Source organism: Poecile atricapillus, chromosome 14, assembly GCF_030490865.1.
Source record: "Poecile atricapillus isolate bPoeAtr1 chromosome 14, bPoeAtr1.hap1, whole genome shotgun sequence".
Lineage (NCBI taxonomy): Eukaryota > Metazoa > Chordata > Aves > Passeriformes > Paridae > Poecile > Poecile atricapillus.
In genome coordinates, this window is record NC_081262.1 from 16,042,684 (window position 1) to 16,298,648 (window position 255,965).

Consider the following 255,965-nt stretch of genomic DNA (forward strand, 5'->3'; position numbering starts at 1 on the left):
TTTGAACTAACGCATGAGGGTGAGTTAAAGTCGGTCAATTCTTTCCTCCAGCCCATTCTGCAGCTGCTTCTTTGTGCTTCCAAGTTGTAGAGGATTTCCCTATGGGGTTCAGCCCCACTTACCGCAAACCCCGGAACAGGGGACACCGTGTTTTAGCGGCCCAGAACGCCGGGCCCCGCCGCGGATCGGCCACGGAGGCTCCGGGACGCCGCCACCGCCGAGTCCCGCGCCGCCGGTTCCCGCCGAGCCCTGAGGGGAGAAGGCAGCGCGTGAGGGGGAGGCTCCGGCCGCCCGCCCAGCCGGGCCGCGGCACCGCGGACCTCAGCCGTGGCTGCTCAGCAGGGGCTGCGGCCGCCCGCCGCCCTCAGACGAGGTGTCAGAAAGGTAAATGTGGATCATCACCGGCCCGCCCTCGGTAATACCCCCGTTACCGGCACCGCTCCCAGCCCCGCTCCCAGCCCCGCTCCCGTCCGCCCCATCCCGCACCTCTGGCTAAAAAGAACGCACGTGTTCCACGCTACGTCTTTTATGGCGTCTGCCACGCCGCTATTGGTCAGGCTGCTGTGGGCACAGCCAATCGCCAGCGGTTGGCGTGACCACCGCCCCGCCTCTCCCAGCGCTGATTGGCGGCCGCTTTCCTCCGCGCCAATGGCGATGGACAGCGCAGCGTGGCCCGAGGCGTCTGTTGCCGCCTCCTGATTGGTCACTGCAGGAGGCCGGGCCGAACCAGTAGCAGCAGTGGTTGTAGCAGGGAGTGCCGTTCTGCTGGGGATGCTGGGAGTTGTAGTCCGAGCGGTTCGGCGGGGCGGGCAGGAAGCGGCGCACGGGACTACAAGTCCCGAGGAGCGCTGGGCGCGGCTCTTCCGGGCCGGGCGGCAGCGGAGAGCAGGCCCGGGCGCGATGTGCCGGGACCGGGCACCGGCGCTGCGGCCGCCGCCGCCGCTGGGAGGTACGGGCGGGCCGGGGGAAGCCGGGCGGGCCGCGCCGGGCGGCTCCGTGAGGGGAGGGCCCGGGCTGGGCCGGGGAGCTGGGCCGCGGGCCGGGGAAGTGGCGGCGGAGGCTCCCGGGGCTGCCCCGTGCCCACCGGCCGCTGTGTCTGGGGGTGCGAGCGGCTCTGCTGGGGCGCTCAGAGGAGCTCCAGCATCATCTGCGCTGTTCCGTTCCCGGTCAATCCCGCCCAGGTCTCGCTCATCGCCCCCGCTGCCCTCCCGGTGTGTTCGCTGCCTCTCATCGCAGACTCTGCTCAGCTTTGGCTTTTCCTGCTCAGTTTTGTCATTTTCTGCTCGATTCCTTGTCCGAGCGCAGCACGTGTTGCTGCCGGTTCTTTCCTGCCCTCCAGGAACCTCATTTCCCTGGGCTTTGGGTGCACAGGGTGTAAAATGTGGGATATCTGGGGTCGGTCCCGTAGTACCCCAGGACGTTCACAGGTATGGGTCAGGCTGTGGATTGTGGATTATGGATCGTGGATTATGGTTTGTGGATTATGGATTATGGTTTGTGGATTGTGCCTTGTGCCGTCCTCTTCTCGTTTCAAGGGAGCTCCTGGGCTCCGTCCCCTGCCGCTGCAGGCGCTGTCCCGGTGACAGACACTGTCAAACGCTTTGCTCCTGTGGGATCCCTGTATCCCTGTTCTGGGAAGGGCAGAGGGGAGGATTTCCCTTGGCTTCAGCCTCCCTGTGAGCTCTGCTGGGGTCACAGACAGCGGGGGCTGCTGAGAGTTACAAGAGCTGGGTTTGGTGTACCCATAACGCGCCAGGTCCAGGCTGTTGTCCCTGCCAGGGCGTAGCTGTGTTAAGAACTGTGACCTAGCAGTTGTTTTTTCCACTTTGGCAACGTTGCTCTGCCTTTGTTTCAGGGCCAGCAGTCTAATTCTGCCTCCCTGTGCGTTTTCCCCCCCAGTGATGTGTTTTCAGCCTGCGCTGAGCAGTTGGGTTCCTCTTAAACAGCTGCTGCATTTTGGCCTCGAGTGTTTGTCTGCCAGTGCTTTCAGCTTCCAGCATCCAGTGAGGATGGTGGGGCTTGCAGGAGAGGGTTTGGGGGGTCAAGGATGCTTCCAGAAAGCCCTTGATGAGTGAAAGTAGTGTGAGATCACAGAATCCCAGGATTGTTTAGGTTGGAAAATAGCTCCAAGACCACTGGGTCCAGCCTGTACCTGATCCCAGCCCAGAGCACTGAGTGCCACGTCCTTGGACATCTCCAGGGATGGGGACTCCAAACCTCCCTGGGCAGCTCCTTCCAATTCCTGACAGCCCTTTCCAGAAGTTCCTCCTGATGTGCAACCTGCTCCTCCCTTGGGAAGGGAAATTCCTAAAATCATGCAGGAAGCTGCAGGAGCAGGCACTGTCTGCAGCCTGCTGGATTCCCTCCAGGTGCTGGGGTCCCCTGTCTGGAGCAGGGAAGGGACAGGCTGAATCCTTCAGAAGGTTCTGGTGCTGGGATTTGGTTTGTGTGCAGGTGACACAGCCAGAGGGAGGGAATGTTTCACCCTGTGGAAGTGGCAAACCTGAGCCACAGTGGTTCTTCCAGTCAAGGGATGCTGGTACCTTCACTGCTAACACTCACACGGGGTTTTCATATTGACTGGACCCAAGGAAAGAAAAAACCAAACCCATCCATAGTTTTTTGGGTGGTTTGGATCCCAGGGTGAGCTCTCCTGTGGCAGCACAGCCTCTGATGGCCTAGACCCACGTGTGAACATCACCTGGAAGTTTTTTGTTCCATGCCTGAAGTCAGCCCTTCCCTTCCCAGGGCTCCACAATCCCGAGGTGCTGCCGGAGCCTCAGGGAGCCCTGCAGGCTCTGGATGGTTGTAGGGCACCGTGTGCTGGTGCCAGCTCTGCCCTGCACCTGGGGGTGCTCCTGACCACTCCTGAGCACTCTGCAGCCTCACTGGGGTTCAGCCATCGGTCACTGGAGCGTTCCCCTGTTCCCAGGGACCTTCCAAGCCCTGCTGGCCCTGAGTGTGGGATTTCCTGGAGTGTGACTGTACCTTTCTCACGGCGTATCTCAGCCCAGGTGTGCCAGGAGGAGAGCACTGGAGAGAAAATCCCTCCTGGGTTCCAGTACTCAGATTACACAGCCATGTTCAGTCTGCTGGAACTCTTCCCTCCTGGTTTTTATTCTCTGTGCTGTCCCTTCCCAGCCTGTGCCATGGTCATGGTGAGGCACACACCAGCACATCCCTGTGCCCATGGGTCGGATCAGGGGCTGCAGGGACAGCTGGCACAAGGACAGAGGCAGCTGGTTGCTCACAGGGGTATGTGCCACCCTTCTCTGAGCTCAGCAAGTCCCCCAGGAGCCTGAAGCAGCAGAACCCCAAATTACCCATTCAGGCTGCTCCTGCTCTGCCTCAAGCTGAGCTTGGAGCTTCAGAGTCACCTTCGTGCTTTTAACGAGGTGTCCTGGGGCTGGAGCAGGGCAGTGCCTGTGCCCAGGAAAGCCTCAGCTGTGGGAGAGGTGTCCTGGCACCACCATCAGTGTGTGTGTTTTGGGGCAGTCCTGCTCCCCACCTCTGCCTTTTTGTGGCTGTTCTTATTTAACTGCATTTCCCTGGATTGTCTCTCCAGGCAAAGAGCGTGTTGTTGTTTGTTATTCAAAATTCTGAATAGTTCAGGAACTATAAAAGAACGTGAGAAAATCAAAGTCCCCTTAAAGCAAGCAAAGGACTTTTCTGTCCCCGGAGCTTTCTCCCATCAGGGGAACAAATCCATGTGTGCTGAGAGCGAGGTTGTTTTTCCTGCACTAAACTGAACCCGGAGCAGCCGGGGCAAAGCTGGGAGGCAGCCTGGAGATTGGCTGAGCTGTGGGATTTTCCAGCTGGATTTACATCTCGCCCACTGCTCCGCATGCCTTTGTGTTTACATCAGTGGGGAGCGATCCTCCTCGCACACACGTAGCGGAAGAGGCTCTTTGGCCGAGGAAAATCCTGTCCACAGCTCAGGAACCGGGCATGGTGGTGGCATCTTGCCGGCTTCCAGGATGGCCAAGGGTGAGTTTCCTCCAAGGAGAAGTGTTTGCTCCGCGTGTCAGGCTGTCAGCAGCGTTCCTGGGGAAGCTGCTCCTCTTCAGCAGAGAGAGAGGAACTGATTTCATCCCTCAGTGGAGAGCAGGAGGTACCTGAGTCTCCCCAGGAAGGGGGGACCTGTGACCTGTCCAGCAGCTGTTACACTGATTTTATGGTCCTTTGGAGTGACCTTTGCAAGGGCATGGAATGCTTGATTGCAGCAACCCCAGCAAGTGTGTCCTGAGGTTGTTCCTGGTGTTTGTGAAGTGGGAAATCCTCGATGTTCCTTAGGCAGAGTTTGTGAGAAGTGGTGTCCCACTGCCTCCCCTGGAATTCTGAGTCACTGGGGGAGAGTTTAATCCGTGGTGTTTGGGGGTTGTGGGACACTCAGTGGTGCTTCTGTCTCAAAGCTATCAGTAGATTTGCCATCGTGGAAGTGTCCACATGCCCTGATTTCTTTTGGAATCAAGGATTTGGTGCTGTTTCTCCAAGGATCACTAATTTGATGGATGAGTGTTGGTATCTACGGGCGCCTCCTGCATGTTCTCAGTGACAAAGTCCAAGGAAACTTTACAAAAAAGAGCAGGTGACTGGAATTTTCTGGATGTTTTTTTTTTCCTGAAGGAGATGATGCATTTCAGCTGGATCTTTGAAGCGTTGTGTTTGCATCCAGAGGGCAGAGAAGAGTGTGTGTCACGAGGTGTCAAAGCTTTGGAGGATGTTGGGGGGAGCAGGGGGTGGAAGTGATACTTTGTGCTTTTTGAGTCATGGCTATGGGCTCAGGTTTCCCATGACTTTAATCTGGAAGAATCCTGCAGTGTGATGGGGTGGGTACAGCTTTCCCAGGGATGCACTGAAGCCAACTGTGTGGCAAAGCAGCTGGAAAAGGCCTCAGCCATGGCACAGGAATGGGGAATGAAGGAGAGAGGAGCTTTGATTGCTTTGGCTCTAGCAGGACTCCAGGAGAGCAGAATCCAGGTGAGACAAACATTCCTCTGGCTTCCTTGGAAGAGCAGAGGCCAAATCTCTCCATCCCCCCAGTCTTTGCTGCTGCCCTGTCATGTCTTCAGGGCTTTTCAGTTGAGTTTCGAGTCCCTCTCCCTGTCAGATTTGCAGCAGAGAGACCAACAGCAGAGCTGAGCCAGCCCACAGGACCCTGTGGGGTCTTGGCAGCCAATTGTTCTCTCTGTCAGACAAGTCTGAGGAGCACCAGTGAGCAGCAGTTGTGGTGTGAGCGGTGAGAGTGACTGTTCTCAGCTTCTGAAGTGTGAGATGTTTCATCAGGATCTGCCTTGCATGGAGTTGGCCATTCCCTCCCGAGGAACTGCAGCAGAACTGAGATGTTTTTGCCTTGGAGGGGGAGGACGTTGTTGGATTCAGGGCTTGGCTGGGGTTTTATTCTTTTTCCTTCACCAAATCCACAGTTTAACAATGTGATGGGCTCGGGGGTCTGTTCTTTGTGGAGGATGTGGAAGAGCACAAGCTTTGAGAGGCACAGCACGCAGCTCTGCAATGGCAGGGCCAAATTTTAAAGCACTTTTTGATTAAGGTCCCTGTGTGGCAGAGCTGTGAATGTTCCTGCCCAGCAGTGACTGAGGAGGTGCTGAGCCCACACAGGACAATTTCGATTGCAGGGTCAGAACTGTTGAGACCTGGGCTGCATAACAAAATTGGTGTTGTAGGTGGATCCTCCCAGGTTACCTGAAATGAAAATAAAGTTTCAAATGTAGCTTCTGTGACGTGGAACAGGATTGAATACTGGCCTCTGTTTTAACTTCTAATTTGATTTTATTTTTTTCTGGGAAAATTGAAGTGCTTCATTTCACCAGAGCAATCACTTTTGATCCAGATATGGGAACATTTGAAAGTTACAGCTTCAGGTTTTAACATAAAGTATTCTTCTGTCCCGAGGCTTCATTATCCTTTAGGAAAAGCACCATATGAAATGCTTTTCCTTTCTGAACTCCATTTGTTCAAAGGCATGGCAGTGTTCAAACAGCTGTTGAATGTTCTCTCTCAGTCCTGCAGTCAGTGGTAAAAGTAGCAGCAATTAAAAATATCCCTTTTATTTTTATTGATGACGGCTCAGTACAATTATGGTCTCACTGTAAGACACTCAGAAAAGCTGGTGTGACATAAGAAAAATGTATAAACAGTAAAAAGACAGTTTCAGAGATTCATCAGGTGGAGGTGCCACATCCTGTCAGTAAGGCTGAACTTCTGCTCGTGTTTAATGTCCTTCCTGCACTGACTGACATCTGAAGAGTGTAAGAAATGTCCTGCTGGCTCAGGTCTTTTAGATTTTAGCCTCTTTGTCTCCTTAGTTTTGTGGGGTTTTTCACAAGTTCTTCACCACCAGCTGGTTTTGACTGCTCAGAAGAGCTGAGTGTCACCTGCAGATGTGGTGATTTCACTGCTGCCTTTTATTCACCATCCTCAGCCAGGAGCTGAGCTCTGCAGCAGTGCCTGGGAGCTGTGTCCTGCTGTTCCTTGAGCTGAGGAGTGACCAGCAGGCTCCAGGGATCTGCTGTGGCTCTGCAATTCTTACAGCCTGTGCTGTACAGGTCAGACCAGATGCTGACAGTCCTCGTCACCCTGAGGTGCTGATGGGCACAGAATAGTTAATTAGCCCATAAACACCCTTGGCACCTGCATGCCTTGCCCTTGTCCCACGGAGCTGCCGGTGCTGTTGTTGGAGTATTTCCCTGGGGATGTGCCAATACTCTCCAGGATGTGTAACCCTTCTTGTTGTGAGTGCTGTAGGAGGAACAGAAGCTCGTGTCTTACGCCATAAATACCCAAGCTGTGAGATAAGGCAGTTCACGTCAGCCAGGGCAGGATAACCTGTGCCTGCCTTTCCCACTGGACAATTTGCCAGTCCAGCAGTTTTCTTGGGGGGTGAATAACCCTGGAGAGAGCTTCAGTGGGCAGAGAGGGAGAATTATCCAGGCCCTTGTGCTGATTCTCCTCGCAGCTCTGAGCATGGGCTGATCCATGGCTGATGCTGTTGGATCTCCCCTCAGCAGAGGGGAGAAGGAGCCCTGCTTCCCCCTGCAGCTACTGCTGGTTGGGATTTTTCTTGCCTGGATTACTCCAGCAGGATTTTAAGGCTTTTCTTCTAACTCAAAAGCCTGGAGTTGATCCCTGTGATGTGCAAATGCTGAAACCTATCCCTGTCCTCCCCCAGATCTGGTTATGATCACCTGTGGGATTTACTGAATGTTGGGTCCCCACAGCTTCCCTTTTCCTGGGAAGATTTTCCCTCCTCTTTGTTTACTGTGAAAACCACTGATGTTGCATGTTAAAAAAAATTAAAATAATAAATCCAGGCAAGTAGAATCTGGATCACAGGCTGGGTTCCCAGCACCAAGAGGGACACTCATCTCCAGGCCTGGGAGCACAGGACAGTGCAGCTGGCAGGGTTCAGATGCCAAAGTGCAGAGATTTTTACAAGTGCTGTGGGAAGCTGGCATTAACATTGACACCATCAGCTCTTTTGTACCTCCTTTTAATTTCTTTGATATCAGTTGGAAAATGCTCTGAGATGGAGAGGAAGGTGTGAGGAGCTTGTCAGACGATGCTCTGGGTGTCTGCTCTGCTGAGATGCTCCTGTGTGTGGTGGGTGCAGAGGTTTGGGCTGGCATCAGAGACGCTGTGGCTGCTGGTGTTGTGCAGCCTGGCTGATATTCCACTCAACATTTTTTCCATTTCTCGCATTCCTCTGCTCTGGAGCAGACACGAGCAGGCTCCCTGCTGCTGCTGCAGGTACCTTGCTCAGCCAAGCTGCAGGCACAGGTCAAGCTTATAAACAGCCAGTGGAAAATCCCTGTATTCCACATTCCCTCCCCACTTTGGATTTTTTTGGATTGAAGGGTCATTGCAGTGGCTCAGGTGGCTGCAGTCACTGCTTGTGGCACATCTGAGCCAACCTTTAATGATATCACACAACTCCTCACACTGTGACTTTATCCCCATTTTTGTTTTCCCTGTCTCTGAGTGTTTCCCATTGCTTCAGTCTCCATCTGTTCCATCTGAAGGTGATACATACCCTGAAAATGAGAGGGAACAAAGCTCTGCCTGAGTCTCCAGACAGCCCACGATCCTCCATCAGGGTGGGTTTCCTCTCTTTCCATCTGGGAATGACTGTTTGCCCTAAACCCCCAGAGGAATATTTGATATACAAGGTTCCCTTCACCTTAACTGACTTGGCTGATGAAGTGGGAGCAAATCCCACTCTGCTGTTTTTGAGTAGGATAAAGGGTGTGTGGGTAGGTGTTGCATGGATTCGTATCCCTGGAAATCTGAATATTTCTCTATTTCCACCCAATAATGGGAGGAGCAGAGTGCAGAATCCCTTTTCCTGAGGAGAGTGGTGAGCCCAGCTGTACTGCTAGATGTAGGGAACCTGTGGAGAGGGGAATTTTAGTGATACACATGTTACTGGACATGAGATAATGCTGCCTTGAGATGGGAAATCCCAGGAAACGCAGCAGTTTGTGCCATCACTCGTGGAAATACTTGCTCTGCTTAATTTATGAGCACTGCATCATCTGGAGACCCCAGCTGGAGACCTCTCATCTTCAGGCTTTGAAGTGGAAAAGGGGAATCTTCAGGCTTGTGCAGAGGGGGAGAATTTTTGCCTGGAGGAAGCCAAGAGGTCCAGTGGCTCATCCAAAGCTGCCAGAGGGAGAGAGGCTGAGTGAGTGGGGTTCCCATCTCCTGGGGCCAGTGGCCCAAACCCTTTGTCTGCCCTCTCCCACCCTCCCTCTGCTCTCTGTGGCCTCAGGAACATGGACAGGAATAAAAGGATCCCATGGCCAAAGCCAAACTTCTGGTGTGCTGGAGCCCAGCTTTAAACTCTGCAGGTCTCCCCAATGCTGCAGCACAACTCTGCTTCATTCCTGCTGCTTCTGAGACAGCTCCAGACTCTGTGCTCAGCATCTCCTCAGGGATCTGGCATTTGCAAGCAGCCAGGACACTGCTGTCACGTGTCTGGAAAACATTATCCAGATCCCTGCTTTTCAGATGGTTTTGGGTTTGGTTTCAGGGTTTCTGATTGGTTTTTCTTTGTAATTTTGGGGTGGTTTTTTGTGATTTTTTGACTATTCTAGTTGTTTCTGAGAGTCTAGACCTGAGCAGCAATTCCCTGCTCAGGATTCTGCTGTTGCTGTTGGGTGCAGAGCTGCAGGGAGCCCCATGAAGTGCTGTGTCAGGCCCTGGGCAGAGCCTGGCCCGAGGACAGCTCAGCTGTCACCTCTGCAGTGTTTAAAATGCTTGTGCAGGATGTGCCCAGCCCCTGCCAGGGCTCTCCAGGGGGGTGGGAATCCCTGCACAAATCCCAGCTCCCAGCTCTCTCACTCAGCCTCAGTTTCCCTTGTTGTAAAGTGGAGAAATCACAGGGGTGTTTTTATAAAGAGCTTGGAGATTTAGGACTTGTCACTCCCAGGTAAGAGAAAACCAGTTGCTGGAAACACCTGAGACACTTCACCTCCCCAAAGCCAGGCTGAGCTTTGTCCTCTCTGAGAGAAACTCTGAGCCAGGAGCACCTCTGTGATGGCAGAGGAGCTGCAGCTCCTTCCTGAGGCTGTCCTGGCTCTGAAGGAGACTGAGAGCATCTTGTCAGATTTGCTGGGACAGCAGCATAATTGTGCCCTGAAGCACTATCAGGTTTCAGCAGAGGTTAAAGAATGCAAATTCCTTGTGTTTCTGCAATTATTGTTGTGGAATTCTTGACTTTGCAAACTTGAGCCTAATGAAACTGTGGAGGAAGAGAAATGAGGCTCATATTAAAAAATAATCATATTTTAAAAACGTTGAACGCTTACTCAGGAATAATTTGAAGGAATCTGTCTTTGTCTTCACCTCTTGCTTCTGAAAATCCAGGTTTATGTGAGTTTAGGTAAACACTTGGGCTTTGTGCTGCAGGAGAGTGTCCTCTGAGCCCAGGAAAATACCCACAACCAGCCTAACTCCCTTTGTGTCCTTCTTCTTCCACAGAGCAAGCTTCCCATGACTAACAGATGCTGGCCTAGATTATGAGCTCAAACAAGAACACTCGCTACAATCGTTTCTCCAGTGGCACAACAAGCATCACTACTTCTGAAAACACTAACGGGGTAAGGCCACTGCTGCTGGCACAGCCAGGGGACAGGGCTGCTTCCTGTCTTCTCATCCTTTCTTTTGAAACAGGGTATTTTCTTGCCACTTAAAATCTCATTTTTCACAGATAAAAGCTGTGTATGCAGTATTTCACCAGCTCAGGCAGAGTCTGAAGGCTTTAAATGTCCTGACATTCATTTTTTCAATATTGCAGACAAGAATGGAAACAACTTTTGGACCAGCCTTCTCTGCTGTGACCACCATCACAAAGGGTGAGTATTTCATGTGTGCTGTGTGTGATCCCAGGGTGGTTGTTGTTGTTTTACAGCTCATAAAGCTGTTGGGAGAATCTCTCTGGTCATTAACCAGGTGTTGAGGGCTGGGTTTGGTGTTATGCAGCCCAAGTGTCCTGACATGATGGAAATGAGCAGGCACAGGAATTTCCTCTCCTCAGGCAGACTGAGCAGTAGCACTGGGATGGCAGTGCTGAAAGCAGAGTAGTACAACAGGGTTTGATACTGAGCTCAGCACCAAATCTTATTGATCCCTGTGAGAATCGTCACCAATGCTGAAAATTTCCATCTTCCTTCTGTGCCTGACTCTGAGTCACTCTGGAGCTTTGGTAAAACCCCGTGGCCATTTTTAGCTCAGACAGGAGGGGATGCAAATGTCCCTGCTCATTTACAATTCCTGTGCCTTGTTCCTCTAAGCTCAGCAGGTGAGGGAAGCCTGAGCCCTGACACGTGGGGTGAATGTAGGAAGAGGCCTGGTTTCATTTTGGAATACAAATATCCTTCCTTTAATAGAGACAAAAACCACTTGACACTGATTTTGATAAGGAAATGAACATCTGCCCAGGAAAAATGTTTGAATTACATTTGTCCTGGACTCTGGATGGTTTTGGACTCCTGAATATTTACATTCAGACTTTGATACGTATAAGAGTCAGATACATGATCTCTATACAAATATTTCATATTTAATTTAGCATGGCTCCCCTGTGCCTCAGGGATATCCAGACCTCCCTGGATCCAGGCAATTTTTATTGGTGACTGAGATACATGGGAGTATAAAGTTTCTTTTTAATAGTGTTTTTAACCTGTGGACCTGACAGAATATTATCTGTGCTCTTTTCTGGGCAAGCTCTCAGAGATCAGCGTTCTACCTGTGCTGATACATCCAGTCATGAACCAGCATTGGAGAATCCCTAGTCTTTTCCTTGTCTAAGGAACACTCACAGCTACAGAGGCTGTCCCATAGCTTGGAAATGTTTCTGAGGAGCCTAAATACTCGTTTTTCTTTTCTAATTCCCTTTGAAGCTGACGGGACCAATACTTTCAAGCAGCACCGTCGGACCCCGTCCTCCTCCAGCACCCTCACATACTCTCCTCGGGATGAGGATGATGGCATGGTAGGTGTTGTCAGGACTCTTCTGACTGGCTTAGCTGATCAGGAGTGAAATAAGAGGTGTCTGGAGCTCCTCTGGACTCCTCTGCCTGCCTCATCATTCTCTGTGTTACGTGTGCCCCCGGGGCAGGAGCAGCCTCAGCACTCCTGGCTGCTCCCGAGGCTGGTGCTGTGGGGAAGCAGCTCATTCTGACCTGGGGCTTTAGGCTGGAGCTGCTCCTGCTGCTTTCAACACTGTTTGAACTCTGTGGATCCAAAGCCTGGGAACTACAAATCCCAGAGCCTCCTTGGGAGGGTGTACCTGGCTCCTGGGACAGCAGGAAACAGCTCCTGCCAGGGATGTCTGGGCTGTGACTGGGACCAGTTACTCTCCCTGTTGGATGGATCCCAGCTGGCTCTGCAGTTGTGGAGTTACAGAATCCATTCCTATTCCCACCTCCAGATGGGGCCTCTGACCACAGGGAGAGGGTTTGGAACCTGCAGAGTGGGATGTTGGGCACTATGGACTGTGCTGGGCTTCCCACACAGACCATTCCTGTGTCTCCCAGTAACTTGGTGGTAAAGCAGTTCCCAATTTTGTATCCAGTTTTCTCACTCACTTCTGAGCAAGTTCTTCTTGGGGAATTTAGTGATTTAACAGGCTCCAGTGTTAGCTGCTTGGAGAGAAATTAAGTTAGCTAAATCAATTAAATCAAGAATAGCAAAGCAAACCTTGATGAAAGGATGGGCAGCTCCAAGGCTGGACCTCCTCTTGTCCCTGGTGCTCCAGCCACATCTCACAACCACAGGCTTTGTTCAGATCTAAACATATTAGTAGCAAACTTCAACTTAAGTACTTGTAGACTGAGGTTACAAAACCCAATTTCCAAGCCAGGCATAAATGGATCATTGCTGCTGGAGTTAGAGACTGGGGTCAGCAACAGTGAGGAGCTGCAGCACTTCTTAAAATAAATTTGACACCAGATTGCAAAGAATTTTATTGTCAGCATCCTATAAAGTTCCTTCTGTTGCTCAGAGATCTTGCTGTGTTTTATGTGAGCCCGTGGGGGTTTTGTTTGTTGTTGGTCTTTTTTCTAACAAGTCCTTTGAAAATTTGCCTGGTGTCCTTGGCAAGTGCAGCTCTCCAGCCCACCACTGACCCCATGAGCTGGGCCAGTGTTCAGGCCACCCCTGGCTGTCAGCACGGACCCTGTGGGCTCAGTGCTGGGCTCACAATGCCCTTTTCACAAGCTGGGCAGTTCTCACAGGGCAGAGGAGAGGATTTTTCCAGAGGAGGGGATGCTGTAAATATTTCATTTAGCCAGATCTGATAAAGAAACTCCCTGACTCCTCTGAAAACCCCACTGGCACAAACTGGGGTGTGCAGCCAAGAGTGGGGGAGATCTCAGCTGGGAGCCAGCTTCAATCCTCTTGGACAGTCTCAGCCCACTTTCCCTGGAGTGTTAAATATTCTTTAGCAAAAATAGTGAGAGGATTAATGAGTGGTTCAGGAAGCAGCGTGAGGTGCTGACAAACCAGAACCACCTCGGTCCTGCTCTGCCTGCTGCTCCAGGCAGACTCACTAACCCTCTTAGGAAGCTTCATTTGCTTTGTCAAGAAATAATCTGGGATTTCCCTTCCTCATCACTGAGTTTTCCCTCCTCCAGAAGCTGCCAAGAGCTTCCCAGCCATCAGAGAGACAGTTGGAGACGAGTCTGAGCCCTCCTGTGACCTCCACCACCCCTTTTCCTTTCCTTGTAAAGCTGCTGTTAATGAAACAAAGCGGAGCAGTGTGTTCTGTGTGCAGGGCAGGGGTTACTGAGTGGCTGCTGTCATCCTTCCTGGACACAGTGCCACAGGTTCCCACCTTGCTGTGCCTGCATGGAGCTGGAACCAGCTGGAGCCTCCACCTGGAGGTGCTGGGAATGCAGCTAAAGATTGCAGCTGAATTTTGGAACAATTGGATACGATGGATGGAGGCTGCCTGGCTGTCCAAAGCCTGTTGTTTTCAGGGAGCTTCACCTCTGAGCCAGAGGCTGGATTGAATTGCCAGCAAAAATCTCTCCATCTTCCATCAGATGTTTGAGTGCTCCATCCTTGGGCTGTTTGAAGGTGTGCCTGATGTTTAGTGCAGAAATGAGGTCTCTTGAGTTTTATCCCTGTTTGCTTGGCAGAAGCAAGGCTGCAGATACCCAGAGGGTGTGGAACTGCCAGCATGCCCTCTGCCACTCTGTGTTGTCCCCACGGGGACAGTGAGGGATGCTTCTCAGCACATCCCCTTCTCTGCTGTGCAGTTAACACCAGCATTATCCAAACCAGCACACAGGGAGCTGAGCCACAAACCTTCTGTGTCTCCCACCCCTGCCTTCCAGGCATGCTGCAGTTCCCCTTCTCTGCTGGTGATGCTCACTGGGTGTTGCTGGTGACACTCCTGCCTCCCTGCAGAGCCTGCCTTTGCTGCCCTCACCCCTGTCACCTCCAGACTGCAAACTGTGCACAGTCATTCTGGTTATTTTAATAATTTCTGCTACTAGTAGAGGAAAATAATAAAATAAATGGATGCACATAAAATGGATTTACCTCATTATAACCATTCCTCCTTAAGGTTTATGTACTTGGTCAATAAATATGCTGTCTTTCAGAGAAAGACATTTGTGCTTTGGCTTGTAAGCAGATGCAGCATTTCTGAGTTCCTCAGAGCCCAGGATCATAAAAACGAAGCAGCAGAGCAGTGTGAGGAGCCAGCAGGATCCTGGTCTGCTGCTGTCCTGCAGCCCAGCCAGGCTGCACTGGGACTGCAGCATGCTTTGTCTCTGGGGAGGGCAGCAGCCTCTGAACCTCATCTCACAGCTTTCATTGCTGAATTTCCTGCCCCACTGCCCTCCTGCATTGCCTTTGTCTGTCCTTGGGCCTGATGTCACCCGTTTGCACCCAGGGCAGGCACACAGAATGCAGCTCCCCAGGCTCAGAGGGAACACGAGGAAAAGCGTTTTTCTCACAAGGTGCAGGACAGGAACTCAGCAGAGTCTGGTCTGTGCAGCTTTCCCTGTTCCCTGGGCAGTGCCAGGCCTGGGCCAGGGCCAGTCCCTTTTCCAGTGGGCAGCCAGGGATGTCCAGAGCTCCTTCCAGCCAAAACTCCTCAGGACCAGAGGCTGCAGCCAAGCCTTGGGGAGTGTGACACGTGCAGATGCTCATCCATCGTGCCTTGTCTGGAGTGTCTGAAGCTCCTGGCTTCATTCTTCCATTTCTTTGTCAAAGCATCCATTCTACTCACTGAAAACCTTTATTCCTCCTCCCTACACCTTTTCCAGTCCACCAGCAGCATCTCTTCCAGACTAACCCCGCAGTGGCTGCGCTCCCAGCTGCACTGGATGCTCAAATCCAGTCTCCCCATGGTCTGCAGTCCCCAGGGGCGCTTTGACACCGAGTGGCACTTTGGCTACGTGCTGATGGTTGATATTCCACCCTCAGAGACGTGCTGCTGGTGAATATTCCAGCAGCAGCATTCCCCCAAAGCCAATCCCGAGGCTGCCATAGGCAGAGGATCTCTCTGGATTGGTGCACGCGGTGTCCGCTCCGCTCTCCCCTCCCGAGCAGGAAGCGGCAGAGCCGGGCTCACAGAGAATTCAATAGAAGGAAGTCTCCACACTTACGCAAAGAAATTTGGCAGAAGTTAGATAGTGAGTGCAACAACAAGTGCTGCTGCAGAGATTAGAGACATTGCAGGAGCTGGAGCAGTCTCTGGGGGAGATTTACGGAGCTTTCCATGAAGGATTAATTCTTCCAGACCGTTTCTTTGCAGGTGTGCACGGTAAGTGTGCAGGGAATGCACCTTGGAGAAAGGGATGTGCTTGGAATTTCCATGTCAGCCTGGCTTAGGGAGTTAAACCCAAGTGATTCCCGTCTCTGGGCAGGGTGCAGGCGAGGGCACACAGCAGCAGGGCCACTCAGTGCAGCTGGGAGTGGAGCAGCTGAGTGTCGTGGAGGGGGAAAACTGCACTTGAAGGCTTTGCCTGGAGTTTGGGAGTTGTTTGCACTGACCAGAGCTGCTCTGTGTCCGCAGCCTCCGATCAGCACCCCGCGCCGCTCCGACTCCGCTATCTCCGTCCGCTCCTTGCACTCCGAGTCCAACATGTCCTTGCGCTCCACGTTCTCACTCCATGAGGAAGAGGAGGAGCCAGTAGGTATTTGGGATTGTCTGAAGGAGCAGGATTAGGAAGCTCAATGTCAAAAGAGTAACTTAGTGGACTGTCGTGAGTACACAGAGCTCTCACGGGCAGATTTCGTGCGATGCCTGGCTCAGACTCCTGCTTTTAACTTTGCTTCCACCACTGACTTTGTTTCCTCATGTACCATTTCCCTGCCTGGAAAGGACAATGGTGAGGCTTTTCTGCTTCCCAGGAAAACTGTAAGTCTTTGCAAAGTCCTGTGTGATTCCCTGGCCGTGCAGCAGAGCAGGTCGGGTTGCAAGGCTCAGGCTGGTGGTCTGGCCCCAGGCAGCAAGAGAAATACAATTCCCCATGGATTTGGAGCCCCATCCCCATTCAGGGCTGAGTGGCACCCCACAGACTTCATTGTAAGCCCCTGGAGGGTGCAAGGAATTGTCTACATGCTGGGGGAGGATAGTTTTAAACTGAGCTTAGCTTGTGGCCCAGTAACCAGCCGCAAACTGGATGAATAAAAGGTCAGGCAGCATTCTGCCACTGATCTGGGATAGGAGTGGGATAAGATTCATAGTTAGGAATCAAGGGGGCTGCATTTGCATTTCTGAGAGCAGCATAAAGACAGAGTGAACTGCAGAGATTGATTGGAAATGCTCTGAAATGTGAGCATGGAAAACCATGGTGCTCCAGGAGGATGTGCTTGGAGCCCTGGAGAGCCGTGGTGCTCTGGGGGGATGTGCTTGGAGCCCTGTGCTGGCTGTCCTAGTTGGTAAACAGAACTGGAGAGATCAGCCCATTGCAGCAGAGGCAATGTTGTTTCTGCTTCCTAAGGAGTGAAGGAGCCCTTCCTTCAGAATGCCTCAAAAACACAAGAGTGCAGGCAGCTTTAAAATGGCTCTTAAGCTCAGGCTTAGTACAATTTTGACAGCTCTATGCTCAGGCCAGCCAAAGACCAAGTCCCAGCCAGTGCAGCTCACACAGTTCTGGTGACTCAAACCATTGGCAAAGAAGTTGGTGTGTGCAGTTTGCTGTCAGGTGCAGATCCTGCCAGATGCTGGTGGCCCCTGGTTTGTGATGAGCTGAGGGACTCCAGCCATTCCCAAGCTCGTTCTTCCCCTACTGGAAATCAGCAGATCCAGACAGAATTTTGTGTTGAGATGATGAAACCCTCGGTGTGCCCCTGAGGCTCACCACTGAGGGATTGTGTTATTCCTTCTGCAGAGCTGAATTTGGACTAATCCACGCTGTGTGTGTGTCCCTCTGTGTGCCCTGCAGGAGCCCCTGGTGTTTGCAGAGCAGCCGTCCGTGAAGCTGTGCTGCCAGCTGTGCTGCAGTGTGTTTAAGGATCCCGTCATCACAACCTGTGGGGTAAGGCAGGGCTCTCCCAAATGTCCTGTGTGAGCCAGAGCCAAGCCTGGACTGTCCCCTCTGTCTCTCCCTGGGGACTGCCAAGCAAAATTAAAATGGCTTAATTAAAATGGGTGGCTATTCCCAGGAGAGCTGTACTGTCAGCCACCCTGTCCTGGCCATCTTCAGTCTCCTTGTGGCTTCCATGAGGTTGAAAATCCTCCTGAAGGGCTCTGCAGGAGCTCCTGGGCACCCCAGGAATGGCTGTGTTTCAGTTGTGAAGCAAGTGTTGCTTATAAAACAAGAATGGCTTGAAGCTTCATTTAGTTAATGCTTGCAAAGGGATTTGAGATCCTCAAATGAAAGGCACGGGGTATTATGAATGTTCTTCTGGATTCCATTTTACTGGGATGTAATAGAAGCTGTATATTATTCCTGCTTCTGTGCTACTTGTGAAGAAAGATGGCTTTGAGATGGCTCTAATGCTTCTGATGTGCTTCTGATCACCAGGATGGGGCTGTAGCAACAGCAGCAGAGCTCAGGATTGTTTATTGCACTGAGGGTGCTATTCCCCAGAAGTGCTGGAAGCTGGTGCAGTTTGGCTGCTCCATTCCAGCTCTGCACAGAGACACTGATTTACTGGTTAATGTGGAAAAACCCCCACTGCAGGAAGCAGCCTGGCTTCATCTGCAGTCCTGCTCTGGCAGCTCTGGAGGGAGCTCGGTGCAGCTGTGGCGGGCAGGAAAAGGCCACGGGAGCAGGGCAGCAGATAACAGCTCCAGAGGGGGACTCCCAGCCCTGCCAAGAGCTGGCTCCTTGGCCAGGGAATGTGGCTGAGGAGGCTCCAGGGAATGCACGGGGCAGGATCAGGAGCAGTGAAATGCTGCAGCCTTTATGTTCATTAGTGTGTTAGATGGTGTTTGCTACTTTGTCAAGTTAAACTGTCAGAACGGAGAGGGGAGCTATTTAAAGTGCTCTCAAATTTACAGAGCATTTAATGGGCTTACAAAGCAGCTGTTCCATCTGCCTGACAGCAGGACAGGGCACCTTCTGCTGCTCCAGAGGGATGGATGTGATGGGCTGACTGGGCAAGGACACGAGAGGCCAGGCTTCCCCTTCCCTCCAGGGCTTCTCAGGGGAGTGAGAGGGGTGACATGGGCTACAGAGGAGGGTGCAGTAGAGAAGCCCTGTGCAGATGTGGAGGGTAGGAAAGGCTTGGGTGTGTTGAAGAGCAGCTGGATGGAGCTCGGAGCCCTGGTCTGGGGGAAGGTGTCCCTGCCCATGGCAGGCAATTGGAACTTGATGATCTCTAAGATCCCTTCCAACCCAAACCATTCCAGGATTCTGTGATCCCATGAATATCAGAGTGTGGTAGAACATGCCCCTGGCTTTGGCTGGCACCACGATCATGGCCTGATCCTGAACGGGGAGAACATCAAAGCTCCAGCCTGTGTGTTCAGTGCTCTCAGGAGCAGGACCTGTGCTTCACCCTGAGCTGCCTGAGCAAGCAGCTGGGGTTTGCCCTGTGGTGCTGAGCTAAAACAGGCAGAACAGCTGCTGAGGCTCCTGAGCCACAGGCTTTGGTATCTCCCACCTTTCCCATAGATAGCCACAGGGAATAATTCACCCGCTCTCGTTTTACGCTGACGCTGCTGTTCCTCTCTGTCTCCACAGCACACGTTTTGCAGGAGATGTGCCTTAACATCTGGTGAGTACAGAACTGTTCTTGTGTGATGCAGCCAAAACACTGTTATTTTCTGGTTTATTTGCTTTCACCTAAAGAGAAACCTGCTGAAAAATGTCCAAAGGGCTTGAAACACGCTGGCACTCAGACATGCTGCTGCAGCAGTGAGGGGCTGGGGGCTGCTGGTGCACTCTGGAGCATGGGCACTGCAGAGAGGGCTGGGCCCTGCCCCTGGGCACAGGATGTTCTCAGATCCTGGAAAATGCAGTGGATAATCCCAGGATAATACATGTCTCGCCCAGGGTTGACCCACTGATTTCAAACTGAAAGCTTTCTGTGGCTGCCTGGATAAAGAGCCAGGGGCCACATTTGGCATCAACCCCTTCACCCCCATCCCCTCAGTGCCAGGGCTCTGGCCCCTGACTGAGCCCCATTGAGCTGCTTTAGCTCAGCCAGCTCTTGCAGAGCCCTGGGAGAGCCCAAGCCCCTGGCTGCTGGCCTGGGCTAACCAGCTCCTGCTTGGTTGGACTCTGGCTGCAAAAAAAGACTTTTTTTTTGGCACGAGCCTGTGCCCCTCTTGGCAAGCTGTTGTTCAGCACAGAGCCAAGCCATTGGCATTACCAGAGCAGCGAGCCCCGAGGAGGCTCCCTGGGGAGCCCTGCAAAGCAGCAGCTCTTTCTTCCTCGGGATTTTTGTGTTCCATATGCAGGAGGTCCCTCTGCTTTGCATGTTAATCCCCTCACGGTGCTCTGCTGTATCAACCCCAGCCCACAGATCTGTAGCAAAAGGCTTTGCAATTGCAATCCCCATGCCTGGAGTGTTCCGTAAACAACTGGATGTGGCAGAGCTCAGTTGATAAGATGGTGATCAGACCAAGGCTTAGACTCAATGATCTTGGAGGTCTTTTCCAGCCTAAAGGATTCTGGGTTTCAGTGGTTGCTGGCAGCAGGAGCTGAGTGAGGCCTGGGTGAGGAGCAGGTTATGGATGGTGATTTGTGCTCACTGCCTGTGAACACTCACCCTTCAGCCAGCACAAGGCAGTCTGAGTCAGTGTGGGCTTCTTTCACTGCCAGCTCCCTCAAATCTTTATGGATTAACATCAACTGTGACTTTTCTAAGCCCCAAGACAAACCAAAGATAATGGCTTGCAGACCCTGGGGGAATATTCCTGGCTTTTTCCATGGCCACTCACCTGAGAGTTGGCTGACTCGACCAGGGAAGGCAGAAAAACACAATTTCCACGCAGGAGCTCTTGGAAATGCTCATGCCCCATCTCAGCCCTCACTGACCGTGCCACCCTTCCCTCCCTGGCAGAGAAGTGCCCCGTGGACAACGCCAAGCTGACGGTGGTGGTGAACAACATCGCGGTGGCCGAGCAGATCGGGGAGCTGTTCATCCACTGCAAGTACGGCTGCCGGCCCGCCGCCAGCAGCAAGCCCACCGCCTTCGAGGTGGACCCCCGTGGCTGCCCCTTCACCATCAAGCTGAGTGCCAGGAAGTGAGTGCTCCTTCCAGCCTGCAGCCTCTCCAGGGCAAGGGCTGTGCCAGCCTGGCCTGCCCGAGGCGCCCTGCCTGTTCTGCTGCTCTGTTCGGCTGTGCCAGGGGTGAGGGCAGCCTGGCTTCAGGGGACAGCTCTGATGGAGGCACTGGGCTGGTGTCAGGGGAAGGACGCTGTTCTCTGCTCCCTGAGTGCCAGCACTGGCACAGGGGGTGCATTGTGAGAGCATCCACCTCACATCTGGGATGAAACTCCGTGGCTGTGATCAAGTAGAGAACTTGGGATTCTTTTTGTAAGAGGAATTATCTTGGTTTTGTCCTGTGAATTTGAAATCTATCTCCCTCCCCATGCTAAATGCATTCCCTATTTTCCCTGTCCATTGCCTGTTGTTGATGGCAGCCCATCAGCTGCAGAAGTAGATGTGCCCTGTGAAAATGTGGCCTATTATTACTCTCAATTTTCTGGCCAAATGAGAATTTAAACCTGGAACTGCAGTCTCAGAGCAGGAGGCTTTGGATCATCTGACAGCCTCACAGGGCTGGTTTGCTCCTCTCCTGAGGATCTGTGTTGTTCCCATTAATTTTTGCTTGTTGCTGATTTTCCCTGCCTTTGCTTCTCTCCGTGGACAGGGATCATGAGAGCAGCTGTGATTACAGGCCCGTGCGCTGCCCCAACAACCCCAGCTGCCCTCCCCTCCTCAAAATGAACCTGGAGGCTCACCTGAAGGAGTGTGAGCACATCAAGTGTCCCCACTCCAAATACGGGTAAGGAGCTGACACTTTTGGGTGGGGAGGCTGCACTGAGCTCATTACTGAGCTGCCTTTTGGCAGCCCCGAGGCCTCTGAGCAGCTCTCCCCAGGGCTGTGCACTGGCCTGAGGCTGAGCTGGGGCTTACAGGGATGGCAGGAGGCAGCCCCAGAGCCTCCAGGTGGGAACAGACAGGTCACAGTGCCTGGTGAGGAGGAGGGTCAGTGCACAGGCAGAAGAGCTGGAGGAGAGTCAGAGCATGAGGAGAGGGGGATGAGGATAAGGGTAATTTGAGCAGCATGGCAGTGTCTTGCCAACCAGGCCTTGTCCCAGGGCAGGGAAGTGCTGATCCACCTCAGAGGATTCCCTGGCAGCCCCAGGGCAGCCCCTGCTTGGGTTTAGTGTTGCAGGAAGAGGGTTCACAGAAAGTTCTTCCAGCACTGGCACAGGGCACTGGTGGTGGCCCCATCCCCCAGGGGTTTAGGTGCCATGTAGATGTGGCCTTGGGGGAATGAGTGGACTCCATGGCCTTAAAGGCCTTTTCCAGCCTCAACAATTCTGTGATTCTGTGATCCTAAGCCATGTCTTGGCAGAGGCAGAGCAAGGCAAGTCCTGGCAGAGCAGCCATGCTGCAGGCCCCAGTCAGCAGCTGCTGAGGGCAGCTGCAGTTTTTTCCCTTGGCTTTGATGGCTTCTGGTGAACACAACAAACTGATGCCAGACTCTCTCCTGCCCAGTATCTGCTTTTCCTTGCAACTTCCCAGACAGACAGTCCAGTTTGGGGCCAATGCCCCAGCTGGAAGAGTGGGAGCTGCTTGTCCTCTCTTGTCCTGCAGCTGCCTCTAGCACCAGGATCATAGAATCGTTAAAATTGGAAAGCACCTCCAAGGTGATCACGTCCATCCTCTGAAGGATCACGAACCACAGCATCCCTGCAGCTGGGGACCCACAGGGGCCTTGGAGCTCCCCTGAGGAGACAGCTGAGCAAGGAATCTCCACGTGCTGCTCCAGCCAGCATCTGCCTTCCCCTCAGGTGCACGTTCATAGGAAACCAGGACACCTACGAGACCCACCTGGAGACGTGCAAGTTCGAGGGTCTGAAGGAGTTCCTGCAGCAGACAGACGATCGCTTCCATGAGATGCAGGTGGCAATGGCCCAGAAGGACCAGGAGATTGCCTTCCTGCGCTCCATGCTGGGGAAACTCTCCGAGAAAATCGACCAGCTGGAGAAGAACCTGGAGCTGAAGTTTGGTGAGTGTGCAGCAGACGAGCTCAGTGGTCAGAGCTGCAGGGACAGGCTCTCTGGGTGGTGATGCTTTCCCTGCTGATGACAGCGGTGTGTTGCGAGGTTGGGTGTTCCCTGGGATGCCATCAGTGGCTCTGCAGTGACTGTGGGGCTGTCCCTCTCTCGTAGATGTGCTGGATGAGAACCAGAGCAAGCTGAGCGAGGACCTGATGGAATTCCGCAGGGACGCCTCCATGCTGAACGTGAGGATGGGCCCTGGGTGGAGTTACCAGCTCTGCTCCTACCTGGGCTTCTCCTGCAGTGGGGAGAGGCTTTGGGGAGAGCCTTCTGCTCCAAAGCCTGGGCCTTTTACAGGGGCATTGTCCCCTCCTCCCTGCCTGCAGAAAGTGGGGAGATAAGCAGATCCAAGCAGTCTGGTGAATTGCAGAGTGAGGACAGTATATTCTGAGAGGTATTTCTGGGCCTCTCTGAATACTGAAGAGTTTAGTGCAGGTCTGAGGTGCTGTCAGAGCCCTGTGGTCTCTGCAGGGAGGTGACAGAGGGATGTGGCAGTCACAGAGTAGAGCAGAGGCCTCTGGTCAGAGGATGAGTCCGCCGCTGAGGAAGAGCCCTGTGGGAGTCAAGAAGACAAGAGGGGTTGTGGCAGTGGAGAGGACAGTCCTAAACCATGTCCAGGGCAGGCTGGCCTGGCAGGATGGCTCCACAGCTCACACAGCTTGTTGTGTTTTTCAGGATGAGCTCTCCCACATCAATGCTCGGCTCAACATGGGCATCCTGGGATGTGAGTATCCCCCAGGTCCCCACTGCCCTGGGGGGTGCCCAGGGAGCCCTCCTGGGTGCTCTCACACCTCCCTCACCTGCCTCTCCTTTCTGCAGCCTATGATCCTCAGCAGATCTTCAAGTGCAAGGGGACCTTTGTGGGCCACCAGGGCCCCGTGTGGTGTTTGTGTGTGTACTCCATAGGAGACTTGCTCTTCAGTGGCTCCTCAGACAAAACCATTAAGGTAAGAGCTTCCCTCTCCCCTGCACCCTCTGCACTTGCACGTGGTACAGAAGCTGAGTTCATTTGTGGGGTGGAGGGGGGGATGTTGCTTCCTAAAGTTTCCTCCAAAGAATCAAATGAGTCTTTGTGATTATAGTTGGACAAAATTCTCTGCAAGGAAACATTATGTGCTAGTGAAATTGAGAGAACTTTGCAGAGCCCTGATTAGAATCTCATTCCTGCAGCTGCTGGTTTTGCTTTATGTGGCATTTAGGGTATTCAGGACTATTTCAGCTTCTGATTTTCTGTTCTTTTGTTATAAAAAGTCATCTTTGAACAAAACATTTGTCCCTGATCCGGTGTGTCCTTTCCCTGTTTTATGGGGTGTTTGTTTTCCTTTGTCCTGTTTTCAGTGACTCAAACTGACAGCACTGCAGCCTCACCAGCCCTTGCCAGTGTCACTGGTGGCTGCTGGCCAGGCTGGGGACCCCCATGGGCTGCCACAGCTAACCCTGCCAGGAGCAGAGCTTTGGTTTTAGATCCACAGGGAAGGAAATGGATATTGCTGCGTGTTTGGGAAGGGAAGCAGATTTCTCCCCTGTCCTGGCTGCTCTGGGCACCACATTCCCACGTTCCTCTTGAGAGAGCAGTGTGTGCTCAGGGGAAGAGCCTTTGCAGTGGCAGAGGAAGCTGTGCTGTGCCACTGGAGCCCTGGGGTGGGAAGGGCTGGAGCAGGAGGCTGAGCTGCTCCTTTGTCTCAGTGTGTTGTGTTGGCCTGGGCTGAGGGAGGCAGAGCTGGAGCAGCTGATTCCTGCTGCTGGCCTGTGTCTCGTTAGCCTCAGCCTGACCCTCTGCAGTCCATTCCCTTTGCTAGCCAAGCCTCCAGGGCTGGCAGGCAGTGCCCAGGTGACAGCCAGTGCCCAGGTGACAGCCAGTGCCCAGGTGACAGCCAGGTGACAGTTTTCTCCTCTGGGTGCTGACATCCTGCCCCGGCTCCAGCCTCTGCCGTGTGTTTTCTGTTAGGTGTGGGACACCTGTACCACATACAAGTGCCAAAAGACCCTGGAGGGTCATGATGGAATTGTGCTGGCTCTCTGCATCCAGGGGTGAGTGAGGAGGGGCAGCTGTCCCAGGGGAGAGTGGGGACAGCCCTGGGGCTCCTGACCGTGCCCTCACAATTCCCATCCTCTGTCCTGTGCCAGATTACGCATGAGAGGCGCATCTTGCCTCTTTGCTGTGAAAAAATGAACAAAGAATGTGTCTCTCTCTGGTCTCCCCTGTGTCCTGGTTTCCTCCTCTGGTCACCAGTGGGGTGCCTGGCTCCCTGCTCCAGTGTCCAGTCCAGCCTGGCCTCCCACAGGAGCTGGGCTTGCTCTGGGGTGGGTGTGCACAGCCTTGGCCCAGTGAGACCCCTCCAGTGCCTGGGGACAGGGTGGGACCCTGCACGTGGCGCTGTCCCCCGGTGACCCCGCTTTGTGTCCCGCTGTCATTGCAGGAACAAGCTGTACAGTGGCTCTGCTGACTGCACCATCATCGTGAGTACAGGGCACCCTCAGCCTGCTCTGCAGCAGGGACTGTCCCTCCTCTGCCAGGGCTGTGGGACTGAAACCAACCCCCCGTGGGCTGCATCCACTCCTGGGCTGGGCTTGGGGCTGTCCTTGGGCAGGATTTCCCACTCCCAGCTCCTGCCTGGGAGCAGGAGGCTGGTGGCCTGCCCAGCCCCTCGTGGGTGTTCTGCTTTGGTGGGTTTGACAGTGCTGGACTTGATCTTAGAGGGCTTTTCCCACCTAAAGCATTCCATAATTCTTGTTTGCAGGTCTGGGATATTCAAAACCTGCAGAAGGTGAACACGATCCGAGCGCACGACAATCCTGTTTGCACTTTGGTCTCCTCACACAACATGCTCTTCAGTGGCTCCCTCAAAGCCATCAAGGTGCAGCTCCAGGGCTCCTCTGGGGCTGCTTGGGGGACCAGGAGTGCCAACTCTCCTGCAGAAGTGTCCAAAGAGGAAGGAAGTGGCGTTTTGACCTGTAGGTGACCTTGTTGCTAAGGTCTCCTGAGCCACAGAGCAGCCAGCACTGCAGAGGTTTAGCCCATGCTCAGGGCTCAAGGGAAAGCTGTTCTCTGGCTGCAAAAACACTGTATTTCTTCCAACTCTGTAAACCTGAGGCTGCAGCTGGAGTATCCTGGCAGTTCCTGAGCGTGTGTGTCCTCAGGCCCCCAACAGACCTGCCCAGGTCATTGGGCATTGTGTCTGGGCTCCAGAACTGGCTGTCTGTTTTGAAACCGCCTCCAAAGGATCTTGAGTCTGCATTCCCCGCCTAAAACATGCAGAAATCAGGAACAGCTTTTCAGGCTGCCCTTTAAAGCCTTGGCTAGATTCCCGTGGTTCTGCTTCCAGCTCCTGGTGAGACAGCTTATGGGCCTGTCCATCTGTAAGAGGACTGTGCTCTTTTCTTTATCTGGGGCCTGGAGTGGTTCTGCTCTGGACAGGGCTCGAGGCTGGAGCAGCCACATAGCACAAGGAGAGTTTGGGGCCTTTTGGGTTTGTCATCCCTGGCCATTTCCTGCCAACGAGCCAAGCAGGCTGAGAGTGGGGAGAGTGAGATCTGCCAGTCCCTGTGTTCGGGGCTGGGAGTGGAAGTGCAGGGCAGTTCTTGCTGCAGCTGTGGTTTAGGTTTTGCAGCCTGTGGCTCTGCTAGGGAAGGGTCTCTGCCAGCAATAATGCAGGCTCCAGGCTGGCTCCCTCAGAGAATGTGCTTCCTCAGCAATTACTGGGTTTTATCTGCAAGTCAGTGAGATCAAGCAATTCCCATCAGGCAGGAGAGCTGGCACAAGGATCCCCAGAGGGGCTGTGAGGGCCTCGAGCAGGGTGGGCAGGGAGGGTGGGCACTGCTGTCCGTGTCCTGCCCTGCCCTGCTGAGGTTCCTCCCCGTGTGTGTCCCTGCTTTCCACAGGTGTGGGATATTGTGGGTACTGAGCTCAAGCTGAAGAAGGAGCTGACAGGTCTCAACCACTGGGTTCGAGCGCTGGTGGCTTCCCAGAACTATCTCTACAGTGGATCTTACCAGACCATCAAGGTGGGACCCTGGCACTGGTGACACCCTGGGTGACACCCACCTCGCTCTGTTCCTCTCTGTGCTCTGCCCTGGGGCAGCAGCACCAGGGGCAGCTGCTGGGATGTGAGAGCACTGCTGACACGTGGGGTTTTCCTGTACTGATTCCATCTCTGCAGGCTGGGCCTCGGGAGCTGCTGGGGAGGCTCACTGGGATGAACTGGGCCTCAGGCGTGGCGCCTTGTGGCTGCCACAGCCTTATCTGCACTGACACTCTGCTGATAACAGGGGAAGGTCACTGTCTGGCTGCAGAGTTACCATAAATCCCTGTGAGGGTTCCCAGTGCCCTCCCTCCTCTGTGCAGGCTCAGGTTTTGATGAATCGTTCACCTCTCAGCATCTGGAGGACACAGGAAAATTGGAAGTTGCCCTTCTCAGTGTTAATGAATCTCTATTAATTTGTGTTGGGTTTTTGTGCTATCAAGGATGGGGCTGTGTGTGCACATGTGTGCAGTCACACACAAAGGGTGTGAAGTCTCCACACATTTCCAGCCTGGGTATTTAAATATCCAGCTAAATAAGATAACAGGGATTTGCTCTTCAGTGCTGAACATTCCCAGCTGGATAGGTTTGTCCCTAAAGGTGTGATGTGGGCACACAGGGCTGTGCAGAATGGCTGAAGTGGGTCTCTCCCCTGGAGAAGGGTCTCATCCTGCCTGTGCTCACTCTGTCTCAGATCTGGGACATCCGGAACCTGGAGTGTGTGCACGTGCTGCAGACGTCGGGAGGCAGCGTGTACTCCATCGCCGTCACCAACCACCACATCGTGTGTGGCACCTACGAGAACCTCATCCACGTATGGATCAGCTGGGATGGGCTGCTTGGCTTGGGAATGGGGACAGGGGCGTGAGGATGGGCACCAGGCTCTGCCTGTCCCCTTGGGCACAGCACCTGGCTCTGCCTGTCCCCTCAGGCACAGCACCTGGCTCTGCCTGTCCCCTTGGGCACAGCACCTGGCTCTGCCATCCCTTGGGCACAGCACCTGGCTCTGCCTGTCCCTCGGGCACAGCACCTGGCTCTGCCTGTCCCCTCAGGCACAGCACCTGGCTCTGCCATCCCTTGGGCACAGCACCTTTCTCTGCCCATCCCTTGGGCACAGCACCTTTCTCTGCCCATCCCTTGGGCACAGCACCTTTCTCTGCCCATCCCTTGGGCACAGCACCTGGCTCTGCCATCCCTTGGGCACAGCACCTGGCTCTGCCTGTCCCTCGGGCACAGCACCTGGCTCTGCCATCCCTTGGGCACAGCACCTGGCTCTGCCTGTCCATAGAACACAGCACCTGGCTCTGCCCATCCCTCGGGCACAGCACCTGGCTCTGCCATTCCTCGGGCACAGCACCTGGCTCTGCCCATCCCTCGGGCACAGCACCTGGCTCTGCCTGTCCCCTCGGGCACAGCACCTGGCTCTGCCATTCCTCGGGCACAGCACCTGGCTCTGCCTGTCCATAGAACACAGCACCTGGCTCTGCCATCCCTCAGGCACAGCACCTGGCTCTGCCATCCCTTGGGCACAGCACCTGGCTCTGCCTGTCCCTTGGGCACAGCACCTTTCTCTGCCATCCCTTGGGCACAGCACCTGCCTCTGCCATTCCTTGGGCACAGCACCTGGCTCTGCCTGTCCCCTCGGGCACAGCACCTGGCTCTGCCTGTCCCTTGGGCACAGCACCTGGCTCTGCCATCCCTTGGGCACAGCACCTGGCTCTGCCTGTCCCTCGGGCACAGCACCTGGCTCTGCCTGTCCCTTGGGCACAGCACCTGGCTCTGCCATCCCTCGGGCACAGCACCTGGCTCTGCCATCCCTCGGGCACAGCACCCCCCTGGCAGTGGAAACCCCTCTGAGAGGGGAGCTTGGTGGCCTCAGCGCAGTGCTGTCCCCAAGTGTGGCTCTCCCCTGCAGGTGTGGGACATCGAGACCAAGGAGCAGGTCCGCACACTGACCGGCCATGTGGGGACAGTCTACGCCCTCGCCGTCATCTCCACGCCCGATCAAACCAAAGTCTTCAGCGCGTCCTACGACCGCTCGCTCAGGGTACGTGGGCTGGTCCTGTGGGCTGGCACTGCCCAGGAGCCTGCAGGGCAGGGCAGGGGATCCCCTGCATGTCACAGGGTGTCCATGGGTCACCCGTGACCTCCCGCTCCCCGTGTCCCCACAGGTGTGGAGCATGGACAACATGATCTGCACCCAGACCCTGCTGCGCCACCAGGGCAGCGTCACCGCCCTCGCCGTGTCCCGCGGCCGCCTCTTCTCCGGCGCCGTGGACAGCACTGTCAAGGTGGGTTTGCTCTCCCATCACTCTCAAGGTGAGGTTTGGGCTCATCCAGTGCTGGAATTGGGGCTTTGGATGAGTTGGGAGCCATCGTCACAGGGACAGCAGGGTGGAACCAGGTGAGGGTTGAGCTCTGCTCTCAGGGAACAAGTGACCAGACAAGAGGACAAAACCTCTGGCTGGGCCAGGGGAGGTTCAGGTTGGGCACCAGGAAGAATTTCTTCATGGAAAGGGTTGCTAAGGAAGGGGCTGTCCAGGGAGGTGGTGGAGTCCTCATCCCTGGAGGTGTCCAGGAAATGGCTGGATGGGGCACTCAGTGCTCTGGGCTGGGTGACAAGGTAGGGATCAGTCACAGGTTGGATTTGATAATTTTGGAGGTCATTTCCAACCTTAATGATTCTGGGATTCTTTGGAAGAAGGGGATGGCTCTCCACAGGTGGGAGATTTCCCTCCTGACAGTGTTGTGGATGCTGGCAGCCCAGAGGGAAGCTCTGGGGCTGAGGAGAAGCCCATAAAGCTGCTCAGGAGTCACTGCCTGCTCTGCCATTGTCTGTCCACAGGTCTGGACGTGCTAACGAGAGCGTCACACGAGTCCTGCACACTGAAAGACCAAAAACTCTCCCCTCCATCGGCCTGTGGGTGACCACACCACTGAAACGACTGCTGCAGCTCCTCCTGCACCGACCACTGCCTGCTGCTGCTGCCCCTCGGCCGGCGGCTCTGAGAACCCACGGACACTCCAGGTGTCCCCTCAGATCTGCCCCAGATGATTGGAAAAGAGGAAGCTGTTCCAGTGCCCTCCTCTGCCTGTGTCCCCTCAGCTGGGGACACCCCAGGGTGACACTGGGGCTCGGGGCCAGCGCCAGGACAGGACAGATCCGCCTGTCTGAGCCCCTGTGCGTGGCAGGACTGAGCTTTTGGCCGTACCCTGGGTGGGCACCCGACCCCTTTCTGTCTCTAGTATTTAATTTTACTGCCAAGGTGCCGGGCCGATCCATCTGGGAAGAGGTGTTTCCTTGAGTAGCCAGGTACGATTTTTACGCCACAGCTAGTTCTCAAATCAAGTTCCACAAGCCCATTGTTCACCACCCTGTAATAATGGTCTCCACATTAAAGACAAAAAGCCTCCGTTGCATTTTTACTCACATTTTCTACTGTTTTTAAGATTGTAATATAGATTTGATTATTTCTTCATTGACAATAAAAGCAGAAAGAGTTGTTCCTGCCCAGTGTGAGTTATTGCAGGGAGCCAGGAGCCAGCACTGGCCCCGTGGGGTGAAAATTGGGGTGTAGAGCCCGGGCACCTCATTGGGGACGGGTCCCAGCCAGGCCCCAGCACCCAACAGAGGCAACCAGGGGTGCCCTGGGACCGTGCAGCACAAACACCTGGCACGACACCAAACACCCAGCACAGGCCTTGGGAGGGCTTGGGGACACAAACAGTGGTGGCAGCCCGGCAGGGGTTTTATTTTTTTTATTTTTGTTTAAATATTTGTTGCCAGACTTGGTATAGGAGCAAACGTCTTCACAGCACCACGAGCCATCTACAATTCAGAATAGGAAGAATAAAGACGAGTAGAGGTGAAATCTAAGCACAGAAGAGCAGGGAGCAGCACCAAGATGCAGAGCTGGACAGATGGGATACGATACAGAGTTCATAACTTAATCATAAAAAATATATATATGTATATATCCATCATGTAGAACTTTATGGATTTTTTTTTTTAGATACATATTTTTTTTTTCTTTTCAACAGATATTTTCAGGCGGGTGATTTATTTATTTTTTTAAATTATTTTTAAAGTCTTTTTTTTTTGTGTGTTTTGTTGGTTTTTTTTTTTTTCTTCAAAAGAAATTTCAAAGTTGTGCCAAACACATCTGGATCAGCGACCACAATGGGAGAGAGGGGGGGAGACAGGGCAGGGAGGGAGAGGGGAGAAGGGAGAGAGACCACTCCACATCTCGAGAAAAGAAAAGAACAGCAACACTTCTGTTTGGAAACCACGAGCAAAAAATGCATTCATCAGGACTCAAGCGACTGAACCAGACTCCAACTCCAGTTTGTACAGGAATATACAGCGGTGCTTCCCGCAGGACACACCGAGCACACGCGTGCACACCCACGCACACCCACACACACCCAGACACAGACCGACAGCAAAAGCAATAAAAAAGAAACTAAACCAAACCCTGAAGACACTCCAAAAGAAATGAAACACCTCCAGTGTAAGAATTAACAAAAACCTCCATAAAACAAGGCACATCCTTTGAGTTCGTAACGGTGGAAAAAGAAAGACGCGACACTGAATCCCAACGGAAAACCCGACCAGAACCGCTCGCACGTACCTTCCACCCAGAGAAAAGGTAAATATTGTGCTACTCTTAAAATGAGTTTGCCACAAGACACACAGCTTAGTATAATCTAATAGTTTTTCTCAAGCTAAAATCCAGTTTTCTCTTGATTTCTTTTAAACTGCTTTATATATAATTGCTAATATTTTTAAATCTTTTAAATATATATTTGTTAAAGTTTATTTCTTTTTATTATTTTGGGGTTGGGGGAAATCTGCTTTATATCTTTATTTATTTTTTTTTTCCCCTCCAATAAATTAATACTTTTTTTTTTTCTTTTTTTATAGCTTATCACCGTCCTGTCCCCGGGCGGGGAAGGGCCGGGCAGGGGCACGTCCCGCTGCCCCCAGGGCCACCGCCAGCCTTGCCCGCCCCCGCCAACGCCGACCGAGAAAGAAAACAAAAGTTTAAAAATCAAAATTAAAAACGGAGCAAAGAAACCCAAGTGCATTTTCCCGCCCGGCCCCGCCACCAGCAAACGCCGTCGGTGACACCGGGCAGGGCTTGTGCTACATTCGGGTGGCGGTGACCCGCGGCGCCGGGACTGGCGGGGCACGGGCGGCCACCGGACGGGTCACTCGGGAGCCCCCCGGAGCCCCGGTTCGGTCCGGAACGTGTTGCTTTATTTCTTCTGTTGGGTTTTATTTCTGTGGTTTTTGTTTTGTTTTGTATTTTTTTGCTTCTGCAAAAGGGAGTCCTGCCGGAGCCGGCGCCGAGTCCGTGAGCACAATCCTGAGGTATCTTCTTCTTTGTGCAAACCCCGAGGGACGGGATGTCCGGGAGGGGACGGCTGTACAAAGGGGACCGGGGGAGGGCGGCGGGGCCGGGGGGTCGTGGATCGTTGTGCCCTTGTGCCCACGTAAGCCCTGAGGTTCTCGGGGCCCTGGCGCCCCTCACTCCAGCATGGCATCCAGCTGGTCCGCCAGGTCGTCGAACATGCTGCCGATGTCGTCCAGGATGCTCACGGTGCTCTTCGACTCCACGGCCGAGCTGGGGAGTGACAGAGACGGGTCAGGGCAGCGCACGGGACGGGGACACGGCACAGCCCCCTCCGCCCCCCGGCACGGCCCTCCTGCCCCTCTGCGCTGCGGTGCCCAGCACCGTGTCCGCAGTGCCTCTGGCTCCGTGTCCCCGGTGTCCCCAGTGTCCCCGGTGTCCCCCCTCCAAGACAGGCCCCCTCATGCCTAGGTCCCCCTGCCCGTGTCCAGCAAGATGTCCTTCAATGTCACCTCCCCAGCGCTGCTCCAGCCAGGGTCCCCTGATGCTCCACCAGCGTCCCCCAGCACCATCCCGGTCCCACCGCGGTGTCACAGCCCGGTCCTTACGGCCTCCCGTGCTCGGTGACACCGAGCGGCCTCACAGCCTCCCCAGGGCCCACCAGCCACCCCTGCAGCCCCTTACTCTGCCGCCTGACTGTCCTCCTGCTTGATCTTCTCCTCCACAGCCTGCAGCGCTGCGGCCAGGGACGCGCTCGTCTCCTCCAGCTTCTGCTGCGCCAGCTCGGGGCCGGCGCTGTCGACGGACGGGCTGGCGATGGTGGAGCGCGGCGGCTTCACCGGCACCTGCTGGGGCTGCGCGCCGGGGGACAGGGGCTTGGCGGGGCTGGAGCAGAGCGAGGGCGGCGTGCTGGAGGGCTTGGCCGCGGGGCTCAGCTGCCGGGCTGGCGACGGGGCCGGCGTGGAGCTGGCGCTCACCGACTGGATGGCGGCGTGGGGCTTGGGGGGCTTGGGCGCCGTGGGGGGAGGTGTGGGCTTGGGGGACACCGGGGGCGGCGTGCCATGGATCCGCTTCACCTCTGCGGAGAGAAGGGAGAGGGGCAGGAGGGCGGCGGGGCCGCCTGGGACCCCCGGCGTCCGCCCCGCGGAGCGCCCGTCCCAGGGGACCGGCGGGGCACCTACCTGGGCTACCGGGGCTTGGGATGGGCACCTTTTTGGGGACGGGCACCGGCGGTCCGGGCATCTTCTGAGGCGGCTGCGTCAGCACAGGCTTGGGGGACACCGGCGGCTTGTAGGGCTTCTTGGGCTCGGCGGGCGGCGGGAGGAACTCGGGGCCGTCGGGGCGGGCGGCGGGCGGCGGGGTGGGCGGCGGCTCAGCCCCGCTCAGCTCCGAGGCCGGCCGCCGCTTCACGGTGCCCGTGCCGTTCTGATACACGGCGAGCGTGGCCGGCTCCAGCGCCGGCTCCTTGTCCTTGGCTTTGGGCCGGCGCTTGACGGTGTCGGACTCGGTGAGGACGAAGCGGACGCCGTCCTGCTGGCTCTGCCTGGCCCGGATCCGCCGCTTGAGCGTGGCGCTGGCCTCCACCTTGGCCAGGTCGCCGTGGCGGTGGGCCGGGGACAGCCCCTCGCCCGTCTCCCCGCGGGCCGGGCCGAGGGGCCGCGGTCGCTGTTTGATGGTGAGGGTGCCGTCCTCGGCGAAGGGGATGCCATCGGGGGAGCCGCCGCGCTCCACCCGCAGCCGCTCGCCGGGGCCGTCGGCGGCCGCCTCGGACCGAACGCTGTCGGCGCGCTCGCGGCGGGCGGCTGCCACCAGCCCGGTGACCGGGCCGCTGATGGTCCGGCGCCGGTTCACCACCTCCCCGTCCAGCCCGATGGCCTCCTTATGCTTGACGGTGGCCAGGACGGTGGCCACGCGGGCCCGGTCGGGGCTGCCCGGCGGCGGCCCGGGCTGTAGGTAGTAGCCCTCGGGCGCCTTGGCCGGCGCCGGTCCCGGCCCGGTCGCCACGTGTGGCTTCTGCAGCGCCAGCGCCCGGGCCCCGCCGCCGATGGAGGACATCTCCAGCATGGCCGCGATGCTGCGCACGCTGCCGGCGCTGCCCGTGTCCACGCTGCCGCCCAGGTCGCTCGCCCGCCGCTGCTCCCGGCGGGCCTCGCCCTCGGCGCTCGGGGCTCCGGCGGCCGCCTCGCCCTCACCCTCCTTGGGGAAGTCCTCGGCCATGCCGGCGCTGGAGATGGCGGAGCTGGAGCGCTTGGGAGGGGGCGGCGGGGGTCCCTTCTTCTTGGGGCGGACGGCGAAGGACTGGCTGCGGTTGACGTTCTTGTCGCCGCCGGCGGGAGCCCGCACCGAGTGGCTGCGGCCCACGCGGCGCTGCACGGTGGCGTAGGGCCCCGCGTCCGGCACCAGCAGCTCGTCCCGCTCCTGCTCGCTGTCGGAGGCTGCGTAGCGGTTCAGGCTGTGCGCCCGCTTCTTCGGCCTGCCCGGCTCCTCCTCGCCCTCGCCCGCCGGCGGCAGGCACAGCACGGGCACCGACACGGGCAGGACGGGCACTCCCGGCGGCGCCGCCTCGCCCTCGGCGGGCTGGGGCAGGACGTAGGCGAAGCCCCGGTGCGTGGGCGACTGGGGCAGGGAGCGGGGCGATGCCGGGCGCTCGCCGGGCGGCAGCAGCTGCGGGGTGGGCTTCACCTTGGCGGTGGCGTGAGGAGCCCCCGGGCCTTGCGGGGACGAGGGTCGTGCCTTGCCGGGGGTCTGCGGCGGTGTCAGCTGCCCGGCGGAGGCTGGGAAGGGCTGCCGGGGCTTGCCGGGCACCGGGGGCACGCTGGCGCGCTTCACGGGGTGGCCGTGCCGAGGCGGGCGGCTCTCCTTGGGCGGCGCAGGGGGGCTCTCCCCGGCCCCCTCCGCCAGGTACTCCTGGCTCTTGGAGATGGCGGCGGCGGGGGCGCCCCGCGGGCCGTCCCCCAGTAATTCCTGCGAGCTGCTCATCAGCCGGGCGCGGCCGCCCAGCGCCGGCGGCGAGCGGTAACCGGGGGCCGCGGGGTTCGCCGCCTTCTCGGGGGGCTCCTCGGGGGTTTCGCCCGTCATGGCCACCTGCAGCTCGCTGCTGAGCTCGCTGTCCTGGAAGGTGGTCATCTTGGGCGACTGGCACTCGGGTGGCTCCGGCGGGGGGGACTCGATGGTCAGCACCTCTGGGCACGGCCCCGACGCCTTCCTCTTCAGCGTGCCTGGCTCGTACTTGCCCAGCTCGGCGCGCTGCAGCTCCGCCAGCTTCTTCACCGCCAGCATCAGCTTCTTCTGGTGGCCTGGGGGCGGCACAGGCCGTCAGTGTCACCGCCAAGGCCACCGCAGCCAGCGCCGCGTGCTAAGCCTTACCCAGCTTGGTGATGCCGATCTCCTGCAGGTCCTCCCAGGTGATGTCGGTGATGAAGTCGATGTTCTCGTAGCCATTCTCCACCAGCACCTTGTAGTACTGGGACAGGCCGATCATGGAGAGCCACAGTGCCAGGTTGGCCTGGGGTGGGGTGTGGGGCATGGCTCAGCACCAGCTGGCAGCGGGGTCTGGCCCTGCCACCCCAGACACCCCAGCACCCATGGCAGGAGATCCCATCTTGCTGGGGAATCACAGCCCCAGAGAACTCTCCTTGTCCCTGTGCTGTCCCTGTGCCCCACAAGCATCCCGGGCTATTCCCAGCCCTATTCCCATGGGAAGCCTCTCACTGTGCCCAGACATGGGGGCAGGAGGGGTGACAGGGGACACAGTGCCACATCCACGTGGATGGCAGCTGGCACCAGCCTGATGGTCCTTGGGGAGCTGTCAGGAGGGGACGTGGGCAGCTCTGGGACCATGGAGCCAGCTCCCACCCTTGTCAGGTGCCACCCCTTCCTCGAGGGGGGACTCGTTGCCACCATGGATGTGGCTTCTGTCCCCCTGGCGCTGCACAGCCCTCACCGGTTTGTACTCGGGCAGCCACTCGGGGATGTTGAGGTTGTTGATCTCGGAGGCGATCTTCTTCCTGTGCCCCGGCTTGGTGACCCCGATGGCCGTGAGGTCCTGGGGCAGAGAGGGGGGTCAGTTCCGCCCTGCTCCGGCCGTGCCTCCCTCCCCTCCGCCCCCGGCCCCACCTCCGGCGTCATGCGGCTGATGGTGGTGATGTCGTAGCCGGCGTTGATGAAGTTGGGCGCGTAGAGCTGCAGCTGGAACTTGCAGAGCCACTGGTACACGGCCTCCGAGCTCTGGGGTGCGAGGGACAGATGCACCGGGGCAGCTCTAGGGATGGGGACCCGCCAGCCCTGCCCGTGTCCCCCAGGCTGTGCCCACCACATGCTCCCCACGGCACCCAGCGCTCCCCGCTCACCTTCCCCTCTGACGGCAGCTCCATTTTCTTCAGCTGGGGCTCGGCGGGGGGCTGGGGGGCGTAGGGGGAGCTGGCCACGCTCTGCGACCGCGACGAACCTGCCGGAGGGGTGGCGGTCAGCGGGGCCGGGGCTGCCCAGCCCGGGCTCTGGCCAAGTGGAGGGGAGAGCCGAGCCCTGCCCTGGGCGGGATGCCACAGCCGCACCCCCAGCTTGGCAGGGCCGAGACGGGAGAGCGACAGCAGCCCCGAGCACCCCGCGCTGCCCTGCACAGGGTGCTGCTCCTCGGGGAGGGGCAGGCGAGCTGCGGCCCCGAGCAGTGGGACTCAGCCAGACCTCTCCTCCAGAGCGAGTGTCCCTGGTGCCCAGGCAGCAGCCAGAGAGGTCCCGCTGCCAAAAACCCTCTGGGCCCCCTCCGCGGGCATCCCTTGGTACCCTCCAGGGTAAGGAGCGCTGCCCTGAAATTTTTGCCTCATATTTCTGATCAGGATGAACAAGAAAAGCCTCTTCCCCCCCAGCAGCAACTGCATCTTCCGTGTGCGTGTGTGTGTGTGTGTGTGTGCGTGCGTGCATCCTCCCTGTGTGTGCATCCTTCGGGCATCTGCATCCCACTCGCGTGGGCATCCTCCTCACATGTGCATCCCTCTGCCGTGTTCATCTCCCTCACGTCTGCATCCCACTTGCGTCTGCATCGCTCCGGCATGTTTCCCCCTCTCCGTGGCAACGTCTGCACCCCCCTCCCCTGAGCGCGCCCCCTCCCCCGAGCGCATCCCCCTCCCCAGGTCTCTCTGCCCGCAGCCTCCTCCCTCCCCGCAGCCCGGGCAGCTCCGGGCATCCCCCCACGCCCACCCGCACGTGTGCGTGTCCCGCCTGTCCCCCCGATTCCCAGGCACGTGCCACTCCCGTGGCGTGGGCACCCCGTGGCGTGGCCATGCTCCCCGCAGCCCCCCAGACGGCGGTGGCGGGGGGGGACCCCCGCTCGGGCTCCAGCAGGGCTGGCGGGGGGGCCAGGGAAGGGAAGGGGCCGGGGAGCAGCGGTGCCCCCCCTGCCCGCCCCACGCCGCCCCCCGCCCCCCACGGGCCCCCACTAACCGAGGCAGGAGAAGGCCTGGCAGCAGCCGAAAGGCGAGAGAGTCATTTTTTACCCACACGTTTTTCTTCTGGCGACGGGTGCCGTGGCAATAAAAAAAAAGACAAATCCCTGGATCCACGGCACGGCCAGGGCTCCTCCTGCTCCGGCAGCCGGGCGGCCGCAGCACGCACCTGCGGGGATGTCCTGCGCCTTGGCCGGCCCATCGCCCACGGCAGACTCTTGCGCAGAAGCCTTCTGGGAAAGGACCGTTGCCAGCAGCTGAAAAACACCCCGGGAAGGGGGGAGAGCAGGCAGGAGTGAGGCGGGCGGAGGGGGCCGGTGGGCCGGGGGGTGCGTGTGGCGGTGTCGCGGGTGTCGCGGGTGTCGCGGGTACCGTGGATGCTGCGGGTGCTGCGGGTGCTGCGGGTGCTGCCAGCTCGGGCGAGGGTGGGCAGGGAGAGTTGCAGCAGATTTCGGCGGCAGCGGGGAGAGCGGGAGCAGCAGATGGTGCTTTGCCGGCAGCAGGAGCCCACGGCACCGCCGCACCCCGAATCCTGCCTGGCACACACCCAGCCCAGGCCGCCGGCACGGGCTGTGGGGTCCCCTGTGCCCACGAGACGGAGCCCCCCTGGCTGGCAGCGTGGCGGGGCTCGGGGGCATGGCAGGCAGGGTGCCAGGGGACGCGGGCTCGGTGGGCTGGCACGGCTGGGAATGGCACAGCCCAGGGGCAGTGCAGGGCTGTTGTGCCAGTGGTGCCAGGGCAGCGTGCAGGGCACTGTGCGGTGCTGCTGGCACTGCTGGCAGTGTGCAGTGCTGACGGAGCAGCGTGTGCAGTGCCGTGTGCCGGTGGCAGCAGTGCATTGGTGGCAGTGTACCAGGCTGGTGGCAGCGTGCAGTGAGTGCATTGGTGGCAGTGTGCCATGCCAGAGGCAGCAGTGCATGGTGATGATGATGGCGCCATGATCAGTGTGCCGGGCTGGTGGCAGCAGTGCATTGGTGGCAGTGTGCCAGGCCAGAGGCAGCAGTGCATTGGTGGCACTGTGCTGTGCCGGTGGCACTGTGCTGTGCCGGTGGCAGTGTGCTGTGCCGGTGGCACTGTGCCGTGCAGGTGGCAGTGTGCCGTGCAGGTGGCACTGTGCCGTGCAGGTGGCACTGTGCTGTGCCGGTGGCACTGTGCTGTGCCGGTGGCAGTGTGCTGTGCCGGTGACACTGTGCTGTGCCGGTGGCAGTGTGCTGTGCCGGTGGCAGTGTGCCGTGCCGGTGGCAGTGTGCTGTGCCGGTGGCAGTGTGCTGTGCCGGTGGCACTGTGTTGTGCCGGTGGCAGTGTGCCGTGCAGGTGGCACTGTGCCGTGCCGGTGGCACTGTGCCGGGCCGGTGGCAGTGTGCTGTGCAGGTGGCAGTGTGCCGGGCCGGTGGCACTGTGCCGTGCAGGTGGCAGTGTGCCGTGCCGGTGGCAGTGTGCTGTGCCGGTGGCAGTGTGCTGTGCCGGTGGCAGTGTGCCGGGCCGGTGGCACTGTGCTGTGCCGGTGGCAGTGTGCCGTGCAGGTGGCAGTGTGCTGTGCCGGTGACACTGTGCTGTGCCGGTGGCACTGTGCCGTGCAGGTGGCACTGTGCTGTGCCGGTGGCAGTGTGCTGTGCCGGTGGCACTGTGCCGTGCAGGTGGCACTGTGCCGTGCAGGTGGCAGTGTGCTGTGCAGGGCAGCGCACAGTGCAGAGGCCCCTGCGAGCGGCAGCAGACACACGGCACAGCAGCCCCGGACGGACCTGTGCAATGCTTTGCCGGGGGCTGAGCCCCGGCCCGGGCAGCACTCAGGGGCCAGGTGGAGGGGACACGCTGGTGTCCACTGTCAGTGACAGCGTAGCTGGTGGCACACAGGGTATCGACGAGAGTGTGCAGCACCCGGCCAAGCGGCGATCCCAGCTGAGGTCAGGGCAGGCAGCAAACGCTGCAGGACCGCAGCCAAGAGCAGCTGGCACGGCCAACTCAGGACTCGCCTTACCTTGACGCCTTCGGAGCCGGCGTGCAGGGCGTGCGCCCCGCTGCCCGCGCTCTGCCCGCTCCCCGAGCTGCGCGCAGAGGCCACGCTGCCCGTGCTGCCCAGGCTGCTGCGGTCACCACCTGCACACAGAGGAGAGGCTGTCAGGGCTCTGTCGCTGCTGGGGGACACCACGGTGTGGCCGAGCCCCGTCCTGGCTCCGCGCCCCGGCCGCTCCCAGCTCGCCGTACCTGCGAAGGGTTTCCGCAGCACCCAGATCTCCTCGGCGGGGGCTGGCGTGGCCGATCCGCCCTGCGACGGGGACAGGTGGGACGGGCTCATGTCGGCCCCGCGGGACCCTTGGTGGCAGAGCAGAGAGAGCGGGTGTCAGGCGCGTGGCTCTGCGCTCGGGCTCGCACGGCTGTGGCACGGAGCCGGTGACCACGGCCCGGGACTGGCGCGGCTGCACGTGGGAATAACCCCACGAGGAAGGTGTGGGGACCCCGGCTGTGTCCGTGCCCAGGGATGCCAGAGCCGTCCTAGGGCCCCGTCCCACCCCAAGCTGGCAGAGGTGACAGTGACCAGCCCTGGGCCCCGTTGTGCAGAACATTCCCTCCCTACCCCCAGGGACAGACCCTGGAGGGGTGTTCCAGTGCCCTCAGCCTGGACAAGGGACAGGGACCGTGTCATCCCTTCATAGGACAAGATGGGGACATGACCCAGTCCAGGGAGCAAAGGGAGCTGGGCAAACTCAAGCAGTGGGGACTGGGGTCTCCACCCCACTGTCCCCTGTCCCAGGCAGTGCTGCATGTTCCTGCAGCTGCCTGCACCCATCTGGGGGGACACAGGGGCCATGCAGGGCCAGGCACTGGTGCTGTAACCCTGGTGACACAGAGGGGACACAGCAGAGGATGAGAGGACCTGGCCCTCCTCTGGGCCACAACTTGAGGGTGACCCCTGGGCACAGCTCCTCACCAGCTCACTGTGCTGGCCACCTCTGCCAGGTCCTGCTTGAACCAGGAACATCCAGCTCTGAGCCCAGGGGGGAAAACAGCATCAGATGAGGTGGACAACAGCCCTACAAGGCCAGTGCTGCCACAGCCCCACCATGGCTCTGCCACTGTCCTGCCAGCCACAGGGCACTGCCACCCTGCCACCAGCCATGGGGTGTTACCACCTCACTGCCAGCCACAGGGCACTGCCACCCCGCCACCAGCCATGGGGTGTTACCACCTCACTGCCAGCCACAGGGCACTGCCACCCCACCACCAGCCATGGGGTGTTACCACCTCACTGCCAGCCACAGGGCACTGCCACCCTGCCACCAGCTGTGGGACATTGTCACCCCACTGCCAACCAGGCCAGTTCTGTTCATGGAGCTGATCACTCCAACAGCACCAATGCAGCAGGGGACAGGTGGTACAAGGTGATAAAGTCACTGAAGGAGCACAGCAGGGGACCAACAAAAGCCCCACCAAATCAGGCTGGGACATCCCTGAGCTGCACATGCCACGGTCACACCAAGAGGAGACTCTGTGCAACCCCACCAGGAGAGAAAGCCCTGGAGAAAAGAAGTGCTCCCGTGTCCCCAGTGCCAGCACGGCCACCCAGTGCTCCCCAACACAACCTCCTCAGCCACTGCCACCAGGGCATGTGCAAAGACCCTGGCCCAGCCTTCGAGGACTGCCCCCTGCAACCCCCCTGCTCCTGGGTGCTCTCGACGCACACACCTGCAGCATCCGTCACCTGCCTGTGTCCCGGGGATGGTCCCCAGGGTTCGGCTGGGCTCTGCCTGCCCCAAGAGCATCCCCTGGGAAAGCCCCCGGTGCCGCAGCCCCTCCAGCTCCGTGTGCGCAGCCACGGCCCGCTCAGAGCCGGGCCCTGCAGGGAGGCTCCCTGTGCCCGTGGCACGGAGCTGTGGCACCGTGCTGCCAGCCCTGCCCCTGGCACAGGGCTGTGAGCGCTTTGGGGGTGCCCACGCGGCCGGACAGGAGCGCAGGGCGGGGGGCGAGGGCTGTGCCGTGGGCACAGGGCGCGGGTGTGCGGGGGGAGCGATGGCACGCCTGTGCCACCCCTGTGCCCCCACTGCAGGCATGCAGGCGCATGCACACGCTGCATGCACACACACACACACACACACACACCCTGCAGCCCCCCGCTGGCGGGGAGAGGCCGAGCAGAGAGAAAAGACTCGACACACGCTTTAAAGGAAAAGAAAGGAAAATCCATGGAGAGCACGAAGCGAGCGGTGAACTACCTTGTCCGTAACGCGGCTCGTCGGCACTGCTAGGGGAGAGCCTGTGATAGCCAAAGGAACTGAAAAGAGTCTGATGGGAATGTGGTGGTGGAGGTGGAGGTGGAGGCAGGGAATGGAACGGATGGGACGAGGCGTCACCGTTTAGCACAGCAGCCCCGTAAGCCGGGAGCGGGATCTTTTGGAAGTGTTGGGGGATTGTTACAGTCTCCCATGAACCTGATAATAAAACATAACAAGAGACAAAATGAAAAGAATCAAAAAAATAGAGACACGCTCAGCGCCGCCAAAAAAAATAAAAAAAGAAGAAGAAGAAGAAAAAAAGAAAAAAAGGAAAGAAAAGAAAGTGGGGGAAAGGCAGCAAATCAAAAAAGCAACCAGAGGGACGTGGAGAAGCCAGAACCGAGACCCAACCGATGCGGAGCCGAGCCGAGGAGCAGCAGCGGGAGCTCAGCACACGCACAGCCCGGCGCAGGGTACGGACACATCCCGCGGATCCCACATGGACACCGGGACAGCCCCACGGCTCAGCTCACGGGGGGCTCACAGCCGGGCTGCCGGGGTCCTGCTCCCCGCAGCCATCCCAGGGGAGCGGGGCTGCAGCACCCCCGTGCCCGGCCGGCTCTGAGCCATGACACAGCGCCTGCTGTCCCACCGCAGCCAGCGGACTGGCCACAGAGCCCCACAGCCTGGCTAACACGGCTGTGGGCCAGCTGCAGCCCAGGAGCCGCGGAGCACAGCCCAGGAGACGTGGATGGCATCTCTGGTATTGGCACACAACCCCTACCTGGAGGGTGGCTCTGCCCCTGCCTGGCCAGCGCCTGGCACCCCCAGGGTCACTTGGATTGCCCGGCAGCCACTTGTGCTGCTACTCCCTTCAGATATTATGCAAGTGCCACCATTCCCTGCCCACGTCCCCATGGTGCGGCTGCCCCCAGGATCCGCTCCCAGGGATGGGGTGAGATGGTTGATGTGGGGCCTTTCAGCGCTGCCTGCAGAAGCACCAGCCCCATTGGGACACTCCTGGCAGAGGACACAGCCCGGGGACATCCCGAGGGGCTGCACACCCCACCAGGAGCCTAAAAGGATGACGATGGGAATGGGGATGGGGACAGGGTGGGGGAGCAGGGGCCAATCCCTGAGATGGCCCCTGGCTGGAAGGTCTCTGTGTGGCAGCATCAGCTCCCTGGCACTGGTGCCCAGTCCCTGCACAGATCCTGAGCACCAGCTCCTGCGACCCCACTGCTGTGCCCATCACCCCAAACCGCAGTGACACCTCTGGGTCTCCTCATGCACCAACCTCCCAGCGCCTCAAACGCCTCCCCCAGCCCAGGGGCAGCCAGGGCTGACCCTCAAACACCCCAGGGCTGCCAGCACCAACCCCAAGGCACCCCATGGGCACCGAGACACAACAGGAACATCCCTGCACATCCCTCGATGGGAACGCCGGCCCCACAGGTGCAGTGAGGATGCTGACCCCACACACTTGAAGGCACCGTTCCCATGCACACGGCGGGGACACCGACCCCACATGCACGAGGGGCATCACCTCACCCCGCTTCGTCTTCACCGCCGCACCCCCCGACACCCCGGTCCCCACCAAACCCCGACGGGGCTCCCCGGGGCTGGGGGTGTAGGGGGGGATTATTTGCCTGTTCGTTTGCTTATGGCCTCGACGAGGCTGGAGGGGAAGTATCCCACGCGGTCGTTGCCGGTGCGATTGTCGTGGATGCATCCCTTCCATCTCCCGTCCGCGTGCTGCTCCAGCACCTGCGGGAGGGGCCGGGTCAGGGGCCGGGCCGGGGGCCAGCACTGACACCGGGGTGTCCCCGGCCCCCCCGGCCGCACTCACCGTGATGACATCCCCGGCTTTCACGTTGAGGCTGGTCAGGTCGTAGTTGTTGCAATAGTCCTTGACGGCCCGGACCTGCAGAGCCGCGGAGGCATCTGCGGGACACAACGGGAGCGTCACCGGCCGCTCGCCCCACGGCGGGTGGCACCCCCAGCCCGGCGTCCCTCGTGCCAGCACTGTGCCCTCCAACCCCCTACCCCGCAGCATCTGCTTGATCTCCTTGCTGGCCTGGCTGGTGGTGAACTGGTTGACGATGTCCAGAGCCGTCTGGTTGTAGGTGTTCCTGACGTGGGCGTTGATCCCGCTCTGCAATGGCACCGAGAGGGATTGGGAGGAGGCTGGTCCCCATCCTGCCACCCCTGGGACTCCCTGGGCCACCAGGAGACCAGCAGCTGGAGGGCACAGCTCTCAGACCTTCGCGTGTACCCCCCTTGTGACCCTCACCCCCTGGTGTGCACCCCCCAGGCCCTCGGTGTATCCCCTCCAGGACCCTCAGCTCTGCTCCCTGCGAGAGCTGCGAGAGCTGCGAGAGCTGCGAGAGCTGCTCGGAGCCCCCAGCTGCGGGGTCACCCCCTTCCCACAGCCCCAGGCTGGGTTGGGGGCGCCTGGGGGGCGCCTGGGGGTGCCGAGGGGGCCCCTTACATCCAGCAGCAGCCGCACCACATCCGTTTTGCCGCAGAGAGCGGCCTCGTGCAGCGCCGTGCCCGCCTTGGTCTGCCGGTTGATGTCGATGCCAGCCTGCAGCAGGAGCCTGCGGGGGGACAGCGGGGTCAGCGGGGCACGGGGGGCACCGCTGCCGCCACCCCTGCCCACGGCACCCACCGGATGATGTCGATGTGGCCGTTCTTGGCGGCGAGGTGCAGGGGGCTGGTGCCGTTGGGGTCGGTGGTGTCCCCCGGTTTGGGCTCCAGCAGAGCCGCGCACATGTTGCTGTTCAGGAGCAGTTGGACCACCTGGCTCAGCAAACACAGACGGAGCAGGGCTGCAAGGGCGGCCCCCGGGCCCCAGCTCCCCTCCTGCCAGCAGCCGGAGCTCCCCTGCGGTGCTGGCACCGCATGTCCCCAGCGCCGGCCACCCTGTGCCCCTCCAGCTGCTCCAGCACCCCCGGGGACCTCGCAGCGCCCCTCTCCCCTCCCCGCCCTCCTCTGGGGACACCCAGCCCTGCAAGAACTTACCCCGACCCGGCCAAACTCGCATGCCAGGTCCAGGGGCGTCTTCCCCGAGTTGTCCATGATGCAGGGGTTGGACTGGTGCTGCAGGAGCATCTCCGACTGGGGACAAGCAGAGCACCGCCCCGGTGAGGGCAGGGGCACGGGGGTGGCACCAGCCCCCCACCAGCCCCGTCCCTCTCTGTACCACGTCGTAGTGCCCGTGCTGGGCCGCCAGGTGCAGGGGGATCTGGCCCTCATCCGAAGGGATGTTCACAGAGGAACCTGCCTTCAGCACCATTTTCATGGGCTCCTTCTTGCCCTGCCAGGCCGCGTAGTGCAGGGGCCGCATGCCTGCGGGGGCAAGAAGCCGTGAGGCTTCCATGTGCCAACACAGCAGGCAGAGCCCGCGGTGGGGCACAGGGCAGGGGGCCACGGCCGGCACCCGGGGACTCGCCTTTGTTGTCCTTGATGTCCACGGCAGCCTGTGCCTCCAGCAGCAGCGAGATGAGCTCCGTGTTGCCGTTAAGCGCCGCATGGTGCAGAGCAGAGAACCTGGGGACCGGGCTGGTGTCAGAGGGGTCCCCGCGGCCCTGCCAACCCCTGGCCAGCACCGTGAGCTCAAAGCTGCTCCTCTGCAGCGCCCCGGGACAGCCGCTCTGCCCTCCGCGTGTGCGTGTCCCCGGGAAAGCCACCCCCACATCCCTCTGTGGGCTTTTGGGGGGAGAGCTGCTGCGGGCACTGCTCCGGGGGTGGTGGGCAGGGCAGGCACAGGGGTGTCCCACGGAGGGTGGGGGTGCCGGGGAGCCCCCTCCCCACTGACCCACTTCCCCCAGCCTGGCCCCAGCAGCGCGGCCGTGAGCACAGATGGCAGCGCTGCCCTTGCCCGGTGCCGGGCCAGGCTGTGGGGTGGGGAAAGCCCCCGGCCCCGCACCCGCTGTGCTCTCGCAGCTCCCGGAGCCGGAGGGAAGCAGGCCAGGAGCTGACCTACTTGTGCTCCCGGCAGTGGCGTGCTCCGTGCGACTGCGCTGGCACCGCTGCCCTGGAGCACAGCCGTGCCCCCATCCCATCCCCGGGGCATGGGAACGGGCTGCGGAGCCCCCGGGACACGCTGGCCTCTGTGGCTGCCGGCTGCCCGAGGGGCAGGTGTGGGGTGACCATCCCCCAGGCCCCGGTTTTTGGGGGGACACGTCCCCATGGGGAGCCCGCTGCAGCCACCGCGATGCCCCCGGAGCTGCCGGCTGCGATCCCCGGCGGGGAGCGGCGATGCGAGCAGACAGCCGGCACAGGAGGCCGATCCCCAACGTCTGCCTGGGAAATGTCAACATTTTCCGCTCCAGCGCCCCGCTCAAATCCGCTCAAGATGGTGCAAATCGCAGCCTTCCCCGGGGCTGCTTCGGGGGCTTCCCTCGGGCACCTCCCGGCCCAGCCGGCCACCTCGGCCAGGCTCGGGGCACCGGCCCCGGGGCCAGCGAGGGGACACCCGCACGGTGCTCGCCCACGGCACCCCCAGCCGGCACTGCAGGGATGGGGAAACTGAGGCACGGGGCTGGCTGAGCTCACACAGAGCCTTGGGCTGCCCTGTGCCTTCCCGGGGGATCCTTTCCAGGAGCAGGACACGAGCAGGGCCCTGCAGCTCCCCAGCCCTGCCGTGGTGCCCGGCCCTCCTGTGGCTCTGCGGGGCACCAGGTGGCCCCGGGGCTGATGTCCCCCTGCAGCCGGCACAGCCATGGCAGGTACCAGGGGATGCCCAGTGCCACCACCCTGGCCACGAGGATGAGGAGGCACCCGGGCTGCTGTGGCCTCCTGCTCCTGAACAGCTGCTGCTCTCTCTGGCATTTCCGTGGCCACAGCAGAGCCATCCCCAGGGAACGAGCGGCATCCACCGTGATCCCGGGACGGGGGGAGCTGCTGCCCAGCCCCACAAGCAGCACTCCCGCGGCAGCTCCCGCAGCCTCATTAGTGTGATTAGCGGGGGTGATGTGCGGCCCCTTTCCGCTGCTCCCGCCCCCGTGGAGCATCGCGCCCGTGCCCGGCGGGGTCACGGCTCTCCCAGCCGGCACCCCACAGGGCTGATCCCTGCACAGCTCCCGCGGAGCCCCACGGCGCTGGGAAAAGCGTGGTGACATGTGGGGCACAGCCCTGCCTCTGCCTGCTCTGGTGCCGTGGCTGCTCCAGGCCAGCAGGGGCAGGCAGGGCTCAGCCACTTGGGCTAACGGGAGCCAGAGCACTGGCACTGGAGCTGGCAGCTCGGAGAGCCTGGCATTCCCACACAGACACACAGATCCCCCTGCTCACAGCACCCCACAGCACCCACACCCGGGCCCGGGGCTCCCACTCACCCGTCGGTGTCTTGGAAGTTGACATTGACTTTCTTTGCCGATCCGAGGAGCTCTGGAAGGGGAGGGAAAGGGGCAGGATGTTAGAGGAGGTGGCTGGTGCAGGGACACGAGGCACACCAGCGAGGTGATGTGGTGGCAGCTCCAGATGTCCCTTCCTACCAAGGCTGGGACTCCCTGCAGCTCCGCAGGTGCTGAGTGAGGCTGCCTGAACCTGCAGGCAGGAGGCTCGGGGTGGGGGTCCCTGCTGAAGGTGGCAGAGCCCAGGGGCTCCTCCTGGCACCAGGTTCTGCCCATTCTCCCCTGGTTTTCCTGGGGATCCCCCCTGGCTCCTCCACCTGGCTGAGGCTCCGGAACAGCCCCGAGGAGCCCCCGCCGGGCAGAGCTCGGTACATCCCCTGTACCCCCAGCCCCCCCCGGCACAGCCCTCCCCACGCTTCTGGGAAATTAAACCGCGCCAGGGCAATCCAATTAGCAGCACGAGGAAGGATGGAGCCAGATTTACATAAGATTTACCCGAAAAATGCCACTCAGGCTTTCCAGTGAGCTGCTCTTCCCACAGCGGGAGCTGGAGCAGGAGGAGAAGGGAGAGGAGGGTGGGAGCAGCACAGCAGAGCCCCGGGTAGGGGACCCACACAGCAGCCCCTGAGCCCAACACAGCGGGCACAGCTCGAGCAGAGCTCCAGCACGGCCCTGAGGCCATGGGAGAGAACCCAAAGGCTGCGTGACCTGGCAGGGGGAATGAGCAGACAAAGTCACTCCAAGTCAGGGACAAGCTCTTGTTGGGGAAGGGGCTGCTCCAGGCAGGGAAGGGGAATGTGAGGCCAGAGAGACCCTCCCTGTGCAAGCATGGCCTTGCTCTCTCCCCCTCTACCATGTCCCCTCGTCAGTGTCCCTGTGTTTATTGAGTTACTGGACACAAGGGCTGTGCCGCAGCCCGGGACGAGCAGGGCTCCGAGGGCACCTGCAGCAGGAAGGGCGGCTGTGGCCAGCCCTGCCCCTCCAGCCTGGGCAGAGGAGCCAGGCTGAGCCAGCCCTGCCCAGGGCACGCAGATGGGCCCAGGAGAGGGCAGGACAGAGGCTGTGGCACACAGTGCTGGCTCCCTCCTGCACTCCAGGGCTGCCCGAGGGGCCGAGCTGCAGGATATTTGCTAATGACACAGCCCGCCATGACAGGTGACAGCTGCAGGGGATGGGCTCTATCGGCCACCTCTGCCCACCAGGTCCCCAGGCTCCTCCCAGATGCCTCATGTGGGACGAGAAGCGGCACTGCAGGGTGCCCAGGGAGGGATGGGGACACCGTGGGGTCCCCAGGGTGTAGGGAGGGACAGGAACCCTACAAAAACTCCCAAATCCCATCCCTGCCATAGCATCCCCGTGTTCCCTGGGGAAGAACTGGACATTACTGGTGGGCAGAGCCCCTGTGACACCGGGGTTGACCCAGTCCCCGCCAGCCCCGTGCTGCCGCCAGCGTCCCCAAACAAAGGTGCCATTCAGCTCCGGTGGAGAGGAGCCCAGCGCCGCTTCCGCTGCCGCCCCGCGCCAAGAACCAGCTCCCAGGAGAAGGGGCCGAGCTGCCCCCAGGGATGCAAAGGGCCGGCAGACAAAAGGAGCCGGTGGGCGCAGGAGCGGCGCCGTGCCCGGCACTGGCTGCAATCTCCGGCCCCGAGACGGGCCCCGCTCCGGCTGATGGGTCCTTGCAGATGGACAGACGGTTGTCAGCAGGTCTGCAGTGCCAGGCCTTTCCCACGGCTTGATCCCAGCGAGGGGCTGGGATGGGGCAATGCCCGGGAGCCAGGGTGCGGTGGTGACGCCGTTGGCGATCCCCGGGCACGCGTCGCCCTCGGCATCACCAAACCATCACCACCCCAATGCTCTGTAGCGGCAAATTGTTCCTCCCTGCACCTGCAGGAGAGGCTGCGGCTGCCAAAATCTGTTTAGCACTTCCATCACTGCCCGTGCCAAGTGCTTAGTCAGTGACTTCCAGCCATGCAGTGGTTTGACTTTCTTTAAAGCTCTGGAAGTGGCCGTCAGCATGCCGAAGGCAGCTGGAGCGTGGAGCCCAGCTGGGGTCTCAGAATAACCCCAGTTCCCAGAGCAGGAGAGAAGGATGGGTGCCCTGGACACCAGGTCCACCGTGGGATTTGCAGCCTGTCCGGGGGCAACAGGAGCCAGGAGAGCTCATTAATGGCTGGGAAGTGCAAGGAAAACTCTTCCACTAACAAGGGAGGGAGAAAGGAGCTGAGTGGTTCCAATTAAAAATATCAGCTACAAAAGGAGATGGGCACGGTGGGGAGGAGAGCAGAGCTCCTTCATGGCCACTCTGCCAGCGGGCTCCCAGTGTGTTCTTAGCTGTCCCCTCTGCTGGGATCACGGGAGGGGTGGCAGGGACCACCGAGCACCTGCAGTCACCATCCTGCCCTCTCCATGCACAATCAGATGCCATCAGGAAGGTGCTGTAGGAGAGGTGGCACGTCTTTGCTCAGACACCCTGAGCCCCACCATCCTTGGGACACCCCAGAGTCCCCTCTTGGCTCCCCATGGGCTGCTCAGGTGATGGTTGTGCCATGTGGGATCACGGGGCTCGCTGGTATCTCCTGGCCCGGCTCTCCACGGCTCTCAGAGCAGTTTGCACCCCACAAACACCCTGGGGCAGGACCACGATGCCCTCCCCAGGAGAGGGGGGCACAGAGAGGATCTGTCACCACCATGTCCGGCTGTCACCCGTGGCACCGGGAGCCGCAGCGTCTGCCATCGACACCGGCTGGAAACTGCGTCTGCCAGAGTAAACAGCGCCGCGGGGAGCGGCCCTGCCGCTGCTCCCAGAAATGCCTTCACTTAAACACAGGGATGGCAGGAGCTGAATGCACGCTTGGGTTGAGGCTGGCGCTCCGCGTGCGGCGAGCTCCTCGCAGGCCCCGGCTCCCCTGCAGCAGCCCTGGGTGATGCACGGGCCGCTGGCACGTGCAGGGCCTGTGCACGGGGCACCCGCTCTGCCCGAGCCCAGAGTCCGGCCACGCGTCACCTTGGCTCCTGGCACCGCGCCTGGCAGCTGCTTTGGGTGTCCTGGAGCACCCCCGTGCCCAACCGCAGCTCTGGGCAGCGCGGTGCACGGCCACGTGGAGACCCCTCTGTGCCCAGTGTCTGCCCTGGGGACACCACGGTGCCCAGTCCCTGCTGCAGGTGTCCCAGAACACGCTGTATGGACACACCTGTGCCCAGTGTCTGCCCTGGGGACACCACTGTGCCCAGTCCCTGCTGCAGGTGTCCCAGAACACACTGCATGGACACACCACTGCCCAGTGTCTGCCCTGGGGACACCACTGTGCCCAGTCCCTGCTGCAGCTGTCCCAGAACACGCTGTATGGACACACCTGTGCCCAGTGTCTGCCCTGGGGACACCACTGTGCCCAGTCCCTGCTGCAGGTGTCCCAGAACACGCTGTATGGACACACCTGTGCCCAGTGTCTGCCCTGGGGACACCACTGTGCCCAGTCCCTACTCCAGCTGTCCCAGAACACACTGCATGGACACGCCTGTGCCCAGGTGGCCGCTGTCCCAGCAGTGACCAGACCCCAGTGGCCAAGCGCAGCTCCGGGCACCCCAGTGCATGTTGCAGTGAAACCCCCGTGCCCGGCTGCCCCATCCCTTCCCTCCACACGTGTCCAAGGCCACGGCCCCATATGGTGGGACCCCTCAGGGGGCTCCTCTCCCTTCCCAGCACCCCCTCACGTGCTCATGCGCCAGCCCCTGCGTCTGCAGCCAGCGCAGCGCCAGCAGCAATCGATGCCCGGCCGGGGCGTGGGGGCTCCCGGCCAAGCCCCCGCTGACGAAGCACATCCTCACCCAGCTCCCCCCGGCAGGGAGCAGGCGGCTGCTCCAAGCAGATGGCTCCAGCCTCCGCTAAATCAACATCTACTTAATGAGGGGAAAGCATTGCTGCCCCCTCCCCAGCATGGCGGCAGCGGATGAGCCAGGAGAACCCCCCCAAATCCTCCTCTCCATCTCTTCCATCAGCCCTCTGCGGTGATCCCACTGCCCTCCGGCCACATCCCTGCTGCTTCCCCACTCCCCTGCTCGCGTGGGCAGCCGGACGCCCCCAAACACAACAGGACCCCACAAGCAGCGAATTTCCACAGGGAAGACATTCAAGGCGAGCGCCTATTTCGGAGACGGGGGGAGGATCCTGCAGCGGCATCGCTGGGAGCTGCCGGATAAAGGAAGCATCCAAAATAGCTGCTCTTAATTATATCCCTGCTAACGAGCGCCACACAAACAACGGGCACCGCACGAGGAGCCCTGGCATGGGGGCGTCTTATCCCTCGCTGCGAGGATGGGGTCCCCGCGGCAGCGTGTGGCACCGTGGGAGCCCCACCGAGGCAGCCACAGCAGCCCTGGCTGGGTCTGGTGATGACGGTGACATCGGGGAGCTGGTCCTGACAGGGAAAAGCTTGTACTCCTGCAGCCAAGGTCGTGTCAGGCGCTGAGGCCGGCGATGCTCAGATGCTAATGAAGCCGTTATCATCTTCCGATCGATCTGGACTGTATAAATAATGCACCGGGAAGCTCGTTCTACAGGGAAAGGGATTGCCTGGGGCTGGGAGGTGGCCGGGGTGGGATGGAGCCGTTGCAGAGCAGTACAGAGCACGGCTGGACAGACATCTCTCACCACAGCTGGTGTCCATCACAGCTGGATGTCCACTGCCCATCACAGCTGGACATAAACCTCTCAGCACAGCTGGATAACGATGCCCATCACTACCGGGCACCCCAGTGCCCATCACAGCTGCACACCCACAGTTGTGTGCCCCGCTGCCCATCACCAGGCATTCCCCAAATCCCAAGGCACTTTTGGGGGATGCCCCCCGTGTGCCCAGCACATGTACAGCTGCTCCGGGTGCCCGTCCCTGGCAGAGCCTCCTCCGGGGAGCGGCGAAATCCGCACAGGAGGCTGGCTGGGCTCTGGCAGCCTGAGTCACCGCGCAGCGCTGTCCCCTGGGGCTGCAGGAAGCAGCTTAAATGCAGCTTTCAAGAGGCAGCAGGGACTCCACTGTGATGCTTTTATTTTTACAAAAAGGGAACTTCTCAGTCCCATGAGATGGCGCGGGGCTGACCCTGTGGGATGGCGGGACAGGCGGGGACAGGGGACACGGGTGTACCCAGGGCAGAGCTGACCCACCAGGGCTGGAGCTGTCCGGGGGACCCAGCAGCCACCAGCAGCTGCTGTGGAGATCCCCACTCTCTTCCCAAGCCATATCCTCACCTGACCTTTGCCGTGTGGTGCCTTGGAGCCAGGCCACGCATCAGCCGGACCCCTTTGGGGCAGTGCCAGCCCCCCAGCCCCCCCGAGTAGCACACGGGGCTCTGCTGAGCTGGGGGTCCCTGGTGCCTCGGCCCAGAGCACCCAGGAATGCGGGGGAGCGGCAGCAGGGACGGGCAGGAGCTTGCACAGCGCAGGGATGTGCTGCCTCTGCCCCTCGGCTGGGACAGGAGGTGCCGTGCTCAGCTCCGTGGGACCAGCAGCGAGCACCGCCCGCCGTGCCCGGTGCCAGCCGCACGCCCACACTCGTCTCCGCGGAAATGAATGTTGGTGTCGCTTACAGGGAGCCCTAATTGCCAGCCCGTGGCAAACAGGTAATTTTCTGTAATCACCCTGGCTGGAAGGAGCCGCTGCTGGCACAGCGAGGCTGGCATGGCAGGGATGGGGACGTGGCTGCTCAGGGCCGCTGTCACCTGTGTCTGCCCATCCATCCATCCCAGCACGGCTGGCACTGCACCTCCTTGGGACACGGGAGCAGAGAGAGGTGGACACACACCGCTCACCTCCACCCTGGGACAGAGATCATTCTACCCTGCCTCATCCTCATCCTCTCCAGCTTCTCCCCCTCCTCACCCTCTCTGCGGGGCCAGGGGTCCCTGGGAGGATGGACCTGGCCACGCTGGCTGCAGGGCGGGACCAGGAGCGTTGTGCATCTCAAAGCATCATTAACCAGGGCACAGCGGTGATCACCGGCCTCCCATGAACCCGGCACGGTGCAGCAGCACTGGGAAGTGCTGGGAGCTCCTGGAGTGCCCTGAGTGTGCACATGTGTGCACATCTGTGTGCAGGCAGCCCAGATCAGCCTCTGGTGTGCTCTGAGTGTGCACATCTGTGTGCAGGCGTCCCAGATCACCTCCTGGGTTCCCTGAGTGTGCACATCTGTGTGCAGGCAGCCCAGATCAGCTCCTGGGTGCCCTGTGTGTGCACACGTGTGCACATCTGTGTGCAGGTGGCCCAGATCCATCAGAGGCTCAGGGCGCTGCTGCAGCGCCAGCTCCGAGCTCACATCGGCACAGCAGGCCCCGGGCTCTGTTTCAAACGTGACGCCTTCAGAGCCATCGTTTGTCCTCGTCCGCGGCCGGTGCACCATGACCACCTTCTGCTGCTCCACGGCTGCGCTCCCGGCGGAACGGAGGGACAGGAGGGACAGGAGGGCACAGGCGCGGGCAGCTCTGCGGGCACAGGGCCTGGCAGATCCCGGTGTGCCAGCGGCCGCGGGGCTGGGGGGACAGCGGGGATGTGCAGCCAGGCGATGCCGCGCATCATCCGGGAGCACGGGGAGCGCGGCCGGAGGCCTCACACCGCTCCCGGCGGGCTGGCAGCGCTGCAGGGGGGGCGCAGGGCTTGCAGGAGCCATCCCAGTGTCCCCAGTGTCCCCAGTGTCCCCGTGTCCCCGTGTCCCCAGTGTCCCCAGTGTCCCCAGCCCGGCGGGCACAGGAAGGGGCTGGCAGGGGCGGTGCGGGGCCCGGCAGGACCGAGGCTCAGGCAGACGCTGAGCGCACACAGGGAGCTGCTGCGGAGCTGCAGGGCTGCGAGGAGCGCGCCTGCCGTAAACAGCCCAGCTGCAATGCAGGAGCCGGGCAGCCGCTGCTTTGTCTCTGCTCCAGCGGCTCCCGCGGGCCGGGAACCCGCGGGGCTCCGGCTGCCACATCTGGAAAGGATCAGCGGCTCCTGCTGCCACGGACGGCACAGCCCAGGACCCGGCCCCACGGCCGGCAGGGCAGGAGGCAGCGCCGGTGTGGGCAGCCGAGAGGCCAAGGGAACACGGGACAGGGGCCATGGGCACAGGGGACACAGGGGACACGGGCACAGGGGGCACAGGGGACACAGGGGACACGGGAACACACATTCACACAGATGCACAGAGGCACACAGCACACGGATGCCCAGGGGATGAGGCACGCACACGAGGCACGCCTGCACACGGGCACAGGGATGGATGCACAGGGGGCACACGAGGGGAACACGCAGCCACCCGAGGTCCCAGAAGCACAGCCTGTGGTGGCTGCTTGGGCGCCATCTCCAGCTGCCACAGACCATGGCAGGGCACAGCACTGGGGTCCCTTCATCCGGCTGCGCCCCGAGGCACCCCAGCCCCACAGCCACCTCCGTCTGCTCTCCAGGCACTGACCTTGGTGGGGACACCAAGGAGACCCGGGCAGAGCTGGCACCCCCAGCCAGCAGCTCTCCCATGCTCTCCCAGCACCGTGCTGCCCCACCGTGCCAGCACCAGTCCCCATCCATCACCGGAGCAGTCCCAGCAGCACAGGGCTGTCAGGCCGGGCCCAGACCAGCTCTGTATCCCAGCTTCCCATTTCTCAGGCTGATTGCTCCTGTCGCTGCAGAGCCCAGCATTAAACACCTCATTTTCCACTCCCGTATTGAGTTGGAAAATACTATTAACATTTCATTAGAGCTTAAAGATCGCTCTCAGCCCGGCACGATGAGCCAGCCCTCGGGTGGCATCACTCCTGTGCCAGGTGGGCTGCCAGGCCCCCTCTCTCTGGGCAGAGGAGAACCAGGAGGGCAAGTCCCAGATGTGGGACAGGATGGTGAGCCAGGGCAGAGGTGACATCGCTGCTCGGTGACCTGCTGGGCATGGCCCACCCTGGCAGCACACTTGGCCAGGGACAGGACACAAAGCAGTGACAGAACAACAGTGTCCATGCAGACACTCCTGCCTTTTGCTCCCCAAAGCCTCTCCCTCACCCATGGGAGCCTGTCCCAGCAGGAGCAGCACCAGTCATTAAATATCAGCAGATTTGTTCTCCAACATTCTGCCAACAGTGCTGAGCCCCATTCCCAGCACACAGCACCCGGCACAGGCGGCGCAGTGGGAAACAACCTCAGGTGTCACCCAAGGGCTGGGTGCTCCCCTCCGGCACTCACCTGCAGCACTGCCACAGCTCCCACCTGCCCTGAGCCCAGGGATGTGTTCACTGAGCACCCACCACTGCTTTGGGACCTACCTGGGCCCTGGCACAGCACCACGGAGCCACCAGCCCCAGGTGGTGCAGCCGCTGCAGACGTGGGGAGTGGGAAGGGGCTGGGGGCAGCTGGGCACACTGAGATGGGCAGGACACAGATTGCAGCAATTCCCAGCAGCTGGGAAGGGGAAGGAAGGGTTAAACGGAGTGCAGAGAGGAGGAGAGGAGCCAGACGCCAGCCTGGCTACTGGAAACCACGATGGGCTGGCAGCGACTGGGACGGCTGTGGAGAGAAGCTCAGGGCACCCAGAGCACTCAGACCTGCTCACCGCCAGCACTGTCACCCTCGGGTGCAGCCTGGCCCTGCCACGTCCCCACAGTGTCACCCCCAGCACAGGGCAGCAAGGTGCTGGGGCAGCAAACAGCCGGAGCCGGCGGCCGTGGGAGAGCCCTGCACGAGGGGCTGCCAAAGGGCTGCTTGGTGTCAAGCCAGGTGAATTTGGGACTGCTGAGAGAAAATCCAGGCCAGTGAAGGAGCTGGGAACGGAGCCGCCGGCCCGCAGCCCTGCTGCTCCTCGATGGCAGTGGCCAACAGTCCCCAGTCCCCAGAGCATTCCTGGTGTGCAGGGACCCTGCGGCCGGTCTGGGGACGGGGGCTGTGCTGGGGACAGGGGACACAGGAGGGTTTGCAGGCACAACTCGGCCCAGCCACAGAGGCAAGAAATGGAAAATAATGAGAAGTTACCCCAGGCTGAGCAGTCGTGCCCCTCTGGAGGGAAACTTGGCACACAGCAGCCCACAGCCGCCTGCCAAGTCCTGCTGGGAGCGAGGCTTCACACGCAGGCTGGAAACCCCAAGAAGTTTATGAGGGACCCGCTGACACGTGGATGAGCCGGAGCTGCTGGGCTCTGACAGGAACCTGCCTGTCAGCCATGCTCAGAGCCATGCCTGGGACACACCTGGGACACACCTGGGACACACCTGGGACACACCTGGCATCTCCCCTTGCTGGCATCACCCGCGTGTCCCAGCCCACCCCCTTGGCATTCCGCCCTTCATCCCTGCCAAGGGGATCGGGGGAGGCGTGGGAGCAGTGCCTGGCCATGGAATGGGGGATGCACCGGGGTCCTGGCACATCTTTGGCCAAGCTGTCCCTTCCCCCTGCTCTGGATGTCCTGCCCAGCACCGGTGGCTCCAGAGGCCAGCAGCATCCAGGGGCTCCAGCACTCCAGTGAGCATCATCTGCTCATCTCTGTCAGCAGCGGTTCTGCCCAGAGCCCGTGGCCAGGGAACAGAAGCAGCAGGAGCCATCAGGGGTGGCTGCCTCCCAGGGAAGGCTCCTGCTTTCCCAGAGGGCCGGGGGAACCGGGCAGCTCCGGCCGCTGCCGGCCACGTGTGCCCTGGGCACTGCACCACAATTGGATTTGCATCTGCCCTGCCTTTTACTGCATGGAAATTGAATTGTAAAATGTCAAAGACATTTCCTAACTGCGCCATATTAGCCCGGTTTTATTAAATACCGTTATCAGAGCAGATTATGAATGCAATCAAATGCAGGCAAGAAAACCCAGAATTAACTGGCCGCTGTGCAGGAGGAAACACCGGAGGGCAGGAGGCAGCTGGTGAGGCCCTGCCCAGAGCCCATATCCCCAGGTGCTCTGGCTCTGCTTCCCACTGTTCCCAAATCCTGGAGCACTGGTGAAGGAACACCCCCACGCAGCTCCTCTCTCATCCCAGGATGGCTCCCCAGGCGCAGCAGGACCCTGGGGGTTCTCACTGAGCTTTGAGGTCCCTTCTTAAGCAGGGCAGGACCTGCTCCCTGCACATGGCAGCAGGGCCAGGACTGATGGGACAAGCCCTGAGATGCCAGAGCTGCTGCCAGTGACATTCTGGGCAGGATGCAGAGCCCTGCACAAGGAGCAGTGCAGGAATGGGGCTCTCCTGCCCAGACTGGGGGCACACCCAGAGCTGCCCAGGCCTCAGCACCAGCAGCCCGGGCAGTGGGGCCAGGCTGGGCTGGGTTAGCCAGGGTTACCCTGCTGTGGCAGAGGGTGCAGAGCTCCGTGCCCAGCTCCAATCCCAGGCCCTGGGTGTCCCCGAGTGAGGCACCCAGGGCTCCAACAGCACACCAGGACACGAGTCCTGATGGCAACCTGGGGCAGCAGGATGGCACTGAGGACCAGGCAGTCCCACAGGACACAGCCCTGGGTTCCACCCACACGGCCAGTTCCTGCCACGCCGGATGCTTGTCCTGGCACTGCAGGGCCACGTGCTGGGACACCTCCTTGGCCACATGAAGCTGCCATGTGTGGAAGTGCTTCACAGAGCACCCCAGCCTGGCTGGAGGAGAAACTGGAGTAGAGGATCCAACCCTTGGCTCGAGGTCCTGCCCTCGGCACTGGCAGCACCACACAGGAGCCATTTCCAAGGTGGAAGAGCCGCTGGCAGCACCGGCCTGACGGGGAAGGAGCCAGCTCCCTCCAACACTCCACAGCCAAGGAGCTGTGGATCCTCTGCACGGCTCATGTCTCACCAGCTGAACCCCCGGGTGCCCAGGACAGGGATGGCACAGTGGGCATGGGTGCTCCTGGAGACACCCCGCGGTCCCATCCCATCCCACGGCACTGGAGACGAGGGGAAAACGCCAAGTCACCACATTTCTTCGAGGTAGCACCGAGAAGGAGGGGACAGGGAGGGAAACAGTTTGCTGCCAAATCCCTGCATCTGATTTGCGCAACTTTCAGACAACCTCATCAATTATGGATGCCCGGGAAGCAGGCGCGGTGCGCGCTGCGGCCGGCCCGGGCCCCCGAACCCGCACCCGCACCGAGCGGGGCCCCATGTCACCATAGCAACCCGCGCTAATTCACGCAAGGATTTTTAAAATCTCATTTATTAAACCCCACATGAATAGGATATTATCCAGATAACACAGCTAAGTTACAAATCTTCCTGGTGCTGCGCGGCGCGGGGAGCGCCGCAGGCACGCGTGGGACAGGAACTTGGAGGGGACGTGGGGACACCACGGCGTGGGGACAGCCCTGCTGGGTGCTCCCGCCCTCCACGCACAGCTCCAGCCCCACTGCTGTGGCCAGAGGAGCTTGTGCACCCCAGGCTGGGAGCACGGCACCCAGCGCCACACGCGTGGCACCGCTGCCACACGGGACAGCGGCTCCAGTGGGGAAATGGCCCCAGACGAGCCCGGCACTGGCACCAGTGGGACCAGCAGAGCTGGAGATGGGCAGGGAATGGGGAGAGCATCCAACCCCAGCAGCAGGCTCAGCCCCACTGGGTGTCCCTTGTCCCCTGGGCTGTGATCCTGGCACGGGGAGCACTGCTGGCCCCCGTGGCCATCCTGCCTGCTGTCCAGAGGGCTCAGCACTGGGAGGTGCAGCAGAGCACCGGGAAGGACAGGGATGCCAGACAAGGTGGTGGCACTCAGGCACCTCTGGTTGTTGCCACAGCAATGCCAGCTGTGTGCCCAGCCAGCAGGGACTGGAGAGGGGTGTGTGAGGACACTGCTGGGCACAGTCCAGGTGTTGTCCCCATACCCACACGCTGCCCCAAGAGGCCACGGCAGCAGCAGCATCTGGAGTGGGTTGGGATGGGGTGGACTCTGAGCTGGGGGTTCTGCTCGCCCTGCACAGTCCCTCAGCAGTGACACCAACGATGGCACTGGGGACATGGGGGACATCACGCCAGCCCTGCATGGCATGAGGAAACACATGCTGGCTCCATGTGGCACCGTGGACACGGTGGATGCAACACCAGAGAAGGGACATGGGGAATGCCATGCCAGCCCTGCTCAGCACCAGGACATGGGACACCACGCTGGCCCTGCTTGCCCAGAGGCAGCCCTGCATGGCCAGGGACAGGGGACACCTCACCGGTCCTGCACAGCTCCAGGGAAAGGGGAGTGCCTGCGTTTGGGGAGCGCCCGCCCTGGAGAGAGGGTCAGTGGGTGCAGCAATGGAGGCTCCGCGTGTCCAGTGACCCAGAGCCACACGAGCGCTCCCCGCGGTCCCTGTCCGCACCCAGGGACGGTCCCCGGCCGCCCAGCTCGTCCCCGGCACCAGGCCTGAAACCCGCGGCTGCATCAGCACCATGAATTATTCAGTCCCGGGCGGAACGCCTCGACGGAGCAGTTACATCCTACAGCGAGTAGATACTCATGGAGCTACACACACGTACACCCGGAGACGCACACGCACAGCCACACGCACGCCCCCGCAGCCTCACACCTGGCCACGCACCCGCGGTGCACAGCCAGCCGCAGGGATGCACCGGGAGATACCCGCGGAGCGACATCCAAACACCCCCTCACCGCCAAACGCCAAGAGCCCAGCCAAACACACAGATGCCAGGGTACACACCGCCACGCAAACACCCCACGCACCCAAACACAGCCGCACACGCAGCCGCGGCAGCGCGGACACACGGAGAGGTGTGCGGACACACGGAGAGGTGTGCGGACACACGGAGAGGTGTGCGGGCACACGGAGAGGTGCGGGCACACGGAGAGGTGCGGGCACACGGAGAGGTGTGCGGGCACACGGAGAGGTGCGGGCACACGGAGAGGTGTGCGGACACACGGAGAGGTGCGGGCACACGGTGAGGTGCGGGCACACGGAGAGGTGCGGGCACACGGAGAGGTGTGCGGGCACAAGCAGGGGTGTGCGGGCAGTGAGCCCCGCCGCTCACCCTCGCGGCCCGGCCACACTCTCTGCACGCACACGCAGCTGCGCCCGGCGCTGCCCGGCCGCAAACCCTGCCCAAACCCCCGGGAGCAGCGGGCCCGGCTCCCGGGGGATCAGCAGAGAGCAGCCCGGCCGGAGCCCGACCGAGCCCGGGAGCGGCGAGGAGACCCTTTGCAGAGCTCCGCACCCGCGCAGCGCCCGGAGATGCTCCGAGCCCCGCCGGCACGCTCAGACCCACTCCGGGCAGCGCCCCCCCGCCCCTCCCGGGGCGCCGCCGGGGGTCCTCGGCACGTCTACGGTCCCCGCCCGCCTGCGACTAGCCGCAGCCGGGGAAGGGCCGGGGATGCTCCGGGGCGGGCAGGGCGGGATCGCGGCCGGGCCCCGGGAGCAGCGCTAGGATGCGGCCCCGAGCCGCCGCGCCCGCCGCTGCGACGCCGGTGCCCGTGTGTGCCCCCCCTCCGAGCGTGCCCCCACTCCGCCGCCCCCCGCCCGGCCCCGCCGCCGCCGCACTCACTGGCTTTGCCGGGCTTGGGCCTCTGCAGCAGCTTCTGCACGGCCGCGATGTCCTCCGCCTTCACCGCCTGCACCAGCTCCTGGTCCTTGCCCATGGCTGCGCCGCGCCGGGGCTGCCGGCTGCGGGCTCACGGCCCGAGCATCCTCCGCGGCGCGGCGCGGCGAGGGGCGGGGGGCGGCGGGGGGCGGCTCGGCGAGGCTCGGCACGGCTCGGCTCGGCACGGTGCAGCCCCCCCGCCCAGCCCGCCCGCTCCGGAGGCGGGGGCGGGGGCGGCGGCGGCGGCGGGCGCCCGGGGCGGGGCGCGGCGGGGCGGGGGGGCCGCACCGGGAGCGCGGGGGGCAGCGCGGGAGAGGAGGAAGAGGAGGAGGAGGACGAGCAGGAGGAGGAGGAGGAGAGGGCGGGGGCCCGGTGCTGCGGGCGGAGCGCGGGGATCCCCCTCCCCGGTGCCGGGCCCGGGGGACGCCCCGGTGGGAGCCGCCGCGCAGCCGTGCCGTGTAACGAGCTGGCGGGTCTCGGCTGCCGGAGGGGACGGGGGGAGCACGGCCGTGCTCGGGGCCTCTTCCTCCTCGGGGAGGATCCCGGGGGGGTCCAGCAGACCCCCTCCAGGGGCACCCCGTGCTCCCCAGCCCGGCTCCAGCGTGCCCCTCGCCGCTCCCCGTCCCGCCGGGCCAGGGCAGCAGCCGATAGCGGCTACCGGGCAGGAGCAGCCTTTCCATTTCTGTAAAGCGCTCGTTACCGCGTCATTTTGTACTTCTGTTGACACAATGGCCGGTGACATTCGTCCCTTTCACTTTTAAGGCGTTAGAGTTGCGGAGGGTTCCTGGATGTGTCGAGGGCTCAGGAACCCGATAGGAAATGGGGACAGTGATGGACAAGGCGTTAATGTCCCCACGATGCCATAAAGGGCAGAGCACGGACACCACTCGCAAGAAATCAGCCCAAATTTCTGCCTTCCCGGACAAGTTCCTAGCTAAAAGCCTCGTGGCATCCCGGCTCCAGCAAACCGGCCTTGGGGCACATGGGGCCGGGAGGCTGCTGGCCAGCTGGCCAGCACAGCCCTGGACACTGAGAGGTGCACTCACGGGTGGGTGCAGTGTGCGGGGACCGGGAGCTGCAGCTCCGTGAGAGCGCCCGTGGCAGACGGGAAGATGGAGGAGGGACCCCAGGCGTGCCCTGATGCCCCCTGCCCGCCCCGTGCTGGTCCGTGCCCCCCGAGCTGGAGCCCAAGGGTCCCCCCTGCACAGCCCCCAGCTCCCGCCCAGTCTCCATCTCCGGGCTGACCCCCCCTCAGGGATGGCGGGGTCCGTCTCCTCTCCCCACCCCCACTTTCCAATCCAGGACATTTGGGTTGCCAGCACGGAACGCCGTCTAATCTGCCCTCTAATCCCGCAGCCGGGCGCTGCACGGGGCCCTGAGCCGCGGCCGGGCTCCGGGGCTGGGGGCTGGGGCTCCGCACGGGTCGGGGGCTTCCTTCACATCTGCCACCACCTGATAACAAACGGAACGCCTCAACAAAGGTCCCTTTGTGCCCTTCGGCTGGCTCCTGCTGGGCCCCCACACCCAGCGCAGACACGGCACGGGGCAGCTCCCGGCCCCGGGGCACCGGGACCTCTGTGACCGGGGCACCACACGGGGCAGCAGGGTCACGCTGTGGGGCCGGTGGGGTGCACCGATCTGTCCCTCCTCCCCGCCTGAGCCAGGCTTTGCGGGAGGAGCTCCAGCCTGGCGTTCCTGAGGCTCCCTCGGGCTCTTGCCAAGTCGGGTTGGTCTTTGCAGAGCAGAAGAATGTGCAGTGAAATGTCCCCGTTCCTGCCCTGCACACGCCGAGCAAAGCCCGGAACGGGCAGAGCCTGGGGCACAGGGGGTTTTTAGGATGGGCACTGTGGGCAACAGGCACGTGGAAAGCTGACTGTGGGAACTGGAGACAGCAGCAGCAGCAGGAGGGCTCTTCCCACGCAGAGATCCCCACGCATCCCCCCGGCACAGCTGCCTTTCCGATGGGAAAGGAGCGGAGCAGAGAGCCTGGAGCCGGGAGCAGGGGGGGTCGGGGAGCACACGGGGCCTGGGTGCTGGAATAACAGGGAGCAGGGAAGAGATGAAGGCAGAGTTTGGAGGCTGAAGAAGCCACCACTCTGCTCACACCCCTCCCAGCCACCAGGGATTCACAGACTGAAAGCAGACACAGGGTTGGGGAGCGGATGCTGTGGGAGCCTGGCAGGGCCCCGGCACGTCCCTCTGTCCCTGCTCCGTCCCAGGTGCCTTTCCTGGGACACACAGCACGCAGCAGCCACAAGCTGGATCCCGTCCAGGCAGGGCAGGGCCACCCTCGAGGCCAGCACGAGGCACACGGGTGTCCCCATGAGCTCTGTCACACTCTGCCCTGGGGCTGCCAACCCCTCCAGCTCCATCAGAGCCTGAGCAGGGGCCCAGGAGCTGTCACAGGATAGACCCCAGCCCTCCACTCCAGCCCGAGCTCCCTCTCCCTGAACGGGGGGACAGAGCCGTGCCCCCCCCCAGCAAGCAGCAGTATCTACGAAAATACTTTATTGTGGAGGGGGGAGTGCAGGGGCTCTGTACAGTGCAGACAGTGGCAGCAGCGCCGTCACCAGCAAACACATGCCACGGTGACCCCCAAAGCCCAGCCAGGGGGCAGCGGGAGCCGGGGGGCCGCAGCCCCTACGTGGCCTTGGGGCGGGCATTGAGGCGGATGATGGCCCGGTAATCCCGCACCAGGTCCCGCAGCTGGTCCAGGTAGGGGTTGATGTTCTCCTCCATCCACTCCTCCACCGTGTCAGGGAAGTAGATCCTCTCCAGCTGGGCACGCAGGTCACGGACAAAGCTCTCCCAGTCCTCATGGAGCCTGGAAGGGAGAGCCGGGGTCCAGCTCCCTCCTGCGAGGGACCCCAGGGCCGAGCCCGGGACCCCTCCCAGCCCCAGGCAGACCCCTCCCAGCCCCCAGCACCACGTACTTCAGCACCTTGCTGCCAAAGCTCTCCATGTTGCGGGGGTTCCCAAACTGGCGCTTCCGATGGTAGGGGCTGAACCAGCCCTTGATGGCACTGCAGAGGCACGAGGGACTTGGGGCACGGGGCCACCAGGGACGGGGAGCTGCTCATCAGGCAGGTCCCCTCCCATGGAAAAACATGGCCAGAGGCATCAATCCCACTGCTCCCCCCTGCCTGTTACCTCTCCTCCTCCAGGGCCTTAAGGATGCTCTCCTTCAGGTGGCCATTAACCTGCTCCACCATGTGATAGATCTCCACACCGGGGAACGCTCCCCTGCCCTCGCTGGGGAAAGGGAGGGGAAGGTGAGGGCTCATCACGTGGGGTGCACTGGGCTGGGTGAACCCCAGCACCCTGGTGGGCCTGGGACCAGGGCATTTGGGTGACCAAGCCCCTGCTTCCCTCCAGTGCATCCCTTCTCATGCAACTGCCCCGGCCACGTGCCACGCACCAGGTGCTCTGCTCCAGCTGCACGCTCTCCAAACCCAGCACATCCAGGACCTTCCTCTTTGCCTCTTCTGTGAAGCCCCCTGGAGGGCGAGGAAAGGGACAGAAGAGCTTGGGACACCTCACCATCACCCTGGCTTCATCACACGCCCAAATGTGAGTGAGGTGAAGCTCTTCCTCCTCTGCCCCCCACCTCCCCCAGCGCCCTGCCCAGCAGGACGGGCTCTGGCAGGCAGTGGGAGCTGGGGGTGAGCCTGGCCATGCCAGCAGGGCTGGGGACTCACCGTTCACCAGGGTCTGCAGGCAGATGGCCAGCGAGGGGATGCTGACGGGCAGCAGCTCGCAGAGCACCGAGTAGTGATCGTACCTGTGGGACAGGGACAGCCAGCACCTCTGCACCGTGCCAGCACGGCTCTGTGGGCACCGGGAGGGCAGGGGGGGATCCCAGCACCCCTTACCTCTGCCAGCCGGTGAGCACAACACCCTGCAGGCGCAGCGGGGCCAGCCGTGGCACGGCCTGCATCACCTGCAGCCAGCTCAGGTGGTTTTTCAGGTGGTAGCTCAGCGGGGTCCAGGCCTGTGCCGGCCCCGTGGTGCCCTTGAAGGCACTGGCGAACCAAACCGCCTCGAAGCCGCTCTCCACGTACTTGGTGAGGAACGGCACTGCAGCGGGACAGGCGCGAGCCACCAGTGCCACTGTCCCCAGGAGACTGCAGGGGGACCAGGGGGGATCCCCCCACCACCCCCAGGAGCCTGGCACATCACCTTACCGATCTGCTCAGCCTCGAAGTCGGGCGCGTAGAACCACACCACGGGTGAGACGTGCTTCGCTATCCCGGACTCTGCAGGGACAGCAGGGAGGTGATGTTGGTGCCGGCAGCAGGAGGGAGCCTCGGGCTGCTGAGGAACGTGGCACAGGAGCCAGCACTGCCGCCCCTGTCCCCTCACCCCGCAGGGCTCCCACGCTGATCTTCCTCAGCATGTCGTCCCACATGAGCACCCGCAGCCCCCAGTACTGCGCCGTGAGGAAGCCCAGAACCTCCTTGATGTGCTTCAGGTACATGGTGCCCACGTCGCCCTTGTTGCGGCTCATCCAGTTCTTGGAGTCCATCCCCTCCCCGAGATGGAAAACCTGGACTTGGGGGAAGGGAGACGCTCAGCAGCCCTGGGAGCACCCCTGGGGTCCCTGCACAGCCCCTGCCCACCTCGTCTGCGCCGATGTGGATCCAGGTGGAGCGCCGGTGCTTCTCGATCACCTGTGACAGGATGCTCTTGAGCAGGGCCAGGGTGTCGGGGACGTGGGGGTTGAAGCTGTTGGGGAAACGCTCGACCTCCCGCAGGTGCTGGTACTTCTGGTGCTTGAGGATGAACTGCGGGGAGGAACCATCAGGGAAGTGTCCAGGAGGAACCCCCGTGATTTGGGATGGGGAGCAGGACTGGGACCCTCTACCTCCACATGGCCAAAGGTCTGCACCAGGGGAACCACCTCCAGCTTGTGTTGCTCCGCCAGCTGCTGGATCCGTTCGATGTCCTCCTCGCTGGGAGGGCAGGGACAGGCTCAGCGGGGGATGCCAGGGCAGAGAGCAGAGCATGGGGGCACTTCCCCCTCCTCCCCCTCCTCTGGCACCCTGCCCACATGGCCCTGGTTGCCCCACACATGTGTGCAGTTTACTGAGGGGCACAAATATTGACCTGTCAGGGCAGGAAGCTGGTCTGCCCAGCAGCACAGCCTGGCACTCTGACCGTGGTTATCGTGGGCACGGGGCCAGGTGGGTCACACCCAGCCCCTGGCACACCGGGACCTGCGGGGGCTGCAAGCCTCACAGCCAGCTCGGCACGCAGCCCTGTGTGAGCCCTGCTCACCTGTAAGCGTACGGGGACCTGAGGATTTCCAGCTCCCCCTTGAAGGGGAACATGTCCTCGTACTCGATGAGGACGCCGTTGGCTCCCAGCTGGGACAGGAGGGGGAACACCTGCAGGGTGGGCAGGGTGGGCTCAGCAGTGGGGCTGGCACAGTCCAGGTGTCGGCAGGAGACCGAGCCCCGTCAGGACATCCCCTCCTTGGCCCCTCCTCCCTGTCCCTGGGCATCCTCACCTGTTCCAGGTAGGAGACTCTGGGCGCAGCTCCTTTGAGGTCCAGGTGGACCAGCCTCATCTCGGTGGCACTGACATCCCTGGGGACCTGCTGCTTTTGCTTCAGGCCCGTTATCTTTGCCGCAGGGACCTCCAGAACCTGGCTCTGGGGGATGATGTCCTGAACGACGTCACCCGTGTCCCCCCAGAAGCCGCTGTCCTTGCTGACGTGCTTGTGCAGCTCCAGGGTAAAGCTGCCGGGAGTGGAGCAGGGATGGGGGTGTCCATGGGGGCAGCAGCTGCCCCCAGCACCGGGCAGCACACAAGCACAGCCCAGGGGGTGCCACAGACCCCGACCCCGCCGGGGTCCTGCTGTCACCTCACCTGTCACGGAAGAGGAACTTGATGCCGCCCAAGGCAACGAGGAGCAGCACGACGAGGCGCAGCAGGTTCAGCCGGTGGCTCCGCTGGAAGGCCATCTCCGGGATCTCTGGGGACACACGCGGGCTCTGGTACTCCGTGGCCAGCAGTGGCCAGAGGGACCCCAAGCTGAGCCCACCCAGCCCCACGTACCGTGCCCTGCTCCCCTGCCCAGGGCAGCGCGGGACCCAGGGAAAGGCGGCATGGGGGCAGCCCCTCTGGCCAGCCTGGTGCCCATCGGGGACGTGCTCGGCAGTGTCCCGTGTCCCTCCTACCTCGTGTGCCCCAGCGTGGGGCCAGCGGCAGCTCCGCCTCTGCCTCTGCCCGCTGGGGTGAGGCCGGTGCCGGAGCAAACAGGGCGGTGGCTGCAGGGCAGGTCCCCCGGGGGATCCCGTGCGGCTGCCGGGTCCCCCCCGAGCCAGGGGCCGTGTCACAGGGCGGCTGGATGGGGTGGCATCACGGGCTGCATCCCTGCGGGCAGGAAAGAGGTGGTTGGGAGCCACCGGGCTGCTCCGGGAATGCCACCGAGCTGCTCCGGGGATGCCACCGGCACCGGCGGGGTGAGGGTGGCGGCCCGGAGCCCCTCGGCACCCGCAGGGGCCGTGCGAGAGGAGCACGGATCCTCCTGGGAGCCACACGCAGACATCGCTTCTGCCCTTTCCTTGTCCCGTTTCTCCGGTTCTGGTGTGTTGGGTGAGGCCCGGGGAGGGCAGCGCAGCCCCCCCGGGCCCGCGGAACCGGCACTTGTGGTGAGCTGCCACCCAAACACAGCCCAGCTCAGGGTTAAATTCAGCGCCGGCAGACTGGGGAAGCGAAAAGCAGATTTTGGCAGCTGCGGGTGCCCAAGCGGCTCAGCTGATCGCGAGGGTTTTGTTTGTGTTGCCAGAGCGGTGGCACCGGGGAGAGCCGCGCTGAGCCTCCGGCTCCGAGCGAGCCCTTTTCCAGGCACAGCCCCAATCCCTCCCCACACGTTCCGCTGCCGCGGGGTGCGGGGGCTCCGCTCCCAGGACCCCCCCGGGCAGCTGCGGCCACAGCACCGGGCCCCGGCAAGGCCAGGTCACAGGCGGACAGCGATGTGCAGGAGGGAGCTGCAGCATCCCTGCTCCATCCCCATCGCCCTGTGCCCGCGGGTACCCAGTCCCTCGGTGCCCGTGGGCAGCAGGAGGAGCAGGAGACGGTTTTTGGGGAGCAGGTTGTTCCTCGCGCTCCTTTCCCTGCAGGGACAAGGTATCTCGTGGCACTGAGCTCCTCTGCTGCGGGGGACAAATGTGGTACCCACTCCCCGCCGTACCCAGCCAGGGATATTCCTGGCAGCTCCAGCACAGCCCAGCGGGGATGTGCCAGGCTGGAGATGGCTGCCAGCCCAGGGGTCACCACTGGGTGCACAGGAAGGCACAGAGGGGCCACAGGAGGGGGGGTCAGTGGCCTCTGGGCACGCAGCACGGGGAGCCCAGCACCCAGGAAGGCCATAAATATGCCAAGTGCTAATGGCGCTGTCATGGGAACACAGCGCCTGATCGGAACAGGGATAAATATTTAGACAGACGCTGTCAGCTCGCCAGGATTCGGTGTTTTTAATACACGTTATCTTATTTAAATAGGGCAGGTTCCCAGGGCTGGAGCTCCCTGGCACAGGCAGGGCGAGGGCAGGCTGGATGGGCACTGGCCGGAGTGGGGGAGCCCCAGGGGGTGCCGGGGGCAGCCAGGGGCACATCCCCGCTCCACGGGGACATCCCTGGGCAGCGAAGGCTCAGCCGATGGATGCCGCCCCTCTAAGCCGGCACCTCGCCTCGAGCACCCGCTGTATTTGTTAACGCCACATCTTCTGCTGCCAGCGCTGGGGGACGGAGCTGGCAGCGGCCCCGGGAGCTCGGCAGAGCCCGCGGCTCCGCACAACCGGCCGGGCTCACTCAACGCTTCACCGGCGGCGGGGCGAGCAGGGGCCGCACCCTCGGACCCCTCTTTGCCCGGGTGGGTTTTGCTGCCAGCCCCCCGCATCCAGCCCAGCTCCCCGCTTACCTGCCAGAGCCCCGAGGAGAGGAGCATGGCAGCGAACAAACTCAAATGTGAGCCTGGAGATGGCAGCGGGGGAGGGGAGGGAGCCGGGGGTGGCAGGTGCCGCTGCGTTCCGTGCAGCGAAGGTTTGGGGCGCTCCCCGCTGTCTCCATGCCGAACCCCAACACACCCGGCGGTGCAGCCACGGCGGGAGCGATGCTGCACGCTTCGAGCGCACACACGCGCGCACATTCTCACGTGCTTCTAGAGCATTCCACGGCCAGCCGGGCTGCCAGCCTGTGCCACCCCCCAGGAGGGCGCGGGGCTGCAGCCCCACAGCCGGGGAGAGGCTGCAGACCCCCGTGGGGCTCCAGCCCCATGGCAGCAGGAGGGGGCTGTTCCTTCATCCCTGGGCAGAACCGGTCCCCGTCCCATCCCGTTCCCTCCCGGGCTACTGGAGCACACACAGAGCATCCCCTGGGCACAAGGGACCCTCTTCACATCCCACCCATCCCTCTGTGCTGCGGGGCACCACCCACGCCCCGCAAACCCGGCACACAACGCCCCACGCCAAGGACATCCCTTGGGCATTCCCACGCTCCACGGCACCCTCCGGGCTCTGCTCGGCACCGCTGCGGCCCCGGGCACACCTCCGTCCTCCGCGGGCAACCCTGCATCCTCCCAGGCATCCCTGCATCCTCCCAGGCATCCCTGCATCCTCCCAAGCATCCCTGCATCCTCCCCGGGTTTCCCTGCGGCAGCGGCGCCCTGCATCCCCCCGAGCATTCCCGCATCCTCCGGGACCGGTCCCCACCGCGGCGCCGAGCATCTCTGCGCGGTGCCGCCATCCCTCGGCCCCGAGCATCCCCCGCTCCCCCGGCCCTTACCGGCAGGTGCGGGGCGGCCGCGGGCACCGCCGGGAGCGGGCACGGGCACGGGCACGAGCACGAGCACGAGCACGAGCAAGGGCACGGGCACGGGCACGGGCACGGCCGCCGCCGCCGCAGCCGCTCTTAAAGGGCCCGGTGCCCGCCGGTGCGGCAAGTGAGGAGGGGCGCACCGGGCCCCGGCAGCCGGCGGGCACCGTGCCCAGCGCCCCGGTGCCACACGAGCACGGCGGGGAGCACCGGCACAGCGCGGAGCCGCCGCCCGCCCTGCCCCGGGCGACACCGGCACAAAGGATGGCCCTGCGGCCGCTCCTCGGTGCCCGGTGCGTGCCCGGGGTCGGTTCCCAGTGCCCGTTCGGGCTCGGCGTGTGCCCAGTGCCCGCCCCTCCCAGCGATGCCCGGTGTGTGTCCCGTGTCCCGTGGCCCGTGGCCCGTGGCCCGTGGCCCGTGGCCCGTGTCCTGTGTCCCGTGTTTCATGTCCCATACTTGGCACACTGTGTACCTTGTGCCCCATGTATGTCCCATGTCCCATGCCCCTTGTTCCATGCCTCGTATCCCGTACCCCATATCCCATTTCCCATATCCAAAATCCCATATCCCATACCCCAAATCCCATGTCCCATATCCCATATCCCATACCCCATATCCCATATCCCATATCCCATATCCCATATCCCATACCCCATATCCCATACCCCATACCCCAAATCCCATGTCCCATATCCCATATTCCATATCCCATATTCCATATCCCATATCCCATATCCCATACCCCATATCCCATACCCCATACCCCATATCCCATATCCCATATCCCATATCCCATACCCCATATCCCATATATTATACCTCATACCCCATATCCCATATCCCATATCCCATATCCCATACCCCATATCCCATATCCCATACCCCATATCCCATATCCCATATCCCATACCCCATACCCCATATCCCATATCCCATATCCCATATCCCATATATCCCATATCCCATATCCCATATCCCATATCCCATATCCCATACCCCATATCCCATACCCCATACCCCATATCCCATATCTCATACCCCATACCCCATATCCCATACCCCATACCCCATATCCCATATCCCATACCCCATATCCCATATCCCATATCCCATATCCCATACCCCATATCCCATATCCCATACCCCATATCCCATACCCCATATCCCATACCCCATATCCCATATCCCATATCCCATATTCCATATCCCATATCCCATATCCCATACCCCATATCCCATACCCAATATCCCATATCCCATATCCCATACCCCATATCCCATATCCCATACCCCATATCCCATACCCCATACCCCATATCCCATATCCCATACCCCATATCCCATACCCCATATCCCATATATCCCATACCCCATATCCCATACCCCATACCCCATATCCCATATCCCATATCCCATATCCCATATCCCATACCCCATACCCCATACCCCATATCCCATATCCCATATATCCCATATATCCCATATCCCATATCCCATATCCCATATCCCATACCCCATACCCCATACCCCATATCCCATATCCCATATCCCATATCCCATACCCCACATCCCATATCCCATACCCCATATCCCATATCCCATACCCCATATCCCATACCCCATATCCCATACCCCATACCCCATATCCCATATCCCATATCCCATACCCCACATCCCATATCCCATACCCCATATCCCATATCCCATACCCCATATCCCATACCCCATACCCCATACCCCATATCCCATACCCCATATCCCATACCCCACATCCCATATCCCATACCCCATATCCCATATCCCATATCCCATATCCCATACCCCATATCCCATATCCCATATCCCATATCCCATACCCCATACCCCATACCCCATATCCCATATCCCATATCCCATACCCCATATCCCATATCCCATACCCCATACCCCATATCCCATATCCCATACCCCATACCCCATATCCCATATCCCATATCCCATACCCCATATCCCATATCCCATATCCCATACCCCATATCCCATATCCCATACCCCATATCCCATACCCCATATCCCATATCCCATATCCCATATCCCATACCCCATATCCCATATCCCATATCCCATACCCCATACCCCATACCCCATATCCCATATATCCCATATCCCATATCCCATATCCCATATCCCATATCCCGTTTTCCCTGTCGCGTTTCCGGCACTGCGCCCCCTGGCGGTTCGGCTGCCAACGCTCTCTCCCCCTCCCCGCTCGCCGTGGTCTCGCCCTGTCCCCCCCACGCCCCGCCCATGGTCTGTCCCTCCCCGCCGCTCCTGCGCATGCGCGCTCCTGCCGACCGCGGCCCGTGGTGGCTGCGCACTCGGGAGGCGCTGCGCGCATGCGCAGAGCGGGGAGCGGATCGGAACCGGGAGCGGAGCGGGACCGGGAGCGGAGCGGGACCGGGAGCGGAGCGGAGCCGGGAGCGGAGCGGGACCGGGAGCGGAGCGGGACCGGGAGCGGGAGAGCCCACGGGCTTTAGAGAGTCCCCGGAGCGCGGGCGGGGCTCGGCGGCACCATGAACGCGGCGCAGGGCACGGTGGGCAGCGACCCGGTGATCCTGGCCACGGCCGGCTACGACCACACGGTGCGGTTCTGGCAGGCACACAGCGGCATCTGCACCCGCACCGTGCAGCACCAGGACTCCGTATCCTTCCTTCCCTCTCCTTCCTTCCTTCCCTCTCCTTCCTTCCTTCCTTCCTTCCTTCCTTCCTTCCTTCCTTCCCTCCTTCCCTCCTTCCCTCCTTCCCTCCTTCCCTCCTTCCCTCCTTCCCTCCTTCCCTCCTTCCCTCCTTCCCTCCTTCCCTCCTTCCCTCCTTCCCTTTTCTTCCTCCCTTCCCTTCCTTCTTTTCCTTCTTTTCTTTCCCTTCCTTCCCTTTCCTTCTTTTCCTTCTTTTCTTTCCCTTCCATTCCTCCCTCCATCCCTTCCATCCCCTCTCTTCCTTCCTCCTCCTCTCCCCCCGGCCCAGCCGATGCTCTGTACCCCCCTTAACGGCAGCCACAGCAGGTGAACGCGCTGGAGATCACCCCTGACCGGAGCATGATCGCGGCCGCAGGTGAGCGCTGCTGCCCCAGGTGAGCGCCGGTGCCACTCAGGGCACGGTGCTGGCGCTCGGTGATGGTGCTCAGGGCTCGGTGCCGGCACTGGGGACTCGGTGCTGGCGCTCAGGGCACGGTGCCGGCACTCGGGGCTCGGTGCCGGCACTGGGGGCTTGGTGCTGGCACTCAGGGCACGGTGCCGGCGCTCAGGGCACGGTGCCAGCGCTCAGCCGCTGCCCGCTGCCCGCAGGGTACCAGCACATCCGCATGTACGACCTCAACTCCAACAACCCCAACCCCGTCATCAACTACGACGGCGTGAGCAAGAACATCACCTCGGTGGGCTTCCACGAGGACGGCCGCTGGATGTACACGGGCGGGGAGGACTGCATGGCCCGCATCTGGGACCTCAGGTGGGCACCGGGGGCTTCCCCCCCGTCCTGCGGGGCCGAGCTCCCGGCCCTGAGCACCCTTCCCTCGCTCTGTCCCAGGTCCAGGAACCTCCAGTGCCAGCGCATTTTCCAGGTGAACGCTCCCATCAACTGCGTCTGCCTGCACCCCAACCAGGTGAGGCAGCTGCCTCTGCTGGGGAACGGAGCTTAAAGCTCACCCTGTTCCGCTCCTCACCGTGCCCTGCTTGCTCCAAGCCTGATCCAGCCAGGCTTTGGGCACTTCCAGGGATCCAGGGGCAGCCACAGCTCCTCTGGGTAAACCTGAGGGGCTGCAGAGCTGTGTCCCAGCAGAAGATGGGCTACAACAGAACATGGCTTGGGGACTTCACACCATGTGTTTGTGCTGATGAGCTGGTGGCTGTTGCAAAGGGACAGCACAGGGGCTGCACTGAGCTCATCCCATGGGAGAAAACGCCCTTGGAGTGAGCTCTGCCCCCAAACATCACTGAGGATGTGACAGGAGCAAAGCTGGAGGAGTGGGGGCAGCTGAGGGTGGCACCACTGCCAAGGAGAAGCATCCTGGGGCCTTCAGCTGTGATTCCTTTCAGGTCGGGTTTGGTTGAAGTTCAGTGGGTTCAGCAGCTGTTGCTGAGCAGAGGGAGAGTGGGGGCTCTTGAAGAGGCTCTTGAAGAGCAGGAGCAAGGAAATCAGTAGGGATCAGTCAGTGCCAGTGGCTGGGCTGGGCTGGGCTTGCAGGGCTCTGGTTTTGCCTGCAGACAGGGCTGTGCAAACCTCTGTAAAATCCCAAGTAATGGAAATGTTCCCTTGCATTTCATTTGGCAAAGGTTTAATTCTGCAAATCAGCAATTTCAGACTAAGTTTGAGATCGGTTATTTGCTCTTGCAGTGTCAGTGCTGTGAGAGTGTGTCATGTTAAATGAATATTGCTGTACATAGGTCTTAGATGGGAAGCAATCCCTGACCAAGATGCTGCTGAGGTGCAGAGTGTTGCTTTGTGAGCAGAAGGTGGTTAATTGGACCAAAGGTGGCAGCTTTTGTTCGGACAGTTCTGTGGCTCTGCAGTTCCCTCTGATGCTGATCCAGTTATCCAGAGATTCCTCACGGCCTGAGTAAAGCCATGAAAACTTTGGTCTCAGCATTTACACCTGCTGAGAGGGGGCTGAGGAGCCCAGGAGAGACTTTTGTGCAGTCAGATAAATGCATTGAGTGGTGTTTGTCTCCTCAGGACCAGCCTCTGCTCCCAGGGACAGGGTTAGCTGTGCTTGATGACCTGATCTCCTCCAGGGATTCTGCTAAAATTGTGGACAGTGCAGAGCTGTCGATAAAGGCCTGGTTTTAGCAGAGACATGCCAGCATTGTCTTCTGCTCTGAGCATGGGATCAGAGCCAGGACTCCTGCCCTTGGCTCTTGTCCTTCCCCTGAGAAGGGGAGGGAGAGAGGAAAACCTACTTCAGGTTGTATTTTTCAGGTATCTGCACCCTTGAGTGCTTCAGCTGTTCAGTGGCCAACCTGCCCCTTAATGCTGCCTCAGACGTGCTGAAAGCCACTTGGCTGCTGTGGATGTTGTTTGGAGCTGTAGCTGTGCCACAGCCCTGGAGCTGGGACAGCTCTGTTTGCTCTGGGGTTTAGGAAATCAGCAAACCCTTCTGGGCAGGGAAACAGCCTTTTGCAGAGCGTCAGGACTCGGCTGGGACAGCCAGGGTGTGAAAGAGCCCTGGGCTGGGGAGGGAGGAGGCAGGACAGGACCCCGAGCAGGGCTCCAGTGGGCCGTGTGTCCCTGCAGGCTGAGCTGATCGTGGGTGACCAGAGCGGGGCCATCCACATCTGGGACCTGAAGACCGACCACAACGAGCAGCTCATCCCCGAGCCCGAGGTGTCGGTGAACTCGGTGCACATCGACCCCGATGCCAGCTACATGGCAGCCGTGAACAGCTCGGTGAGCTCGGCTGTGCCGTGAGGGGAGCGGGGCTGGGGCTGGGCAGGCGTCCCCCAGCCTGGACACGGATCCTGCCCTGCCTGTGCAGGGAAACTGCTACGTGTGGAACCTGACGGGCGGCATCGGCGAGGAGGTGACGCAGCTGATCCCCAAAACCAAGATCCCGGCGCACAACCGCTACGCGCTGCAGTGCAAGTTCAGCCCCGACTCCACGTGAGTGTGCAGCTCCTCCCCTCCCTGCCAGGGCAAACACAGGCAGCTAGGGGCCAGCTGTGCCTGCAGCTGTGCCTGCAGCTGTGCCTCCAGCTGTGCCTGCAGCTGTGCCTGCAGCTGTGCCTGCAGCTGTGCTTCCAGCTGTGCCTCCATCTGTGCCTGCAGCTGTGCCTGCAGCTGTGCCTCCAGCTGTGCCTGCAGCTGTGCCTCCATCTGTGCCTGCAGCTGTGCCTGCAGCTGTGCCTCCATCTGTGCCTGCAGCTGTGCCTGCAGCTGTGCCTCCAGCTGTGCCTGCAGCGGTGCCTCCAGCTGTGCCTCCAGCTGTGCCTCCAGCTGTGCCTGCAGCTGTGCCTGCAGCTGTGCCTCCAGCTGTGCCTGCAGCTGTGCCTGCAGCTGTGCCTGCAGCTGTGCCTCCATCTGTGCCTGCAGCTGTGCCTGCAGCTGTGCCTCCAGCTGTGCCTGCAGCTGTGCCTCCATCTGTGCCTGCAGCTGTGCCTGCAGCTGTGCCTGCAGCTGTGCCTGCAGCTGTGCCTCCAGCTGTGCCTGCAGCTGTGCCTGCAGCTGTGCCTGCAGCTGTGCCTGCAGCTGTGCCTGCAGAGGTGCAGGTGTAAGGAGATCTGATTGCAGCAGGGCCAGGTCTCCAGGCTGTCACTGGCCCTGGCCCAGCTCTGTGGTAACGAGAGGCCCCACAGGGGACAGTGGCTGATGAGGTGGCCCTCACACATCTCCTTGCAGGCTCTTGGCCACCTGCTCTGCAGATCAGACCTGCAAGATCTGGAGGACTTCAAACTTCTCTCTGATGACGGAGCTGAGCATTAAGAGCAACAACCCTGGGGAGACGTCCCGGGGCTGGATGTGGGACTGCGCCTTCTCCGGGGACTCCCAGTACATTGTCACAGGTGAGGCACCCCCTCAATGACCTGCAGCAGCCAGGCAGGACCAGTTACCCTGGCTGGGACATTGCCAGAGCCTGGGGCACAGCGGCTGGGAGGTGGGAGCACCCAGTTCTGCTGGCTGGAGCATTTTGTGCTGCTGCAGTGGGGCAGCTGTTTGAGCTGGAGAGGAGATCTGCAGCTGTGCTGTTCATCTCAGAGTTCACAGGGTGTTGATCCCTTAAACACACCTGTGGGAACGTCCACACTCACTGCTCTCCAAAAGAATTAAAGCAGAATTAAAGAGAAATGCACTGAGCTGCTCTGCCTTGCTGGTCATCACCAGCCCTAAGGATAGCTGAATGAAGCAAGAGGAAAATATTTCTTATAATAATAGTAAAAAAGAAACTTAAAAGGTAATACATATCCCACTCTTCACTCTCTGTTGCAGCCTCCTCTGATAACCTGGCCAGGCTGTGGTGTGTGGAGACAGGAGAGATCAAGAGGGAATACAGTGGCCACCAGAAAGCCGTGGTCTGCCTGGCCTTCAATGACAGCGTGTTGGGATAACGGGCACGTGTGGCAAGAACAGGAGCTCTGCTTGTTTCCCCTGGCCTTGGCAGACCCTCTCCAGAGCCTGGGACCGCACTGTACCCATCCCCTCCCGCATGGACAGGGCTGGGGCTCTCCCAGGGACAGCTGCAGCTGCCTGGGGTGAGAGCAGGCTGCAGCTCCAGGCAGGACATTGCTGAAACGTGTGTGGCCTCGGAGGGAGGGAGTGGGAGAGGGAGGCATGATCCCACTACAGGGACATGGGCACAGCTGCAGGAACCCCCAGGGCATCGGCTGCTCACAGCTTTGGATGTTCTTGTAGCCCACAGTGGGAGGAAAATAAAAGTCATCCTCTGCAAGTGATGGGAGAGGCTGAGTAAAGAGGAAAAGAAGCTCTTGGTTTGCAATCCCTTTATTCAAAATGTTTCACAGAGTGACTTGGAGAGCTGCTCTCCTAAAGCCAACCACCTCCCAGCTGTAACAACAACCACCTTGTGTTGGACAGAGCCTGGAGCCCCAAAACTCCAGCTGCTTCCCAGGACTCCCCCAGGCCTGGGTCTCCTAATTCCTACGGAGGAGGTGCAGCCCTGGAGCAGAGCTGCAGTGTCTGTGCTGACAGTGCTGAGCCTCCTGTTTCTCTAAACTCTCCTGACCTGCAGCAGGGAATCAGCAGGAAGCTCTGGGGATGTTGTAGGTGCTCCCTCGTGGAAATCAGAGGCTTTTCAGGAATCCAGTTCAAGTATGAGGGCAGAGAGGGTGGCTGTGGCTGCAGCACTTACTCGGGCAGGTAATAGAAGCAGATGGAGACACAGATGTTGCTGGGGAAGCAGATGTCGATGCACAGGTAGATGAGGCGCTGCCTCCCCGGCCCTGCCAACGAGCAAGGACAGCAGTGAGAGCAGTGCTTTGGTCCTGCAGTGACAGAGTGCCCAGGGATGCTTTGGTCCTGCAGTGACAGAGTCCCCAGGGATGCTTTGTTCCTGCAGTGACACAGTCCCCAGGGATGCTCTGGTCCTGCAGTGACAGAATCCCTGGGGATGCTTTGGTCCTGCAGTGACAGAGTCCCCAGGGATGCTCTGGTCCTGCAGTGACACAGTCCCTGGGGATGCTCTGGTCCTGCAGTGACAGAATCCCTGGGGATGCTTTGGTCCTGCAGTGACACAGTCCCCAGGGATGCTTTGGTCCTGCAGTGACAGAATCCCTGGGGATGTTTTGGTTCTGCAGTGACACAGTCCCTGGGGATGCTTTGGTCCTGCAGTGACAGAGTGCCCAGGGATGCTTTGGTCCTGCAGTGACACAGTCCCCAGGGATGCTCTGGTCCTGCAGTGACACAGTCCCCGGGGATGCTTTGGTCCTGCAGTGACAGAATCCCTGGGGATGCTCTGGTCCTGCAGTGACACAGTCCCCGGGGATGCTTTGGTCCTGCAGTGACAGAATCCCTGGGGATGCTCTGGTCCTGCAGTGACAGAATCCCTGGGGATGCTCTGGTCCTGCAGTGACACAGTCCCCAGGGATGCTCTGGTCCTGCAGTGACACAGTCCCCAGGGAGCTGAGCAAGGGGAAAGCCTCAGGGAATGACCTTTCTTATTAAAGCTGCAGTGAGACACAGCAGGCTGACAGCTCAGCAGGCTGCTTTGGCTGAGGATGAAGGGGACAGGGATTAAGCAGTGATGTCTCAGGGCACAGCTCTGTGCTGGCTGTGCTGTGCTGTGCTGTGCTGTGCTGTGCTGTGCTGTGCTGTGCTGTGCTGTGCTGTGCTGTGCTGTGCTGGCTGTGCTGTGCTGTGCTGCTGGGGCAGCTCAGAGCCCATCCCAGTGCCACAGCTGAGGACGGGGTGGGTATGAGGCAGCACTTGGGGATGGTGAACACACACACAATGGTCTGATTTTGCACTAGAGGTCACCCATCGCTGTCCTGAGCCTTGGCAGCCCATCCTGGGATACACCAGCTGTTGTGCAGGACAGCCTGATCCTCTTAGAGGTGCTAGAAAAGCTCTTGCTTCCCCTGGCAAGGGCACTGCCCCACTTACCCTGGCCTCTCCGCACCCAGAAGATGGATGTGTGCTCACACAGGGCCTGCACAGCCTCCCCCAGGCCCCCGGGCTCCACCTGCTCCCCTGCCACAATGCCCAGGAACTCCTGGTAGAACTTGGTCTGGTTGTTGTGCTGTAGCAGCTGCTCAGCCTGAAAGAAATGTCCCGGTTGGTTCCTGGCCCACAGCCCTGCTCTGGCTCCCAGGGCAGCCCAGGACTGCTCTGTACCCCAGCAGCTTTCTCCTGTCCCAGGGTGAGGCTGCCAGATCTCATTTTCTGTCTGTGGGCTGCTGGCAACCCCAGCACTACCAAGTTTTGCCATTTAGGAGCCTCAGGGCTGGGCAGGTGCTTTCCTCTCCCTGCATCCCTTTTGGGAGCCTGTGTTCCTACACTTCTCTGGGAGTGAGGACCGAGGAGCCCCCAGGAGTCACTGAGGAAATGGATAGCAGATGGCAGGTGCACAGAAAAATGGGGCTTTCTGTCTTCTGGAAATGGAATCTGCCCCCGCCCAGGAATCCACTGACATTTTGTTCTGAGGGTCCGTACACATGATTGCCTCCAACTTTCTTCCCTGGGAGTTGGTAACAAACCCCCTTTGTTTTCCCTCCCTCTGATTTTTGAGCAGGTAACAGAATCCAGTGGGAGCCCTGCTGTTCCCCTGCATGGGCCACATCCTCCTGCCCCAGCCTGCAGCTCAGCTGCTTCCCACAGGAGCCAGGGAATGGGTAAAGGCAGGAGCTGCTGCTCAGAGCCCAGCCTGGGGGCACAGCAATGAATCCCTCAGAGCAGGGGCTGGAGAGACACCCTGCAAATCCACACAGGGCAGAACGTTCAGCGAGCCTGTGCAAAGCTCAGTCCATCCCCAGATACCCCGGGAGTGCTGCAGCAGCTGCTCACAGGGTGCTCAGAGGTGTTGAGAGCCGTCTGCAGGTCCCAGGGCTCCATCCTCCTCAGGTAGCAGGCTCGCTGCTCCAGGGGCTTGTAGCACACATAGCCCTGTGGACAGACGTGTCCCTTAGAGCGGGCAGCACACAGCCACCCCGGCCCAGGAACCCCTGGAATGCACATTCTCCTTTCCCCTGCTCTGTGTTTCGTGCCTAAAGGAGCAGAGGAAGGCAGCAAACAGGAGCTGAGGAGGCAGGGATGCCCCAGCACTCACGTTCCTGCTGTCGTACAGCACCACGGCGCTCAGGTTGCTCTGCGAGGTGACGTGGAAGGTGACGGTGCTCTTGGCCTTGTCCACCACGGCTGTCTGGTTCCTCAGCAGGTGCTGATGGCCCTGGAGCGTCACCTGACCGAGCTGGGAGCCAGCCTGGGCACGAGGAGTGGGAGGGCAGCACCCAGCATCAGCTGCCTGGTGCTTGTGTGCAGCTTCTCCCTCCACCATCCCCTGTGCTGGCCCTGCTCCTTGGTGGCTTCAAGGATTTGAGTGGAGAGGAGGAGGCTCTGACCCACGACTCCATCCTCACCCCAGCGCCCCAGAGGCACCCAAGGCATCAGGTGCTGGAGGAAAGGGCCAGGAGATTCTGCCACAGCCTCCCTGCCCCGTTTGCACCTTCCCGCATTTGTCCAGCCAAACTCAGCCCAGAGCTCAGCCCGTCCATCCCTCCTGGAGCTGCTTCCCACACAGCTCAGGGCTGCAGGATCCTGCCCACATCAGGATCCCTTACCTGGGCAGAGCTGGGGGAGAAGCTGAGAACCCCCAGGACACTGATGCCAGCAGCTGCAAAAAACAACAAGGCAACGGACGAGATGATCCAGAAGGTCCTGGAGGGAGCTGGGAACAGCGCTGTGGCCCTCCCGTCCTGGAAGCCAGGGCAAAAGGAGGAGGAACAGGAGTTAAAATTGACCCTTCTGCCAATTCTTCTTCATCAAACGTGTTCCCAGCTCATGGCACAAATCCTTGTGCAAACTGGTTGGAATGCAGAGCTGCCAAAACACTGTAGCACCTGGAATAACGAAGCCTTTATCCCACAGCACTGGAATTCCAGATCCAGCATCCTGGTAACCAGCACTGCCACAGCCAGGAAAGCTGCAAAGCCCCCAGGGCAGGGCTGGAGCAGCAGCTTTCCAAGCACAGGGAACAACAAATTCAATTATTTTGATTTACAGCAGAAATCCCCAGTGGGACCATCAGCATTGGAATCAGATCCCGTGTGGAGTGACCCTGCTTCTGTTCCCCTCCCTGTGCTTGGCTGTGCTGGATTTTCTTGCTAAATTGCTCTCCATGAGACCAAGGAAAAGATCTTGGCAGTGCTGTGACATTTCTATTGGCTCTATTAATTTACTTTAATTCTTACATTGAAGCAATTAAATTTAGCTTCATGGCACATAACAGGATTTTTACAAAGCAGAAAATGTGCTTTCAATAATCTCAAACACAGCCACATTTAAAAAATAACCGGTTTCTCAGTTTTCTGAAGGACAGAAAAATCCAATCCACCCCAGGATTACATGTGCTCCAGCTGCACAAGGATGGGACATCCAGCCTTGGGACAGTTATGGATCTTTATTGGAAACATAATAAAGGCATGGTCTGTGATGGAATCACAGCATCCTGGAATGGTTTGGGTTGGAAGGGACCCTAAAGCCCAACCAGTTCCACCCTCTGCCATGAGCAAGGACACATTCCACATCCCAGGCTGCTCCCAGCCCTGTCCAGCCTGGCCTTGGGCACTGCCAGGGATCCAGGGGCAGCCCCAGCTGCTCTGGGCACCTGTGCCAGGGCCTGCCCACCCTCCCAGCCAGGAATTCCTGCCCAATATCCCACCTAACCCTGCCCTCTGGCACTGGGAGCCATTCCCTGTGTCCTGTCACACCCTTGGCCAAAGTCAAGTCCAAGGAGGAAGGACAGAGCCAGCCTTTGCCCAGGAGCTGCTGTAACAGGGAATACTCACTGCAGGAATGGGAATATTCACTGCAGGAATGGGAATACTGCAGGAATGGGAATATTCACTGCAGGAATGGGAATATTCACTGCAGGAACAGGAATACTCACTGCAGGAATGGGAATACTCACTGCAGGAACAGGGAATACTCACTGAAGGAATGGGAATACTCACTGCAGGAATGGGAATACTCACTGCAGGAATGGGAATATTCACTGCAGGAATGGGAATACTCACTGCAGGAATGGGAATACTCACTGCAGGAACAGGAATACTCACTGCAGGAACAGGGAATACTCACTGAAGGAATGGGAATACTCACTGCAGGAAAAGGAATATTCACTGCAGGAATGGGAATACTGCAGGAACAGGAATACTCACTGCAGGAACGGGAATACTGAAGGAATGGGAATATTCACTGCAGGAATGGGAATACTGCAGGAACAGGAATACTCACTGCAGGAATGGGAATACTCACTGCAGGAACAGGGAATACTCACTGCAGGAACAGGAATACTCACTGCAGGAATGGGAATACTGCAGGAACAGGAATACTCACTGAAGGAATGGGAATACTCACTGCAGGAATGGCAATACTGCAGGAACAGGAATACTCACTGCAGGAATGGGAATACTGCAGGAACAGGAATACTCACTGCAGGAATGGGAATACTCACTGCAGGAACAGGGAATACTCACTGCAGGAATGGGAATACTCACTGCAGGAACAGGAATACTCACTGCAGGGGCAGCATGGCCGGCACCGTCCCCTCCGTCCATCCTCCACCTCAGACGAGGACCTGGCTGCTGGTGCTTTGCCTCCTGCCCACGCACAGACTGGGCATGATCCCGGCTCCAGGCACAGCTGGGGAAGCTGAACGTGTGTCTGTGGGACATAAATACCCGTCCCTCGCAGCCAAAGGGCTCTGCAGGAGGGGGAAACCTGAGGCTGGAGCGGGAGCTGAGCGCTGCTGTCAGTGCCCGGAGCGGCTCTTCCTGCCCAGCCCCGGGACGGGCAGGAGCCACAATCGGGGTCTTTGTGTGCCCTCGGGGCTGGCACGGCCCCACACGGGCCCAGGTGAGGCTCTTTGAGAGATCAAATGACCAGGGGACAGTGGCAGCCTGCCCTTGTGGCAGCGGCAATTCCCACATTTCAACGGGACCCCGGTGCTGCCGGAGCTCCGTGGGCTGGAGCCCGGTGCTGATCCCGCTGTCCCCAGCCTGTGCCACCCTGGGGGGAAAAGGGAAAGGGGCTGTGCCACAGAGGCACCACCACAGCCTGTGCTGCACTGTCACCCGTGTCCTGGCATGAGAAACTCCCTGTGGCTGCAGCGTTCTCGGAGCATCCCTGAGCAGTCCAGGAGCCCCCCCAGAATGTTCCAAACCTGCCAGTCAGAACAAAGGTGTGGAATCAGGAAAAGCTAAGAATTCCTTCATGTGATGTCTGTCCAGGGAAAAGGCAGGTTTTGGATGTTTTCCTATCAAGCACAGCCCAAGGCTGAACAAACTGGCTGAAGGGAGCCCACAAGAAAGAAGGAGAGGGACTTTGGCCAAGGGCATGGGCAGGACAAAGGGGAATGGCTTCAGTGCCAGAGGGTTGGATTAGATGTTGGAAAGAAACTCTGCCCTGGCACAGGTGCCCAGAGCAGCTGGGGCTGCCCCTGGATCCCTGGCAGTGTCCAAGGCCAGGCTGGACAGGGCTGGGAGCTCCTGGGGCAGTGGGAGGTCTGGGGTTGGGTGGGTTTTAAGGTCCTTTCCCAAACTCCATCCCTGATTTCCAGGATTCCCAATGCAGGCTCACCAAAGCTCATGGAGACGAGACCACAAAACGAGGCAACGCTGGGGAGAGCAGGTTTGAGAGTTTAATGGGAATTCAAGTAGAGGATTAAGAACTGTTTGGAAGTCAGAACAGAGTTTTGAAGCACGACTGACACTGCCACCAGCACATTCCAGCATCCCTGAGCCCAGGCAATGGCTCCCCTGGCAGCGAGAGCCCTCAGCAGGGACAGAGCTGCCTGAGGGGTGCTGGACTCTCTCTCCTGGCCTTTTCCTGACACAAAAAGCACCAGAGACTGAATCCAAACCCGCACTGTTACATGACACGACCTGCAGCGAGTCCATCACGTCCATCTCCATGTTACCCAGATCAAGGGCAAGCTCTGCCCCTGGGACTCTGCAGTCCTTCCTCTGGAGACAGGAGCAGGGAAAAGATTATCCACATTCCTTCCACAACTCCGAATTACAAACAAACAGCCTTTCAGAGGTTCAGCCAGACCCTCTGGACTGCAGGGTTATTGCTGTACAAACAAGGTGACGAGTTACCAGGCAGGAAATGGCATCAGCACTGCCCGAGCTCCTCAGCTGGACAGGAAGGAAAACCAGTGCTTAAATTGAACTGTAGATACTGGAATCTATGAAATAAAAGCGTGTTATTTGCATATATAATTTTCAATTAATTCTGTAATGCAAAAGCTCTCACTGTGGGATTTGGGCAGCACAAAAACCACCCTGTGGTGAGCCCCTCATTGCCCAATCCCACCTGGAGATCAAATGGAATCATCCCTGAGCAAGCCAGCACTCCTCCTCACCACCCACCGTGCCTGGCCCCCGCCGGCACACGTGGAAGATCTGAACCTCAGGGATGGGAAGGAAGCACGAGCTATTGTCACACACAGCCAGGACCCAACAACTGTCCTGGGCACTACATCCATCCATGGACTGAGCAGGAATTGGGATTGTGCAGCTCAAGCCAAGGCAAGTGGCTCGCTGAAGCTGAGGGAAGAGAAGGAGCTTGGTATGGATTAATCCAGGGATTTCTGGGAAGCAGCAGGAATGAAGGACAGTCCTGTGTGGCTACAGACTCTCTGCATTACCAAATGCAACCGTTTAGGAGAATTAAATCAATGAAGTACATTCCTCTCATCCTCCCTCCTGGGAAACAAGATATATTATCATAGACTCTATTTATAATTTAAATATATTCTGCTCTATCTTTATGCTCAGGGAATGCCTGTGTGTACATGCACTTTACACACACTTTACAAACCTTGGACAGACACTGTGCAGCAGCCAAGGTCTGGAATTATGTGGGATCATCCCACTCTGCATCACAAGTGCCAATGTGCAGTGGTCAAATGCAGGAGATGAATTTGTGTGACCTGACGTGGGGCTGTGTCCCTGAACATGGCCCCAGTCTGGGAAAAGGAATCACCCAAGGGCAAACACCAGCTCCACGAAGAGTTTCCAAACACAACCAGAGATACTGCACATCCCAAGAGTCCCTGAACAAACCTGGCTGAGCCGTGGCCCAGCCTGGCCAGGACATGATCCTTCCCCTCAGATCCACCAGCCCCACTTCCCCAGCTCAGCCCGGAGGACGCTGCGCCGTGGAGCCCCACAAACACTGGATTGTAATTAACTTGTAATTAACCCCAGCCCCAAGCCCCAGCCCCGGGCGGCACCACAATGCCCCCTTCGTTCCAAAGTGCATTTCAGAGTGAGATGTAAACAGAACCATACCGAGAGGACAGAGAGGAGACAAGCTAAGGGTTCTAACTCCGGGGAGCATCTAGTGCGTGCGCTACTGCCGCGGGCTGACGGCCGGGCCCGTTACTCCCCCAGAGCCGGGAGCAGGTCGGCGATGCTGTCCACGTAGTAGTCAGGGACCAGGCTGTGCCTGGCAGGACAGCCGCTGTCCTGGTGGCCCCGCACCTCGTCCAGCGCCGTGACCCCGGTGAGGGTGAGCAGCGTGGTGAGCCCGCAGTCGTTGCCCATCAGGATGTCCGTGTCCAGCCGGTCCCCCACCATGATGGTGCGCGCGGGGTCCACCTGGAACTCGCCGGCCACGCAGTCGAACATGAAGCGGTTGGGCTTGCCCACGATGAAGGCCTCGCGCTGCGCCGCCGTCTCCACGGCCTTCACCAGGCATCCCGTCCCTGCGGGGAACAGCAGCAGGGATTAGGGGCACGAGGCTCTCGGTGTCCACACCAGCCGGGACAAACCCGCTCGGGAATTTGGGAATGCGACCTCAGCCGCACGGGCAGAGGGACGGGTCGGTCCCAGGAGAGCTGGTGCACAAATTCCATCCCACAGCATCAAAAGGGAACTCCTATTCCAAAGTAAAGGAGCAATAAGGATCCCCTCTCTTTCAGGGGTGCTGTGGAGGAAAGGCTCCGGGACGCCCAGGCTGCCTGGAAGAAGCCCAGGACATTTGGAGCTAGAGGGGGTTCATCTGCTCTCCTCTGGAGATCATCCAGCCCAACCCCGCTACCAGGCAGGGTCACCTAGATTAGGTGACACGGGAACGTGCGTAGGCGAGATTGGAAAATCTCCAGCGACAGAGACTCCGTGACCTCCCTGGGCAGCTGCTCCAGGGCTCTGCTCTCCCCTCGGGAAGCTCTTCCTTAGGCCGAGGAGCAACTCCTCGCGTTCCACCAAAACCCCGGGGTGTGCTGAGCCCCCCCAGCCCCGGGACCATCCCCTCCGCCCCCGCCGCGCGTACCGGGGATGCCGGCGCCGCCCTCGAGCGGCAGGCGGTGGTCGCGGTTGGTCCCGACGAGCAGGCAGTCGGTACCGGCGCGCAGCAGGTACCGCAGCGCCTGGCACAGCTTGGCGTAGCTGAAGTGCTCATCGAATCCCACGAGCACGGCGCGCACGGCGGGGTCCAGCGGCGCCTGTACCCAGTCAGCGGGCGCGGGCCCGGGCAGGGCGGCGGGCCCGGGCCCGAGGTGCGGGATGCCCACGGCCTCCAGCTCGGCGGCGAGCGCGGGGCTGCCCAGCACGTAGGCGGCGGCACCGGGCGGCAGCGCCTGCCGCAGGTAGCGGGCGGCGCAGAAGGCCGAGCTGAAGATGTGTCGGGGCTCGGCGGGCGGGAAGCCGAGGCGCCGCAGCTTCTCGGTGTAGGCCGCGCGGGTCCGCCCGCTGTTGTTGGTCACGTAGCACAGCCGCTTGCCCGCCGCCGCCAGCCGGCCCAGCGCCTCCGCCGCGCCGCTCACGGCCGCCTCGCCCCGCCACAGGACGCCGTCGCAGTCGAAGAGCAGCGTGTCGGCGTTGGCGAGCACGGCCCGCGCCGTCTCGCCCTCCAGCCGCCGGCAGCGCCGCGGGCCGCCCGCCGCCATCGCGTCCGCCATGGCCGCCCCGCCGCGCCCGAGCGCCCCGCCGCCCCCATTGGCCGCCTGGCCCCGCGCGCCCGCTGCCCGCGCCTCCCCATTGGCCGCGCTCCGCACGGACCGCGTTCCCATTGGGCGGCGGTGGCGGCGGCCACGCCCACCCCGCCGGGAGCCGGCGCCCGGTGTCCCCGCCGTCCCCCCGCGCGGCGCCGCCGAGGGCGCCCGGCGCGCTGCGCTCCCATTGGCCGCTCTGACCCAGGGCCCGCCCCCCGCGCGCCGCTATTGGCCGGGGCGCTTCGGGGCTCGTTCGGGAGCGCGTTAGGCAATTCCTCGGTAACTCGTCGGTAACCGGCCAGGCTCCGCTCCGCCGGGGCTCGGGGGTCACCGCGGGGAGCGGAGGGACCGTGCTCCGACAGCGCCCGCCGTCCCCCGGAACCCCCGCGCGGCGGGCGCGTTCCCCGCCGAGCCCCGTCCCGTTGTTATGACGACACGGCCGTAAAGCCGCCATCTTGCGGCGCGTTGCGACACGGGGGCCGCGATGGCAACGGGCGCGGGGCCGGCGGCGCTTACGGCAGAGGCGGCCGGGCCGGGCCGGGGCGCGGCGGCCGCGGGTTCCGCGCCCCCCGCCGCCCTCATCGGCCTCCCGCCGCCCTTCGGCGAGCAAGGTACCGCCCTCACGGGGCCCCGGCCCGCACTGCCAGGCCTGGGGGCGGCGCGGCCCGGCGGGTGAGGGGGTCGGGCCGGTGCTGTCAGCGGGGCGGGAGGCGGCGGGGTCTCCGTGTGCCTGAGGCGGGATGGCCCCGCTCCCCTCCGGCATCCCCGGCAGCTCAGCGGCGGTGCTGGCTGTATCCCGCTGCCGGGAGAGGCTGTGGAGCCCATCCCGGGCTGGCCCTACCGGAGCGGGGCGCGGGGGCTCCACCGGGCCCGGCGCTCCCCTCACGCTGAGCCCAGCCCGGGATCCCGGGTTTTTTGACGGTGTTTTTTGACGGTGTTTTTTGACGGCGTTTTTTGACGGTGTTTTCCCCCGCAGACGAGGATGACGTGCACAAGTGCGGGCGCTGCCAGGCGGAGTTCAGCTCGCTGCAGGAGTTCGTGCAGCACAAGCTGCAGAAGGGCTGCCAGCGCCCTCCGGACGCGCTCGCCGGACTCCTCGGCCAGGAGGGACAAAAGGTGACAGCGGCTGCTCCCAGCCGGGGCTGCAAATAATTAGGATCCCACGGTCTGTTGGGTTGGAGGGGAGGGAGAAGTGTGTTGAGACAAGCAGAAGCGGCCTGCTGAAGCGTGCTGTGTGCCAGCAGGTGGTTCCTGCTGTCGAGGAGTCCATAACTGTTGCTCACATCGTTGTTGAAGCATCTTCCATAGCAGAGGAGATCAGCAGCGCCTCGGCCATCGTAGGTGAGCTCTGGGGTGCCTTGGCACCTGCTCCCTCATCTGTGTGCTGTTGGGGTTGTGGCTGGGTGGGTGACAGCTCTGTGTCGCTGGGATTTGGGGCAGGCTGTTCCTGCACAGCTCTGGGCCAGCTCTGCAATCCTTCCCACACCAGGGTCATGGGATGGTTGGGTTGGGAGGGACCTTGAAGCCCATCCAGTGCCACCCTCTGCCATGGCAGGGACACCTCCCACTGTCCCAGGCTGCTCCCAGCCCTGTCCAGCCTGGCCTGGGACACTCCAGGGATCCAGGGACAGCCCCAGCTGCTCTGGGCACCTGTGCCAGGGCCTCCCACCCTCCCAGCGAGCAATTCCTATTCAATATCTATTCTAAACCTACCCTCCTTCAACTTAATTAATACAAATTAGATGTTAAACTCTATTCCAGAAGTGCCCATTTTATGCTGCCATAATGAGAAGGTTGCAAATAGTTGAGTTGCAGGTTTAAAATAACTTTTCTCCTTATTTCTGTGTGAAGTGCTGGAAGAGGAGATGGTTTGTTGGCTAAAGTTCTGCCCTGTAAAAAACCCAACTGTCTCCCCACCTTTTCCCAGGCAGTGGGCACATCAAAGAGGTCATTGTAGCAGGAGACCATGTGTTTGAGAACCCGAATGGCCACGTGGATGGGGAGATCAGTGAGGAGCAGGGCAGCCCCGAGGAGCAGGAGCAGGACATTTCCACTGAGCTGATCAAGGTCAAGCTGCAGGTGAACAAGGAAGGGCGATACGTGTGTGAGCTGTGCCAGAAGACATTTAAAACTGTGAGTATCCCCTCTGCTGGTGTGGCTTTGGGAGCCTTTTAGGCTGGCTGTAAACTAAGAGACCCCAAGACTCAGTAACTGTGTGCTTTAGTGCCTGCCACACTTCCCAGAGGGAAGGTCTGCTTTCACAAGGAGCCTTGTTATCCTTTACAGCTAAAATGTAAAATCTGTAAACTACTTGGAACGTCTCTTAAAGGAAATTCTTTCCCTAGGCCAGCATCCTCAAAGCTCACATGATCACTCACAGCAGCAGGAAGGACTATGAGTGTAAACTCTGTGGGACTTCCTTTAGGACAAAGGGGTCTCTGATCCGACACCATCGGCGGCACACGGGTAAGAGTTCTCCAGAATAAGAGTTCCTTGTTACTGCAGCTGTCTGTGGTTATCCATTTGCCTCCCAGTGGAATTCCTTGCTGCTTCCCTTGTTTTCCTGAGCTGAGACCATTTTGCTCCCCAGCATTTGGGGTGCTGGAAGTGGAAGGTTCTGGGATAGGCACAGTTGTGTGCTGTAGAAAGCTGAACGTGTTCTTCAGCCTGTCACACACAGCTGATCCTGGATGGATCCTGTGCTGGATTTAATATGGTTGTTTTGATTCTTGTCATTTCCAGATGAAAGACCTTACAAATGTAAGAAATGTGGGAAAAGCTTCCGGGAATCGGGAGCTTTGACTCGGCACCTTAAATCTCTGACACCTTGCACTGAAAAAATCCGCTTCAACATGACCAAAGAAATAGTTGTCAACAAAGATGATCTGCCATCAGGTCAGTGATGCTGCCAGGACCTGCCTCCTCTCTGATAAAGCCAAACCCTCACTTTCATAGAAATTCCTTCTGGGTCAGGCTACCCAGAGCAGCTGTGGCTGCCCCTGGATCACTGGAAGTGTCCAAGGCCAGGTTGGACAGGGCTTGGAGCAGCCTGAGATGGTGGAAAGTGTCCTTGCCCATGGCAGGGTTGGAACTGATGTGTATTTCCAACCCAACCCATGATTCTTATTTATGATAAAAAGTATTCCCATGGTCTTGAGTTTATATTTTTTATACCAGAAAAAAGTAATTTATGGAGCGAAGCTATTACCTTGAAGCCGGGTGTGAACTCAAGAAAGTCTGAGAATCTGGTACAAAGGTGCCTTAACAGGCACCTTGTGCTCTAAGGCAGATTTTTTTAGGGCACAGGGAGTTTCTGAGGGTGCATTTCCCCACGTGGTCCATCCCTTGCAGGATCCTGCAGCTCCAACACAGACACGGTGTCCTCGATAGCGAGCGAATCCATCGAGGCCTCCCCTGTCATCCACCTCGTGACAGATGCAAAAGGCAACGTGCTCCATGAAGTCCATGTCCAGATGCAGGAACTTCCCGTGGTGGATGCTAAATCCCTGGAGCCAGATGTGAGTGTCTGGAACACCCTCCCTGTGTTTTACACAAAGAACATTCCAGCTCGCGAGCAGAAGTGTCTCGGGTGCTGACAGTAAATCTGAGTGTGAAGGTTTTGTTGGTTTTCATGTGAGTTTGTCATCCCTTGGGTTGTGAGAGTACAGATCCACCTCATCTTCCCCCTCAGCCCAAGGTGTTCCCTGGTTGATCTTTGAACCCCATAGCACAGCACTGCACGCCCCAGAGAGAGTGACCCTCGCAGCAGCGTTGCTGTAAAAAATTGTGGATTTGCTGTGCCAAACTTCCTCTCTGTTCCTCCAGCAGCCGCATCCTGAGGAGCTGCCCTGTGAGGGGGAAGTGAACAGTGAGAACCTGCTGAGGCAGGCCATGAGGAATTCGGGAATTGTCATTGAGAGAGTGGCTGTGGAGGAGGTGCAGAAGCCGGATGAACCTGTGGCAGCTGCTCCAGAAGAGCTGGAAAACAAAGGGGTGGAAGTAGAAGAGGAGCCATGTGGGGAGCAGTGTGCTAAACTGGAAGGAGCAGAGTCTGTATGTTTGTATTCCATCAACAGATTAATTTTTTAACCTTCCTTGTCTGTATTTGGTTGTGGGCAGTGCTGTTGTCCTCATGTGTCTCTGCTGTACCTGTGGCTTTGTGTCAGGTTTTAGAGTTACATTGTGCAGGTGTGATTTAAGGGAAATGTCACTTCACACATGGGCTGTCTCTTTTCACAGAAGAGATCTCTTTCCTGTCAAAGCTGGAGTGTTTAATTGGGAATTTGGGTAGCAATCCTAAGTGGACACACCAGTACAAAAAATAAAAAAGCTGTTTTCCCATTTTCTCTCCAGCAGACACCTGCAGAAAGAACCAACGGGTACAAACGTTATGTTTGCTTTCACTGTAATGAAGCCTTCAATGAAGCTGCTGCCCTGGAAACTCACAGCAAGGGGCACACAGGTAATGTGGTGCTGGGGCTCAGTGACCTCAGCCATGCACCTCTGATGAGGAGAGACTGCAGGAGCTGGGCCTGCTCAGTCTGGAGAAGGGAAGGCTGAGAGGGGATCCCATCAATCCATACAAATCCCTCCCAGGGGTGGCAGAGGATGGTGCCAGACTCTGTTCAGTAACAGGGCGAGGAGCAGTGGCCACAAACCAAAACACAACAACTTCCACCTTGATGTGAGGAAGAAGCTCTTTCCATGAGAGAGGAAAGAGCAGAGCCCTGGCGTGGCAGAGCCCTGGAACAGCTGCCCAGGGAAGGTGTGGAGTCTCCCTGAGGAGACATCCCAAACCCACCTGGACACGTTCCTGTCACCTCCAGGTGACCCTGCCTGGCCAGGGGGCTGGACTGGATGAGCTCCAGAGGTCCCTTCCAACCCCAGCTATTTTGGGGTTCTGTGAAAGCCCACACATGTGGTTGACAATCCAATTCCTCTCCTCCTCCAGGTTGTTTTTTGTAACAATTCAGTTACACCTGTACCATCAACCACACATTTTTCTCTCCGTCCCTCTAGAGTACAAACCCTTCAAGTGTGAGGAGTGTGGCAAGGAGTTCACCAAGGGCTACCTGCTGAAGAAGCACCAGGAGGTGCACGTGAACGAGCGGCGGTTCCGCTGCGGGGAGTGTGGGAAGCTCTACAAGACCATTGCCCACGTCAAGGGGCACCGGCGCGTGCACTCGGACGAGCGGCCCTACGCCTGCCCCAAGTGCGGCAAGCGCTACAAGACAAAGGTGGGCCCCCCTCAGAACCTCCACACTGGCCTCCCCAGAGCCAGCCTTTGGCAGAGGGGAGGAGGTTTTGCTCCTCAAAGAGCAGGTGCCAGCTCGCCTGCCTCTTATAGGATGCCCAGAGAAGCTGTGGCTGCTCCATCCCTGGAAGTGTCCAAGATTGGATGGGGCTTGGAGCACCCTGGGATAGTGGAAGGTGTCCCTGCCCATGGAAGGGGGGTGGAACAAGATGTCCCTGGAGGTTCTTTCCAATCTAAACCATTCAGTGAATCTGTGATCAGAAATTCCAGAAAGATGTTTTGGTTTAGTGGGCAAAAGAAGGACAGTCTTTGTAAAACCACCCCATTTCTGAAGAAACTGTTCCTTCATATGTGGAACAAATACATAATAACGGTGTCATGGTTCTGGCCAGGACAGGGTTAATTTTTGCAGTGGCCAGAACATTCTGGTGTGTGGGAAAGGGGTTCCTTTTGTCTGTTCTTAAGACAGGTGAATTGCTCAAGTCTTCCATGTACCCTCTGTCATGGGTAGTGTTGTTATCTTACTTCTGTTTCTGGTAAATTGTTCTTGTCTCCGTGATCTTCACCTTTTGTGCCTCCAGTTCTCCTCTCCAGCCCACTGAAAGGGGAGGAGGGGAGCAAGTGTGTGGCTCATGGTTTGGAGAGTCTTGGTGAGAGCACTGCTTTGGGGAGTACCACTCCTAAACCACCACCCAAGAAAATCATCCTTGTGTCCTACAAAAGACCTCGAGTTCCACCCTGGGAGCTAAAACCCCGCGCCCATGAGCTGCCCGTGTCCTTTCTGAGCCCTTCCCTTGCCTCCCTGTGTGTGCAGAACGCCCAGCAGGTGCATTTCCGTACCCACCTGGAGGACAAGCCCTACGTGTGCCAGTTCTGCAGCCGGGGTTTCCGGGAGAAGGGCTCCCTGGTGCGCCACATCCGCCACCACACCGGAGAGAAGCCCTTCAAGTGCTACAAGTGCGGGCGCGGCTTCGCCGAGCACGGCACCCTCAACAGGCACCTCAAAACCAAAGGTGAGCAGGGCTGCCCTGAGGGGAGCCTGCTCAGGGCTGGGATTTGGGCAGGCTGCCCCTGGGCTGGGTGGGAATGGTGGTGAGGGTGGATCTAATGACCCGTATGGAAGTGGGGATGTTCTGGAAGTGTCAGGGAAAAGCTCTCACCAATAATCTGGTTTGGTGGGATTAGTTGCACTGGACTGGCTGCTCCTTTAACTCCTAAGCAGGGATTTCCAGACTTCTTCAGCTAGCTCTGATGGTGTTATTCCAAAGGAATAATACAAGTTTATTGGAGGAAAAAAGGACTTTTGTAGGAGATACTGAGATGTATCAACAGAAAAGATCAGTGATTTAAAATGTACCCAAATTCTTCCTGTGTGTTCTTCACACGTGGAACCCTGAGTGGTTTTACCACCTGAATTTACCCATGTGGTGTTTGGAATTGCACTGGAGAGCTGCTCTGCTCCTGGTGTCACATTGGCTCTTCTGGGCTGCTCCTTGGCTTGTCCTGGTGGGCCCAGAGCCCCTCAAGTGACACTGGTCACTCGTCCATGGCATCCCCTTGCTGGTGCTGTGTAGCATCTTCTAGCTACTGTTAGAATTGGTCATAAATGATGTTTTTTTGGAATTCCATGCAGGTGGCTGCCTCCTTGCTATGAAAGAGGTGGAAGAAGTGGTAGTGTCAGAGGAGAGTCAGTCTGCTGACAACTTGGCAGCCACGGTCCTTTCGGAAGATCCACACACGGTCCTGGTGGAGTTCTCCTCGGTGGTGGCAGACACCCAGGAGTACATCATCGAGGTGAGAGGGGGCAGCCAGCCTGCTCATTGGGAATTTAGCACAAGGTTTGGTCAGGAAAAGCTCTGCAGTTGTTCATGTTCCTGCTCCAGGCTTTTGGGAGAAGGTAAAACAGGCTCTGTCCTACCTGCATGGCCCCAGGAGGCAGTGGGATTAGCCTTGTTTGGAAGGAAAGCACTTGGAGCTTCCCCACCCTCCCAAAGTGCTGTGGGTGCCAGGAAAAGGAGAAGGGGAGACCAACAGTGGTTCAGCAGGAGGCTGAGATCTCACCACTCACAAGCTTGCTTCAGCTTTCCCTCCTATTTTCTCACATTTTTATTTATCTTACTTTGTCCCAGATAATCTCTGTTGTTTCTAACAGAGAAAAAAAGCAATGAATTCTGTATTTCACTTTCTCCCCTCCGTCACACAGAGCCAGTTCTCATCCCAGCAGGGTGACACTGCTCAATTATTGAGTGCTGCCGTAGTTTTTCTCCAGGAGGAGAAAAATCTGCTGCTTGGCCAAATCCTGCTGAGGGAGGACATTCTCTTCCAGTTGTTTGTGAACACTGTGCATTAATTTTAAGTACTTCCTGATAATGGGATTGGGAGGAAATGTCAAGGAGTTATCTTTGGAGTAGCTACTGCATGTGGGGGAAACAGAAAGAATTGTGTAGAAGATCTTAGTGATAAAATTCTTTTTATAAGAACCTAAAAAGGGAATCGTCTTCCTTTGTCTTTCAGACTTCTACTGAGGACATGGAGACCAGTGAGGCTACTGAAATAATAGAGGGAACAAGGCATGAGGTAAAGCAGTCCTTGAGAGACAGGAGGGGTGACACACTGCAGAGTGTTCCTGGGGTGAGCAGCTGGAGCAGCCTGGAAAGCAGAGCTCCCCGTGCTGCTCAGGCCCCTCTGCAGTGCTGATTGTTAATTCTCCCAGTGAATCAACATCACTGCAGCCCCTGTCCCCTCGCAGGTCGACAGCCACATCATGAAGGTGGTGCAGCAGATCGTGAACCAGGCCAACTCCGGCCACCAGATCATCGTGCAGAACGTCACCGTGGCCGAGGGCGCCGCGGCCGCCGACGCCGGCGACACCATCACCATCGCCACGCCCGAGAGCCTCACCGAGCAGGTGGCCATGACCCTGGCCTCGGCCATCGGAGACGGAGCCGTGCTGGCCACCGAGGGCGGGCTGGCCGCGCAGGAGGCCACCGTCACCATGGTGGCGTCCGAGGACATCGAGATCATGGAGCACGCGGGGGAGTTCGTGATCGCCGCCTCGCAGGAGGGCGAGGTGGAGGTGCAGACCGTGATCGTGTGAGGGAGGGGCAGCTGCAAACGGCCCGGCTGCTCCAGGCTGACCTGGCCTGCTCAGACAGCGATGGGGAATGTTCTGGAGGGAGGTGGCTTCGTGGGACAGCGCAGATCCAAAATGGGACAGGGCAGACCCAGAACGGGACAGGGCAGACCCAGAACAGGACAGGTCAGACCCAGAACCGGACAGGTCAGACCCAAAATGGGACAGGTCAGACCCAAAATGGGACAGGGCAGACCCAGAACAGGACAGGTCAGACCCAGAACGGGACAGGGCAGACCCAAAATGGGACAGGGCAGACCCAGAACAGAACAGGTCAGACCCAGAACCGGACAGGTCAGACCCAGAACCGGACAGGTCAGACCCAGAACAGAACAGGTCAGACCCAGAACCGGACAGGTCAGACCCAAAATGGGACAGGTCAGACCCAGAACAGGACAGGTCAGACCCAGAACGGGACAGGTCAGACCCAGAACAGAACAGGTCAGACCCAGAACCGGACAGGTCAGACCCAAAATGGGACAGGTCAGACCCAAAATGGGACAGGGCAGACCCAGAACAGGACAGGTCAGACCCAGAACCGGACAGGTCAGACCCAAAATGGGACAGGTCAGACCCAAAATGGGACAGGGCAGACCCAGAACAGAACAGGTCAGACCCAGAACAGGGCAGACCCAAAATGGGACAGGGCAGGCCTGAGGTGTTCTCAGTCTAAAACCAGTATAATGAGTTAAACCCTGGGTCTGGTCACACTGAGGAGACTGACAGGTCACAAGTGACATTCAGTATTATGTACAGCAGCCTCGAATTAAGGAAAATCCTTTGGGAATCAGCTCTTTGCCCATGGGACAGCAGTGGTCTGGTTTTTAAAAGGATTCAGAAAGTGTAGCAAATATGTGGGGTCTCACAAGGAATTATTTCAATATATGCATTTAAAACAAGTTGAGAAAACCAAGCCTAAGGAGTTGTGGTGTCTGTTGAGCACCACTGAAACACTCTCATGCCTTTAACCTCACTCCTTCAGGCCTCCCAAGGCATGGTACTGCAGTATTTCTCTTTTCTTTGATATCCTGGACAAGTAGCCTTATGTACTGGTCTATGAATGCATCATTGTACCCTGCAATGCCAGCCAGGCTGCTCTGAGAGCCAGCCTGGGGGCTGGAAAGCCATATTGTATAGGAATTTGTTTTTTTTAAACCATATGTGGATTTTTAATTGCATATTGTACAGATTCAGCATGTAAATAAATACATTTTTAAAAATAAAATTATTTAAAATTCTTACTATATCTTTTTTCCAATTTCTCTTCTATTATACTCAAACAGAAGAATTTCTGGAAGGAGAGGAGAACAGGGACACTTTAATTTCCTTCCTGAAGTTAATGCTCCAAAGCTGCAGTAGGACATGGTTTCTGCAGGTAAGATCCTGCCAGAAGTCAGTTTCTCAGCTAAATACACACAACTTATTGTAGTCTTTGTAAACAGTCATGGGTTAATTGTTTCCCAAAGAAAGATACAAAAAGATGCTGCTTCCTCAAGATTCCAAAGATTGGTCCAAAGGAATTTGATACCCCTGATACCAAATCAGGGGCCAGGACTGAGCTGGCCTGAGTCTCACTGAGGGAGGGAGCTCAAATGATGCTCTGCTGAGGCACCAGGCTGTGAATTCTGCAGTAACCTTGTTCCAAAATCTGTCTGGGCATCCGAGCCCCCTGCTGAACTAAAGTCTTAATAAACATTTAAAAATGCCCAGAGAAACAATAATATCTTCATGTTTTCTTCTTCCTTTCCAGTACTGTAGGAGGGTTAAAGACTTCCTTTAAATTCCTCCAGATCCCTTTAGAATAAATGTTTTTGTAGACGAGGGGTCTGTCATGAGGCTGCGAGGGGAGATGGGAGGAACCCCCAGATTTTCGGGATTTGCACCATTCATTGGTGGTTTGGTTGGTGAGGGCCAAATACAGACTGAAGGAGCAATATCCCCCCAGGACGAGTGTGAGCAGGATGAGGAAGCCCAGCATGAAGACAATCCTAGGGAAAGTCAAGAAAAGGTGCTGCAGAGAGAGAGAAAAGTAAGTTAAAATGTGGGAGGGTTGAATCCCACGAGCGCTGCACAGCCCCAGCTGGAATGCACATCCATGTGCTGGTGGAGTTATCTGCATTCCAGGTGTGTCCTGCTTTAACACCTCCACAAAGCAACCTCAGGGACTCTCAGCTGTTTCCTAAACTTCACTACATCAGCTAGTCTTTGGAATGGAAATTCCTTCTCTATGAACCAGATCTGCCAAGTGGAGACAGGAATCTGTAGGATGGCAAGCGCTGTGAGGAAAATCCCCCATTTTTAAAGTATGTGGTATATTTCAGCAGCTTTCTAAGCCTAGTTACATGTGTAAAACAGCCAAAAACCTGCAGTGTGTCCCAAAGCCCTGCAGTCCCTCCCCACGCTGGGGGAGCAGGACAACATTCCTGCCAGCAAAGCACGAGAAAACATTTCCCAGCTGACCTGAACGAGGAAGGCGATCTCCACGGGGTGCTCCTGTCCCTGGGCATCCAGGTAGGAGCCGTGCATGATGTTGGAGAGCAGCAGCACCTGGATGAGGAGTGCAGCTGTGACAGCAGCCAGGGCTGCAGCGGTGGCTGTCAGGGACAGCAGGTACAGCAGGAACACGCCGGCGTTGGAGGCTCCAATGCAGTTGTTGACCCACACACAGTGGTGGTCAAAGCGATGCACGCACGTCCTGCAGACACCTCGAGGAGGCAGGGGCAAAAGCAGTGTCTCAGCACTTTTTAAAGTTAGCAGTTTGAGCTTTATGTGGTTTTTTTTTAAGCTGAATGTATGTGGGAGTTGCAGTCAGGGTTTAGCTGGCAGCTTTTGAAGCAAATGAATTCAACTGTGTATCCTAAGAAAAACAATGTATTCCATTTCCTCTGTTATTCACCCAGACTGCAGCTCCAAGACTTTGTTTTCTCTCACAGTAATGCCTGTCAAAGCACTTGAAAGGTAGAGATTGTAGCTCCCACCTTTATTTTATTTATTTTTTATTTATTTTTGCCAGGCTGGACAGGGCTCGGAACACACAGTGGAAGGTGTCCCTGCCCTGGCAGGGGGTGACATGAGATGGGCTTCAAAGATCCCTCCCAGCCCCAACCATTACAGGATTCTGTGACTGTGAAACAGAAAATCCTGATCTGGGGTCCTGACAGGTGATCATTTCTCATTTAAATTCCAGCTGCTCACAAGCTCAGCTGTTCCTGACCCTGAAATATCCCTCAGAAATGGTGATTTTTGTGAGAGGAAAAAGCACCCAAGCAGCTCTGTGGATGGGCAAATGCAGCTGTGACATGGGACCCCAGGAAAACAAACAGAGCCCTGTGGGCACTGAGCTGATAACAGAACAGCTGTAGTGGGAACTGCAGCTCCTGGGGGAGAATTCCTTTGGGAAGATCTTACTGGCATGGTTATCAAGGAATTCCAGATCCTTACTGCAGTGCTTGGACCTGGCTGGCTTCTCCACAGAGCACGTGGGACACACGAGGCCTCTCTGAAACAACACCCCATCATAGGCATAAACCTCCACCAGGGATGCAGCATTGGATTTTGTCACTGTGCCTGCAAAAAGAGACAAGAAAAAGAACTAAAAAATGGGATTTGTAGCCTTTTTTTCCTGTTTTCAAAGAGCACGAGCATGATCTTACCAGGATTGGCCCGGGAGCAGAGCATGAAGCAGCCCAGGTTCCCAGCCAGCAGCAGGTAGGGCAGGAGCAGGGCCAGGAGGTGGAACTGCAGCTCCCTGCAGTACACAAACACTTCCCAGGTGTATTCCCCAAACACTGCAGCCTGCAGGGCTACGTGCAGGACCACAAACAAACAGCTCCTGCAAAGGAAAGGGGACAGTCTATTTAATACTCAGCATCCTGATTAACAGGTCAAGTACACTCAGAGGTGATCAAAGACTTTCCAAATGCAAGGAGACACCTCTTTTAGGTTTTCAGGCCAGCTTGGATTGCATATTAATAGTGTTTTCTCCATCCACTGGCTTCTCCTTCTCTTCTTCCCACATATACTCCTTTAAATATGTCAGCTCAATTCCCTGCTTTACTCACATGTCCTTTGGAATTTTTTTTTTTCCCTGTCAGTACAAAGTCTTATAATCACTTGCTGCTGACAAAATATGCCACAGCAACAGGCCACAAAACATTCTGCCAGAAGACATTTGCTATTCTGAAAGCAAAGAAGAAACCCCCCAAAATAATCCTAAGAACTCTGCAATAATATAACCAGCTGTTAGAAAATAAGGGTGGCAGGAGGTGGGCGGTGGTGAACACCAGTTCCAGAGCATGTGGAGAATGCCAGTGCCCCCAGCACCTCTGACAGTGTCACCTCTGTGTCTCAGGCTGTGCCAGAGCAGAGGATCAGCAGAACAAGCACAAAACCACCCCAGCACTCCCAGCACAGCTGCAGATTTACAGCCCTGAAGTCGCCGTCACAGCGAGCTGCTGTCCCCAGAGAAAAGGTATTTAAATCATTCCTGAGGCACCAGAGTTTACAGACACACAAAATCCACCTGAATCCAGCAGGCTGCTGTGCAGCTTCCCCCTCAGCCACCTGCATGTCCAGGCTGCTGGACTGAGACTAATGGGATTTGAGGGAGAGGATGGAGACTGAGAGTCTGTCTGACTCCATCTGCAGCTGCCAGAGAGGCTCTGGTAATTCATGTGGGGATGCAGGATTCCACCAGTGTCACCAACATCTGTTACTGAGCCACATTATCTTCATTTGTCAATATGTTCAAACATTTCAGGCTACCACCCTCTAAACAACGACCGAGGAAGGGAGAGACAGCAGCCTGGCAAACCTCAAAGGGAATCTGTCATCCCTGACAGGCATCCCAAACACACACAGAATATCTGAGGGTGATACTGAGAGCTCTGCTGGTGGCAGGAGATCCCAACAGTAACCAGAAATAGGATAAAGAACAATGCCAAGGGTATAAAAGTGCAATACCTTGTGTGGAAGAGCCTGTGCAGTGCCCGGTGTGTCACCCTCTGGAGCTGGCTGGGGATCACCAGTGACAGCACCTGAGGGAAATGAAGCTCTGTGTTACCTGGCCATCACTGCTGCCCTGGGGCAAGCTCAGATTTAAGCACAAATCCCTCATCCCTCAGTTCTGGACCTGCACCAGGAGGGAGGCTCCTTTTCAGGGGCATCTGAGCTTCTCACCACAGAATCAAAGCTGTGAGAGACCTTCAAGATCATAAAGTCCAACAGAATCACAGAATCCTGGAATCACCAAGCTTGGACAAGCCCTTCAGCTTCCTCGAGTCCAACCTGTGCCCAATGCCCACCTTGTCCCCAGCCCAGAGCCCTGAGTGCCACCTCCAGCCCTTCCTTGGGCACCTCCAGGGATGGGCACTCCAAAGCTCCCTGGGCACTTCCAGGGCCTGAGTTCCCTTTCCATGGAGGAAGAGTAGAGGCAGGAACGCTGCTGGGGTTTCCCACGTGAGGTTCCTCCATTCCTGGGAGCCCCCCAGGCCCAAACAAACATATCTGGGTTAATGTGTGAAAGTTCTAAGGAGCTTAGGGTGGGTGTAGGGTGGGGATGGGTTAAGCAGGGGATAGAACTGAGCAATTCCCCAGCTACAATATGCTCCAGCAGCCCATCTGACAGATCCAGGGGAGATAAGCAAAGGGATAAAGCCTGTGGCATGCAGAAAAGAGAGAGAAAAATATCCACGAGCCATCCAACCCCCCAAAACTCCATTTTCTCCAAGTGCAGCTGTGATCCAGGCCGATGGCTCCATGTCTGATGCCCTTTCAGGCACGGCTGGACGTGCTGGAGGAGGAAGCTGCTCACTGAGTGAATCCCACGGGCAGGGCTGTGCCTGGGGAGCTGTGAGCTCACTGCTCAGAGCTGACAGATCTCTATAGCAACACAGAGCAGGAATTAGAGCGGCTGAGCCTATTTCTAGCTGACATGGAAGGAAAATATGCAGCGAGAGAGATGTGAAAGACCAGGAGGCAAAAAGCATATGTGGAACTGAGAAGAAGCTAAATATTTTGGTGTGAGCTGGTACATCTCGGCTCGGCAGCTTGAGGGATGAGTGTTTGTAAAAAGAAGATTTTTTTCAAGTGTGCTGTAAGAGGAAACACAGCCCAGCAGGAAAGAACCTGCAGGAAACCTCAACCCTTGTAATGCCAGGTGCCTTCAGCTGCTCCTCCACGGCCCCTCCAGGCCCTTCACCACCCTGGTGTCCATCCTTGGGATGCTCTCTAAGAGCTTCAGACCCTTCTGATATTCTGGGGTTTCTATTGTATTGCTCCTTACCTTATAGTAATTTATCTTATATTCTGACCTTCCATTTAGCATTGCCTGTATTTATAGCCCAGGTAAAATATTGATTGCATTCACATGTATTTATTTCCAGGCACAGGTATTGATTTGATTCCTCCAGACACTGGCTTCATACCTCAGCAGTAATTTAATTGCTGCTGTTTAAACACTTCATAGCAGCAGCTATTAAGATATGGGGTGAGAAAAAAATCAATTTCTCTGCACTGTGTGTCTATAAACCAAAAGGAAGCATAATACCAGTAATAAAAAAAAAGTCTGTCTGAACTCCTGTGAACAACATCAAATATAATTTACAATTTAAGTGATAATTCTCTCATCCTTTTCCTTCAAGGAATATTACAGTTTTTTTGGTTTTTTATTTGTTCAGATACAGCCCAACAGACAGAAAAATGAACTGGTGCTTTTCCAATCCCCCGTTTTTACAATAAAATGCCAATTCTTAATCCTCTTTTAAAGCTCTTCATTCCTGCCTCTTTCTTAGTGAACAAGAGCCTGCAGCATTAACACACACATTAAAGAGCTTCCCCTAAAATATCTGCCACCACTTATAATTTTCTCCCTATTTTAATCCTCAAACCTCCCCCACCTTTTCCCTCTCAATGACAGCAGCCAGTACCACCAAACTGCGAATTCCTGGGGCCTGATTCTTGTTTAATTTCTCTGAGTTGTGTTGTGGTGTTACTGAAGGTGAGAAGCTCCATCCTCACCCCAGACAGGCACAGGCAGGGATGGGAGCTGGGAGACCCAAAATGAATTTTATTACTTGCTTAGGCAGGATTAATAATTTCAAAGGAAGTGAATTTCTGCTTCCTGTCCCTCTTCCTTGAGAGCAGACATGAAAACAGGATGGAATATATTATATTATCACTCTGACCACACACACAGGCTGCTTTATTTTTTTTTTTTTTTTTTTTGAGAACAAATATAGCAGCTGCACTACTTTTAGCACAACAGAGCAGGGCAGATTACCAGAACGGGAGATGATCATTCCCCTGCAGGTTCATTCTTCACCTGGAAGCCCAGTGCTTTACCTGGCTTGCCCTGCTGACACTCCTTGTGAGGAAACTCTCCTTCCTTCCCGAGCAGAGGCAGAGCAGGGCAGCGGTGGCCAGCACAAAGCACAGGTAAATCAGGAAGAGCGTCAGGAAGTCCATCCCGAGCCTGGAATGGGACAGGAGCAGCTGCAGGACCCTGGCTGCCAGGTTGGCATTCCCTGAGCTCGGGGATGGGGCAGCCCCAGCGCAGGCAGGGCCCCAAGGCAGAAACACAGAACCCCAAAATCCTTTAGGCTGGAAAAAACTTCCCAGCCCATCGTGCCCGGAATCCCCGAGTGCCACATCCAGACACTCCTTGGGCACCTCCATGGGCACTGCAAACCTCCCTGGGCACTTCCGAGGCTTGGCCACCCTTTCCATGGGGAAATTCCTGCTGCTGCCCACCCTTTCCATGGGGAAATTCCTGCTGCTGCCCACCCTTTCCATGGGGAAATTCCTGCTGCTGCCCACCCTTTCCATGGGATAATTCCTGCTGCTGCCCACCCTTTCCATGGGATAATTCCTGCTGCTGCCCACCCTTTCCATGGGGAAATTCCTGCTGCTGCCCACCCTTTCCATGGGATAATTCCTGCTGCTGCCCACCCTTTCCATGGGGAAATTCCTGCTGCTGCCCACCCTTTCCATGGGGAAATTCCTGCTGCTGCCCACCCTTTCCATGGGATAATTCCTGCTGCTGCCCACCCTTTCCATGGGGAAATTCCTGCTGCTGCCCACCCTTTCCATGGGATAATTCCTGCTGCTGCCCACCCTTTCCATGGGGAAATTCCTGCTGCTGCCCACCCTTTCCATGGGATAATTCCTGCTGCTGCCCACCCTTTCCATGGGGAAATTCCTGCTGCTGCCCACCCTTTCCATGGGATAATTCCTGCTGCTGCCCACCCTTAGCCTGAGTTCCCTCTCCTCCTGTCGCTGTTTCCTGGGAGCACAGCCCGAACCCCCCGGCTGTCTCCTCCTGGCAGGGAGCTGTGCAGAGGCAGGATTTCCCCCGATCCCCGTTTTCTGCAGGCTGATCCCCTTTCCCAGCTCTCCCAGGAGCTCTCCATTCCCTGGCAGCCCGGTTCCGTTCGCTGCCGGTGCAGTCCCGGGGCTCCCGGCGGCTCCGGGCGCTGCGGAAGCGGCTCCGCCCGGGGCTCGGAGCCTCCAGCGCCCTCCTGAGCCGCGGCGGCCCCGGGAGCCAGCCCGGCCCCGCTGAGGAGCCACAGAACCCTAAACACATCGCTGACACCAGGCCGTGGATCCGGGAATTGTGGCAGTGCCGAGCCCGGTCCCGTGTGAGCCCGGTGAGGCCGGTGTGCTGCTCCCGTCCTCCCGGAGCGCTCATCCCGCCGCCTTTGCCCAGCCCGTGCCATTCCTTAGGCAGCGCCGAAAATTCCTTCGGTGTTGCGGCCCTTGGTGAAGCCTCCAGATCAAAATTCCCGTGTCTTCCCCAAGCTCTGAGCACCAGGTTCCCTTGTAACCCGGATCCTCCTGGTGCCAGGGGTGGCTCCCGCACCTGCTGGCTCTCACCTGGGGCCGGGGTGAGCTGCAGGATGCTCTGCCCATCCCTCCGTGCTGCCTGACAACTGAAACCTCCCCCCGGGGCCGATTGGGTTACGGTGCCTGGCTGGAATGTGCCAGAGAAACTCGTCCGCGTCACCGATCCAAAGGCTCCCAAACTGCTGGGATGGTTTTCCCAGCTCTGGGTCCCGCTGTGCCGCTGGCTGGAGCTCGGACAGCACAGGTAAGCGTTCCAGGGATGCTCCAGGGGCTTCGGCCAAAGAGGAGATGAATCGTCTTGGTGGGAGGCAGGAGAGCAGCTTGAGTTTCAGGGAGAGTCTCTTTTTCCCCTTGGTAAGCCCAGTGCAAGTGCACCAAACAGGACACGAGAGGGAGAAACGCAGCCAAAATATTCCTGGGCCACAGCTGTCTTGGAGTGCAGCCCAAGACACTTGGGTGGAGGATGGAGGGGAACAAGCAATTTTCCCCATCCTACTGCGAGAGCAGAATTTCTGCAGGTACAGAAATAGCTTGGCTCGGCTCGCTGGATGTCACCTGGCAAGCCTGGCGGCACAGAAGGGGCTGAGGGTGGTTTATTGGTGGGGGGACAGGCAGGGTGTGTGTGCCACGATCCCTGGGCACAGCCAGGACAGGGCCAGCACCCCGGGACTGGCAGCAGCACTGCCGAGGAGCTCGAACCCTCTCGGTGCCCTTACAGGCTGTGCTCAAGGACAAGCAGACAGCGAATAACTGCACAAAGGCTGAGACTCAGAGGGATGAAGCTCATTCAGTCCAAGCACTGTGAAAATCACTTAGAAATTCTTATCTGGTCAAAGTCTGACAGAAGGTCTTAATGGAAACCGCCTCCATTCGCTTAGGAACCAGTTCTTTCAAGGATTAAAGTTCACTGCCAGTGTTTAAAGTGCTCAAGTCAGTTAAAAATGGAGGGAAAAGAAGAAATTACCTCACTGGCTGAACAACAACAACAACAACAAAAATACAACAAAAATACAGAAAAGGAATGAATTGCAGTTTTGACTGCTTGGGCAGGGAGTAGTAACAGAGATGCATGAGTCTGTAGGAGTTGTGTGTGTCAGTGTCAGCACGGGAGGAGAGATGCCCCAGAGCCCGGGGATTGCTGCTCAGAAGGAGATTTGTGCAGGAGACCGCACCAGAAAGGAGCTGGAGAGGACAGGAGGAGCAGGAAGAGGAGGAAGAAGTGGGTTTCAATCCCCTGAAGCTCTGCCATGAGCACAGAGGTCCCGAGCAGGAGGCAGACCCTCCACCACAGCTGTGCCCGGTGTCCCGGGGAGGTTTTCCCACCCCGACCTGTGCCGGATCACTGCGGCTCCACAGAGAGATGCAGACCCCCCTGCCGCTGGTGCCGCAGCAGGACGAGTAATTCCCTAAAACCTCTTAGTGTGCTAAGCCCTGGGATCCCTCAGTGCTGAGGAAGCCGAGGAGAAAATCAGAAATAGCAGCTTAAGGGACAGTCGGTGCCGGCACGGGGGGCTCACGGCTGCTCCCCGCTGAGGGGACCCCACTGAGTCCAGCACGGAGCAGCCTGGCTGGGGACAGCTCTCCAAATCCTGGGCCCCCAAATCCCTGCGGGTGTAGGTTGTACTCCCAAAATCTCGGTGCCTCACTCACCTCTGCCTGCGGGGTCCCGGCACGCCCGGGGCTGTCCCTGCTGCTCCGCACAGCGCTGTCACTTCGGATTTGCCCTGTGGCTGAAGGATTTCCCTCCACGGGCACTAATCTGTTTTCCCTCCTTCCAGCTCCTAATTCCCCCCAGATCCGCAGGCTCAGGTCAGCACCGGGCTCAAGGCAGGACGAGCACGGCAATTACTCTGCCCGCGCTCCTCTGTGTGATGGAAATAAAGTTAATTAGGAAACGAAAAGGCCAGAAAGGCCTTGGCTCGTGTCTGGCGCTGAGCTGGAGCAGCTGGAAGGGCGCAGGGCTGCGGTGAGAAGGCTGGGAAGGGGCAGCAGCCCCCTGCCCGCTCTGTCGCGGTGCCACGGCAGCCGCTTCACCCAGCCCGGACCGACCCCCGGACCCGGGGCGGCAGCGAGGACGGGGGAGCCGGGAAGATGCTCCAAGAAAACCTGCGGGTACATGGGAAGCGCTCCCGTGGGTGATGGAGGAGAGTCACGAAAGCTTGGAGCCCTCGGTGGGACAAAGGTGCCGCCGGTGAGAGCCCCCGGCTCGCCTGGATGGCCGCGGACTTCTGTAAGTGCTGGAGCCGAGGGAGGCGAGGTGGAGGGGGTGCGGCTCCCCGCTGATCTGCCGGGCTTTCCCCTGGAGCACAGCCCCGAGCAGCAGCGCTGGGACCATCCCAGCGCTCACTGGGCTCCTGCTGAAGCTGTCAGAACTCGTGCTCAGCAGCCCCGGGGATGAGGTTTGGTCGCAGATGGGTTTCATCCCTCTGCTGCCAGGTTTGCCCCGAGCTGCACCCTCAGCTCTTCCCCTCTGAGTCTCAGTCTCTGTGAGGTAATTTGCCCAGGTGAAATTGTCCGAGTTTCACTTTTGTAAGTGCTTAATGTGTGTGCAGTGACAGACGGAATAAACACGGGGGTAAAAAGCATCTTCAGAGTCAGCTGAGCTCAAACGCAGAGGAAAACCACACGAGAATTATTTTAGTGAGTGTCAGCGGTCAGTGCAGGCACTTCCACATCCCAGAACCACGGAGTGGGAGGGCTGGAAGGGACCATGGCGAGGTCACCTGGACAGCAGAGCGTGGAAAGGGCATCCCAGTGCACTCTGCACATCAGCTGGCCGGGTTTACCTTGGGCAAAGTCGATTCCTGCAGATGTTCAGGGCTGCTGTGCCCGATGTCTCCTTGAGCATCCGTGGAGCCGCTCCAAACCCTTCAGTGAAACACAGACAAGTCCTGCTGAAAACCATCACCCTGCCATTTTGGGATGCTGCCCTCAGGACAGCTCATACCCGGGACTGAGAGGGCACAGAGAAATGATCCTGGCAGAGCTGAGATTACTGTAATGAATTTACAGTAATTTTGTAGTTGCAAAGAGCTAAAATATTGAGTGTTGAGAGGAGCTGGTTAAAATCGAGCTGGTTTAAGTCCTTGGACTCCATCTGTTGATTAATGTAACATGTCAGAGAAACGAGCTAATCATTTTGATAGACAAATAAATGCAAGAAGATGCCTAAAAGAGGCTCCTGGGGAGAGGGGGTTCGTGGGTGCCACAGGTCACATTTGAGTGCCACGAGTAGCCCCAGCCTTCCCAGCCAAACGTGGCCTCCTCAGTGGCACCGCCAGCAGCCAAAGACAGAGCGAAAACTGCTATTTTAAGGAAACCTAGAGGAAATACAAGCTCTTGGGGCTTTTCTTCCCACAGCGAGGGGGACACAGCACACACTGTGACCCCTCACCCGATGGGCTCCACAGGAACGACCCCTAAGGATGGAGGAGCCATCACAACTCCTCTCTTTTCCCTCCTTCTTTTCCAGTCGCAGCCATGCCGGCAACCAACCAGGGCTGGCCCGAGTCCTTCGGGTTCCGGATAAGCGGCTCGGGGCCGTGTTACATCCTGTGGGTGCAGGAGGGCAGCAGCGCGGCGCTGGCGGGGCTGCGCCCCGGGGACCAAGTGCTGGAGATCGAGGGCCAGCCCGTGTCCTCCCTGGGCTGCGAGGAGCTGCTGGGGCTGGCCCGGAGCTGCTGCAATGTCCCCCCCAGCATCGGCGTGGTGTCCCGGCTGCAGCACGCCAGCATCCCGCCCGGGCCCCGGGGCTGCTTCGGCTTCGAGCTGGCGAGCGAGAGCCCCCCGCGAGTGGCCACCGTGAGCCCCGAGTCCCCCGCCGCGGCCTGCGGGCTGGAGCCGGGGGATTTCGTGTTGGAGGTGGACGGGAAGGCGGTGGAGCTGGCGGAGGAGGCGGCAGCGCTGGTGGGGTCGTGCCGCGGGCGGTGCCTGCGCCTGGCGCTGCTGCGGCCGCAGCGGGGGGACCCCGCCGGGCACCCCGGAGCCAAGCCCGGCACCGCACGGAGGGACAGGAGGCACAAGGCGCAGGAATTCAGCAGGAAGGTGAGGCCGGGATAAGGGATAAGGGGTTCTGGGCACCCCCTGCGCCCAGCGGAGATTCCCACATCCAGCCTTGGCACAAGGATGGGGAATGGTCCCGGAGCTGGGGTGCGGATTTGGGGCGGGAACAGCCGAGAGAAGGCTCTGGTAATTACAGGCGGTAATGAAATGGTAATGGGTGCTGCAAAGGGCCTGGAGAGTCCCTGGGGATGACCCCAAGTTCTTATTCCCCTGCGCTGTTACAGCGTGGAGAAAGCCACAGGGCAGATCCTGCTCTGCGTGCCTGGATGTTCCTTCAAAGTCTCAGCCCGTCACCCCGCAGACATTTTAGTTCCTATTTTGTCGCAAAAAGGAAAACATCAACGCGATTACATCTTCATTGTGCTCCTGAAAGCTTCCTAGGGGTATTTTACCAAACACCTCGCCTTGTGCTAATTATAAATTTGATCACAGTTGTTTTTGTTTTTTTTTTTTTCAATCTTTCTAATTTCCATTTCAAAGTAGCCTTTTAAAATGCTGTTATGAAAATAACCAGGCTGGTAGGGCTTTTTTTTTTTTTTTGATCCCCAGTTAATAAAGGAACAAGACATCCATAAAGAGATTTGTGGGTATCAGGCGAATCCCCTCAGTCAGCTTCTCCATTAAAGATTCACAAATACCCACTGAGGTTTGGATTCATGGGCGTGGGAAACAGATACCTGCTGATTACAGGAGATTAATGAGGAGGGGCGGTTGTTCCACGCCGCCTCCATCTCTGAAGTCGCATTAAGCCAAGTAAAAGATTCCTGGATGATCACAGGAGAGCAAGTTTGCTGTGGTGGTGTGAGCACCCCCATCAGCACGTCTGTCGTGTCCCTGTCCTGTCCCTGTCCCCTCCCCAGACCAACAAAACCAGCCGGGGCAGAAGCAGGAGTGCAGAGCACGCCTGCTGTAGAATTCCGCCTCTCCAGAGGGAATTGGCAGATGTTTGAGGCGGCCTCAGTTTCTGTGTGCTGTAGAAAACTCTGAACCCCGCGGGGTGTTTCACCCCCTCCTTTTCCCGGCTCTGCTGCGGGCCCGGGAGGTCGGAGGCTGCTGCTGGTTGGTATTTCACACCCACGGGTCACCTTTTCCCAGCCTCCTGGGTTCGGCAGAGCCTGAATCTACCGAGTCATGGACAGCGGTGTCCGTGTCCAGTGGCTGGAGCTGGGGCTGTGTCCCGGCATCCTGAGGGCATCACCGGGGAGCCAGGGAGGTGCTCACGGTCTCAACTGCAGGGCAGTGTCTTCTCTTGTCCCCTGGGTGCTCAGGGACACGCTGGGGACAGCGTGAGGGCTGGCAGCACCCCCGAGGTGCTGGAGTCCCCATCCCTGGAGGAGTGGCTGGACGTGGCACTCAGGGCTCTGGGCTGCTGAGAAGGTGGGGATCGAGCACAGGTTGGACTCGAGGATCTGGGAGCTCTCTTCCGACAGAAATGATTCTGCAATTCCCACCCACCAAGCTCTGCAATCCCCGCCCAGGCAGAGATTTCACAGCAGCCCTCTGGGATCCATCCCTCCAGGAGCAGCAGAGTCTGTCAGTGCTGTGCTGGACCTGGGGACAGCGCTCACGAGCCAGCCCAGGGGACACCGCTGCTGTGGCTGCCCCAGATTTGGTAACCTTGAGTTGCTGCCGGGGGGCCCCGCAGTGCCTGCGCAGAGCCAGCGGCACCGGGGGGCTCTGCCAGGGTCCTGCTGCCTCTCTGGGGAGCTGCCAAGTGGGGCAGCACCTGGAAGAGAAGGCTCTTCCCTTCCCCAGGCAGGTGATGCCTGCGGGCTGCCCGGCAGTGTCACCGCAGGGTGCACACAGAGCCCTGCCCACACCCCCAGTGCCCCGGGGAAGGGGAGAGGCTCCTCTCCCCTTCCTGCAGTTAAACCTGCTGGCAGCACAAAAACATCACCTTTCAGGGAAAGCCAGCACGCACAGGTACGGAGAGGAGGTCAGGGGAGGTTCCTGCATCCCACACGAGAGGTGCAGGTGAGGAATCAGCTCCCACTGCCCAAGGACAAGGGGCAGCCCCCCAGTGTGGGGGGAGATGAATAAGGAGGGTCCCATGCAGGGTGATTGGCTCGATGGTGATCAGTTAATTTCTCTGTCTGTCCCAGCTACAGAGGATGGGACAGTGTTTGGGAGCTGTCTGTGCTGTTTCCAGGGCTGGCAATCACCTTCATGCTCCGTCTCCCCATTGCCAGCAGCTTCCCAGCACTCAGGGCAGGATGGAGCTGCCCAGGGGGACAGGGAGTGGTGCACAAAGCACAAAGCTCAAATAGCTCCAAAAGCCCATTGCAGCATCCTCTGCCAGGCAGATTCCAGGCTGATCCCATCCCTGCAGGGCCTCTGTGAGCCAGCAGAGTTTGGTGTTCTGGTGGAATGTTTGGAACAGCAGTTCCAGGGCTGTGTGTGAGAGCAGAGCAGGGCTGTGTGATGGGCTCAAGTGTCCCTCTCCTCCCTGCGTGGTTCCCTCCACCTCGGCTGAGCAGGGAGTGGGACACATTTCCCGTGTGGCAGTGCCCACGGTCCCAGGCTCTCCTGCTCAGTGTCCCGTCCCTGTCCCCTGCTGCAGGTGGACGCCATCCTCGGGGACCAGCCGCAGCTGAAGGAGAAGGTGTTCACCGTGCTGAAGCAGTACGCGGCCGAGAGGAGGGTGGAGTGCCTGGCCCACGCCCTGTGCATGGTGCTCACCCAGGAGTCCCACCAGCACCTCATCGACAGCATCAGGTACCAGGGGCACCTCCACGCCGCCCTGGAGCCACCAGAGCACGGCTCCCTGTCCCTGCTGCTGCCCGGGGAGCACGGCAGGTCGGGAGGGTCCTGTGGGAAGGGATTGGGAGGATCCTGCAGGGAAGGTGCCAACCAGGTTTCCAAGGGACAGCTGAGCCAAGCTTGGTGGCATCTTAGCCCAGCATCCCTGTGCCCTCCTGGGCAGGGTATGTGGGGGCTCCACAGCCACTGCCTCTGCCTGCAGCGGGGGCTGCGGCTCCCATCCCTGGCCATGATGTGGAAGGGAGATGGGATTAGCTGCAGAGCCACTGGAGATTCTCCAAAAGCCTGGCCAGAAAATAATCTGAGTTCTGCGGGGTGAGAGCTGGTGCAGGCTTGGCCAGCGCTGCCAGCAGCTCTGGAGTGGGGGCTGGGGGGTCTCTGCTGGGGCCGTGGGCTGCCCGTGGTGCCAGGGAGAGCTCTCTCATCCTGGGATGTCCTGACAGTGCTCTCTCATCCCAGGATGCCCTGGCAGTGCTCTCTCATCCCGGGATGTCCTGACAGTGCTCTCTCATCCCGGGATGCCCTGGCAGTGCCTCTCTCATCCTGGGATGTCCTGGCAGTGCCTCTCTCATCCTGGGATGTCCTGACAGTGCTCTCTCATCCCGGGATGCCCTGGCAGTGCCTCTCTCATCCTGGGATGTCCTGGCAGTGCCTCTCTCATCCTGGGATGTCCTGGCAGTGCCTCTCTCATCCTGGGATGTCCTGGCAGTGCCTCTCTCATCCCGGGATGCCCTGGCAGTGCGCTGCTGGAGCTCGGGGTCCCCAGCACCCCCGGATCCCGGTGCCACGGGGGGATCTGCTGCTCCTGGGCAGCGTGGCCAGAGCTGCTGCTGGCACAGGGACACGTGGTGGGATTACAGCCAGCCTGAGACCATGGCCATTAGGGAATCAGGTCTCCATCTGGCCTCGCTCCGGGCCCAGCTTTCCAATTGCTGCTTTAATCAGAGGAATTGCAAGATATTACAGTTTCCATAACAACGTCCCCGTGCGGGGTCTCCGCCGCGACCCGGCGATGGGGAGGCTGCGGGAGCGGCTCGGGGTCTGCCCACGCAGGGTCCCCCTGCTGTGCTGGGACTGCCTGAGGGTCCCCCAGAGCTCTGCACACCTGGGGACAGCAGGCACAGACCCTGCAGGGTGCGGGGGACCGACAGCTGCCCGCTGTCACCTTGTCCAGGTGCTCATGTCCAGCATGTCCTGTCCCCACCGAGCACTCTGCAAGGAACCCAACAGCTGGGGCTGGGGGCAGGGATGGATGGCACCGAGCCAGGCCAGAACCATCACCCCAAACTAAATCAAAATATAAGCCCCCACCACTGACAATTCAGGGAAATTCTTTCCCCCAGCAAGATCCATGGAAATACCTCAAATGCCTCGGATATCCCCTTTGTCATCATCCCTGGGGAATTATACGGGATTACTTCCCCCCACAGAGGGGATTTGAATAAGTGTCCAAATCTCCTTCCGGACCCAAGCCCCTCCGTGGGGGGCACAGCAGGTTCCCCCCAGGCTGTCCCTGTCCCAGCAATCCCTGTGCCAGTGAGGAGAGCGTGGCTGGAGCCGCTGCTGCCATCCGGAGCTTGCCCCACGCCCAGCCTGTGATGCCAGGGGCAGCACCACCTTAGGGCTCCCCAAAACAGGGTCAAACCCCCTGATTGCCCCCTGCCCCTGGGGGAAAGGTTAACGCCAGGGCTGGGGCAAGGGGCACCGTGGATCTGGCAGCTAATCTGGGTTTAATGGAAATGAAATATTTAGCTCAGGGAAAAGATTTAGCGTCTAATCTTAATGAAATGAAGTCAAGAAAATGAATCAAAAAGGTGCCTTGGAGAGCAGGTTTCCCAGCTGTGGGTGCTGGGGGCAGTGCCAGGGGTGCTGCTGTGTCTGATCCCAGCTGCTGATCCCGGGGTCTCTCCCACGGCTTTGCTGCCAAGCAAGAGCTGTCCCTGTTTTCACTCTCAGGGTGGTGAGCAGCTCTCAGGAGCTCTGGATTCAGGGTGCTGTGAACTCCTTGGGTGATTCCAGCCGGTTCAGTCTGGCGCTGACTGAGGAGGGGTCTGGGGTCTGTGCCCTGGAGCAGGGAAGGGCCGTGGGGGTTCCTGCAGGGGGGTGTCCCTGTTCTGGCACTGGCTCTGGGGTGGGTGCAGTGTGGGGGTGCTGCTGTGGCCCGGGGCACAGGGCAGCCCCCCCGGGCAGTGCTGTGGGGCAGAGGAGCCCATCAGATCTGACCCAGGGGATTGTCCTGGGGGATCACCCCAGGGAGGACTCGGGAGCTTGGGAGCACCCATCGTGCACTCTGTGAGGCTGCGCCCAGCTCTCCAGGGTCTGGGACAGCCCTGCACACCCCTGTGGTCTCATCCAGCTCTCCAGGGTCTGGGACAGCCCTGCACACCCCTGTGGTCTCATCCAGGCCGCTGAGGAGGCTGGAGGAGCCCTCGGGGGGCTGGGAGGAGCCCCTCCTGCCCAGGATGGCAGCGCCATCGGCCAGGGACTGGGATGGGTGCTGGGGTGATGCCAGCGAGGGTCCCCGCTGCTGCTCCATGGCCCGGGCATGGGCACACGCTGGTGGCAGTCTGTGTGTGCCCGTGTGTCCCTGTCACCCAGGCCAGGCGACGGTCCGGCCCCGTCTCCCACTGACCCCCGCGCTGGCCTGATTGGATCTTCCCTCTGCACCAGCCGCATTTATTTTTGTGCTGTTGCTGCTGCCGGCTGTCCTCTGCTGTCCCCTCCCCTGCTGTCCCCTCCCTGGGCTCCCCCCGGGTTCACCGCTCTCCCTGCAAAGGCTCAGAGAGCCCCAGACCCCCGGCTCAGCACACGGAGCCTCCGGGGGCTCAGAGAACCCCAGACCCCCGGCTCAGCACACGGAGCCTCCGGGGGCTCAGAGAACCCCAGACCCCCGGCTCAGCACACGGAGCCTCCCGGGGCTGCACCCGCGGCTCCTCCAGCCGGCCTTTTCCAGTATCGGATTTTTTTTTCCCCCCTCCCTTTCTTTTTATCTCAAATGGATTTCATCCCATTTGCCCAGAATTAAGCTCCCGCAGATTTTAATTTGCTGACATTTTTTTTTTTTTTTTCATCTGCTGGGTTGTGGATAGCGGGGATAATGCACGTGCTGTGCCGGGTCCTCCCCGCTCCCATCCCCTGCCCATATGGCCGATGTGTGTAGGCAAAGTGCACAGTTGTGCTTCTGCCCGAGGATGCTGAGATCCGGCTGCCAGCGGGGAAGATGAGCTGTCTCGGGTGAGTAACCAACGCGCCTTTCCCGGGACTGAGGGAAATGGGTTTAAATCAGGTTAATTCTGGAACGTGGCAGCCCCTGGCACTGCGAAAACGAGGTGTGCTGGAAGTTAATTAACTCTTAGCATCCGTATTGCCTCGGAGCTGCTCCGCTCACCGACTCCGCCAGGAGGGGAGGCTCTAATTTGGGTTATTCCATCAGCCGGGACAGCGGAGCGCGGCTCCGGCCCGGGGCACCGGCCTTTGTCCCCTCTGCTGGGGAGGGGATGGGTTATTTTGGGCCGGGGTCACTGCTGGTGCTGCTCTGATTTCTGAGCTGGTTTCAAGCAGGGCAGAGCCGGAGCGCTGCCACCCCGGGCTCTGCGGGCAGGAGCCACCCTCGGGACACGGGGGATCCTCCTCGGTGTCACCCCGGGCTGTGGCACTCGCTCAGCCCCGCGTCCCGGGCACCGGCTCCCTTCGCTTTCCCGGTGGTGCCAGGGATGCAGCAGCCCCCGGCAGCAGCGCTCAGGTTAAAAACATCTGGTTTTATTCCGGGGGGAATCTCCGGTCCATCCCTGCCCCGCAGCTGCTGGGAATAACAACCGGCTCTGGTGGTGACACAGCCACCGTCCTGGTAACCTGCTAACCTCGGGGGAAGCTCGGGCTCCGTTCGGAGTGTGAGACGCTGTCTTGGGTCTCCTGTGAGTCGTGTTGTGATTCAGGGCTGCGGCTGGGACAGTTCGGGGCAGTTTGTTCTTCGCTGGTTTGTCCTCGCTCCGTTTGCTCCCGGGAAAAGCCAAGGGTGGCTGGGCTGGACTGGGCTGGACTGGGCTGGACTGGGCTGGACTGGGCTGGACTGGGCTGGACTGGGCTGAGCCCGCTCCCATCGCAGCCACCTCTGATCCCTGACACGGCTGAAATCGCTGCCTTTTTTTATTATTTTTTATTCTTTATTTTATTACGGGAGAAATTCCACCGAGTCTTTGTTAATAACGCTCCCAACACAATCTATTTGTCTCAGCTTGTTTTTCACGGCAGTAAAACTGCTTGGAGTGTTCCTGTATTAAACTGCTCCAACCATCTGTGACCGGCCCTGGGTCGGAAATTTCATGCCAGCCATTAGGATTTATATATTATGGATTGTGCTGCTTCCCTCGCCCCCTCCACAAACCCACTTCAAAGATGGGGAGAGCTTCCCAGCTCTTTTGGATGTGGATGGAGCATGAGAGACCTCCCGAGTCGCTGATGCTGGCATGGACACTGTCCTCCTGCCCACGGTCCCGGCATTCCCACTGGAAAAGCACCTGGATGGCAGTGGAGGAAAAGCAGCTCTTCTTTGCTTCCATTAAAAAAAAAATCCCCTAATCTGATGGCCCAGCATATGCTCAAGTGCCCAAAAAAAGAGAGAATTAGGGCAGCAGGGAACGAAACGTGTCACCAGTGAGACAATTGGGAGCGAGTTCCTTTTTTATTGGCGGAGTTCAAATAGGTCATGACCAAAATGCCTCGGTGCGAAATCTCCTGATAGGAGATTAAATTCCTTTGGCAAATCAAACTCGGGCTGGGATGCAGATGGGATCAGCCTGGCTCGCCTGCACCCTGCCGGAGTCACAACTTTTCTTTTGGGATGAGTTTTCCAGTGTCTTAAAGAAAACCGGGAAAGCAGAGTGGTGCTGCAGGAAAAGCCTCTCTGGGGGTTTCTTTGAAGGTCTCCGTGTCCCCAGAGCTGTGGGAGTGCCTGTCCCTGCCAGGCAAGGACAAAGCCACCAGCACAGCGTGGATTGGGCACAGGGACACTGGACTGGGGACAGCTGGGGACACCCTGGGCAGGGTGGGGAAGGGACCCCCAGGCAGGCACGGGGTGTGGATCTGCTCCGGGGGGACTCTGATGAATCGCTGCTGGAGCAGGGATGTGTCAGGACAGGGTGATCCTCTCCAAAAGCTCTTGGGGGTTTGGGATGTCCCCAAGGACGAGTGGGGTGACCGGGGAAGGGCTGTGAGGGGCTCCCTGCACCCTGTCTGCACCCCCGGCTGGAAAAGCACCTTCATTCCTGGTAACTGGTGCCGATGGTCCCATCTGCAAACATCTGCAGCCAGATGTGACTGTGGAGCCTCCGAGCACAGGGAGAACGGGGATGGAATCACAGCTCCGTGCTGCTGCCAGGCTGGAGCGAGTCCCGCTCCTCCACGAGGTTCTGGAGGCTCCACATCCCCCGGAGCTGGGGGAGCTGCTGGGGCTGTGACCCCCGTCCCACACACACGGCTGGATGAGCTTCGGGAATTTGGGGTCGATAAGCAGAACTCCTGTCCGGGGGGTAAAGCCTGCAAGAGTTTTCTCTCCCAGATTTTAGCATTTAGCCGGACCAGCAGAGCTTTTTGGGACCGGTAGTGGTTTCCACAGCACAGTTCAGACATAATCCAAGTGGAGCTCAGTGTTTTAATCCACCGTGGGACGTGTTTTTCTGCACAACCGACAGACTCAAGGTCAGGTCTTTGCTGGTTATTCTGGGGCTAAACCATAGGTTTTTCATGTCTCCTTCCTTTGCTGCTACCTGGAGATTGTGTGTGATGTTGGCAGCTCCGGGAAGCTTCACATCCTCTTCATCAAACGCCAGTGATGTGCTTAAAGATGGCGTTATTTAAATTAAAGAAGAGTTTTCTCTTATTCCTGCTGAAAAGCGCTGCTGTGTTTCCCTGGGGGCAAAGGATGCTGCACGCAGGGGTTTGGGCCCTTGACTCTGGTCCTGCTCTGGTGCTGCTCCAGCCTGGCAGCTCCACCTCCCCTCCCAAAACCCGCACCCCTGACGCCGTTTGCCTTTAAGGTTTCTCACCCCTCACTGCAGCACATAATTTAGACGCTAGCACTTTAGAAGTCAACTAATTAGCACCAGGGAGGCATCCCCCCGGAGTTGGGCTCCGAGCCGTGCCCTCCTTTCTGTTACGAGATCGTTCCAGCTGGAAATCACCGCGCCTGCAGTTTTTAGGGGAAGAGGGAGGCTTGGAGGCTGCGAGCCGGGGCCGAGCCGGGCAGGCAGGGCAGAAGTGCCCGGCAGAGGCGAGCGGAGGCTCCCGGCCGATGCTGAAGGCGCAGCTGGGGCTGGCAGCGTGGCGGGGGCCGGCCCGAGGGGCTGAGGCAGCCGGAGGTGCCGGGGCTCGGGGCTCGGTCCCCGGGCACGGCGGGGGTGCCACTCGCGGGGCGGCACCGGCTGCCGGAGCGGCCCCGTCGTGGGCGTGAGCCGAGCCCGAGGCTCAGCTGCATGAGCATCTGAAGCGTCTCCCTTTTGTTCCCGCCGCACCCTGACAAATGGGAAAGGACCGGAGTTTCTCCCGGCATTTTCGGTACGTGTCCCTGCGCCGCTGCCCCGCCGTGCCCGCCCGTGGGGTGCTGGCACAGCCTCGTGTCCCCACGGGCGGCCCTGGGGTGGCTCTGCTGCCTCTGGGGGCTGTGCGGACCCCGCCGTGTCCCCGGGACAGCCCTGCCGGGGGAGCCCAGCGAAGCTCGGACGGGGAGTTGGGTGAGGGGTGGTGGGAAGAGCCCGTGTGGGGCTGCTCTGTCTCCAGGACCGTCGGCCAGCCCGGGGGGTGAGGATGTGGGGCTGGGGGTGTGATGGAGAGGGGCCCGGTGTCCCCTGGCTGAGCTGGAGCCAGCCCTGCTGCCCTCCCGAGGGGACACTCGTGTCCCCTGAGCCCCAGCACCGGCACCGGCCGGGCCTGCCCGGGGAGCCCCTGGCATGGGGGACAGGAGCTGTCCAGAGCAGAGGCTGGGGAACGGGACAGGCAGCTCCCTGCCAGGGTGGGCTGCGGGAACGGGACTGTCTGTGCAGAGCTGGGCGGCCAGGGACCCACCTGCGAGCTGTGGAGTGTGAGAGTGGCTCAGGCTGAGAGGTGCCCGACACGGCAGAGGGAGCCCCGAGCAGCAGCCGAGGGCAGGGGACGGGCACAGTGGCACTGCCACCACCCTGGGCAGGCTGCTGTGGGGATGGGATGAAGGAAAAGCAGCCTGGAGCATCTGGGATCTTTCCCAGCCCGGAAAATGCCCTGAATTCACATGTTTGAGCAGACTGAGTTCTCCCGAATGGGTGCAGAGGCTGCGGCAGAGGAGAGCTGGCGCCCCGGGGCTCAGCGGCACCGGGCGTGGGAGCAGACACAGGGCACAGGGATGGGGGAGCCTTTCCCATCCCCTCTCCAGCAGAAAACAGAGCTGGGGCTGACCTAGAGCACCTGAGGAGGAGGAGGGAGAGGAAGCTGAAGGCACAAGGCCAGCACTGTATCACCCTGCCTCTGCCTGACCTCCACAGACGGGGTGGGCACATCCACGCTCCCTGAATCCCGGTGGGATTTGCTGGGAGAGGGAAGCCCCAGCTGGGCGCTGCTCCTTGGTGCCATGCCAATGGACAAAGCCAGGTTTATGCTGTGGGACGGCAGAAGCAGCCACAGAAACAGTTTTGCCTGCTTTAGTGGGACTGTTTGCAGCAGTCAGGCAGATCTGTCCTTTCTGGGCACTGCTGTGCTCCAGCACCAGCCAGTCCCGGAGCAGTGCCGGGTCCTGGGCCGGGTCTGGAGCTGAGTTCCTCAGCCCAGTGGTGAAGCAGAGCCTCGTGCAAACTGGGACAGCTCTGCTGGAACGAGCAGGGCCGATGTAATTTGGCCACTTAAATGGGATTGTGCTCATTTTGCCTGTGAGGAGCCCGCAGTTCTCCCTGGTGGGTGCCCAGCTCGGGGCAGAGGCTTGGGGGACCCACATCCTCCCCTGTCCCACAGGGTGAACTATTTATTAGCACAATTTCACTCTTTTCTAGCTGCTGTTCAATCACAAATCGCCTGTGAATTGCACCAATGCGTTACTTATGTTAAATTGTCACCAGATGCTCTGTGTGAGCATCTGCCAGCCTCGGGTGGCTTGTGGTCTGTTTTCTCCTGCACCAGCTCTTGTTTGGAGTTCTGGGGAGACAGAGATGTCCTGGTCCCGGTAGATTTGGGATCTGAAGCCTCTCCTCCGAGGTTTTTGCGTTCCTTGGTGAAGCTGCCCGAGGGAGCGCGGTGGGATCCCCTGCCAGCCCCAGCTGTAGCCGCTGGTGCCGGCCCTGGAGCCGCATCCTCTGGGTCCTGTGGCACCAGTTTGGCCCAGTTCCTGCCGCGGTGGGACCGGCGGTGCCCGAGCAGCCGGGGCTGTGCTCACACCCCCGGAGGCTGCGGTAGCACCGGGCCCGGGCTCTCACACCCCGCCGGGTGCCGGGCGCGAAGGAAGCTGCGCGGCCGAACCTCCCGAGATGGTTTTGTCAAACGAGCGGCTGCAGCTGCAGGAGTTGCTATAGAAACACCCGGAGATGACAGCTCCTCCAGAAGCCCCTAAATGTGCGAGCGGAGGGTAGGGGAAGGTGAGCAGGTGTCGGGGTCTGGCTGCTGTGACGGCAGAAGGAAAAGGAAAAGATAAAAATGTGTCTCGGCGTTATGGAGCTCACCTGGCTCAGGTGGGAGCGGTGCCTCCTCCCTCCCTGCTGGGATCCTGCTGTGCAGCCCCCGTGCATCCTCTGAGTGTCCTGGGGGTCCACGAAGGCCACTCGCGAGGCAGGGGGGAGGTGACCCGAAACAGAGAGAGTTCCTGGGGTGTCACCGTGCGGTCCCTGCGTGCAGCGCCATCGTGTCCCAAGGGGAACCACGCTCCTGCCTGGCAGGGCAGGAATGCGGGAACACTCAAGGCTGGAGCCGAGGAGAGCAGAGTCTGGGGCAGGAGATGCGGAGCAACGTTTTGGGGGTCCGAGGATGTGCTGGAGAAGAAGCAGGTCTGGAGGAGGGGTTTGACATCACTGCTGTAATGGAGCTCTGCATGGGATGGTGGAAGAGATGCAGCTGCTGTCCCCGGTGTCCCCAGCATCCCCAATGTCCCCAGTGTTCCCAGCATCCCCAGTGTCCCCAGTGTCCCCAGCATCCCTGGTGTCCCCAGCACCCCTGGTTTCCCCAGCCCTGGCATTCGCAGCTCTGCGAGGACCGAGGCCAAGCGCACACCAGGAATTCTGCTATTTCCCTTCCAGGGATGCCCGGATCCGCAGCTCTCTGCCGCAGCTGCTTTGGCCCCGCTCCTCACTTTCCTCCCTTGCCTCGTTCCCCAGGATTTTCATCCCCAAGAAGCACCGGCAGCGCTTTGACGAGGTGGTGTCGCAGAGCCTGATCAGCAAGCTGTGCCGCTCCAAGAGCGAGCACAGCAACCGCCTGCGCCGCAGCCGCAGCGAGGACCACCAGGAGCGGCTGCTGGTGTCCACCCGGGCCAGCTCCGTGCCCCGCAGCCACGAGGAGCTCAGCAAGAGCCTCCGCAAAACCACCTCGCTCATCAGCAGCAATGTGGCCTCGGGGGCTGCCCGCAGGTAGCGCCTCCCCTGGGGCTCGTGTGGAGGGAGGAAAGGGAAGGTGTCAAACTCTCCCGGGGTCAGGATGAATACAAAACTCTTCTTCTGGAAGGCCCGGCAGCTTTGTGGCCGTTGTCCCAGCTCTGGGCACCCTCCGTGTCCCCCCAGCTCTGCAGGGCTGGCTGGGATGAGCTGTGTGAGGAGCTGAGGTGGCGCTGGCAGGCTGACAGGGGATGTCTGCTCCTTGCTGGGTGGATGCAGGCGGTCCCAGCAGGATCCGGGGTACCCAGCTGTGCCAGCAGGATTCAGGATGTCCCAGCAGGGTTCAGGGTACCCGGCACAGAGCAGACTGAAAGGAGGTTGGAGCCAGCTTTGGGCTCTCTGGTCTCTTTTCCCAGGTAATGAGTGACAGGATGAGAGGAAATGACTTCAAGTTGCAGCAGGGGGGGGTTAGTTTGGATTTCAGGGGAAATTCCTTCAGGGAACAGGTTCCCAAGCACTGTCACAGGCTGCCCAGGGCAGTGGTGGAGTCCCCGTTCCTGGAAGTGTTGAGGGAAGGGTGAACGTGGCACTCAAGGACACGGCTCAGTGGTGAGCACGGCGCTGCTGCTGGTTTGACACTTGGATTTTATAATCTTTAAAGGTCTTTTCCGCCCCTGAGATTCCGTGGCTTTCCTTGTCTGGCCCTGCCCTGCCCCAGCAGGTGTCTGGGTGCGAGGCTGAGGAGGAAGGACAATCCCTGGAGCACAGGGATTAACCCACTTGCCGTGCCCAGATGGCCAGACTGCAGCAGCCCTGTGGATCCTGCCCCAGCCCACAGGAGAGCAGGGGCTGGGGAGCTCAGGGTGCCAGGCTCCAGCCCACCCTCCTGCCAGGATGATTTCCGTGTGTCTTGTCCAAAATCCACTCCCAGCACAGTCCCCCTCCCTCCCTGCCAGAGCAGGATCCCGCTGGTTGGAAATGATCTCAGTAATGCTGCCTTCCCCCAGCTCCAATCTGCCTCCCAGCAGGGAGATTTCCTAATGCTCCTTCCAAAATTTCCTAGAGGAATTTAATTCCTCTCTCATCAGTCAACGAGACCTTTGCTCCCTGAACCACATTGTCTCTCTAATTCTCTGTAATAAAGAATCACTGACTGGTTTGGGTTGGAAGAGCCCTTAAAGATCATCCAATCCCAACTCCCTGACGTGGGGGGTTGGAACCAGATGATTTGAGCTGTTATACATATATATATATTCTTTAAATAGATATATTTATCCCATATTCCACTTCAGAACCACATTTACAGGACACTTCGGTATCAAAGGGGACCTTGTGGCAGCACTGGGAGCGTTGGGGACTGGAGTGCTCAGCAGAACCTGGGCTAACAGGGTTGTGGAGGGGCTGGGGAAGGAAAGAAGGGCTGGATCTTGTACTCTGACTCCTGCTTGCCTTTTGCCCCCACAGAACAGTGCGAGTTTATAAAGGCAACAGGAGCTTTGGCTTCACACTCCGTGGCCATGCCCCAGTGTGGATCGAGTCTGTCCTGCCAGGTAAGGACATGAGACTCTTGATCACTTCTTGGTCTCTGCTCTGAACTTGAACTGTTAAATGCTGTTTGCTAGAAAAGAGCAAAAGGGACTTTTCCAAGGCTCAGTGATGGAGTTTTCCCAGTGGAATAATGAGCACCTTTAGAATTTAGATTTGCTTTATCCACTCCTCATTTTGAGAAGTGGGAAATGTGTTCAGTGGCCATCCTGAAATGGCACCAGTGCTCCCAGTGCAGACTGGACGCTGCACCCAGCTGGGTGAGCAGTCCCAGCCCACCCAGATAAGGCAGGTGCAGGGGGTGCCCTGCCTGGGGGTGCCCCTGACCCCCAGCCCAGCCAGGGCTGCTGCAGCTGAAGCCCCTTTGTGCCCCCAGGGAGCCCGGCAGAGAAGGCTGCTCTCAAGGCTGGAGACAGGATCCTGTTCCTCAACGGCCTGGACATGAGGTAGGAGCTGTGCAGGGCACCCAGGGCCGGGGACAGGGGCTGAGCTCACGCTGTGGTCACTCTGGGGAAGGGAAACGGGAGCTGCTGGTCCCCACTGCTGCCCTGCACAGGGGTTTGTCCTGTGGGGACAGCTGGGACAGCTCCTTTAGTGCTCCTGTACAGAATGTGGCTCTAAGAGGAGCACTTTCCCCAGCCCTGCTCCTCCTCTGAGTTCTCTGTGCAGAACAGTTTATACAACCGGGGTTCTGACTGTCCCCAGACCCCAATTTCAGCCACTCTGAGTTAATCTGTGTTAAACACCTGAGGTTCTGCTTTGGAAAGCAGCAAAGCCCACGAATCACTCCCACAAAGGGATCATAAGCTTAAAGCCACGTGGGAATCCCATTTGTACCCAGAAGCTCATTCTGTGCAATGTCTGTGCACCTAAGCAATGGGAGCAGAGGGATCCGTGCCCCTCTCCAGGGCAGGGCAGCCCCTGTCTCCTCGTGTGTGTCCTTCTGCATAAAAACCAAGAGCAAAGGCTCGGAGGAGGCTACAGGACAAGAGAGAGTGATGAATATTTAAAGGTTAAACTGATGCTGCCTCTGTCAGGGCTCAGGTTCTCACGTTTCAGCTGATCCAGCGAACTGTTGGCTGATGCAGCACTGCCAGAAAATAGAGAGCGGGTTGGGGATTGTCCTCTGAGCCGTGTTTTTGGCAGGCATTGTCCCAGCCTGGCCCATACCCTTCTCCAAGGGCATCCCAAGATTTTTTTCACCTACAAAATTAAACTTTACATTCACCTCGCATTTTCTTTTCGTGCAGAATTAGGACAGGCGAAGACAGACCTGCAGTGCTGTGTCCTTTAAAGGAAAAATAATTTAATCATTTTCTGGGTCTGGGTGCAGTTTAACTCTCTCTTCCCGTGCCCTGGCACCGCTGAGGGTGCCCACAGGCATTCCCACGGTTGTTCCTCGGTGCAGGCAGAGCGGGGAGCTCGCTCATGGGGCAGGATCCAGGCTCTCCCTCCCTGCAGCACAGGGAAAACCGAGCAAAGCTGGAGAGAACCAGGGAATGGCAGTGGGGACGCACTCCCCCGGCTCTGAGCTGCACGGGGAGGCTTTTCCAAGATGAACGAAGCACGATGAGGACACAGCCGTGTGTCCCCAGCGCTCTCCTGGAGCTGGGGCGGCTCTGAGCGGGCTCTCCTTTCCCGCAGGAACTGCTCCCATGACAAGGTGGTGTCGATGCTGCAGGGCAGCGGGGCCATGCCCACCTTGGTGGTGGAGGAGGGCATCGTCAACTTCTCCAACGGTGAGAATGAAGGGAGGAGGGGCTGGAGAGCGGAGAGCCCGGGCCAGCTCCCGAATTCCTGCTGGAGGAGGGAATTGCCGAGCGCCTCCGTGGGCTGAGCAGGTTTAAGGCGCTGCCTGGGGGATGCTCCTCTCCCCGGGATCCCTTGCTCTGTGGGATCAGGCTGGATCTCAGGCTTGGCTGCTCTCCAGGAGGGCTCATCCTCATGCTGTGTGGCTGTCCTTGGTGTCCCTTGTCCTTGCTGAGCAGCGTGTGCCGTGTCCTTGTCCGCAGTAATCCAACCCCTCGTGCCCACGGTGGCTGCGCAAATCCCGCGGCTCCGGGGGGCTGTGCCGGGCGGGATTGTTATCCCGCTGCAGGGATGAATAATTGATGAGAGCTGAGGGTGTCTGGGGCACTGCAGGGTGCCTGTGGAGGGCAGGATGTCCCCGCATCCCGAGCTCCGCTGTGAGCTTGGGGTGCTGCTCCACAACGCACAGAGCCGGCAGTCAGGGGCTGCCTCTTCCCTCTGGAGCAGCAATGGGATCCCCTCGGCCCCGCTGAGGAGCCCTGGGAACGCCCCTGGTGCTTTGCAGGTGGCTCCGCAGAGCCCCAGCAGCCTGGAATGGTTTGGATTGCCAGGGACATGAGGGATGATCTCATTTCACCCCTCTGCCTTGGATACCTTCCTCTAGACCAGGTCGTTCCAAACCCCATCCAACCCGACCTGCTTCAAAGCCAGTGGCTCTCCAACTGCCCCACTGCCCCCAGAAGAAACCAAGGAAAGATGGAATATCTTTTTTGCAGACTCTGACTCTGCCGAGTCCCCGAGCAGCTCCTCGGCCCTCACCTCCCTGCAGTGGGTTGCAGAGATTCTCCCCTCTAGCATCAAGATCCAAGGAAGGACGTTCACGCAGCAGCTGGAGCACCTGCTGACCCCGCCCGAGCGTTTCACCATCTGCAAGGCGCTGGAGGGCTTCTTCCAACATCGGTAACTCGGTGCCAGCTCCATCCTCCTCTGGGACCCTGCCTGGAGCAGTGCCCGTGCCAGGCTCGGGGTCAGGCAGAGGCAGCCCTGGGCTGGGGGGCTGTCTCAGGAGCTCTGCTGTCACAGGAGCTCTGCTGTCACAGGAGCTCTGCTGTCACACAGGGCCCCTCTGCTGTCACAGGAGCTCTGCTGTCACAGGAGCTCTGCTGTCACAGGAGCTCTGCTGTCACACAGGGCCCCTCTGCTGTCACAGGAGCTCTGCTGTCACAGGAGCTCTGCTGTCACACAGGGCCCCTCTGATGTCACAGGAGCTCCTCTGATGTCACAGGAGCTCCTCTGATGTCACAGGAGCTCCTCTGCTGTCTCAGGAGCTCTGCTGTCTCAGGAGCTCTGCTGTCACACAGGGCCCCTCTGATGTCACAGGAGCTCCTCTGATGTCACACAGAGCTCCTCTGCTGTCACAGGAGCTCCTCTGATGTCACAGGAGCTCCTCTGCTGTCACAGGAGCTCCTCTGATGTCACACAGAGCTCCTCTGATGTCACACAGGGCCCCTCTGCTGTCACAGGAGCCCCTCTGCTGTCACAGGAGCTCCTCTGCTGTCACAGGAGCTCCTCTGCTGTCACACAGAGCTCCTCTGCTGTCACAGGAGCTCCTCTGATGTCACACAGAGCTCCTCTGATGTCACACAGAGCTCCTCTGATGTCACACAGAGCTCCTCTGCTGTCACAGGAGCTCCTCTGCTGTCACACAGAGCCCCTCTGCTGTCACAGGAGCTCCTCTGATGTCTCAGGAGCTCTGCTGTCACAGGAGCCCCTCTGCTGTCACAGGAGCTCCTCTGCTGTCACAGGAGCTCCTCTGCTGTCACACAGAGCCCCTCTGCTGTCACAGGAGCTCCTCTGCTGTCCTGTGCTCTCCAGGTTCCCCAGCCAGGTGTCCATGAGCTCATCTCCCTGTCCTGCCTGGGGACAGGGCAGATCCTTTAGGGTTTGGTTCCTTTAGGTTAATTTGGTCATGTCCCGGTCAGGCTGTCCCTGACAGCCACAGATCCTGTTCCACCTCCTTCAGTCAATCTCTCCATGCTCCATCCTTGTCTCCTCGCTCTTCCCAGAATCTTGGCTGCAGCATTTCCTGGTGGCTGCACGGGAATGGCTGTGGCTGGCAGAGCCCTCATCCTGCCATGGAGCACATCCCCCCTGTCCTGTGCAGGGATCCAAACACATCCCCTGGCACACTCAGATTTCATCACTGACCTCCTTCCCTGCCCTTGCTTGCTCTTCCAGCAGCGTTTTCTCAGAGGCTGCCACAGAATCCTGGAATGATTTGGGTTGGAAGGGACCTTAAAGCCCACCCAGTGCCAGTCCTGCCATGGCAGGGACACCTCCCACTGTCCCAGGCTGCTCCAGCCCCATCCAGCCTGGCCTGGGACACTGCCAGGGATCCAGGGGCAGCCCCAGCTGCTCTGGGCACCTGTGCCAGGGCAGAATTTCATCCTGTTGCAGGCTGTTGTACCTTGATGGGATGGGGTGTTCAGCCCTGCTATTCCAAACAGCCTTTTTCCCCCTCTCCACACCAAAATCAGATGGAGCTTTGGCCCCAGGAGCTGCCAGCCCAGCCCCCCTCGTGGTGCATTTCTCCCTCAGCCTGTTTACCTGCAGCTGGATAAAATTCAAGTCTTTCCAGGGCTTCTCTTTGCTTTCTGGTGCTCCCCCACCCCTCTTACTCATAAAATCATGGATTCCATTAGGCTGGAAAAGCCCTCTGAGACCACAGAGTCCAACCCAGCACTGCTGAGGCCAGCACTTCCCACGTCCCCAGGTGGGGACATCACATCCAGATGTTTTCAATGGCTCAGCTCTGCAGTGAGGGAGCGAGCCCATGGCAAAGGCGAGGCTGGGCAGCGGCAGGAGGGGCTGTGAGGAGGGACACGCTCACTGCCCAGCCCTCTCCCCCTGTTTTGCAGGAACATTGACACTCTCATTGTGGATGTGTACCCGGTGCTGGACACACCGGCCAAGCAAGTCCTCTGGCAGTTTATCTACCAGCTGCTGACCTACGAGGAGCAGGAGCACTGCCAGCAAAAGATTGACAGGTTTCTGGGGTACAAGGCCTTGGCAGGTGAGAGGAAGCCCCCGCGCTCCGGGATGGACACACCGTGTCCTGGGAGCTCAGTCCTTTGTCCTCGTGGCGTTTTGGAGCGAAGCTGCATTGAGAGGGAAGATGGATTGAGAGGGTGACTCTGGGAGCAAAGGCTTCTGGAAGCTGCTCAGGTCCTTAGAGGTGAGGAAGTCCAGGAAGGGAACAGCTGGTTTAAAGGCAGCGCTCAGATCAGAGAGGTGAAATAAGGGTGACGCAGCATCCCTTGGGATGCCACAAAAACATCCGTGGTTGGAAGAGTTGGTGCTGCTTTCTCAAAAAGACACAAAGGCAGTTGGTGTTCCCCTTGTCCCTGGTCCCCCTGTCCCCTCACCACCACCCTCACCTGCTTCTGTGGTAGCACAAAGCCAGAGGTGGACTGGGGAGAGCAGGTTTGAAGTGAAATGTCCCAATCCGTGTGTTTGTGCTCTTAATCGCTTCTGCTTTTCCTGTTCTCAGTACTCACACAGATGTGTGAATTTTAGACTCAGTAAAGGTAAAAGAAGTGTTGCTTGAAGAGAGGCTTTTGGAGGAGCACAGTGATTTTAGCAGAAAACAGGAACAGCTCCAAATCCCGGTGCAAATCCTCCCTGTTGTGCCTGGGATCCCGTGCTCCGTGCACACTGGATCTGCTCACTGGATTTGTGCTCAGCCACCTCTGCTTTGTGTGTGCAGAATCACAGCTCAGCTGGGCTGTGCATTCCCAGGAATCCATGCCCTGTAATTGGTGTATAACCTAAGGAGTTGACAAGAATGCAGAGCAGGAATCCCCAGCTGGGGGAGGAGGGAAGCACAGGAGCAAATTCCCTGTCCCAGGGCGTTGTTCCCAGCTCCAGGCTGGTCCCTGGCTCCTCTCAGTGCCTCAGGTGAACGGGGCAGTCTGTGAGCATGGCCCATGGTCTGGTGTTCTGGTCCATTCTGTGTCTGTGCCTGGATGCACCGTGCCCAGAGCTCTCTGCATTTGGGCTTCTCCTTGCCCTGGGCTCCCAAACTCCGCTGATCTCCTGTGTCCCAGGGCTGCTCTGTCAGCTTCCTCAGGGATGGATGCTCCGTTCCCCCCATCCTGCTGTGAGCCTGCGCCTGTCCCAGCTGCCACACTGAGCTGTGCATGGGCTGTGTGCTCCTTCCAGGCAGCGTTCCACGGCTGGCCCCATTTCCTTCTCTCCCCTTGAGGGCAGGAAGGGTTTCCTGGGACCAGCCCAGCTCAGGGCTGGGGTTTCATGTGGGCCATGAGCTGGTGGATGCCTGTGCTGCTGGAGAAATGGACTGCGTGTCCTGTCTGTGCATCCATCGCTGCCCTGTGCTGCCAGGGGCACCTGGAACCTGCTCAGCTCCCTGGCCATGGGGCAAGTGGCTACCAGGGAATGGCAGCTGCTGTGAGCCCCATGGGGCTGGGGGCTCTGGGGGGCTCTGGGGGTTCTGGGGGGCTCTGGGGGGCTCTGGGGGTACCAGGGTGAGGAGGGGTGGGGAGCTGTGGGCTCTGGCTGTGCCTCACCGAGGTGTTTGGTGCTGCAGCTGAGGCAGAGGCTGAGGATCGGTACCGCAGCTCTGTCCGAGGAGCCTCCCTGTGCCGGGGCAGCCTCCGGACCCCCCGCCCTGAGGAGGGGGCAGCAGGTGGGTGACTGGGGACAGGGACCTGGGGGTTGTGACACTGCCTGCAGGGTCCTGCTGTGCCAAATTCCTGACCTGCTCCTAAGCGTGAACAATGGGAAAAGATGGAGAGGCAAAGGTGGAGGTCAGAGTAGAGGTGTGGGCTGGAAATCCACGTTTTCAGAAACAGAATCACAAAATTATAGAATCACAGAATCATTTAGGTTGGAAAATCCCTCCAAGATCATTGAGTCCAACCTGTGACTGATCCTCACCTTGTCACCCAGCCCAGAGGTGCCTCGGACACCTCCAGGGACAGCGATTCCACAGTGAAAGAGCCAATTCAGTAAGAGGCCACTTGATCATAAGGCTGAATGTTGTTTCCAACCCCTTCCATCACTCAGATGTGAACTGGTCCTGCTGGTCTGGGCCCTCCCTTCTGGGGGCAGCATTTATGGCTTCCCTCTGACCAGTCTCAGATTCCATCAAATTCACAGGGAAACAGGGAAAACCACATTTGTGAAACCCACGTGAGGAAGGAGATGGTGGTTCAGGGTCGCTTTGAGCCTCTTGATGATCCCATTGTGGCCCACCCCTCCCTCCCTCCCTCCCCTCGGGGACACACACCTGCCTGTTCCCATCCCCGCTGATGCTGAAGGACCCGTGCTCCTGACCACGACCTCCCCATGACCTCCCTGAGGACCTCCTGGCCATGTGGTGCTCCTCAGCTCTCAGGGGGGTCTGAGACATTTCCCGGGGGAAGATCCTCTAACCTGGCTCCGAGGAGCTTTTCTGGAGGGGATTAGAGCCCGGAGAGCAGCTGTGTGTGCTGGAGGAGCGGTGTCTGGGCAGATGTTGGCCAGCTGTGGGGAGCAGCCCTGTCCTCAGCTGCCCCGAGGGCAGAGCGGAGCAGCTCGGAACCGTCGTGCTGACCTTAAACCCACCCTGCACTGCTCCCCAGGGACCCCCAGAGCCGGGAGCTGGGCAGGGAGGTCACTCTGGGTCCCAGCAAGAGATGGGAGCCCTTTGTGGGTGAGGGCTGTGGGGAGCTGGGGCACAGACAGGGGAGTGACTGCTTTGTCTCCCTCCCGCAGGCAGCGACACCGTGGAGGTCCCCGTTCGCCTGATCCCTGGGGAGAGACAGGCTGGTGATGGCACCTCCCTCCCGGAGACACCCAACCCCAAAATGGTGTGAGGGGGCGAGGGACACCTCTGGCACGGCTGTGGGGTGGTGTGTCCACAGGAAAGCAGTTTGAGCCCTTCACTGTGAACACAGGGCAGCAGGAAAGAGGGAATGCTGTGTGTGGGGGTGAATACCTGCAGGGGCTGACTGTCCCTGCCTCAGAGCCCCTCTCTGAGGTCACCTCCCCGGGCAATTAGTCACCTTAATGAGGCTGATGTCTGCCAGTGTGTCCCTGCAGCCTCATCAGTGAGAGGCTCTTGGGGGGCTCAGACAAGGCAGAGTGGCCTGGGCTGGGGTGAAGCCCCCCTTTAAAGAGTCAGAGAGATGGGTACTCATGAGAGTCCCAGAATGGTTTGGGTCACAAGGACCTGAAAGCCCATCCAGCGCCACCCCTGCCATGGCAGGGACACCTCCCACTGTCCCAGGCTGCTCCAGCCCTGTCCAGCCTGGCCTGGGACACTGCCAGGGATCCAGGGACAGCCCCAGCTGCTCTGTGGGGACATGGCAGGTCCCTGGGGGTCCACAGCCCTGCCTGGCTGGGCACAGCAGCAGCTCTCTGTCCTCCCCCAGATGTCGGCTGTGTACGCAGAGCTGGAGAACCGCCTGATCGGGGGCTTTGCTGGCAAGATGGGCAACGCTGCCCTGCACAGGAGCTCCCCCCCAGCCCCGGAGCTGCCACACGCTGCAGGTACCTCCTGGGGACATCTCAGGTGACACTGGGTGGCGCTGGCCGGGCAGGTGGAGGAGAAGACAACCTCCTCTTGGTGCCATTTTATGAGGGGGCATGATGGTTCCGGGTGTGAGCACAGTGCTGGCTGCTGCAGGGCAGGGCGGTGTGCAGGGTGCTGCATGCCAGGGGATCACTGCTGCATCCCAGGGGATCCCAGCTGCTGCATCCCAGGGGATCACTGCTGCAGGGCAGGGATCACTGCTGCATCCCATGGGATCACTGCTGCATCCCATGGGATCACTGCTGCATCCCAGGGGATCACTGCTGCATCCCAGGGATCACTGCTGCATCCCAGGGGATCACTGCTGCATCCCAGGGGATCATTGCTGCATCCCAGGGGATCACTGCTGCAGGGCAGGGATCACTGCTGCATCCCAGGGATCACTGCTGCATCCCATGGGATCACTGCTGCATCCCAGGGGATCACTGCTGCATCCCATGGGATCATTGCTGCATCCCAGGGGATCACTGCTGCATCCCAGGGATCACTGCTGCATCCCAGGGGATCACTGCTGCATCCCAGGGATCACTGCTGCATCCCAGGGGATCACTGCTGCATCCCAGGGGATCACTGCTGCATCCCAGGGGATCACTGCTGCTGCATCCCAGGGGATCACTGCTGCTGCAGTGCTGTGTTTGGGATGCTGCATCCCCTGGTATCCCAGCTGCAGGGCAGGGCTGTGTGCAGGATGCTGCATCCCCTGGGATCCCAGCTGCTGCAGGGCAGTGCAGCCTCTGCCTGGGAAGCTCCCTTGTCCCTCTGCTCGGTGTCGCGGTGCCCGGGGCTGCAGGACGCCCCTGCAGCCCCCTCGGCTCTGTCCCGCAGGTGGCCGCAAGCCGGGGCTGGCGTGGCCGAGCGAGCCGCTGGCGACCCAGCCCTGCTACTACCGGCTGCACAGCAGCGTGGCCTCCCCGTGCAGCACCGAGTCCAACCCCTACGTGAGCCTGGACAGCAGCCCGGCCCCGTCGCCCAAGCACGGCGAGTACTCGCCGCTGTCGCGACGGAAGAAGCTCTTCACCTTCTCCAGGCCCCCCCGCAGCCGCGACACCGACCGGTTCCTGGACGCCCTCAGCGAGCAGCTGGGACACCGGGTCACCATCGTGGATGATTTCCTCACCCCTGAGAACGACTACGAGGAGGTGAGAGCGGCGCGGGGCATCCCAGGGACCCGGGGGACACGTGGGGACACTCCGGGGTGCCGGGGATGGGGGTGCCAGCCTCAGCCCTGCTCTGCGCCCACCCAGATGAGTTTCCAGGATGACCAGGGCAGTTACGTGACCAACGATGTCAGCAGCAGCGAGTACATCAGCAGCAGCGACGAGGGCAGCTCCCTCACCTACTCCACGCTCTCGGACCACATCCCCCCTCCTCCGCTCAGCCCCCCGCCCCCGCCGCCCCCCCTGCAGTTCCACGACCCCCAGACCGGCCCCAGCAAGGCGGAGGCCACCAAGGCCAGCTCGGCACCCGTCCCCAAGGCCCTGGTGAGCCACCTGCACCCCGTCCCTCCTCCTCCTCCTCCGCCGCCGCCGCCCCCCGTGCCCTGCGCGCCCCCCCTGCACCGGGGGCTGCTGCACCGCAGGAGCGACTCCAACCACATGAGCGTCAAGAGACTGCGCTGGGAGCAGGTGGAGAACTCGGAGGGGACCATCTGGGGACAGGTACGGCCCGTGAGGGTGAGGATGGGGGTCCCAGCCGCGCCCGGGGGAGCAGCGACCTGCGCTGAGGCTCTGCAGGGCTTCCCTTCGTCCTTTAAACTGGAGCGAACTGGGGAGCGGGGACAGGCCCTGGAAATCCTCCGAGATGCTGATTTCAGCTACAGAGTCCCGGGGGGTTACCACAGCCGGAGCTGCCTCCAGATGTGTTGTGCAGCTGTGGGGGGTTCAGTGGGGGAGGATGAGGATGAGGATGGCTGGAGCAGGGTGATGGGACAGCCCCGAGCAGGGCAGGACACTGCAGGGGACAGCAGAGGTGAGGGGTGAGACAAGAGATGGCAATCCTGTGGCATCGTGGGCATGAAGCGGAGCGGGTGGATCCAATCCCTTCCCGGGGTTTAACTCCCGGTGCTCGGGACATGCCGCGTTCCCCGTGCCCTGAGCAGCCAGAGCGGAGCTGTGGGATCCCCTTCCAGTCCCACAGACACTGGAAATCCTGCAGGTCCCTCTCCCCAGCACTCCGGGAAGGAAGATGCTTCTTCACAGTGATTTTTCTGTGTGCAGAAACAATTCTCGAAGCTCCTGGAATTGCCATTTTATCCTTTAGCAAAGGGATCATGTCCGAGGAGGGGGTGAGGACAGAGATGCTCTGTAGGATTTCAGCTGTGTCAGGAGCTGGGTGAAGCTGCAGGGCAGTGGCTCCAGTCTCAGGACGGTGCCACCAGCCTGTCCTGGTTCCTTCTGGGGACACGGAGCTCGGTGTGGGGGGATGTGGCAGCACAGGGGGGCACCGAGTGCCAGCACAGCTCCCGACCCCTCCTGCCCCACAGCTCGGGGAAGACTCGGATTACGACAAGCTGAGTGATATGGTCAAATACCTCGACCTGGAGCTGCACTTCGGGACTCAGAAACCCACGAGTAAGTACTGAGCCCCAGAATAGGTCCTGGTACCAGCAGAGACCAGTGCCGGCTGGGAGGAACTGGGAGGGACTGGGAGGGACTGGGAGGGACTGGGAGGGACTGGGGCTCGATGGGCAGCAAGACAGTGCCTGTCTGTGACATCACCCGTGGCATGAATTTCGTTCATCCTCAGGATTTTGTGGCCGGTGGCACAGCAGGTCATTAAGGTGGAGATGCTTTCATTATCTCCCTTAATTATCTCTTCTGCCATGATGTTTTCTCTCCACGTTTCATTGGGCACTGAAACCCGGCTGGAGGCTTTTACCAACTGCACTCCAGTGCTTGAGAGCTCTGGAAAGGCTGAAAAAGCCATGAAAACATTCCTGTGTCCAAAGCAATCATCACCAGCAGCTCTTTGCTTTTTATCAGTGGCTGTGCCCCGGGAGCAGTGATGGGTCTGGAGCTCTGTGCCTGTGCAGCCCCCACGGCTCCCCAGCTCCCACAGACCCACTGGCATCGCCCACCCAGAAGTTTTTGGGTGCCACAAACCCAGAGCAGGGTCCAGGCTGGGGATCTGGAGTGCTGGTGATCCTGGAGTGAGGCATTCCAGTAAAAATGTGGAATGTCTGAGCTCTCCTGGCAGGGCCACGATGCCCAGCTGGCAGTGGGTGAAGTGGAACTCATCTCAGGGGACACTGTTTTTAGGATGTTTCTGAGCAGTCTGGGATTTTCTGTGTGTTTCACCTCTGGTTTTACCTTTTTCAGCTCCAACTGAATTGGGGAGATCTTTGAATCGCAGAATTCAAGGATTCCTGGAGCCATTGCTGTGTGCAAAGCATCCGTTCTCCTCTCTCTCATTCATGGTTTCACTGTTTGCAGGACAGGTTTTCTCCCACTGGAGCCGCCTGAGCCTGTCCTTACCCACCATTAAATCTTTCAGTTTCTCTTCCAGAGCCAACTCTCATGCCTGAAAACTTTAAAAAGAAAGACGTGGTTGAAATTTTGTCCCACAAAAAGGCCTACAACACATGTAAGTGAAGCCCAGGGTGAAGGTAGCCACAGGTGGGATGTAGAGAACTGGAAAGGTAAAGGGGAGGAGCACGAGCTCAATGCCATGGGCACCATCCCATGAGCCCAGCTCAGCTGGGACGGACTTTAGGAGCTCAATGCCATGGGCACCATCCCATGAGCCCAGCTCAGCTGGGATGGACTTTAGGAGCTCGATCCCATGAGCCCAGCTCAGCTGGGATGGACTTTAGGAGCTCAATGCCATGGGCACCATCCCATGAGCCCAGCTCAGCTGGGATGGACTTTAGGAGCTCGATCCCATGAGCCCAGCTCAGCTGGGATGGACTTTAGGAGCTCAATGCCATGGGCACCATCCCATGAGCCCAGCTCAGCTGGGATGGACTTTAGGAGCTCGATCCCATGGGCCCAGCTCAGCTGGGATGGACTTTAGGAGCTCAATGCCATGAGCCCAGCTCAGCTGGGATGGACTTTTCCTGCAGCCCAGAGCTGCCCCAGGCTGCCCTCAGCCCCGGGCAGGGGAACAGGGAGCTCTCTGGGGAAGGATGGAGATGGGATGTGGCTCCCTGTCCTGGGCAGGGGCAGTGGAGGGGCACTGCTGCTTCTCCAGGATGTGCTTCAGGTAGGGAGGAGGGTGGGGGGCTTGGTGGGACCCCCCTGCCAGGGACTCCTCCCCGGCTGGGTGTGGGAGCAGAGCCACCCGTGGTGTCCCTGTGAGGCCTGTGCGGGTCCCAGGGAGGGATGGGCAGCCCAGGGCTGTTCCTCTCCCTCGGGGGCGAGGCTGATGTCCCCGCGGTGACACAGAGGTGTGTGCCTCCCTCCCCAGCCATCCTGATCGCCCACCTGAAGCTGTCGCACGTGGAGCTGCGGCAGATCCTCATGACCATGGAGACGGATCGCCTGGAGCCGTCCCACATCAAGCAGCTCCTGCTCTACGCCCCGGACGGGGAGGAGGTGCAGCGATTCCAGAGCTACAAGGAGAACCCCGGCAAGCTGAGCGAGCCCGACCAGTTCGTGCTGCAGGTGCTGGGCAGGGGCTGCTCCGGGACAGGGGCTGTGTGTGCCCTGTCCCTGCAGCAGGACACCCACACCTGCTGTCCCTGTCACACCTGGGGTGTCACACCTGGAGTGTCTGGGTGTGGGTCTGGGTGTGTGTGTGGGTGTGTGTGTGTGGGTCTGGGTCTGGGTGTGGGTCTGGGTGTGTGTGAGCCCATCCCATCCCATCCCATCCCATCCCATCCCATCCCATCCCATCCCATCCCATCCCATCCCATCCCATCCCAGCCACCCCAGAGCTGTGTCCCCGCTCGTGCCCAGCAGGGACACCCCCCAGCAGGGCCAGCAGGGCAGGGCCAGGTGCAGGAGGGGCTGTGCTGCTGGGGATGGTGACCCTGCCCCTCCTCTGCCCCTGCTCTGCCCCAGATGCTGTCTGTACCCGAGTACAAGATCCGCCTGCGCAGCCTGCACTTCAAAACCACCCTGCAGGAGAAGACCGAGGAGATCAAAGCCAGCTACGAGTGCATCTGCAAGGCCTCCCTAGAGCTGAAAAGCAGCAAGAAGCTGGCGAAGATCCTGGAGGTCAGAGCGGTCCCTCCCTCCATGGTCACCCTCAGCACCCTCCCACGGGCAGCTCCAGCCCCTGGGCACCCCCACACTGTCCATCCCCCTGAGGAGGGGTCTCTGTGCTCCTGGGATGGACCAGAGACAGAACAAACCCCTCTGCAGTTCCTCTGTGACCCTCCGGAGATGAGCTGGCCCAAATTGTTGTTAATTCATTCGGTTTTAACAAAAAAAGGCAGGTGGGATAAATGAGATCGCCGTGTGCTCAAAGGCATTTGCAGATGAGTGATGAAACTCCTGGCCAGGGACCCCCCAGCAATTCCTGAAATCCTTGGGGACGATGTTTGTCTGCACATTGATGGGTGGAGAGCAGGAATTCAGGAATTCAGAGTGGCAGGAGCTGGGAGATGGGAGGACACGGCTGCAGGAGGCCACCAGCCCCTCATTCCCTGGTTTCCTCTTCCCAGTTCGTGCTGGCCATGGGAAATTACCTGAACAACGGGCAGCCCAAGACCAGCAAAACCACGGGATTTAAAATCAATTTCCTGACCGAGGTAAGGAGAGCCAGCCCTGCTCCTGGGAGCTCCCTGTGCCCACGAGCTGCTCTCACCAGAGACCCCAGGGTGCCAGAGAGGGGTGCAGGGGGCTGGGTTGATGCACAGGGGGCTTCAGAGAGGCTCTGCTGTGGGTCTGGGGTCTCAGCCAGGGCCCAGCTATGGGTGGGAGCAGGTCCTGGCCTGCACTGGGGGCTCCTGAGGGGTGGGGACAGCCCTGGGCTGCAGGAAGGGACATCTCCACACCACCAGTCTGGGCACACGTGGTGTGGCAAGGTGGAATGTCCAGTTTAACCATTATAACCACGGGAGCTGGGGCAGGGGGGTGTGCAGGGGGGTCCTCACTTGTTCTGCTTCTCTGCAGCTCAACACCACCAAGACTGTGGATGGGAAATCCACCTTCCTGCACATTCTTGCCAAATCCCTCAGCCAACACTTCCCAGAGCTCCTGGGCTTTGCCAAGGACCTTCCCACAGTGCCGCTCGCTGCCAAAGGTACAGGAGGGGGTGGCTCACAGTGGCTCCGGGCTTGGTTTGGGTCTGGGGTCAGCCAGGAGCTGCTCAGCCTTGGCAGGAGCAGGATGGGAGCCAGAACCGGTGAGGAACGGTCCTGAGCAAGAGGAGAGCTCAGTGACAGTGAGGTGCCACCATCCCACGCTGCCACACCTGGCGCTGGCACACACGGGGCTCTGTCCCCTGCCCAGCCCTTCCCTCCTGACCCCAAACCCCGTGTCCCAGCTCCAGAGTCATGGTGGGAGTGCAGAGCAGGCACAGGGAGCCGTGGTGCCCGGGGATGGTGTGGCACAGCCTCCATCCAGGGGTGCAGGTGCTGCTGCAGCTGCCAGCGCTGCCATGGTCAGGGTGGAGCAGAGGGAGCAGCACCTCGGGGAGGGGTCACAGGTCAGTCACAGCTGTGTCCTGTCGAGTAAGGACCCTACAGCTCCATTTTCTGCAATAAAAACCGGTCACACTCATCCTGGAGCTGCTCTCCACCCACTGCTGCTGTGGTGCTGCTCAGGTGTGACACAGGACACGGCCTCAGGCTGTGCCAGGGAGGTTGAGGTGGGATTTTAGGGAAAATTCCTTCCTGGAAATGCTGCCCAGCCCTGGCACAGCTGCCCAGGGTGGAGTCCCTGTCCCTGAAGGGATTTAAAATCTGTGTGGATGTGGCACTTGGGGACAGTGCTTGTTAAAATCTGTGTGGTTGTGGCACTTGGGGACAGTGCTTGTTAAAATCTGTGTGGATGTGGCACTTGGGGACAGTGCTTGTTAAAATCTGTGTGGATGTGGCACTTGGGGACAGTGCTTGTTAAAATCTGTGTGGATGTGGCACTTGGGGACAGTGCTGGTGGTGGCACTGGCAGTGCTGGGGGAGCAGTTTTGGACTGGATCACCTGAGAGGGCTTTCCCAACCTGGATGATTCCACGATGCTGTGGTTTTAAATGAAGCACTGAATCTCTACAAAGCACGAGCTGGATTTCCTTTGCACACCATCCCCTGCTGTTTGTGAGCAATTCCCTTGGGAATTGGTGCCACAGTGGATAAATAAAGGAGCAAATTCCGGCCTGGAGCTGTAAATTTCCACTTGAGGAAGGTCTGTACCTGGAGCTTTCCCAGCTGGAATTTGTATCTGGCCTAACTCTGAAATAACCCTTCTGTCCCTGGAGGCTGCCCAAACTCCTGCCTGTGTGTCCCCCCTTGTCCTGCTGTCCTGTGTCCCTCCTGTCCCCTCCCAGGCGTCCCTCGCTGTGAGTCCCCTGTGCTCCCTGTCCCTGGAATGTTCCAGGCTCCTTTGGGCACTCCTGCCTCCTCCAGTGTGAGCAGCAGGAGCTCCTGCTCCCTCTGGTCCCAGCAGGATGCTCTGGTTGTCCGGCCTGCCTGGACGGACAGACAGACAGACAGACAGCCAGACAGAGCCCCTGACCCACGGGAACACCCCCAGGCCCCGTGTGGCAGCCCTGCTCTTGTCCTGCAGTGAACCAGAGGACGCTGACAGCGGAGCTGAAGGAGCTGCACAGCACGGTGAGTGACATCCAGAAGGCGTGTCACAGCATGCCGGCCACCGCCGAGGACAGGTTTGCCATCGTCATGAGCGTATCCTTCCTGGAGAGGGGACATCCCCCCTGGGGGAACCCTGCCCTGCCTCGGGGGCTGCCTCTGACCCCCAGCTCCCCCTGCCCTCTGCCAGGGTGGGGAGCGGGTTTTGGTGGCACAGCCCAGGAGAGCAGCTCCTTTTAAAAACGCCTTTATTGAACAGGACAGCTCTGGGGTGGGGACCCAAAGGGTCACACACACCACCACTGCTGCCACTGGACACCACAGAGGAGGAGGAGGATCCCTGCAGCTTTGTCACTGGGGCAGAGCTGGGCCTTCCTTCCCCACGGGAGTCCCCAGGAAAATGGCTTTACCAGCTCATAGTCCAGGGGCTCAGTCCTTTCCAGTTCTTTTTGGTCATGGTGACCACTTCTAAGCATGTTCAGGTGCTGTAGGAAGCTGGTCCTCCTTCTTAGTCCATCAGGATATGTTCTTTTGGTCCTTTATTTTGCTGCTGGCTCGTTGTTGTCAGGGGTTTTTGTTTCTCAGCAGTGCTCAGTCCAGCCCCATTTGTGAGCAGCCTCAGGCCCCATTTTGGGGAGCAGTGGTGTCACTACCCAAGGGAGGGGGATACCCTGTGAGGGAAAAGTAACCACAGGTGAAACAGGGAGAAAACAACCAGGGGTAAAGGCACTGAAAACTCCAACAATCGATCAATCAAATATTAACAACAACCAACTCTTAATTTAACAACTCATAACCTCAGAATTCCACTTCCCACGAGCCCCAGTGCCACACGCCAGGGAACGTGCTGGGACATCTGTCCTTGAGAGCTGTGCTGGCAGTGCCAGCTGTGCCAGCACCTCCACACGTGCCTGTGCAGCGGCTCCCTGCTGCCAGCCATGTGATAAGAGATGGATAAGGGCTCCTGATCCCTGCCATGGAGCAGCTCTTTGTCCTTAAGCCAGTTCCTGCAGTCCTTCCTGGAGAGCGCCCAGCCTGCCATGCGCTCCCTGGACGAGCTGCAGCACAAGGCCATGGAGGAGTTCAGCAAGGTGCTCTCCTTCTTCGGGGAAGACTCAAAAATGACAACCTCCGAAGCCTTCTTCGGCATTTTTGCTGAGTTCATGAGCAAGTTTGAGGTGAGTTGAAGCTTCCCAAGGGGTTTTCCAGCAGGCAGTGTCAGTGTTATTTGTGTGGGAATGGTGGGAGCGGGATGGGATTTTGTGAGCAGCTGTACCTGAGTAAGAGGCTGCTGATAAGATGGAATTTTTCTGACATAAAAATCATCTGGCCAGGGTGGGACACTGGGGGAGGCCTCAAGAACAAGGCCCAGGGGACAGTGATGTGATTGTCCATAGAATCCTGGAATGGTTTGGGTTGGAAGGGACCTTCAAGATCACCCCATGTCCCACCCCCTGCCATGGGCAGGGACACCTTGCACAGTCCCAGGGGTGCTCCAAGCCCTGCCCAGCCTGGTCTTGGATGCTCCCAGGGATGGGGCAGCCACAGCTGCTCTGGGCACCCTGAACTCGCTGCTGTCCCCACACTCAGCGTTCCCTCTCTGTCCCACAGCGGGCTCTCAGTGATGTGCAGGTGGGCGAGAGCCAGCGCAGCCCCAGGATGACCTCCCCCCTGGCCTGGTGATGGCCCGTGGCCACCTGAGGTGCAGCAATTCATTGCCAACAAAGTGCAATTTGCTCCTGTCCAGTCTGGTTGTAAATACGCTGCTGCCACCTGCTACCACCCAGCGGAGCCACGGACAGAGGGGTCGGGGCAGGTGGACACTGAGAAGGCACCGCAGGTGACAGAGGGTGACATGAGGGTGACACGAAGATGAACCCTGCACTGCTCCTGGCAGAGCTTCCTTAGCACCCTCCATTTCCAGGGGATCACTGAGCCAAGGGCTTCGCTTCCATCTGGTAAAACCCCACTGTCCCGTGTTTCCCAAACACCTGGAGCTGGCAGCAGCAGCTGCTGGAGACCTGCACACCCACCACAGCCCTGTGTCCCACCCCTGGCTGTCTCTCAGCTGTCTGGATGTCCCTGGGATGGAGGGACAGCATCCCCTGACCTGTGCACGCTCCTGTGGGGGCTCTGGTGCCCACCAGCTCCTGCAGGTGTTTGGTGAGATCCCTGTGTGTGGTTTGGTGAGATCCCCGTGTGTGGTTTGGTTTGGTGAGATCCCTGTGCTGGGTTTGGTGAGATCCCCGTGCTGGGTTTGGTGAGATCCCCGTGTGTGGTTTGGTTTGGTGAGATCCCTGTGTGTGGTTTGGTTTGGTGAGATCCCCGTACTGGGTTTGGTGAGATCCCTGTGTGTGGTTTGGTTTGGTGAGATCCCCGTACTGGGTTTGGTGAGATCCCCGTGTGTGGTTTGGTTTGGTGAGTTCCCCATGCTGGGTTTGGTGAGATCCCCGTGTGTGGTTTGGTGAGATCCCTGTGCTGGGTTTGGTGAGATCCCGGTGTGTGGTTTGGTTTGGTGAGATCCCCGTGTGTGGTTTGGTTTGGTGAGATCCCCGTGCTCAGTTTGGTGAGATCCCCATGCTGGTTTGGTGAGATCCCTGTGTGTGGTTTGGTTTGGTGAGTTCCCCATGCTGGGTTTGGTGAGATCCCCGTGTGTGGTTTGGTTTGGTGAGATCCCCGTGTGTGGTTTGGTTTGGTGAGATCCCCGCGTGTGGTTTGGTTTGGTTTGGTGAGATCCCCGTGCTCAGTTTGGTGAGATCCCCGTGTGTGGTTTGGTTTGGTGAGATCCCCGTGTGTGGTTTGGTTTGGTGAGATCCCTGTGCTGGGTTTGGTGAGATCCCCGTGTGTGGTTTGGTGAGATCCCCATGCTGGTTTGGTGAGATCCCCATGCTGGTTTGGTGAGATCCCCATGCTGGTTTGGTGAGATCCCCGTGCTGGGTTTGGTGAGATCCCCATGCTGGGTTTGGTTTGGTGAGATCCCTGTGCTGGGTTTGGTGAGATCCCGGTGTGTGGTTTGGTTTGGTGAGATCCCCGTGTGTGGTTTGGTGAGATCCCCATGTGTGGTTTGGTGAGATCCCCATGCTGGGTTTGGTTTGGTGAGATCCCCGTGCTGGGTTTGGTGAGATCCCCGTGTGTGGTTTGGTTTGGTGAGATCCCCGTGTGTGGTTTGGTTTGGTGAGATCCCCGTGTGTGGTTTGGTTTGGTGAGATCCCTGTGCTGGGTTTGGTGAGATCCCCCTGCTGGGTTTGGTGAGATCCCTGTGTGTGGTTTGGTTTGGTGAGATCCCCGTGTGTGGTTTGGTGAGATCCCCGTGCTCAGTGTGGTGAGATCCCTGTGTGTGGTTTGGTGAGATCCCCGTGTGTGGTTTGGTGAGATCCCCGTGCTGGGTTTGGTTTGGTGAGATCCCCGTGCTGGGTTTGGTTTGGTGAGATCCCCCTGCAGAGCATCCTTTGCCTTCCGAGCCCGCAGCAAGCGCAGTGCAGCCCCTCCCTCCCTCCCTCCCTCCCTCCCTCCCTCCCTCCCTCCCTCCCTCCCTCCCTCCCTCCCTCCCTCCCTCCCTCCCTCCCTCCCTCCCTCCCTCCCTCCCTCCCTCCCTCCCTCCCTCCCTCCCTCCCTCCCTCCCTCCCTCCCTCCCTCCCTCCCTCCCTCCCTCCCTCCCTCCCTCCCTCCCTCCCTCCCTCCCTCCCTCCCTCCCTCCCTCCTTCCCCCCGAGGCCAGAGCAAGGGCTCGTCCTGCAGCCTCAAGGACACAATCACCAACCGGTGCATTACTCATGGGAGACCTTAGCACCCTCAAATCTCCGGGTTTTGGTATTTTTTTAAACCCCGCTGTAGAAAGTGAAGTATATTTTCACAAGTGTTCTCCGTTTATACAGCTTTAAGTGCCAGGTAGTGTTCCCAGAGGTCCAGGACAGGGCCACGCTCCCTCTGCTCCTCTTTCCCTTTTGGATGTTGCACACTGCATTCCGTTGATTTATTTTATTTTTTTCTTTTTTAAAAACATATCCAGTATTTAAACCACCAGAGGTTCTTTTGAAACTGTCCCAACAGAAGATGCTGTACATAGATTTTGCTACATGTTGTAACTTTCTGAAATAGTTAGAACTCCAATCCCTTTGGTATTTTTATGTGAATATTTTCAAAGAGCCAGAGCTCCTGGTGATATGATTTGATAATGGGACGATGTATATTCACAGTTCAGTCTCTTCCCAATGCCTATGTGCTATTCCTAAAATAAAGCTACTGCCTTCTGCCTCCTGAGTGCACAGACCTCTGTCTTCTGTCCAGAGCTGCTGCTGGTGATGGTGTGAGGAGTTCTGCCCTTGTCAGTACCCGACACCTGCAGGCTCTCACCTGCCTGGGCTGGGGCTGGTACAGAATCACTGCCTGGAGGAGCTTCCTGCACCACAGCATGCAGGCTGGAGGGATCAAAACGAGCAGCAAATTCTTAAAATAGTATGGATTTTTAACTCCAGCCTTCAGAAGAAAACATTTCGTGAACTGTGTGAGGCAGTGAATTGTTTCCCTCTGAACAAGAATTCTTGGCTGTGGTTGAGTTTATGTCCCGGGGTGGTTTATGGGGAGCAGCTCGCTGTCAGGTGCTGAGGTTTAGCTGGTTCACAGCAGCCTGCTCGAGCCCTGGAGGCTCCGTGCAGAGCCACCCACAGTGTCCCTCGTGTGTCCCCTTCCCTGGAGCTGCTGAAATCACCAGCACAGGATCCCCAGGGCTGCAGATTCCGTCACCTCCAGTGGTCCCATGCAACCTGAGCCATCCTGAAATTCCATTTGAAGTGCTCAGACTCCTCCTGCCCCCAGCCCCAGGGGTGGCTGTCACAGCTGCACTGCCATAAACCAGCAGGGAATGATCCAGAGCCTGCGTTCCCCACGTCCCACCCCACACTCACACCCTTCCCTGCACGCTCCTGTTCCCCTGGGCTCCCCTGGAAACTTTTTGGCAGACGTGAGGTAATTCCTGCCCGGAGCCGGCACCTTTGAGCCTCACACAGAATTCCTGCGTCAGCCCTGACCACGGGATCATCCTCACAGGAAAGCCTGTCCTTGGAAAGGAAATAACAGCTCGGGCAGCAGGCGGGGGCAGCGCAGGGAATGCAGCCACGGCTGCTCCTGCTCCATCCCCTGCCACACCCCGGGAAACCGTGGCCCTGAAAATCCCAGGTTACATTCCAAACCTCAGAGGATTTAGGGATTTCATTCTTTCCTGCAAGAGGAGAGGAAAAGAGCAGCTCGAGCACAGTCAGGGTCGATCACAGCCAGCCAAGTTTGGACCAGGCACCTCCAAGGTGAAGTGGAACCAGCAGGGAACCCTCCCTCCCAGTACCTTGATTGTGGCTTGAAGGAGCACGATCTGTAATTATTCTCCAGGTGCTACAAAAGATGCCAAAGGGACAAAGAAAGATCTCAGCTTCAGGCTGGAAGGGCTGGAAGTCAGGGGAGAAAAGGTGGCATAGATTGGGAGGCAGCACGAGGCACCTGGCCTTGAGGATCCAGCTTTAGGAAAATTTGGGGTTTCCAAATGGTAGCAGATCAAATGAACACATCTCCATTTGCAAGATTCAAGGAGTTACAGGTGTGTTCATCAGGGCTGTGGCTGGGAAACAAGGAGAGAAAATACAGACACCGATTTTTTATGGAATCGTCAAGTTTGCACTGGAAGAGACTTTGAAGATCATCCAACCCTAACCCCTGCCATGGGCAGGGACACCTTCCACTGTCCCAGGCTGCTCCAAGCCCTGTCCAGCCTGGCCTTGGACATTTCCAGGGATGGGCCAGCCCCAGCTGCTCTGGGCACCCTCCCAGGAAACAATTTATTCCCAATATCCCATCCAGCCCTGCCCCTGGCAGGTGAAAACACACCCTTAGCAGGTCACCTACAGTAAAATCCCTGTTGGAAACTTCAAGGCTGGGCCATGGTCAGGTTTGTGAGGTCACAGTGCCCATTCTCCATCCACCCCCAGGCTCACCTGCCCACCTGCCAGGGGATCTGTGCACCCCAGTTCCAGGGGTTCTGGAGCTGCCTCCTGCCACGCTCGCTGTGCCTGAGGTTCCTCTTCAGCATCACTCTCGGTGCGCTTTGGCCCTGGTGCTTTGTCAGGGTTTTCAGGGAGATGATGCTGAAGACAAAGCTTCAACTCATTCCCAGAGAGGGACTCGGTTCTGGGATTAACCTGCAGCCTCAGCAGCGTGTTCCAAATCCCATCCCACGGATGGATCCTGCGCTCTGGGAGGCTCAGGCACAAACACAGAGACAGGACCGGTTTGTCAGCTCCTCCCTGTGCCACGGGCTGTCAGCTCCAGAGGACATCAGCCCGGATTTTTTATTGTTCTGTGTCCCTTGTATAGCAGCACAGATTGCTTAAGAGAATGGCACTCCGTGGAGTTTGACCCGGGAGCCCTGATAGTGAAAATAATGCACTTCTCACCAGAGCCACGGGAGACCAAAAGAGTAACTTCGGTCAATTAGTTTAACTTTGACTATAAATATTCCTTCTCATTCCTTGTGACCCTGTTAACAGCTCCGCTGGCAAACCCCGATTCTCTGGCAATATTTAAGCTGCCTGTCAGTTGGCAGAGCCCTGCTGGTGCCCGGCGCGGGGAGCAGAATAAGACCCGGCTGAGCGCAGTAAGTTCCCTTTCAGCTTCTACCTCGGGAGCTCCGTCGGGTTCGGGGCTCTGCCGGGCTGCCCTGGGCCCCGGCGAGCCGCGGTGGCCGGAGGAGGTGGATGGAGCCGGGAATGCTTTAAAAACTGCCCCGAGGAGGCATTTGGAGCTCGGCGGTGCCCCGGCTTGCTCGGGAGCCACGTGTGCTGCATCCCCCGGCGCTGCTGATACACGGCCGGCTCCAGCAGCTTCATTCCCATGCCTCGGATGTTCCTTCCTCACAATCTCTGGCGAGGAAAGCGCCGCCGCCTGTGCCAGGCACCGGGGGACAGCGGGCCGTGAGCTGAATTCACAAAGCGGGCAAAATTTCCACTGGGCCCCGGCGGAGCCGGGATCCGGGAACCGGCGGCGCTCTCCCCCTCCGGGAGGAGCCGGAGCCGCAATCCGGGAATGGCCGTGCAGGGCACAGCAGGTGCTGCAGGGCTGTCCCCTGTCCGCACACCTTCCCGAGGGACAGGCACGGTGCGGCTGTGTCCAGCTGTGCCCAGCTGTGCCCCCTTTGTGCCCAGCTGTGCCCAGCTGTGCCCCGGGGTGTGTGCGGCTGCAGCTCCGGCCGTGCCGTGACCCGAGCTGGATTCGGGTGATCCCTGCGGGTCCCTCCCAGCTCAGGAGATTCCCCGGCTCTGTGGCCCCGCGGGTCCTGGGGTGGGAACTGTGCCGGGATGGGAGCAAACAGCGGTGCCAGGGGGCAGCTGGAGGTGTGGGAGGGGGGTGAGCAGCTTCCCCAGGCTGACATACCAGACCCTGTTTTTCCGTTCCTAGTCAGAGGTTAAGCGTGCCAGTAAAAACTCCACAGCAGCCAAGACACATTGGCCCTTAAAGAGGTGAGATAGCAGCGGTCTGGTCACCAGTGCCCCGCATCCCTGCCAGGCAGGAGCTCACCAGGGATCCAGGGGGTTTGGAAAGCTTGGAAAAGGCTCTGCCGAGGTGCTGAGTGTCCCCAGTCCCAGCCTGGTGCTGGGACCACTGTCCCCAAGCAGATCAGGGCTCTCTGCCGGCTCTGGCACCTCTGGCTGCAGTCAGGACACAGCTCCCAGCCGTGGGAAGCAGGTGCTGGGGTGGTTCCTGCCGCTGGAAGCTCCTCATTTATTGTCCAACCTTTGGTGAGCAGCTGAGCCGAGCCCAGTGGTGCTGCAGGACACGGGGCAGCTCCTGCATCCTGCAGCTCCTGCATCCCACAGCTCCTGCATCCCACAGCTCCTCCATCCTGCAGCTCCTCCATCCCGCAGCTCCTGCATCCTGCAGCTCCTGCATCCCGCAGCTCCTGCATCCCGCACCTCCTGCATCCTGCAGCTCCTGCATCCTGCAGCTCCTGCATCCTGGAGTTCCTCCACCCTGCAGCTCCTGCATCCCGCAGCTCCTCCATCCTTCAGCTCCTGCATCCTGCAGCTCCTGCATCCCGCAGCTCCTCCATCCTTCAGCTCCTGCATCCTGCAGCTCCTCCATCCTTCAGCTCCTCCATCCTGCAGCTCTGCTCTGCTGCTCTCCTGCTTCAGCAGCCCCACAGTGCCACCAGGGCAGGAGCGTGGCCAGGTCCCCAAGGCCACAGGTGAGCCGAGGGCAGGTCCAGCTGCGGCTCCACACCTGGACCAGGTGTGTTGTGAAACCCTGGGCCAGGAGGCTGCCCCGGCCCGGCTCTGGGAGCTCAGAGGAAGAACTTGTCGGACCGCTTGTCATCCGAGCGCCCGTGCCGCTGTCCCTGCCACACCTCCCGCAGCCCCTGGGCAGGGGCAGCCTATAAGGGTCCCCTCGGCAGGGCCAGAGAGGCCGAAGGACGGACGGGCAGAGGCACCGGCAGGGCCAGGGCGTGCGGGGACCCCGGGCTGGGGACCGCTCCTCTCGGGGGAAGCCTCTCCTCGGCTCAGCAGGGTAAGAGGAACGATCCCAACCCTGCTCCGTGCGGCTCTGGGGGATCCCTGGGGACCGGCTGCGGCCACTGCAGAGCCAGGGAGTGCCCGAGGTGGCCCCGGCCGCCGCTCACCTCCTGTCCTGCCCTCCCAGTGCGGCTGAGCTGAGGGAGGGAGGAAATGGGCAGGAACTGCATTAATTCAATCACCCGACCAACCTCCCTGCCTGGACTTTATCCTGCCCCTCCTGCCAAGGGCCAGCACCACGGGATGCTCCAGAGAGCCCTTCCAGGGATCCTACAGTGATGCCACCATCATCACCATCAGGGGTTTCTGGAGCAGAAATGGGGTTTTATATTCCTTGGTGACACGCTGCCAGTGTCTGTTGCTGATGAGGAGCAGGGGAGAGTTCCCTGGCTCAGGAGGAGACCCAAGCTCTGCACAGGGCTCGAGCTCTTGATGTGGCAAAGGAGGAAAATTCCAGCGCTGCTGGGGCTCCTCACGTGCCCTCACGTTCTGCTGGTGTGAGGGACACGTTCCTGGCTCCTCACTGGGGCCAGTCCTGCCACCCTGGGGCCCTCAGGCTGTAACCCCAGCTCTGCTCCTTCCCTCTGCCTGTTCCAGCTGTTTTCACCTTCTCTCTAACCCAGCAATTTCTCACCAGTGAGAAAATCACACAAGAAACCTCCAACCCACCTGGCCTGGCCACATCACAGCCAGGGGGTCGTGCCTGAGGGCAAAGAACAGAGACAGGAGCCTTCCCCAGAGCTCTGAGCAGCACCTCAGGACGCTGAAACCCTCAGAGAGCCATGGCCACCTCCCTGGGGCTTTCCCTGGCCACCCACCCATCCTTCCACAGGTGTGTCAGGAGTGCTCAGCCATGGATGTCACCAGCGTGCCCCCAGCCTCTGTGACCCCCTCGTGGGACGTGTTCCCCCAGCAGACCCTGCAGCCCGTGGACATCGCTGTGCTGGTGCTCTATTTCCTCTTCGTCCTGGCCGTGGGGCTCTGGGTGAGCAGACTCTGCTTTGTGTGTGCCCTGCTGGGCTGGGAAACGCGGCTGCCTCGGCCTCAGGTTGTTTTGCTCTGCCTGGAATCGGGCTGCTTTTATGGGGACTCAGCTGAACAAGTGCAGGGGGGAGTTTACAGGTCCTTCCCCCCTCCCCAGCCTGGGAAGTGTCCTCTGTGTCCCTGGGGAGGGCTGCCCAGGCCTGTGTCAGGAAGGTTTTGAGAACCCTTGTGAGGAAGAGGCTGTCTGAGTACAAAGTCTCGCTAACAATGATGTTTTGTTCCTTCAGGAAGGAATCGCTGTCCTATAAATCACCTGTGCCTGTCCACAGGGGTCCTGACAGCAGATTCCTTAAATTATTAACATGGTCTATATATAATTAAGGCAGAAGGACATCCTTGGGCATGGCTTTTGTGACAGCCTGGCTGTCAGCAGGCAGAGGGGAAGAGCTGCTGCCTTTGGATGTGGTGCACAGCTCTCAGGGCATTGCATGGATCATCTCTGGGGAAGGGGGGTCACACCTGCAATGCCCAGTGATCCTCCCGAGCCCTCCTGATGCCCAGGGATTCCACAGCTCTTGTCCAGAACCTCTTGCCTTCCTCTCTGCCCCGGAGCGATTGAGTTCGCTCACTGCACAAAACATTCCGAGGCGATGGAAAACTTTGTGAAACCGCAGTCCCCAGGGTGTCCCAGCAGCGAGTGTCCCTCAGGAGAGGTTTCTGTTCCAGCTGCTGGCAGCTCAGGGGCTGTGCTGGGGACATCTCTGGGTGAGGCTGACCCCTGTCCCCCTCTCTGTGCCCGCAGTCCATGTGGAAGACGCAGCGCAGCACTGTCAAAGGCTATTTCCTGGCCGGGGGACAGATGGCCTGGTGGCCTGTGAGTATCCCTGTCCTTCCCTGTCCCCCCCTGTCCTCTCCTGTCCCCCCCTGTCCCCTCCTGTCCCCCCCTGTCCTCCCCTGTCCCCCCCTTTCCCCCCCTGTCCCCCCTGCCCTGCAGCTGCACTGGCAGCCGCTCCTGCTCGGGCACAGCCGCCCCCTTCTCCAGACAGGAATAAACAGAAGTTCCTCCCGTGTTCTGCCAGCTTTGTATCGGTTTTTTGTCCCCGGATTTGAGATGCAGGGCGAGGCCCAGCCCAATGCCTCACAAAACCTGGCTGCTCCTGGAGATTTCCAGAATTCCCTGGGGTCCCCACCATGGACACAGCTTTGTGCTGAGCCTCTGCTGGCTGGGCTGGGCCCTCAATTGGTGCTGGTTCCTGACATTTCCACCTGTTCCCCCACCTCCCCTGCTCACCCACGAGAGATTGGATGCTTTGGAAGCAGGATAGTCCCAAACATGCCCACAAATTGGCAGTGAAAGGTGAAAGGAGCTGGAGAGAGGTGCCAAGGCCACTGAACCTGGAGGGAAGATGGGAAGGTGGCAGAGGCTGACAAGGATTTCATGTTCTCTGCAGTCAGGAGTGGGGGAACAGCTCCCCCGGGCTGAGAACGGTGCCCTGTGCCAGGGCCAGACCTGATTTCTCCCTTTCCCCAGGTGGGCGCATCCCTGTTTGCCAGCAACGTGGGCAGCGGGCACTTCATCGGCCTGGCTGGCTCGGGAGCTGCCTCGGGAATCGCTGCCACAGCCTACGAGTGGAATGTGAGTGAGGAGAGCAGGCTGGAGCCCCGCCCGAGCCTGCGGGGACACCAGGAGCCAGCCCCGGATCCTGGAGCTGCGCTGGGAGCCCCCAGCTGCTGGCACCCAGCTTCTCACCCCATCCCACCCCACCCAGCTTCTCACCCCATCCCATCCCATCCCACCCCACCCAGCATCCCACCCCACCTGAGCATCCCATCCCATCCCACTCAGCTTCTCACCCCACCCCACCTGAGCATCCCATCCCATCCCATCCCATCCCATCCCATCCCATCCCATCCCATCCCATCCCATCCCATCCCATCCCATCCCATCCCATCCCATCCCATCCCATCCCATCCCATCCCATCCCATCCCATCCCACCCCGGAGCACCGGGCTGAGCCTCCCGCCCTCGGTTCCCTTTGCAGGGGATGTTCTGTGTCCTGGTGCTGGCCTGGCTCTTCCTGCCCATCTACATTGCCTCGGGGGTAAGGGTGTGTGTGTCAGTGTGTGTGTCTGTGTGTCAGTGTGTCAGTGTGTGTATCTGTGTGTGTGTCTGTCAGTGTGTGTGTGTGTGTGCGTGTCTGTGTGTGCTCTGTGTGTGCCCTGTGTGTGTGTGTCCGTGTGCACTGTGTGTGTGTGTCTCTGTGTGTGTCTGTGTCTGTCTGTCTGTCTGTGTGTGTGTCTGTGTGTGTCTGTGTGTGTGTGTGTCTGTCTGTCTGTCTGTCTGTGTGTGTGTGTGTGTGTGCACTCTGTGTCTGTGTGTGTGTCAGTGTGTGTGTCTGTCTGTCTGTCTGTGTGTGTGTGTGTGTGTGTGTGTCTGTGTGTGTGTGTGTCTGTGTGTGTCTGTCTGTGTGTGTGTGTCTGTGTGTGTCTGTCTGTCTGTGTGTGTGTGTCTGTGTGTGTCTGTCTGTGTGTGTGCACTCTGTGTCTGTGTGTGCACTGTGTGTGTGTCAGTGTGTGTGTCTGTCTGTCTGTCTGTGTGTGTCTGTGTGTCCGAGGGGTGCTGAGCCCCTCGTGCTGCTGCTGCTGCCGTGGCTCAGAGCGCTGCCAGCCCCTGGCCATGAGCAGGGTCCCTCTGAGGAGGGGACGGAGACTCCCCAGTCAGAGCTCATGGGGAGCCCTGTGCCAGCATCACAGCAGAGCCAGCCCAGGGCAGCCCTGCTGCTCCTGACCCGCTGCAAACACCCCCAGAGCTCCACGGGGAGCCCCTGGCAGCGCTGGGAATGTCCCAGGGAATGTCCCAGGGGATGTCCCAGGGAATGTCCCAGGGGATGACCCAGGGGATGTCCCAGGGGATGTCCCAGGGGATGTCACAGGGGATGTCGCAGGGGATGTCGCAGGGGATGACCCAGGGGATGACCCAGGGGATGACCCAGGGGATGTCCCAGGGAATGTCCCAGGGGATGACCATGGGAATGTCGCAGGGAATGACCCAGGGGATGTCCCAGGGGATGTCCCAGGGAATGACCATGGGAATGTCGCAGGGAATGACCCAGGGAATGACCCAGGGGATGTCCCAGGGAATGTCCCAGGGAATGACCATGGGAATGTCCCAGGGAATGTCGCAGGGAATGACCCAGGGGATGACCCAGGGGATGTCGCAGGGAATGTCGCAGGGAATGTCACAGGGGATGTCCCAGGGAATGTCCCAGGGAATGACCATGGGAATGTCGCAGGGAATGTCCCAGGGGATGTCCCAGGGAATGTCCCAGAGGATGTCCCAGGGGATGTCCCAGGGGATGTCGCAGGGAATGTCGCAGGGAATGTCCCAGGGGATGTCCCAGGGAATGTCCCAGGGGATGTCCCAGGGGATGTCCCAGGGGATGTCCCAGGGGATGTCCCAGGGAATGACCCAGGGGATGTCCCAGGGGATGTCCCACCTTCCCTCCATGTCCCTCCACAGGTCACAACCATGCCGGAGTATTTGCGGAGACGTTTCGGAGGCAAAAGAATTCAGATATTCCTGGCCATGCTTTATTTGTTCATCTACATCTTCACCAAAATATCTGTAAGTCGTTAAAATAAAAAGGGGAAACTGTTTGGATTTACTTCCCTTTGGAAATCCGTGCTGAGCAGTGAGGATGAGAAATGTGAGGCTTTTCCTGGATGGCCAGAGAAAGGTTTGTGATCAAAACACCCAAGGAAGGATTTTTTTGAGAAGCTACACAAAAAGGAGCAGCTTCTTTTTATTTGCTCAGTTAGCAGCTGAATGCTCATCACAGCAGGAGGGGAAGCTGGTGGCTGAGCAATAGTCCATGGAAAGGTGGGGCTCCGAGGGTGGATGTTAGATTTTGCACCCCTGGCAGCTCCCCCAGTTTGCACATTTATTGCCTGTGCAGACAGCAGGTGCTGTTATGGCAGGATGGAGGAGCTGGGACGGGGTTAGAAGAAAATCCTTCATTCCTTTATTGCACCTGTTTGAATAAATAACTGGAGCAAGCCTTGCACAAGAGCAAGTGGCTGTTCATTAACCGGCAGCCAGGGCACGGAGCCGTGACAACACACGAGTCCCTGCTGGGGATTTTCCTGTGCACAGAGAGCCAGAGTGGGACACGGAGTCTGACCCTGCCTCTGAACCTCCCAAAAATGTTCACAAAGGCTTGGAGTGCCAGGACACGGGGAATGGCTTCCCAGTGCCAGGGGCAGGGATGGATGGGACATTGGGCAGGAATTGTTCCCTGGGAGGGACGTGAGGCACAGGGTGCCCCTGGATCCCTGGCAGTGCCCCAGGCCAGGCTGGACAGGGCTCAGGGCAGCCTGGGAGGGGTCCCATGGCAGGGGTGGGAATGGGATGGGCTTTAGGGTCCCTTCCCACCCCAGGACTGTGTGGAATGGATGCGATCCCGGGCTCAGCTTCTCTGGATCAGTGACCATGTGATGGAATCTCCGATAGTGCAGCTCCTGTGCTCAGGATGCTGTCACCTGCCTGTCACCCTTCCCCTGTCCTGCAGCTCTCCTGACCCCCAGCATTTTCACGTAGCTGCAGAGCTGGTTGGGCAGGGCTGGGCCCAGCCCTGGGGACACTTTTCCTGCTCTGTCCCTGTCCCCATGGCAGCAGGGACAGCTCCCGAGGGGAGCTGGGGCTGTGGCAGCTGGGGAGGGGGGGGGGTTTGCTGGGCAGATTCCCCAGTCCTGCCCAGCCCAGCTCCCCACCCTGGGGAAAGAGAGGAACTCACCTCACCCCAGAGCTGTGCACGCTCCCCTCCCGTGACAGCTGTGCTGTCCCCTCGCAGTGACAGCAGTGTGACACCCTGCAGTGACAGCAGTGTGACCCTGCAGTGACAGCAGTGTGACACCCTGCAGTGACAGCAGTGTGATCCTGCAGTGCCCAGCAGTGACCAGCAGTGTGATCACCTGCAGTGACAGCAGTGTGATTGATAACCTGCAGTGACCAGCAGTGTTATACCCTGCAGTGGTGACCAGCAATGTGACACCCTGCAGTGACAACAGTGTGATCCTGCAGTGCCCAGCAGTGTGATCACCTGCAGTGACCAGCAGTGTGATTGATAACCTGCAGTGCCCAGCAGTGCCCAGCAGTGATCACCTGCCTGAAGAACGCTCCTGGCCAGGGAGAGGCTGGGGCTGAGGGGCCACGAGCGCTTCCAAAGCAGGCTGGGCCAGTAAAGGGGTGGTTTTGATGCCCACTGGGGGTGGCTGTTCTGTTCTGCACAGTGTGGCTGTTCTGCAGTGTGGCTGTTCTGCAGTGTGACTGTTCTGTTCTGCACAGTGTGACTGTTCTGCACAGTGTGGCTGTTCTGTTCTGCAGTGTGACTGTTCTGCACAGTGTGGCTGTTCTGCAGTGTGACTGTGCTGTTCTGCACAGTGTGGCTGTTCTGCAGTGTGGCTGTTCTGCAGTGTGGCTGTTCTGTTCTGCAGTGTGACTGTTCTGCACAGTGTGGCTGTTCTGTTCTGCAGTGTGGCTGTTCTGCACAGTGTGGCTGTTCTGTTCTGCAGTGTGACTGTTCTGTTCTGCAGTGTGGCTGTTCTGCACAGTGTGGCTGTTCTGTTCTGCAGTGTGACTGTGCTGTTCTGCACAGTGTGACTGTTCTGCACAGTGTGGCTGTTCTGTTCTGCAGTGTGGCTGTTCTGCAGTGTGGCTGTTCTGCAGTGTGGCTGTTCTGCAGTGTGACTGTTCTGCAGTGTGACTGTGCTGTTCTGCACAGTGTGGCTGTTCTGCACAGTGTGGCTGTTCTGTTCTGCAGTGTGGCTGTTCTGTTCTGCACAGTGTGACTGTTCTGTTCTGCACAGTGTGGCTGTTCTGCACAGTGTGACTGTTCTGCAGTGTGACTGTGCTGTTCTGCACAGTGTGACTGTTCTGCACAGTGTGGCTGTTCTGCAGTGTGGCTGTTCTGCAGTGTGGCTGTTCTGTTCTGCACAGTGTGACTGTTCTGTTCTGCACAGTGTGGCTGTTCTGCACAGTGTGACTGTTCTGCAGTGTGACTGTGCTGTTCTGCAGGTGGACATGTACGCCGGGGCTCTGTTCATCCAGCAGGCGTTGCACTGGGACCTGTACATCGCTGTGGCCGGGCTGCTGGCCATCACTGCCGTGTACACCGTGTCTGGTGCGTGCTGGGGACACACCTGCCCTGCCCCTGTCCTGTCCCTGTCCTGTCCTTGACCCTGTCCTTGATCCTGTTTCTGTCCTTGACCCTTCCCTGCCCCTGTCCTTGTCCTTGACCCTGTCCTTGATCCTGTTTCTGTCCTTGACCCTGTCATTGACCCTGTCCTTGTCCTTGACCCTGTCATTGACCCTGTCCCTGTCCTGCCCTGTCCCTGTCCTGTCCTTGACCCTGTCCTTGATCCTGTTTCTGTCCTGTCCTTGACCCTGTCCCTGTCCTTGACGCTGTCCCTGTCCTGTCCTTGACACTGTCCTTGACCCTCCCCTGCCCCTGTCCCTGTCCTGCCCCTGTCCCTGTCCTTGACCCTGTCCTTGACCCTGTCCCTGTCCTTGATCCTGTTCCTGTCCTTGACCCTTCCCTGCCCCTGTCCTTGTCCTTGACCCTGTCATGGACCCTGTCATTGACCCTGTCCCTGTCCTGCCCTGTCCCTGTCCTGTCCTTGACCCTGTCCCCCCCTGTCCCTGCCCTGTCCCTGTCCCTGTCCTGTCCAGCCAGCTGAGACATTCAGGTGTCCCAGGCCAGGCTGGACAGGGCTGGAGCAGCCTGGGACAGTGGGAGGTGTCCCTGCCATGGCAGGGGTGGCACTGGAGGGGCTTTAAGGTCCTTTCCAACCCCACCATTCCAGGACTCTGTGATTTGTGCCATGCACTATGTCCTGCTGCCCCAGAGCCTGATTTTGCCATGAGTGTGGATATTGGGGTGGGAAAGAATTGAAATCTCACCTTTTTAGAAAAAATTGCCAGGGGAGAGTAAGTGAGGCCTCCTCAGAGGCCACCCCAGGTGGGTGCAGGTCTGCTCTGCCTTAAGGAGAAGCTCTGCCAAGGCATCCTCAGGGAACATTTCCCTGTTTTCCGGGGCTCTCCGGAGGTGTGAGGGATTTACACCACAAAGAGCCGTGTAATGCGGAAAGACTCCAGGCTTGGATGCCCTTTCAGGGCTTAGGAGTGGCCAAATGGAAAACAGCCACACAGAAATCCCAAACAAATAAAGGTTATTCCTTTCCCACTGCTCACCCCAGTGATGTAAAATCACAGTCCCTATTTTTTCCCCTCCTCCTTTCTCAGCTTGGGATTTGTTTTAGAGCTTTTCCATGTATTTCCTGTAGAACTACTTCTGCTTTTGGCTTCCAGTGACAAAATGGTGACTCATGGTAACTCAGATCCTGAGCAATTCCCGAGTGTCATTGGCCAAAGTTCCCCCCAGCAGGGACAGAACCCCCAGCCAGGCTCAGGGCTTGGCTTGTGCTGCTGGGCAAGAGCTCGAGCAAAGTGTGAAGTGCCCTGAGAGAACAAACCCAGCTCATCCCAGTTTGTGCCTCTCTGCTCTCCCAGGTGGCCTGGCAGCCGTGATCTACACTGATGCCCTGCAGACCCTCATCATGCTCATCGGGGCCGTGTCCCTCATGGTCTTCAGTGAGTTTTCCTGGCGGTTTGGCACTTCAGCTTTTGACAGAAGCCTCATCAAGTTAAATATTAGGGAGGAATCCTTCCCTGGGAGGGTGGGCAGGCCCTGGATCCCTGGCAGTGTCCCAGGCCAGGCTGGGATGGTGGGAGGTGTCCCTGCCATGGCAGGGCTGGCACTGGAGGGGCTTTAAGAGCCTTTCCAACCCACCCCAGGATTCTGTGATTCCACAGGAGAGGCAGCAGTGTCTGCTCCTCCCCAGCCCAGTGTGGGAAACAAGAGCTTCTGATTTTTAAGGAATCCTTGTGGAGCATCACCCGCAGTGACCCAGACTGGAATCAGAGTCCTGACCTGGGGGGATGCAGTAACAGCTTCTCATGACCCATTTCAGGTTTTATTGAAGTTGGTGGCCTTGAAGGTTTACAGGCAAAATACTTTGATGCCATTCCCAGCATCCGCAAGGAGAACAGCAGCTGTGGCCTGCCCAGGGAAGATGCTTTCCACATTTTCCGAGACCCTGTGAACTCTGACCTGCCCTGGCCAGGAGTCTTGGTGGGAATGACCATCCCATCCCTGTGGTACTGGTGCACAGACCAGGTGGGTCCTTCTTGTTCCTGTGCTTGGTTGAATCCGGTTACAAACCTGGGGGTTTCAGCCTCACCTGGACTGATTTTCTGAGGGGTATCATCAGGAAATTATTTTACTTTACCTTATCTTACCATCAGTAAAATCAGATGGTTAAATCCTAAAGAAGGAAAACTTGATATGCACAACTAAATCATCTCTGTGGAAAAAGGGGTGAGGATGTGTTTGTGTGTTAATCCCGGCCCATAAAGGAGCCCTTTGTTTGTTTGTTTGTTTGCTTTTGAACTTAATCCTTTCATTCCTCGTGAACCACCTGTGAATTTCTCCTTTCACCTTTCCCTCCAAGTGCCAGCATCAGAGGCAGGGATCAAACACCTCCTGCTGTTCCAGCTGTGCTCCTGCTCTCTTATTTAACTCTGTCTGTCTCGGGCTCTGTCCTGCTCCTTGGCCAGGCTTCCCCGCAGGGTCAGGGAAGTCCTCAGTGCAGGAAGAACAGGAGATCCTGGCCATGGGGAGGTGAGGGTCAGGCCCTGCAGAAGAACAGGAGATCCTGGCCATGGGGAGGTGAGGGTCAGGCCCTGCAGAAGAACAGGAGATCCTGGCCATGGGGAGGTGAGGGTCAGGCCCTGCAGGAGAACAGATCCTGGCCATGGGGAGGTGAGGGTCAGGCCCTGCAGGAGAACAGAAGATCCTGGCCATGGGGAGGTGAGGGTCAGGTCCTGCAGAAGAACAGAAGATCCTGGCCATGGGGAGGTGAGGGTCAAGCTCTGCAGAAGAACAGGAGATCCTGGCCATGGGGAGGTGAGGGTCAGGCCCTGCAGGAGAACAGATCCTGGCCATGGGGAGGTGAGGGTCAGGCTCTGCAGGAGAACAGATCCTGGCCATGGGGAGGTGAGGGTCAGGCCCTGCAGCAGGGTCCTGCCAGGCTCAGCTGGAGTGGCACAGGCAGTGCCATTCTGAAAGGAGCCAGGATCCAAAGCAGCAGCTCCAGAGGCACAGCCAAGCTCTGTGATCACTCTCTGAGACTTCCAGAGTTCAGTGGAGATCAAAGTTGGGATCGCTCCATCCCCGCCAGCTCCTGCTGCTGGCAGCCAACCAAAGCCATTCCTTCATTCCTAGGTCATTGTTCAGAGGTCCCTCGCTGCCAAAAACCTCTCCCACGCCAAAGGAGGCTCCTTGATGACCTCCTACTTGAAGATTTTGCCCCTCTTTATGATGGTAATGCCAGGCATGATCAGCCGGGTTCTCTTCCCAGGTAAGTGCTGAGGGAGAGATCTCTTCCCTCCCTCTGGCTGAGCCAACTCCACACAGCTGGAGAAGCCTTTCCTCAACAAGTCCAGAGGTTCCAATGCACCAAATGCCCAACACATGAAGAAATCTTCTTCCAGTTAGGAGCTGGAGGGTGCAGCTGCTCCCAGAGCAGCCCCAGGCACCGCTGTGCTGACACAGCCCTGGGACATTTGCTGGAACCCCCCAGGCTCTCCAGAGTTTCCCTCAGAAGGCAATTTACAACATTCAGCAGAGGAACTTGTTGAGAGACACTGCTGTGCTGTGCCTGGGAATGCTGCCTCTCACTCCCCACTGCTTCTTGCAGATCTGGTGGCTTGTGCAGACCCGGAAATTTGCCAAAAAATCTGTGGCAACCCCTCTGGCTGTTCTGATATTGCTTATCCCAAGCTGGTGTTGGAGCTCCTGCCTGTAGGTAAGAGCCCGGTGATGCTTCTGGCCCTGGTGGGGCTGGCATGTGGCAGCTGGGAGGGAAGTTAGAGAGGAAAATAACCTGGAACTGTCATTTACTGGGGTTTGTGTAGGACAAACCCATCACTGTCATTTTAAATTGGAGTTCAAAACAGTTTTAAAAGTCTGTTCTAGCCCACAGAAGACCTTGAGGCCACCCTGCAGCGTTTCTCAGGGTGCCTCTGCTTCTCATTCACAGGACTCAGGGGCCTGATGATGTCAGTGATGATCGCAGCCCTCATGTCCTCCCTGACTTCCATCTTCAACAGCGCCAGCACCATTTTCACCATGGACCTGTGGAAACACTTCCGTCCCCGCTGCTCCGAGTGGGAGCTGATGATCGTGGGCAGGTGGGGAGAGCTGGGCTGAGCTGGGCTGAGCTGGCTGCCAGACACACATCTGGGCACAGCTGCTGGGTGCCAGACACACATCTGGGCACAGCTGCTGGGCTGAGCTGGGCTGAGCTGGCTGCCAGACACACATCTGGGCACAGCTGCTGAGCTGAGCTGGGTGCCAGACACACATCTGGGCACAGCTGCTGAGCTGGGTCAGAGCTGGGTGCCAGACACACATCTGGGCACAGCTGCAGGGCTGAGCTGGGACAGAGCTGGGTGCCAGACACACATCTGGGCACAGCTGCCGGGGTGAGCTGGGTCAGAGCTGGCTGCCAGACACACATCTGGGCACAGCTGCTGGGTGCCAGACACACATCTGGGCACAGCTGCTGAGCTGAGCTGGGTGCCAGACACACATCTGGGCACAGCTGCTGAGCTGGGTCAGAGCTGGCTGCCAGACACACATCTGGGCACAGCTGCTGGGCTGAGCTGGGTGCCAGACACACATCTGGGCACAGCTGCTGGGCTGAGCTGGGTGCCAGACACACATCTGGGCACAGCTGCTGGGCTGAGCTGGGACAGAGCTGGGTGCCAGACACACATCTGGGCACAGCTGCTGGGCTGAGCTGGGTCAGAGCTGGGTGCCAGACACACATCTGGGCACAGCTGCTGGGCTGAGCTGGGTGCCAGACACACATCTGGGCACAGCTGCTGGGCTGAGCTGGGACAGAGCTGGGTGCCAGACACACATCTGGGCACAGCTGCTGGGCTGAGCTGGGTGCCAGACACACATCTGGGCACAGCTGCTGGGCTGAGCTGGGTCAGAGCTGGCTGCCGGACACACATCTGGGCACAGCTGCTGGGTGCCAGACACACATCTGGGCACAGCTGCTGGGCTGAGCTGGGTCAGAGCTGGCTGCCAGACACACATCTGGGCACAGCTGCTGGGGTGACCCTGCACAGGCTTGGGCAGCACTGCAGCTTCAGGGCTGTGGGACACCTTGGCCACGCTGAGCAACGGGAAAAGCAGGGCCTGAGCTCACAGGAATGGCCCCTGTGTCTCCCCCAGGGTGTTTGTGCTGCTGCTCACCGTGGTGTCCATCCTGTGGATCCCCCTGGTGCAGGCTGGCCAGGGCGGGCAGCTCTTCATCTACATCCAGTCCATCAGCTCCTACCTGCAGCCGCCCGTGGCCATGGTGTTCATCCTGGGCTGCTTCTGGAGGAGAGCCAACGAGAAGGTACCAAGCACCGGCCCCAGAGCAGCCCCACGCCCTGCCTGGCTGCTGCTCCAGCACAAATCCCCTTCCTCACATCCCAGGGAGCCTTCTGGGGGCTGCTGCTGGGGCTGCTGCTGGGCGCCGTGCGCCTGGTGCTGGATTTCATCTACCCCGAGCCGCAGTGCGGGGAGCCCGACGGCCGGCCCGGCGTGCTCAAGTACATGCACTACCTCTACTTCTCCATGGTGCTGGCAGCCGTGTCCACCCTCACCGTGCTCGTGGTCAGCGTGGCCACCGAGCCCCCGGCCCCTGAAATGGTGCGTCACCCTCTGCTCCCCGAGCCCTGAACGCTCCCCACGCTGCATCCCCGGCAGAGATCAGCTGGAGATGCAAACCTCTGTTCACTCTTGATTTATGGTCACACCTGTGAGCTCTCCTCTGCTCCAGCACCTCTGCTGCTGTTTCTGACTCGGGGCCCATAAATCCCACCCTGGACACTGGCCAACAGTAGATTCTGCCAAGAGCTGTTGTTAAGTTCAAGTGTGTGTGTTTCATCCATCACAAATTAGCCTTTTCCCCTCTATTTTCCAAGAAATTCCACCTTTACCAACTCTCTTACTAACTTAGCGAGGAAACATTTTTACTCACAGAAAGAGAAACCCAGGGCAGAGAGCAGCTCTCCTCTGGCCCAGGTTTGTGCCAGTTTGACTGTTTTCTGTACATGTGCTGGTGCTGAGGCTGCAGGAAGGCACTGAGAGCAGACAGGAGGGGCAGGGGGGCTTCAGAGCTCACACAGCAGCACATCCTCTTGCTTCAGGACAGGAGTAACCCTGAACTCAGAAATCCCCAGCAAGGAGATGCCCAGAGGTGTGTGATCAGTCCTGAGTTCACCTGCCCTCCCTTGTAACCATTTTCCTCATCTCCAACCTGAATCTTTCCAGCTTTGCGTGGTGCTCATCCCTCTCTATCCACACTGCCATTGAGAACATCCCTCTGTAATGAGTCTTTTAGATATTTGAAGGACAAACCTCCTATTTCCCACCTGTTGTCTCTTCTCTCAGCACCCCCACTTCAAGCCAGCCCTCCCTGGCCAGAGTTTCTGTTCTTTTTGCTCTTTGCTGACCTGTCTGCACCCAGGGATGGCTGCACAGCGAGCTGTCCCCTCGCTACAGCCCCTGCACAGCGAGCTGTCCCCTCGCTACAGCCCCTGCACAGCGAGCTGTCCCCTCACTACAGCCCCTGCACGCTCATCCTGGCGTGGAGGATGAGCAGCTTTGGCTGCTACAAACCCACAGAGGCTCCTGGGCTGCTCCCTGTGCCTGTCCCGGGGCAGGAGGGGGCATTTTGGCTGCTCCCTGTGCCTGTCCCGGGGCAGGAGGGGACATTTTGGCTGCTCCCTGTGCCTGTCCCGGGGCAGGAGGGGGCATTTTGGCTGCTCCCTGTGCCTGTCCCGGGGCAGGAGGGGGCATTTTGGCCGAGGCAGTTTCCTCACCATCGCTCTTCATCATCAGATAAGCCGTCTCACCTGGTTCACCCGTGGGGACCCTCTGCCCAAGCAGGAGCTGGCAGCCAAGGACCCGGCCACGCTGCAGCTGGAGCTGAGCCCTGCTCCTGACAATTGTTCAGATGATAACAAATGTAAGTGTTTGTGCTCAGTAACCCCCCCACCTCACAGCCCCTGGCATTCCTGATGTCCTGGAAGAGAAGGAATGTTAGGAATTCTGGAATTCTGTAGCTTCAGGGTGTGCTGAAAGAATGATAGAATTAAAGAACAGAGAAAATGCTGAGTTGGGAGGGACCCACAGGGATCAGCCAGTCCCACCCCAGGCCCTGCCCAGACCCCCAACATCCCACCCTGGCACCCCTGGAGCTCTGGCAGCCTCGGGGCTGTGCCCATTCTCTGGGGAGCCTGGGCAGTGCCAGCACCTCTGGGGGAAGAACCTTTCCCTAAATCCAGCCTGAGCCTGCCCTGCCCAGCTCCAGCCCTTCCCTGGGTGCTGTCCCTCAGGAGGAGCTGCAGAGCACAGTGAGGTCTGACCTCCATCTCCTCTTGTCAGGGAGAAAAAGGCTTTACCTGATGTTCTACCCAAGCAGGGGTTCGGTTTCTTTTCCAGCTCTCTCTGGCATTACAAAAGCTTGAAACAAAGGAGCTGCACGGGATGCAGAGCCACGGCCACTGTCCCGTGGCACCTGCTGCCAGGACTGGCTGGGACAGGGAGGGTGGAGGAAAACACAATAACCTCGATGAAATTCCCTTTTCTGTGCTCTCTGCTCGGCTCTAGCAGCAGGGAGAACCCAAAACCCTGGGCTGAGCTCTTGGCAGATGAGTGGAGGAGGATGTGCATTTTTTAAAGCTTGTACTTGGCACTGGCTCCAGCCCTGTGCATTCTGCAGCGATGATTCTCAGCCCTTGTTTGTGCCAGGCTCAGGGCCCTGTTTATGAAACGCTGCAGCTTTTGCTGCATGTTCCTTTGATCTGTAACAAGCTGCTGTGAGTTAATGAGTTACACTGCAGCTCTCCTGCTGCTGGGGTGTCCCACACTTGCTGGACACGAGCATTGCCAGAGTTCAGTGATGTGTGTCCCAGGCACTGGGAATGTCCAGTTCAGAGGTGTGGCAGGGATGGACCAGAGCAGCCCTGGCTGGGGAAGCTGAGGGCACCGAGCAGCCACAGCTCAGACTTGAGCTTTGGTTCATCGTTACCATGGATTGAAACGCTGGGAAGAGCAGGAGCTGAGCTCAGAGCTGCAGGGAGGATGGAACTGGTGCTGCTGGCTGCAGGGCTCCAGTGCAGCGTTCAGACACCCCAGGCACTCCTGCCTCGGCTGCCTCACCCCTCCCGACTCTCGTTGCAGGCGCGGCCGAGGCCAAGGGCAGCTCGAAGCTGCTGAGCACCTTCCTGTGGCTCTGTGGGATGGAGAGCAGGCAGGAGGGTGCTGAGAACGTGCCCAAAGCAGAGCCCCTGCCCGTGGCTTCCCTGGAGGAGAAACCACTGGTGAAACACATCCTGAACATCAACCTGCTGCTGTGTGTGTGTGCTGGAGTCTTCCTCTGGGCATACTTCGCATAGCCAGGGGGATGCCACCCCATACTACATCAACTAATCCTAATTGGTGTAAATATTAATGATTAGCAGAGGGTTAGTGTCATTCCTAATGCTTTCTAAATTTTATTTCTTTATTTAAGACATTTTAAAGACATAATATTTTCCTTATTTCTAATGGGGGCCTGGCTGTGCCTAGGGCCGAGCACTTGGCACTGGCACCGTCAGACCCTGCCTGGCACCAACCAGCTGAGGAAGGTTGGTTTGGTTATTTTAAATATTTAATTTTGCTCTTTGGCCTCAGAGCACTGCCTGGAACTCAGGAAGCCTGGATTCTCCTCCTATTTATGCCTCTATAACCAGCTACAACCACTTGGGTCCCCTTTGGTTCAGCTCCTCTGGCCTGGAGGGACAAGTGACACCTCGAGTGGCTGGAGCAGAGCCAGGGGCTGCTGTCTGGGCTCTGCTGTGCCCCTGGCTCTGCTGTGCCCGTTCAGCTCCTTCCCCGTGTGCAGCGAGTGCTGCTGGGCCTGTCTGGGAGCTCTGGCTGAGTTCCCACCACTGACACTCCAATGGCAACACCAACACCAGCACCCAGCCTGGAAACTGCCCCAAAACTGCTGCTGGAGGCAGCTGAAGGACCTAAAGCAGCCAAAGGCTGCCAGGGCAGAGGTGGCCAGGGGCAGCCCCTCATGGCCTGGGCACCCAGAGCTGTTCTGGGAGCGCCTCAGTGGAGAACCTGGGGCTGGGGCCATCCCTGGGGCCTCGTGCAGCTGCAGAGAAACATTAAAGAGTGAGAGCTGCTCCCTGCCTGCCTGGACTCTGTGGGGATGGGAGGGCTACCATGACCTCTGGGACCCACACCCACGATGGGAGGCTCCTCCTGGAGCCCCTCACTCCCTGCACAGCCTGCTCCCCCTCCCCAGGATCCAGAAATACTGCAGGGTCCCAGCAAACCCCACCCCACAACTGACAACAACACCTGAACACCTGCAGCAGTCCACAGAAACAGAAAATAACTCTTGTTAAACCATAAAAAGGGAATTGGCACCTGGGGATCCTTCCTGAGCACGTGAAGCACTGTTGGAAAGCCTGGGGGAGAGAGGCACGGCACAGTTTGGGGGATAAACATGGAAATCAGTCACAGGACGAGTCTGTGGCTCACCAAACTCAATTTAGAGTTACAAAGGTTTATTACAGGGCTGGTGTGGTGACAGAGGAAGGTCCCAAAGTGCTCCCACTGAAGTCCTTCAGGGAAAACCAAGCTGAGCAGCCGGTGACTCCAAGCTGCACAGTCCAGGGGATCGCTGTGACCTTCAGGCCCCAGTGGAAGCAACGAAACGAGAATAAAGATGCCTTAAGTTGACAAAAACCAATCTTTAATTTTATAAATGTTCACTCAACTGCTGAATCCTAACAGCTGTTTCAAAGTTCTTTCAAAATTCAACCGTTTTCAACAAAAGCACAAACCCCATTTCCACGGTTTCCTCGTGAAACAGTTGCCAGTTGCACATGAACAAAGCAGGTTAATACAAATAACTATGAAATCAGGGTAAGTACTGATCCTAAGTAGCAATGAAATGATTAAAGAGACAGGAAGTTCCTCCTACAGCACGCCAGTCCTTCAAGGCACGGGATGCATCCACAGTTCCACAGGGTGACTGAGAACCAGCAGTCACCTCCAGCACTGGGGCAGGGGTTTGCTTCATGGCTTGAGGGGAATCTGCAGCAAATCCGAGAGGGAATGGCCCTTGGGAGGCAGCTCCTGGTACGGGCTAAGAACTACAAATAACCTCTAACCGTGCCGTGGGAAGGATTATTTCCCTAATACAGACATGCACTTTAAATAACTAATGTTCTGCTTCTTATTCTTCTGGAATTTCTGCTAATACCACCTGTATCAGCACTGACCACGCTTCCTAGGCGAGTTCCTGCAGGAATTCATTCCTTCCATCCAGGAGTTTGAAAACCGTTGTCCAGACCCAGATCATTAAACTTCTTCTGAGGGCGAAACCGGAGCTCGGCCAAAGGCTGGGCTGGATTTTCTGCGAGGTCTTCTCCAACCTCAGCCATCCTGGAGATGCCTGGCCCCAGCAGGCTCCAGTCCCAGCTCCACACCGTTGTGCCACGTTGCCAGAAGAAGCTTTTCCCTGTTAGGTCTGAGGCTTTCCCCCAGGAGAGGAGCGCGGGGAAGGCGCAGCGCCGCGCTCACAGCGCCGTGCTCTCCGTGTCATTGTCAATGTCCAGCAGGAGGTGGTTGTGCAGCTCTCTGCCCGCTGCCTCTGCAGGAAGCTCTGGAGGAGGGTTTGGAGGTGGTTCTGGAATACTGGAATTAGAGTCTGCACAAAAAGGGAACAGCAAGTTTAGCAGCCGGGCCAGGGCCGGCTCATTGACTCGGCAATTCCTGGGCATTTCCTTAGACAGAGAAGGGAAAGCAAAGATCAACGAAGGCTCCTGGAACTGAGCTGGCCCCGTGGGCACAAAGGGCTGAGCCCAACTGAACAGCTCAGATTGCTCCTCCTACAGACCCTGCTTCAGCCCTGGACAGAGCAACACAAACCCACTTCTTCCTGAAGGAGGGAGGACAGATCTGATTTAGGATCAGATTCCACAGTGCCCCTGGAGAGCTACTCTGGACTTTCATGTCAAAACACTCAGCAAAAGAACCTGGCACCTAAATCATCCACTAGGGAACACCACCTGTGCCTTGGAGAAACAAAAGGAACAAGGATGGTGGCAAAAGGAGGCAGAAGTTACTCACACCAAGTGCAGATCAAACCTCTCTCCTGTAAACAGGGCATGTCATGGTCTTTGTCTCTTCTGAGGAGAGGATTTTGTTCAAGTCGAGGTGTCCAAGAAGGATCACAAAATGCTGCATCTCTGGTGACTGACTGCCCTAGCAGCTAGGATCATCACACCAGAAAAATCCCTAGCAGCTCAAAAAAAGGTAACTGAACATCTTGTCAGGATTTTGGAAAGCTGATTTATAATATGCCATGACATCCCTTACTGCAGTCCAGCAGCTGCTCCACATAGGAAGTAATTTAGATAACTTAAATCAACAGAAAATCCAAATAAAAGCCTTGTTTTCAAGCACAGGAGGTGCAGACAGGCATCCTAGAGAGACTGGGACTCGTAACTCAAGCATGAAATCCTGAAGTTAACCCAGAAGTTACTGTAGAAAAGCTCAGGTCAAAGGTTGCTGAGCTGAATGACCTGAAGGAGGGGAAGCAGCCCCTGGCCTGCTCCTGAGCCCCCAGCCCCAGCCAGGCTGCAGGGATCTGTGTCCTGGGGTGCTGCAGGGATCTGTGTCCTGGGGTGCTGCAGGGATCTGTGTTCTGGGGTGCTGCAGGGATCTGTGTCCTGGGATCCTGCAGGGATCTGTGTTCTGGGGTGCTGCAGGGATCTGTGTCCTGGGATGCTGCAGGGATCTGTGCTGCAGGGATCTGTGTTCTGGGGTGCTGCAGGGATCTGTGTTCTGGGGTGCTGCAGGGATCTGTGTTCTGGGATGCTGCAGGGATCTGTGTCCTGGGGTGCTGCAGGGATCTGTGTTCTGGGGTGCTGCAGGGATCTGTGTCCTGGGATGCTGCAGGGATCTGTGTTCTGGGGTGCTGCAGGGATCTGTGTTCTGGGATCTGTGTCCTGGGGTGCTGCAGGGATCTGTGTTCTGGGATGCTGCAGGGATCTGTGCTGCAGGGATCTGTGTCCTGGGGTGCTGCAGGGATCTGTGTTCTGGGGTGCTGCAGGGATCTGTGTTCTGGGATGCTGCAGGGATCTGTGTCGTGGGATCTGTGTTCTGGGGTGCTGCAGGGATCTGTGCTGCAGGGATCTGAGTTCTGGGGTGCTGCAGGGATCTGTGTTCTGGGGTGCTGCAGGGATCTGTGTCCTGGGGTGCTGCAGGGATCTGTGCTGCAGGGATCTGTGTTCTGGGATGCTGCAGGGATCTGTGTTCTGGGATGCTGCAGGGATCTGTGTCCTGGGGTGCTGCAGGGATCTGTGTCCTGGGGTGCTGCAGGGATCTGTGTTCTGGGGTGCTGCAGGGATCTGGGGTGCTGCAGGGATCTGTGCTGCAGGGATCTGGGGTGCTGCAGGGATCTGTGTTCTGGGGTGCTGCAGGGATCTGTGTCCTGGGGTGCTGCAGGGATCTGTGCTGCAGGGATCTGAGTTCTGGGGTGCTGCAGGGATCTGAGTTCTGGGGTGCTGCAGGGATCTGTGTTCTGGGGTGCTGCAGGGATCTGGGGTGCTGCAGGGATCTGGGGTGCTGCAGGGATCTGTGTTCTGGGGTGCTGCAGGGAGGGGGCAGCTGCAATCCCATCTCACTTGGCCTGGCACTCAGCAGGAAACTAAACCACAGAATCCCAGAATGGTTTGGACTGGAAGGGACCTTACATCACATCCCATCCCACCCTCTGCCACTTCAGGGACACCTGCACTACCCCAAACCCCTGGGGGCTGCTCTGGGACGCTGTGACACGGGGAGGGAGCGTTTGTGACACAGGACAGAGCAGTGACATCGGATACACAGCGAGCCTCTGCACAGAACACAGCAGCTCTGGCTTCTCTGTACATGGAGACAGCACAAGGTGAGAGTGGCCAGGAGACACCGAGAGCTTCACATTCTGCTCTCCGAGGCTTTAGTGGGTTAATGGAGCAGCAGCAGCCCCTCTCTGGCCATGCCCGAGGGACACACACAGCAGGGCACTGGGGGTTAGTAGTTAGCACACAGATCATTAGCAATTAGCAACAGTGTTGGCCAATCAGGGGCCTGGTCCTTACCATTGCACTTGCCAATACAGTTCCTACTGAATGCTGGTCAAACATCTGGATTATTTAATAAAACCTTTGATTAGAATATTCTAGGGCTTCTTACTTTTACACCATAAATAGAATTTGAGGCATTCCTAAAGTCCAGTACATGGACAAAGGAGTGTCCTGAGAACAGCTCAGAATTCCTGCTCAGGGATTATTATGAGGTTTGCTGGCACCTTAATTTTGTTCCCTCATTCCACTCCTTAAGGTTCAAATTAAAAACAGCAGTTGCACGTTGTGAATTAGTGAGTCTGTAAGTGCTGGTATGTGCAGGTGTGGATATTAGAGCAGACACTCTTATGTGACAGGTGGTGGTGTTAATTCAGATTATTAATCCTTTAAAAACACATTGATCTGGGAAAGGTGGATGCTTTAGTATGCAGTGTACTGCTGGAGGTGAGCCTGAGTGTCACTTCAACCCCTCCCCAAGTGGATTTTAGCTAAACAGGCTGGATCTTCTGGGTCCCTTCACCAGTTTTGGAGAGAATCCTCCCTGAGGAGCTTTCCTTTCCCAGTTCCATTTCCAGTTTCCTTTCCCAGCTCCATCCTGTGTTTACAGCACACACCTGGGCCACTTTGCTCTGCTCTGCAATCCCCTCTGCCAGGTGCCATTCAATTCTGATGAAGCAGCCCCAGCTAGATGTTAATTACAAGACAAGGATTTCTCCCATGACACTGGGGTAAAACAAACCCTCCCTGTCTGCTATCATTGAAGCAATTTCCTCAGAACCAGGAAAACCCTAAAGGGAAAATAAATATGGTCCAAACCATGAAACACTTGGAAATTTAGATTAAGTCTTTCCCTGAAGTTTGACTCATTAGCACAGCTGCTACTGGTGCTGTCAAGATTCAGAGCCCAGCCTCACTTCCGACTTCAGCCTGGGAATAAATTATCCTCTTATTTTAAATATACTGACAAAAGTACAGTCAGCAGAAGTCAGTTATTTTAAAAATCAAAGCTACTTTTTAGTTGCTTAAGCAGCTCATTAACTGCTGGTTTTATTGTGGAATCCCATCAGGGGCAGGGACACCTCCCACCATCCCAGGCTCCTCCAAGCCCCATCCAATCCGGCCTTGGACACTTCCAAGGATCCAGGGGCAGCCACAGCTCCTCTGGGCAACCTCTTTCTTTGCCAAAAAAAAACCCTCCAAGTGCTTCAAAATAACTGCAAAGCTAAAGTGAGAGCTACATTAAAATGTAACCACAAACAATTGTAGGAAAATCAGTATGATTTTTTAATGTTTTTTTTTTTTGCCTGCACTGAGGAGAAGAAGCCTGTTGGAATCAGGTCACTCATCACACCTGACCTGGGGGCCTGGTGTGAAGTGCTAATTCTTTACAGGGACTTAAGGAATAATTTAATGTTCACAGGCCTATTACAACTGAGCAGCAGAGGCCTGAAACTGTCTTGCAGGCAGAATGCTATGGAGGGAGGAGGTACAGAGCTGGCAGAGCACATTTCCTGTGTGAGGATGAGAACACAGGGCTGGCAGAGCACAGTTCCAAGCGCATGTCCGAACTCAAGCTACAAACAGGAGCAGTTTAGCTGCAATTGCAGTTTCTGTGAGTACAAACCTTATTCGCAGTAACCATCCCCACCTGTGAAGGCATTGGGGTAGAGCTGTTAGGCAACAGAATGGATACTCTGCATTCAATTACATTAGTCTAATTCTAGAGAAGCTGCAGTGTCATGGGAAAGTTTTGACCATTATTAATTATAAGTAGATTTAAAAGCATTAGTCTCCCACACTCAGTATTCTCTTGCTTCAGAATTTCCCAGAATAAGCAGCGACTCAGCAGGAGAACATTCCAAAATCTGCTGGTTTTGAACGGCCTCAGCAATTACATTAAAAAAAATAAACTTTATTAAAGTAACATTAACCCAATCAAATTGGTAACGACAAGCTTCATGAAGCTTCTGTGAGAAGACAAAAGTTTCTTTGCTTCATGATTGTCTTAAAACAAGGATTGCCCTTAAAATGTGAAGCTCTATAAGCACTGACCTAAGAAATGCAGTTTAATACAAGTGATTCTTCACCTTCTGGATGCCCAAGTTAAATGCACATCAGAAGGTTCTGTTCTCATAAGGTGAGACATTCTCTGCATGTTCTGCCTCCTAGAACACGTGTCAGTGACCACTTGTGCCCTGTCCTTATCTCAGTATGTGCAGCAATCCACCATCCTTGGCTACATCTTCTCCCTCCTCCAAATATTTGCTTTTTTGGCAACAGATGTACAAGCAGAACCGACTGCCAAGATGCTGAGCTGGAGACAGCCCCAGAGAGCTGCTGTCACAGTGTTCAGCCTCCAAATAGGAAAAAAAAATAACAAAAGTTCATCTCCACTTGCCCCCAAACACTTCTGCCTCAGGAAGGACACCCTCGTGTGCAGAGCAGCTGGGTGGGCATTGAACTGGAAATGAGCTATGGAGTGTTTAAAGTGTGATTTGTGCTTTCTGCTTTCCCCCCACAGTAACTCCCAGCTACAATGGCTTCACACTGCCAGGCCCCAGGAGACAGCAGTGAGCTGCAGCAGAGATTCAAAACCTGCAGGCTAGAGGCTGTGATTTGGGGGCTGGCTCTTTACAGCCCTTTCCAACCCAAATCACTCTATCTGTGTTTCAAAGAGAGCAGTGGAGAACAATCCCCAGCAGGTTTCAGGAGGACACAGGGGAGGATGCACTCACCTGTGACTATTTTGGACGCCGTCTGCGCGGGGTTTGCAGCCGTCCCATCTGCAGGCAGCTGCGAGGGAGGGTGAGGCGGAGGGGGGACACTGGGTCTGTTCCTGGGCTTGGGCACGGGCCGTGGCCGGGGCAAGGAGCCGCTCTGAGGTCCGCAGGGAGCCTGGCAGGGCTCGGGGGGCACGGCCGGGGGGCTGCCCGGGTGCTTCCCCAGCGGGGGCGTGCCCGGAGGAGTGGGAGTCTGAGGCTGGGACAGCGAGGGGCTGGGCTGCTCTCCCTGCTCCACGGAGCCTTGGCTGCTGCCCTTGGGCTGCAGGGGAGGAGTTGCCTGTGCTGGGGGCTGGGGGGGTGGGTGGCTGGGGGCTTGGATCGGGGACAGGCTGCTGGAGTATCTCCGAGGTGCAGAAACCTGGCAAGGGGAGGAGGTCTGGGCTGCTCCTTGGTTTGCATGTTGAGCAGGAGGAGAAGAGCTTCTGGCTGGTGGTTTTGGAGAGACAGAAGGTGGCTGAGCAGCTGGGGAAGAGCTTTGGCTTCCTGGCTGCCCCGGAGGGGGGTTGGCTGGTTTGGGGGGGGCTGGTGCTGGTTTCTTCATAGCTGTGGAGAGAAGAGGGGAGATTCCAGCATCAGGGACTGGGGGTGTCACAGGGACATGCAGCCACAGGACACAGGCAATAGCTTCCCACTGACAGGGAGTGGGCTCAGATGGAATACAGGGAAGGAATTCCTCCCTGGCAGGGTGGGCAGGCCCTGGCACAGGTGCCCAGAGCAGCTGTGGCCACCCCTGGATCCTTGGCAGTGTCCCAGACCAGGCTGGACAGAGCTTGGAGCAGCCTGGGACAGTGGAAGGTGTCCCTGCCTAGGGCAGAGGATGGAACAAGATGAGTTTTAAAGTCCCTTCCTGCCCAAACCATTTTGTAATTCTGTGATTCCAAACCAAGCTCCCAAAGAAAACGATTTGCAGCACAAAAAATCCTCAGGTTTGTTATCCAAATAAAATGGTGCATTATCAAGTGCAAGCATTGCCTGATCAATAGCTTTTGAGAGAGTTTGTTAAACAGCACTGTGACACTATCACCATTCAGAGAGTCCAAAAGTCACAGCTGCTTTACAGCCAGGCCTTGGGGACAAGCCAAGAGATTAAACTGCTGTCTGTGTAAGGGCAGAGATGCTGATAAAGTTATTTTAGCAGCATTTTTGCAGTACATCAAGGCTTGGAACACAGTGGATTGAAAAGCAATAAACACACACCTCTCCTCAGGGCGTGGGGACTGGGACCAGCAGCGTTCTGGGGCTGGGTGACAGAGAGCTGGGAGGCGCTGGGCACTGCCTGGCCCGGGGCAGGGCCTGCCTGGCTGCCGTTCCTCACCGGTGGAGGAGTGGCTGAAGATGTGCTGTCCTTGGATTTTGAGGTACTGGAAATGAAAAAGCCAACGTTAGAGATGGTTGGAACGCGCCTCCTGCTGCAGCCGTTCCTCTACAAACCGTGCTGTGGATCAGGTATCAGGGAAACAAACTGCATTTAAAGCATTGTCAAGCCCTGGCACAGGTACCCAGGGAAGTGGTGGAGTCACAGTCCCTGAAGTGTTCCAACAACACGTGGATGTGGCACCTGAGGGCACAGATCAGTGCTGAACGCTGGCAGTGCTGGCTCGTGGCTGATGATGGAGGATGGGCCAGCTGAGCTGGCTCTGGGCACGGTCCCCTCCTGTGGCTGTGCACCTGCAGCCTCCTCTCCACATTTAGAGTCACCTGCAGCAATTTAGCCCTCAAAAGGACCAACTTTACACACTTCTCCTGGCACTCTGCAATCCCCATTTCTCCAGGTGCTGTTACTAAACTGTGAGAACTCACACAGAGGCTGTGCAGATTTTAAGTGCAAGTTTCAGACACGACCCGCAGGGTTTTGTTTCAGCTGCCTCTGCCACAAAAGCCATCTGTGGAGGAAATACTGGTCTGCAGGGGATTTCCAAATGAGCTGGTTTTGTAAACAAGTCACCTGAGAACAAGTTTTGTGCCCAAGAGTCAGTGCTGCATCAAACCCCAGCGTGGGGTTTCACCCTGAGATGCCAAGGCTGACATTTGGAAGGTTTCACACGTGGTTTATCACAGCTCTCACACCACTGAAGAGCTCAGAGCAAAGTGCTGCTCCCACCTCACAGGAGGAAGTCAGGCTGCTGCAACTAGCCTTGGAGTCCAGGGACACAACTGCAGAGCTTCAAGAGAAATTAAACAGCAAAGAGCCTGTGTGCCTACTTGTCCTGAAGAAACTAACCCTGAAATATCATAAACTGCCTGCCAGTTTTCTAGTAAGCAAGTCTGCTCATCACCAACACTTGCTGCAGACAAATAAATGAAACAAGACATATCCAGATAACGTATACAAGAGACAACAAATGAGACCAACAGCTTTCTGGTACTGCCACTGCAGGTTTTGCTCTTTCAGCAGCAAACTGGTATCACCTGTGTGCACATCTCTAGAACACAACCTGGGAAGGTCAGTGTGGGCAGTAGAAACAGTCTATATTTGTATTTTTCATCATCATTTTTGCCCCCAAGAGTTCCACTAGCTTAGAAGACGAACTCCAGAACAGAAAAATGGATGTTATGGAAGATGAATTCTGGAATATCCAGATGTTGTTTTCCAAAACCAATTCTGGAACATCCAGAACTGTGTGTGTTATTTCAGAAGGCCAATCCTGGAAGCACATCCATGGCAGGAGAGCTGCTGCTGCCCACAGCTGCCAGGGCACAGGAGGGATGGGGCACAGGTGGGAAGGGGCATGGGTGGGATGGATGTGCCACAGGAGGGATGGGTGTGCCACAGGCGGGATGGGTGTGCCACAGGTGGGATGGATGTGCCACAGGTGGGATGTGCCACAGGTGGGATGGATGTGCCACAGCTGGGATGTGCCACAGGTGGGATGGATGTGCCACAGGTGGGATGGATGTGCCACAGCTGGGATGGGGCACAGGTGGGATGGGGCACAGGTGGGATGTGCCACAGGTAGGATGTGCCACAGGTGGGATGGATGTGCCACAGGTGGGATGGATGTGCCACGGGTGGGATGGGTGTGCCACAGGTAGGATGTGCCACAGGTGGGATGGATGTGCCACAGGTAGGATGTGCCACAGCTGGGATGTGCCACAGCTGGGATGTGCCACAGGTGGGATGGATGTGCCACGGGTGGGATGTGCCACAGGTGGGATGGATGTGCCACAGGTGGGATGTGCCACAGGTGGGATGGATGTGCCACAGGTGGGATGGATGTGCCACAGGTGGGATGTGCCACAGGTAGGATGTGCCACAGCTGGGATGTGCCACAGGTGGGATGTGCCACAGCTGGGATGGATGTGCCACAGGTGGGATGGATGTGCCACAGGTGGGATGGATGTGCCACAGGAGGGATGTGCCACAGCTGGGATGTGCCACAGCTGGGATGTGCCACAGGAGGGATGTGCCACAGGAGGGATGTGCCACAGGTAGGATGTGCCACAGCTGGGATGGATGTGCCACAGCTGGGATGTGCCACAGGTGGGATGGATGTGCCACAGGTGGGATGGATGTGCCACAGGTGGGATGGATGTGCCACGGGTGGGATGGATGTGCCACAGGTGGGATGGATGTGCCACGGGTGGGATGTGCCACAGGTGACACCTCTTTGCTGCCAGAGCCGCTGCCAAGCCGCTGCCAGCTCAAGCCGTGCCTCTTACCTGGCATCCTCCGTGCCCGGAGCCGGGGGCTGCTCTGCAGGGGGAGCAGGAGCAGCCCCGGGGCCGGGCTCAGCCCCGGCAGGCGGGCAGTGCTGCTCGGCCGCGGGCTCGCAGGGCGGCAGAGGCGGCTGGAAGGCCGGCGATGTGAGCTTTCTGTTTACAGTGCCACATCGCCGAGGGGTCGCGGGGAACTCCAGCACCTTCACACCAAAGCTACAGAGAGAAGAGAGAGTGAACACAGCGGGCAGCCACCCCCAGGGGCTGCAGCAGCAGCAGGACTCGGGGTGTCCCACCCCCAGACGAACCCCGACATGCAAAGCAGCGACGAGGAAAGCTCCGCTGGCTGCACGACACCACCGTGTTAAATGAAAGCTTCCACTGGCTGCACAACACCAGCAATGTTAACACATGCAACAGGATTTGGCTTATCCCTGCACAGGGATAAGCTAAACGTCAGTGAACAAACTACTCAATTACATTTGGAGACAAACACTGATGACAATGAGGTCAGAGCACTCAGAATCTCACATGTAAATACAGACTTTTCCTTACATACCACAGTAGCTCCTCACTAAATGTATTTTGCCACATGAATTTTGTTTCTATCGCACACTAAGTTGCAGCAGAGATTCTAAAAAAAGCTATTGGATAGAGGCTGTGATTTGGGGGTTGGAGTGAGGGATCTTTACAGTCCTTTCAAACCCAAATCATTCTATTTGTGTTTCAAGGAGAACAACGGAGACCTCAACTCTAACGGATTTTAGAATGCATACAGCACAGTCATTCTAGAAAGTGTTTTATTCTTGTTGTGTTAAACACTGGATCTCAAACTGATTTTCTTCCCCCTCTGTGAGTGCTGACAAATTTGCATGTGGCTGGTCACAGCTAACAGGTAACAACATTTGCATCAACAGCTAAAAACAAGCACATCACTTGAATACTCATGATGAGTGATAAGAATGAACATTACACTACATGTTATATGGGAAACAGCACATTTTACTGGGAGTTTTTAGCATTCTACTGCTTGCTGTGGCAATACTGTACCATCATCAACTCAGAAGTCTTATCATGAAGGCACCAGGTGACACCACCTCAGCTTATGGGCTTTGAAAGAGAAGCCATGGAATACCAGAAGTTAGAGAGATGCTACTGCAGACCCTTCTGCTCCAGTGAATCTTAGACCACCCCCAATCTGTGCCAGGAGAATGGAAACTGGGAGCAGCAATATCTGGTTGGGATTTATCATGCAGAGTGTAACTGGAAGGAAGTAACAGTACATTACCTTTGAGCCATCCTCAGGCTGCAACAACAGGAAATAAATCACTATTGTTATCTACAGCATTTCCATGAAATTCCTCTCCTGACACCAGTGAAGGTGTCTGATTGAAGCCTCATTGGAAGAGGGCTGTAATGGACCCCTAAGCTGAGAATCACACCTACCTTTCCTTCTTCAGCAAATCCCCTTCCATCACAGTCATGCTCAGAGGCCTCTTCCTCTCCAGGGTCCCACATTCATAATCATTCCCAGTGTGTGACAAGTGATTGGAATTAACAGCAGGAACTGCCACGAACGCCCCAGACACATTGAAATCTTCATCTGGAAGAGGGACAGGCAGAATGTCTCCTGAGACACACACACACATCCCCAAGGGGACACAAGCCACTGAGGGGGACCAGGAGGGGAATGTAAAATTGCTGAGCTGTGGCAGGAACTCACCTCCAGGGAAGAACCAGTCTGCATGCTGAATAATGGGCTCAATAACTGCTACCACGTGCACTGAAGTGGCTGCTGCCATTTCAGCCAGGGATCTGCAGGAGAGATTGGAAAAACACTTTATTGAGAGTTCCCTCCAAGTAAGAAAATTAAAATCAATTCAGACTACCTAAATAACAACTGAGGCTAAGCATGATGGATCAGCTCCTCAGTACCAGAGAAAGAGCAGCTGTGCTGGGCTCCAGACCATACCCAGCAGCATTCACAGCTTTTGGAAACACCCCCAAAAACCTTCCTGCCTCAAAGGATCTGGAGGCATGGGCTGAAAGAACACTTGAAATAATTTTTAGGTAAACAGTTTGGTACTGTGAATAGACTAAAGGATTTAAACCTATCAATTCAACAGCTTCACACAGTTCTGCTTTGTAGCTTTCTTAAAAGAACTCACCCTTCATTCTTTGCCCACAACAAGTTGGGACCCAAGACTATGGCGATATTGCTCGGTGTCATTTTGTTAACGTCACTGTTCTGGGCAAGCTTGGCTAAAAATTTGATTAAATACCTTCAAAAAGGAAAGAAACAATTAAACAGCAGAAACCATAAGCATTTCTTGTTGAAATCAAGTAAATAAAAATTCGAGAACTTGTAAAAAGAGCTCCCAACAAGACGGAAATGAGATGAGCAGCCTTCTCGCCTGGCAGCTGCCCAATGCTTCTGCTCCTGAATCATAAAAGTTGAACTGGGTAAAGCAGCTCCCATCTTAGCAAAACACAAGCACAGAAATATTATACCTCCAGAGAAAAACACTTAGTTTCAGCTAGTTTCATGCCCTGTAATGGAAATTCCACATTTCTAGGAATCACCAGAGCTGGTTTTGTTCCAGTTCATTTCCAAAATGCAAAACCAAAAGGAAAAATGAGATGTTTTAGATAGATCCAGGTGATTTTTCTAAGACTGGAAACTACAGCAAAGAGAAGAGCAGGAACCGTAAGTAGAAGGGCTCTGTGCATCACTATTTCCTGACAGGAAATAGTGATGCACAGGGAATTAATTCAATAGGGAATTAATCTGAGGCCACTGCTGCATGAAATAAGAGGTATTTTTATAAATCCCACTGAATTTGGCCAAGAAAAGCACACCTGGATTAGAGTTTAGTTTAATTGGCTTTGAGGTGCAAAGCAGCTGAGCTAAGAGATGTTCATACCTACCTGAAGTTAACACGGTAATGCTCAGGTAATCTGTTACAAATCCTCCATAACTCCTGGAGCTTCTTATCCTGGTCCTGAATACTGAAAGGACAAAAAAAAAAAAAAGCCACAACTTCTTACTTTCAGGGCAGAAATTAGTTGTTTCTGAAGTGACAGAGAGATGATGGTATAAACTTCCATTTATGACAAATAAATGTTTTGTACTCAGTAACCTGCTTGTCAGATCCCTGAATCATCTCTACCTGCAACAAAAGTGCCTGAGCATCACTCCTGTGCAGCCAGCAGCCCCAAGAATAAACAAAATAGATACTTCACCACATTTTGTGCAATTTGTATTGAGCTATTTATTATTTAAAATAATTTGTTACATGAAACACCCATTAGTGAAATAATAAATAACTGTGTGAGATTGGCTGTTTCTTTTGAGTTCATCTATGAAGAATCAAATTTAATAGAAGCATGCAGCATGACTTTATAGCTATTTCTGCTTACTTTGCAGCTTGTGTCCACTCCTCATACAGGCTGTAGGTCATGAGAGGCTCTGGCAGCTCCCGCAAATAGGATTTCAAGGCACCTGCAATGCAGACAGGGACACGTTGGCTCCTCAGGCACTGATTTCAGACTTCAGGGAAAATTCTGCCCCTCACATTTGCAGTTTTATCTGTGCAATAAATTCCAAGTAGCAGGGAAAGTGGCAAGACCTGACACTTGCACAGTGGAACTGCTTAGATCTTAACACAAAGGGTCTGTCAATAATTAGTGCAATTTGATAGAAACATGCTATAAAACTCTGAATCATCTCCTCAGGACAAAGGATTTATAAAGATGTACTGAAGGTCTACACACAGCTCTAATCTACCTTGACCATGTTAACACTGTTGTCATGAGAGATGTGACAGCTGGGTCATTATGATCACCTGAATTTTCCACACCATTATCACAAATACATCAGGTGTGATCAGCATGGGCACACTGCACTTACCTGTGTCAAACTATGCACTGAACTTTCAACTGATTGTCACTTCTCCCAGTTAAACTGTGGAGATCACCACCTGAACAGCACAAAGTTGTGTCATATCAATTTACACCTGGTTTGGATTCACAACACTCCCAATACCTGCAACAGCGTGGGGATCTGAGTAAAACTCATCCAGCTGGGAAGTGGAACAGTCCAGGGCAGCTTTCAGCTTTTTTAACTTGGAGGCTCCAGCAGCAATTCTGAACAAGCCCTGCATCACAGAAATAAAATGGATTGATTGGTAACCACACATTGGCACAAGCATGGAGCAGCACCAGATTTACAACAGCCTCTTTCAGAACATTCCAGCTCTGGTGCCTTCCCCAGCTGGCCCTTCACGTGTCCTGTCACTGTCCCCTGCCCCTGGGTCAGCTCTTCCACACCCTTGGCCCATTCCAATTTTCACTGGAAGTGCATCCTGCACCTCCAAGACACTTCACACAGTGCCGAGGTTCTTCTGTTGCAAAATATTTACCAACTACTTAATGAGAAATTAGTCAAGCAACATGTTAACAAACAGACACCAGTTCATGAGCTTGACTGGCCCCTCTTCCCCAGTTCCTGGAATCACTCACCTCCTCTCTCATCCCCGTTTCCAGGAGCATCATGACACAGGCTTCGATAGGAACTGCGATTTCCCTCCCGCTGCGCTTCAGATGCTCTTCCAGGGGAGTTCCAAAAGCTGGTTTTTCAGTCCATTTGTCTAAGTTGGAGAGTATCAAAACACTGAGCAGGATATCTACCAAACCCTTGAATTATAGCCCAGGCAAGAAAAGAAGAAAGCCTCTAGTACAGCATAGAAACGTTCAGACTACAGCAGGAGTTTTACAGCCCTTGATTGGTAAAGTCCCTTGGATCAGGAGCAAAGAGAAAATGAGGCTGCTGGTGGTCAAGAAAAAAATACTTCTGCATCTTTCTGAATGGAGTATCACACACAAATTCTGTGTACAACTGGAATTACAAATGACAATCCTCAACAAGGCTGCACATTCCAGTAACACTGATTTAGCTCCAGTCTGCAAGAAACCGTGAGGAAAATTTTGTCTGGACTGCATGACCTGGGCTGATTTTTGTTTTAACTGTATTTAAGGTGAACAAAAACTGAGCTGTTAATAAAAAGTTTTATTCCTTAAATTGATTCCTTATATCAGCAAATTACAATGGATGTTAACAGCCCCAGTGTGTCACATCAGAACTACCACGGTGACAGCCCAGCACCGTAACATTCAAATTTCAAATTAATTCTTCCATCTTGTTTAACTCCAATTGGCATAAATTTCTCCAAATTGAATGTGAATTTCTACTTTCCTACAATTTACGTTCTGACCCATTTCTGCCATTTTAACTGAAAAAATGCAGATGTAAAAGGTTATTGTTAGTACAGATGTGTTATTTCTTTTATGTGGAAAAGAGGCCAAGAAAGACAAAAGCTTCAGAGGACTTCAAAGAGTGCTCTGAAGGCAAAGTGTTTCTGCAAAGGATTTAATTCACCCCTTTTCTTTACAGAACCACATCCATCACCTCCCTTGTCAGGTTTTAGTCCCTCTCATTCATAAACACACCGTGAGATGAACATGGCATTTCCCAACCTTAGCAAATTACAGCAAACATTAGGAAAAGAAACCTCAGCACTTGTTCAAAATCCCGTCCCTGGAAGTGTCCCAGGATGGGGCTTGGAGATCATGGAAGGTGTCCCTGCCCACAGCAGGGCTGGCACTGGATGGGCTTTGGGGTCCCTTCCAACCCAAACCTAAATGGGATTCTAATGGGATTCTAATTTACACAGCAGCCAGAAACACAACGTGAGAAATTCCCTACATTCAGCCACTGTGGTTCTCAGCCACCTTCTAGGGAGTCTGCTCTGAAGCATTTCCTGCCCAGCTGCCCTGTACAAACTTTCCAGGCACCAAAAACAAACTTCAAGCACCATATCCACAAAGAATCTTCTGCACAGCTCTGCTGCTGCTGCAGCATCACCTCTGCACTCCCTCCTCTCCCACACTGAGCAGATATCCCACACCATTTTCCACAATGCTCCTACTGATTTATGCATTGAATTGGTTCATCTTTTACAACCTTCATCAGCTGCAGACACCTGAGCCTTCCTCAGCTCAGACTGTATTTGCTCTCAGACTCTGTCCACCTATTTCTCCAAAGATTCAGAGACAGCACAGCCAGGATTTCAGAGTAGTTTCCAAAACACACAGTGCATCCTCATCCCAAATCATCAGTGATACACCTCAAAGCCCCCTGACAGTAGAAGCTTAGCAGCAGTTCCAGCTCTTCTTAGGGAAGAAATGAAGCTGTACAGTTCAACTTTTTAACAGCTGATAATCAGCACAAGAACCCAAACTTTCCATTTCCCAGTGTGCAGTGCACACTGGGAAAGAGGATTTCACAAAATGAGGGAGGAAAAAGATCAAGCTCCTTAAAATCCATGGAGTTTTCCTGATAATCACCTGTAATCACTCAAGAACCAAATCACAATGACACTTTCAGTGGCCTGAAGAGCCAGGTGTGACTCAGCAAAAGGGCACAAAGGGCTAAGCAAATAGAAAAATCCTTCCTTTACCCTGCTGGGTATCAGAGAGAGCCTTAATTAATATTTTATTAGTGTGTTAAACATGGCTGGAGAACTCCAGAGAACACAAAGATGGAATTATGCTTGGGAATGTAAAATTGTTAAGCAGATCAAAATGGCCTTATTAAATCAGTCTGCATGCAAGAGAATCAAGATAGAGGAGGAGAATATTGTGCATAGGTGGCATAGGCAAGGAGAAGGATCAGCCAGAGCACAGGTTACTTTACCTTGATGGGCTTGAATTTCGGGTAGGACCTTTTCTATGACTGCTAATGCTTTTCTATGGTAATCTGCTTGTGCTTCTAATAACTGAGAACAGAAGCCACATTTTAAAAACAAAAAGAGCATTAGCTTCTGATGAGCACATAAGACAAGACTAAAGGTTTAGCACACAAAATGTCATCTCTGAGAACCGAGTGTGTGTGCCCAGCTGTGCTGAAGCAGAGCCCCAGTGCCAACACTCACCATGACAAAGCAGCGGGCGTACTCCCCCTCCTTGGACACGAAGCTGTACATGTCTGCAGCCAGCTGATCCTTTGGGAAAGATGCAAACCAGGACAGCAGGTTTATCTCAAATTGTACAGACAGACAGATTTATTGTGTTTATTTTGCTGGCAGGAAGTTTGAACTAAGAAGCTGTAATGCACCTGCTCTGCTCCAACGTTCTTCAAGCAAAACCATCTCAAAATCTTAACTCTGGTTTATCCAACAAAGCAGTTGCCCCCTTCAGACAAAAACATACTGCCATTCAGTCCAGTTATTTATAGCACTCAAAGACAAGTACAAGTTATGAAGTACAATTTACAAATAAAAACGGTTTCAGTTCTCAGTACTCAATGGAGCATTTGCTGTTGAGAAGTGAAAATGAATGTGAACTGCTCAGAGCTGCTGAAAATGAATGTGAACTGCTCAGTGACATCTAGCACGGTCCTGGGATGGCTCAGCTTCACTTTCCTTCAGGTCCCTCCCACTGCACAGCTGCTCCATGGTCTGGAGCACCCAGACACCCTGAACATTCATTCATGGCCAGGATGCAGCTGGCTCAGACTGAAACTGAAAATAATGTCAAATTCCCAACTTAGAAACACCCAGGATGGAGTTCCTCATTGAACTAAAGCAATCCAGAGATCAGCTGGCATGAAAATACCCCCAGGACAGGCACTGTCACAGCCAGGTGATCTGCAGCTGCACAACTGGGCAATTCCAGGGCAGGGGTGGAAGGGACACTCATCCTGTCCTTACCTTGCACTGCTCTACTTTATTTCCAGCTTCATCCATCTCCTCCTTAAGAGATTCTATTTTTGAAGGGTGCACTTGGAAATTTGTTCCTGAAGTCTTGTGGGCTTGGTTGTATCTGGGGAAGAAAAGTTTCATTTGGTGAGAATCAATATCCAACACAAATCTGCATTTATTGGCCAGCTGGGAACTTCTTTCAACAGGAAACAAACCCCACAATTCCTGAGGTTTTCCAACAGAACTGAAAGGTTCAAAACACACCATTCATGACATGCTGGCATAATCCACTAGCAACTATAAACATCACCAGGAATCCTGCATCTGCCCCAGTCTGTAACATGGGTGTGGAATATCCTGAAAATGGCCCCACCAATTCTCAGGGCAGTGAAAAACCTTTTAAAGGGTGAGATGAACCACCCAGGACCCTCCCAGTGAGATGGCTCCACACAGGGCTGTAAAAGCACTTGGTGTGGTTACACAGAGATTCCTGCTCCCTCTTTAAGCTGAAAACCTCAGTGATTCCTTATTTAAGTTAAACACTTGTATAACTGGAAACTGGATCCGTTTCCAACACTTTTCCAATTATGTATGGGCATGTAAGAACTCCAAAATCTTGATTCTGTTTGGATCTAGCAGTCATGGGTCCTCTTCTGGTGTAACTTAAATGTAGTTTGTCCTTTTTCACCTAGTGCCTGCTCACAGCAGCATTTCAATAACAAGCATGAGATGCCAACAAGGAGTTCACATGGACAGAAAAGCACTCAGTAACTAAAATGCTCTCCTACCTTCCCCTTGCAGAATCCCAGTCCAGCACTAGCTTTGCAAGCTGCTTCCTCTGCTTCTGAATATTTGGGATCTCTGTCTGAAATGAGAATTAGGGGCTTACATTGAATTTTAAATCGTACATTGTAACAAATCACATGTTGTAGGTTTCACAACCACTTTCCACCAGTAACACAGGGCTCCTTTAAAGCAGTTTTTTAATACCAGTGCTGAGATAAACCACTTTTGCTCAGTTTATGCATCAATGCAGATGTGCTTCTCCCCCCAGGCTGAGCTCACCTCTGTCAGCAGGCACAGTGGGTCTATAACTTCTCTCTCAATCTGTACTTCATGCTGGGAGAGCTCCATTGCCAGTTTACTCTCTGCATCCCCACAGGTATCCAGCATTTTCCTGTAGGAGTTACAGGGAATTGTCATGGCAGTTACCACAGACTGAGGAAGGATTCCAGGCAGAGCAGAGCTCTGGAAAGCTTTGTGCTAAAGCAGAGCTTCCCTTTGTGGCCTCAACCCAACTGCTCTGTGCTCTCCTGGAGAAATCTGGGATAGGCAAGTGGTGTTATTAAACCTTTGTCTTCTAAATTCCTGAGCCATGACAACACTTTGGAGGCTTTTAGACATCCAGGTGATTATACCAGCCCTGAGGGCACAGAAATCAGTATTTATTTCCAAGACCATCCTTCCATCTCACCACATGTAGGAAAAATTGCTCAATGCAGTATTTCATTTTCTCCTAAGCCCCTTTCATGTCAAGGTCTTAACACCCCAATTCCCAGCAATCCCATCCCCAGCAGTCTCAGGATCCAAACCCAGGACTTGACCTTCATTTTATGTTTGTTATAAGGAAAATCCCAATTCTGTAAGATTTTATCCAGGTTCAAATCTCCTGCAGTGGCTCAGAAATATGTTCTCAAAGATTTCTAAGGTCATTCTACACTGTCTCCATAAGAGTTCCCACCAGCAATGAAAAAACCCACTTGGCTCCAGGAATTCAGCACACAGAGGTTCATTTGTTTCAGCCACTTTCCTGTAAATTGCAAATAACCATGTTGCCATGATAGATACATTTGGGCTACTTTGAACTAGGAGCCATTAATGCTAATTGACATTATTTTAAATCATTAATGTAAACCTGTAGGATTCAGTTTAAAATAAAAATGCAGTTTATTTGCAGAATATACATAATTTTAAACTTCAAATGGAGATGATAATTCTACTAACATACAAGGAAAAAAGCCATTTTAAAAGCTTTTATGATAGAGAATCAAAATCCTCTGGAATGCAATTCAGCCTAAAACTTGTCACCAAATCATTCCAGAAAAAATTGCTTGCTCACTGTTTCTCCCTTTGGATTAGAGAAAGAATCTAGAAATATTAAGTTTTATTAGATTGAAACCAGCCTTTGTCCACCCACAGGCTCTAATGAGAGCCCTGCAGGCAATAAGATGTCAGACAGCAAGTCAGGAAAAAAAGGCAAACACTTACCCCAGCAGAGTTTCATCACTCAGCTGGATGGATCCTTCCTGCATGTTTTGAGCCAGAGCTGTTAGAGGAAGTTTTTTCTATGGAACAGAAGGAACAATGCTCAGCTTAGTGCTGCTCACTCTTTCCAGCTTCCCCAGTACATCCCCTTAAGGTCTTGCTCCTCTTCCATATGGTTTCTATTACACAAATACAGCTCATTCTTGGACTCAAAGAAAATGCCAAGTCACAGAAAGTTGCAAGCCCCAGGACTCCTATTCTCAGGCACTCTGAAAAGCACTTTCTTCTCAGTTTCAGCTGGAATGACTGGCCCAAAGCATATCTCTACTGCCAAGGAGAGATAAACAGCTTTAAGCTGAGATTTAAGCAACCAGCTCGTCATGTTTCTCTCTCAGAGGTCCTGGTCTCTGCTCTCTGTTACTCAATAAAAGGAGAAAGTGTGAATGGGAATTATATCTGGCTCTGATGCTTTAAGAAAACCTAGCTATGGTGTTGCTATGAGGGGCAGAAATCAAATGTGTCCAGAAAACCATTTCCAGGCAGCTGGAGGTGGCAGTGCCCAAGGACAGCTGCAGATGTGAGGGGCTGGCTCAGAGCTGCAGATTATTCTCCCCTAGCTGGGTGTCAGCAGAGCTCCAGGCACCCAGCACCCAGCAGGGGCAACAAGAGTCCTGGCACTGCTGAGGTGTGCCAGCCTGTGCTCTGCTGCTGATGGGGCTTCACTGGGGTTCCACTGGGGTTCTACTGGGGTTCTACTGGGGTTCCACTGGGGTTTCACTGGGGTTCCACTGGGGTTTTACTGGGGTTCCACCTGGGTTCTACTGGGGTTCCATTGGGGTTCCACTGGGGTTTTTTCACTGGGGCTTCACTGGGGTTCCACTGGGGTTTCACTGGGGTTTTTCACTGGGGTTCCACCGGGTTTCTTCACTGGGGTTCTATTGGGGTTCTATTGGGGTTCTACTGGGGTTCCACTGGGGTTTCACTGGGGTTTTTCACTGGGGTTCCACCGGGGTTCTTCACTGGGGTTCTATTGGGGTTCTACAGGGGTTCTAATGGGGCTCTACTGGGGTTCCACTGGGGTTTTTCACTGGGGTTCTACTGGGGCTCTCCTGGGGTTCCACTGGGGTTCTACTGGGGTTCCACTGGGGTTTTTCACTGGGGTTCCACTGGGGTTCTTCACTGGGCTTCTATTGGGGTTCTACAGGGGTTCTACTGGGGTTCCACTGGGGTTCTATTGGGGTTCCACCTGGGTTCCACTGGGGTTCCACTGCGTTTTTTCACTGGGGTTCCACTGGGGTTCTAATGGGGTTCCACCGGGGTCCCACTGGGGTTTTTCACTGGGCTTTTCCCTGGGGTTCCTCTGGGGTTTCACTGGGGTTCCACTGGGCTTTTCACTGGGGTTCCTCTGGGGTTTTTCACTGGGGTTTCACAGGGGTTCTAATGGGGTCCCACTGGGGTTTTTCACTGGGGTTTTCCACTGGGGTTTCACAGGGGTTCCTCTGGGGTCCCAGCAGTGCCAGCAGCGAGCTGCTGTGACAGAGCAGGGCTCCCTGGGCTGCTGTGGGAGCTCTCCCAGGCACAGCCAGCTGTACTCACGTGTCTCTTGTCAGGGTCTGTGCCATGCTGGCCCTGCAGACAGGTGATCAGTCTCTTCTGGGCCAGGTGGCACACGGACCTCACCGTGTCCAGGCGCCTCTCGATCTGATCGGCCCCGGGGGAGAGGGGAGGAAGAGAAAACAACACAAAAACCAGAAGTTATTTCCCTGGCCTCAGCAGAAAACCTTCCCCCCTGTACCACACGTCGCTCTGGGTTGCAGATTTCTCAAATTCTCCAGCTTACAAGAACTGCAGCTGCTTAGCAGAAGTGCCTGACAGCAAAAATGCTTGGGGGGAGACTGGAATTGGGTTTTTTTTCAGTGGCACAGAAATTCAGTCAGAGCTCATGGCACTGGAAAGTGGGAAAGGGAAAAAACACTGCCCTGTCTGGCATCTCAGCAAAAGGGAATCAGGGTGACACTTGCCATCTGAGATGAATGGCACATGCAGGTACCCAAGAGGCTGATTTAGGGACAAAACTGTGGGAAATCCTCGTAATTTTCACTGTGACCTTGTAAAGACGGTGCTGAAGACACATCTGACAGTTCCTTCCCACTGTACAAACCTGTACTCTGAGCTCTTCCTGCACGTCCTTCCCTGGCTGTTAAACACAAGGACAAAGCTCCCACATGCTGAGAAAAAACAGTATTTTCAGGGAGAGACTACTGGGATTCAAATGGGATATGGAATTAAAAAAAATAGGAGTTGAAGCCCAAACAAGAGTTCTGTTTATCAGCATCTAATTCAAACATGGCTTAATACACAGCCTGTGAATAGGACAAATATATACATGATAAACTGTTTTTTAAAGGATTTTAAGCAAGGAATTTGGACTATTTTATTTCAAAGAACACCAAAAACAAACAAAGTGATGAGCAGTGGGACAGAACTGCTCATGCCACTGAGCTCTCTGTGCACAGCACCCAAAGAATGCTGTTTATCTGCATTTTGATGACTCACCAAGAATAACAGGAGGCCCTTTGGAATGGATTCTATTTAAAAAGCAAGGGAAAAAAAAAGTAGATTTCATCTGTAGAAATAATCTGAACAGACTCCAGTTTTTGATACAGCTCTAAAATCACTCTTATTATATTTTCAAGAGGGCAAAACAAACCCAAGCTGAAGTGCTCAAAAAGCTCAGTAAAAATCTGCTAGGGTAGAATAAACTGCAGAGAAAGTGCCCAGAGATTGCTCTGAGAGCACAAGGCTCTGTTTTTTATCTACAGAGCATGAAGCAACAAATTCAAAGTGAAGTCCAGGTGGAAAAAGTCCATATGGAGATCAGTGAACAAGTGGGTATTGTTTGTGATCTAGTGTTGCAGCTAAGAGTATTCAATTCTCTTGTGTTATCTTCAAAATGAAATTCTGGAATGGTTTGGCCCATCCAGTGCCAGTCCTGCCATGGCAGGGACACCTTCCACTGTCCCAGGCTGCTCCAAGCTCCATCCAGCCTGGCCTTGGGCACTGCAGGGATCCAGGGGCAGCTCCAGATGCTCTGGGCACCTGTGCCAGGGAGGAAACACCACCACCACATTCTAAACCATCCTCTTGTTACAAAAAAAAAATCATTTGTGCAAGGTCAGGTAGTTCAAACTTCTAAGACAGAGCAGGGGGTTTTGGCAGGCCTGGAACACGGTGACATCCTGGAGCTGAGGCACCCCTCGGACCCTGGCAGGTCCTGGCTGGTGGCTCGGCTTCCTCACGAAGGCTCTGGAGCACACACACTCCCTTCCAGGACCCCTGAACTGCAGAGCAAGGGCACATCACTGACAGGAGGAACATGACCCCAGAACTTCACAGTCATCCCTCTCCTCTCTGATCTGCTTTCTAGTGCAAAGATGGCAAGAAAAGCACAGAGGACATTCATCTCCTTCAAGCCACCTCTGAAGTGACAAGGTGACCCACAGGCCACGCTGTCTGTCCCCTCAGGGCATCCCCAGAGTACAGAACATCACACAATTGCTTCATTTTCTGCCACTGAGCTCTGCCAGAAAGCAGGACTATTGTAAAGGCCTTTTCAGTACTGAATTATAGCCTTTGTCTTCAGATGAAACACATTGAACAGACACTTGAAACGGAGCACAACCCTTCAGAAAACAGAACAAAAAAAACCTGTTAACAATCCTGTGCAAAGCTTGAGCTGAATATGAAAAAACCCAACTGTGAACCATGTTTGTCAAGTGAGCAGCACCAGTTTCCAAACTCTTGGGTTAGATAAGAGCCTCTTGCCCCTGCACAAGCCCCCAAGAGCAAACAAACAAGTGAGTAAATTCTTCCACTTGGGTGTAGCCAGGCTGCTCAGGGCCTGGGAAAGCCTTGCTTGCAAAATTTTTTTGGCAACAAGCAGCAGAGCTTTTGGCTTTCACTTCTTGTTACTATTCTGCAGCTAAACAAGAAACCAGATGGGCCCTCGCAGGCTACCAAGGTGTTTAACATCCTCTGTGTCACTGAGCTCCACATCTCCTCAGAAATTAAGGACAGAACTGTCAAACTGGGAAGGTAATTCTAGTTTAAATAAAGCAACTCCCTGAAAATGGGGTGAAATGTTCCAGGTCACCATTACACTGGCACAGGGTGCCCGGAGCAGCTGGGGCTGTCCCTGGATCCCTGCAGTGCCCAAGGCCAGGCTGGACAGGGTTTGGAGCACCTGGGACAGTGGGAGATGTCCCTGCCAATGGCAGGGCTGGAACTGGAGGGGCTTCAAGGTCCTTTCCAACCCAGTCATTCTGGGATTCTGTAATTCCATGTATTTGTGCTGAATTCATGTTTGAAGGCTGTCACACTCCCACAGCTGCCACCTGAACCTCAGCAGCTGGAGAGCTCTGAATCAGAAGCACTTCCATCATTGCTTGACTCCCCTGTTCCATCTCCAGACCCTCACCTCCAGCAGGCTGAGATGCTTTGTAATTAATCAGAAATAACCACCACACTGCAGGTCCCAGGAACAGCCAGCCTGACTTCCCTCACTCATTTGTGTTCTTTTTATAAACCCTTCATAAAGAAACCAGAGGAAGACAACTATGTAGGACAAGTCTGCAGGCAAATTTGCTCCATGGAATCAGTCACCCTTGTTAATGTGACAGTTGCAGTTTAAACTCCACCATGAAAGTCGTGTTTGATGAGATGATAAATTTGCACAAAGATGACAAGTCTGCAAACAAATCGATGTCAGCATGACAGATCTGAGAACAAATATCACAGCTAAACAAGAAGCATTTGTACACTCACTTAAAGCACTAACAGACTTTTATTAGTGAGCAGTTGGAATGATTTTTGTGCCACTTCTCTTAAGGCCCAGCTGATCTGTTCAGGTGAAAGCAGTGAGGACAGAAACCAGCCAGGGTTTCTTCATCCTCCTCAGACAGACTGGCAAGTCATCAGCACCAATGGTTCATGGGCTTATCAGAATGTTCATCTCATTAAGAGCAAGAATGGTTCCTCCTCCACCAAGCCACGTGCTTGGACTCAGAAACAGAAGTAACTGAGTTTTCTACTCAAAATGTATCCCTGTTTTTTCATGTGCTGAAAAGTCAAAGACACCCAGGGTTCCATCCCTGACACATGCAGTATTTTTCCCCACATTAGGTACTCCACAAACCTCAGCAGGCTCACACATCACAATATATATATATATATAAAATAAAATAAATAAAATAAAATAAATAAAATATATAAAAGAAATAAGACATATGGAACGTGTTACAATACCTGCAACAGGTCTTCACTGAGTACCTCTGTTCTCTCAGCCCTATGGGAGGAAAAAAGATCATTGTCAAACAACTGGCATGTTCAGGGTCACAGATTGCCTCCACAATTCCAACAAAACCTGCTCAGTTCCAGGCTATAATCCCATTACTGCCACTGCTGCAAACACCACCGTGTTCACCACGTCACAGGCAGCCCTGGCCCCCAGCACAGGGAGTTTGGGAAAGCCTGACATCCCTGGAATGCCCAGCCTGCAGCACAAATCCACTGCACCAAGCTCTAAATGCTCTTTCCAAGTGCACATGGAAAAACCCAAAGCAAACTGGAACCAATGCACCTGAATACAAAGGAATATAAAACCACGAGCAGGGCAGGAGAGCCACCCTCACCTCTTTGTATGGGAGCACTGCAGAGTTTTATCCCTCAGATAAAATATCCCACAGATTCCAGTGGGAATGGCAGCCTGAAACATCCCTCAACCCCTTCACCACAAACCTCCCATCACCTCATCCTGCTCAGCTCCATAATTGTAGAACAGAGGGTCTGGTACTTGAAAAGCCCATCAGAAATTAATATTCCCAGGAAAGTCTGCTTCAATATAGAACCCCTGGCTGCTTCCACACCCCCAGACAAAAATGTCTCCTGTCTACACACACGTTTCCACACCTTCTGTCATCCCAGCTTACACAAACTTTAAATTGTTTAATGTTGACACACAGTTTATTTGTTGTTGGCTCTTTGGCTCTAACACTGATTGATTCTCCCTTTGCCAGGCTTATAAAATAAAGATAAATTCCTGATCTCTCCCTCTCTGCTGCTCAGTTACTACACACCTACACCAAGGAGCACTTGGAGGGACTCCAGGACACTTTTCCTGTTCAGAGAGTTTCCCCTGCTGCTGCCAGAGTCCCTCAGCTACTCCAGACTTTATCAGATCCTGCAATCTGTCAAATAACCCTCTGCAAACCTGGGCACGCACGGAAAGCTCGTGTTCCTGCTCAGGCCTCAGCAGCTGAACGTGCCAAAAGCCTCCAAGGACAAGATTCCTTCAGGTTTGGGTCGGTGTTTTTAAAGCATTTATTTGACTTCAATTTTACAGCACATTATCTGCTTGAACTAGTTGTGAACCATAAGGTGTTAATTATTAAATGGCAGAATAAGGTAAAAGCTCAATACCTCAGCCAGACTCTGACAACAGCAGCTGAAATATTCTGACAGCACTGGAATATTTATTTGATGAGGAAAACACAGACAAGATTGATAAACTTTTCTCCCACCCAAACAGAAATATTTTGTCTGCTGGAAGTTACATCCTGTTAAAGAGCAATTATTTATACTTATTATTTATACGTAGATATATATTTATTTTTCTATCCTGTAAAACCCACTCTGCTGCAGCCACAACTTTAATTCAAACCCCCTCAAATAATAGAATAGAGCTTCCATACAACTTTAGAATAATAGAAAGTTTGATCTCTCCTTCCCTTCCTTTTTCCTAGGATATTCTATCCACTGGAGTGAAAAGCAATGATGGCTCAGTACTGTGCTAGCAGAAGCTCCTTCCCAGTATAAGTGTGGTTACCCACACACTATGGATAATTATGTGAAGTGCAAAATTATTTCACTCATTTTTCTTAAGCTGTGTTCTTACACTGAACTGGTTCCTCCAGGAGCTAAATGTGCACTGGCCAATGCAGATCTGCACTGTGGGATCTGTCCCCAGCCCTGCCAGCAGCAGCGTGGCACAGGCACAGCAGCCCCTGCTGATGATGTCAGGTTTGGAAGTGCACCGAGGGAAGACCTCACCCTTCCTGCAGGCCCACATTCCACCTTTAATAAGGAAGCCAAGAAAGAGCCACTAAATAATGTTGTTTTTCAGTAATCACAACCATGAAAGAGAAAACACAACCCTGTGATAGCAGCACAGCCCATCTCCTCTCTGCACAGGGGAAAGCAGCAAACCATCAAAGGGAGAGGGCTCCTTCGGAATTAACCTCTGTCTCCCTTGGAATTAACCCCTGTCTCCCTTGGAATTAACCTCTGTCTCCCTTGGAATTAACCTCTGTCTCCCTTGGAATTAACCTCTATCTCTCTTGGAACTACAGGTATGACCAGTTTGAAGTTTCCATCCCACTGCAGCTTCGAGGGACGCTAATTCCTTCTGCCAGCTAACCAGGGAAGCAGCAAACTTCTCAAAAAGAACAGATTTTCACTGCTAAACTTCTGCCTTCAGCCCTTGTTAGTGTTTATTTTGCACCTTATCAAATTGAAGTAATGAAGAAATCCTTCTGGAGTGAAGAACTGGAAGCTGCAGAGTGCTCCCAAGGGCTTCCCCAGTGCCCACCAGCCTGGAGACCCTGCACTGGGGCTTCTTTCTTCCCCCAGTCCAGCCCAGCCCAGGGCTCTGAAGACCAGGCTGCAGCAGCCAGGGCTGTTTCCATTCCCTGAATTTCCATCCAGTCCAAGCAGTTCAATCTGGGTTGCAAGATGAGCTCCCTCCCAGCCATTCCTAACAGGGAAAGCAGCCCTGGGGAGCCCCTCCCGCGCTCCCTGTGCCTCGGGGGGCAGCACCCTGGAACAGGAGCCTCCTCTCTGGACACACGTGTGTCCCAGGGGTGCTGCTGGCACATGGGACACAGCAGCAGCAGCCCAGGAATGCTGGGCATGCAGGGCTGGCACCCCACCTACCACAGCAACAGCACTGGGGCTGCCCAAATCCAAAATATCTGCCAGGCTGGCAGTGCTCCACCGGAGCAGAACGGAGCTGCTCCCAGGGAAAGGAGCTTCTGAGAAATGGAGCTTCTCTGCTACACCACAAGAACTTTGACATGAATCAACTGGTACTGAGCTCTTAAGTCAGCAGTGCATTTTAAAAGACTGATTGTAAAAACACAACTGAATAATCATTTGTTATGGCTGTAATAATCCTGTTAATCACAAAAGGGGATAAAACTACTGAATTCTCTGAAATCAGAACTTTCACCCAGCACAGTGTCCTGCCCACTCAGAGCTCCCCATTTCTGCACGGTCCCTCTCCAGCAGGATACCACCCCTGGTGCAGCTGGGATAGAGCAAGTGGAAGAATTTGACAGAAACAGCTGCTCCTCAGCCAAATCAGCTCCCCCAGCTCACCCTCTGGACAAACAGCCTCCCTGACACAGCTCCAGGGTGGAACAGGCAGCAAAGGGCAGGGCAGGCTCTGAGCACAGCACAGCAGCTTCAGCCAAAACCCTGAGCAGAGCCAGCCTTGCTCTCCACCATCCCAGGACACTGAGGAACTGTCATCTTTAACAAAATTCTTGTTTCTTCAAGCAAATTTTCTTTTCAAGACACCAAATACAGTACTTAGCGTGAAACAGGATATGGAACAGAAATGCTGGTGCCATTTCCTGCTTAGGGTGGCATGGCCTTAACTCACTCCAAGCAAAAAGCCAATTGGTTTTACAGGGAAAGACTGTATTTTTTTATTCCAGACATGTTAATCACAATACTTTGGCTTGCTGTGACATTCTTAAAATGTATTCCATGTGCCCCTAATTGAACTCCTGTCAGAGTGTTTTATGGTGTAATTCCTTTTAATTCCATTTTCCCTTCTTTCTGACCCCAGGGCTCAAAGCCTGCCTCAGCCCAGGCAGGGTGGGCAGAACAGCTCCCACCCCACAGATTAAAAACTGATTCCTTTGCTTGGTCATTCTGCAGCTTCTTCACACTTCCAGGCCTCAAGTCTTCTCTGTGCATCTCGAAACAGCAGATGGGAATTCCTGAGATAAAAGTGTTATCTTCCATCAGGAAAGAATTTACATTTTCATGTATAAAATGAAGAGAGTCTATTAAAGCTGCCACTGGAGATTTAGAATAAATAATGCTTCACCTAAACAGTATCTGAGGGCCCCCTGGTCCTGCCCATCACTGGGGCATCAGAACTGAAGCAGGGCTGATCTCCAAGGCAGGTCAAAGCTCCAGAAGCACTGCAAGAGACTTTTTACAGGAGCCTGCAGAGACAGGCCAAGGGGGAATGGCTTCCCACAGCCAGAGGGCAGGGATGGATGGGATACAGGGAAGGAATTCCTGGCTGGGAGGGTGGGCAGGCCCTGGCACAGCCCCTGGATCCCTGGCAGTGCCCAAGGCTGGGTTGGACAGAGCTTGGAGCAGCCTGGAACAGTGGAAGGTGTTGGGGTTGGACTGGATGGGCTTTAAGTCCCTTTCCAACCCAACCATTCCATGATTCTATGAAATGCACACTCCTGAAAGGCTGACGAGGAATGAAGGCGAGCAAACCTGCCACATGAGCCATAAAAGCTTGGCCACTGCCAGCAGAACAAGTGACTCAGTTGAAATGTCACCACAAAGGCCTGACTCACCCTGCTGGGCGGTGGCGCTGGCAGAGGTGATGCCACGGGAGGGCAGGGACCAGTCCACAAGCCTGGAAAGGTTTCAGTGGAAGCAAGGAGCCATCCACCCAAACTGGAGACAGAACCAAAGCCAGCCTTCCCTGCTGAGTGGTTTTTCCTCAAACAAAGGCTGTGTTTGTTACCAGGAGTAACCAGCTCAGCTGGCTGCTGAGGTAACAGCGAGCACCTTGGTGGGCTGGCAGCACATCCTGCTGTATTTCCACATACAATGGGCAGCACTCGCTGCCAGGAAAAATGAAAGAATCAGCAGCTCTCTCCAAAACAAGGAATCCAGAATTAGATGACAATTTCCCTTCAAAAAGGTTTGTTTTTCAAACACTCACCGAGACAAACTCCACAGAAAATCCAACTCCAAGGTGTTTCAGGACCACCAACCCACTCCTGCCCGTTTGACCTTAGGCTGATTTTTGAAAGGAAAGCAGCATGACTCAAGGCATGCATCAATATTCTGAAGTGGGTTTCAAATGTTCAAAAATAACTCAGAGAACACTGTCAGGTGCTAGTCAGCACTCACTTTCAGTATTAGTATTTTGGGAACACCACACACAACCAGCCATCAGCGTGACTCTTAGTTTGCCTCCTATCCTCATTTTTCACCCAAATTAAAAATGTAAGCTTTTTCACATGTATTAGAATAGATTTAATTGTAACTCTGGTGACCACAGATGTTTCAGTGGCGCAGAAATCCCACCAAAGGCTGCTGTTCTGGAACTCACCCACCAGCTGCAACTCCTGTGCTTCCAGTCCTTTAGAATTGCTTTAAAAATGGTGCATCACCTCCAAAACATTTCAGTGATCCAAACACCTCAGAGCTGCACAACTACAATTCAGGCTTCAGTGAGTGAATAAAGAAAGATTTCTGCTGCTTTGCCTTCCTTCTTCATTATCTCCACTGAGTTCCCCCATCAAACTGTGCTCGGTCACCGACTCTCCAAGCTCAGCTTTGATCTGTTCCACCCCAGCCCTGGAGGTGGGAGCTGGAGCTGCTTTAATGAGAGGCAGGGCAGGCTGCAGGGAAATAATCATCCTGGAAAGAGAGCAGAGTGCTCCTGTGCAGAGCAGGGAAAGCCAGGACACTCCTCACAGGAGGGGATTGAAATTCCTGCATTGGTGAGATGGATCCAAGGCTGGTCTCTGGAGCAAGCAGTGAATTTAGCTCTGGAGAACAACCTCAGCTCAAGCCAAATCCTATTTTCAGGCCACTTTCGGAGGAACAGGCACTGCAGCAAGGCCCTGCAGAGTTCCTCCTTGTAAAACACACACTGAGTGGTTTTAATATCACATCCTGAGAATTCCACCAAATGCAGCGTGGTTCAACAAAAGCACTTTTGGCTTCAGTCTAACAAAACTGGGCAGATCCCTCTGAGCCACAGCACTGTAGATCTGAGAGGAATTTCAAATGAACTTTCTACAGGCAAAAATACAATTGTGATCTAAAAGTAGAAGCCCATTTACAGAGGGAAGGAAGAGATGTTTCAGTGAGCACCTGATGAGTCCAACAGCTTGTAAACTTCTGGGTACAAACAAAAATTTACAGTTCAGTAATACAGTTCCAATCACCTGCTATCCCAGAAAATCAAGTGGTGACTGCTGACCTCCCATTTCATACCTTGGACAAAGTCACAGCTACTAAAGCTCTCCCCCATATTCTTTTTGACTTTGAAAAACCCCAAATCTCTCAGGCAAATAACAATGTGACTTCCTTTAAAAAGTGCATTTTGATTGGTGAAACTATTAATAGCTTCTGAAGGAAAGGTGAAGTGCTGCTGCAGGGGATTAACACTCTAACTGCTAAAATCCAGGCAAGGTGAAATCCAGTACTGGTCTCATGTTTTGTTCCCCAAAATAAGAATGACAAGCTGTCATAAATTAGTGACCAAAAAACCCCAAAAAACCTGAGACAAACTTTTTAAAGTTTCTGGTGCAGCTTATCAAATGATGATGTATTTCTTATGATTTGCTTTTTCCCCCTTAAGTACCACAATCTACATTTCTTATGCTATACTTTACTACAGAACTTGAGCTTTCCAAACATGTCAGTTTATTACTATAATTTATTTAAAAAAAAAGACACCATCTACACCATGTCTTGGTAACTGCTTTTAATATTTAACTGCTAGGTATTTATTTACATTTAGATGTTTATTCTCACACAAGGTCTCTCCCTCCCAAGCAAGCAACAACCTCTTATTTATGCAGAATCATTTATGTAAAAGTAGCTGGGTACAGCTCTGCTATAAGACACAGTCCAGCAGAAAGCAACCTAAATAATTCCTGAATTGTTATTCCTGAATGTCAGGTGTAATTTCCAACACAACAGTAGATGGTGCCAGCACAGGGATTGCTGTGCTTTGGGCCACAGCAGCAGCTCCAGGTGAAATTTAAGCTGGCACCAGGAGTGATCCTGCAGCACCTTGGGCCAGCAGCGCTGCTCACCTGAGCTCACCTGGGATCTCCTGGGATCTCCTGGGCTCCCCTGGGATCTCCTGGGCTCACCTGGGATCTCCTGGGCTCTCTAGGGCTCACCTGGGCTCTCCAGCGCTCACCTGGGCTCTCCAGGGCTCACCTGGGCTCTCCAGGGCTCCCCTGGGCTCTCCTGGGCTCCCCTGGGCTCCCCAGGGCTCTCCAGGGCTCACCTGGGCTACCCTGTTGTCCCCTGGGCTCTCCAGGGCTCCCCTGGGCTCTCCAGGGCTCTCCAGGGCTCACCTGGGCTCTCCAGGGCTCACCTGGGCTCTCCTGGGATCTCCAGGGCTCACCTGGGCTCTCCTGGGCTCCCCTGGGCTCCCCTGGGCTCCCCAGCGCTCACCTGGGCTCTCCAGGGCTCCCCTGGGATCTCCTGGGCTCCCCTGGGCTCCCCTGGGCTCCCCAGCGCTCACCTGGGCTCTCCAGGGCTCCCCTGGGCTCCCCTGGGCTCCCCTGGGCTCCAGGCTGTGCCAGCTCCAGTCACCCCACCCCAAAGCTGCCCCTCACTCCTCCCACAGCCTCTCTCCTTCCAGGGGCTCTGCCTGGAACACTGCTCCATCCCAAGTGTCAGGTGTGGCTCCTTCCAGCACCAGCAGCAGCATCACAATCGTATCCAGCAACAGGAACCTGCTCCCAACAGCCTTGGGCCTCTCCTTGGCCACCAGCACAGGACAGGGACAGGGAAATCTGTCCCTTTCAGCAACAGCAGCTACTTCAGATCAGCTTCAGCTGATGGTGAAAGCGCAGCCTGGGGCTGACATTTCATTCCCACAGGTGACATCAGAGCTGCTGCCAGACCTGGCTGTGTCCTGCTCATCTCCAGCAGGAGCATCCCAACCCCACTGGCAGCAGCTCCCAGTGCCGGCCGGGAGATTTCCCAGGATTTTCCAGGCAGAGCCCAGAGGTGGGAGCTGGGAGGGTGGGAGCAGAGGGAAGGGACAGCAGCAGAGCCCAGAGGTGGGAGCTGGGAGGGTGGGAGCAGAGGGAAGGGACAGCAGCAGAGCCCAGAGGTGGGAGCTGGGAGGGTGGGAGCAGAGGGAAGGGACAGCAGCAGAGCCCAGAGGTGGGAGCTGGGAGGGTGGGAGCAGAGGGAAGGGCTGCTCTGGACAGCAGCAGGGCTCAGGGATTCCCCATTCCCCTGGCAGCTCTCTCAGTTTAGTGAGTGTGCTCCCCTTGCCAAAGCACCTGCTGACAGGAGAACTCCTCCACACGTGAAAAGGGAATTAAAAAACTCCCAAAACACCCTCCAACATCTCCTGAACTTCCAGACAAATCCCGATTTCCACTCTAGCCATGAGACAGGTGGATTACCACCAACTCAAGACATTTTTAAGCTCCATGATTTCCCAGAAGTCTTGTGCTGTCAATTGCTGGAAAGGACTCCGAGAAGCAGCACTGCCTTTTCCACAGACAAGCTTTTTACAGGACAGACATGTCTGAATAGGAAAAAAATGCATTACAGGAATGAACAAAATTCACTGAACTGCTGAAAAAACCCTGGGCGTCTTTGGCGTATTTGGTTGCTTTTTTTCAACTTTGACAAGAGAAGGGGGAACAGCTTCACACTGACAGCAAGTAGGTTTAGATCAGATATTACAAATTCTCCTCTGTGAAGAGGGTGAGAGCTTGGCACAGGGCACCCAGGGATTCAGTCTTGGGTAAGTGTCAAAAAACTCCAGTCCAGAAATGATTGTTTCACCAAAGGTAACACCGCTCTTCTTTAATGTATTGCCCACCATGATCTATTTTAAGTTTGGGGATTCACAAAAACTGGCAAGAGAAAGCCTTGGAGAAGGAACCAAACTGAATCAACACAAGAAGCAAAACAAGGAAATGCAGAAAAGGCAGAACAATGAAGCAGGAATAGAAAGTCAGGCTGCAAAAAGGAGCTGGACACTTTGAAATAACAGTAAAAAGGCTGTAAGGGAATTTGGAGGTCTGAAGCTGTATAAAATCAGCTGGGCACAAACCAGGGATTATTCCCTGTGCACACGATTTCACAACGGAGCCTTTGCGCTGATTTCCTGAGCGCGGCCGTGATTAACAATTAATGGCTGAGCCCTTGATTATGTTTCAGCAGGAGGAGGCATCCCCGGGATCCCGGCTGGACACGGCTCCTGTTTTCCCGTTGCCTGGACACAGCACACACAGGAGAGCCCAGCACACAGAGCTGGGCCATTCCCACCCTGCCACGAGGCTGCCCCAGCACTAAACAAAGTGAACTCAACCCCTGCCTTGCTGAGGAGGAACCGGGAGCCTCGCACTAATGGAGGTTTATGATCCTGCACTTCAACACACGCCTGGACCTGCTGTTACAAAAGCAGGATTACTTTGGCTTGCTGCTCTGTTCCTACAAAAACCAGCAGCTCAGAACACCTAATCTGCGTGTGAAATCGCTCTGCAGCAGGGCAGAGCAGCTGAATGTTCATAGAAGCTGCAAGCTCAGCTCACACATTGATTTCTCTGAGAATATCAGTTTTTTAGCAGCTTCATTTCCTGCAGAAAATAAAATTTTTAATTTGGGGACCAATGTTTCCTAACAATTTCTTGATATTTATATGTGAAGAGTCCACATTGAAATAGCTGCTGTAATTTCCACAGCCATATCTCAGCCATGACTTTTCAAACTGCCTGCAGGACAATTTATCTTCTAAACACCAGCCCACCTTTGAAATTCATTGTCCTGTCACCGGCTAAAGTACCTTTCTTAGCTCTAAACATGGAGGATGTGTTATCTGTGTGTTCAACAGCATTAACAGCTCTCACCAGTGACCTACCTGGTCTGTGCAATATTCAGCTGTATTAGCTACCACTTACCCTTTAATTAATTTTAAATTTCACTCTGGAAGCATCACTGGGATCCTGAGAAACCAGTGAGGTTACACACAGAGAAATTTCAGCGCAGCAATGTGGGACAATTTGCAGGACAGAAGGAAAAACTCCTCCTCCATCGATCCTTCTGAGCCAAAGGCCATTTGGCCATTCTGCACCCCGCTGGCCCTTTGATTCAACCCTCTGCACTCACTCCAGGATGTCCCTGACACTCTGCAGTGCAATTAACTCCACCACACAACAATCCCTGTCCAGGAAAAAAAGGCTCCACCTCAGTGAGAGGAGCGCTGTGACCTCACCCAGCTTTGAGGAGCTGTTTCCTGGTGAGAGGCAGCACCCGCCAAGGAGACCTTGCACAAGTATCCCAACTGTCCTGTGGATCAGCCATGGAATAGCAGCTTCAGACTCCAAGGTTCTAAGGCTATTTGGTTCCTAAGGAATAAATTTTAATCAAAACCACAGAATCTTGGAAGGGTTTGGGTTGGAAGAGACCAAGGATCGAGTTTAGCCTTCAAGACTGGTACCTACGACAGCCAAACAGCCTGAAAAATGCGGAATCTGGTACAGTAACCTGTTCAAATCACTGGCTATCACTTGGTTTGTCACCACCAACTGCTGTGAAGGCACTTGGCTCTGAGTTACTGAAATCAGACTTCCTTACCCAGTTTGACTGGTGTTTAATCAAACTCACAGAGTTGTAGCTCAGAGCTGTGCCGTGGCCAAGTGCTGCCTTAGAAAAGCCACCGTGGGCTGGAGGGTCTCCTAAATGCCAAAAATTGGAGCTACTTCATTTAAGTTACAATTCCTTTCTTTCTAGAGACTGTGCAGAATGTTAGAAAACGTTTCTAACACATGAAGACACTTTTTATTTAACCCCTTCCTAAAAAGATCCTGTCATTTGGCATTTCATCATTGCTGATACAACGACCTCTAACAAGCAGCTCTGGCCACAGATCCATTCTCATAACCTAAAAATACCATGCAAGTGTCTAAGAAATACATTTGCTTTCATCAATTCCAAGTGTATCCCATTACAGCATCAGGCTGAAACAGACTGTTACATCATTTCTGGCTATTTTAGCAGATCAAATCATGACTATTTCAAGATTTTGACTCTGGGTATAACCTGATATTAAAATTATTCATTCCGAAGAACCCTCATCAGATCAAGTCAGAATCAAGGAATCATCCATGATGGGGATTACTTTTTTTACATGAATAAATATTGGGAGGAAAAAAGGCACTTCCTGTGCCTTCAGCTGAGCTGCTGCCACCAGAGCGGATTCAGGGGTACTTTAACCTCCCTATCCTGCTGTTATGTCAGACACCAAAACCTGGGTGCACCTAACCCCCAAGGACAATAACATCCCTTCTCACCCCTCCAGCTCCCTCTGCCTCCTCCAGTGCTTCTCCCAGCACCATTCCAGCCGGGAATGGTGACTCAGGCTCCGGTTACGTGACACGAGCACGGTGTGCCAGCTTTGGCACTGCCCTGCACCTCAAACCCCCCTGAAAGCACCTGAGAGGCACCTGCACAGAAAGAGGACACTTTATTCTTCATTTGAAGGCAGTGTAAGAGCAGGCTTTCTCGAGACAGAGGCTCCCTTTATCCTCACACACTCCTGACCCCCGGCAGAACAGAGCCCGAGCTGATCCAGCCAGAGCGGATCCTACGGTGTCTGTCTGGATTGTGAATATTTTATTATCTCATCTATTTCATCAAGCAGCAGCTTGAACAGAGCCAAAGGAGAAGAGGACATGCATGCAAGAAGGCAATTAATATTACCCACATCCCCCAGCTTGGAATCTTTTCATTTCTTTTTCTGCAACAAATATCTCAAGTATTTTACCCACTGCCCACTCAGCACCTGACACACAAGTCCGACACAAAGTTATGTAGTCACTTTTTTCTTTTTACCGACAGGCTTTAGCAGGTTCCTACTGGAATTCACAACATTTATTACTCAAGTCAACAAAATTTAGTTTGTTGTTTAGTTTTCTCTGGGAAAGAGAAGCTTTGGGGTGATTTAATTGTGGCTCTCCAGCACGTGAAAGAGCTGACAAGATGGGGAGAGGCTGTTCACAGAGTCCTGGAGCGACTGGAGGGGATGGTTCCCAGTGCCAGAGGACAGCCTGGCTGGGACACTGGGTCCCAGGGCTGTCATCCCTGGTGCTGGCAGGTGGCACCAAGCAGAAGGCACCCCTGGCTTTGGGCACACGGGTGGGAAATGCCACCCACACCTCCCTGAGCATCACACCCTGCCCACGTCACCTGGGCAGCCCAGGAAAGGCATTCCCAGGTTTCATGTGGTCTGGAAGCAGATCACAAGCAATGAGGCTTCTCAACTGAGGGCTGAGCAACTATTTACTCACTGATTTCAAACCTGGGGCTGCCCTTGTAAGGGCACAAGGAAGAGGTTCCTTAAAAACACAACGTAATTTCTTAAGTGTCTAATCTTCAGGATTCTTAATGACCTGGACTTTAAACATGAGATCATCTTGGCCCATGAGGAATTACAAGATCCCGATAAACTCACTGCCTTTACAAAACCTAAAGGAAACACCACAACTAGGCCAGAATAAATTGTTTTCTTTCCTGTTCACAGCCAGTACCTCTGGTCCCACCAGGGGTTCCAGCTCAGCAGAGCAGCAGTTCAGCCTCACCAAGCTCCTCACTGAGACAGAACAGTGAAAGAAACTTGCTACAAAGTCCTCAGTAAATGCAGGTGATTTTTCTTTTGGCTTCAGCAACCACCTTTCAAGTGGATATTAATCAATGGGATTAACAGACATGCTCGCAAAAATCAATCTAGACCACAGCTTGGATTCAATTTAAAACATCCATTTCTGGAATTATTGCTATAATCTGTGATTTATGTCTGTGACAATACAGACCCAAACCCCCCACCAGTGCCAAAGCTCGCCACAAGCAGCAGCCCCAAACTGAACACATAATAGCTGCCTGCTTTTCTATAATTAGCAGCTTGTCCTGGTAGAAAAATCCAACTCCCAAGCTGCACAAGCCATTACATTGTGTCAGAGGTCCCCAAAGGGTGCAGGAAGCAGATAAAGGCTCCAACACCGAGGCTTTGCTGGCCCTGCTGGGGCTGAGCAGCGCTGCCAGGGTAACCGAGCTCTTTCCTTGCTCCCACCCCGCATGGAAACTCCACTTTGCTGGGTTCTGTGCCTGAGCAGAGCCCCCAGTGCCCTGGGAGCAGCCAGGTAAGGAATATTCTGCAGCCAGGCAGCTCCTGTCCAACAGCCCCAGTCCCCCCAGCAATGTTTATTTAATTTATTTATTTAACAGCTGCCATTCCCCCACACTTTGCTCCCACCTGCAGCCCCAAACCCTGCCCAGCATCCCCCTCATTAAACACACTCCTTTAAACCCGTCATTGCATTCAGCTGCCACGCAGAAAGATCTAATGCAATTTCCTAATTAGAGACCTGGAACTTCATTTGGAGATAAACAGGAAATGCTTAAGATAACGATTATAAACACTGAAATGAGATTTTTCTTTTCATGAGCACTCCAATGGAGACAAATGGCAACCTGCAAACTCCCTGTAAATATGAAATATTTCAATGCTGTTTACCACTTTTTCAAACATCTCTGCCAAACACAACAAGCAATGCAAGTAAATAACGCTCAGCAGATTTAACTTCTATTAAAGGATGTTTGGTGAGCCAGAAATTTTCAAGTACTGGGGTCATATTAAATTTCCCCCCACCCCCCCAAAACCAGGAAAACGTTAAATAAGATTTTTTTTTTATATTAAATGGCACTGTAGGGTTAATGTTATATTGATGGAAGTACTGAGAGAGGTGGATGCACTCTTGTTTTACCACCCTGGACACTTGAAAAAGCGAGTTTCAAAGTACTATCAACAAAACACAAAGAAGCAGAAAAACCTTCCTGAAGTAATAATACACAGAACAACTCTGGGAAAGACAAGAATCAATGGATAATGCTTTAGCAAGAAAAAGAAAAGGAATAATTTGGACCATCCACATTTTCCATGAATTATTACTAGAAATCATTGCTTTCCAGCAGGTTTTCCACGTACAGACAAATGTAGGCAGCTCCTCCTCGTACAATAGTTCGATAACAGGCATTTTAACATAACTTGCTTAATGTAATAATTATGTTCCAACTCAAGACTCTCACATTGCCAAGTGGCTTGAAGAAACACTAAATATAGCTCAGCACAGTAACTTTTATGCAGGACGGGAGCTATTAAAAGCTGTGTTCAAAAACTCCTGGTGAGTCACAGCAAAGCCATGAGTACAGGGCCTGGAAAAAACTATTTGTACACAAGGAGTTGTATTTGAGCAGTGGGAAACGAGCACAGAAGCTACAGTAAGTCAGCCTCTTGCATAAAACCAGAGCCTTCTGAGGCACTTTGTGGGCTATTCCAGATTTCTAATTAGTCAGAGCTGCCTGTCCCTGGTTTAAATTACTGCAAGAGCCCCAGGGCAGATCGAGTATCTCTCCCAGCAAAAGCAGTAAGAAAATCCACCTGTCTGATCTTGGGTGACTTCACCAGACCCAAACCTCCCCAGCAATTGTCTGAAAACATTTTTAATCAGAATGGTACTCAGGGATTGCCCCTAAAAGATGAAGAAGAACCTGATGGCAACAACAACAACAGCAGCAGCAGCGGGTCCCCAGAGGCCGGAAGCACGGCTCGTGGAGATTGTCACAGCCTGAAATGTCATTAATTACCAACCTGAGCTCTGGAAGCAAACAGCATGATCCAGACCTCTCCATGGGCTCATTCCTCAAGGAAATTACTCAGCTATGTAGTTCAAATGCTTATTAGTGTATCAGTGCAAAGCTTTGATGACAATAGCTCTGAACATTTATTTTCATTAGGGATGACTGCAGCTACAAAGAAGAATATTCCCAAGCTTCTAATCAAATCTGTCTCCTTTGTAATTTATAAAAGGGTATGGAAACCAAGACAAGCCCTTGTAGATACATGAAGAATTATTTTGCTGACATCAAGCATAGCATCATTTAAGTTTCTGAGCCTAACACTCAGGTGCTCTGCTGGATCTGCTGAGGAAGCATCCCAAGGGAAGGTACAACCTCACCTCCTCAGATGTGAGACAGCATGTCCTGAGCCAGCCACAAGTGCCATTTCCCAGGGCTCTGTGCCCAGGCCAAGCACACACAGCTGTTCCTGGGGGATACAAGCCCTGGGCCTCCAAAGAGATGAAGCTTTAGAGGAATTAGGACAGAAATCCCATGAAAAGCAATCCCAGCATATGGCCCCTATGGAATCACAGGTCACCTGAAATTCATGAAGTTCTTCTTCTCCATTCCCTCCCCAACTAATTTTTTTCAGCCTAACTACAACTTCCCAGCTGTTTGCAGCTGGATTCAGGACACAGCTCAAGATCAAGTCAGCTCTGAGCTCGTTCCTCTGGGTGATCAGCCCTGTGCCTGTTGTGGGCAAGATGCCACTTTATAGCAATGCATTCATTCAGCTCGTGTGGAACTAATGATTTCCTGGCAAGCCCTGCCTCTGCTCACCTGCAGGTCCCAGCCCTGCTTTTTGGGAATTATCCTGACTGCATGTGAGAGCCTTTAGGATGCCATGAGCACCAACACACACTGGCACTCCCAGCTAAGGCTGCCCTGAGAACATTGTGATGCCATCTCCAGTGCCAGGCTGTGTCTCAGTCACCTGGCCCAACCTCTGATATTTCACTTTTTAAGTTTCCCAGAGCTTGTGCTGCTCCCCTCAGCAGCACTGACAACAAATCTGTCCAATATATGAAATATAAAATCCTCAGCAGCAGATTGAACACTTAAGGCAGCCAAGAACAGCCATGAGATAATTGCTGCAAAATATTTAACACATCTATTAATTATTGTGGAATCCTGTTCCACTGAGCTAATCCCCTCTTTAATTAGTTTCCTACATGTATTTCCTAACTCCATAAATTCCATCTGTGGACTCACAGGCTTCTCACAAACGCCATTCCTCGGTTTTGCTGGAGCTCTTGCCAATCTTTCCTTATTTCCCATATTAAGGTGTTACTTCCCTGATGCCAGGTCTGCTATTTGGGGTCCCAGGCCCAGGATGGCAGCCCTGGAAGCTGGCTGGAAGAAGGGCAGTGTCACTCCTCAATCAAACACAGCCCCTCATTAAGGGAACAGCCCCACGGTGCCACCACACACCCAGCCCTGCTGAGCTCAGGGTAAGCAGGCTGCTCTCCCACACCCCAGGAACCTCTGAGGGAGGGAAAAGCAGAGCAGGAGAAGCAGCAGCCAGGCAGGGACCAGCCCCAGGGGATGTGACACAGATCCCAAACGCCTCCCAACGCTGCTTCTCCCGGGGAGCAGCTCCTTCCCTGCAGGGTCCCCCAGGATCCAGGGCCTTGGAACACCGAGCCACCACCTCTGCACACAAGCACAGGGATCCTCCTGATGCAGGACTTGTCTCCTCATTCAGTCCCTGTGCAAAAAACTCATAAACGAGTTCACTAACTCAACAGAACATGTAACACTGCCTGTAAGATCCTGCTGAGTGTCTGCCATGCCTTCCATGAGTCCTGCAGTGCTTCTCAAAGTCTTTCTCATCGAAAGACCTGTTAAAAGCCATCCCTACTACATGGTTTTACTCTGGGAAACAAAATAAGGTCCTGGTGATCAGCACATGGAATGTGAGCAGGTGAGCAACATGAAATAGTCACAATTAATGAATACCAAATGACTCGGTGTCATTTAGAGAGTTTTTAATGAAAACCAATGACAGCAGTGTGTGCATTTGAATGGAACCAGACTGCCCCCAGCCCATGCATGCCCTGGCTGCCAGGGCACCCCGGACTCTGTGGCACAGGTGTGTGACAGGAACCTGCCCAGACACCACACCTGAGCACCCACAGCCCTCACCTGCACGGCCAAAGGTCACTGCCAGCTCCCCACCCACACCTCCCAAAGCTGCTCCACGCTCAGATTCGCCCCTGGAAGCACAAAACACCCCAAGCTGTTTATCCTCCTCAGTACAACCCGGATTACTCCAAATTCCACTCGGGATTTGGAGCTGTGGGGCCGACACATGCAAACAGGGAATGCCAACAACCTCTCCAACAACATAAAAAATCCATTGATTCATATGAAACAGGAACGAGAGGACAAGGCTGGTCGGGAAGTTGTTCCCTCTTTAATAGCAAAACAAACCTATTAAAAATCTCCTCCTTGGGCTTTATTAGCTGGCACACCTGCCAGGGTTGTGTGGGCTCCAAGGAAAACAAACACCCTGTTAAGGGAGTTATTGGAAAGGAGGCCACCAAGACATAAACTCCGATAATAAGTTTATACTTTCAGTATCAGTACAGGCTTTCAATTTACACTCTCTATATAGGAACTGATTTTCAGATTAAATCTTTACTGAAAGCAGAAGGAAGTTTCTGCAGGAAAGCATTGACTTCTGCTAGAAAAGCAGTGTGGTGACATTTGCATGTTTATCTCAGGGACAGCTGCTGCTGCAGGGCACTTCCCCGTGTGGGCACAGATTTGTTGCTACCGAGTTAAAACCTTCCCAGAGTCCAACAGCTGGAAACTGGGGACAATTGTACCTACAGGGCTCCTGTGAGTTTTGTTATAATCCAGTCGTGGGGAGGCAGTGAAGTCCTGGAGAAGGCACGCTCTGATGTCTTCTTAGATGTGAGAGAGAGCGAGAAATACAGCAAATACTTCCAATTTAACGGGCAGAAAGGAAGCGAAAGCCGCCGGAGGGCGGCCAAGAAGCGCCCGATGCAAATGGCCCCGGGGGCCCGGGGAGGGGTCCCGGGATCCCCGAGGGCCCGGAGGAACCGCCCGGCGTGGCTGCGACCCCCGGAGAGGAGAGACAGAGCCCCGGGACCGGGACGGACCCAGCGCCTTCCCCCCCGAGCGGCCTCCGCCCCTCGCCCTCCCCGCGATCCCCCCGAGCCTGCGGAGCGGAGCCCCCCGCGCCCGTCCCACCTGCCCACGGTCTGGTTGGCCAGCTGCTTCATGCGGTTGAACTGCTTCTTCATGGCGGCGGCCGCTGCCCCGGCCTGCCCGGGCCCCGCCGCTGTGCCCCGGCCGCCCCCGGCCCCGCCGCCGCCGCCTCAGCACCGCCCGCCCGGCCCGGCCCGGCCCGGCCCCCGCCGCTTCCGGCCCCGCCCCCGCCCCGCGCCCGATCCGCGCCCGCAGCCCGGATGTCCCGCCCGCAGCCCGGATGCCGCTCCTGCGCGGCGCCGCGGCTCTTCCTGCGCCGCTCTCTCGGTGGCACCGGGTGCTGCTGCGTTATGAGGGGCGGTCGGAGCGAGCTCTCTGTCGGGGCCGCCCGTTCCCGGACAGCCCCAGCGGTGGATCCGCGCCGTTACCGCCGAGCGGCTCCCGGACTACAGCTCCCGGTACGCCTTGCGCTCCCGCCGCCGCTTCCTGGGCGAGGCGCTGCGTGCCGCGCGCTCCCATTGGGCGCTGTGCATATGGACGGGCGCGCGGACCAATGGCTGCCGAGTTCCGGCGGGCGCTGCCCAATGAGGGGTGGCGGGGGGCGGGCCGCAGGGGCGGCGGCAGCGGCCGGGCTCCGCACGCTCCATGGCGGCCGCTGCCGGCCCCGACGAGGCGGACGAGGCGGTGCGGGGAACCTGCGAGGACGCGTCCGTCTGCAAACGGTACCGGAGCGGGGGCAGCTCCGGGGCTGAGCAGTGCGGACGGCTCGGGCGGCTCGGGGGAGCGGCCCCGGCCTCTCCCGGTGTGGGGCTCCGTGCCCCGGGCGCGGCTGAGGGTGATGCTCGGAGCCGGTCGCGGTGCGTGTGTGGGAGATCCCCCGGTGCCCCGGGCAGGGCTGCTCCGAGCCCCGGCTCCGGGCGGTGTGGGCAGCCCCTGCTGCTCGGGATGCCTCAGGGAAGAGCATCCCGAAGTTTCCAGATTCCTTCTGCAGGATGCGCACCGGAACGGGATGAGTTTCCTTGTGCCTGGCTGGGAATTTGTGCTCTGTTATTGCTGCTCGGTCCGGCTGCCCCTTTGGCTTCTGGAGCAGCAGATGTTTGGGTGGTTGAGTTTGGGTGGAGAGTTTTCCTTTCGGAATCAATTGCAAAACTCAGAAGTTGTGTTAAAACAGTAACGTTGTGCTAAACTGATGAGTAGGAGCTCTGGGATAAGTGCAAACGCCTTGTCATGTAACAATGTACATGTTTACAGAAGTAAAGCTTGATTTGTGTGTCTGGAGACAAACAATTCATCTTCTGGGTCCCCCAGGAGAGAATATTTGAGATTTGGGTCTTTGCTTGCAAAATTTCATCCAATAGTGAAGCAGCCATTAAAGAGATGCTTGTTGAACATGGCAACAGCTAAAATTTCTAACTAAACTTAATATAATCTCTTAAATCAAGTAGTTCTACACATGGAACAGGTTTTTAAACCATGTCTGTATGTGCACACCCAGGCCAGAGGGACTTTTCCAGCCTCTGTGTCTTTTAGGGTAAATTTTGGTGGCCTTATTTCATCATCCTCTCTTTTCCCTGCTGCTGCACAGGTTTGCTGTGAGTGTTGGCTACTGGAAGGACCCTTACATCCAGTATTTTGTGAGACAAGCCAAAGAAAGGAAAGCACCTGAGATCAACAGAGGCAAGTTGGAACGGGAATGGGGACACTTCACGTGTCCTGAGGAAACCTCTGCACACTGGGAGTCAGGGAAGGGAGGGAATGTGTGCAGGAATTGAGACAAGGAACTGACAGCAGAAATTCCGTGTTGTAGCTGATCTCTTAAATATCAATCTGTGAATCAAAACTCTGTTCCTTTGCTGTTTGTGTTCTGAATGGGCTGTCTCTGTGTGTCCCAGTGTAGAGATCTCCTCTGAGCAGTCAGAAGTGTTGGTTTGACCCAGGGCAGTTGGGTCTCTGCAGCTGTAGAATTATTCTGCTCTGCTTGAGGTGAAAATTGACTAAAACTTCCATTTACCCAAGGAGTTGAGTTTCATCAGTGCATGAGGTTTTGTTTGTAATTAAAAAAGAAAAGCAAAAGCCCTTAGGTATCTTGAAAAGAGGGTGTTGTTCTTCCTACAGACTGCCTGGAGGTGTTGCTGAGGTTAAACATCGAGTGCTGCGTGGCAATAACAGGGTTTGTGTGTGTTGCAGGTTATTATGCTCGTGTGCACGGGGTCAGTTACCTGATCAAGGCTTTCCTAGAGAGGACAGAATGCAACTGTCAGATTGTAAACCTTGGGGCTGGCATGGACACCCTGTTCTGGAGGCTGAAGGTAAGGAGAGCTGCAGGGACAGGCCTGGCAGGGGACACAGGGCTGGGGGACCTGCTCCAGGCTGGCTCTGTCTCACAGGGCAGGGGGGCAGCACAGCAGGAGCTCTCACACAATCCCAGGAGAGCTGGGCTTGGAAGGGACCTCTGGAGCTCATCCAGTCCAGCCCCCTGGCCAGGCAGGGTCACCTGGAGGTGACAGGAACGTGTCCAGGTGGGTTTGGGATGTCTCCTCAGGGAGACTCCACACCTTCCCTGGGCAGCTGTTCCAGGGCTCTGCCACGCCAGGGCTCTGCTCTTTCCTCTCTCATGGAAAGAGCTTCTTCCTCACATCAAGGTGGAAGTTGTTGGGTTTTAGTTTGTGGCCACTGCTCCTCGTCCTGTTACTGAACAGAGTCTGGCACCATCCTCTGCCACCCCTGGGAGGGATTTGTATGGATTGATGGGATCCCCTCTCAGCCTTCCCTTCTCCAGACTGAGCAGGCCCAGCTCCTGCAGTCTCACATCACAGAGATGCTCCCGACCCCAAATCATCTCTGTGGCCTCTGCTGGAGCCTCTCCAGCAGCTCTGGGTCTTTCTTGGAGATCAGGACTGGACCCTGCAGCTGTGCCTCACCAGGGATGAGGGCAGGATCACTCCCTGACCCACTGCCACGCTTCCCTCACATCCCCTGGGATTCCAGTTGTGAGTTTATTTATGTAAATCATGGAATCACAGAGTGGTTTGGATTGGAAGGAATCTGGAAAACCATCCAGTCCCACCCTCTGCTGTGGGCATGGACACCTTCCTCTACCCCAGGCTGCTCCAAGCCCCATCCAGCCTGGCTTTGGACACTTCCAGGGATCCAGGGACAGCCACAGCTGCTCTGGGCAGACTGTTCCATGCATAGGAGTGTTTGTGTGTGTGTAATTCATGGAAATTAAGTTATTCAGGTGTTGTATGACAATATTGTTCTGGATGAACACACCTCTGAGTGAATTGTCGTCTCATTAGCATTTACATTGGTAAATTTGGGTTCTGGGGGGAAGCCTGAGGAGCATTTTGCTTGGTCACAATTCATTGTATTCCATCAGTGCAAGGGAGACAACTCTGATTTATTTTTAACCCTGAGATGTGAAGCTTTTATCTTACCTGCATTCCTATAAAATCTCTGCCAATGTCCTGTTTTGGTAACGGTGATTTTAAAAGCTGAAGTGGGGCCTGTAATTCCAATTCTTTGTCCTTGCAGAGAGCAGGTGTGGTGTAATGAATGTACAGAAGCTGGGAGCCAGTTCCTGGAGCGTTGAGTGCTCTGAGTGCTGCTTTCATCTCAGAAACCCAGGGTTGACAGCCAGAACAGGCAGCAGCATCCATCACAAAGGGGAGAGACTTGGCACAGCTTCTCCAGCAGGCTGGGAAATTGTGCCAGCATGGAATGAAGAGCTCTCCCCTCTTTTGTAGTCCAGGCAGGCTGGTGTGCTCGTGCTCTGGCTGTGGGCTGGAGGAGAACTGGAGTGTGGTCACTGTCTGGGTGTGCAGAACGTGCCTTGTTCTTTCCTTGGAAGGCTGTGGTAAATGCTGTGGCAGATTCCTGCTGCTGTGCTCTCCCAGCTCCCCAGAATACATGGCTGGAGTGTGTGTTTCAGTGACCTGGTGTCTGGGATTAGATCAGATTCGATTTTTCCCCCTCTCTGGTGACATCCCAGCCCCACCTGGGCACGTTCCTGTGTCACCTGCTCTGCGTGACCCTGCCTGGGCAGGCCTTGGGCTGCATGAGCGTCAAAGCTCCCTTCCACCCCCTGCTATCCTGGGATCCTGTGATTACATAAAGTGTTAAATAATTTCTTTAACTCTTAGAGGGCATTCTAATGTTTCTCAGCCGATTTTTGCTGGATTTTAGGGGGTTTAATCAGTGGGACGTTGTTGTAGCACTGTTACAAATGCCAGCATAAGCCAAACCAGAGCTGTTCAGGATTTGAGGTTCTGTCTTGTCCTGTGCATGTGAAACTTGAGTGTCCCTAATTCTAGTGTCTTCCTGCAATTCCCAGGATGAAAATCTTCTCCCTAGAAAATATTTTGAAGTGGATTTTCCAATGATCGTTGCAAGAAAAATACATAATATCAAGTAAGTCTGAGGCCTGTGTTCAGCTGTGGGAGACTGGCTGTCTGTCTGTGTCATTATTTCATCTCTGCTGAGAAACTCTTCATGTTCTGGGATGTGAGGGTGGGCAGGCCCTGGCACAGGTGCCCAGAGCAGCTGTGGCTGTCCCTGGATCCCTGGCAGTGCCCAAGGCCAGGCTGGATGGAGCTGGGAGCAGCCTGGGACAGTGGGAGGTGTCCCTGCCATGGCAGGGCTGGCACTGGAGGGGCTCTGAGGTCCTTTCCCAAACCATTCCATGAATTTATTTTGAATAAAGGTTCATTAGCAGGCAGGCTCTGCAGCCACTGTCCCAGGCTGGGGAAGGTGAGGTGTGGAAGCTTTAGGGAGCCAAGCAGAGCTTGTTGTGTGCCAGGGACACTCAATTAGGGCAATTAGAGGTGATTAAGTCTTCTCTTAATGTTGAGGACAGCGCTGAATTCCCAGATGTGCCAGATCAGTTGGAGGCAGGACAGCTGCTGCTGCATGGGAATATCCTGTAGGAAGGGATCCATTAAGGGTTATTGAGGACACATTACAGAGCAGCTGGATTTCTCTTGGAAGATTTTCTCAAAACTTAAAGAAATTGTGTGTGAAACTCAGCTCAAACTTCACCAAACTTGCAAAGGTTTTTCTTTCCAGCAGAGGGCAGAGATATTCCCTTGGCTGCTTTTGATACACACACACACACAGACACACACACACATATATATATATATATATATATGATAAGAAAAAAAACTGTAAGCACACTGTTCAACAGGCTTAACTGCTCTGAGATGCTTCTTCCTTCTTCCCACAGATCAAAACCTCCCCTGTCAAAACCAATTATGGAATCCCATTCAGGGGACTCTCTTCTAATAGGTGAGTCATCTTCAAACTCAGTCAGTGATGTACTGCAGCACTTTTAAAACTTTTCTGATCATTTTGTTCTGCTATGTGGGCAGGCTTTTAATGTTTGAAATGCTGTTTGGACAGAGAATTGGGAGGGAAAAGAGGCTTTTTTCTTTTCTTACAGACTCTTGCCCATTTGTTCCATGTCATGTTAGAAATGTCTTCTCTTTAAGTGGTTTTATTCTGGCAGAAAGTTGTTGGTTTTTTTTTCTTTTTCTCTCATATGTAGTTCCTTTTCTGTCACAGGAAAGGAAAAAGTGCTACAGAGAGGCATGGATACTGGATTAAAATATCTGTTGAGTGTTTATCTGCTTTCTGTCTCATTAAGAGCACAAATCTTTACATTTAGCAGAGTTTTCACAGCAGAAACACAGCCTGCACAGTCCAGGCTCATGAGTGCTGTTTGTTACATTTTGGTATTGAAAGGATAAATAATTTCAGGTGGAGTGATGTGGTTGTACTCTCTTGTTTTCTAAGCTCATTATGGAGCAGGAGGTTGTGGACTCCCCATCCTTGCAAGTGTCCAAGGCCAGGGCTTGGAGCAGCCTGGGACAGTGGGAGCTGTCCCTGCCATGGCAGGGCTGCCACTCCATGGTCTCTAAGGTCCCTCCCAGCCCAAGTCATTCTGGAATTGTATGTTTGTGCTAGGATTGCCCTTGAAAACCTTTTTACTTGTGGAAAATTCCCTGGGTTCCGTTGAGTTTGTGTTCTCAGTGCAGATGCTGAGCTGTAGCAGCTGCCTTGGACAATTTAGGAGGGGCAGTAATTCCCTGCACCCACCACAGCAAGTGCTCTGTGTGTGCAGGTGTGGCCCTGGCAGAGCCTGCAGTGACCACCTGTGGCCCCTGGGCAAGCTCAAGCCCAGGCTCTGGGCACATCCTGCAGATTTTACTGCTGCACATCATTGGGTCTTCACTTCCCAGCCCTGCAGATGTCTTTGGAGGGCAGAGATCTCCCTTGTACCCTCGGGCCTCCAAAGAGGAAAGGCCAGAGCCCCAGCTCAGAAAAGGGCTCCTGGGGACCCCCGGCTTCCAGGCAGGCCCTGCTGGGGCCACCTGAGCCCAGGGAGATCTGCTGCAGCAGCTCTGGCCCAGAGGCACCCCCAGTCCATGCCAGGGGCTGCCTTTGTGTTCCTCAAGAGCTGCAGGAGCATCTGGAGCAGCAAAATACCTGCAGACTTACCAGCCTGCACTGTTGGAATCGAGGGCTGTTAACAGCCAGCTCCCACTGGGGTGTACTGGTGAAACTGGTTTCTCTGGAGCTGCTCCTCTGGTTCCTTCTCAGTGCTGGCTGTTAAAACCTCAGCCTTGCTGTTGCCAGGCTGGTGTGGGCTCTGCTGGATCTTTGGGCTGTAGCAGCGTGTCCAGGACACGTGGAGATGGTGGAAGTGTTGTGGAACTCCAGCTTGAGGTGACCCCCAGGCACTGGTCAGATCCCTGTGAACTCTGGTTTGAGGATGAATGGAGCTGCTTTGTGGGGATGTGCCAGCAGGAGAGGTGCTGGAATAGCTAGATAAACAGATGAGCAGAGAGTTCTTACAGATCTAAAGGAACTTGTCAAGGAATTCTCTCAGCTGCTGGTTGGTCTGTGCCCTCTCATTTAATACTGTCTCCAGCTGGAAGGTTGTGGCTGTGACTCAGATGGGCTCCAGGGGAAATCCAGGGAACCCCAAGCCAGGAGGACTGAACAGATCATAGGAGCTCTAACAGACAGAATTAGTGGAACACAGGAATCAGAGGTGTTGAGGAAGAGTCACCATGGCTTTTGGGAGGGTAAGTTGTGCTTCCCGGATCTGTTGGAGCTCTCTAAGTCAACCTGTCTATTGGAAAAGGACATCAGCATAGTGCTTGGATTTCAAGAATGTGTTTTGACTGTGTCCCATGGCAAAGTTTGCCAAAGAAATGGCACAGTGGTTGTGGGGAAGGAATGGTTCTCATATGGATGAGGAGCTGGGATGGAGGGCGAGCATATGTTGTTAATTTTTGTTATGGAGGAGATGGAGATCTGTGCTTGAGGGTATGTTGTTGTTCAACACTAAGAAAAAATTGGGAAAATACAGTGATTAGTAAGTGGCAGCTTGTTGGCAAATCCAAACTCTGAAGAGTGGTAAAGAACTGTAGAAGTATCTTGTGAAATTAGTGACTTGATGATGATTTCAATGTGGATTAATAGAAAGTGATGCACATGGGGGGAAAAACAGTTTGTGCCTCACATGTAAATGATTATTGCTGCCTTCCTGCAGGATCTGGGTATTAGAATAAATAGATGGATGAAAGCATGAGCTCAGTAATGGCCCAGAAATACAAAGTGATTTTAAGTATTTTTGAGAAAAAGCTAGGAAACAACTTAGGTGCCAGTGTTGAGAAGTGTTTCCTCTCTTTGACTCTTCCCTTTGGAGCTGTTGTTGGCCTCTGGAAGGCTGGGTGTCATCCTGGGGGCACCTTTGGCACAGCTGTTAGACTGTGCAATGTTCTGGGAATTCCACCTGGCACAGGGGAGCAGCACTGCCAGCTAGGCAAATGTTCCTCCTTTCTGTGGGGATGTGGAGCAGGATTTTAGAATCCTCTCCCTCCCTGTGCCTGCCTCCCCACATCAGCTCACACTCCTGTCCCTGATGTACCAGGAATGATTTGTTTAGATGGTTTGGAATTTTGTTTTTGTGCTGTGCCAATGCAGATTGACACAATTCAGGTTCTCTCACAGCTTTTCTGCTCACCCTGGATGAGAAGCTGCTGCCAGTGCACAGCTTGAGTGGCATCAGGGCAGCGTGTGCTGGGCAGCTGTGGCCAGAGCAGCTCCAGGACAGAGGTGGTGCCCAGGAGTGCAGCGAGGTGAGCCCGTCACAGCCCCAGGGAAAGCAGTGTTAGCCCTGGGGCAGTTCCCAGCAGATCATTCTCAAGGTTCCCTGCTCTGCTGGGGGATGCTGCTCGTGCTGGGAGGGCAGTGCTGCAGCGCTGTTGCCTGGGCAGGTACAAACTGCACCTGCTGAGCTGTTCCCTTGGTGTGCCACTCACATCTTCTGGGCCAGCTTGGTTGTTTCAGCTTCCCTCCATCCCCAGATTTCCTTGTGAGCCAGGGTGGGTGTCAGGAGGACCTGCAGGGGCTGACCCTGAGCTTGCAGGACGAGCTGGGTGTGTGGCAGTGCCCTGCTGGGCTGGTGGAGTGAAGCCTGAGCTGGGGCAGAGCAGCATGCAGAACAGGCTGCTGCTCTGTAAAGCTGCCAGAGACCTTAGCCTGAAAATCCTAATGAAATCACTTGGAGTCAATAGTATCCTGCATGCTGTCTCTTGGAAAACCTCCAGGAAATCGTTGCACTAATGTGAGAGGAGAGTAAGAGAAGAAAGCTGAATTCTTGTGGCAGAGGAAGAGCTTGGTGTGCCTGGAGGCTGCAGTGCTGCCCTGGCCTCCCTCAGCACAGCAGTTTCTTCTCCTAACATTGCTGGGAAGAAAAGATTCAATGTGCTGAGGTCAAAAGGCAGCTACAAGCAGCTCCTGCTACTACTCAGTTGCTACAAGCTTGTCTTGTTCTATGACTGTGAAATTGGAACCACTCGTGTTGTTACCTCTGTGCCAAAGCCATGGAAAATAAACATACAAGTGTGTGCCCAGAGCATTCTCTATTGATTATCCCTGGAGAGCTGAACCCTGAGCCTGGGCCAGGAGAGCCTGGGTGGGGTAGGTGGAGTGGTGGGGCTCATCCTTCTCCCCTTCTCTCCCCCCTCCCTTGTATTTCTCAAATTAAATCTGAGTTTGGTGTTTCTCAAACCTTCATTTCAGCCAAGTGCAGAGAGAATCTTTGTACCACACAAATCCCCTCTCTAGAGGAGAGCACCCAACCAAACAACCTCACTAGAAACCAGCACGAGGTGGTGGTGCCTGGGTAGGAATCAGTACCTGCAATATGGGATTTTCAGTGGTTTGAGCCACCAAATGTCAGTGCCAGCATTGTGGCCTGAGTCACAGCACTGCAGTAAGAATGAGCACAGGGGTTTGAACATACACACAAAATCAATTCAGTTAAAACAAACTGTTGTTCCTCAGAAGAAGTCAATGGGGACCACGTGACTGTGCTGCCAAGCTGGAATTTGGTTTTCCTTTTGCAGCTGCCCTGTGGATGGGCAGGAATTGTAAAATCCATTGGCAGCAGATTGCTGACTTCATAATTGACAGAATATCCTGAGTGGGGAGGGACCCCCAGGGAACATCCCAGTCCAGCCCTGCACAGCCCAGCCCCGAGAGTCTCCAGCTGCAGTGAGGCAGAGCTGTGCCAGCCCGTGTCCCAGCAGTGCTGCAGCTTTTGGGGTGTTTGGGGATGGATTTCTGCCCTCCAGGCTGGGAACAGTGGCAGTTGCAGCTGCCATCAGTGATTGTTTGCTCCCCAAGTGGGAGGTGATGGAGCAGTTGAGGTTTGCCTAGTTAAGTCTGATCAGACTGAAGAGGGGGGAATTTAGGTGAGCTACTGAGGAGAATTCCTTCCCTGGGAGGGTGGGAGGTGCTGGCACAGGTTCCCAGAGCAGCTGGGGCTGCCCCTGGATTCCTGGAAGCGTTCCAGGCCAGGTTGGAGCAGCCTGGGGCAGTGGAAGGTGTCCCTGCCATGGCAGGGGTGGCACTGGGTGGTCCCTTCCAATCCAAACCAATTCGGGATTTCATGATAAAAATGCTCGAATCAGACTTCCACCTTGGTGTGTTTGTGCTCCCTCTCTCCTTGATCTTAAAAAGTTTTGAGGTTTATTTCTGGCTTTTATTTCTGTTCTTTACTGATGTATTTGTGTGTCCAAGCTCCAAAGCTGGACAGGGAGCTGGCATTAATTCCCTACTAATTGTGGTGGCTGACGCTCGCTGTGCCGTATCCATGGACAGAAACCAATCCCTATTTAAACACTTCCCTGTGTGTGGTGGGGTTTTTGGGTGGCTTTTTTTGATGCCATTATCATGGCCTTGATGTAATCACTTAAATAGAAGGGTGTGGGAAGTAGTAAAGCTATTACAGAACATGCACATGGAAAAAGCCTTGACTCAAAATGTTGAATCATTTGCCGCACAACTTTTTTTTTTTTTTTTTTTTTTTTCTCTTTTTTTTTTTCCCTTGTAACTCTCTTTCTGAACTGTTTCTGATTCCTGGATCTGCTCCCAAGTGTTGCTGGAATGGCAGCTGTTGTCACTTTCTAGTGCCTCTTTCAGGGAGGTGGTCACTTGAAAACTAAACAGAGGTGCATCCTCTGGAATGTTTGATCAGTGCTTGATACAATAATTGGGAAACCCACACTTGTCCCCACATTTTTTGTTCCCCTCTCCTGAAATGGAAACCCCTTTCATCCTGTCCCTTCAGCCACTTGGCTTCTCTTCTTTCCTCGCTCCAGCTGTGCCAGGGGAGGCTCAGCTTGGACACCAGGAGGAATTTCTCCTTGGAAAGGGTGGTCAGGGGCAGGAAGGGGCTGCCCAGGGAGCTCTGGAACCCCCTCCAGAATACCTGAGGTGTTCCAGAGCCATGCCAGTATTCCTGCAGGACTTTGGCTCTGGGTGGGTTTGATGGAGCACTTGGGAAGTGCCTCCTGTGGGCACTGGGCTCCTCTGGGTGTCAGAATTCCTGATGGCAGGAGGCTCTGCTGCCTCCTCCCAGCTGTGCCAGCATGGCAGGGGCTCCTTGGACTCTGGGATTTGTCCCTCCTTCGTGCTGGGAAGCATCCACAGGAATCCACAGGATCCTGTTGTATCCCAGGGGAATATCTGTTGCTCAGAGTCCCTTCAATAATTTGACTCTTTCCTTAATACCACCACTAAATCATACCAAAAGGTTAAATGGTAACTTCTTTTGGCCCCAAGTCTATATCTGCTCCCCACATTTATTATTTAACTACATAGATAGTTAATTGATATTGATACAGCTGTATCTGTTATTATGATTTGAAATATTGTCAGTTTTTCAGAAATTGATGTACTTTCATGTAGTTCCTATGTACATACCTTGTGCCATCTGAGAAGACTCTCCAAACAAAACAAAAACCTTGCCTTTAATCTTGCCATGTTTCTTCTCTCTGCATTGCTGGGAGCCATGGTAACGGCTGGGATAACCTCTCTGCTTCAGCGTGGCTGCAGAGGGAGAGGCTCAGTGCAGGGTCTGCAGAGATGGAGCACTGCAAAACACAACTGGGAAGGGAATTCAGAGATGGAGCACTGCAAAACACAACTGGGAAGGGAATTCACGTCTGAAGGGGAAGAGTTTGCAGCTCAGAGTTCAGTACAGCACATCAAGCTTTGGCTCCCAATCCATGAGCTCCTGGGTAGTTTTTTTGATTCAGAACTCCAGCAGCCCTCTCATTTTTAACGTTAGTCTCCCCAAATTCTTGCCTTGCAGATTCCCACAGCCTGGACTCCAGTCGATATTCCATAGTGGGAGCAGACCTCCGTTTCTCATCGGATCTGGAGGAAAAGCTAAAGAAACATAGCTTGGATATACAGTAAGATCATAGGGTTTCCATTGGTTTGCTTTGGTTTTTGTTTTGTTTGGTTTTTTTAGTGGAAGCTTGTGGAATCCATTTTCCAAGGCCAGGTTGGACAGGGCTTGGAGCTGGGGTAGTGGAAGGTGTCCCTGCCCATGGCAGGGGGTGGCACTGGGTGGTTCCTGTGATCCCTTCCATCCCAAACCACTCCAGGATTCTCTGAGTTTTATCTCTGTAATTATTTTCCTGAACAACCCCTGTTGTTCCCTGAACCTTTGTGTGGGACTGCAATGGAGTCCTTGGGGTCTGAATCCCAAAGCTCCTCTGGGGTTTTCTTGTTCAACATGAGGCTTTGGGGGGGCAGGAGTTGAGTTTTTGAGTGGATGATGGACAGACCTTTAAAATCTAAGCAATATAAATAGCAGCGATCTGGCTGGGTGGGAGAGAGCATATGGGGAAGCAGAATGCATCAAATTGCCATTTAATTCTTTACACTTCCATCCTCTGAAATGTTGCCTTGCTTGCCTACATTGCTGCTCCTTGTGGAATTTCTCCTGCTTCTAGTGACTTTTTTTCCCCCTTTCATTCCAGCAATTAAAAGCAAACTCAATAATTGTGAAGAAGAATCACTTGTGTGGATGTCTATTTTTGTTGTTTTGTGGATGGAGGGGGAAGAGGCAACGTGCAAACTATAGATTACATTTTGTTAGATAATAATATGTGAAAATTGTTTTAGAGATAAGTGAACAAATTTGTCTAATTAAAATTCTTCTTGGAACTTTTTTTTTTTTTTTAAGAGAAAACTTTCTTTTTTCAATTTGTAATTAATGCCTGGTTTCACTGATCTCTGCAGGACTGTGAGCTGTGCCCACAGGGCACAATTGTCCTGCAGAGGGAATTTTAACACACCTCAGTTCCTGCTGTCACAGAGGACTTGGAGAATGCACACTGCTCTGTGCTCAGGGCTGGCTCTGGGGAGATTGATCCCTAAAATCTCTGGTTCACAACCACAGGAGTCTCCTGTGGTTCATTAATTCTCAGCTGCCAGAAATCCCAGCTTTACTCAATGTGATGAAGAGATTTCATTCAGTCTTCAGTGTCTGGTTCATAAAAAATGGAGCTCTTTCAGGAAACTCTGTGGACACGAAGTGACTTGCTTGCTCACGATCCTTTTTAGCTTTTTCTTGTTCTTTTGCTGGAAATCACGTTCTCCTTTGCTTCTTGTTTTGCAGTTTGCCAACGCTGCTGGTGGCCGAGTGTGTGCTGGTTTACATGACCCCCCAGCAGTCTGCAAACCTGCTCAAGTGGGCAGCAAGCACCTTCCCCGTGGCCATGGTTATCAATTATGAGCAGGTAAAACCAAAGGGGCATTTTGAGACCTGCATTGTTGGCATTAAAATTGCTCTCGTAGGTGGGAGTTGCTGAGGAATGAGAGTGGGCCATGTCCTTTTGTAGAAACAGCAGTTTCTGCTGAATTTCTGTAGTAATGTGTTTTAACTTGTAGCTTGGTTAGCCCAATATAGAGAAAATACTTCTATTCTGAAAGACAATTTCTGGACTATGTTGAAGCAAAATAATTGAGACTTAATCCATACGTGGAAAAAACCATAGAATATTGATTTAGCTAAAGCAGAGGAAAAAGAAACGATGCTGAGTGCTGGCTCTGGATTATGACATTACATAATTACCTCTGTGTTCTTTGGCAAAGTGGAGCAAAAAGCACATCAGCATGAGCCCTGTTTCTCCCTGTGGAAGTAAAACACTGCCTCGGGGGAACTGGGTGGCTGCAGGAGTTAGTGACAGGATCCTGCAAGCTGTAAATGACTGCTGCAGAGCTGGGGGAGTTTGTGAGGGCTGAGAGCAGAGCAGCTGTGCTGCCAGCCCCGCTGGGACACTGTCCCCTGTCCCTGGGGGACTGTCCCCTGTCCCTGGAGCACTGTCCCCTGTCCCTGGGGCACTGTCCCCTGCCCCTGGAGCACTGTCCCCTGCCCCTGGGGCACTGTCCCCTGCCCCTGGAGCACTGTCCCCTGCCCCTGGAGCACTGTCCCCTGTCCCTGGGGGACTGTCCCCTGTCCCTGGAGCACTGTCCCCTGTCCCTGGGGGACTGTCCCCTGTCCCTGGAGCACTGTCCCCTGTCCCTGGGACACTGTCCCCTGCCCCTGGGGCACTGTCCCCTGCCCTTGGAGCACTGTCACCTGTCCCTGGAGCACTGTCCCCTGTCCCTGGGGCACTGTCCCCTGCCCCTGGGGCACTGTCCCCTGTCCCTGGAGCACTGTCCCCTGTCCCTGAGGCACTGTCCCCTGCCCTTGGGGCACTGTCCCCTGTCCCTGAGGCACTGTCCCCTGCCCCTGGAGCACTGTCCCCTGCCCATGGAGCACTGTCCCCTGCCCATGGAGCACTGTCCCCTGCCCATGGAGCACTGTCCCCTGTCCCTGGGGCACTGTCCCCTGTCCCTGGAGCACTGTCCCCTGTCCCTGGAGCACTGTCCCCTGTCCCTGGGGCACTGTCCCTGAGGCACTGTCCCCTGTCCCTGGAGCACTGTCCCCTGTCCCTGGGGCACTGTCCCCTGCCCCTGGAGCACTGTCCCCTGTCCCTGAGGCACTGTCTCCTGTCCCTGGAGCACTGTCCCCTGCCCTTGGAGCACTGTCCCCTGTCCCTGGGGCACTGTCCCCTGTCCCTGGAGCACTGTCCCCTGCCCTTGGAGCACTGTCCCCTGCCCATGGAGCCCTGTCCCCTGTCCCTGAGGCACTGTCCCCTGTCCCTGAGGCACTGTCCCCTGTCCCTGGGGCACTGTCCCCTGTCCCTGGAGCACTGTCCCCTGTCCCTGGGGCACTGTCCCCTGCCCCTGGAGCACTGTCCCCTATCCCTGGGGCACTGTCCCCTGCCCCTGGAGCACTGTCCCCTGTCCCTGAGGCACTGTCCCCTGTCCCTGGGGCACTGTCCCCTGTCCCTGGAGCACTGTCCCCTGCCCTTGGAGCACTGTCCCCTGCCCATGGAGCCCTGTCCCCTGCCCCTGGGGCACTGTCCCCTGCCCCTGGGGCACTGTCCCCTGCCCCTGGAGCACTGTCCCCTGTCCCTGGGGCACTGTCCCCTGTCCCTGGGGCACTGTCCCCTGTCCATGGAGCACTGTCCCCTGTCCCTGGAGCACTGTCCCCTGTCCATGGAGCACTGTCCCCTGTCCCTGGGGCACTGTCCCCTGTCCCTGGAGCACTGTCCCCTGTCCCATGGAGCCCTGTCCCCTGTCCCTGGGGCACTGTCCCCTGTCCCTGGGGCACTGTCCCCTGCCCCTGGAGCCCTGTCCCCTGCCCTTGGGCACTGTCCCCTGTCCCTGGAGCCCTGTCCCCTGTCCCTGGAGCCCTGTCCCCTGCCCTTGGAGCACTGTCCCCTGCCCATGGAGCACTGTCCCCTGTCCCTAAGGCACTGTCCCCTGTCCCTGGGGCACTGTCCTCTGTCCCTGGGGCACTGTCCCCTGCCCCTGGGGCACTGTCCCCTGTCCCTGGAGCCCTGTCCCTGGGGCACTGTCCCCTGTCCCTGAGGCACTGTCCCCTGTCCCTGGGGCAGCTCCCGAGGAGGAGGAGGAGGAGGAGGAGGAGGATGAGGAGGAGGGAGTGTGGAGTGACAGCTGCTGTGAGGCCGTGCCCCTCTCTGCCACGCTGTGCCTTTTGTGACGTAGGGGATGCAGGGGTTTGAGCAGGTTCCTGCTTTTCCCCGCGGTTCTGCTGTGCTGGGAAGGGGGAACAGTTTTGTCTCCTTGTCTCCCTGAGGTGAACATGAGGGATCGCTTCGGGCAGATCATGATCGAGAACCTGCAGCGCCGGCAGTGCAACCTGGCCGGGGTGGAGCTCTGCAGCTCCCTGGACTCACAGGTGAGGGGACAGCTCAGGGGGCTGAGTTAACCCTGTGTTAGCCTGGATCTGAGTTGGGAGTGTGCCCTGTGGGGCTCAGCAGGGACCAGGGCACGGTGGGGCAGTCCCTGAGCCCTTTGCTGGCCACGTTATTGTGGAATCAGGACATGGTTTGGCTTGGAAGGGACTGAGAGACCATGGAGTGCCAGTCCTGCCATGGCAGGGACACCTTCCACCCTCCCAGGCTGCCCCAAGCCCTGTCCAGCCTGGCCTTGGGCACTGCCAGGGATCCAGGGCCAGCCCCAGCTGCTCTGGGCACCTGTGCCAGGCACTGCCCACCCTGCCAGGGAACAATTCCTGCCCAAGATCCCATCCAGCCCTGCCCTCTGGCACTGGGAGCCATTCCCTGTGTCCTGGCACTCCAGCCCTTGTAAACAATCTCTCTCCACGTTTCTTGTTGGCTCCTTCAGGTCCTGGCAGGCCACAGTTAGGTCACCCCAGAGCTTCTCTTTGATAGCTGAATGTCAGTGTTGCACAGAAGCTCCTGCTCAGGGCCAGCCTGCACAGATCAGCAGCACAGGGTTAGGGAAGAGCTTGGGAGCTCTTCAGAGCACAGCTCAGTCAGCTGCCCAGTGAAATCCTTACAGGGCAACACTGTCCTGCCATCCTCAGGGGCTTTCCCTGGAGCCCTGTGAGAGCTGTGCTGCCCTTTGTTTTCCAGAGGGAACGACTGCTGGTAAATGGCTGGGAAAACGCCCGTGCCATCGATATGATGAAGGTGTACAGCTTCCTGCCACAGGCTGATGTCAAAAGGTACCACTTTTGGACCCAAAAGTCATCTGCAGATGCCATTTCCAAGGTCCTTCCCATCCAGGTGTAACAGAGAGGAGGCTGCAGGCAGGTGCTGCCCAGGGAGACACAGCATTGCTGATTCTGAAGCTCTGCAGAGCTCCAGGATAATGCCTGGATCGATGATCCAGAGGGTGAACGCTGCCAGGAGCAGACTGGAAGTAGTGGTGGCTTATTTGGGTGTGACAGAAGGCATCTCTCATGACAGAAATTTGCAGATGGGAGATGCCACAGAAATGCTGTGTTGACTTTTTGCAGTCCCCAAGATGTTCCTTGTGAAGATCTTGGCTGGGGTTAAACCATGACACGTTGAAATCATGAGGGGGAGACTGCTGGCTCTGCAGAGCTCAGAGCAGGGACTAAAGGCTGTTTAACAGTCACTGATCTGCCTGGATTTTGTTAATATTTCTGCACTAAATGCTAAACAGTGGGAAATTTTAAGGAGTGTCTTCTTAGGGATATAATGTGAAATGTGAAATGCTGTGAGTCATTCATAGTTGGAATTAGCTGAGCAAGTTACCTTGGTCAAAATATTCACGTATGGGGGTTTCTCAAAGCCTGGAACTGAACAGGTGAGAGGGGAAATCAGAGGTGGTTTAAATAGGAACAGGGATGTGTGGTGGCACCATATGGCACTGGTGGAGACACAGAGCTCGTGCTTTCTCTGCAGCATTTTTGGCTACCTTGGATCTGTTCAGCTCCTTGCACTTGTTCCACATGCCAGGAAATAGGGTTATGTAAACTCTGTCCTCCAGTAGCAGTGAGGCAAATGCTTTTTCTTTAGGAAAGTCTTTCCCACAGTGTTCCTTTGCAGCATTTCACACCTGGGAGTTCACTTAGGAACTTTGGCCCCTTCAGAGCCTCAGTTGCAGCCCTGGTTTTGTGAGGAGTTCCACGGATGAGTCCTGGAACAGGGAGTTCCAGGGATGAGGAGTTGAAAGCACCCTGTGGGTCACTTGTTCCATGCATTGACAGGGGTGGCATCATGGATAAATACCTGTAATTATTCCCTGGAGAGGTAACTGCCTTTCTGGTCACAGTTTTCACTCCCATGGAGTGAACAATTCAGTAAAAATCCTGCTGAGAGTCCAGCTCAAATCCCGACTTTTATTTTACTCTTGCAGAATAGAAGCCCTTGAATTCCTGGATGAAAAGGAACTGTTTGAACAACTGATGCAGCACTACTGCATCTGCTGGGCTTGCAAGGACAGCAGCAACCTGGGTAATGTTCTCCTGGGGGTGATCCTGCCATGGAAATGTCCTGTGGGAGGGCTGGGTTTGGGATGTCACAGCAGCTGGGGGTGATCCTGCCATGGAAATGTCCTGTGGGAGGGCTGGGCTTGGGATGTCACAGCAGCTGGGGGTGATCCTGCCATGGAAATGTCCTGTGGGAGGGCTGGGCTTGGGATGTCACAGCAGCTGTGCCTCAGAGCCCCCCTGCTCCAGGACTGGAGCACCTCCCAGCTGGGGATTGTTCCTCCCCAGCCTTTGGAGCCTTTATGGGCATCCAAGTGGGAAGCCTGTCCAGTACAGGGGAGTTGGAATTTTTCCACCAGAAGATGCCGTATGGGTTACTTTAAATAACTGCCTGCTTTATCCCATCAGTGCTAATTGAAAGGTTTACAAATCCCATGCATGGGAAGTGCCATATGGGCACACGGTATATGAAGGCACAGTGTCCTGACAACACAAAAATAAATTTGTATTACTTATCCCAGGCTTCTCTGCACTGTCCCCATTTGCAGCCATCTGACACTGAAGTTTTCCACAGCGCTTTCTCTCTGGGGAAAAGTATTCCCTCTGAAATTATCTCTTCTACATGTTCCTTTCGTTCTTAAAATTCTGTCTCTCCCAGGCTGGAATTTCTGTGAGAGAGAGAGAGACTTGATTTAGGCTTTCTGTGACATTTGGATGTTGCTGCTGCCCAAGAAATGATGAAATGAGGGGAATGGTTGTTTGGCTGAGGGATGGATGGCCACAGCCTGTATTTGTCCAGATTAGAAAGACAACTCTATTGCAGCCAGTTTGTCTCTACTGCTGGCTGCAATTTCAGGGACTTCAGTCTTTCCAGAAAACCTCTGCCTGCCACTTGTATCATTGCTCCATCCTCTCTGCCCTTCCCCTGCTCTGACAGAGTATCCAAGAGCAGATTTTATTGACTGTTCCTCAGCAAACAGGAATAAATCTGGTCCCTGCAGCCTGGCTGGGCAGCAAAGCCTCTGACAGAGCTGGTGAAAGGAGATGAAATAAAATCTGGTGAAAGGAGCTCTTCAACACCCTGTTGCTGCTGCTGTGACAGAGCTGCTGCCTTGTGGTGGTGCTCTCCTGAATCCTCCAGAGCTCTGAGCTCAAAAAGCCGTGTTCTGCATTGGATTCCTTCAGAATGAGAGGTGGTGACTGTAATACACAACTCATTTTTAGAGGAGCTAAGGCCCCAAAGTTCCCCTGTGCTGGGGATCTCAGCATTGTTCTTTTGCTGTCATTAGAGAAGGGCTTAGGACGGTTTGGGGAGCTGAGGCTGAGGGGTGCAGGGAGAAGTTAAAACAGGCAGTGATCTCAAAGGTGATCATCAAGTGTCCAATGGACATGGATATGCCTTAATCTAAAGCAGGGCTTTATTATCCAGTGTGGATTTACTGCCCTCGTTATTGGTGATTTCCCCTCTTTGTCTTCTTCATTTCATGGGCAGACCCTGAACTTTGTGGTGTTCCTTCTGCCATGAATAACTCCAGTGCTCCTGCAAATTGACTTCGTCAAATCAATTAAATCACAATCAAAAAAGGGTCTAAAAATCAAAAAAGTGCAGCCCAACCCATTTCCTGCTTTCCTCACACCAAATCCTTTATGTTTAAGTTTGAAAGAATGAATTAACTCTCAAAGCACCTTTCTTGCTGTGTGTAGCTGAGCCGGTTCCAGTGAAGGGCAGGGAATAATAAAATCTCCTTTCTTTCCCCAAATCCCTCTTTCTCTTCACACAGGCCTGGCAAACATCGACTTCTGAGGGGAGGGGAGCCCTGTGGAGCCCCATGGAGGTGGAGAGGATGGGATTTGCACGTGGCAGCCCCGGGCTGTGGCTGGGACAGCTCCTGCTGCTGCTGCTGGGGACGGGCCTGGTGCCTTGGGGTGGTTTCAAGGAACATTTTCTGTGAGCAGGACTTGCCTCCCGTTCCCAGCTGTCTAACGGTGCACAAGGTGTCAGTAACTCCTGTTTAAAGCTTGCCTTCCTTAGTTTAAAGCTGAAAGTGAAGTGTTCTTGGACTCTTTGGTTTCCCTCTCCCGTGTTTTTGTGGATGTGTAGCTGGTGTTTGTGGCAGGAGCCTGGGCAGCTGCAGCAGGGGGAGCCTGCCCTGGCTGGGCAGGGAGGGAATTCTGTGCGTTCTGTTCTGCCCTGGGTGGGCAGGGAGGGAATTCTGTGCGTTCTGTTCTGCCCTGGCTGGGCAGGGAGGGAATTCTGTGCGTTCTGTTCTGCCCTGGGTGGGCAGGGAGGGAATTCTGTGCGTTCTGTTCTGCTCAGGTCGGATTCTGATCAAGTGTGTTGGCTTCTCCAGGCTTCACTGCTGCTCACTGTCACTGCTGGGTGTTCCTGGAGGGGAAGGGTGAAGGAGGAGGAGGAGGGCCCTGGCTGTGTTCAGTGATGTACAAGAAACTGGAAAATGGGTTTGATTTAACTGGGAAAGGCTTAGCTTGTGGTTTCAGCACTGGGATGCTGAAGAAAGAAATTAATCTCAATTTGCACTGCTTCTGGTAGTATCTTTACACCAGTTCCTCCTTCTCTCTTTCCCCTTAAAAGAAGCAAAACAAAATCCCAACAGCAATGAAAGCCCTTGTCCTGTTGTTTGAAATTGAATCTTGCAACCTTCCTATGAGAAAAATAATAAATGTTTAGTATTTATAATTGGTCTCCTGTCTTGTTTGCTTGAAATGACCTGTTTCTATCTGGTTTGGTGACATTTTTGCTCTCACCCAATGCCTCACCTGGAATATTTTTCAAAGCAGTTGCTGGCAGGCCCAGGAGAGCTGTGGCTGCCCCTGGATCCCTGGCAGGGGTGGCACTGGGTGGGCTTGGAGGTCCCTTCAACCCAACCCATTCTGGCATCCTGTGAAATGACCTTTCCTTCAGGGGTTAAAAATGAACCCAAACCCCAGCACAGCCCCTCTGCACTGCAGGAGCCTTCCTCAGCAGTCACTAATGCCCAGAGGCACCAACACTGTCCTGCTCATTTCTTGGGAATTAAATGAGGAATTCAGAGTTGCATGAAAGCCCATCTCTATTATCCATTTAATTTAGCCAGACCCCCTTTGGGACCACATTCCCTGAGCCTCCTGTAGCATCTTTCTGAGTGGGAGCCAGGCTGGAGTCCCACCTGCCCTGGAACATCCAAACCTGTTTCCTTGGAGCTGTTCCCACCTGAGGAGCATCCCCTGAGCTGGTTCATTTTTCATCTCAGCGCGTTTGAGCGTGGCTCATTGCGGAGATGTCCTGAGCTCCATCAGCCTTTTGTGTCTTTTTTTGTCATAATTTCATCCCTTTGTGTTTGGGAATAATGTCTGTGCTGGCAGGAGGCAGATCCTGGTGCTCATCAGTTCTATTTTGGGTGTCTGTGTAATTTGCTGCCCCGTGGGGAGCCCAGCCCGGCGCGGAGCCGCTGCCGTGGGGCGAGGGCACCGCGGTGCCCCTGCCCTGTCCCAGCTGCTCAGCACCCAGCTGGGAGAAGGGAAATCACTCCCAGGAACTCGAGCAGAGTGTCTCCTCGGAGTTGGCAGCAGTGGTGAGGAAATTGGGTCAGGCTGTGCTCCAGGGTTGCAGCAGGATCAAAGGAAGCGGGATCCCTGGCAGCTCGTGGGGGAGGACGGGTGGGCAGCCCTGTGCTCAGCCTTGTGCTGACTGAAATAGAGAAACAAATCTCTCAGCTCTCTCCAGGGAATGTTTGGATGTGGAGGGTGCTGCTGGAGCAGCGCTGCTCTGCTGGGAAGCTGCTGGCTCAGGAGGCTGTTCCAGGCAGGAGAGGTGGCCTCTGCCTTCTGCTGCTGCTGCCCCTGGGATGGGGGATCCCTGGAGCTGCCCCTGGATCTCTGCCTCTCCCTCCTGCTCCAGCCTGGCCTTTTCCCGGGGGATTGGTGCTGCTGGGCCAACAGAATTCATCTCTAAGAGCCACAGAACGGTTTAGATTGGAAGGAGCCTTTAAATCGCACCCAGTTCCACCCCTGCCCTGGGCAGGGATCCCTTCCACCATCCCAGGCTGCTCCCAGCCCTGTCCAGCCTGGCCTGGGACTGTTCCAGGGCTCCAGGGCAGCCCCAGCTGCTCTGGGCAGCCTGTCCTGCCCACCCAGGGAGGGATTGGAGAGGAGCTGTGCTCAGGAAGGGTTCCCAGAGTGGGGAATGGGATGGGAAGCTTTGCTGAGGAGAAGGCTGGGTGCTGTGTCTGTGGCAGGGTGAGGCAGAGGTCCCTGGATGGTTCCAGCAGGAGCCAGGAACTCCCCCTGCCTGTCCCCACTCAGTGCTGGCTGCTGGCCTTGCTTTCCCTGCCTTGTCTGCCCTGTGCCTGTGTCCCAGCCCCATCACCCATCCCTGAGCGTGCCCTGCTCACTCTTCAAGGATGGATAGAAGAAATTACCTTCAGGAAGTTAAATTGTTCAGTCCCTGCCAGGGCTTGCCCAGCAGAATGAAAAGCAGAGGTTGGCTCGGTGGTATTTCAGCCCCTCTGCAGATTACCAGCTCCCCATTTTGAGTTTACACAATTTTTCAGGTCTCTGAGCTGCTGGGGCTCAGGAGAATGTGGTTTTTGAGGAAGGAAAAGCAGGTGGGCTGACAAGACAGCCAGGGGCCAGCTCATTGCAGGGGTGTGTAGGACCAGGAGCATCCATCCCTTCTGTGGGAGCTTGGTGGATTTTATTCTAAACACCAGAATTAAGAATGTGAAATAGCAGAATTAAGGCCTGAATGGCTTCATCCTACTTGGATGGTAATTTTCCCCGCTCAAACACCAGTCTGTGAGTGCAGAACTGACACAAATCCGTCCCTGCTCTCCAGCAGACAACGCCCAGTCCGCATTAAGGATCCCTGGAAATTTCCATCTGCACCGAGGCAGCGACTGGAGGGAAAACTCTTACACAACGTGGGCTCAGTGGAGGGCCAGAGGTCACCTCACCTGTGCCACAGCTACGAGCTGCAAATCATTCTGCAAGTTCTCTTTCAGCAGCAGTTGTGTAATCCCGGGGACTCTCCGAGATAAACACGGGAAGATAAGGCAGTGTCACAGGAGCTGCTCTGGTGCTTTATGGCTCTTCCCAAGAGCTGACCCCGAGGCTGGATTTGCCGGGGTTTTTCCTTGCAGCACCAGAACACTTTGTAATAACTTTTATACAGACAGCAGCTGGGATTCTGGTCTTTAAAATGGACCAGCACCGATTCGCAGAGAGCACTTGAAGGATTTCAAGAGCATGGAGTGATGGGGAAAAGGGGAATCAAATTGCCAGAGAGGAGGTTTAGATTGGATTTTAGGATGAGATTCTTCCCTGGGAGGCTCTGGCACAATGGGTTAACCCAAACCAGGATTCTGTGACTGAGTGCTCACAGTACTTGATGATGTTCTTCAGCATCTGCTCAAGTGGTTTTTGGAGTTTGAGTGGTCTGGGTTTAGAATCCCAGAACAGTTTGGATTGGAAGGGATATTAAAGATCATCCAACCCTCAAATCTGGTTTTCTATACAGACCCTCCTTTGTGTGCTTTGGTTTGTATGGAAAAGCAAAGGAAAAGTGGCAGATCTGCACGGTGAAATGAGGAGAGGAGTGGAACATGGGGTGGATAAAACAGGGCTGTTCTGGCTCTCCTGCCCAGGTGGATGGATGAGGGAAACGTTCTCTGTGATTCCTAAAAAGTATTTTTGGAAGCCTTGTCTTGTTTGGTGCCACCACTTCCTGTACTAATTGACACAGTTGCTATTGTCACTTATCTAACAAATCGGTGCAAGCCCAAACAAGGACAAAAATAAGTGTCTGCTGATATGAACAGATTTATCTGTTCTCATCCCCACGCCTTTTCCCACGGGCAGAGTTTCCGTGTATCTTACTGAGCAAACCTTGGTGCTGAGGATTTCATCTCCAGTGACGGCTGCTGAGAGCGGGGCTGTGGCCTCTGCTGTCCCTGGCACCTCTGAACGCCAGGCAGCTGCTGAGGCTGGAGCTGCCACCAAAGGGAAACCCTCCCCTCAAGGTTCTGCTTTTGTTTTGTCCTGTTTCAGGCCTGTGCTCAGCAATATTTCATGTCTTTGTCACCTGAGTGTGGAGCGTTTCCTCTGCACGGCTCAGGCAAGAATCCCCGCTCCCTCGGGAGTGGTAAATGTTTAAAAGCCAAGGACAGGGGGTTAATCCTCGCCTTGGGGCTGTGACCTTGCCGTGCTCTGCAGCCACCACCGTGCTGGGACACAGAGCCTGGCCTCAGTGGCACCGTCCTTGGCAGCGTTCCTGTGCCAGGAACGGGGAGCAGCAGCCTGGATCGGCCACTGGGCTGCCCTTTCCCTGGCCAGGGACCTGTCCTGCTGCTCCTGGGACTCACCCCTGCTGCTGGTGCCACTGGGGATCTGGGATCTGGGATCTGGGATCTGGGATTTGGGATTTGGGATCTGGGATTTGGGATTTGGAATTTGGGATCTGGGATCTGGGATCTGGGATTTGGGATCTGGGATCTGGGATCTGGGATCTGGGATTTGGGATTTGGAATTTGGAATTTGGAATTTGGGATCTGGGATTTGGGATCTGGGATTTGGGATTTGGAATTTGGAATTTGGGATCTGGGATTTGGGATTTGGAATTTGGAATTTGGGATCTGGGATTTGGGATCTGGGATTTGGGATCTGGGATCTGGGATTTGGGATTTGGAATTTGGGATTTGGAATTTGGGATCTGGGATTTGGGATCTGGGATCTGGGATTTGGGATCTGGTATTTGGGATCTGGGATCTGGGATCTGGGATCTGGGATCTGGGATCTGGGATTTGGGATCTGCAATCTGGGACTTGGGATCTGGAATTTGGGATTTGGAATCTGGGATCTGGGATCTGGGATTTGGGATTTGGGATCTGAGATTTGGGATTTGGGATTTGGAATTTGGGATCTGGGATCTGGGATCTGGGATCTGAATTCTGGGATCTGGGATTTGGGACAGCTCAGCTCCTGGCAGTGCTGGCAGCACCCGTGTGGCACCGTGGGAGCTGCTGCAAGGAAGGAGCAGCTGAAATCTGGATTTGTGCTACATCAATCTCTCCTGTGAAGTACCCCAGAAATAAATGAAATCTGGATTCCTCCTGCCCAAGTTAAAATTCTTCCCAAAGGAGCACTGGGCTGGTCATGCTGGGAGCACTGGTGACAGATGGATGCCATGGGCCTGCTGGGAGCTGGCCCCAGGAGATGGTGCCCTGTGGGCTGACAGGATTGAATCAGGCATTTCCCCATCCCCCAGGTCTGGGGGTTCACAGGGACCAGGCAAACCCAGCTCTCACTCTCCACATCCCAGTGATATCCACACGCTGGTGCCAAGACCTGTTGGCCATAGGAAGCAAACTCTTGGGAGGGGAAATGGGCTGATGGAGGCTCCTTTAGAGGTGCCTTTACTGGGATTCTCCTGCCTGACCCTTGTCTGTGCTGTGGCCACAGAGACAGGCGAGTGGAAATTTCCTTCCCATCCCCAGCGCCTTGTGACAACATCATAAACCACGGTGGCGTTCTTTACCCTGCTCACGAGAGAGGAGTTCCTCCAAACCCCGCTGCTCAGGCAGCCACCACAAACACGGGGCTGTGAGCAGGAGGTTGCTCAAGGCTGCAGAGCTGATCCCTGCCTGGACTGTGGGCACATTCCTGCTGCTCCCAGGAGCTGCTCCGGGATCACCTGGGCAGTGCCCACCACTGGGTACGTGCCACATGAATCCCTTGTGATAAATACTCCAAAGATCACAGCTGGGCTCCTTCAGCCCCAGTTAAACCCCTCCCAGTGGAACCCTTGCTGGGAGCTGTGGGATGTGAGGTGCTGGTGCCTGGGCTGAGCCTGGTGTTCCAGGCAGTGATCCCTGCTGGGATGAGGAGGGTTTAGGGATGGTTTAATCAATGTTTGATCACTTCTGGAGTGCCTGGTGGATCCCTTGGCACACTTGCTCACATCTTTATTTGAGAGCAGTGACATGAACCTCAAGCCTTGGAATCTCCAGGCAGGACGTGGGCTGAGGTTTAGAGGAATTTTGACTGATGGTCTTCACTCACAGGGTGGGGAGGCCCTGGCACAGGTGCCCAGAGAAGCTGTGGCTGCCCCTGGATCCCTGGAAGTGTCCAAGGCCAGGCTGGATGGGGATAGTGGAAGATATCCCTGCCCAGGGTAGAGGGTGGCACTGGGTGGTCCCGTTTCTTAGAGGTCCCTTCCCACCTGAAGCAGTCTGGGATTCTGGGATGGCAGCATCAGCTCTTCCCCTGCTGCTCCTTGGCAGCTCCAGGAGGCACAGAGGCCCAGGGCTGAGCACAGGTGCCACACTCCAGGTGTGCATGGCAGGAACCACATCCTGAATCCTGGCAGAACCCCCTAAAACTACACCAGCAACAGCCACAAAAAAAACCAAGGAAAAAATCCCCAAGCCTTGAACCAAGGCTTGGCAGTGATAACGAGCTTTGATATCCCTGGGGGCCGGCCCAACAGCTTTTATGACCCCTTTTTTTTCTCTTAGCAATGCAAATCCAATCTGTATTTAGAGCCTCCCTGCGGAGCTGCCTCTTCAGACAGTCGGGGGCAGCCTGGCAGCCTCCTGGGGCCCTTGTCCCTGCTGAGAGCCCTGGGCCCTGCACATCCATCCTCCCCCGGGTGTGCCCTGCACATCCATCCTCCCCCGGGTGTGCCCTGCACATCCATCCTCCCCCGGGTGTGCCCTGCACATCCATCCTCCCCCGGGTGTGCCCTGCACATCCAGCACCCCCCGGGTGTGCCCTGCACATCCAGCACCCCCCGGGTGTGCCCTGCACATCCAGCACCCCCTGGGTGTGCCCTGCACATCCAGCACCCCCCGGGTGTGCCCTGCACATCCAGCACCCCCCGGGTGTGCCCTGCACATCCAGCACCCCCCGGGTGTGCCCTGCACATCCAGCACCCCCCGGGTGTGCCCTGCACATCCAGCACCCCCAGCCGTGCCCCAGCTGCCGATGGCCGGGCCCCAGCGGCTGCAGGACGTGATGGACATCGAGCTCAAGCCCAAACCCTCGCGGCCGCACTGGTACGAGCGCCACGTCCAGCCCTGCGTGGCCGAGCTGCTGGGCAGTGCCCTCTTCATCTTCATCGGCTGCCTGTCGGTGGTGGAGGACTCGGGGGGCACGGGGAGGCTGCAGCCCGCCCTGGCACACGGGCTGGCCCTGGCGGTCACTGTCGCCGTCCTGGGGGACATCAGGTAAGGGACACCACGCAAGGGACACCACGCGCCCCTGGGGCTGCACCTGGGCAGGGGAAACGTCGGTGGCTGCTGCGCGCTGCCCTCGGGCTCTTCCCTGCAGCCCCTGCAGCTCCTGCAGCTCCTGCAGCCCCTGCAGCTCCTGCAGCTCCTGCAGCCCCTGCATCCCCTTCATCCCCTGCAGCCCCTGCATCCCCTTCATCCCCTGCAGCTCCTGCAGCTCCTGCAGCTCCTGCAGCCCCTGCAGCCCCTGCAGCTCCTGCAGCCCCTGCAGCTCCTGCAGCTCCTGCAGCTCCTGCAGCTCCTGCAGCCCCTGCAGCTCCTGCAGCTCCTGCAGCTCCTGCAGCTCCTGCAGCTCCTGCAGCTCCTGCAGCCCCTGCAGCCCCTGCAGCTCCTGCAGCCCCTGCAGCCCCTTCATCCCCTGCAGCTCCTGCAGCTCCTGCAGCCCCTGAAGCTCCTGCAGCCCCTGCATCCCCTGCAGCTCCTGCATCCCCTGCAGCTCCTGCAGCCCCTGCATCCCCTTCATCCCCTGCATCTCCTGCAACCCCTGCATCCCCTGCAGCCCCTGCAGCCCCTGCATCTCCTGCAGCCCCTCTGCATGCCTTGCAGCCCCTGCAGCCCCTGCATCTCCTGCAGCCCCTGCAGCCCCTGCAGCCCCTTCATCCCCTGCAGCTCCTGCAGCCCCTTCATCCCCTGCAGCTCCTGCAGCTCCTGCATCCCCTTCATCCCCTGCAGCCCCTGCATCCCCTTCATCCCCTGCAGCCCCTGCATCCCCTGCAGCCCCTGCAGCCCCTGCATCCCCTGCATTCCCCCCTGCCTCGCCATGGAGCCCCTGGCTGGCAGCATGGCCCGTTGTGGGGTGGTGGCATTGGTGGTGGCACCCCTAACACCCCGGGTTTGAGGGTGTTTCCCTGCCTTTGGATTGCAGTGTTTCAGTTTTTAGCCCCTTTTATAAAAATGCTCAAGCTGAAACAGGAATGTTCTGGGAGCTGGAACTTGGAGATATTTAAGGGCCCTTCCAGCCCAAACCATTCTATGATTTTATGATTATCTGTGAAGATGAGATGATTCCTTTTACAAGGATGTCAGAGCAAAACATTTTGACCCAACTGTGCTCCTCCTCTGGGCATTTTCAGGTTAAAAAAAAAGTGGTTTCAATTACTCAAAAGCAACATTTAGACAAATCTGCTCATTGATAAAGATGCTGTGTGGCACTGAGATATAGATTTACCCACAAGGAAGAAGCTGAAAGAGTCCCTGGGGAATTTCATTCCCTTCCCTTGTGTCAGCTCCACACAGGGATGGGATTCCCCAGGCTGCCCCGGGTGGCTTGGCCAGGATCATGAGCAAACCCCAGAGCAATGGGACTGAGAATTTATCAGTGCCTGACGGGAGGGAAAACGGCCCAGGGTGAAGTTTGTGCAGTGGGGACTCCTGACCCACCGTGGCAGAGCTGAGGGGGGCTCCCGTGCACCCCAAACCCCGGCACGGTGAAACCAGAGCAGCAGGACAGGGGACATTTATGGTGAGGAGCTGCAGGTTCCTGAAAGCCTGACATGGCTTGGATTAGAAAAGACCTTAAATCCCACCAAGTTCCACCCCTGCCATGGCAGGGACACCTCCCACTGCCCCAGGCTGCTCCAAACCCTGTCCAGCCTGGCCTTGGGCACTGCCAGGGATGCAGGGGCAGCCCCAGCTGTGCCAGGGGAGGATTGTGCCCGGGGAGGCTGCAGAGGAGCCGTGCTCGGGAGGGTTTTTCCTGCCAGGTGGGGTTTGTGTGCAGCCAGGTCCCCCCTCAGCCCCCAGGCTCCCCCAGGCCGGGCTGCAGCCGAGGCACATCCCCGAGCAGCGCAGCTCCCTGCTCTCCTGGAGAGCTTCAATCCCAGCTCTGCACTCACATGTGGTTATCGTTCCCAGACTCTCTGACTCATCAGCAGCAATTATCAGGCTGATCAGTTATGAAACCTGTTCATTAACCTGTGTCTCATGGTAATCAGTTTTAATTAGAGGGTCTCCGTGTCTGACTTGCTTGTGCTTTTCGAGGTGAAGGATTTAGCTGTGGTGCTGAGGGCCCTGCTCTGGTCCCTGTCCCTGGCTGCCAGCCCTGCCAGTGTTCCTGCAGCTCTGTGGGATCCCTGCTGCCCACCCCTGTCCTGGCAGGGCTGGGAGCCCTCAGTGACACATCCCGAGCCCTGTCCCCAAAACTGCCCCTGGCAGAGCTGCAGGAGGGCCCGGCTGCTGCTGCTGCTCTGCAGGGAGAGGAAAGAGCCGGATCCTGCTCCTGTGCAGCGTGGAAGGACTGGAAAAGCATCGGTGGTTCTGGGAGGGAGCCCCGGGAGGGAGCTGGGCTGGGCTGGGCTGGGCTGAGCTCGCTGCTGATGCTCCTCTGTCCCCGGCAGCGGAGGCCACTTCAACCCCGCGGTGTCGCTGGGCGTGTGGCTGCTCGGGGGGCTCCACATCACCATGCTCATCCCCTACTGGCTGTCCCAGCTCTGCGGAGGGATGATCGGAGCCGGCCTGGCAAAGGTACAGAGCCGGGAGTGTCTGTGCCAGGGCTGGGACACAGGGACCCCCCTGCCCTGCCCTGCCCTGCCCTGCCCTGCCCTGCCCTGCCCTGCCCTGCCCATCCCTGCCCTGCCCTGCCCTGCTCATCCCTGCCCATCCCTTCCCATCCCTGCCCATCCCTGCCCTGCCCATCCCTGCCCTGCCCTGCCCTTCCCTGCCCTGCCCTGCCCTGCCCTGCCCATCCCTGCCCATCCCTGCCCATCCCTGCCCTGTCCTGCCCTGTCCTGCCCTGCCCTGCCCATCCCTGCCCATCCCTGCCCTGTCCTGCCCTGTCCTGCCCTGCCCTGCCCATCCCTGCCCTTCCCTGCGCATCCCTGCCCGAGCTGTCCCGGGCTGCTGCGGGCTCTGGGGCCGGGCTCATCCACTAAAGCTCTCCAGAGTTTTGCCGTGCCCTCACAGAAGCAGCCGGGGTGTCCCTGCAGCGCTGCCCCGTTCACGGTTCACGGTTCCCTGCCCTCCTTGCCCCAGCTCTGCTCCCTCAGGGCCGTTTGGGCTCGGTGCTGCCCCTTCCCAGCCCCGGGGGTCTCACCCTGCCCAGATCCCCCGATCCCAGAGCCTTCCCCAGCCCGTGTGCGCTCGCCAGGCGCTCGGGGCTGCCTTTCCTCCCGCAAGTGCCGAGTTTAGCTCCTCTTTAAGCCGCCCTCCGCCCACGCTGCCCCGACAGCGAGCCCATCTGGCTCGGCTGAGCCCGGGGACACCGCGGCTCTCCCCGCAGGCCGTGGCACCGAGCGAGCGCTTCGGCAACGCCAGCGGAGGAGCCTTCGGCGGCATCACGGCTGAGGAGCAGGTCCCCGCTGTCCTGCTCGGGGAGATTGTGCTCAGCTCCTTCCTGCTCCTCGTGGTCTGCATGGGAGCCATCAACGGCAGGAGCAGGACCCCGCTGGCCCCGCTCTGCACCGGCCTCACGGTCACCGCCGACATCCTGGCGGGGTGAGCCTCCTGTCCCCCCCGTCCTGCGGGACAGGCACGGGGACACCGCCACACCCTGCTCCTCCTGGGGACACCTGGGGACACCGCCACACCCTGCTCCGCCTGCGGACACCTGGGGACACCGCCACACCCTGCTCCGCCTGGGGACACCTGGGGACACCGCCACACCCTGCTCCGCCTGGGGACACCTGGGGACACCGCCACACCCTGCTCCGCCTGGCACGGGGACACCGCCACACCCTGCTCCGCCTGGCACCGCTCACCTGGGGACACCTGGGGACACCCCAAATCCCACCCCGAGCACCAGGGAGGAGACAGAGCCGGGTCTGGGGTGGGACGGACAGGCTGAGATGGGACCCCCTTCCTGCAGCACCCCACAGACCCTGCTGCCGGGGAAACTGAGGCACTCCGAGCACACCAGGGAGGCCATCAAATGAACGCAGTGGGCGCTCTGTCAATTTTGGGAGAGCTGATGGGCTGGGTGCAGGAGCGGCCTCAGCTCAGATCCCGCACCCCGGATCCCTCCTTCATCCCGGATCCCTCCCGCATCCCGGATCCCTCCTTCATCCCGGATCCCTCCCGTATCCCGGATCCCTCCTTCATCCCTGATTCCTCCTTCATCCCTGATCCCTCCCGCATCCCGGATCCCTCCCGCATCCCGGATCCCTCCCGCATCCCGGATCCCTCCTTCATCCCTGATCCCTCCCGCATCCCGGATCCCTCCTTCATCCCGGATCCCTCCCGCATCCCTGATCCCTCCCGCATCCCTGCAGCCCCAGCTCATCCCTGCAGCCCCAGCTCATCCCTGCAGCCCCAGCTCATCCCTGCAGCCCCAGCTCATCCCTGCAGTGGCAGCGGGGCCGGGGCAGCCTCCCCGAGCCCGGGCGGTGGGGATGACCTGCCCGAGCTGTGTTTGCCGTGGGAAGCCCTGAGCAAACAGGGGTTTGTGTCGCTCGTGTCCCCGCTGGAAGCGCTGCCAGGCTCAGCCCGGCCGCGGTGCCACCATGACGGGACAATGAGCGTAATTAGAAATGTTAATGCAGTGCCGGGTTAAGGCAGCGCCCACCCACTCCGGCAGGAGCCCGGGCCGTGTTTACACAAACCCCTCGGCAAATATTTACCCCTTTAAGCTGTGAATGCTGCCGTGCCTCCCGCCCCGCTCCTGTGTGAGCTGTGCATGGTGTGGAGCCCTCCCTGAGCAAAGCCGGGCTCTGTTGTGCCCCAGGACACCGGCACTGAGGATCCCCCGGCCGGGGGAGCTCCAGGAGCTGGGAGGGAACGCCAGGGCTGCTGAGCAGCTGCTCTTGGGGCCGGGCTGGTCCCTGAGCCGCCTCTGGGGTCTGCGCTGCCACAGAAACCCATCCCCCGTGGAAAGCCATCCTCATCACCGAGCAGGACGTGGCTCAGGGTGCTCCAGTCCCGCTGCCCTGGGAAGGAGCCCTGGGATGGAGCCCTGGGATGGAGCCCTGGGAAGGTGACGCTGCTGCCCTGTCCCATCACTGAGGGGACAGGAGCTGCTCCCGTGTCCTCTGCCATGACACAGCCGCTCTGTTCCCTTCCAGGGGCGGCGTGTCCGGAGCCTGCATGAACCCAGCCCGAGCCTTCGGGCCAGCTCTGGTGGCAAACTACTGGGACTACCACTGGGTGTACTGGGTGGGGCCCATGGTGGCTGCCCTGCTCGTCGGGGTGCTGCTGAGGTAGGTGACAGCTGCGGTGACACTGGGGCTGTCACCCTCCCTTTGCCCTGTGCTGCTGCTGCCTCCTCCATCGGACAAGGCTCCAGGCAGAGGTTTTTCCAGAGGGCTGGAGACTCCTTCCCCTTTTCCTTCCCCTGAGGACAGGATGACAGCAAAGTTCCAGCCTGTGTCCTTTGCTTCACCCTTGTCTTGTGTGGCAAATCAGCCTCGGGCTGGTTCTGTCCCCATGTCCTCATTGTATCCTTGCCATGGCAGAAACGCTGACCCCGAATTTCTGTCTCTTTTACCTCCCCAAAGGTTCCTGCTGGGTGACCAGGCCACGCGTCTGCTCCTGAAGTGACATCACAGGGCCCTGTCCATGGGTGCAGCCGCTGTGGAACCTCCTGCCCCTGCTCCTTCCCCTTCCTCCTGCCCCCCTCAGCATCTCCCTGGGCCAGCCATGGTTCCTGTGCTGCTGGAGCGGGGATGGAACCGTCCCAGCCAAGCCACGGTCCCCAGGGCTCTGGCAGCCCCTGCGGCGGCACCGGGAGCATCCTGTGACAGCACCGTGTCCGTGGTGCCCCCGGCTCCTCTGGCACTGCCCACGCACAGAGTGTGACCCCCGAGCCGTGCCCGGGCACCCCCAGAGCCAGGGAGCCCTGTGCCCTCTGGGTGGGCACCACTGCCCCCGCTCAGACTGGCCGGGACGATGCCGAGCAGCTCCTGCCCCTGGCTGCTGCCCCAGAGGGTGACAGGAGCGGGGAGCTTTGGGGACAGTCCTGTCCCTGTCCCCTCGGGGCATCAGGAGGTCCAGGGGGGTGAGGCACTCCCCCAGGTGCCAGGGTGGGCCAGAGGCAGGTGGGATGGAGGGATGGAGGGGGGCTGCTTGGCAGAGGGGCTGCCAGAGGCAGGAGAGTCAGCGGAAGGGGAGGATGGAGCTGTGTGGGCAGGGGGAGAGGAGCCAGCGCAGCAGCTTTGCGTCAGCCGGGCATCCATCCCCTCCGGCAGCGCTGCCCTGACTCATCCTGCGGCCCCCGAGCTCCCGGGGGGATTCGTGGGCACCGGGGGGGCTGCACCGGCACACGCTGAGAGCACTCCCGGTGCCAGACAGGAACCCCCCGCGCTCCCTGGCTTAAGTCACTCTCAATTTTGTGGAATTTTAACATGGGAAATGCCTGTTGCTTTCCCAGATCTCCCCCCCGAAGGGGCCCCTGGGGCAGGGGCTGTGCTGGGTGAGCTGTGTCCCCACTCTGGGCTGCCCACCCTGCCCAGCCCCAGGGCACCAGTGCAGGAGCGGGGCTGGAAGGAGGAGAAGGGAGGAGTGGGAAAGGGCCCGGCTGCCCTGAGCGGGGTCACAGCTCCTTCCCCGGGCAGGGGCTGGGGGTTGCTCCGGCCCTTCCCCTCTCCGGCAGCTGCGGGTCTAAGGCAGACGCCTCCCCCCTCTCTCTGCTGTGACAGGGCAGTTCGCAGCTTCCCGCTGTCCCCGCGGGGCTGGCAGGGCGCTGCCAATGTCACCTCTCTATTTTCAGCTTGTTTTCTGCTTTCCCGTGGCGGGAGGTGACCCCCACAGGGGCACAGGCACGCACAGAGATTTGTTTTCTGGGAAGGACAAGGCTGTAGAGATGCTGGAGTGCGGGAACTCCGGGAACGGAGCATCCCCGGCTCGGGGAGGGGGAATTGCTGCACCAGGGCTGGGCAGGAGCCGGGAGCCCCGGGAGGCACCGGGGGCTCCGGGTGAGCCGGGAACCCGGCAGCGGCTCCTCCAGGGAGGAAGAGGATGCAGCCCCCAGAAGGAGACAAATAGCATGAAGATGTCACTGGGACGGTTGTCATGGCAACGCCCCAAAAAATGCCGAACCAAACATGGAGCGGAATCGCTGCTTCCTCCCCAAAGGGAGCCCGTGGGGAGCGGTGCCGTGGGGACCCCAGCGCGTCCCCGCCTCCGCTCGGGGCTCTCGGTGGGAGCGGGGCCGGGGCCCCCGGGCTGTGCCACCTTCCCCTTTCGAGAGGATGCTCGGCCCCGCAGGAAACGCGCTTGGCTGCGGCTGCCTCTGCACCGGGCACCCCTGCACCGCGGCTGCTGCCTGCACCCCGGAGCCCTCCTGCATCCCAAATCCATCCTGCATCCCAAATCCATCCTGCATCCCAAATCCATCCTGCACCCCGGAGCCCTCCTGCATCCCAAATCCATCCTGCACCCCGGAGCCCTCCTGCATCCCGGGTCCATCCTGCACCCCTGAGCCTTCCTGCATCCCAAATCCATCCTGCATCCCGGGTCCTTCCTGCATCCCAAATCCATCCTGCATCCCAAATCCATCCTGCACCCCGGAGCCCTCCTGCATCCCAAATCCATCCTGCACCCCGGAGCCCTCCTGCATCCCAAATCCATCCTGCACCCCGGAGCCCTCCTGCATCCCAAATCCATCCTGCATCCCAAATCCATCCTGCATCCCAAATCCAACCTGCACCCCGGAGCCCTCCTGCATCCCAAATCCATCCTGCATCCCAAATCCATCCTGCATCCCAAATCCAACCTGCACCCCGGAGCCCTCCTGCACCCCGGGTCCATCCTGAATCCCGGAGCCCTCCTGCACCCCGGAGCCCTCCTGCACCCCGGGTCCATCCTGCACCCCGGAGCCCTCCTGCACCCCGGGTCCATCCTGCATCCCGGGTCCTTCCTGAATCCCGGAGCCCTCCTGCATCCCAAATCCATCCTGCACCCCGGAGCCCTCCTGCATCCCGGGTTCTTCCTGCATCCCGGGTCCTTCCTGCATCCCAAATCCATCCTGCATCCCGGGTCCATCCTGAATCGCAGAGCCCTCCTGCATCCCGGGTCCTTCCTGCATCCCGGGTGCTTCCTGCATCCCGGGTCCCTCCTGCATCCCGGATCCCTCCTGCATCCCGGGTCCATCCTGAATCCCGGGTCCATCCTGAATCCCGCATCCATCCTGCATCCCAAATCCATGCTGCACCCTGGGCCCAACTCCATTACATCCCAATTTCCTCCTGCATCCCAGATCCATCCCACACCCCATCTCCCTGCTGCACCGTGGTTTCAAGGCCCCTCTCCCAGCAGCTGCAGGGCAGGGGGGCTCGGCAGGTCCTTCCAGGGCAGTGGTGCCACTGCTGCGGTCGCTGGGGACAGCAGGGGACAGCAGGGGACAGCAGGGGACAGCAGGGGACAGCAGGGGGGACAGCCCGTGCCCGGCCTCGTGTGCTGATGTGTTGGGCACATTCATCTTTAATTTGCCAGGGTGACTTTTGATCAAGCATTTGTAACATCACATTGTTTTTCCTTGAGTATTATTAAAGTGCTTGATTTATGCTAATTAAATGCCAATTAACTTCCAAGCACTTAATGTACTTTAAGGACATAAAATACATCTCATTCCCGTTCAATTAAGTTTGCATCAGGCCTGGACATGGGTCTGCAGCGTGTTTTTATCGGCACATGGATCTGCTGGGATGCTGCCTGGGGTTTTCCAGGCTCTGTTGGGATGGAAAGGGCTCCGGCAGGGAAGGGGATGGGTGCGGGGTCCTGGTGCCTCGGGCAGTCACGGGGTGCTCGTTGCTGCTGAGGCACCAACACTCAGCCCCTGCAGGAAAGCTGGGATGAGCTCAGGGAGCTTGGGAGAGACTCCAAAGGCTGCACAGACATCAGGCACACGCTGGCCCAGGTCCCGCCAGCTGTGCCTGCTGCCAGCACTTTGGGGACACGGGGAAAACAATCGGGGTGTTGCAGAAGAACACCCAGCTCTTCCCTGTGCCTGCTGCTCACCAGCAGTCTGGGAAAGGATCGGCCTCCAGAGTTTTCCCTTCCAAAATCCTCCCTTCAGCAGGATTGGAGGGGTCTGGCAGTGTGTTCCCCCTAAGCCTGGTCCTGAAATAGCAGCTCCCCGAGCAAAGGCGGCACGCTGAGGGGTGCCAGGAGCGTGGCTGGGGAGGGATAGGATGGATGAACACTTTTAGAACGTGCCCCGTGAGGCGTCTGGGAATTCTCCTGTTGCTCAGCTCCAAAGCTTTTCTGCAGCTGGAGAAATCACAGCCTGAAAAAGAAAAGGTGAATGAATCCTTTTAGCTCGTTTTGCCCATGAGGCAAACCCGGAGCGGCTGCAGAGGGCGAACCCCGAGCTCATCTCCGGTGTCTGTGCCAGCCCCGGGAGCTGTGGGTGCCATGGGGGCTCCCATGGGTGCTCCCGGGCCGGGGGCTGCGTGGGTGCGGCACGGGGGACAGCGGAGGTGGGCGATGACGTGCGGAGCCAGCTCTGCTCGTGAGCTGGCAGCTGCATGTAGGAGCTGGGAGCGAGGCGATGGAGGAGTGGGAGTGGGGATGGAATTCTGGGGAAGCTTCGGCAGCCGCGCCATCAGCGGCCACTGCAGCACCGGGATGGGATGGGATGGGATGGGATGGGATGGGATGGGATGGGATGGGATGGGATGGGATGGGATGGGATGGGATGGGATGGGATGGGATGGGATGGGATGGGATGGGATGGGATGGGATCAGTGGGATGGGATGGGATGGGATGGGATGGGATGGGATGGGATGGGATGGGATGGGATGGGATGGGATGGGATGGGATGGGATGGGATCAGTGGGATGGGATCAGTGGGATGGGATGGGATGGGATGGGATGGGATGGGATGGGATGGGATGGGATGGGATGGGATGGGATGGGATGGGATGGGATGGGATGGGATGGGATCAGTGGGATGGGATGGGATGGGATGGGATGGGATGGGGATGGGCTCCTGCCCTCCCAGACCTGGCTCTGCCCACAGGGCACCGAGGCTGGGCATCATCCCTCGCCACTGTGCCACGTCCCCAGCCATGTGCCATGGCCCTCAACGCTGCAACGTGTCCCTCACTGCTGTGCCGTGTGTCCCATCACGGTGTCACACCCCTCACTGCTGTGTCCCATCACGGTGTCACACCCCTCACTGCTGTGTCCCATCACGGTGTCACACCCCTCACTGCTGTGTCCCATCACGGTGTCACACCCCTCACTGCTGTGTCCCATCACCGTGTCACACCCCTCACTGCTGTGTCCCATCACGGTGTCACACCCCTCACTGCTGGCCGTGTCCTTTGCTCTTTCACTTCTTCTCGTTGGCATTGGCCCCCATTTGGGCTCCCTGGCACAGAGGTGTCCCCTGGGGACCCCCGGACCCCTGGAGCCCCATTCCCCCGCTCCCCCTCCCTGCCGACATCCAGCTTCTCTCCCCCATCACCAAAGGCTTTCTGTGCCCAGCGCTGCTCGAGCTGAGGGATTTACATTTTAAAGGGGTTTTAGAATGGATTTGCACGGACATTTATTTGCAAGTGCTGTTTTTCCAGCTTTTGCCACTTAGAATGTTTGTGGAGAAGAGCTAACAGACAGAAACCACAGCAGGGAAAGCTTCAGAGAACTCGTTTGTGCTCAGGCAAATCCGGCGAGAGTGGCAGTGTGGAGTGGCACAGGCAATCCTCGGTGCCAGCCCGTGCTGCCCTCTCTCCTTTCCGTGTTCTGGGGGTCCCAGGTCTCTCCCCTGTGAGCAGCAGGAGCGCGGCTTGGGGAGCTCCTCTTGCAGGGTCAGAGGCAGCGGAGCCTTCTGGAGCCGCGGGACGGCCGGAGCGAGGGCAGGGAAGGGGAAATCGTGTTAATCGTGTTCTCTGCTGGCAGCAGCCAGAGCGCTGCACAATAAATAGCCATTTTAATTACTGCACAATATTTACAAGATTGCTTCCTCATTGGGGAAATTAAAACAAATGCTCCATCGAAATGATCAACGTTGTACAGAGAGGCGCGGGGCTGGGAAAGGAAGCCTCGGGCTGCTGATGGAGCAGGAATTGGCCCCTTTGTGCTGCCGGGGCCGCCTCTGCTCCGGTGTCCAGCAGGAGCAGCAGCGTCTGGAGCTCGGCCCTGGCCAGGCTCAGGAGAAAGGAGGCGGGGAAAGGTTGTGCAGGGATGGGGGAAAGGTTGTGCAGGGGATGAGGGAAAGGTTGTGCAGGGATGGGGGAAAGGTTGTGCAGGGGATGAGGGAAAGGTTGTGCAGGGATGGGGGAAAGGTTGTGCAGGGATGAAGGGATGGGGGGAAGGTTGTACAGGGAAGGTTGTGCAGGGATGAGAGGAAGGTTGTGCAGGGATGGGGGAAAGGTTGTGCAGGGGATGAGGGGAAGGTTGTGCAGGGATGAAGGGAAGGTTGTGCAGGGATGGGGGAAAGGTTGTGCAGGGAAGAGGGGAAGGTTGTGCAGGGATGAGGGGAAGGTTGTACAGGGAAGGTTGTGCAGGGGATGAAGGGAAGGTTGTGCAGGGATGGGGGGAAGGTTGTGCCGGGATGCAGGGATGGGGGGAAGGTTGTACAGGGAAGGTTGTGCAGGGATGAAGGGAAGGTTGTGCCGGGATGAAGAGAAGGTTGTGCCGGGATGAGGGGAAGGTTGTGCAGGGATGAGGAGAAGGTTGTACAGGGAAGGTTGTGCAGGGATGAGGGGAAGGTTGTGCCGGGATGCAGGGATGGGGGAAAGGTTGTACAGGGAAGGTTGTGCAGGGATGAAGGAAGGTTGTGCCGGGATGAGGGGAAGGTTGTGCCGGGATGAAGGGAAGGTTGTGCCGGGATGAAGGGAAGGTTGTGCCGGGATGAGGGGAAGGTTGTACAGGGATGAAGGGAAGGTTGTGCAGGGATGAGGGGAAGGTTGTGCAGGGATGAGGGGAAGGTTGTGCCGGGATGAAGGGAAGGTTGTGCAGGGATGAAGGGAAGGTTGTGCAGGGATGAGGGGAAGGTTGTGCAGGGATGAAGGGAAGGTTGTGCAGGGATGAAGGGAAGGTTGTGCAGGGATGAAGGGAAGGTTTTGCAGGGATGAAGGGAAGGTTGTGCAGGGATGAGGAGCTGCAGGGGCCGCTCAGCCCCGCGGGATGGGTGTCGGGGCGGGTGCGCGGTGCCGGGGGGTGAGGAGGGGGCTGTCCCTGTCCCAGCAGAGGCGGTGCTGCCGGTCTGGCGGGGTCCCGGGCCCGGTCCCTCCCTCCTGGGCCCCTGGGTGGCCGCAGGACCCTCCTGAGGTCCCCGCCCTGCTTCCCGCACCCTGAGCGCGCCCTATCCCGGAGGTGCCTGCGGGGCGGGGGTGACCCCTGGGAACTGAACCCCCCAGGGCTGCTCTTCTCCCAGCCCCCTCCCATTCCGTGCTCTTCCCTCAGCTCCTTCCCTGCCTTTTTTTCCTCTTTTTTGCAGCTCTGCGGTTGCCATGGGAACGGTGACATCCCGAGCCGGGCGGAGCGGGGCGAGCGCGGCCGCCCGGGGCCACCCCGGGCACGGGCGGGGGTCCCACGGCTGCGGGATCCCACGGATTGGGGTCCCACGGGTGGGGAGTTCCCCTGGAGCGCTCCTTTTCCAGCGGAAAGAGCAGCGGGATTTAATTCCGTTCGAGCACCCGCTGCCAGCCCAGCGAGTCCTTCCAGGGGAGGAAATTCCGTCCGGAATGAACAGGGGTGGTGTGGGGAGGAAAGGCAGGATGGCCCTCAGTGTCCGAGTGTTGATAAAAGAGCTCGCAGGACCTGATGGATGCGATCCAGGATAATTTGGGGTTACGGAGGATTCACCCTCCTCGTTCCTGGAGCAGGGAGGACGCCTGGTGACACCTCCCGGGCTGTCCTGGGGGGCAGAGGCAGCAGTTCCATGGGGAGAGCGGGACAGGGAATGGAGAGGGAGAGCTGGGAATGCGCTGGGCTCCGAGCCCCAGTGTGTCACTGTCACCCCGAGGGACAGGCCTGATGTCCAAGGAAAAACCCCACGGACGCAGCTTTGTGCCCCCAGGACCTGCAGGACGGGGGTCAAGCGCCGCCTGCTCCCGGGTGCTGCGGATCCCCAGCCCCGAGAGGAGCAGGAAGGAGCTGCAGGAGCCGCAGCCGAGAGGGAAAAGCCAGAAAACAATTTACAGCTTCCTGCAGATGGCAACCGGTACGATCTGGCTGACAAACACAGATGAGCAAGCGTGAGGGAGGGATAAATAAACCTCGCGGCTCGTGGAGTAAAACAACCTGCTGGGATTTACTGCAGAAAATCCCCGCTCGGCCGGAGCCGGGCTCACATCCCTGCCCCGGGCGGGAGAGAGGCGCTGCGGCAGGAGCGGGGGACAGGGGACAGAACAGGGGACAGGGACAGGGGACAGCCTAGGGGACAGGGGACAGGGACAGGGTACAGGGGACAGGGTACAGGGGACAGCCTAGGGGACAGGGGAGAGAGGACAGGGGACAGGGGACAGCACAGGGGACAGGGGACAGGGACAGGGGACGGGGAGAGCCCAGGGGACAGGGGACAGGGACAGGAGACAGGAGACAGGGGACAGGGACAGGGGACAGGGGACAGGGGACAGGGGACAGGGACAGGGGACAGCACAGGGAACAGGGACAGGGAACAGGGACAGGGGACGGGGGACAGGGACAGGGGACAGGGACAGGGACAGGGAACAGGGACAGGGGACAGGGACAGGAGACAGGAGACAGGGGACAGGGACAGGGGACAGGGACAGGGGACAGCACAGGGGGCAGGGACAGGGGACAGGGACAGGGGACGGGGAGAGCCCAGGGGACAGGGGACAGGGGACAGGAGACAGGGGACAGCACAGGGGACGGGGAGAGCCCAGGGGACAGGGGACAGGGGACAGCACAGGGGACAGGAACAGGGGACAGGGGACACAGCAGCCTCCCAGCTGCTGCCCCAGCGGTGCCCTCGGGCCCAGCGAGCCCAGGAGCAGCCGAGGCACCGCTGCAAAACCCGCCCGAGTCATTTCACCAGAGAGCAGGGAAAGCCTCATGCAGATGTTTTCCACTCCAAAACTCTTCTGGGTTCTAAACTGGTGAAGCCCCGAGTCTTTCTGGGGGACTTTCTTTTCCCTCTTCCCTTTTTTTTTCTTAATGAAACTTTTTCAAAATGTTTCTGGAAATTTATGACAGGTAGGTTGTCCTCTGTCTGAAAATATTTTTTCCGTGGTTTTTCCTCGCAGTGAGGAGCTGAAGGGACACGAGGAGCTGTGGCACCGGGGGACGCCAGGGGACAGCTCGCAGGACTCTGGTACTCCCGGCTGCAGCCCCCGCTCGCCCTCGGGCCGGGATAAACTCCAGTGGAAAATAACTTGAGATAAAGGCGGTGAGGAGTAGCGAGCCCCAGCCGGGGTTTGTGCTTCATCCCAGGCTCGTTCGTGCTGGGCAGTGCCCGGAGCGGCCCCGCTGGAGCTCCCGGGGAGGGGGAGCAGAGCGCGGTGCCCAGGGCTGTCACCCTGAAAACTCAGCTTCTGAGCTTGCTGACATGGTTTTCTAAGGACTTTCCCAGGACAGTAACTGTAAACATAGATATGTGGACATTCTTTCTGTTACACGTCTTGTGATGGGCATCTCTCATGGGCAGTGCAGTGAGAAAGTGTTATCCTGACCATCCAATCCCTGGCTGTGGTCAGGAGCCTGTAAATCCTGGGAGGAAAAATAAACTCTGTCTTTCTTTCACCACACCTCGACCTGTGTCCGTGTGATCTGTTCATCTTCAGCGGCCACACAGGGCCACAGCCCCAAGCCCGATTTTCTGTGCAGCATCTGCGTGCAGGGATTTATGCACGGAGGGCAGGCCCCGGGATAAGCTGGGGGTGGCCAGAGGCCAAAGCACGGCAGGAACATCCAGCTGAGGATTTCCATATCCCGGGATTTGAGGCACCCGGGTAATGGGGCTCCTGAACAAACATCCCTGCCCTGCACATCCCTGTCCCGCACATCCCTGCCCCGCACATCCCTGTCCCGCACATCCCTGCCCCGCACATCCCTGTCCGGTACATCCCTGCATTCCTGCTCCGCACATCCCTGTCCCGCACATCCCGGCCCCGCACATCCCTGCATCCCTGCCCGGCACATCCCTGTCCCGCACATCCCTGCCCGGCACATCCCTGTCCCGCACATCCCTGTCCCGCACATCCCTGTCCCGCACATCCCTGCCCGGCACATCCCGGCCCCGCACATCCCTGTCCGGTACATCCCTGCCCTGCACATCCCTGTCCGGTACATCCCTGTCCCGCACATCCCTGCCCCGCACATCCCTGCCCCGCACATCCCTGCATCCCTGCCCCGCACATCCCTGCCCCGCACATCCCTGTCCCGCACATCCCTGTCCCGCACATCCCTGTCCCGCACATCCCTGCCCGGCACATCCCTGTCCCGCACATCCCTGCTCCGCACATCCCTGCATCCCTGCCCCGCACATCCCTGTCCCGCACATCCCTGTCCCGCACATCCCTGCCCCGCACATCCCTGTCCCGCACATCCCTGTCCTGCACATCCCTGCATCCCTGCCCCGCACATTCCTGCCCCGCACATCCCTGTCCCGCACATCCCTGTCCCGCACATCCCTGCCCCGCACATCCCTGCCCCGCACATCCCTGCCCCGCACATCCCTGCCCAGCACATCCCTGCCCCGCACATCCCTGCCCCGCACATCCCTGCCCCGCACATCCCTGTCCGGTACATCCCTGCATCCCTGCCCCGCACATCCCTGTCCCGCACATCCCTGTCCCTCACATCCCTGCCCGGCACATCCCTGTCCCGCACATCCCTGCCCCGCACATCCCTGCCCTGCACATCCCTGTCCCGCACATCCCTGTCCCGGACATCCCTGCATCCCTGCCCCGCACATCCCTGCTCCGCACATCCCTGCCCCGCACATCCCTGTCCCGCACATCCCTGCCCCGCACATCCCTGCCCTGCACATCCCTGTCCCGCACATCCCTGTCCCGGACATCCCTGCATCCCTGCCCAGCACATCCCTGTCCCGCACATCCCTGTCCTGCACATCCCTGCTCCGCACATCCCTGTCCCGCACATCCCTGCCCGGCACATCCCTGTCCCACACATCCCTGCCCTGCACATCCCTGCCCCACACATCCCTGCTCCGCACATCCCTGTCCTGCACATCCCTGCATCCCTGCCCCGCACATCCCTGCTCCTCGCATCCCTGCCCCGCACATCCCTGTCCGGTACATCCCTGCCCCGCACATCCCTGTCCGGTACATCCCTGCCCCACACATCCCTGTCCCGCACATCCCTGTCCCGCACATCCCTGCCCCGCACATCCCTGCCCGGCACATCCCTGCCCCGCACATCCCTGTCCGGTACATCCCTGCTCCGCACATCCCTGCCCCGCACATCCCTGTCCGGTACATCCCTGTCCCGCACATCCCTGTCCGGTACATCCCTGCATCCCTGTCCCGCACATCCCTGCCCCGCACATCCCCGTCCCGCACATCCCTGCCCCGCACATCCCTGTCCCGCACATCCCTGCCCAGCACATCCCTGTCCCGCACATCCCTGTCCGGTACATCCCTGTCCCGCACATCCCTGTCCCGCACATCCCTGCCCCGCACATCCCTGCCCGGCACATCCCTGTCCCGTACATCCCTGCATCCCTGCCCCGCACATCCCTGTCCCGCACATCCCTGCCCCACATCTGGAGCGGTGGATCCGCGATGGAGCAGCGGAGAGCGGCTGTGAGGGAAGGGATTACTCGGCCGGCAGGAAAACCCTCCCAGCTTCAAAGCTTAATGAAGAAATCATTGTGCAGGGATCAGCCCCGCGCCTCTAACGAGCCTCGTTGTTATTTAAATGAGGCTCCTGGAAGGGCTGGGTGAAGAATTCATTATGAGACTGTTTTTCTGAGCAATGTGATGAACGATGGATATAAAACCAGCCATCCCTCGGGGGGAGGAAGCTGCAGAGAAATTCAGCTCTCGGGAGAGAGCAGCTGGAGTTTGCCATGGCACAAGCAGAATTATCGTGCAGCCCGAGGGGGCAGGTGCTGCAGCCCGGCCCAGGGATGGCAGAGCTTTGGTGGTTCTGCTGTTCCCCTGCCTCCCCTCGGCTGTGCCTCCAGAGCTGGGCAGTGTCCCAGCTGCTCCCAGCCCTGTCCAGCCCGGCCTTGGGCACTGCCAGGGATCCAGGGGCAGCCCCAGCTGCTCTGGGCACCTGTGCCAGGGCCTGCCCACCCTCCCAGCCAGGAATTCCTGCCCAAAATCCCATCCAGCCCTGCCTCTGGCACTGGGAGCCGTTCCCTGTGTCCTGTCCCTCCATCCCTTGTCCCAAGCTCCTCTCCAGCTCTCCTGGAAATCCCACAGACACTTCAGGGGGCTCTGAGATCTCTCTGGAGTTTCCTCTTTATCTTGCAGCAGCTCGAGCCCATCACTCACAGCTCGGTCCTGCTGCTGTTGAGTTTGAATCTTGGTTTTTTATCCAGCATAACAATTGAATGCTGTCCTTGCCTCTTGGCGCTGTTTTCTGGCTGTCCCAGGCCTGAAGCTCCCCTTCACTCCCTGGTGAGCCCTGGGGAGGTGACAGTGCCACTCTGCCCCTGCCACCACCCCGACCTCACCGTGCTCCCGGCATGAAGCACAGAGGGAAATCAAAAAGCTGGAATCAATAGCAAGGAATAATGACAACTTCCTGTAGAGTTCTAGGACATGGAAGCCAATTATCGATCAGATGGTTTGGGAACCAAGCAACAAAACCCCAAGGATTTCACCACAAACTTTGCTTAACCAACTGTGCAGGAAGGCGGTTTGATGTGGGCCGTTTCTGGGTGCATAAAACAGAATTAATTTGTTCTCCCTGAAAGCCAGCAGCCAGGAATATGAAATATTTAAATAGCCTAAGCATGTTTGGCATGTGCCGAGCCATGCGAGCGCCCGGAGCGCCTGAGCCTCCCGTGCCGGCGGGGTCAGAGCAGCTTTGGGCAGGCGTGGAGGTCTCTGCAGGGAGCAGAGGGTGCTCAGCCCCCGGCCCAGCCCCCGGCCCAGCCCTCAGCCTCCTCACCTCCCTGATCCACCCGCAGCACGCCCTGCCTTGGGGCGCGCTGGAGAAACGCTCTCGGGCCTGAGAAATGAGGATGTGTTGACACAAACCGAGAGCACCAGGCCCTGCAGCTCAGAGCTGGGAATGGTTTCACTCTGACACGGCCCTGCCGCCCCTCCCAGCCCGGGACCTGCAGCTCCAGGCCACCCTGGGAGCCCCGGGCGAACTGCGAGCCTGGGCTGGGGATGGATCCTTGTTTCACTCAGCGTATGCCAGCTCTGCATCCCTCGGGGCACCGGCAGGGACGGCAGCCCCTGGTTCCCTCCTCAGCACTCCTGGGTGTCTCTGCCCCCGGGTCTCACCCTCCCCCGGGTCAGCAGCGCTGGGCTGGCGGCCACGGCCAGCTGGAGCCCTCTGTGCCCCCCGCAGCCCCGACACCGCCGGCAGCGGCCCGATGTCCCCAGCGCCAGCCGTGCCCGGGTCCTGTCCATCGCATCCCCTGATCCATCACATCCCCTGATCCATCCCAGCCCCTGATCCATCCCAGCCCCTGATCCATCCCAGCCCCTGATCCATCCCAGCCCCTGATCCATCCCAGCCCCTGATCCATCCCAGCCCCGCATCCCGGAGCAGCCACACGTTCCATCCACATCCGCAGCGCCGGGCACGGCGGGGCTGCTGGAGCGGGAGGGAGGAGGCGAAAGGAAATGATGGATTTGCACATCCAGGACGGGAGCAGGGGCTGTTCCAGCCGGGCCGGGCTGCGGCTGTGTCCCCGCTGCTGTCCCCGTGTCCCTGTGGCTGTCCCCGTGTCCCCGCGGCTGTCCCCGTGTCCCCGCTGCTGTCCCCGTGTCCCTGTGGCTGTCCCCGTGTCCCCGCGGCTGTCCCCGTGTCCCCGCGGCTGTCCCGGTGTCCCTGTGGCTGTCCCCGTGTCCCCGCTGCTGTCCCCGTGTCCCCGCTGCTGTCCCTGTGTCCCCGCGGCTGTCCCCGTGTCCCTGTGGCTGTCCCCTTGTCCCTGTGGCTGTCCCCGTGTCCCTGTGGCTGTCCCCGTGTCCCCGCCGCTGTCCCCTCGCTCCGGCCACTCCGCAGGTTTATGTAAGCTCAGGCACCAACATTTGGGCTTTTTCTCGCCCAGCGGCGGCTGTGAAGGATCTCCTGCCGCCGGTGGGTGGGGAGCTGGGTCTCTCCTCACATGAACGCGGCATCTCTCTCCCCGCTCCATCCCCGCGGCACGGGGGACGTGGAACACGCGAAAACTGTGAAAGCAGAAAGGGAAAAACCAGAGCAGCTGATGTCAGCCCGCTGCGGGGAGTGCCTGTCACCCCGTCCGTCCCCAGTGTCCCCAAGGAACCCGGGGCAGACCCCGCTCCCCAGCGCTGCCCCGCCTGCGGCTCCAGCTGCGGCTCCAGCTGCGGCTCTGCCCCCGGGCCCTTTGTCCCGTGGGGTTTGAGCGGGGCTGTGCAGCCCTCGGGGACCCCCCCGAGCAGCCTCGGAGCGGGGGCTGAAGAATCAACTGCTCTGAGCAGCGACAAGATCCTCCAGAGCATGGAGGGACCAAGATTTTCCATCTAAGAAGGTCCCTGTCCCCTTTCCAGGATCCCTGTCCCTGCCCCAGGATCCCTGTCCCCTCTCCAGGATCCCTGTCCCCGCTCCAGGATCCCTGTCCCCGCTCCAGGATCCCTGTCCCCGCTCCAGGATCCCTGTCCTTGCTCCAGGATCCCTGTCCCTGTTCCAGGATCCCTGTCCCCTCTCCAGGATCCCTGTCCCCTCTCCAGGATCCCTGTCCCTGCTCCAGGATCCCTGTCCCCTCTCCAGGATCCCTGTTCCCTCTCCAGGATCCCTGTCCCTGCTCCAGGATCCCTGTCTCCTCTCCAGGATCCCTGTCCCTGTTCCAGGATCCCTGTCCCTGTTCCAGGATCCCTGTCCCTGTTCCAGGATCCCTGTCCCTGTTCCAGGATCCCTGTCCCCTCTCCAGGATCCCTGTCCCCTCTCCAGGATCCTTGTCTCCTCTCCAGGATCCCTGTCCCTGTTCCAGGATCCCTGTCCCTGCTCCAGGATCCCTGTCCCTGCTCCAGGATCCCTGTCCCCTCTCCAGGATCCCTGTCCCCTCTCCAGGATCCTTGTCTCCTCTCCAGGATCCCTGTCCCTGTTCCAGGATCCCTGTCCCCTCTCCCGGATCCCTGTCCCCTCTCCAGGATCCCTGTCCCCTCTCCAGGATCCCTGTCCCCTCTCCAGGATCCCTGTGCTCTCTCCAGGATCCCTGTCCCTGTTCCAGGATCCCTGACCCCTCTCCAGGATCCCTGTCCCCTCTGCAGGATCCCTGTCTCGGCGCTCCTGGCATGCTGGGTGAGGGCAGGACGACAAACGGATGTGGAGGCTGCCGGGTGCTGCTGAAGCACCTTTATATCTAATTAGAGCTGTCCACCTGTTTCCTGTGGCGGATTTGGGTCCCAAAGAAAAGAGAGTTTTAAAAAAAGAGACAAATCTGTTCTCCAGCTTTTCTGAATCCTTCAGAGGAAGCCGGTGTGGGCAGCAGGGGAGCAGCATCCCCACAGCAGCGCCCGCCGGGTGCTCCCGCATCAGCCGCCGCTCCAGGACCGCAGCTCCCACGCCCGGAGGCAGAGCTTTCCCAGGAAAAGGGGAGAATTCAGCTTGGGGTTGGGAATTGAGTCTCTTTGCTGGCCTTTGGGGCTGGCTGTGCTGCGGGGTGAGGCTGCAGGGCTGTAGCTGTCCGACCCAGCCATGGCAGCGGCCCCGGACCCCCGAGCCCCTCTTTGGGGCGGGGGTTCTGCTGGGAAGGGTCGCGTTCCTGGCTCTGCCCCGAGCCCTCGGGCCCTGGGGCTGCTCCGAGCTCCCCCTTCCCAGAGCAGCTCCAGGCTGGCCGGTGGGAGGATGAGGTCCCTTCCTGAGGATGTGAATCACGGCTCCAGGGGGGGCTGCCCTGCTCCCGCTGCCTCCCGAGCACAGGGGCTGCGCCCCGGCCGTGGAGCTCGGGCTGAGCCCGCGGAGATTCCCGGCGTGCCGGGACTGGAGACACCGCTTCCCGCAGCACGGCTGGGCTCGGGAGCCGGCCCAGGGGAAAGCAGCATTAGAGCCCACACTTTAATGGAAACAGGAATGAACCGGGCTGATTTCTGCTCCGGCACTGCTCTCCCCTGAGAGCCACGGGCCGGGGCTGTTTGTGTGTGCCAGACCCTCGGCGCACCTGGGGACTGCGCCTTCCTCAGAGGAAGGAGCTGCTGGGATGTTCATCATTTCAAAGTGCTGCGGGGATCTGGATCCGCGGCTTTTGGGAAAATTAACATGGCCATGAAGATCCTGGCTTTAATATGATGTGACTCAGAGTGCACTAAATAATGAAAAAGTAAAATAAGGTAGAATTATGTAAACTAAGGAAAGAAAAAAGCAATCCCCTGAGAGCAACAACTGTACCTGGCTTTTGTACTCCTGCACCATGGCCCAGCGGTGACAAAAGTTTGAGCGTGATTATCATGATTATCAACACTCACAGGGGGAAATTAAAGCCATATTCTCTGCATTGCACATGCAGCAGTTATGGGGGCTGTCCTTGGAAAATGGGAACATACAGTAAAAAACAACAAGGCAGAAAGAGGCGAAGGCCAGAGTTTACAGTCAAAATGAGCAGAATTCAGCCTGGTGTGGCTCCACGTGCAGTGCAGCAGCGCTGAGGGGAACACCCCACTCCGCTCGAACAGTGCAGAGGGAAGCAGTCAAAACGCCCTGTTATTATTTCCATTATTGCTCGGTTCCTTTCCATGCAGGAGGAGTTATTTCTGCTTCACAGATCCCTGTGGGAGTGGGGCAGGGGGGACTCTGCGGCGTGGCCGCTGCTGTTGGGCACAGCAAGCCCCACGTGTGCCCCCCACGCACCCCGGGGACGTTCCCCCATCCCCTCCTGGCACGGCACAGCATGAGCAGCGATGGCTGCAATTTATTTCTCCTTCTTAGCAGGAAAAGCAGACGGTGCTGGGAGATGGAAGCAGCCTGCTGCTCCTGGGAGGGTGACATCAGCAGGACAGGTCAGCCCCGTTCTATTACTGCAATGAACCTTTCACAGCAGCTGCATAATAACAGCCCTGGGCCTATTTTGGGAAAGTCTCCTGGGTGTTTAATTCCATGGAGTGAGCGGGGCTTTCTTCAGAGAAAGAGCATGTAGGATGGAGGGCTGGATCACAGCGGAGCAGGGATGGTCTCGGGCCTCAAAAGGGTAAGGATCACGTGGATGCAGATCCAGAATTAAATCCCAGAAATGAGAATTTAGAAAGACTTGTTTGTGGAAATACGGTTACGTTTCACTTGAAGCTGTCTCGTGTTTTGATTTGAATTCTCATCTCCTCAGGTGGGCCCAGGGAGACCTGGATGTCAGAGGAGGAGGCTGATGGATCTGATTTTCAGTGTCTGTGAATGCTGGCAGGGAGTGAGAGAGGTCAGTGTGGATGTGGTTGGAAAAGTCCTCTGTGCCAGCCGGCTGAGGTGTTCTCAGTGGGTTGGTAAAAGAAGGTCATTATTCCAACTACAAATTCAAAAAGCCATTCCCAGAGGAGCACTGAGCTGCTGCTTTGTGCCCCTGTGGCTGTGTGTGAGCCCTGGGCTGGTGGCCACGCTCCTGCTCCCCCAGGCACGGCCACCGCGGCGCCCAGCCTGGCACAGCTGCTGTGCCTGAGCTCCTGCCTGGCTCCCCGCTGGACTCGACTCGTGCTGTGCAGAAAACCAGAGGAGGAAATAAAGATTCTGGCCTGAACAGTGGGAGGTGTGGGCCTCACGAGTCACTGCCAGTGCTGCAGTGGGCACGGGCAGTGCAGGTGTCCCCATGGCTGGCACCATCCACATCCTCCTCCTGCTGGGTCCTGCTCGCTCCTGCACCTGCCAGCTCGGGCAGTGCCACGGGACAATGGCCCTGCCTTGGTGACCCTGCCCACAGCCCTGCCTCACGTGGGGATCTGTTCCTGTCTGTGCCTGGGGTGCATCCCTGTCCATTCCCAGTGTCCATCCCTGTCTGTGCCCAGGGTGCATCCCTGTCCATTCCCGGTGTCCATCCCTGTCCATTCCCAGTGTCCATCCCTGTTCATTCTCGGTGTCCATCCCTGTCCATTCCCAGTGTCCATCCCTGTCCATTCCCAGTGTCCATCCCTGTCTGTTCCCGGTGTCCATCACTGTCCATTCCCAGTGTCCATCCCTGTCTGTTCCTGGTGTCCATCCCTGTCTGTTCCCGGTGTCCATCCCTGTCCATTCCCAGTGTCCATCCTTGTCCATTCCCAGTGTCCATCCCTGTCCATTCCCAGTGTCCATCCCTGTCCATTCCCGGTGTCCATCCCTGTCTGTACCCAGTGTCCATCCCTGTTCATTCCCAGTGTCCATCCCTGTCCATTCCCAGTGTCCATCCCTGTCTGTTCCCGGTGTCCATCACTGTCCATTCCCAGTGTCCATCCCTGTCTGTTCCTGGTGTCCATCCCTGTCTGTTCCCGGTGTCCATCCCTGTCCATTCCCAGTGTCCATCCTTGTCCATTCCCAGTGTCCATCCCTGTCCATTCCCAGTGTCCATCCCTGTCCATTCCCGGTGTCCATCCCTGTCTGTACCCAGTGTCCATCCCTGTCCATTCCCAGTGTCCATCCCTGTTCATTCTCGGTGTCCATCCCTG

At 56.9% G+C, this 255,965-nt stretch overlaps 14 protein-coding genes across 76 annotated transcripts; 7 read left to right on the forward strand and 7 right to left on the reverse strand.

The window, feature by feature from the left end:
* The first annotated feature begins 798 nt into the window (after nucleotides 1-798).
* TRAF7 (TNF receptor associated factor 7) lies at nucleotides 799-29,749 on the forward strand. Of its 3 annotated transcripts, none has more exons than XM_058849774.1 (21): nucleotides 799-949; nucleotides 10,000-10,118; nucleotides 10,316-10,373; nucleotides 11,421-11,512; nucleotides 15,551-15,667; nucleotides 16,926-17,018; nucleotides 18,672-18,705; nucleotides 19,996-20,179; nucleotides 20,809-20,943; nucleotides 21,959-22,176; nucleotides 22,340-22,413; nucleotides 22,904-22,952; nucleotides 23,048-23,175; nucleotides 24,177-24,259; nucleotides 24,649-24,688; nucleotides 24,970-25,086; nucleotides 26,111-26,233; nucleotides 26,945-27,064; nucleotides 28,166-28,297; nucleotides 28,422-28,541; nucleotides 29,096-29,749. In XM_058849774.1, the coding sequence occupies exons 2-21, from the start codon at nucleotides 10,038-10,040 to the stop codon at nucleotides 29,108-29,110; spliced, it is 2,013 nt and encodes a 670-aa protein (XP_058705757.1). In that variant the 5' UTR covers nucleotides 799-949; nucleotides 10,000-10,037; the 3' UTR covers nucleotides 29,111-29,749. The 3 variants fall into 3 exon arrangements, with proteins under 3 accessions (XP_058705757.1, XP_058705758.1, XP_058705759.1); XM_058849775.1 differs by lacking the exon at nucleotides 799-949 and adding an exon at nucleotides 3,867-3,987; XM_058849776.1 differs by lacking the exons at nucleotides 799-949; nucleotides 10,000-10,118; nucleotides 10,316-10,373; nucleotides 11,421-11,512 and adding an exon at nucleotides 15,144-15,298.
* Nucleotides 29,750-31,733: 1,984 nt separating this feature from the next.
* Nucleotides 31,734-60,144, reverse strand: CASKIN1 (CASK interacting protein 1). The gene is made up of 21 exons (XM_058849753.1): nucleotides 60,051-60,144; nucleotides 46,596-46,647; nucleotides 44,711-44,808; nucleotides 44,462-44,607; nucleotides 44,281-44,376; nucleotides 43,928-44,058; nucleotides 43,748-43,856; nucleotides 43,303-43,411; nucleotides 43,106-43,200; nucleotides 42,906-43,023; nucleotides 41,257-41,472; nucleotides 39,251-39,358; nucleotides 39,024-39,142; nucleotides 37,215-37,302; nucleotides 35,954-36,051; nucleotides 35,721-35,831; nucleotides 35,548-35,649; nucleotides 34,971-35,109; nucleotides 32,786-34,900; nucleotides 32,289-32,682; nucleotides 31,734-31,877 (listed from the first exon to the last, which is right to left on the reverse strand). Exons 1-21 carry the CDS (start codon nucleotides 60,142-60,144, stop codon nucleotides 31,781-31,783), a joined length of 4,635 nt encoding a protein of 1,544 aa, XP_058705736.1. The 3' UTR covers nucleotides 31,734-31,780.
* A 2,466-nt stretch (nucleotides 60,145-62,610) lies between these two features.
* On the reverse strand, nucleotides 62,611-66,262 carry LOC131584569 (hexosaminidase D-like). Its single transcript, XM_058849843.1, has 14 exons — nucleotides 66,147-66,262; nucleotides 65,958-66,063; nucleotides 65,596-65,827; nucleotides 65,364-65,473; nucleotides 64,951-65,038; nucleotides 64,757-64,870; nucleotides 64,449-64,632; nucleotides 64,271-64,342; nucleotides 63,959-64,163; nucleotides 63,785-63,867; nucleotides 63,505-63,583; nucleotides 63,237-63,338; nucleotides 63,020-63,109; nucleotides 62,611-62,910 (listed from the first exon to the last, which is right to left on the reverse strand). The coding sequence occupies exons 1-14, from the start codon at nucleotides 66,229-66,231 to the stop codon at nucleotides 62,727-62,729; spliced, it is 1,734 nt and encodes a 577-aa protein (XP_058705826.1). The 5' UTR covers nucleotides 66,232-66,262; the 3' UTR covers nucleotides 62,611-62,726.
* Nucleotides 66,263-71,284: 5,022 nt separating this feature from the next.
* Nucleotides 71,285-76,291, forward strand: MLST8 (MTOR associated protein, LST8 homolog). The gene is made up of 8 exons (XM_058849240.1): nucleotides 71,285-71,586; nucleotides 71,944-71,995; nucleotides 72,229-72,391; nucleotides 72,470-72,545; nucleotides 74,174-74,326; nucleotides 74,415-74,539; nucleotides 75,275-75,438; nucleotides 75,863-76,291. Exons 1-8 carry the CDS (start codon nucleotides 71,458-71,460, stop codon nucleotides 75,979-75,981), a joined length of 981 nt encoding a protein of 326 aa, XP_058705223.1. The 5' UTR covers nucleotides 71,285-71,457; the 3' UTR covers nucleotides 75,982-76,291.
* Nucleotides 76,292-76,423: 132 nt separating this feature from the next.
* Nucleotides 76,424-82,589, reverse strand: BRICD5 (BRICHOS domain containing 5). The gene is made up of 6 exons (XM_058849234.1): nucleotides 81,625-82,589; nucleotides 79,666-79,800; nucleotides 79,155-79,307; nucleotides 78,893-78,991; nucleotides 77,993-78,146; nucleotides 76,424-76,833 (listed from the first exon to the last, which is right to left on the reverse strand). The coding sequence occupies exons 1-6, from the start codon at nucleotides 82,033-82,035 to the stop codon at nucleotides 76,739-76,741; spliced, it is 1,047 nt and encodes a 348-aa protein (XP_058705217.1). The 5' UTR covers nucleotides 82,036-82,589; the 3' UTR covers nucleotides 76,424-76,738.
* Nucleotides 82,590-82,731: 142 nt separating this feature from the next.
* PGP (phosphoglycolate phosphatase) lies at nucleotides 82,732-86,138 on the reverse strand. The gene is made up of 2 exons (XM_058849235.1): nucleotides 85,385-86,138; nucleotides 82,732-84,818 (listed from the first exon to the last, which is right to left on the reverse strand). The coding sequence occupies exons 1-2, from the start codon at nucleotides 86,121-86,123 to the stop codon at nucleotides 84,493-84,495; spliced, it is 1,065 nt and encodes a 354-aa protein (XP_058705218.1). The 5' UTR covers nucleotides 86,124-86,138; the 3' UTR covers nucleotides 82,732-84,492.
* A 199-nt stretch (nucleotides 86,139-86,337) lies between these two features.
* Nucleotides 86,338-95,657, forward strand: E4F1 (E4F transcription factor 1). Of its 50 annotated transcripts, none has more exons than XR_009278727.1 (17): nucleotides 86,338-86,656; nucleotides 87,022-87,161; nucleotides 87,290-87,386; nucleotides 87,973-88,178; nucleotides 88,391-88,511; nucleotides 88,788-88,940; nucleotides 89,397-89,563; nucleotides 89,871-90,098; nucleotides 90,399-90,507; nucleotides 91,065-91,282; nucleotides 92,114-92,312; nucleotides 92,933-93,093; nucleotides 93,814-93,876; nucleotides 94,049-94,705; nucleotides 94,811-94,873; nucleotides 94,937-94,957; nucleotides 95,021-95,657. XR_009278727.1 is itself a non-coding variant. In XM_058849228.1 (14 exons), the coding sequence occupies exons 1-14, from the start codon at nucleotides 86,530-86,532 to the stop codon at nucleotides 94,394-94,396; spliced, it is 2,337 nt and encodes a 778-aa protein (XP_058705211.1). In that variant the 5' UTR covers nucleotides 86,338-86,529; the 3' UTR covers nucleotides 94,397-95,657. The 50 variants fall into 50 exon arrangements, 4 of the variants coding, with proteins under 4 accessions (XP_058705211.1, XP_058705215.1, XP_058705214.1 ...); XR_009278729.1 differs by having other exon boundaries at nucleotides 94,049-94,579; nucleotides 94,622-94,642; nucleotides 94,811-94,852; nucleotides 94,895-95,657; XR_009278700.1 differs by having other exon boundaries at nucleotides 94,049-94,894; nucleotides 94,937-94,999; nucleotides 95,058-95,657.
* A 117-nt stretch (nucleotides 95,658-95,774) lies between these two features.
* Nucleotides 95,775-102,913, reverse strand: ZDHHC4 (zinc finger DHHC-type palmitoyltransferase 4). 3 transcript variants are annotated; one of them, XM_058849236.1, is made up of 7 exons: nucleotides 102,677-102,913; nucleotides 101,774-101,903; nucleotides 99,395-99,468; nucleotides 98,086-98,264; nucleotides 97,874-97,999; nucleotides 96,893-97,137; nucleotides 95,775-96,443 (listed from the first exon to the last, which is right to left on the reverse strand). In XM_058849236.1, the coding sequence occupies exons 2-7, from the start codon at nucleotides 101,894-101,896 to the stop codon at nucleotides 96,159-96,161; spliced, it is 1,032 nt and encodes a 343-aa protein (XP_058705219.1). In that variant the 5' UTR covers nucleotides 101,897-101,903; nucleotides 102,677-102,913; the 3' UTR covers nucleotides 95,775-96,158. The 3 variants fall into 3 exon arrangements, with proteins under 3 accessions (XP_058705219.1, XP_058705221.1, XP_058705222.1); XM_058849238.1 differs by having other exon boundaries at nucleotides 101,774-101,902; nucleotides 102,843-102,907; XM_058849239.1 differs by having other exon boundaries at nucleotides 96,301-97,137.
* Nucleotides 102,914-103,379: 466 nt separating this feature from the next.
* Nucleotides 103,380-139,390, forward strand: GRID2IP (Grid2 interacting protein). Of its 3 annotated transcripts, XM_058849726.1 has the most exons (24): nucleotides 103,380-103,517; nucleotides 106,746-107,317; nucleotides 109,896-110,050; nucleotides 119,419-119,670; nucleotides 121,099-121,184; nucleotides 121,556-121,625; nucleotides 122,824-122,918; nucleotides 123,705-123,888; nucleotides 125,847-126,040; nucleotides 127,535-127,637; nucleotides 128,632-128,637; nucleotides 128,708-128,798; nucleotides 129,363-129,480; nucleotides 130,349-130,662; nucleotides 130,768-131,181; nucleotides 132,006-132,093; nucleotides 133,028-133,105; nucleotides 133,928-134,124; nucleotides 134,524-134,679; nucleotides 135,129-135,215; nucleotides 135,580-135,709; nucleotides 137,191-137,309; nucleotides 138,227-138,391; nucleotides 138,825-139,390. In XM_058849726.1, exons 1-24 carry the CDS (start codon nucleotides 103,406-103,408, stop codon nucleotides 138,894-138,896), a joined length of 3,858 nt encoding a protein of 1,285 aa, XP_058705709.1. In that variant the 5' UTR covers nucleotides 103,380-103,405; the 3' UTR covers nucleotides 138,897-139,390. The 3 variants fall into 3 exon arrangements, with proteins under 3 accessions (XP_058705709.1, XP_058705711.1, XP_058705710.1); XM_058849728.1 differs by lacking the exons at nucleotides 103,380-103,517; nucleotides 106,746-107,317; nucleotides 109,896-110,050 and adding an exon at nucleotides 113,316-113,329; XM_058849727.1 differs by lacking the exons at nucleotides 103,380-103,517; nucleotides 106,746-107,317; nucleotides 109,896-110,050 and adding an exon at nucleotides 116,613-116,647.
* A 1,583-nt stretch (nucleotides 139,391-140,973) lies between these two features.
* LOC131584648 (uncharacterized) lies at nucleotides 140,974-146,586 on the reverse strand. Its single transcript, XM_058849987.1, has 3 exons — nucleotides 146,583-146,586; nucleotides 143,202-144,648; nucleotides 140,974-142,597 (listed from the first exon to the last, which is right to left on the reverse strand). The coding sequence occupies exons 1-2, from the start codon at nucleotides 146,584-146,586 to the stop codon at nucleotides 143,705-143,707; spliced, it is 948 nt and encodes a 315-aa protein (XP_058705970.1). The 3' UTR covers nucleotides 140,974-142,597; nucleotides 143,202-143,704.
* SLC5A11 (solute carrier family 5 member 11) lies at nucleotides 146,336-162,281 on the forward strand. 3 transcript variants are annotated; one of them, XR_009278737.1, is made up of 16 exons: nucleotides 146,340-146,749; nucleotides 147,551-147,622; nucleotides 148,280-148,384; nucleotides 148,791-148,850; nucleotides 150,269-150,373; nucleotides 152,822-152,927; nucleotides 154,316-154,396; nucleotides 154,777-154,982; nucleotides 156,090-156,225; nucleotides 156,565-156,672; nucleotides 156,907-157,057; nucleotides 158,112-158,280; nucleotides 158,361-158,576; nucleotides 159,771-159,897; nucleotides 161,115-161,398; nucleotides 161,607-162,281. XR_009278737.1 is itself a non-coding variant. In XM_058849401.1 (15 exons), exons 1-15 carry the CDS (start codon nucleotides 146,618-146,620, stop codon nucleotides 161,327-161,329), a joined length of 1,989 nt encoding a protein of 662 aa, XP_058705384.1. In that variant the 5' UTR covers nucleotides 146,341-146,617; the 3' UTR covers nucleotides 161,330-162,281. The 3 variants fall into 3 exon arrangements, 2 of the variants coding, with proteins under 2 accessions (XP_058705385.1, XP_058705384.1); XM_058849401.1 differs by having other exon boundaries at nucleotides 146,341-146,749; nucleotides 161,115-162,281; XM_058849402.1 differs by lacking the exon at nucleotides 148,280-148,384 and having other exon boundaries at nucleotides 146,336-146,749; nucleotides 161,115-162,281.
* Nucleotides 162,282-162,664: 383 nt separating this feature from the next.
* On the reverse strand, nucleotides 162,665-205,669 carry ARHGAP17 (Rho GTPase activating protein 17). 6 transcript variants are annotated; one of them, XM_058849398.1, is made up of 23 exons: nucleotides 205,515-205,669; nucleotides 187,833-187,872; nucleotides 184,125-184,229; nucleotides 182,532-182,608; nucleotides 181,329-181,440; nucleotides 181,052-181,128; nucleotides 180,273-180,384; nucleotides 179,496-179,564; nucleotides 179,258-179,339; nucleotides 177,025-177,152; nucleotides 176,549-176,660; nucleotides 175,924-176,005; nucleotides 175,432-175,512; nucleotides 174,672-174,785; nucleotides 174,227-174,318; nucleotides 173,950-174,106; nucleotides 173,792-173,809; nucleotides 172,507-172,719; nucleotides 170,044-170,207; nucleotides 168,799-169,389; nucleotides 167,688-167,711; nucleotides 166,079-166,123; nucleotides 163,503-163,641 (listed from the first exon to the last, which is right to left on the reverse strand). In XM_058849398.1, exons 1-21 carry the CDS (start codon nucleotides 205,565-205,567, stop codon nucleotides 167,689-167,691), a joined length of 2,502 nt encoding a protein of 833 aa, XP_058705381.1. In that variant the 5' UTR covers nucleotides 205,568-205,669; the 3' UTR covers nucleotides 163,503-163,641; nucleotides 166,079-166,123; nucleotide 167,688. The 6 variants fall into 6 exon arrangements, with proteins under 6 accessions (XP_058705377.1, XP_058705379.1, XP_058705383.1 ...); XM_058849397.1 differs by lacking the exon at nucleotides 166,079-166,123 and having other exon boundaries at nucleotides 163,502-163,641; XM_058849399.1 differs by lacking the exon at nucleotides 167,688-167,711.
* Nucleotides 205,670-206,075: 406 nt separating this feature from the next.
* On the forward strand, nucleotides 206,076-225,810 carry LCMT1 (leucine carboxyl methyltransferase 1). The gene is made up of 11 exons (XM_058849601.1): nucleotides 206,076-206,194; nucleotides 207,058-207,149; nucleotides 207,660-207,781; nucleotides 209,806-209,882; nucleotides 210,697-210,758; nucleotides 217,144-217,246; nucleotides 218,461-218,581; nucleotides 220,993-221,094; nucleotides 221,795-221,886; nucleotides 223,047-223,144; nucleotides 224,901-225,810. Exons 1-11 carry the CDS (start codon nucleotides 206,118-206,120, stop codon nucleotides 224,921-224,923), a joined length of 969 nt encoding a protein of 322 aa, XP_058705584.1. The 5' UTR covers nucleotides 206,076-206,117; the 3' UTR covers nucleotides 224,924-225,810.
* A 6,288-nt stretch (nucleotides 225,811-232,098) lies between these two features.
* AQP8 (aquaporin 8) lies at nucleotides 232,099-237,872 on the forward strand. Its single transcript, XM_058849988.1, has 5 exons — nucleotides 232,099-232,340; nucleotides 234,740-234,866; nucleotides 235,621-235,835; nucleotides 237,398-237,532; nucleotides 237,830-237,872. The coding sequence occupies exons 1-5, from the start codon at nucleotides 232,099-232,101 to the stop codon at nucleotides 237,870-237,872; spliced, it is 762 nt and encodes a 253-aa protein (XP_058705971.1).
* Nucleotides 237,873-255,965: the final 18,093 nt, after the last annotated feature.

What these genes read in the sequence shown, in the direction of transcription:
- TRAF7 (XM_058849774.1), top strand. Translation starts at nt 10,038, where the DNA reads ATGAGCTCAAACAAGAACACTCGCTACAATCGTTTCTCCAGTGGCACA. An exon ending in CAACATGGGCATCCTGGGAT is followed by an intron (nt 22,953 to 23,047) that starts GTGAGTATCCCC and finishes TCCTTTCTGCAG; the next exon opens with CCTATGATCCTCAGCAGATC. An exon ending in CTGGCTCTCTGCATCCAGGG is followed by an intron (nt 24,260 to 24,648) that starts GTGAGTGAGGAG and finishes CTGTCATTGCAG; the next exon opens with GAACAAGCTGTACAGTGGCT.
- SLC5A11 (XM_058849401.1), top strand. Translation starts at nt 146,618, where the DNA reads ATGGATGTCACCAGCGTGCCCCCAGCCTCTGTGACCCCCTCGTGGGAC. An exon ending in ACATCTTCACCAAAATATCT is followed by an intron (nt 150,374 to 152,821) that starts GTAAGTCGTTAA and finishes GCTGTTCTGCAG; the next exon opens with GTGGACATGTACGCCGGGGC. An exon ending in TTGTTCAGATGATAACAAAT is followed by an intron (nt 159,898 to 161,114) that starts GTAAGTGTTTGT and finishes CTCTCGTTGCAG; the next exon opens with GCGCGGCCGAGGCCAAGGGC.
- GRID2IP (XM_058849726.1), top strand. Translation starts at nt 103,406, where the DNA reads ATGTGCCAGAGAAACTCGTCCGCGTCACCGATCCAAAGGCTCCCAAAC. An exon ending in CTGGAGCTCGGACAGCACAG is followed by an intron (nt 103,518 to 106,745) that starts GTAAGCGTTCCA and finishes CTTCTTTTCCAG; the next exon opens with TCGCAGCCATGCCGGCAACC. An exon ending in AGTGCCGCTCGCTGCCAAAG is followed by an intron (nt 135,710 to 137,190) that starts GTACAGGAGGGG and finishes CTTGTCCTGCAG; the next exon opens with TGAACCAGAGGACGCTGACA.
- AQP8 (XM_058849988.1), top strand. Translation starts at nt 232,099, where the DNA reads ATGGCCGGGCCCCAGCGGCTGCAGGACGTGATGGACATCGAGCTCAAG. An exon ending in GCCGTCCTGGGGGACATCAG is followed by an intron (nt 232,341 to 234,739) that starts GTAAGGGACACC and finishes TGTCCCCGGCAG; the next exon opens with CGGAGGCCACTTCAACCCCG. An exon ending in CTCGTCGGGGTGCTGCTGAG is followed by an intron (nt 237,533 to 237,829) that starts GTAGGTGACAGC and finishes ACCTCCCCAAAG; the next exon opens with GTTCCTGCTGGGTGACCAGG.
- MLST8 (XM_058849240.1), top strand. Translation starts at nt 71,458, where the DNA reads ATGAACGCGGCGCAGGGCACGGTGGGCAGCGACCCGGTGATCCTGGCC. An exon ending in GAGCATGATCGCGGCCGCAG is followed by an intron (nt 71,996 to 72,228) that starts GTGAGCGCTGCT and finishes CGCTGCCCGCAG; the next exon opens with GGTACCAGCACATCCGCATG. An exon ending in GCCCGCATCTGGGACCTCAG is followed by an intron (nt 72,392 to 72,469) that starts GTGGGCACCGGG and finishes GCTCTGTCCCAG; the next exon opens with GTCCAGGAACCTCCAGTGCC.
- PGP (XM_058849235.1), bottom strand. Translation starts at nt 86,123, where the DNA reads ATGGGAACGCGGTCCGTGCGGAGCGCGGCCAATGGGGAGGCGCGGGCA. An exon ending in GGGCGGCGCCGGCATCCCCG is followed by an intron (nt 84,819 to 85,384) that starts GTACGCGCGGCG and finishes TGTTCCCCGCAG; the next exon opens with GGACGGGATGCCTGGTGAAG.
- LCMT1 (XM_058849601.1), top strand. Translation starts at nt 206,118, where the DNA reads ATGGCGGCCGCTGCCGGCCCCGACGAGGCGGACGAGGCGGTGCGGGGA. An exon ending in AGCACCTGAGATCAACAGAG is followed by an intron (nt 207,150 to 207,659) that starts GCAAGTTGGAAC and finishes TGTGTGTTGCAG; the next exon opens with GTTATTATGCTCGTGTGCAC. An exon ending in TGGTTATCAATTATGAGCAG is followed by an intron (nt 218,582 to 220,992) that starts GTAAAACCAAAG and finishes TGTCTCCCTGAG; the next exon opens with GTGAACATGAGGGATCGCTT.
- E4F1 (XM_058849228.1), top strand. Translation starts at nt 86,530, where the DNA reads ATGGCAACGGGCGCGGGGCCGGCGGCGCTTACGGCAGAGGCGGCCGGG. An exon ending in ACACCATCGGCGGCACACGG is followed by an intron (nt 88,512 to 88,787) that starts GTAAGAGTTCTC and finishes TGTCATTTCCAG; the next exon opens with ATGAAAGACCTTACAAATGT. An exon ending in CTAAATCCCTGGAGCCAGAT is followed by an intron (nt 89,564 to 89,870) that starts GTGAGTGTCTGG and finishes CTGTTCCTCCAG; the next exon opens with CAGCCGCATCCTGAGGAGCT.
- ARHGAP17 (XM_058849394.1), bottom strand. Translation starts at nt 205,567, where the DNA reads ATGAAGAAGCAGTTCAACCGCATGAAGCAGCTGGCCAACCAGACCGTG. An exon ending in CACTGTGCCTGCTGACAGAG is followed by an intron (nt 181,129 to 181,328) that starts GTGAGCTCAGCC and finishes TTCTCATTTCAG; the next exon opens with ACAGAGATCCCAAATATTCA. An exon ending in ATAAAGTAGAGCAGTGCAAG is followed by an intron (nt 179,565 to 180,272) that starts GTAAGGACAGGA and finishes TCTTTCCCAAAG; the next exon opens with GATCAGCTGGCTGCAGACAT.
- LOC131584569 (XM_058849843.1), bottom strand. Translation starts at nt 66,231, where the DNA reads ATGGGCACCAGGCTGGCCAGAGGGGCTGCCCCCATGCCGCCTTTCCCT. An exon ending in GAGTCTCCTACCTGGAACAG is followed by an intron (nt 65,474 to 65,595) that starts GTGAGGATGCCC and finishes CCCACCCTGCAG; the next exon opens with GTGTTCCCCCTCCTGTCCCA. An exon ending in AGACCTTTGGCCATGTGGAG is followed by an intron (nt 64,871 to 64,950) that starts GTAGAGGGTCCC and finishes TCCTCCCCGCAG; the next exon opens with TTCATCCTCAAGCACCAGAA.
- BRICD5 (XM_058849234.1), bottom strand. Translation starts at nt 82,035, where the DNA reads ATGTGGGAATTGCCGCTGCCACAAGGGCAGGCTGCCACTGTCCCCTGG. An exon ending in TGCTGTACGACAGCAGGAAC is followed by an intron (nt 78,992 to 79,154) that starts GTGAGTGCTGGG and finishes GTCTGTCCACAG; the next exon opens with GGCTATGTGTGCTACAAGCC. An exon ending in CTGGGTGCGGAGAGGCCAGG is followed by an intron (nt 76,834 to 77,992) that starts GTAAGTGGGGCA and finishes GCTCGTTGGCAG; the next exon opens with GGCCGGGGAGGCAGCGCCTC.
- CASKIN1 (XM_058849753.1), bottom strand. Translation starts at nt 60,144, where the DNA reads ATGGGCAAGGACCAGGAGCTGGTGCAGGCGGTGAAGGCGGAGGACATC. An exon ending in AGCACGGGCACTACGACGTG is followed by an intron (nt 44,377 to 44,461) that starts GTACAGAGAGGG and finishes GCTTGTCCCCAG; the next exon opens with TCGGAGATGCTCCTGCAGCA. An exon ending in GCGAGTTTGGCCGGGTCGGG is followed by an intron (nt 44,059 to 44,280) that starts GTAAGTTCTTGC and finishes TTGCTGAGCCAG; the next exon opens with GTGGTCCAACTGCTCCTGAA.
- ZDHHC4 (XM_058849236.1), bottom strand. Translation starts at nt 101,896, where the DNA reads ATGGACTTCCTGACGCTCTTCCTGATTTACCTGTGCTTTGTGCTGGCC. An exon ending in GTGTCAGCAGGGCAAGCCAG is followed by an intron (nt 99,469 to 101,773) that starts GTAAAGCACTGG and finishes CATTTCCCTCAG; the next exon opens with GTGCTGTCACTGGTGATCCC. An exon ending in CACAGGCTCTTCCACACAAG is followed by an intron (nt 98,265 to 99,394) that starts GTATTGCACTTT and finishes TTTCCTTTGCAG; the next exon opens with GAGCTGTTTGTTTGTGGTCC.